Here is a 288,358-nt window from a genome sequence, read left to right on the forward strand (position 1 = left end):
TGGGTTTTTTCCGTGTTTGAATCACGTAGTAATGTGGTAATACACTGAAGCAGTCAATTAAACCTGGTTTCGATCAATATTTTAGAGGATAACACCGGTTAGGTCAGGGTTAGGTCTCGGTTATGCCCGCATCTGGCTCATGATTTTGCCTTCTTCGCATACTTGTTGGCCAGATCCTGGGTTTTTTTCGTGTTTGAATCACGTAATAATGTGGTAACACACTGAAGCAGTCAATTAAACCTGGTTTCGATCAATATTTTAGAGGATAACACCGGTTAGGTCTGGGTTAGGTCTGGGTTATGCCCGCATCTGGCTCATGATTTTGCCTTCTTCGCATACTTGTTGGCCAGATCCTGGGTTTTTTTCGTGTTTGAATCACGTAGTAATATGGTAACACACTGAAGCAGTCAATTAAACCTGGTTCCGGTCAATATTTTAGAGGATAACACCGGTTAGGTCTGGGTTAGGTCTGGGTTATGCCCGCATCTGGCTCATGATTTTGCCTTCTTCGCATACTTGTTGGCCAGATCCTCGGTTTTTTTCGTGTTTGAATCACGTAGTAATGTCGTAACACACTGAAGCAGTCAATTGAACCTGGTTTCGATCAATATTTTAGAGGATAACACCGGTTAGGTCTGGGTTAGGTCTGGGTTATGCCCGCATCTGGCTCATGATTTTGCCTTCTTCGCATACTTGTTGGCCAGATCCTGGGTTTTTTTCGTGTTTGAATCCCGTAGTAATGTGGTAACACACTGATGCAGTCAATTAAACCTGGTTTCGATCAATATTTTAGAGGATAACACCGGTTAGGTCTGGGTTAGGTCTGGGTTATGCCCGCATCTGGCTCATGATTTTGCCTTCTTCGCATACTTGTTGGCCAGATCCTGGGTTTTTTTCGTGTTTGAATCACGTAGTAATGTGGTAACACACTGAAGCAGTCAATTAAACCTGGTTCCGGTCAATATTTTAGAGGATAACACCGGTTAGGTCTGGGTTAGGTCTGGGTTATGCCCGCATCTGGCTCATGATTTTGCCTTCTTCGCATACTTGTAGGCCAGATCCTGGGTTTTTTTCGTGTTTGAATCACGTAATAATGTGGTAACACACTGAAGCAGTCAATTAAACCTGGTTTCGATCAATATTTTAGAGGATAACACCGGTTAGGTCTGGGTTAGGTCTGGGTTATGCCCGCATCTGGCTCATGATTTTGCCTTCTTCGCATACTTGTTGGCCAGATCCTGGGTTTTTTTCGTGTTTGAATCACGTAGTAATGTGGTAACACACTGAAGCAGTCAATTAAACCTGGTTCCGGTCAATATTTTAGAGGATAACACCGGTTAGGTCTGGGTTAGGTCTGGGTTATGCCCGCATCTGGCTCATGATTTTGCCTTCTTCGCATACTTGTTGGCCAGATCCTCGGTTTTTTTCGTGTTTGAATCACGTAGTAATGTCGTAACACACTGAAGCAGTCAATTGAACCTGGTTTCGATCAATATTTTAGAGGATAACACCGGTTAGGTCTGGGTTAGGTCTGGGTTATGCCCGCATCTGGCTCATGATTTTGCCTTCTTCGCATACTTGTTGGCCAGATCCTGGGTTTTTTTGGTGTTTGAATCACGTAGTAATGTGGTAACACACTGAAGCAGTCAATTAAACCTGGTTTCGATCAATTTTTTTAGAGGATGACACCGGTTAGGTCTGGGTTCGGTCTGGGATATGCCCGCATCTGGCTCATGATTTTGCCTCTTTCGCAAACTTGTTGGCCAGATCCTGGGTTTTTTCCGTGTTTGAATCACGTAGTATTGTTGTAGCACACTGAAGCAGTCAATTAAACCTGGTTTCGATCAATATTTTAGAGGATAACACCGGTTAGGTCTGGGTTAGGTCTGGGATATACGCGAATCTGGCTTATGATTTCGCCTTTTTCGCAAACTTGTTGACCAGATCCTGGGTTTTTTCTGTGTTTGAATCACGTAGTAATGTGGTACCACACTGAGGCAGTCAATTAAACCTGGTTTCGATCAATATTTTAGAGGATAACACCCGTTAGGTCTGGGTTAGGTCTGGGATATGCGCGCATCTGGCTTACACTTTCGCCATTTTCGCAAACTTGTTGGCCAGATCCTGGGTTTTTTCTGTGCTTGAATCACGTAGTAATGTGGTACCACACTGAGGCAGTCAATTAAACCTGGTTTCGATCAATATTTCAGAGGATAACATCGGTTAGGTCTGGGATAGGTCCGGGAAATGCACGCATCTGGCTCATGATTTCGCCTTTTTCGCAAACTTGTTGGCCAGATCCTGGGTTTTTTCCGTGTTTGAATCACGTAGTAATGTGGTAATTCACCGAAGCAGTCAATTAAACCTGGTTTCGATCAATATTTCAGAGGATAACATCGGTTAGGTCTGGGATAGGTCCGGGAAATGCACGCATCTGGCTCATGATTTCGCCTTTTTCGCAAACTTGTTGGCCAGATCCTGGGTTTTTTCCGTGTTTGAATCACGTAGTAATGTGGTAATACACTGAAGCAGTCAATTAAACCTGGTTTCGATCAATATTTTAGAGGATAACACAGGTTAGGTCAGGGTTAGGTCTCGGTTATGCCTGCATCTGGCTCATGATTTTGCCTTCTTCGCATACTTGTTGGCCAGATCCTGGGTTTTTTTCGTGTTTGAATCACGTAATAATGTGGTAACACACTGAAGCAGAAAATTAAACCTGGTTTCGATCAATATTTTAGAGGATAACGCCGGTTAGGTCTGGGTTAGGTCTGGGTTATGCCCGCATCTGGCTTATACTTTCTCCTTTTTCGCAAACTTGCTGACCAGATCCTGGGTTCCTTCCGTGTTTGAATCACGTAGTAATGCTGTACCACACTGAGGCAGTCAATTAAACCTGGTTTCGATCAATATTTTAGAGGATAAAACCCGTTAGGTCTGGGTTAGGTCCGGGATAAGCCCGAATCTGCCTCATGATTTTGCCTTCTTCGCATACTTGTTGGCCAGATCCTGGGTTTTTTTCGTGTTTGAATCACGTAGTAATGTGGTAACACACTGAAGCAGTCAATTAAACCTGGTTTCGATCAATATTTTACACGATAACACCGGTTAGGTCTGGGTTAGGTCTGGGATATGCGCGCATCTGGCTTATACTTTCGCCTTTTTCGCAAACTTGTTGGCCAGATCCTGGGTTTTTTCCGTGTTTGAATCACGTAGTAATGTTGTACCACACTGAGGCAGTCAATTAAACCTGGTTTCGATCAATATTTCAGAGGATAACACCGGTTAGGTCTGGGTTAGGTCCAGGAAATGCACGCATCTGGCTCATGATTTCGCCTTTTTCGCAAACTTGTTGGCCAGATCCTGGGTTTTTTCCGTGTTTGAATCACGTAGTAATGTGGTAATTCACCGAAGCAGTCAATTAAACCTGGTTTCGATCAATATTTTAGAGGATAACACCGGTTAGGTCTGGGTTAGGTCTGGGTTATGCCCGCATCTGGCTCATGATTTTGCCTTCTTCGCATACTTGTTGGCCAGAACCTGGGTTTTTTTCGTGTTTGAATCACGTAGTAATGTGGTAACACACTGAAGCAGTCAATTAAACCTGGTTTCGATCAATATTTCAGAGGATAACATCGGTTAGGTCTGGGATAGGTCCGGGAAATGCACGCATCTGGCTCATGATTTCGCCTTTTTCGCAAACTTGTTGGCCAGATCCTGGGTTTTTTCCGTGTTTGAATCACGTAGTAATGTGGTAATACACTGAAGCAGTCAATTAAACCTGGTTTCGATCAATATTTTAGAGGATAACACAGGTTAGGTCAGGGTTAGGTCTCGGTTATGCCCGCATCTGGCTCATGATTTTGCCTTCTTCGCATACTTGTTGGCCAGATCCTGGGTTTTTTTCGTGTTTGAATCACGTAATAATGTGGTAACACACTGAAGCAGTCAATTAAACCTGGTTTCGATCAATATTTTAGAGGATAACACCGGTTTGGTCTGGGTTAGGTCTGGGTTATGCCCGCATCTGGCTTATACTTTCGCCTTTTTCGCAAACTTGTTGGCTAGATCCTGGGTTCTTTCGGGTTTGAATCACGTGGTAATGTGGTACGACACAGAAACAATCCATTAAACCTGGATTGGGACAGTATTTTAGAGGATAACACCGGTTAGGTCTGGGATATGCGCGCATCTGGCTTATACTTTCGCCTTTTTCGCAAACTTGTTGGCCAGATCCTGGGTTTTTTCCGTGTTTGAATCACGTAGTAATGTGGTAATACACTGAAGCAGTCAATTAAACCTGGTTTCGATCAATATTTTAGAGGATAACACCGGTTAGGTCTGGGTTAGGTCTGGGTTATGCCCGCATCTGCCTCATGATTTTGCCTTCTTCGCATACTTGTTGGCCAGATCCTGTGTTTTTTTCGCGTTTGAATCACGTAGTAATGTGGTAACACACTGAAGCAGTCAATTAAACCTGGTTTCGATCAATATTTTACAGGATAACACCGGTTAGGTCTGGGTTAGGTCTGGGATATGCGCGCATCTGGCTCATGATTTCGCCTTTTTCGCATACTTGTTGGCCAGATCCTGGGTTTTTTTCGTGTTTGAACACGTAGTAATGTGGTAACACAATGAAGCAGTCAATTAACCCTGGTTTCGATCAATATTTTAGGGGATAACGCCGGTTAGGTCTGGGTTAGGCCTGGGTTATGCCCGCATCTGCCTCATGATTTTGCCTTCTTCGCATACTTGTTGGCCAGATCCTGGGTTTTTTTCGTGTTTGAATCACGTTGTAATGTGGTAACACACGGAAGCAGTCAATTAAACATGGTTTCGATCAATATTTTAGAGGATAACACCGGTTAGGTCTGGGTTAGGTCTGGGATATGCGCGCATCTGGCTTATACTTTCGCCTTTTTCGCAAACTTGTTGGCCAGATCCTGGGTTTTTCCCGTGTTTGAATCACGTAGTAATGTGATAATACACTGAAGCAGTCAATTAAACCTGGTTTCGATGAATATTTTAGAGGATAACACCGGTTAGGTCTGGGTTAGGTCTGGGTTATGCCCGCATCTGCCTCATGATTTTGCCTTCTTCGCAAACTTGTTGACCAGATCCTGGGTTTTTTCCGTGTTTGAATCACGTTGTAATGTGGTAATACACTGAAACAGTCAATTAAACCTGGTTTCGATCAATATCTTAGAGGATAACACCGGTTAGGTCTGGGTTAGGTCCGGGAAATGCACGCATCTGGCTTATGATTTCGCCTTTTTCGCAAACTTGTTGACCAGATCCTGGGTTTTTTTCGTGTTTGAATCACGTAGTAATGTGGTAACACAATGAAGCAGTCAATTAACCCTGGTTTCGATCAATATTTTAGGGGATAACACCGGTTAGGTCTGGGTTAGGCCTGGGTTATGCCCGCATCTGCCTCATGATTTTGCCTTCTTCGCATACTTGTTGGCCAGATCCTGGGTTTTTTTCTGTGTTTGAATCACGTAGTAATGTGGTACCACACTGAGGCACTCAATTAAACCTGGTTTCGATCAATATTTTAGAGGATAACACCGGTTAGGTCTGGGTTAGGTCTAGGATATGCGTTCCCTCAGGGGCTGTGTCCGGCCAGGTGTCCGGCGCAGTACGGGGCGTAGCGACCCCGAGGTACCTGATGCTAATCACACCGTAAGCCTCCTGTTGATCGTCGCAACGACCCATTCACAACTCCATTTTTGGTTTTGTGAATGGTACGTGACGGCAGGAGGAACGGGGGCCTTGGCTTAACCGCCTGGGCCGTGAGGATGGTAACTCTATAAATTACCCTCTAATCCTAAGTTATGGTGCGCGGCGATGGGATGCATGGTTGGGAGAGAAGGCCCAATCCCTAGCGACCACCTCCGGGGGCACCTGCCGAACCCCCGGAGTATTAGGCTTCCCGAGGCAAGGCGGCTCTGCCTGGGGTGACCTATTTTCCGACCACTCTCGTGGGATAAATTATGGAACTTAATCAATTTAACAATGAAAGGACTGGCAACATTGATAACGGACTGGCACACGAATCGGCAATCGGCAATGGAACAAATGGACCACATCCTGGTGGGGTGAAACCCGCGGTCAGGAGTGTGGAGGTAGTAAATCCTCCGCCGGGGATCCGCCTGGAGGGTGAGGTTGGCCTTCTGAGAGCCAGCCCCGCCCCTAGAGTCAGCCTGGAGCGGCTAAATGTCGCAGAGTGGCGTAAGGCTGGGAGGGAATCTCCTCCCTGCAAAAGGCATGATGCCGAGGGGACGACGCCGAGCATCGGGGAGACTTTCACCCTTCTCGACGGCGAGTCCGAGGACGGCGACGAGTGGGCGCCTCGTCATTCGAGCGCCGACTCAAGCGAAGAGGGTTTTGAACCCGGTAAGCGGAAGCGGAAGGGCCCTGGGCCGAGAAGACCTAGGGGTATATTCGTGGACCCAAAAAAGTTGGGTCCGGGGATGAAACATCTCCCCAAGCAGGCGGACCTCCGCAATATAGCGGAGGTCATGAAGCTGGACGAGCTGCTGGGCCGGCTGAAGGAGCAGCTGGAGTCCGTCGTCAGGGTGGCAGACACCGCGAGTCACCTGAAGACGACGGACATCCGCGGCCTACGTTTGGCTGCGCGGGTGGCGTTGGTCAGCGCCGAAGAGCTGCACGGCAGAGCTGACCGCGCCGAAAACCCGAATAGGCCGGCCCGGGAGGTTGTCATTCGCCAAGGCGAATGGGAGAAGAGGGCGAAGGCTCTCGAGAAGAGGCTGGAGGTGGCCGATTCCACCGCCACCACCCTGTCCGAAACTGTCAGGGTTAAGGACAGGGAGCTGGAGCACCTCAGGCGGGAAGTGGGCCGCCTGAGGTACAAAGAGGAGCAGCGGAGGCTGCTGAAAGCGGGAGAGGAGGTGGCCGGCGAGACACCGCCGGACCACCAATTGCCCTGTGTCCCCCGGCCACGGCGGAAAGATCTTCTTCCGTCCACCTTTGCCGGGGGGGACACGGATATGGAAGTCGAGCCGGCGGCACCCGGACCGTCCCCTGCAGTTCGGCCCGACCCACCTGAGCAGGAGAGCTCCGCGTCCGGAAACCCTTTAGTGGTCATGATGACCGAGGTTGTCAAAAGGGTTTCCGCGATGGCGGGGCAGATAGCGGCCGTAGAGGACCGGGTCGAAGCTCGGTTGGAAGCGGTTTGGCGAGCAGTGTCCCGCCCGCCACTGGGGAAAAGCCCGGTTCCTCCATGTCCATCCGTGGGGGCAACCGCCGCCCCGCCGACCACGTCGAAACGTTCTAAGCCGGCAGGGACGGATACGACCAGCAGGAGGACGAAAGCGGCCGCGGTGGCGAATTTTGGAGGCGCGTCTGCCCCCGTGAAAGTGCTTGCGGCAACCAAGCAACCAACTCTGGGGAAGAAGGCTGCTGGCAAGGTGCATTGTCGCACACCGGCGGCTGATAGTGCTGCAGTGGCGAAGCCGAAGGCGCCAGCTAAGGCTGCTCAAAGTGCCCCTCCTCCACCTTCCAAGTCAGATAGTGGCAAGACCGCTCGGCCCGACAAGGACAACGACGCGAAGTCCATCCCTGCCCCAGACACCACCAAAGATGGGCAGGGATCCTGGGCTGCGGTAGTCAAGAGGGGCAAGAAGAAGGACGGCGAGAAGGGTGCGGCTGCTGCCACATCCTCCCCTAAGGGCGGGAAAACACCCGCAGCCAGACGGCCAGCCACCAATACAGCGGCTGGCTGTAAGAGTAAGCATGGCGCCCAGCATGCGGCGGTCAAGTTACCGAGGCTGCCGAAAAATGCGGCAGTCTCGGTGACCGCCGCCACGGGACGGGAGGGAGAATTGGGCCCCCTCCTCAATCGGGTGATGCCCGAGATCTGCAGTGATCTCGGGATCACCGGGATGCGGCCCACCAGGGCGGTCACCGGGGCGCTTTTATTAGCGATCCCCGGTGAAAAGGGAAAAGAGAAGGCGATCGCCCTAAGGGCGCGTCTCGAGGGGGCCCTCCAGGTGGAGGGTGTTAGGGTGGCTTGCCCCCAAAAACAGGCCGAGATACGTATTTCCGGCCTGTCGGAGGCAGCCACCCAGCAGACTGTCAGGGAGGCCCTTGCCACAGCCGGGGGTTGCGGCGCTGCGGAGGTCAACGTTGGTGACCTCCGCCGGGACAGCTCGGGCATGTTCACCGCCTGGGCCCGCTGTCCCCTTCGCGCCGCAACTAAGCTCGCGAAGTCAGGCCGCTTGATGGTCGGCTTCTTCGAGGCCCGGCTGGCGGTGCTCGCAGCGAGGCCGCTGCAGTGCCACCGCTGCTTGGAGTTCGGTCATGTCCGGCAGCGGTGCACCAGCACCGTAGATCGCAGCGGCCTCTGCTACCGCTGCGGAGGGGCCTCCCACACAGCCAGGGAGTGTACGGCCGCCCCAAAATGTCCCCTTTGTGTGGGCTTGGGGCGGCCAGCTGATCACCGAATGGGTGGGGCGGCGTGCCGTCCCCCCAAACGGAAGGGGAAGAATGGGAAGGGGGTGGGTGTGCCCCCATCCACGGTGCCGGCTGGTGTTGAGCCGGCACCGCTGTCCGTCGCGATGGGTGTTCAGGGGGCGGCTTGTTCCCAGCCGTCCCCAGCTGTGGTGTCGGGGGTTACTCCCGCCCCAGCACCTGTCGCGGCGGCAGTGAAGGTGGTGGGGTGTGCACCCGCACCCCCACCGATGACGGAGATGATGGAGGTGGATGTGGCGCCTAACGACTCAGCGCCCTCCACCTCCACAAACTCGGAAGTTGTGTTTTCGGGTGGGGGAACTGCAGTACCCCCACCGCAAGCGGCAAATCAGTCGCCGTGCGGGTCAGAGCCCCTTAGTAGGGGGGTGATGGCCTCGTACGGCGGCAAAGACCCGGGGTGCGCGAAGCCGCCCCAAAACGTTGGACGGGGAGGCCTGGAGGAGGCCGCGGGTGAGACCCAATAATGTCTCAACGCCTCCTCCAGGTCAATTTGAACCACTGCCGGGGGGCCCAGGATCTTATGCTTCAAACCCTCCGGCAGTGGAACATCGGGATGGCGGTGATCGCCGAGCCCTATATTGTCCCCAAACACCCAGCTTGGGTAGGGGACCTTACCGGGGTCTCGGCGATCACCTGGCAGTACGGGCGCGGCACGTTGCCATGCTCCGTAGTGGGGAGGGGCCGCGGGTTTGTGGCGGTTAAATGGGGGGAACTTGTGGTTGCCGGGTGTTATGCGTCGCCCGCTATGGGCCTCAGCGATTTTGAGACGTACCTCGACGAGGTGGGGAGATGCATCTCCCCACATCTCGTCAGTGGGGTACTCGTCCTGGGCGATTTTAATGCCCACGCTGCAGCGTGGGGCTGCTCCAGGACGACCGTCAAGGGCGACGCGATGCTCGAATGGGCGGCGGGTCACGGCCTCGTAGTGTTGAATGAGGGGGCCGTGAGCACGTGCGTGCACGCGCGGGGCGAGTCGATCGTCGACATTTCGTTGGCGAGCCCCGCCATAGCGCGCCGTGTGTCCGACTGGAGGGTCGCGGAAGAGGTGGCCACGTTAAGCGACCACCTCTATATTACGTTCTCCGTATCCGCGACCCCCGGCGTAAATGGACCCCGCCAACCGGGCAGGGAAGCACACCCGGCGCCACGCTGGTCCGCCAAGAGGCTGGACCCGGACGCCCTAGCGATGGCAGCCTCCGTTGTGGCATGGCAGGAGATGCCACGCCGGACCCTCGGCAATCCTTCTGCCGGGGCGCGTTGGTTCCGGGAGACCATGTCGTCGTTGTGTGACGCGGTCATGCCCCGGGCCACCGCCCCGAGCCGTGGGGGGTCCGTGTACTGGTGGTCGGGCGAGATCGAGGACTTACGCAGTCGGTGCGTGGTCGCTCGACGCCGGTACACCCGCGCCAGGAGACGGCGCGGGGCGACGGAGGCAGAGGTGGTGGGATTGCGCGGGGAATTTTCCCTGGCACGCAGAACCCTCCGCCGGGCCATCGCGACCGCGAAAGCCCAGGCATGGACGGAGCTCCTCGGCTCTCTGGATGCAAATCCATGGGGGCGCCCCTATCACATGGTCGCAGGGAAGATGCGATCATGGGCGCCCCCGATCACAGAGAGCCTCGACCCCCAGCTGCTCGGGGAAACTATGCGCGTCCTCTTCCCCGTTGGGGGAGAGGCGTTCCTGCATCCCCCCGAGCCACAGCCGGATCATCCGCCTTGGTGGTCCGACGAACTGGGGGTCTCCGAGGAGGAGCTAGCTAGGGCCGTCCGGAGAATGGCTGCCAAGAAGACGGCGCCAGGACCGGACGGCATACCTGGCAGGGCCTGGGCTATAGCGGTGGGCACTCTGGGGGCCGGGCTGATAAGCGTCTTTGACGCGTGCCTGCGGACCGGTCAGTTCCCCCCCATATGGAAGGTGGCGAGGTTGGTCCTCCTCCACAAGCCGGGGAAGCCCGCGGATTCTCCATCTGCGTTCCGACCCATTTGTCTGTTGGACGAGGCTGGAAAGCTCCTCGAGCGGGTCATTGTATCCCGGCTTGAGGGGCACCTGTCCCGCGTCGGCCCTGATCTGGCCGACCGACAGTTCGGCTTCCGCCGGGGCCGCTCCACAGTCGACGCCATAGCGACAGTGCGGACCCTGGCGGAATCGGCAATCTCCCGGGGGGGTGTGGCGTTGGCAGTATCTCTCGACATTGCCAACGCCTTTAACACCGTCTCCTGGGGGGCGATAGGTCGGGCACTTCAGTACCACCGGGTGCCCGCCTATCTATGCCGATTGATCGGGGATTATCTGCGGGGCAGGGTAGTCCAATATCCGGGTCGGAACGGGATGGAGCAGAGAGCGGTGCACCGCGGGGTTCCACAGGGGTCGGTGCTCGGGCCACTTCTGTGGAACTTGGCCTATGATGCGGTGCTGCGGGCTGATCTCCCCGTCGGCGTGTCGTTGGTATGTTACGCCGACGACACTCTGGTGATAGCCGGCGGGGATACGTGGAGGAGGGCCGTGGCCCTCGCGGAGGATGGGACGGCACGTGTCGTCGCCGAAGTAGAGCGTCTGGGGTTGCGCGTGGCACCCCAGAAGACCGAGGCCATCTGGATGTGTAATGTCACTGGTCGGGGGGTGCCGCGCCAGGCGTCTCTACGGGTGGGCGGAGCCCAAGTCGGGGTGGGGCGCCGGATGAAGTATCTGGGTCTCACCCTCGACAGCTACTGGCGCTTCGGGCATCATTTGGAAGGGTTGGGTCCCCGCATCGAGAGGGCAGCGGCCGCGTTAGGTCGCATAATGCCTAATCTCGGTGGGCCCAACATGGCGGCACGGCGGCTGTATTTGGGAGTCGTCCGGTCCATGGCGCTTTATGGCGCGCCAATATGGGCCGGCGGTCTGATGGCCAATCGGCGGGGTGCATTTGTACTCCGTCGATTACAGAGGTTGGTCGCCATCAGAGTCGTGCGGGGATATCGCACGATCTCCTACACTGCCGCCACCTTGCTGGCGGGTTCCGCACCGTTTCACCTGCTGGCGAAAATGGACGCAGAGGTCTATCAATACCTCTGCGACCTTCGCCAGCGGGGCGTGGACCCGCACGGCGAGGAGGCCGCCAGGGCCCGAAGCCAGGCGCGGCGACGCGTCTATAGTCGGTGGCTGGTGTGGCTATCCAAGCCAGACCAGCGGGATGATCGCGTCGCCGCGGCGGTCCGCCCAGTGTTTTATGCCTGGGTGGGCCGTAGCTGGGGTACGCCCACCTACCGCCTGACACAGGTACTGACCGGACACGGTTGCTTCGGTCGGTACCTGCATCGGATAGGGCGGGAGGCGACGGCTGCGTGCCATCATTGTAGGGGAAGGGAGGACACCGCGCAGCACACGCTGGAGTTTTGCCCGGCGTGGGCAGCGCAGCGCGGTGTCCTTATTAGAGCGATTGGAGCGGACCTCTCGTTGCCGGCCGTCATTCGTGCGATGGTCGGCAGTGGGGAGGCGTGGGCGGCCATGGCCTTGTTTTGCGAAGAGGTCATGGCCGCCAAGGAGGACGCCGAAAGGGCGCGAGAGGAGGTGGGGGGCAGGCGGCGACGCCGACCGTAAGACCCTCCACCGCTCCCCATGGCAGGGGGAGCGAGAAGGGGTCGGTGATGGTGTTTGTGGTGCGAGGTGAGGGACTTTATTCCCTCATTCCACCTCGCACCCAGCCCATCATCGGACCGGGGGCCCGTGGCAGGGGCTCCGTCCAGCGGGGGCGGCAGTGTTAGCCGGCCCCGCAGCCGTGGTCGCGATCGGGTGGGAGCCCGGTCGCGGCTGGTAGTAACGGCACGAGTGGAGGCGTCGTCGCGTGTGACCGCGCGGCGTCGCCGGGGGGCAATCAAATATGTTTGCCCCCCATTGGGGGAGGAGATAATATTCCTCCCCCGGGAAGGGCCCGTAGTAGGGCGTTGCGCCAACGGGGAGAGTCACGGTAGTATCGCTAGTTTGGTTCCCGTGACTCTCCTCAGAAAAAGGGCGCAGGCGGTCACCGTGGTGTTTTAGCCGGTAAGAGTCCGGCACTACCCCGGCCTCCCCCCCAGGGAGCCGGGGTGTCCATGAGGATTTCACCACGTTAAAAAAAAAAAAAAAAAAAAAAAAAAAAAGGTCTAGGATATGCGCGCATCTGGCTTACACTTTCGCCATTTTCGCAAACTTGTTGGCCAGATCCTGGGTTTTTTCTGTGTTTGAATCACGTAGCAATGTGGTAACACAATGAAGCAGTCAATTAAACCTGGTTTCGATCAATTTTTTTAGAGGATGACACCGGTTAGGTCTGGGTTCGGTCTGGGTTATGCCCGCATCTGGCTCATGATTTTGCCTCTTTCGCAAACTTGTTGGCCAGATCCTGGGTTTTTTCCGTGTTTGAATCACGTAGTATTGTTGTAGCACACTGAAGCAGTCAATTAAACCTGGTTTCGATCAATATTTTAGAGGATAACACCGGTTAGGTCTGGGTTAGGTCTGGGATATACGCGCATCTGGCTTATACTTTCGCCTTTTTCGCAAACTTGTTGGCCAGATCCTGGGTTTTTTCCGTGTTTGAATCACGTAGTAATGTGGTAATTCACCGAAGCAGTCAATTAAACCTGGTTTCGTTCAATATTTTAGAGGATAACACCGGTTAGGTCTGGGTTAGGTCTGGGTTATGCCCGCATCTGGCTCATGATTTTGCCTTCTTCGCATACTTGTTGGCCAGATCCTGGGTTTTTTTCGTGTTTGAATCACGTAATAATGTGGTAACACACTGAAGCAGTCAATTAAACCTGGTTTCGATCAATATTTTAGAGGATAACACCGGTTAGGTCTGGGTTAGGTCTGGGTTATGCCCGCATCTGGCTCATGATTTTGCCTTCTTCGCATACTTGTTGGCCAGATCCTGGGTTTTCTTCGTGTTTGAATCACGTAGTAATGTGGTAACACACTGAAGCAGTCAATTAAACCTGGTTCCGGTCAATATTTTAGAGGATAACACCGGTTAGGTCTGGGTTAGGTCTGGGTTATGCCCGCATCTGGCTCATGATTTTGCCTTCTTCGCATACTTGTTGGCCAGATCCTGGGTTTTTTTCGTGTTTGAATTCGTAGTAATGTCGTAACACACTGAAGCAGTCAATTGAACCTGGTTTCGATCAATATTTTAGAGGATAACACCGGTTAGGTCTGGGTTAGGTCTGGGTTATGCCCGCATCTGGCTCATGATTTTGCCTTCTTCGCATACTTGTTGGCCAGATCCTGGGTTTTTTTCGTGTTTGAATCCCGTAGTAATGTGGTAACTCACTGAAGCAGTCAATTAAACCTGGTTTCGATCAATATTTTAGAGGATAACACCGGTTAGGTCTGGGTTAGGTCTGGGATATGCGCGCATCTGGCTTACACTTTCGCCATTTTCGCAAACTTGTTGTCCAGATCCTGGGTTTTTTCCGTGTTTGAATCACGTAGTAACGTTGTACCACACCGAGGCAGTCAATTAAACCTGGTTTCGATCAATATTTCAGGGGATAACACCGGTTAGGTCTGGGTTAGGTCCGGGATATGCCCGCATCTGGCTCATGATTTTGCCTTCTTCGCATACTTGTTGGCCAGATCCTAGGTTTTTTTCGAGTTTGAATCACGTAGTAATGTGGTACCACACCGAGGTAGTCAATTAAACCTGGTTTCGATCAATATTTTAGAGGATAACACCGGTTAGGTCTGGGTTAGGTCTGGGATATGCGCGCGTCTGGCTTACAATTTCGCCATTTTCGCAAACTTGTTAGCCAGATCCTGGGTTTTTTCCGTGTTTGAATCACGTAGTAATGTTGTACCACACTGAGGCAGTCAATCAAACCTGGTTTCGATCAATATTTTAGAGGATAGCACCGGTTAGGTCTGGGTTAGGTCTGGGTTATGCCCGCATCTGGCTTATACTTTCGCCTTTTTCGCAAACTTGCTGGCTAGATCCTGGGTTTTTTTCGGGTTTGAATCACGTGGTAATGTGGTACGACACAGAAACAATCCATTAAACCTGGATTGGGACAGTATTTTAGAGGATAACACCGGTTAGGTCTGGGATATGCGCGCATCTGGCTTATACTTTCGCCTTGTTCGCAAACTTGTTGGCTAGATCCTGGGTTTTTTTCGGGTTTGAATAACGCAGTAATGTGGTACCACACTGAAGCAGTCAATTAAACCTGGTTTCGATCAATATTTTAGAGGATAACGCCGGTTAGGTCTGGGTTAGGTCTGGGTTATGCCCGCATCTGGCTTATACTTTCGTCTTTTTCGCAAACTTGCTGACCAGATCCTGGGTTTTTTCCGTGTTTGAATCACGTAGTAATGTTGTAGCACACAGAGGCAGTCAATAAAACCTGGTTTCGATCAATATTTTAGAGGATAACACCGGTTAGGTCTGGGTTAGGTCCGGGATAAGCCCGAATCTGGCTCATGATTTTGCCTTCTTCGCATACTTGTTGGCCAGATCCTGGGTGTTTTCCGTGTTTGAATCACGTAGTAATGTGGTAACACACTGAAGCAGTCAATGAAACCAGGTTTCGATCAATATTTTGGAGGATAACACCGGTTAGGTCTGGGTTAGGTCTGGGATATGCGCGCATCTGGCTTATACTTTCGCCTTTTTCGCAAACTTGTTGGCCAGATCCTGGGTTTTTCCCATGTTGGAATCACGTAGTAATGTGGTAATACACTGAAGCAGTCAATTAAACCTGGTTTCGATCAATATTTTAGAGGATAACACCGGTTAGGTCTGGGTTAGGTCTGGGTTATGCCCGCATCTGCCTCATGATTTTGCCTTCTTCGCATACTTGTTGGCCAGATCCTGGGTTTTTTTCGTGTTTGAATCACGTAGTAATGTGGTAACACACTGAAGCAGTCAATTAGACCAGGTTTCGATCAATATTTTAGAGGATAACACCGGTTAGGTCTGGGTTAGGTCTGCGATATGCGCGCATCTGGCTTATACTTTCGCCTTTTTCGCAAACTTGTTGGCCAGATCCTGGGTTTTTTCCGTGTTTGAATCACGTAGTAATGTTGTACCACACTGAGGCAGTCAATTAAACCTGGTTTCGATCAATATTTCAGAGGATAACACCGGTTAGGTCTGGGTTAGTTCCGGGAAATGCACGCATCTGGCTCATGATTTCGCCTTCTTCGCATATTTGTTGGCCAGATCCTGGGTTTTTTTCGTGTTTGAATCACGTAGTAATGTGGTAATTCACTGAAGCAGTCAATTAAACCTGGTTTCGATCAATATTTTAGAGGATAACACCGGTTAGGTCTGGGTTAGGTTTGGGTTATGCCCGCATCTGGCTCATGATTTTGCCTTCTTCGCATACTTGTTGGCCAGATCCTGGGTTTTTTTCGTGTTTGAATCACGTAGTAATGTGGTAACACACTGAAGCAGTCAATTAAACCTGGTATCGATCAATATTTTAGAGGATAACACCGGTTAGGTCTGGGTTAGGTCTGGGTTATGCCCGCATCTGGCTCATGATTTTGCCTTCTTCGCATACTTGTTGGCCAGATCCTGGGTTTTTTTCTGTGTTTGAATCACGTAGTAATGTGGTACCACACTGAGGCAGTCAATTAAACCTGGTTTCGATCAATATTTTAGAGGATAACACCGGTTAGGTCTGGGTTAGGTCTGGGATATGCGCGCATCTGGCTTAAAACTTTCGCCACTTTCGCAAACTTGTTGGCCAGATCCTGGGTTTTTTCTGTGTTTGAATCACGTAGTAATGTGGTAACACAATGAAGCAGTCAATTAAACCTGGTTTCGATCAATTTTTTTAGAGGATGACACCGGTTAGGTCTGGGTTCGGTCTGGGTTATGCCCGCATCTGGCTCATGATTTTGCCTCTTTCGCAAACTTGTTGGCCAGATCCTGGGTTTTTTCCGTGTTTGAATCACGTAGTATTGTTGTAGCACACTGATGCAGTCAATTAAACCTGGTTTCGATCAATATTTTAGAGGATAACACCGGTTAGGTCTGGGTTAGGTCTGGGATATACGCGCATCTGGCTCATGATTTTGCCTTCTTCGCATACTTGTTGGCCAGATCCTGGGTTTTTTTCGTGTTTGAATCACGTAATAATGTGGTAACACACTGAAGCAGTCAATTAAACCTGGTTTCGATCAATATTTTAGAGGATAACACCGGTTAGGTCTGGGTTAGGTCTGGGTTATGCCTGCATCTGGCTCATGATATTGCCTTCTTCGCATACTTGTTGGCCAGATCCTGGGTTTTTTTCGTGTTTGAATCACGTAGTAATGTGGTAACACACTGAAGCAGTCAATTAAACCTGGTTCCGGTCAATATTTTAGAGGATAACACCGGTTAGGTCTGGGTTAGGTCTGGGTTATGCCCGCATCTGGCTCATGATTTTGCCTTCTTCGCATACTTGTTGGCCAGATCCTGGGTTTTTTTCGTGTTTGAATTCGTAGTATTGTCGTAACACACTGAAGCAGTCAATTGAACCTGGTTTCGATCAATATTTTAGAGGATAACATCGGTTAGGTCTGGGTTAGGTCTGGGTTATGCCCGCATCTGGCTCATGATTTTGCCTTCTTCGCATACTTGTTGGCCAGATCCTGGGTTTTTTTCGCGTTTGAATCCCGTAGTAATGTGGTAACACACTGAAGCAGTCAATTAAACCTGGTTTCGATCAATATTTTAGAGGATAACACCGGTTAGGTCAGGGTTAGGTCTGGGATATGCGCGCATCTGGCTTACACTTTCGCCATTTTCGCAAACTTGTTGTCCAGATCCTGGGTTTTTTCCGTGTTTGAATCACGTAGTAACGTTGTACCACACTGAGGCAGTCAATTAAACCTGGTTTCGATCAATATTTCAGAGGACAACACCGGTTAGGTCTGGGTTAGGTCCGGGATATGCCCGCATCTGCCTCATGATTTTGCCTTCTTCGCATACTTGTTGGCCAGATCCTGGGTTTTTTTCGTGTTTGAATCACGTAGTAATGTTGTACCACACTGAGGCTGTCAATTAAACCTGGTTTCGATCAATATTTCAGAGGATAACACCGGTTAGGTCTGGGTTAGGTTTGGGTTATGCCCGCATCTGGCTCATGATTTTGCCTTCTTCGCATACTTGTTGGCCAGATCCTGGGTTTTTTTCGTGTTTGAATCAGGTAGTAATGTGGTAACACATTGAAGCAGTCAATTAACCCTGGTTTCGATCCATATTTTGGAGGATAACACCGGTTAGGTCTGGGTTAGGTCTGGGATATGCGCGCATCTGGCATATACTTTCGCCTTTATCGCAACATGTTGGCCAGATCCTGGGTTTTTTCCGTGTTTGAATCACGTAGTAATGTGGTACCACACTGAGGCAGTCAATTAAACCTGGTTTCGAACAATATTTCAGAGGATAACACCGGTTAGGTCTGGGTTAGGTCCGGGATATGCCCGCATCTGGCTCATGATTTTGCCTTCTTCGCATACTTGTTGGCCAGATCCTGGGTTATTTTCGTGTTTGAATCACGTAGTAATGTGGTAACACACTGAAGCAGTCAATTAAACCTGGTTCCGGTCAATATTTTAGAGGATAACACAGGTTAGGTCTGGGTTAGGTCTGGGTTATGCCCGCATCTGGCTCATGATTTTGCCTTCTTCGCATACTTGTTGGTCAGATCCTGGGTTTTTTCCGTGTTTGAATCACGTAGTAATGTGGTAATACACTGAAGCAGTCAATTAAACCTGGTTTCGATCAATATTTTAGAGGATAACACCGGTTAGGTCAGGGTTAGGTCTCGGTTATGCCCGCATCTGGCTCATGATTTTGCCTTCTTCGCATACTTGTTGGCCAGATCCTGGGTTTTTTTCGTGTTTGAATCACGTAATAATGTGGTAACACACTGAAGCAGTCAATTAAACCTGGTTTCGATCAATATTTTAGAGGATGACACCGGTTAGGTCTGGGTTAGGTCTGGGTTATGCCCGCATCTGGCTCATGATTTTGCCTTCTTCGCATACTTGTTGGCCAGATCCTGGGTTTTTTTCGTGTTTGAATCACGTAGTAATGTGGTAACACACTGAAGCAGTCAATTAAACCTGGTTCCGGTCAATATTTTAGAGGATAACACCGGTTAGGTCTGGGTTAGGTCTGGGTTATGCCCGCATCTGGCTCATGATTTTGCCTTCTTCGCATACTTGTTGGCCAGATCCTCGGTTTTTTTCGTGTTTGAATCACGTAGTAATGTCGTAACACACTGAAGCAGTCAATTGAACCTGGTTTCGATCAATATTTCAGAGGATAACACCGGTTAGGTCTGGGTTAGGTCCGGGAAATGCACGCATCTGGCTTATGATTTCGCCTTTTTCGCAAACTTGTTGACCAGATCCTGGGTTTTTTCTGTGTTTGAATCACGTAGTAATGTTGTAGCACGCTGAAGCAGTCAATTAAACATGGTTTCGATCAATATTTTAGAGGATAACACCGGTTAGGTCTGGGTTAGGTCCGGGAAATGCACGCATCTGGCTTATGATTTCGCCTTTTTCGCAAACTTGTTGACCAGATCCTGGGTTTTTTCTGTGTTTGAATCACGTAGTAATGTGGTACCACACTGAGGCAGTCAATTAAACCTGGTTTCGATCAATATTTTAGAGGATAACACCGGTTAGGTCTGGGTTAGGTCTGGGATATGCGCGCATCTGGCATACACTTTCGCCATTTTCGCAAACTTGTTGGCCAGATCCTGGGTTTTTTCTGTGCTTGAATCACGTAGTAATGTGGTACCACACTGAGGCAGTCAATTAAACCTGGTTTCGATCAATATTTTAGAGGAAAACACCGGTTAGGTCTGGGTTAGGTCTGGGATATGCGCGCATCTGGCTGATACTTTCGCCTTTTTCGCAAACTTGTTGGCAAGCTCCTGGGTTTTTTCCGTGTTTGAAACACGTAGTAATGTGGTAATACACTGAAGCAGTCAATTCAACCTGGTTTCGATCAATATTTTAGGGGATAACACCGGTTAGGTCTGGGTTAGGTCCGGGAAATGCACGCATCTGGCTTTTGATTTCGCCTTTTTCGCAAACTTGTTGACCAGATCCTGGGTTTTTTCTGTGTTTAAATCACGTAGTAATGTGGTACCACACTGAGGCAGTCAATTAAACCTGGTTTCGATCAATATTTTAGAGGATAACACCGGTTAGGTCTGGGTTAGGTCTGGGATATGCGCGCATCTGGCTTACACTTTCGCCATTTTCGCAAACTTGTTGGCCAGATCCTGGGTTTTTTCTGTGTTTGAATCACGTAGTAATGTGGTAACACAATGAAGCAGTCAATTAAACCTGGTTTCGATCAATTTTTTTAGAGGATGACACCGGTTAGGTCTGGGTTCGGTCTGGGTTATGCCCGCATCTGGCTCATGATTTTGCCTCTTTCGCAAACTTGTTGGCCAGATCCTGGGTTTTTTCCGTGTTTGAATCACGTAGTAATGTGGTAACACACTGAAGCAGTCAATTAAACCTGGTTCCGGTCAATATTTTAGAGGATAACACCGGTTAGGTCTGGGTTAGGTCTGGGTTATGCCCGCATCTGGCTCATGATTTTGCCTTCTTCGCATACTTGTTGGCCAGATCCAGGGTTTTTTTCGTGTTTGAATTCGTAGTAATGTCGTAACACACTGAAGCAGTCAATTGAACCTGGTTTCGATCAATATTTTAGAGGATAACACCGGTTAGGTCTGGGTTAGGTCTGGGTTATGCCCGCATCTGGCTCATGATTTTGCCTTCTTCGCATACTTGTTGGCCAGATCCTGGGTTTTTTTCGTGTTTGAATCCCGTAGTAATGTGGTAACACACTGAGGCTGTTAATTAAACCTGGTTTCGATCAATATTTCAGAGGATTACACCGGTTAGGTCTGGGTTAGGTTTGGGTTATGCCCGCATCTGGCTCATGATTTTGCCTCCTTCGCATACTTGTTGGCCAGATCCTGGGTTTTTTTCGTGTTTGAATCAGGTAGTAATGTGGTAACACATTGAAGCAGTCAATTAACCCTGGTTTCGATCCATATTTTGGAGGATAACACCGGTTAGGTCTGGGTTAGGTCTGGGATATGCGCGCATCTGGCATATACTTTCGCCTTTATCGCAACATGTTGGCCAGATCCTGGGTTTTTTCCGTGTTTGAATCACGTAGTAATGTGGTACCACACTGAGGCAGTCAATTAAACCTGGTTTCGAACAATATTTCAGAGGATAACACCGGTTAGGTCTGGGTTAGGTCCGGGATATGCCCGCATCTGGCTCATGATTTTGCCTTCTTCGCATACTTGTTGGCCAGATCCTAGGTTTTTTTCGAGTTTGAATCACGTAGTAATGTGGTACCACACCGAGGTAGTCAATTAAACCTGGTTTCGATCAATATTTTAGAGGATAACACCGGTTAGGTCTGGGTTAGGTCTGGGATATGCGCGCGTCTGGCTTACAATTTCGCCATTTTCGCAAACTTGTTAGCCAGATCCTGGGTTTTTTCCGTGTTTGAATCACGTAGTAATGTTGTACCACACTGAGGCAGTCAATCAAACCTGGTTTCGATCAATATTTTAGAGGATAGCACCGGTTAGGTCTGGGTTAGGTCTGGGTTATGCCCGCATCTGGCTTATACTTTCGCCTTTTTCGCAAACTTGCTGGCTAGATCCTGGGTTTTTTTCGGGTTTGAATCACGTGGTAATGTGGTACGACACAGAAACAATCCATTAAACCTGGATTGGGACAGTATTTTAGAGGATAACACCGGTTAGGTCTGGGATATGCGCGCATCTGGCTCATGATTTTGCCTTCTTCGCATACTTGTTGGCCAGATCCTAGGTTTTTTTCGAGTTTGAATCACGTAGTAATGTGGTACCACACCGAGGTAGTCAATTAAACCTGGTTTCGATCAATATTTTAGAGGATAACACCGGTTAGGTCTGGGTTAGGTCTGGGATATGCGCGCGTCTGGCTTACAATTTCGCCATTTTCGCAAACTTGTTAGCCAGATCCTGGGTTTTTTCCGTGTTTGAATCACGTAGTAATGTTGTACCACACTGAGGCAGTCAATCAAACCTGGTTTCGATCAATATTTTAGAGGATAGCACCGGTTAGGTCTGGGTTAGGTCTGGGTTATGCCCGCATCTGGCTTATACTTTCGCCTTTTTCGCAAACTTGCTGGCTAGATCCTGGGTTTTTTTCGGGTTTGAATCACGTGGTAATGTGGTACGACACAGAAACAATCCATTAAACCTGGATTGGGACAGAATTTTAGAGGATAACACCGGTTAGGTCTGGGATATGCGCGCATCTGGCTTATACTTTCGCCTTGTTCGCAAACTTGTTGGCTAGATCCTGGGTTTTTTTCGGGTTTGAATAACGCAGTAATGTGGTACCACACTGAAGCAGTCAATTAAACCTGGTTTCGATCAATATTTTAGAGGATAACGCCGGTTAGGTCTGGGTTAGGTCTGGGTTATGCCCGCATCTGGCTTATACTTTCGCCTTTTTCGCAAACTTGCTGACCAGATCCTGGGTTTTTTCCGTGTCTGAATCACGTAGTAATGTTGTACCACACTGAGGCAGTCAATCAAACCTGGTTTCGATCAATATTTTAGAGGATAACACCGGTTAGGTCTGGGTTAGGTCCGGGATAAGCCCGAATCTGGCTCATGATTTTGCCTTCTTCGCATACTTGTTGGCCAGATCCTGGGTGTTTTCCGTGTTTGAAACACGTAGTAATGTGGTAACACACTGAAGCAGTCAATGAAACCAGGTTTCGATCAATATTTTAGAGGATAACACCGGTTAGGTCTGGGTTAGGTCTGGGATATGCGCGCATCTGGCTTATACTTTCGCCTTTTTCGCAAACTTGTTGGCCAGATCCTGGGTTTTTCCCATGTTGGAATCACGTAGTAATGTGGTAATACACTGAAGCAGTCAATTAAACCTGGTTTCGATCAATATTTTAGAGGATAACACCGGTTAGATCTGGGTTAGGTCTGGGTTATGCCGCATCTGCCTCATGATTTTGCCTTCTTCGCATACTTGTTGGCCAGATCCTGGGTTTTTTTCGTGTTTGAATCACGTAGTAATGTGGTAACACACTGAAGCAGTCAATTAAACCATGTTTCGATCAATATTTTAGAGGATAACACCGGTTAGGTCTGGGTTAGGTCTGGGATATGCGCGCATCTGGCTTATACTTTCGCCTTTTTCGCAAACTTGTTGGCCAGATCCTGGGTTTTTCCGTGTTTGAAACACGTAGTAATGTCGTACCACACTGAGGCAGTCATTTAAACCTGCTTTCGATCAATATTTCACAGGATAACACCGGTTAGGTCTAGGTTAGGTCCGGGATATGCCCGAATCTGGCTCATGATTTTGCCTTCTTCGCATACTTGTTGGCCAGATCCTAGGTTTTTTTCGAGTTTGAATCACGTAGTAATGTGGTACCACACTGAGGTAGTCAATTAAACCTGGTTTCGATCAATATTTCGGAGGATAACACCGGTTAGGTCTGGGTTAGGTCCGGGAAATGCACGCATCTGGCTTATGATTTCGCCTTTTTCACAAACTTGTTGGCTAGATCCTGGGTTTTTTTCGGGTTTGAATCACGTGGTAATGTGATACGACACAAAAACAATCCATTAAACCTGGATTCGGACAGTATTTTAGAGGATAACACCGGTTAGGTCTGGGATATGCGCGCATCTGGCTTATACTTTCGCCTTTTTCGCAAACTTGTTGGCTAGTTCCTGGGTTTTTTTCGGGTTTGAATAGCGCAGTAATGTGGTACCACACTGAAGCAGTCAATTAAACCTGGTTTCGATCAATATTTTAGAGGATAACGCCGGTTAGGTCTGGGTTAGGTCTGGGTTATGCCCGTATCTGGCTTATACTTTCGCCTTTTTCGCAAACTTGCTGACCAGATCCTGGGTTTTTTCCGTGTTTGAATCACGTAGTAATGTGGTAATTCACCGAAGCAGTCAATTAAACCTGGTTTCGATCAATATTTTAGAGGATAACACCGGTTAGGTATGGGTTAGGTCCGGGATATGCCCGCATCTGCCTCATGATTTTGCCTTCTTCGCATACTTGTTGGCCAGATCCTGGGTTTTTTTCGTGTTTGAATCACGTAGTAATGTGGTAACACACTGAAGCAGTCAATTAAACCAGGTTTCGATCAATATTTTAGAGGATAACACCGGTTAGGTCTGGGTTAGGTCTGGGATATGCGCGCATCTGGCTTATACTTTCGCCTTTTTCGCAAACTTGTTGGCCAGATCCTGGGTTTTTTCCGTGTTTGAAACACGTAGTAATGTCGTACCACACTGAGGCAGTCATTTAAACCTGCTTTCGATCAATATTTCACAGGATAACACCGGTTAGGTCTGGGTTAGGTCCGGGATATGCCCGAATCTGGCTCATGATTTTGCCTTCTTCGCATACTTGTTGGCCAGATCCTAGGTTTTTTTCGAGTTTGAATCACGTAGTAATGTGGTACCACACTGAGGTAGTCAATTAAACCTGGTTTCGATCAATATTTCAGAGGATAACACCGGTTAGGTCTGGGTTAGGTCCGGGAAATGCACGCATCTGGCTTATGATTTCGCCTTTTTCACAAACTTGTTGGCTAGATCCTGGGTTTTTTTCGGGTTTGAATCACGTGGTAATGTGATACGACACGAAAACAATCCATTAAACCTGGATTCGGACTGTATTTTAGAGGATAACACCGGTTAGGTCTGGGATATGCGCGCATCTGGCTTATACTTTCGCCTTTTTCGCAAACTTGTTGGCTAGTTCCTGGGTTTTTTTCGGGTTTGAATAGCGCAGTAATGTGGTACCACACTGAAGCAGTCAATTCAACCTGGTTTCGATCAATATTTTAGAGGATAACGCCGGTTAGGTCTGGGTTAGGTCTGGGAAATGCACGCATCTGGCTCATGATTTTGCCTTCTTCGCATACTTGTTGGCCAGATCCTGGGTTTTTTTCGTGTTTGAATCACGTAGGAATGTGGTAACACACTGAAGCAGTCAATTAAACCTGGTTTCGATCAATATTTTAGAGGATAACGCCGGTTAGGTCTGGGTTAGGTCTGGGAAATGCACGCATCTGGCTCATGATTTTGCCTTCTTCGCATACTTGTTGGCCAGATCCTGGGTTTTTTTCGTGTATGAATCACGTAGGAATGTGGTAACACACTGAAGCAGTCAATTAAACCTGGTTTCGATCAATATTTTAGAGGATAACACCGGTTAGGTCTGGGTTAGGTCTGGGTTATACCCGCATCTGGCTCATGATTTTGCCTTCTTCGCATACTTGTTGGCCAGATCCTGGGTTTTTTTCGTGTTTGAATCACGTAGGAATGTGGTAACACACTGAAGCAGTCAATTAAACCTGGTTTCGATCAATATTTCAGAGGATAACACCGGTTAGGTCTGGGATATGTCCGGGAAATGCACGCATCTGGCTCATGATTTTGCCTTCTTCGCATACTTGTTGGCCAGAACCTAGGTTTTTTTCGTGTTTGAATCACGTAGTAATGTGGTAACACACTGAAGCAGTCAATTAAACCTGGTTCCGGTCAATATTTTAGAGGATAACACCGGTTAGGTCTGGGTTAGGTCTGGGTTATGCCCGCATCTGGCTCATGATTTTGCCTTCTTCGCATACTTGTTGGTCAGATCCTGGGTTTTTTCCGTGTTTGAATCACGTAGTAATGTGGTAATACACTGAATCAGTCAATTAAAAATGGTTTCGATCAATATTTTAGAGGATAACACCGGTTAGGTCAGGGTTAGGTCTCGGTTATGCCCGCATCTGGCTCATGATTTTGCCTTCTTCGCATACTTGTTGGCCAGATCCTGGGTTTTTTTCGTGTTTGAATCACGTAATAATGTGGTAACACACTGAAGCAGTCAATTAAACCTGGTTTCGATCAATATTTTAGAGGATAACACCGGTTAGGTCTGGGTTAGGTCTGGGTTATGCCCGCATCTGGCTCATGATTTTGCCTTCTTCGCATACTTGTTGGCCAGATCCTGGGTTTTTTTCGTGTTTGAATCACGTAGTAATGTGGTAACACACTGAAGCAGTCAATTAAACCTGGTTCCGGTCAATATTTTAGAGGATAACACCGGTTAGGTCTGGGTTAGGTCTGGGTTATGCCCGCATCTGGCTCATGATTTTGCCTTCTTCGCATACTTGTTGGCCAGATCCTCGGTTTTTTTCGTGTTTGAATCACGTAGTAATGTCGTAACACACTGAAGCAGTCAATTGAACCTGGTTTCGATCAATATTTTAGAGGATAACACCGGTTAGGTCTGGGTTAGGTCTGGGTTATGCCCGCATCTGGCACATGATTTTGCCTTCTTCGCATACTTGTTGGCCAGATCCTGGGTTTTTTTCGTGTTTGAATCCCGTAGTAATGTGGTAACACACTGAAGCAGTCAATTAAACCTGGTTTCGATCAATATTTTAGAGGATAACACCGGTTAGGTCTGGGTTAGGTCTGGGATATGCGCGCATCTGGCTTACACTTTCGCCATTTTCGCAAACTTGTTGCCCAGATCCTGGGTTTTTTCCGTGTTTGAATCACGTAGTAATGTGGTAATTCACCGAAGCAGTCAATTAAACCTGGTTTCGATCAATATTTTAGAGGATAACACCGGTTAGGTCTGGGTTAGGTCTGGGTTATGCCCGCATCTGGCTCATGATTTTGCCTTCTTCGCATACTTGTTGGCCAGATCCTGGGTTTTTTTGGTGTTTGAATCACGTAGTAATGTGGTAACACACTGAAGCAGTCAATTAAACCTGGTTTCGATCAATTTTTTTAGAGGATGACACCGGTTAGGTCTGGGTTCGGTCTGGGTTATGCCCGCATCTGGCTCATGATTTTGCCTTTTTCGCAAACTTGTTGGCCAGATCCTGGGTTTTTTCCGTGTTTGAATCACGTAGTAATGTTGTAGCACGCTGAAGCAGTCAATTAAACATGGTTTCGATCAATATTTTAGAGGATAACACCGGTTAGGTCTGGGTTAGGTCCGGGGGTAATGCACGCATCTGGCTTATGATTTCGCCTTTTTCGCAAACTTGTTGACCAGATCCTGGGTTTTTTCTGTGTTTGAATCACGTAGTAATGTGGTACCACACTGAGGCAGTCAATTAAACCTGGTTTCGATCAATATTTTAGAGGATAACACCGGTTAGGTCTGGGTTAGGTCTGGGATATGCGCGCATCTGGCTTACACTTTCGCCATTTTCGCAAACTTGTTGGCCAGATCCTGGGTTTTTTCTGTGCTTGAATCACGTAGTAATGTGGTACCACACTGAGGCAGTCAATTAAACCTGGTTTCGATCAATATTTTAGAGGATAACACCGGTTAGGTCTGGGTTAGGTCTGGGATATGCGCGCATCTGGCTTATACTTTCGCCTTTTTCGCAAACTTGTTGGCAAGCTCCTGGGTTTTTTCCGTGTTTGAAACACGTAGTAATGTGGTAATACACTGAAGCAGTCAATTAAACCTGGTTTCGATCAATATTTTAGGGGATAACACCGGTTAGGTCTGGGTTAGGTCCGGGAAATGCACGCATCTGGCTTTTGATTTCGCCTTTTTCGCAAACTTGTTGACCAGATCCTGTGTTTTTTCTGTGTTTAAATCACGTAGTAATGTGGTACCACACTGAGGCAGTCAATTAAACCTGGTTTCGATCAATATTTTAGAGGATAACACCGGTTAGGTCTGGGTTAGGTCTGGGATATGCGCGCATCTGGCTTACACTTTCGCCATTTTCGCAAACTTGTTGGCCAGATCCTGGGTTTTTTTCGTGTTTGAATCACGTAGTAATGTTGTACCACACTGAGGCAGTCAATTAAACCTGGTTTCGATCAATATTTCAGAGGATAACAGCGGTTAGGTCTGGGTTAGGTCCGGGAAATGCACGCATCTGGCTCATGATTTCGCCTTTTTCGCAAACATGTTGGCCAGATCCTGGGTTTTTTCCGTGTTTGAATCACGTAGTAATGTGGTAACACACTGAAGCAGTCAATTAAACCTGGTTTCGATCAATATTTTAGAGGATAACACCGGTTAGGTCTGGGTTAGGTCTGGGATATGCCCGCATCTGCCTCATGATTTTGCCTTCTTCGCATACTTGTTGGCCAGATCCTGGGTTTTTTTCGTGTTTGAATCACGTAGTAATGTTGTACCACACTGAGGCAGTCAATTAAACCTGGTTTCGATCAATATTTCAGAGGATAACACCGGTTAGGTCTGGGTTAGGTCTGGGATATGCGCGCGTCTGGCTTACAATTTCGCCATTTTCGCAAACTTGTTAGCCAGATCCTGGGTTTTTTCCGTGTTTGAATCACGTAGTAATGTTGTACCACACCGAGGTAGTCAATTAAACGTGGTTTCGATCAATATTTTAGAGGATAACACCGGTTAGGTCTGGGTTAGGTCTGGGATATGCCCGCATCTGGCTTATACTTTCGCCTTTTTCGCAAACTTGCTGGCTAGATCCTGGGTTTTTTTCGGGTTTGAATCACGTGGTAATGTGGTACGACACAGAAACAATCCATTAAACCTGGATTGGGACAGTATTTTAGAGGATAACACCGGTTAGGTCTGGGATATGCGCGCATCTGGCTTATACTTTCGCCTTGTTCGCAAACTTGTTGGCTAGATCCTGGGTTTTTTTCGGGTTTGAATAACGCAGTAATGTGGTACCACACTGAAGCAGTCAATTAAACCTGGTTTCGATCAATATTTTAGAGGATAACGCCGGTTAGGTCTGGGTTAGGTCTGGGTTATGCCCGCATCTGGCTTATACTTTCGCCTTTTTCGCAAACTTGCTGACCAGATCCTGGGTTTTTTCCGTGTTTGAATCACGTAGTAATGTTGTACCACACTGAGGCAGTCAATAAAACCTGGTTTCGATCAATATTTTAGAGGATAACACCGGTTAGGTCTGGGTTAGGTCTGGGTTATGCCCGCATCTGGCTCATGATTTTGCCTTCTTCGCATACTTGTTGGCCAGATCCTGGGTGTTTTCCGTGTTTGAATCACGTAGTAATGTGGTAACACACTGAAGCAGTCAATGAAACCAGGTTTCGATCAATATTTTAGAGGATAACACCGGTTAGGTCTGGGTTAGGTCTGGGATATGCGCGCATCTGGCTTATACTTTCGACTTTTTCGCAAACTTGTTGGCCAGATCCTGCGTTTTTCCCATGTTGGAATCACGTAGTAATGTGGTAATACACTGAAGCAGTCAATTAAACCTGGTTTCGATCAATATTTTAGAGGATAACACCGGTTAGGTCTGGGTTAGGTCTGGGTTATGCCCGCATCTGCCTCATGATTTTGCCTTCTTCGCATACTTGTTGGCCAGATCCTGGGTTTTTTTCGTGTTTGAATCACGTAGTAATGTGGTAACACACTGAAGCAGTCAATTAGCCCAGGTTTCGATCAATATTTTAGAGGATAACACCGGTTAGGTCTGGGTTAGGTCTGGGATATGCGCGCATCTGGCTTATACTTTCGCCTTTTTCGCAAACTTGTTGGCCCGATCCTGGGTTTTTTCCGTGTTTGAATCACGTAGTAATGTTGTACCACACTGAGGCAGTCAATTAAACCTGGTTTCGATCAATATTTCAGAGGATAACACCGGTTAGGTCTGGGTTAGTTCCGGGAAATGCACGCATCTGGCTCATGATTTCGCCTTCTTCGCATACTTGTTGGCCAGATCCTGGGTTTTTTTCGTGTTTGAATCACGTAGTAATGTGGTAATTCACTGAAGCAGTCAATTAAACCTGGTTTCGATCAATATTTTAGAGGATAACACCGGTTAGGTCTGGGTTAGGTTTGGGTTATGCCCGCATCTGGCTCATGATTTTGCCTTCTTCGCATACTTGTTGGCCAGATCCTGGGTTTTTTTCGTGTTTGAATCACGTAGTAATGTGGTAACACACTGAAGCAGTCAATTAAACCTGGTATCGATCAATATTTTAGAGGATAACACCGGTTAGGTCTGGGTTAGGTCTGGGTTATGCCCGCATCTGGCTCATGATTTTGCCTTCTTCGCATACTTGTTGGCCAGATCCTGGGTTTTTTTCGTGTTTGAATCACGCAGTAATGTGGTACTACACTGAAGCAGAAAATTAAACCTGGTTTCGATCAATATTTTAGAGGATAACGCCGGTTAGGTCTGGGTTAGGTCTGGGTTATGCCCGCATCTGGCTTATACTTTCTCCTTTTTCGCAAACTTGCTGACCAGATCCTGGGTTCCTTCCGTGTTTGAATCACGTAGTAATGTTGTACCACACTGAGGCAGTCAATTAAACCTGGTTTCGATCAATATTTTAGAGGATAAAACCCGTTAGGTCTGGGTTAGGTCCGGGATAAGCCCGAATCTGCCTCATGATTTTGCCTTCTTCGCATACTTGTTGGCCAGATCCTGGGTTTTTTTCGTGTTTGAATCACGTAGTAATGTGGTAACACACTGAAGCAGTCAATTAAACCTGGTTTCGATCAATATTTTACACGATAACACCGGTTAGGTCTGGGTTAGGTCTGGGATATGCGCGCATCTGGCTTATACTTTCGCCTTTTTCGCAAACTTGTTGGCCAGATCCTGGGTTTTTTCCGTGTTTGAATCACGTAGTAATGTTGTACCACACTGAGGCAGTCAATTAAACCTGGTTTCGATCAATATTTCAGAGGATAACACCGGTTAGGTCTGGGTTAGGTCCAGGAAATGCACGCATCTGGCTCATGATTTCGCCTTTTTCGCAAACTTGTTGGCCAGATCCTGGGTTTTTTCCGTGTTTGAATCACGTAGCAATGTGGTAATTCACCGAAGCAGTCAATTAAACCTGGTTTCGATCAATATTTTAGAGGATAACACCGGTTAGGTCTGGGTTAGGTCTGGGTTATGCCCGCATCTGGCTCATGATTTTGCCTTCTTCGCATACTTGTTGACCAGAACCTGTGTTTTTTTCGTGTTTGTATCACGTAGTAATGTGGTAACACACTGAAGCAGTCAATTAAACCTGGTTTCGATCAATATTTCAGAGGATAACATCGGTTAGGTCTGGGATAGGTCCGGGAAATGCACGCATCTGGCTCATGATTTCGCCTTTTTCGCAAACTTGTTGGCCAGATCCTGGGTTCTTTCCGTGTTTGAATCACGTAGTAATGTGGTAATACACTGAAGCAGTCAATTAAACCTGGTTTCGAACAATATTTTAGAGGATAACACAGGTTAGGTCAGGGTTAGGTCTCGGTTATGCCCGCATCTGGCTCATGATTTTGCCTTCTTCGCATACTTGTTGGCCAGATCCTGGGTTTTTTTCGTGTTTGAATCACGTAATAATGTGGTAACACACTGAAGCAGTCAATTAAACCTGGTTTCGATCAATATTTTAGAGGATAACACCGGTTAGGTCTGGGTTAGGTCTGGGTTATGCCCGCATCTGGCTTACACTTTCGCCTTTTTCGCAAACTTGTTGGCTTGATCCTGGGTTCTTTCGGGTTTGAATCACGTGGTAATGTGGTACGACACAGAAACAATCCATTAAACCTGGATTGGGACAGTATTTTAGAGGATAACACCGGTTAGGTCTGGGATATGCGCGCATCTGGCTTATACTTTCGCCTTTTTCGCAAACTTGTTGGCCAGATCCTGGGTTTTTTCCGTGTTTGAATCACGTAGTAATGTGGTAATACACTGAAGCAGTCAATTAAACCTGGTTTCGATCAATATTTTAGAGGATAACACCGGTTAGGTCTGGGTTAGGTCTGGGTTATGCCCGCATCTGCCTCATGATTTTGCCTTCTTCGCATACTTGTTGGCCAGATCCTGGGTTTTTTTCGCGTTTGAATCACGTAGTAATGTGGTAACACACTGAAGCAGTCAATTAAACCTGGTTTCGATCAATATTTTACAGGATAACACCGGTTAGGTCTGGGTTAGGTCTGGGATATGCGCGCATCTGGCTCATGATTTCGCCTTTTTCGCATACTTGTTGGCCAGATCCTGGGTTTTTTTCGTGTTTGAATCACGTAGTAATGTGGTAACACAATGAAGCAGTCAATTAACCCTGGTTTCGATCAATATTTTAGGGGATAACACCGGTTAGGTCTGGGTTAGGCCTGGGTTATGCCCGCATCTGCCTCATGATTTTGCCTTCTTCGCATACTTGTTGGCCAGATCCTGGGTTTTTTTCGTGTTTGAATCACGTTGTAATGTGGTAACACACGGAAGCAGTCAATTAAACATGGTTTCGATCAATATTTTAGAGCATAACACCGGTTAGGTCTGGGTTAGGTCTGGGATATGCGCGCATCTGGCTTATACTTTCGCCTTTTTCGCAAACTTGTAGGCCAGATCCTGGGTTTTTTCCGTGTTTGAATCACGTAGTAATGTGGTAATACACTGAAGCAGTCAATTAAACCTGGTTTCGATCAATATTTTAGAGGATAACACCGGTTAGGTCTGGGTTAGGTCCGGGAAATGCACGCATCTGGCTTATGATTTCGCCTTTTTCGCAAACTTGTTGACCAGATCCTGGGTTTTTTTCGTGTTTGAATCACGTAGTAATGTGGTAACACAATGAAGCAGTCAATTAACCCTGGTTTCGATCAATATTTTAGGGGATAACACCGGTTAGGTCTGGGTTAGGCCTGGGTTATGCCCGCATCTGCCTCATGATTTTGCCATCTTCGCATACTTGTTGGCCAGATCCTGGGTTTTTTTCTGTGTTTGAATCACGTAGTAATGTGGTACCACACTGAGGCAGTCAATTAAACCTGGTTTCGATCAATATTTTAGAGGATAACACCGGTTAGGTCTGGGTTAGGTCTGGGAAATGCGCGCATCTGGCTTACACTTTCGCCATTTTCGCAAACTTGTTGGCCAGATCCTGGGTTTTTTCTGTGTTTGAATCACGTAGTAATGTGGTAACACAATGAAGCAGTCAATTAAACCTGGTTTCGATCAATTTTTTTAGAGGATGACACCGGTTAGGTCTGGGTTCGGTCTGGGTTATGCCCGCATCTGGCTCATGATTTTGCCTCTTTCGCAAACTTGTTGGCCAGATTCTGGGTTTTTTCCGTGTTTGAATCACGTAGTATTGTTGTAGCACACTGAAGCAGTCAATTAAACCTGGTTTCGATCAATATTTTAGAGGATAACACCGGTTAGGTCTGGGTTAGGTCTGGGATATACGCGCATCTGGCTTATACTTTCGCCTTTTTCGCAAACTTGTTGGCCAGATCCGGAGTTTTTTCCGTGTTTGAATCACGTAGTAATGTGGTAATTCACCGAAGCAGTCAATTGAACCTGGTTTCGTTCAATATTTTAGAGGATAACACCGGTTAGGTCTGGGTTAGGTCTGGGTTATGCCCGCATCTGGCTCATGATTTTGCCTTCTTCGCATACTTGTTGGCCAGATCCTGGGTTTTTTTCGTGTTTGAATCACGTAATAATGTGGTAACACACTGAAGCAGTCAATTAAACCTGGTTTCGATCAATATTTTAGAGGATAACACCGGTTAGGTCTGGGTTAGGTCTGGGTTATGCCCGCATCTGGCTCATGATTTTGCCTTCTTCGCATACTTGTTGGCCAGATCCTGGGTTTATTTCGTGTTTGAATCACGTAGTAATGTGGTAACACACTGAAGCAGTCAATTAAACCTGGTTCCGGTCAATATTTTAGAGGATAACACCGGTTAGGTCTGGGTTAGGTCTGGGTTATGCCCGCATCTGGCTCATGATTTTGCCTTCTTCGCATACTTGTTGGCCAGATCCTGGGTTTTTTTCGTGTTTGAATTCGTAGTAATGTCGTAACACACTGAAGCAGTCAATTGAACCTGGTTTCGATCAATATTTTAGAGGATAACACCGGTTAGGTTTGGGTTAGGTCTGGGTTATGCCCGCATCTGGCTCATGATTTTGCCTTCCTCGCATACTTGTTGGCCAGATCCTGGGTTTTTTTCGTGTTTGAATCCCGTAGTAATGTGGTAACACACTGAAGCGGTCAATTAAACCTGGTTTCGATCAATATTTTAGAGGATAACACCGGTTAGGTCTGGGTTAGGTCTGGGATATGCGCGCATCTGGCTTACACTTTCGCCATTTTCGCAAACTTGTTGTCCAGATCCTGGGTTTTTTCCGTGTTTGAATCACGTAGTAACGTTGTACCACACTGAGGCAGTCAATTAAACCTGGTTTCGATCAATATTTCAGAGGATAACACCGGTTAGGTCTGGGTTAGGTCCGGGATATGCCCGCATCTGGCTCATGATTTTGCCTTCTTCGCATACTTGTTGGCCAGATCCTAGGTTTTTTTCAAGTTTGAATCACGTAGTAATGTGGTACCACACCGAGGTAGTCAATTAAACCTGGTTTCGATCAATATTTTAGAGGATAACACCGGTTAGGTCTGGGTTAGGTCTGGGTTATGCCCGCATCTGGCTCATGATTTTGCCTTCTTCGCATACTTGTTGGCCAGATCCTGGGTGTTTTCCGTGTTTGAATCACGTAGTAATGTGGTAACACACTGAAGCAGTCAATGAAACCAGGTTTCGATCAATATTTTAGAGGATAACACCGGTTAGGTCTGGGTTAGGTCTGGGATATGCGCGCATCTGGCTTATACTTTCGACTTTTTCGCAAACTTGTTGGCCAGATCCTGCGTTTTTCCCATGTTGGAATCACGTAGTAATGTGGTAATACACTGAAGCAGTCAATTAAACCTGGTTTCGATCAATATTTTAGAGGATAACACCGGTTAGGTCTGGGTTAGGTCTGGGTTATGCCCGCATCTGCCTCATGATTTTGCCTTCTTCGCATACTTGTTGGCCAGATCCTGGGTTTTTTTCGTGTTTGAATCACGTAGTAATGTGGTAACACACTGAAGCAGTCAATTAGCCCAGGTTTCGATCAATATTTTAGAGGATAACACCGGTTAGGTCTGGGTTAGGTCTGGGATATGCGCGCATCTGGCTTATACTTTCGCCTTTTTCGCAAACTTGTTGGCCCGATCCTGGGTTTTTTCCGTGTTTGAATCACGTAGTAATGTTGTACCACACTGAGGCAGTCAATTAAACCTGGTTTCGATCAATATTTCAGAGGATAACACCGGTTAGGTCTGGGTTAGTTCCGGGAAATGCACGCATCTGGCTCATGATTTCGCCTTCTTCGCATACTTGTTGGCCAGATCCTGGGTTTTTTTCGTGTTTGAATCACGTAGTAATGTGGTAATTCACTGAAGCAGTCAATTAAACCTGGTTTCGATCAATATTTTAGAGGATAACACCGGTTAGGTCTGGGTTAGGTTTGGGTTATGCCCGCATCTGGCTCATGATTTTGCCTTCTTCGCATACTTGTTGGCCAGATCCTGGGTTTTTTTCGTGTTTGAATCACGTAGTAATGTGGTAACACACTGAAGCAGTCAATTAAACCTGGTATCGATCAATATTTTAGAGGATAACACCGGTTAGGTCTGGGTTAGGTCTGGGTTATGCCCGCATCTGGCTCATGATTTTGCCTTCTTCGCATACTTGTTGGCCAGATCCTGGGTTTTTTTCGTGTTTGAATCACGCAGTAATGTGGTACTACACTGAAGCAGAAAATTAAACCTGGTTTCGATCAATATTTTAGAGGATAACGCCGGTTAGGTCTGGGTTAGGTCTGGGTTATGCCCGCATCTGGCTTATACTTTCTCCTTTTTCGCAAACTTGCTGACCAGATCCTGGGTTCCTTCCGTGTTTGAATCACGTAGTAATGTTGTACCACACTGAGGCAGTCAATTAAACCTGGTTTCGATCAATATTTTAGAGGATAAAACCCGTTAGGTCTGGGTTAGGTCCGGGATAAGCCCGAATCTGCCTCATGATTTTGCCTTCTTCGCATACTTGTTGGCCAGATCCTGGGTTTTTTTCGTGTTTGAATCACGTAGTAATGTGGTAACACACTGAAGCAGTCAATTAAACCTGGTTTCGATCAATATTTTACACGATAACACCGGTTAGGTCTGGGTTAGGTCTGGGATATGCGCGCATCTGGCTTATACTTTCGCCTTTTTCGCAAACTTGTTGGCCAGATCCTGGGTTTTTTCCGTGTTTGAATCACGTAGTAATGTTGTACCACACTGAGGCAGTCAATTAAACCTGGTTTCGATCAATATTTCAGAGGATAACACCGGTTAGGTCTGGGTTAGGTCCAGGAAATGCACGCATCTGGCTCATGATTTCGCCTTTTTCGCAAACTTGTTGGCCAGATCCTGGGTTTTTTCCGTGTTTGAATCACGTAGCAATGTGGTAATTCACCGAAGCAGTCAATTAAACCTGGTTTCGATCAATATTTTAGAGGATAACACCGGTTAGGTCTGGGTTAGGTCTGGGTTATGCCCGCATCTGGCTCATGATTTTGCCTTCTTCGCATACTTGTTGACCAGAACCTGTGTTTTTTTCGTGTTTGTATCACGTAGTAATGTGGTAACACACTGAAGCAGTCAATTAAACCTGGTTTCGATCAATATTTCAGAGGATAACATCGGTTAGGTCTGGGATAGGTCCGGGAAATGCACGCATCTGGCTCATGATTTCGCCTTTTTCGCAAACTTGTTGGCCAGATCCTGGGTTCTTTCCGTGTTTGAATCACGTAGTAATGTGGTAATACACTGAAGCAGTCAATTAAACCTGGTTTCGAACAATATTTTAGAGGATAACACAGGTTAGGTCAGGGTTAGGTCTCGGTTATGCCCGCATCTGGCTCATGATTTTGCCTTCTTCGCATACTTGTTGGCCAGATCCTGGGTTTTTTTCGTGTTTGAATCACGTAATAATGTGGTAACACACTGAAGCAGTCAATTAAACCTGGTTTCGATCAATATTTTAGAGGATAACACCGGTTAGGTCTGGGTTAGGTCTGGGTTATGCCCGCATCTGGCTTACACTTTCGCCTTTTTCGCAAACTTGTTGGCTTGATCCTGGGTTCTTTCGGGTTTGAATCACGTGGTAATGTGGTACGACACAGAAACAATCCATTAAACCTGGATTGGGACAGTATTTTAGAGGATAACACCGGTTAGGTCTGGGATATGCGCGCATCTGGCTTATACTTTCGCCTTTTTCGCAAACTTGTTGGCCAGATCCTGGGTTTTTTCCGTGTTTGAATCACGTAGTAATGTGGTAATACACTGAAGCAGTCAATTAAACCTGGTTTCGATCAATATTTTAGAGGATAACACCGGTTAGGTCTGGGTTAGGTCTGGGTTATGCCCGCATCTGCCTCATGATTTTGCCTTCTTCGCATACTTGTTGGCCAGATCCTGGGTTTTTTTCGCGTTTGAATCACGTAGTAATGTGGTAACACACTGAAGCAGTCAATTAAACCTGGTTTCGATCAATATTTTACAGGATAACACCGGTTAGGTCTGGGTTAGGTCTGGGATATGCGCGCATCTGGCTCATGATTTCGCCTTTTTCGCATACTTGTTGGCCAGATCCTGGGTTTTTTTCGTGTTTGAATCACGTAGTAATGTGGTAACACAATGAAGCAGTCAATTAACCCTGGTTTCGATCAATATTTTAGGGGATAACACCGGTTAGGTCTGGGTTAGGCCTGGGTTATGCCCGCATCTGCCTCATGATTTTGCCTTCTTCGCATACTTGTTGGCCAGATCCTGGGTTTTTTTCGTGTTTGAATCACGTTGTAATGTGGTAACACACGGAAGCAGTCAATTAAACATGGTTTCGATCAATATTTTAGAGCATAACACCGGTTAGGTCTGGGTTAGGTCTGGGATATGCGCGCATCTGGCTTATACTTTCGCCTTTTTCGCAAACTTGTAGGCCAGATCCTGGGTTTTTTCCGTGTTTGAATCACGTAGTAATGTGGTAATACACTGAAGCAGTCAATTAAACCTGGTTTCGATCAATATTTTAGAGGATAACACCGGTTAGGTCTGGGTTAGGTCCGGGAAATGCACGCATCTGGCTTATGATTTCGCCTTTTTCGCAAACTTGTTGACCAGATCCTGGGTTTTTTTCGTGTTTGAATCACGTAGTAATGTGGTAACACAATGAAGCAGTCAATTAACCCTGGTTTCGATCAATATTTTAGGGGATAACACCGGTTAGGTCTGGGTTAGGCCTGGGTTATGCCCGCATCTGCCTCATGATTTTGCCATCTTCGCATACTTGTTGGCCAGATCCTGGGTTTTTTTCTGTGTTTGAATCACGTAGTAATGTGGTACCACACTGAGGCAGTCAATTAAACCTGGTTTCGATCAATATTTTAGAGGATAACACCGGTTAGGTCTGGGTTAGGTCTGGGAAATGCGCGCATCTGGCTTACACTTTCGCCATTTTCGCAAACTTGTTGGCCAGATCCTGGGTTTTTTCTGTGTTTGAATCACGTAGTAATGTGGTAACACAATGAAGCAGTCAATTAAACCTGGTTTCGATCAATTTTTTTAGAGGATGACACCGGTTAGGTCTGGGTTCGGTCTGGGTTATGCCCGCATCTGGCTCATGATTTTGCCTCTTTCGCAAACTTGTTGGCCAGATTCTGGGTTTTTTCCGTGTTTGAATCACGTAGTATTGTTGTAGCACACTGAAGCAGTCAATTAAACCTGGTTTCGATCAATATTTTAGAGGATAACACCGGTTAGGTCTGGGTTAGGTCTGGGATATACGCGCATCTGGCTTATACTTTCGCCTTTTTCGCAAACTTGTTGGCCAGATCCGGAGTTTTTTCCGTGTTTGAATCACGTAGTAATGTGGTAATTCACCGAAGCAGTCAATTGAACCTGGTTTCGTTCAATATTTTAGAGGATAACACCGGTTAGGTCTGGGTTAGGTCTGGGTTATGCCCGCATCTGGCTCATGATTTTGCCTTCTTCGCATACTTGTTGGCCAGATCCTGGGTTTTTTTCGTGTTTGAATCACGTAATAATGTGGTAACACACTGAAGCAGTCAATTAAACCTGGTTTCGATCAATATTTTAGAGGATAACACCGGTTAGGTCTGGGTTAGGTCTGGGTTATGCCCGCATCTGGCTCATGATTTTGCCTTCTTCGCATACTTGTTGGCCAGATCCTGGGTTTATTTCGTGTTTGAATCACGTAGTAATGTGGTAACACACTGAAGCAGTCAATTAAACCTGGTTCCGGTCAATATTTTAGAGGATAACACCGGTTAGGTCTGGGTTAGGTCTGGGTTATGCCCGCATCTGGCTCATGATTTTGCCTTCTTCGCATACTTGTTGGCCAGATCCTGGGTTTTTTTCGTGTTTGAATTCGTAGTAATGTCGTAACACACTGAAGCAGTCAATTGAACCTGGTTTCGATCAATATTTTAGAGGATAACACCGGTTAGGTTTGGGTTAGGTCTGGGTTATGCCCGCATCTGGCTCATGATTTTGCCTTCCTCGCATACTTGTTGGCCAGATCCTGGGTTTTTTTCGTGTTTGAATCCCGTAGTAATGTGGTAACACACTGAAGCGGTCAATTAAACCTGGTTTCGATCAATATTTTAGAGGATAACACCGGTTAGGTCTGGGTTAGGTCTGGGATATGCGCGCATCTGGCTTACACTTTCGCCATTTTCGCAAACTTGTTGTCCAGATCCTGGGTTTTTTCCGTGTTTGAATCACGTAGTAACGTTGTACCACACTGAGGCAGTCAATTAAACCTGGTTTCGATCAATATTTCAGAGGATAACACCGGTTAGGTCTGGGTTAGGTCCGGGATATGCCCGCATCTGGCTCATGATTTTGCCTTCTTCGCATACTTGTTGGCCAGATCCTAGGTTTTTTTCAAGTTTGAATCACGTAGTAATGTGGTACCACACCGAGGTAGTCAATTAAACCTGGTTTCGATCAATATTTTAGAGGATAACACCGGTTAGGTCTGGGTTAGGTCTGGGATATGCGCGCGTCTGGCTTACAATTTCGCCATTTTCGCAAACTTGTTAGCCAGATCCTGGGTTTTTTCCGTGTTTGAATCACGTAGTAATGTTGTACCACACTGAGGCAGTCAATCAAACCTGGTTTCGATCAATATTTTAGAGGATAGCACCGGTTAGGTCTGGGTTAGGTCTGGGTTATGCCCGCATCTGGCTTATACTTTCGCCTTTTTCGCAAACTTGCTGGCTAGATCCTGGGTTTTTTTCGGGTTTGAATCACGTGGTAATGTGGTACGACACAGAAACAATCCATTAAACCTGGATTGGGACAGTATTTTAGAGGATAACACCGGTTAGGTCTGGGATATGCGCGCATCTAGCTTATACTTTCGCCTTGTTCGCAAACTTGTTGGCTAGATCCTGGGTTTTTTTCGGGTTTGAATAACGCAGTAATGTGGTACCACACTGAAGCAGTCAATTAAACCTGGTTTCGATCAATATTTTAGTGGATAACGCCGGTTAGGTCTGGGTTAGGTCTGGGTTATGCCCGCATCTGGCTTATACTTTCGCCTTTTTCGCAAACTTGCTGACCAGATCCTGGGTTTTTTCCGTGTTTGAATCACGTAGTAATGTTGTACCACACTGAGGCAGTCAATAAAACCTGGTTTCGATCAATATTTTAGAGGATAACACCGGTTAGGTCTGGGTTAGGTCCGGGATAAGCCCGAATCTGGCTCATGATTTTGCCTTCTTCGCATACTTGTTGGCCAGATCCTGGGTGTTTTCCGTGTTTGAATCACGTAGTAATGTGGTAACACACTGAAGCAGTCAATGAAACCAGGTTTCGATCAATATTTTAGAGGATAACACCGGTTAGGTCTGGGTTAGGTCTGGGATATGCGCGCATCTGGCTTATACTTTCGCCTTTTTCGCAAACTTGTTGGCCAGATCCTGGGTTTTTCCCATGTTGGAATCACGTAGTAATGTGGTAATACACTGAAGCAGTCAATTAAACCTGGTTTCGATCAATATTTTAGAGGATAACACCGGTTAGGTCTGGGTTAGGTCTGGGTTATGCCCGCATCTGCCTCATGATTTTGCCTTCTTCGCATACTTGTTGGCCAGATCCTGGGTTTTTTTCGTGTTTGAATCACGTAATAATGTGGTAACACACTGAAGCAGTCAATTAAACCTGGTTTCGATCAATATTTTAGAGGATAACACCGGTTAGGTCTGGGTTAGGTCTGGGTTATGCCCGCATCTGGCTTACACTTTCGCCTTTTTCGCAAACTTGTTGGCTTGATCCTGGGTTCTTTCGGGTTTGAATCACGTGGTAATGTGGTACGACACAGAAACAATCCATTAAACCTGGATTGGGACAGTATTTTAGAGGATAACACCGGTTAGGTCTGGGATATGCGCGCATCTGGCTTATACTTTCGCCTTTTTCGCAAACTTGTTGGCCAGATCCTGGGTTTTTTCCGTGTTTGAATCACGTAGTAATGTGGTAATACACTGAAGCAGTCAATTAAACCTGGTTTCGATCAATATTTTAGAGGATAACACCGGTTAGGTCTGGGTTAGGTCTGGGTTATGCCCGCATCTGCCTCATGATTTTGCCTTCTTCGCATACTTGTTGGCCAGATCCTGGGTTTTTTTCGCGTTTGAATCACGTAGTAATGTGGTAACACACTGAAGCAGTCAATTAAACCTGGTTTCGATCAATATTTTACAGGATAACACCGGTTAGGTCTGGGTTAGGTCTGGGATATGCGCGCATCTGGCTCATGATTTCGCCTTTTTCGCATACTTGTTGGCCAGATCCTGGGTTTTTTTCGTGTTTGAATCACGTAGTAATGTGGTAACACAATGAAGCAGTCAATTAACCCTGGTTTCGATCAATATTTTAGGGGATAACACCGGTTAGGTCTGGGTTAGGCCTGGGTTATGCCCGCATCTGCCTCATGATTTTGCCTTCTTCGCATACTTGTTGGCCAGATCCTGGGTTTTTTTCGTGTTTGAATCACGTTGTAATGTGGTAACACACGGAAGCAGTCAATTAAACATGGTTTCGATCAATATTTTAGAGCATAACACCGGTTAGGTCTGGGTTAGGTCTGGGATATGCGCGCATCTGGCTTATACTTTCGCCTTTTTCGCAAACTTGTAGGCCAGATCCTGGGTTTTTTCCGTGTTTGAATCACGTAGTAATGTGGTAATACACTGAAGCAGTCAATTAAACCTGGTTTCGATCAATATTTTAGAGGATAACACCGGTTAGGTCTGGGTTAGGTCCGGGAAATGCACGCATCTGGCTTATGATTTCGCCTTTTTCGCAAACTTGTTGACCAGATCCTGGGTTTTTTTCGTGTTTGAATCACGTAGTAATGTGGTAACACAATGAAGCAGTCAATTAACCCTGGTTTCGATCAATATTTTAGGGGATAACACCGGTTAGGTCTGGGTTAGGCCTGGGTTATGCCCGCATCTGCCTCATGATTTTGCCATCTTCGCATACTTGTTGGCCAGATCCTGGGTTTTTTTCTGTGTTTGAATCACGTAGTAATGTGGTACCACACTGAAGCAGTCAATTAAACATGGTTTCGATCAATATTTTAGAGCATAACACCGGTTAGGTCTGGGTTAGGTCTGGGATATGCGCGCATCTGGCTTATACTTTCGCCTTTTTCGCAAACTTGTAGGCCAGATCCTGGGTTTTTTCCGTGTTTGAATCACGTAGTAATGTGGTAATACACTGAAGCAGTCAATTAAACCTGGTTTCGATCAATATTTTAGAGGATAACACCGGTTAGGTCTGGGTTAGGTCCGGGAAATGCACGCATCTGGCTTATGATTTCGCCTTTTTCGCAAACTTGTTGACCAGATCCTGGGTTTTTTTCGTGTTTGAATCACGTAGTAATGTGGTAACACAATGAAGCAGTCAATTAACCCTGGTTTCGATCAATATTTTAGGGGATAACACCGGTTAGGTCTGGGTTAGGCCTGGGTTATGCCCGCATCTGCCTCATGATTTTGCCATCTTCGCATACTTGTTGACCAGATCCTGGGTTTTTTTCTGTGTTTGAATCACGTAGTAATGTGGTACCACACTGAGGCAGTCAATTAAACCTGGTTTCGATCAATATTTTAGAGGATAACACCGGTTAGGTCTGGGTTAGGTCTGGGAAATGCGCGCATCTGGCTTACACTTTCGCCATTTTCGCAAACTTGTTGGCCAGATCCTGGGTTTTTTCTGTGTTTGAATCACGTAGTAATGTGGTAACACAATGAAGCAGTCAATTAAACCTGGTTTCGATCAATTTTTTTAGAGGATGACACCGGTTAGGTCTGGGTTCGGTCTGGGTTATGCCCGCATCTGGCTCATGATTTTGCCTCTTTCGCAAACTTGTTGGCCAGATTCTGGGTTTTTTCCGTGTTTGAATCACGTAGTATTGTTGTAGCACACTGAAGCAGTCAATTAAACCTGGTTTCGATCAATATTTTAGAGGATAACACCGGTTAGGTCTGGGTTAGGTCTGGGATATACGCGCATCTGGCTTATACTTTCGCCTTTTTCGCAAACTTGTTGGCCAGATCCGGGGTTTTTTTCGTGTTTGAATCAGGTAGTAATGTGGTAACACATTGAAGCAGTCAATTAACCCTGGTTTCGATCCATATTTTGGAGGATAACACCGGTTAGGTCTGGGTTAGGTCTGGGATATGCGCGCATCTGGCATATACTTTCGCCTTTATCGCAACATGTTGGCCAGATCCTGGGTTTTTTCCGTGTTTGAATCACGTAGTAATGTGGTACCACACTGAGGCAGTCAATTAAACCTGGTTTCGAACAATATTTCAGAGGATAACACCGGTTAGGTCTGGGTTAGGTCCGGGATATGCCCGCATCTGGCTCATGATTTTGCCTTCTTCGCATACTTGTTGGCCAGATCCTGGGTTATTTTCGTGTTTGAATCACGTAGTAATGTGGTAACACACTGAAGCAGTCAATTAAACCTGGTTCCGGTCAATATTTTAGAGGATAACACAGGTTAGGTCTGGGTTAGGTCTGGGTTATGCCCGCATCTGGCTCATGATTTTGCCTTCTTCGCATACTTGTTGGTCAGATCCTGGGTTTTTTCCGTGTTTGAATCACGTAGTAATGTGGTAATACACTGAAGCAGTCAATTAAACCTGGTTTCGATCAATATTTTAGAGGATAACACCGGTTAGGTCAGGGTTAGGTCTCGGTTATGCCCGCATCTGGCTCATGATTTTGCCTTCTTCGCATACTTGTTGGCCAGATCCTGGGTTTTTTTCGTGTTTGAATCACGTAATAATGTGGTAACACACTGAAGCAGTCAATTAAACCTGGTTTCGATCAATATTTTAGAGGATGACACCGGTTAGGTCTGGGTTAGGTCTGGGTTATGCCCGCATCTGGCTCATGATTTTGCCTTCTTCGCATACTTGTTGGCCAGATCCTGGGTTTTTTTCGTGTTTGAATCACGTAGTAATGTGGTAACACACTGAAGCAGTCAATTAAACCTGGTTCCGGTCAATATTTTAGAGGATAACACCGGTTAGGTCTGGGTTAGGTCTGGGTTATGCCCGCATCTGGCTCATGATTTTGCCTTCTTCGCATACTTGTTGGCCAGATCCTCGGTTTTTTTCGTGTTTGAATCACGTAGTAATGTCGTAACACACTGAAGCAGTCAATTGAACCTGGTTTCGATCAATATTTCAGAGGATAACACCGGTTAGGTCTGGGTTAGGTCCGGGAAATGCACGCATCTGGCTTATGATTTCGCCTTTTTCGCAAACTTGTTGACCAGATCCTGGGTTTTTTCTGTGTTTGAATCACGTAGTAATGTTGTAGCACGCTGAAGCAGTCAATTAAACATGGTTTCGATCAATATTTTAGAGGATAACACCGGTTAGGTCTGGGTTAGGTCCGGGAAATGCACGCATCTGGCTTATGATTTCGCCTTTTTCGCAAACTTGTTGACCAGATCCTGGGTTTTTTCTGTGTTTGAATCACGTAGTAATGTGGTACCACACTGAGGCAGTCAATTAAACCTGGTTTCGATCAATATTTTAGAGGATAACACCGGTTAGGTCTGGGTTAGGTCTGGGATATGCGCGCATCTGGCATACACTTTCGCCATTTTCGCAAACTTGTTGGCCAGATCCTGGGTTTTTTCTGTGCTTGAATCACGTAGTAATGTGGTACCACACTGAGGCAGTCAATTAAACCTGGTTTCGATCAATATTTTAGAGGAAAACACCGGTTAGGTCTGGGTTAGGTCTGGGATATGCGCGCATCTGGCTGATACTTTCGCCTTTTTCGCAAACTTGTTGGCAAGCTCCTGGGTTTTTTCCGTGTTTGAAACACGTAGTAATGTGGTAATACACTGAAGCAGTCAATTCAACCTGGTTTCGATCAATATTTTAGGGGATAACACCGGTTAGGTCTGGGTTAGGTCCGGGAAATGCACGCATCTGGCTTTTGATTTCGCCTTTTTCGCAAACTTGTTGACCAGATCCTGGGTTTTTTCTGTGTTTAAATCACGTAGTAATGTGGTACCACACTGAGGCAGTCAATTAAACCTGGTTTCGATCAATATTTTAGAGGATAACACCGGTTAGGTCTGGGTTAGGTCTGGGATATGCGCGCATCTGGCTTACACTTTCGCCATTTTCGCAAACTTGTTGGCCAGATCCTGGGTTTTTTCTGTGTTTGAATCACGTAGTAATGTGGTAACACAATGAAGCAGTCAATTAAACCTGGTTTCGATCAATTTTTTTAGAGGATGACACCGGTTAGGTCTGGGTTCGGTCTGGGTTATGCCCGCATCTGGCTCATGATTTTGCCTCTTTCGCAAACTTGTTGGCCAGATCCTGGGTTTTTTCCGTGTTTGAATCACGTAGTAATGTGGTAACACACTGAAGCAGTCAATTAAACCTGGTTCCGGTCAATATTTTAGAGGATAACACCGGTTAGGTCTGGGTTAGGTCTGGGTTATGCCCGCATCTGGCTCATGATTTTGCCTTCTTCGCATACTTGTTGGCCAGATCCAGGGTTTTTTTCGTGTTTGAATTCGTAGTAATGTCGTAACACACTGAAGCAGTCAATTGAACCTGGTTTCGATCAATATTTTAGAGGATAACACCGGTTAGGTCTGGGTTAGGTCTGGGTTATGCCCGCATCTGGCTCATGATTTTGCCTTCTTCGCATACTTGTTGGCCAGATCCTGGGTTTTTTTCGTGTTTGAATCCCGTAGTAATGTGGTAACACACTGAGGCTGTTAATTAAACCTGGTTTCGATCAATATTTCAGAGGATTACACCGGTTAGGTCTGGGTTAGGTTTGGGTTATGCCCGCATCTGGCTCATGATTTTGCCTCCTTCGCATACTTGTTGGCCAGATCCTGGGTTTTTTTCGTGTTTGAATCAGGTAGTAATGTGGTAACACATTGAAGCAGTCAATTAACCCTGGTTTCGATCCATATTTTGGAGGATAACACCGGTTAGGTCTGGGTTAGGTCTGGGATATGCGCGCATCTGGCATATACTTTCGCCTTTATCGCAACATGTTGGCCAGATCCTGGGTTTTTTCCGTGTTTGAATCACGTAGTAATGTGGTACCACACTGAGGCAGTCAATTAAACCTGGTTTCGAACAATATTTCAGAGGATAACACCGGTTAGGTCTGGGTTAGGTCCGGGATATGCCCGCATCTGGCTCATGATTTTGCCTTCTTCGCATACTTGTTGGCCAGATCCTAGGTTTTTTTCGAGTTTGAATCACGTAGTAATGTGGTACCACACCGAGGTAGTCAATTAAACCTGGTTTCGATCAATATTTTAGAGGATAACACCGGTTAGGTCTGGGTTAGGTCTGGGATATGCGCGCGTCTGGCTTACAATTTCGCCATTTTCGCAAACTTGTTAGCCAGATCCTGGGTTTTTTCCGTGTTTGAATCACGTAGTAATGTTGTACCACACTGAGGCAGTCAATCAAACCTGGTTTCGATCAATATTTTAGAGGATAGCACCGGTTAGGTCTGGGTTAGGTCTGGGTTATGCCCGCATCTGGCTTATACTTTCGCCTTTTTCGCAAACTTGCTGGCTAGATCCTGGGTTTTTTTCGGGTTTGAATCACGTGGTAATGTGGTACGACACAGAAACAATCCATTAAACCTGGATTGGGACAGTATTTTAGAGGATAACACCGGTTAGGTCTGGGATATGCGCGCATCTGGCTCATGATTTTGCCTTCTTCGCATACTTGTTGGCCAGATCCTAGGTTTTTTTCGAGTTTGAATCACGTAGTAATGTGGTACCACACCGAGGTAGTCAATTAAACCTGGTTTCGATCAATATTTTAGAGGATAACACCGGTTAGGTCTGGGTTAGGTCTGGGATATGCGCGCGTCTGGCTTACAATTTCGCCATTTTCGCAAACTTGTTAGCCAGATCCTGGGTTTTTTCCGTGTTTGAATCACGTAGTAATGTTGTACCACACTGAGGCAGTCAATCAAACCTGGTTTCGATCAATATTTTAGAGGATAGCACCGGTTAGGTCTGGGTTAGGTCTGGGTTATGCCCGCATCTGGCTTATACTTTCGCCTTTTTCGCAAACTTGCTGGCTAGATCCTGGGTTTTTTTCGGGTTTGAATCACGTGGTAATGTGGTACGACACAGAAACAATCCATTAAACCTGGATTGGGACAGAATTTTAGAGGATAACACCGGTTAGGTCTGGGATATGCGCGCATCTGGCTTATACTTTCGCCTTGTTCGCAAACTTGTTGGCTAGATCCTGGGTTTTTTTCGGGTTTGAATAACGCAGTAATGTGGTACCACACTGAAGCAGTCAATTAAACCTGGTTTCGATCAATATTTTAGAGGATAACGCCGGTTAGGTCTGGGTTAGGTCTGGGTTATGCCCGCATCTGGCTTATACTTTCGCCTTTTTCGCAAACTTGCTGACCAGATCCTGGGTTTTTTCCGTGTCTGAATCACGTAGTAATGTTGTACCACACTGAGGCAGTCAATCAAACCTGGTTTCGATCAATATTTTAGAGGATAACACCGGTTAGGTCTGGGTTAGGTCCGGGATAAGCCCGAATCTGGCTCATGATTTTGCCTTCTTCGCATACTTGTTGGCCAGATCCTGGGTGTTTTCCGTGTTTGAAACACGTAGTAATGTGGTAACACACTGAAGCAGTCAATGAAACCAGGTTTCGATCAATATTTTAGAGGATAACACCGGTTAGGTCTGGGTTAGGTCTGGGATATGCGCGCATCTGGCTTATACTTTCGCCTTTTTCGCAAACTTGTTGGCCAGATCCTGGGTTTTTCCCATGTTGGAATCACGTAGTAATGTGGTAATACACTGAAGCAGTCAATTAAACCTGGTTTCGATCAATATTTTAGAGGATAACACCGGTTAGATCTGGGTTAGGTCTGGGTTATGCCGCATCTGCCTCATGATTTTGCCTTCTTCGCATACTTGTTGGCCAGATCCTGGGTTTTTTTCGTGTTTGAATCACGTAGTAATGTGGTAACACACTGAAGCAGTCAATTAAACCATGTTTCGATCAATATTTTAGAGGATAACACCGGTTAGGTCTGGGTTAGGTCTGGGATATGCGCGCATCTGGCTTATACTTTCGCCTTTTTCGCAAACTTGTTGGCCAGATCCTGGGTTTTTCCGTGTTTGAAACACGTAGTAATGTCGTACCACACTGAGGCAGTCATTTAAACCTGCTTTCGATCAATATTTCACAGGATAACACCGGTTAGGTCTAGGTTAGGTCCGGGATATGCCCGAATCTGGCTCATGATTTTGCCTTCTTCGCATACTTGTTGGCCAGATCCTAGGTTTTTTTCGAGTTTGAATCACGTAGTAATGTGGTACCACACTGAGGTAGTCAATTAAACCTGGTTTCGATCAATATTTCGGAGGATAACACCGGTTAGGTCTGGGTTAGGTCCGGGAAATGCACGCATCTGGCTTATGATTTCGCCTTTTTCACAAACTTGTTGGCTAGATCCTGGGTTTTTTTCGGGTTTGAATCACGTGGTAATGTGATACGACACAAAAACAATCCATTAAACCTGGATTCGGACAGTATTTTAGAGGATAACACCGGTTAGGTCTGGGATATGCGCGCATCTGGCTTATACTTTCGCCTTTTTCGCAAACTTGTTGGCTAGTTCCTGGGTTTTTTTCGGGTTTGAATAGCGCAGTAATGTGGTACCACACTGAAGCAGTCAATTAAACCTGGTTTCGATCAATATTTTAGAGGATAACGCCGGTTAGGTCTGGGTTAGGTCTGGGTTATGCCCGTATCTGGCTTATACTTTCGCCTTTTTCGCAAACTTGCTGACCAGATCCTGGGTTTTTTCCGTGTTTGAATCACGTAGTAATGTGGTAATTCACCGAAGCAGTCAATTAAACCTGGTTTCGATCAATATTTTAGAGGATAACACCGGTTAGGTATGGGTTAGGTCCGGGATATGCCCGCATCTGCCTCATGATTTTGCCTTCTTCGCATACTTGTTGGCCAGATCCTGGGTTTTTTTCGTGTTTGAATCACGTAGTAATGTGGTAACACACTGAAGCAGTCAATTAAACCAGGTTTCGATCAATATTTTAGAGGATAACACCGGTTAGGTCTGGGTTAGGTCTGGGATATGCGCGCATCTGGCTTATACTTTCGCCTTTTTCGCAAACTTGTTGGCCAGATCCTGGGTTTTTTCCGTGTTTGAAACACGTAGTAATGTCGTACCACACTGAGGCAGTCATTTAAACCTGCTTTCGATCAATATTTCACAGGATAACACCGGTTAGGTCTGGGTTAGGTCCGGGATATGCCCGAATCTGGCTCATGATTTTGCCTTCTTCGCATACTTGTTGGCCAGATCCTAGGTTTTTTTCGAGTTTGAATCACGTAGTAATGTGGTACCACACTGAGGTAGTCAATTAAACCTGGTTTCGATCAATATTTCAGAGGATAACACCGGTTAGGTCTGGGTTAGGTCCGGGAAATGCACGCATCTGGCTTATGATTTCGCCTTTTTCACAAACTTGTTGGCTAGATCCTGGGTTTTTTTCGGGTTTGAATCACGTGGTAATGTGATACGACACGAAAACAATCCATTAAACCTGGATTCGGACTGTATTTTAGAGGATAACACCGGTTAGGTCTGGGATATGCGCGCATCTGGCTTATACTTTCGCCTTTTTCGCAAACTTGTTGGCTAGTTCCTGGGTTTTTTTCGGGTTTGAATAGCGCAGTAATGTGGTACCACACTGAAGCAGTCAATTCAACCTGGTTTCGATCAATATTTTAGAGGATAACGCCGGTTAGGTCTGGGTTAGGTCTGGGAAATGCACGCATCTGGCTCATGATTTTGCCTTCTTCGCATACTTGTTGGCCAGATCCTGGGTTTTTTTCGTGTTTGAATCACGTAGGAATGTGGTAACACACTGAAGCAGTCAATTAAACCTGGTTTCGATCAATATTTTAGAGGATAACGCCGGTTAGGTCTGGGTTAGGTCTGGGAAATGCACGCATCTGGCTCATGATTTTGCCTTCTTCGCATACTTGTTGGCCAGATCCTGGGTTTTTTTCGTGTATGAATCACGTAGGAATGTGGTAACACACTGAAGCAGTCAATTAAACCTGGTTTCGATCAATATTTTAGAGGATAACACCGGTTAGGTCTGGGTTAGGTCTGGGTTATACCCGCATCTGGCTCATGATTTTGCCTTCTTCGCATACTTGTTGGCCAGATCCTGGGTTTTTTTCGTGTTTGAATCACGTAGGAATGTGGTAACACACTGAAGCAGTCAATTAAACCTGGTTTCGATCAATATTTCAGAGGATAACACCGGTTAGGTCTGGGATATGTCCGGGAAATGCACGCATCTGGCTCATGATTTTGCCTTCTTCGCATACTTGTTGGCCAGAACCTAGGTTTTTTTCGTGTTTGAATCACGTAGTAATGTGGTAACACACTGAAGCAGTCAATTAAACCTGGTTCCGGTCAATATTTTAGAGGATAACACCGGTTAGGTCTGGGTTAGGTCTGGGTTATGCCCGCATCTGGCTCATGATTTTGCCTTCTTCGCATACTTGTTGGTCAGATCCTGGGTTTTTTCCGTGTTTGAATCACGTAGTAATGTGGTAATACACTGAATCAGTCAATTAAAAATGGTTTCGATCAATATTTTAGAGGATAACACCGGTTAGGTCAGGGTTAGGTCTCGGTTATGCCCGCATCTGGCTCATGATTTTGCCTTCTTCGCATACTTGTTGGCCAGATCCTGGGTTTTTTTCGTGTTTGAATCACGTAATAATGTGGTAACACACTGAAGCAGTCAATTAAACCTGGTTTCGATCAATATTTTAGAGGATAACACCGGTTAGGTCTGGGTTAGGTCTGGGTTATGCCCGCATCTGGCTCATGATTTTGCCTTCTTCGCATACTTGTTGGCCAGATCCTGGGTTTTTTTCGTGTTTGAATCACGTAGTAATGTGGTAACACACTGAAGCAGTCAATTAAACCTGGTTCCGGTCAATATTTTAGAGGATAACACCGGTTAGGTCTGGGTTAGGTCTGGGTTATGCCCGCATCTGGCTCATGATTTTGCCTTCTTCGCATACTTGTTGGCCAGATCCTCGGTTTTTTTCGTGTTTGAATCACGTAGTAATGTCGTAACACACTGAAGCAGTCAATTGAACCTGGTTTCGATCAATATTTTAGAGGATAACACCGGTTAGGTCTGGGTTAGGTCTGGGTTATGCCCGCATCTGGCACATGATTTTGCCTTCTTCGCATACTTGTTGGCCAGATCCTGGGTTTTTTTCGTGTTTGAATCCCGTAGTAATGTGGTAACACACTGAAGCAGTCAATTAAACCTGGTTTCGATCAATATTTTAGAGGATAACACCGGTTAGGTCTGGGTTAGGTCTGGGATATGCGCGCATCTGGCTTACACTTTCGCCATTTTCGCAAACTTGTTGCCCAGATCCTGGGTTTTTTCCGTGTTTGAATCACGTAGTAATGTGGTAATTCACCGAAGCAGTCAATTAAACCTGGTTTCGATCAATATTTTAGAGGATAACACCGGTTAGGTCTGGGTTAGGTCTGGGTTATGCCCGCATCTGGCTCATGATTTTGCCTTCTTCGCATACTTGTTGGCCAGATCCTGGGTTTTTTTGGTGTTTGAATCACGTAGTAATGTGGTAACACACTGAAGCAGTCAATTAAACCTGGTTTCGATCAATTTTTTTAGAGGATGACACCGGTTAGGTCTGGGTTCGGTCTGGGTTATGCCCGCATCTGGCTCATGATTTTGCCTTTTTCGCAAACTTGTTGGCCAGATCCTGGGTTTTTTCCGTGTTTGAATCACGTAGTAATGTTGTAGCACGCTGAAGCAGTCAATTAAACATGGTTTCGATCAATATTTTAGAGGATAACACCGGTTAGGTCTGGGTTAGGTCCGGGGGTAATGCACGCATCTGGCTTATGATTTCGCCTTTTTCGCAAACTTGTTGACCAGATCCTGGGTTTTTTCTGTGTTTGAATCACGTAGTAATGTGGTACCACACTGAGGCAGTCAATTAAACCTGGTTTCGATCAATATTTTAGAGGATAACACCGGTTAGGTCTGGGTTAGGTCTGGGATATGCGCGCATCTGGCTTACACTTTCGCCATTTTCGCAAACTTGTTGGCCAGATCCTGGGTTTTTTCTGTGCTTGAATCACGTAGTAATGTGGTACCACACTGAGGCAGTCAATTAAACCTGGTTTCGATCAATATTTTAGAGGATAACACCGGTTAGGTCTGGGTTAGGTCTGGGATATGCGCGCATCTGGCTTATACTTTCGCCTTTTTCGCAAACTTGTTGGCAAGCTCCTGGGTTTTTTCCGTGTTTGAAACACGTAGTAATGTGGTAATACACTGAAGCAGTCAATTAAACCTGGTTTCGATCAATATTTTAGGGGATAACACCGGTTAGGTCTGGGTTAGGTCCGGGAAATGCACGCATCTGGCTTTTGATTTCGCCTTTTTCGCAAACTTGTTGACCAGATCCTGTGTTTTTTCTGTGTTTAAATCACATAGTAATGTGGTACCACACTGAGGCAGTCAATTAAACCTGGTTTCGATCAATATTTTAGAGGATAACACCGGTTAGGTCTGGGTTAGGTCTGGGATATGCGCGCATCTGGCTTACACTTTCGCCATTTTCGCAAACTTGTTGGCCAGATCCTGGGTTTTTTTCGTGTTTGAATCACGTAGTAATGTTGTACCACACTGAGGCAGTCAATTAAACCTGGTTTCGATCAATATTTCAGAGGATAACAGCGGTTAGGTCTGGGTTAGGTCCGGGAAATGCACGCATCTGGCTCATGATTTCGCCTTTTTCGCAAACATGTTGGCCAGATCCTGGGTTTTTTCCGTGTTTGAATCACGTAGTAATGTGGTAACACACTGAAGCAGTCAATTAAACCTGGTTTCGATCAATATTTTAGAGGATAACACCGGTTAGGTCTGGGTTAGGTCTGGGATATGCCCGCATCTGCCTCATGATTTTGCCTTCTTCGCATACTTGTTGGCCAGATCCTGGGTTTTTTTCGTGTTTGAATCACGTAGTAATGTTGTACCACACTGAGGCAGTCAATTAAACCTGGTTTCGATCAATATTTCAGAGGATAACACCGGTTAGGTCTGGGTTAGGTCTGGGATATGCGCGCGTCTGGCTTACAATTTCGCCATTTTCGCAAACTTGTTAGCCAGATCCTGGGTTTTTTCCGTGTTTGAATCACGTAGTAATGTTGTACCACACCGAGGTAGTCAATTAAACGTGGTTTCGATCAATATTTTAGAGGATAACACCGGTTAGGTCTGGGTTAGGTCTGGGATATGCGCGCGTCTGGCTTACAATTTCGCCATTTTCGCAAACTTGTTAACCAGATCCTGGGTTTTTTCCGTGTTTGAATCACGTAGTAATGTTGTACCACACTGAGGCAATCAATCAAACCTGGTTTCGATCAATATTTTAGAGGATAGCACCGGTTAGGTCTGGGTTAGGTCTGGGTTATGCCCGCATCTGGCTTATACTTTCGCCTTTTTCGCAAACTTGCTGGCTAGATCCTGGGTTTTTTTCGGGTTTGAATCACGTGGTAATGTGGTACGACACAGAAACAATCCATTAAACCTGGATTGGGACAGTATTTTAGAGGATAACACCGGTTAGGTCTGGGATATGCGCGCATCTGGCTTATACTTTCGCCTTGTTCGCAAACTTGTTGGCTAGATCCTGGGTTTTTTTCGGGTTTGAATAACGCAGTAATGTGGTACCACACTGAAGCAGTCAATTAAACCTGGTTTCGATCAATATTTTAGAGGATAACGCCGGTTAGGTCTGGGTTAGGTCTGGGTTATGCCCGCATCTGGCTTATACTTTCGCCTTTTTCGCAAACTTGCTGACCAGATCCTGGGTTTTTTCCGTGTTTGAATCACGTAGTAATGTTGTACCACACTGAGGCAGTCAATAAAACCTGGTTTCGATCAATATTTTAGAGGATAACACCGGTTAGGTCTGGGTTAGGTCTGGGTTATGCCCGCATCTGGCTCATGATTTTGCCTTCTTCGCATACTTGTTGGCCAGATCCTGGGTGTTTTCCGTGTTTGAATCACGTAGTAATGTGGTAACACACTGAAGCAGTCAATGAAACCAGGTTTCGATCAATATTTTAGAGGATAACACCGGTTAGGTCTGGGTTAGGTCTGGGATATGCGCGCATCTGGCTTATACTTTCGACTTTTTCGCAAACTTGTTGGCCAGATCCTGCGTTTTTCCCATGTTGGAATCACGTAGTAATGTGGTAATACACTGAAGCAGTCAATTAAACCTGGTTTCGATCAATATTTTAGAGGATAACACCGGTTAGGTCTGGGTTAGGTCTGGGTTATGCCCGCATCTGCCTCATGATTTTGCCTTCTTCGCATACTTGTTGGCCAGATCCTGGGTTTTTTTCGTGTTTGAATCACGTAGTAATGTGGTAACACACTGAAGCAGTCAATTAGCCCAGGTTTCGATCAATATTTTAGAGGATAACACCGGTTAGGTCTGGGTTAGGTCTGGGATATGCGCGCATCTGGCTTATACTTTCGCCTTTTTCGCAAACTTGTTGGCCCGATCCTGGGTTTTTTCCGTGTTTGAATCACGTAGTAATGTTGTACCACACTGAGGCAGTCAATTAAACCTGGTTTCGATCAATATTTCAGAGGATAACACCGGTTAGGTCTGGGTTAGTTCCGGGAAATGCACGCATCTGGCTCATGATTTCGCCTTCTTCGCATACTTGTTGGCCAGATCCTGGGTTTTTTTCGTGTTTGAATCACGTAGTAATGTGGTAATTCACTGAAGCAGTCAATTAAACCTGGTTTCGATCAATATTTTAGAGGATAACACCGGTTAGGTCTGGGTTAGGTTTGGGTTATGCCCGCATCTGGCTCATGATTTTGCCTTCTTCGCATACTTGTTGGCCAGATCCTGGGTTTTTTTCGTGTTTGAATCACGTAGTAATGTGGTAACACACTGAAGCAGTCAATTAAACCTGGTATCGATCAATATTTTAGAGGATAACACCGGTTAGGTCTGGGTTAGGTCTGGGTTATGCCCGCATCTGGCTCATGATTTTGCCTTCTTCGCATACTTATTGGCCAGATCCTGGGTTTTTTTCGTGTTTGAATCACGCAGTAATGTGGTACTACACTGAAGCAGAAAATTAAACCTGGTTTCGATCAATATTTTAGAGGATAACGCCGGTTAGGTCTGGGTTAGGTCTGGGTTATGCCCGCATCTGGCTTATACTTTCTCCTTTTTCGCAAACTTGCTGACCAGATCCTGGGTTCCTTCCGTGTTTGAATCACGTAGTAATGTTGTACCACACTGAGGCAGTCAATTAAACCTGGTTTCGATCAATATTTTAGAGGATAAAACCCGTTAGGTCTGGGTTAGGTCCGGGATAAGCCCGAATCTGCCTCATGATTTTGCCTTCTTCGCATACTTGTTGGCCAGATCCTGGGTTTTTTTCGTGTTTGAATCACGTAGTAATGTGGTAACACACTGAAGCAGTCAATTAAACCTGGTTTCGATCAATATTTTACACGATAACACCGGTTAGGTCTGGGTTAGGTCTGGGATATGCGCGCATCTGGCTTATACTTTCGCCTTTTTCGCAAACTTGTTGGCCAGATCCTGGGTTTTTTCCGTGTTTGAATCACGTAGTAATGTTGTACCACACTGAGGCAGTCAATTAAACCTGGTTTCGATCAATATTTCAGAGGATAACACCGGTTAGGTCTGGGTTAGGTCCAGGAAATGCACGCATCTGGCTCATGATTTCGCCTTTTTCGCAAACTTGTTGGCCAGATCCTGGGTTTTTTCCGTGTTTGAATCACGTAGCAATGTGGTAATTCACCGAAGCAGTCAATTAAACCTGGTTTCGATCAATATTTTAGAGGATAACACCGGTTAGGTCTGGGTTAGGTCTGGGTTATGCCCGCATCTGGCTCATGATTTTGCCTTCTTCGCATACTTGTTGACCAGAACCTGTGTTTTTTTCGTGTTTGTATCACGTAGTAATGTGGTAACACACTGAAGCAGTCAATTAAACCTGGTTTCGATCAATATTTCAGAGGATAACATCGGTTAGGTCTGGGATAGGTCCGGGAAATGCACGCATCTGGCTCATGATTTCGCCTTTTTCGCAAACTTGTTGGCCAGATCCTGGGTTCTTTCCGTGTTTGAATCACGTAGTAATGTGGTAATACACTGAAGCAGTCAATTAAACCTGGTTTCGAACAATATTTTAGAGGATAACACAGGTTAGGTCAGGGTTAGGTCTCGGTTATGCCCGCATCTGGCTCATGATTTTGCCTTCTTCGCATACTTGTTGGCCAGATCGTGGGTTTTTTTCGTGTTTGAATCACGTAATAATGTGGTAACACACTGAAGCAGTCAATTAAACCTGGTTTCGATCAATATTTTAGAGGATAACACCGGTTAGGTCTGGGTTAGGTCTGGGTTATGCCCGCATCTGGCTTACACTTTCGCCTTTTTCGCAAACTTGTTGGCTTGATCCTGGGTTCTTTCGGGTTTGAATCACGTGGTAATGTGGTACGACACAGAAACAATCCATTAAACCTGGATTGGGACAGTATTTTAGAGGATAACACCGGTTAGGTCTGGGATATGCGCGCATCTGGCTTATACTTTCGCCTTTTTCGCAAACTTGTTGGCCAGATCCTGGGTTTTTTCCGTGTTTGAATCACGTAGTAATGTGGTAATACACTGAAGCAGTCAATTAAACCTGGTTTCGATCAATATTTTAGAGGATAACACCGGTTAGGTCTGGGTTAGGTCTGGGTTATGCCCGCATCTGCCTCATGATTTTGCCTTCTTCGCATACTTGTTGGCCAGATCCTGGGTTTTTTTCGCGTTTGAATCACGTAGTAATGTGGTAACACACTGAAGCAGTCAATTAAACCTGGTTTCGATCAATATTTTACAGGATAACACCGGTTAGGTCTGGGTTAGGTCTGGGATATGCGCGCATCTGGCTCATGATTTCGCCTTTTTCGCATACTTGTTGGCCAGATCCTGGGTTTTTTTCGTGTTTGAATCACGTAGTAATGTGGTAACACAATGAAGCAGTCAATTAACCCTGGTTTCGATCAATATTTTAGGGGATAACACCGGTTAGGTCTGGGTTAGGCCTGGGTTATGCCCGCATCTGCCTCATGATTTTGCCTTCTTCGCATACTTGTTGGCCAGATCCTGGGTTTTTTTCGTGTTTGAATCACGTTGTAATGTGGTAACACACGGAAGCAGTCAATTAAACATGGTTTCGATCAATATTTTAGAGCATAACACCGGTTAGGTCTGGGTTAGGTCTGGGATATGCGCGCATCTGGCTTATACTTTCGCCTTTTTCGCAAACTTGTAGGCCAGATCCTGGGTTTTTTCCGTGTTTGAATCACGTAGTAATGTGGTAATACACTGAAGCAGTCAATTAAACCTGGTTTCGATCAATATTTTAGAGGATAACACCGGTTAGGTCTGGGTTAGGTCCGGGAAATGCACGCATCTGGCTTATGATTTCGCCTTTTTCGCAAACTTGTTGACCAGATCCTGGGTTTTTTTCGTGTTTGAATCACGTAGTAATGTGGTAACACAATGAAGCAGTCAATTAACCCTGGTTTCGATCAATATTTTAGGGGATAACACCGGTTAGGTCTGGGTTAGGCCTGGGTTATGCCCGCATCTGCCTCATGATTTTGCCATCTTCGCATACTTGTTGGCCAGATCCTGGGTTTTTTTCTGTGTTTGAATCACGTAGTAATGTGGTACCACACTGAGGCAGTCAATTAAACCTGGTTTCGATCAATATTTTAGAGGATAACACCGGTTAGGTCTGGGTTAGGTCTGGGAAATGCGCGCATCTGGCTTACACTTTCGCCATTTTCGCAAACTTGTTGGCCAGATCCTGGGTTTTTTCTGTGTTTGAATCACGTAGTAATGTGGTAACACAATGAAGCAGTCAATTAAACCTGGTTTCGATCAATTTTTTTAGAGGATGACACCGGTTAGGTCTGGGTTCGGTCTGGGTTATGCCCGCATCTGGCTCATGATTTTGCCTCTTTCGCAAACTTGTTGGCCAGATTCTGGGTTTTTTCCGTGTTTGAATCACGTAGTATTGTTGTAGCACACTGAAGCAGTCAATTAAACCTGGTTTCGATCAATATTTTAGAGGATAACACCGGTTAGGTCTGGGTTAGGTCTGGGATATACGCGCATCTGGCTTATACTTTCGCCTTTTTCGCAAACTTGTTGGCCAGATCCGGAGTTTTTTCCGTGTTTGAATCACGTAGTAATGTGGTAATTCACCGAAGCAGTCAATTGAACCTGGTTTCGTTCAATATTTTAGAGGATAACACCGGTTAGGTCTGGGTTAGGTCTGGGTTATGCCCGCATCTGGCTCATGATTTTGCCTTCTTCGCATACTTGTTGGCCAGATCCTGGGTTTTTTTCGTGTTTGAATCACGTAATAATGTGGTAACACACTGAAGCAGTCAATTAAACCTGGTTTCGATCAATATTTTAGAGGATAACACCGGTTAGGTCTGGGTTAGGTCTGGGTTATGCCCGCATCTGGCTCATGATTTTGCCTTCTTCGCATACTTGTTGGCCAGATCCTGGGTTTATTTCGTGTTTGAATCACGTAGTAATGTGGTAACACACTGAAGCAGTCAATTAAACCTGGTTCCGGTCAATATTTTAGAGGATAACACCGGTTAGGTCTGGGTTAGGTCTGGGTTATGCCCGCATCTGGCTCATGATTTTGCCTTCTTCGCATACTTGTTGGCCAGATCCTGGGTTTTTTTCGTGTTTGAATTCGTAGTAATGTCGTAACACACTGAAGCAGTCAATTGAACCTGGTTTCGATCAATATTTTAGAGGATAACACCGGTTAGGTTTGGGTTAGGTCTGGGTTATGCCCGCATCTGGCTCATGATTTTGCCTTCCTCGCATACTTGTTGGCCAGATCCTGGGTTTTTTTCGTGTTTGAATCCCGTAGTAATGTGGTAACACACTGAAGCGGTCAATTAAACCTGGTTTCGATCAATATTTTAGAGGATAACACCGGTTAGGTCTGGGTTAGGTCTGGGATATGCGCGCATCTGGCTTACACTTTCGCCATTTTCGCAAACTTGTTGTCCAGATCCTGGGTTTTTTCCGTGTTTGAATCACGTAGTAACGTTGTACCACACTGAGGCAGTCAATTAAACCTGGTTTCGATCAATATTTCAGAGGATAACACCGGTTAGGTCTGGGTTAGGTCCGGGATATGCCCGCATCTGGCTCATGATTTTGCCTTCTTCGCATACTTGTTGGCCAGATCCTAGGTTTTTTTCAAGTTTGAATCACGTAGTAATGTGGTACCACACCGAGGTAGTCAATTAAACCTGGTTTCGATCAATATTTTAGAGGATAACACCGGTTAGGTCTGGGTTAGGTCTGGGATATGCGCGCGTCTGGCTTACAATTTCGCCATTTTCGCAAACTTGTTAGCCAGATCCTGGGTTTTTTCCGTGTTTGAATCACGTAGTAATGTTGTACCACACTGAGGCAGTCAATCAAACCTGGTTTCGATCAATATTTTAGAGGATAGCACCGGTTAGGTCTGGGTTAGGTCTGGGTTATGCCCGCATCTGGCTTATACTTTCGCCTTTTTCGCAAACTTGCTGGCTAGATCCTGGGTTTTTTTCGGGTTTGAATCACGTGGTAATGTGGTACGACACAGAAACAATCCATTAAACCTGGATTGGGACAGTATTTTAGAGGATAACACCGGTTAGGTCTGGGATATGCGCGCATCTAGCTTATACTTTCGCCTTGTTCGCAAACTTGTTGGCTAGATCCTGGGTTTTTTTCGGGTTTGAATAACGCAGTAATGTGGTACCACACTGAAGCAGTCAATTAAACCTGGTTTCGATCAATATTTTAGTGGATAACGCCGGTTAGGTCTGGGTTAGGTCTGGGTTATGCCCGCATCTGGCTTATACTTTCGCCTTTTTCGCAAACTTGCTGACCAGATCCTGGGTTTTTTCCGTGTTTGAATCACGTAGTAATGTTGTACCACACTGAGGCAGTCAATAAAACCTGGTTTCGATCAATATTTTAGAGGATAACACCGGTTAGGTCTGGGTTAGGTCCGGGATAAGCCCGAATCTGGCTCATGATTTTGCCTTCTTCGCATACTTGTTGGCCAGATCCTGGGTGTTTTCCGTGTTTGAATCACGTAGTAATGTGGTAACACACTGAAGCAGTCAATGAAACCAGGTTTCGATCAATATTTTAGAGGATAACACCGGTTAGGTCTGGGTTAGGTCTGGGATATGCGCGCATCTGGCTTATACTTTCGCCTTTTTCGCAAACTTGTTGGCCAGATCCTGGGTTTTTCCCATGTTGGAATCACGTAGTAATGTGGTAATACACTGAAGCAGTCAATTAAACCTGGTTTCGATCAATATTTTAGAGGATAACACCGGTTAGGTCTGGGTTAGGTCTGGGTTATGCCCGCATCTGCCTCATGATTTTGCCTTCTTCGCATACTTGTTGGCCAGATCCTGGGTTTTTTTCGTGTTTGAATCACGTAATAATGTGGTAACACACTGAAGCAGTCAATTAAACCTGGTTTCGATCAATATTTTAGAGGATAACACCGGTTAGGTCTGGGTTAGGTCTGGGTTATGCCCGCATCTGGCTTACACTTTCGCCTTTTTCGCAAACTTGTTGGCTTGATCCTGGGTTCTTTCGGGTTTGAATCACGTGGTAATGTGGTACGACACAGAAACAATCCATTAAACCTGGATTGGGACAGTATTTTAGAGGATAACACCGGTTAGGTCTGGGATATGCGCGCATCTGGCTTATACTTTCGCCTTTTTCGCAAACTTGTTGGCCAGATCCTGGGTTTTTTCCGTGTTTGAATCACGTAGTAATGTGGTAATACACTGAAGCAGTCAATTAAACCTGGTTTCGATCAATATTTTAGAGGATAACACCGGTTAGGTCTGGGTTAGGTCTGGGTTATGCCCGCATCTGCCTCATGATTTTGCCTTCTTCGCATACTTGTTGGCCAGATCCTGGGTTTTTTTCGCGTTTGAATCACGTAGTAATGTGGTAACACACTGAAGCAGTCAATTAAACCTGGTTTCGATCAATATTTTACAGGATAACACCGGTTAGGTCTGGGTTAGGTCTGGGATATGCGCGCATCTGGCTCATGATTTCGCCTTTTTCGCATACTTGTTGGCCAGATCCTGGGTTTTTTTCGTGTTTGAATCACGTAGTAATGTGGTAACACAATGAAGCAGTCAATTAACCCTGGTTTCGATCAATATTTTAGGGGATAACACCGGTTAGGTCTGGGTTAGGCCTGGGTTATGCCCGCATCTGCCTCATGATTTTGCCTTCTTCGCATACTTGTTGGCCAGATCCTGGGTTTTTTTCGTGTTTGAATCACGTTGTAATGTGGTAACACACGGAAGCAGTCAATTAAACATGGTTTCGATCAATATTTTAGAGCATAACACCGGTTAGGTCTGGGTTAGGTCTGGGATATGCGCGCATCTGGCTTATACTTTCGCCTTTTTCGCAAACTTGTAGGCCAGATCCTGGGTTTTTTCCGTGTTTGAATCACGTAGTAATGTGGTAATACACTGAAGCAGTCAATTAAACCTGGTTTCGATCAATATTTTAGAGGATAACACCGGTTAGGTCTGGGTTAGGTCCGGGAAATGCACGCATCTGGCTTATGATTTCGCCTTTTTCGCAAACTTGTTGACCAGATCCTGGGTTTTTTTCGTGTTTGAATCACGTAGTAATGTGGTAACACAATGAAGCAGTCAATTAACCCTGGTTTCGATCAATATTTTAGGGGATAACACCGGTTAGGTCTGGGTTAGGCCTGGGTTATGCCCGCATCTGCCTCATGATTTTGCCATCTTCGCATACTTGTTGGCCAGATCCTGGGTTTTTTTCTGTGTTTGAATCACGTAGTAATGTGGTACCACACTGAAGCAGTCAATTAAACATGGTTTCGATCAATATTTTAGAGCATAACACCGGTTAGGTCTGGGTTAGGTCTGGGATATGCGCGCATCTGGCTTATACTTTCGCCTTTTTCGCAAACTTGTAGGCCAGATCCTGGGTTTTTTCCGTGTTTGAATCACGTAGTAATGTGGTAATACACTGAAGCAGTCAATTAAACCTGGTTTCGATCAATATTTTAGAGGATAACACCGGTTAGGTCTGGGTTAGGTCCGGGAAATGCACGCATCTGGCTTATGATTTCGCCTTTTTCGCAAACTTGTTGACCAGATCCTGGGTTTTTTTCGTGTTTGAATCACGTAGTAATGTGGTAACACAATGAAGCAGTCAATTAACCCTGGTTTCGATCAATATTTTAGGGGATAACACCGGTTAGGTCTGGGTTAGGCCTGGGTTATGCCCGCATCTGCCTCATGATTTTGCCATCTTCGCATACTTGTTGACCAGATCCTGGGTTTTTTTCTGTGTTTGAATCACGTAGTAATGTGGTACCACACTGAGGCAGTCAATTAAACCTGGTTTCGATCAATATTTTAGAGGATAACACCGGTTAGGTCTGGGTTAGGTCTGGGAAATGCGCGCATCTGGCTTACACTTTCGCCATTTTCGCAAACTTGTTGGCCAGATCCTGGGTTTTTTCTGTGTTTGAATCACGTAGTAATGTGGTAACACAATGAAGCAGTCAATTAAACCTGGTTTCGATCAATTTTTTTAGAGGATGACACCGGTTAGGTCTGGGTTCGGTCTGGGTTATGCCCGCATCTGGCTCATGATTTTGCCTCTTTCGCAAACTTGTTGGCCAGATTCTGGGTTTTTTCCGTGTTTGAATCACGTAGTATTGTTGTAGCACACTGAAGCAGTCAATTAAACCTGGTTTCGATCAATATTTTAGAGGATAACACCGGTTAGGTCTGGGTTAGGTCTGGGATATACGCGCATCTGGCTTATACTTTCGCCTTTTTCGCAAACTTGTTGGCCAGATCCGGGGTTTTTTCCGTGTTTGAATCACGTAGTAATGTGGTAATTCACCGAAGCAGTCAATTGAACCTGGTTTCGTTCAATATTTTAGAGGATAACACCGGTTAGGTCTGGGTTAGGTCTGGGTTATGCCCGCATCTGGCTCATGATTTTGCCTTCTTCGCATACTTGCTGGCCAGATCCTGGGTTTTTTTCGTGTTTGAATCACGTAATAATGTGGTAACACACTGAAGCAGTCAATTAAACCTGGTTTCGATCAATATTTTAGAGGATAACACCGGTTAGGTCTGGGTTAGGTCTGGGTTATGCCCGCATCTGGCTCATGATTTTGCCTTCTTCGCATACTTGTTGGCCAGATCCTGGGTTTATTTCGTGTTTGAATCACGTAGTAATGTGGTAACACACTGAAGCAGTCAATTAAACCTGGTTCCGGTCAATATTTTAGAGGATAACACCGGTTAGGTCTGGGTTAGGTCTGGGTTATGCCCGCATCTGGCTCATGATTTTGCCTTCTTCGCATACTTGTTGGCCAGATCCTGGGTTTTTTTCGTGTTTGAATTCGTAGTAATGTCGTAACACACTGAAGCAGTCAATTGAACCTGGTTTCGATCAATATTTTAGAGGATAACACCGGTTAGGTTTGGGTTAGGTCTGGGTTATGCCCGCATCTGGCTCATGATTTTGCCTTCCTCGCATACTTGTTGGCCAGATCCTGGGTTTTTTTCGTGTTTGAATCCCGTAGTAATGTGGTAACACACTGAAGCGGTCAATTAAACCTGGTTTCGATCAATATTTTAGAGGATAACACCGGTTAGGTCTGGGTTAGGTCTGGGATATGCGCGCATCTGGCTTACACTTTCGCCATTTTCGCAAACTTGTTGTCCAGATCCTGGGTTTTTTCCGTGTTTGAATCACGTAGTAACGTTGTACCACACTGAGGCAGTCAATTAAACCTGGTTTCGATCAATATTTCAGAGGATAACACCGGTTAGGTCTGGGTTAGGTCCGGGATATGCCCGCATCTGGCTCATGATTTTGCCTTCTTCGCATACTTGTTGGCCAGATCCTAGGTTTTTTTCAAGTTTGAATCACGTAGTAATGTGGTACCACACCGAGGTAGTCAATTAAACCTGGTTTCGATCAATATTTTAGAGGATAACACCGGTTAGGTCTGGGTTAGGTCTGGGATATGCGCGCGTCTGGCTTACAATTTCGCCATTTTCGCAAACTTGTTAGCCAGATCCTGGGTTTTTTCCGTGTTTGAATCACGTAGTAATGTTGTACCACACTGAGGCAGTCAATCAAACCTGGTTTCGATCAATATTTTAGAGGATAGCACCGGTTAGGTCTGGGTTAGGTCTGGGTTATGCCCGCATCTGGCTTATACTTTCGCCTTTTTCGCAAACTTGCTGGCTAGATCCTGGGTTTTTTTCGGGTTTGAATCACGTGGTAATGTGGTACGACACAGAAACAATCCATTAAACCTGGATTGGGACAGTATTTTAGAGGATAACACCGGTTAGGTCTGGGATATGCGCGCATCTAGCTTATACTTTCGCCTTGTTCGCAAACTTGTTGGCTAGATCCTGGGTTTTTTTCGGGTTTGAATAACGCAGTAATGTGGTACCACACTGAAGCAGTCAATTAAACCTGGTTTCGATCAATATTTTAGTGGATAACGCCGGTTAGGTCTGGGTTAGGTCTGGGTTATGCCCGCATCTGGCTTATACTTTCGCCTTTTTCGCAAACTTGCTGACCAGATCCTGGGTTTTTTCCGTGTTTGAATCACGTAGTAATGTTGTACCACACTGAGGCAGTCAATAAAACCTGGTTTCGATCAATATTTTAGAGGATAACACCGGTTAGGTCTGGGTTAGGTCCGGGATAAGCCCGAATCTGGCTCATGATTTTGCCTTCTTCGCATACTTGTTGGCCAGATCCTGGGTGTTTTCCGTGTTTGAATCACGTAGTAATGTGGTAACACACTGAAGCAGTCAATGAAACCAGGTTTCGATCAATATTTTAGAGGATAACACCGGTTAGGTCTGGGTTAGGTCTGGGATATGCGCGCATCTGGCTTATACTTTCGCCTTTTTCGCAAACTTGTTGGCCAGATCCTGGGTTTTTCCCATGTTGGAATCACGTAGTAATGTGGTAATACACTGAAGCAGTCAATTAAACCTGGTTTCGATCAATATTTTAGAGGATAACACCGGTTAGGTCTGGGTTAGGTCTGGGTTATGCCCGCATCTGCCTCATGATTTTGCCTTCTTCGCATACTTGTTGGCCAGATCCTGGGTTTTTTTCGTGTTTGAATCACGTAGTAATGTGGTAACACACTGAAGCAGTCAATTAGACCAGGTTTCGATCAATATTTTAGAGGATAACACCGGTTAGGTCTGGGTTAGGTCTGGGATATGCGCGCATCTGGCTTATACTTTCGCCTTTTTCGCAAACTTGTTGGCCAGATCCTGGGTTTTTTCCGTGTTTGAATCACGTAGTAATGTTGTACCACACTGAGGCAGTCAATTAAACCTGGTTTCGATCAATATTTCAGAGGATAACACCGGTTAGGTCTGGGTTAGTTCCGGGAAATGCACGCATCTGGCTCATGATTTCGCCTTCTTCGCATATTTGTTGGCCAGATCCTGGGTTTTTTTCGTGTTTGAATCACGTAGTAACGTTGTACCACACTGAGGCAGTCAATTAAACCTGGTTTCGATCAATATTTTAGAGGATAACACCGGTTAGGTCTGGGTTAGGTCCGGGATAAGCCCGAATCTGGCTCATGATTTTGCCTTCTTCGCATACTTGTTGGCCAGATCCTGGGTGTTTTCCGTGTTTGAATCACGTAGTAATGTGGTAACACACTGAAGCAGTCAATGAAACCAGGTTTCGATCAATATTTTAGAGGATAACACCGGTTAGGTCTGGGTTAGGTCTGGGATATGCGCGCATCTGGCTTATACTTTCGCCTTTTTCGCAAACTTGTTGGCCAGATCCTGGGTTTTTCCCATGTTGGAATCACGTAGTAATGTGGTAATACACTGAAGCAGTCTATTAAACCTGGTTTCGATCAATATTTTAGAGGATAACACCGGTTAGGTCTGGGTTAGGTCTGGGTTATGCCCGCATCTGCCTCATGATTTTGCCTTCTTCGCATACTTGTTGGCCAGATCCTGGGTTTTTTTCGTGTTTGAATCACGTAGTAATGTGGTAACACACTGAAGCAGTCAATTAGACCAGGTTTCGATCAATATTTTAGAGGATAACACCGGTTAGGTCTGGGTTAGGTCTGGGATATGCGCGCATCTGGCTTATACTTTCGCCTTTTTCGCAAACTTGTTGGCCAGATCCTGGGTTTTTTCCGTGTTTGAATCACGTAGTAATGTTGTACCACACTGAGGCAGTCAATTAAACCTGGTTTCGATCAATATTTCAGAGGATAACACCGGTTAGGTCTGGGTTAGTTCCGGGAAATGCACGCATCTGGCTCATGATTTCGCCTTCTTCGCATATTTGTTGGCCAGATCCTGGGTTTTTTTCGTGTTTGAATCACGTAGTAACGTTGTACCACACTGAGGCAGTCAATTAAACCTGGTTTCGATCAATATTTTAGAGGATAACACCGGTTAGGTCAGGGTTAGGTCTCGGTTATGCCCGCATCTGGCTCATGATTTTGCCTTCTTCGCATACTTGTTGGCCAGATCCTGGGTTTTTTTCGTGTTTGAATCACGTAATAATGTGGTAACACACTGAAGCAGTCAATTAAACCTGGTTTCGATCAATATTTTAGAGGATAACACCGGTTAGGTCTGGGTTAGGTCTGGGTTATGCCCGCATCTGGCTCATGATTTTGCCTTCTTCGCATACTTGTTGGCCAGATCCTGGGTTTTTTTCGTGTTTGAATCACGTAGTAATGTGGTAACACACTGAAGCAGTCAATTAAACCTGGTTCCGGTCAATATTTTAGAGGATAACACCGGTTAGGTCTGGGTTAGGTCTGGGTTATGCCCGCATCTGGCTCATGATTTTGCCTTCTTCGCATACTTGTTGGCCAGATCCTCGGTTTTTTTCGTGTTTGAATCACGTAGTAATGTCGTAACACACTGAAGCAGTCAATTGAACCTGGTTTCGATCAATATTTTAGAGGATAACACCGGTTAGGTCTGGGTTAGGTCTGGGTTATGCCCGCATCTGGCACATGATTTTGCCTTCTTCGCATACTTGTTGGCCAGATCCTGGGTTTTTTTCGTGTTTGAATCCCGTAGTAATGTGGTAACACACTGAAGCAGTCAATTAAACCTGGTTTCGATCAATATTTTAGAGGATAACACCGGTTAGGTCTGGGTTAGGTCTGGGATATGCGCGCATCTGGCTTACACTTTCGCCATTTTCGCAAACTTGTTGCCCAGATCCTGGGTTTTTTCCGTGTTTGAATCACGTAGTAATGTGGTAATTCACCGAAGCAGTCAATTAAACCTGGTTTCGATCAATATTTTAGAGGATAACACCGGTTAGGTCTGGGTTAGGTCTGGGTTATGCCCGCATCTGGCTCATGATTTTGCCTTCTTCGCATACTTGTTGGCCAGATCCTGGGTTTTTTTGGTGTTTGAATCACGTAGTAATGTGGTAACACACTGAAGCAGTCAATTAAACCTGGTTTCGATCAATTTTTTTAGAGGATGACACCGGTTAGGTCTGGGTTCGGTCTGGGTTATGCCCGCATCTGGCTCATGATTTTGCCTTTTTCGCAAACTTGTTGGCCAGATCCTGGGTTTTTTCCGTGTTTGAATCACGTAGTAATGTTGTAGCACGCTGAAGCAGTCAATTAAACATGGTTTCGATCAATATTTTAGAGGATAACACCGGTTAGGTCTGGGTTAGGTCCGGGAAATGCACGCATCTGGCTTATGATTTCGCCTTTTTCGCAAACTTGTTGACCAGATCCTGGGTTTTTTCTGTGCTTGAATCACGTAGTAATGTGGTACCACACTGAGGCAGTCAATTAAACCTGGTTTCGATCAATATTTTAGAGGATAACACCGGTTAGGTCTGGGTTAGGTCTGGGATATGCGCGCATCTGGCTTATACTTTCGCCTTTTTCGCAAACTTGTTGGCAAGCTCCTGGGTTTTTTCCGTGTTTGAAACACGTAGTAATGTGGTAATACACTGAAGCAGTCAATTAAACCTGGTTTCGATCAATATTTTAGGGGATAACACCGGTTAGGTCTGGGTTAGGTCCGGGAAATGCACGCATCTGGCTTTTGATTTCGCCTTTTTCGCAAACTTGTTGACCAGATCCTGTGTTTTTTCTGTGTTTAAATCACGTAGTAATGTGGTACCACACTGAGGCAGTCAATTAAACCTGGTTTCGATCAATATTTTAGAGGATAACACCGGTTAGGTCTGGGTTAGGTCTGGGATATGCGCGCATCTGGCTTACACTTTCGCCATTTTCGCAAACTTGTTGGCCAGATCCTGGGTTTTTTTCGTGTTTGAATCACGTAGTAATGTTGTACCACACTGAGGCAGTCAATTAAACCTGGTTTCGATCAATATTTCAGAGGATAACAGCGGTTAGGTCTGGGTTAGGTCCGGGAAATGCACGCATCTGGCTCATGATTTCGCCTTTTTCGCAAACATGTTGGCCAGATCCTGGGTTTTTTCCGTGTTTGAATCACGTAGTAATGTGGTAATTCACTGAAGCAGTCAATTAAACCTGGTTTCGATCAATATTTTAGAGGATAACACCGGTTAGGTCTGGGTTAGGTTTGGGTTATGCCCGCATCTGGCTCATGATTTTGCCTTCTTCGCATACTTGTTGGCCAGATCCTGGGTTTTTTTCGTGTTTGAATCACGTAGTAATGTGGTAACACACTGAAGCAGTCAATTAAACCTGGTTTCGATCAATATTTTAGAGGATAACACCGGTTAGGTCTGGGTTAGGTCTGGGATATGCCCGCATCTGCCTCATGATTTTGCCTTCTTCGCATACTTGTTGGCCAGATCCTGTGTTTTTTTCGTGTTTGAATCACGTAGTAATGTTGTACCACACTGAGGCAGTCAATTAAACCTGGTTTCGATCAATATTTCAGAGGATAACACCGGTTAGGTCTGGGTTAGGTCTGGGATATGCGCGCGTCTGGCTTACAATTTCGCCATTTTCGCAAAGTTGTTAGCCAGATCCTGGGTTTATTCCGTGTTTGAATCACGTAGTAATGTTGTACCACACCGAGGTAGTTAATTAAACGTGGTTTCGATCAATATTTTAGAGGATAACACCGGTTAGGTCTGGGTTAGGTCTGGGATATGCGCGCGTCTGGCTTACAATTTCGCCATTTTCGCAAACTTGTTAACCAGATCCTGGGTTTTTTCCGTGTTTGAATCACGTAGTAATGTTGTACCACACTGAGGCAGTCAATCAAACCTGGTTTCGATCAATATTTTAGAGGATAGCACCGGTTAGGTCTGGGTTAGGTCTGGGTTATGCCCGCATCTGGCTTATACTTTCTCCTTTTTCGCAAACTTGCTGACCAGATCCTGGGTTCCTTCCGTGTTTGAATCACGTAGTAATGTTGTACCACACTGAGGCAGTCAATTAAACCTGGTTTCGATCAATATTTTAGAGGATAAAACCCGTTAGGTCTGGGTTAGGTCCGGGATAAGCCCGAATCTGCCTCATGATTTTGCCTTCTTCGCATACTTGTTGGCCAGATCCTGGGTTTTTTTCGTGTTTGAATCACGTAGTAATGTGGTAACACACTGAAGCAGTCAATTAAACCTGGTTTCGATCAATATTTTACACGATAACACCGGTTAGGTCTGGGTTAGGTCTGGGATATGCGCGCATCTGGCTTATACTTTCGCCTTTTTCGCAAACTTGTTGGCCAGATCCTGGGTTTTTTCCGTGTTTGAATCACGTAGTAATGTTGTACCACACTGAGGCAGTCAATTAAACCTGGTTTCGATCAATATTTCAGAGGATAACACCGGTTAGGTCTGGGTTAGGTCCAGGAAATGCACGCATCTGGCTCATGATTTCGCCTTTTTCGCAAACTTGTTGGCCAGATCCTGGGTTTTTTCCGTGTTTGAATCACGTAGCAATGTGGTAATTCACCGAAGCAGTCAATTAAACCTGGTTTCGATCAATATTTTAGAGGATAACACCGGTTAGGTCTGGGTTAGGTCTGGGTTATGCCCGCATCTGGCTCATGATTTTGCCTTCTTCGCATACTTGTTGACCAGAACCTGTGTTTTTTTCGTGTTTGAATCACGTAGTAATGTGGTAACACACTGAAGCAGTCAATTAAACCTGGTTTCGATCAATATTTCAGAGGATAACATCGGTTAGGTCTGGGATAGGTCCGGGAAATGCACGCATCTGGCTCATGTTTTCGCCTTTTTCGCAAACTTGTTGGCCAGATCCTGGGTTTTTTCCGTGTTTGAATCACGTAGTAATGTGGTAATACACTGAAGCAGTCAATTAAACCTGGTTTCGAACAATATTTTAGAGGATAACACAGGTTAGGTCAGGGTTAGGTCTCGGTTATGCCCGCATCTGGCTCATGATTTTGCCTTCTTCGCATACTTGTTGGCCAGATCCTGGGTTTTTTTCGTGTTTGAATCACGTAATAATGTGGTAACACACTGAAGCAGTCAATTAAACCTGGTTTCGATCAATATTTTAGAGGATAACACCGGTTAGGTCTGGGTTAGGTCTGGGTTATGCCCGCATCTGGCTTACACTTTCGCCTTTTTCGCAAACTTGTTGGCTTGATCCTGGGTTCTTTCGGGTTTGAATCACGTGGTAATGTGGTACGACACAGAAACAATCCATTAAACCTGGATTGGGACAGTATTTTAGAGGATAACACCGGTTAGGTCTGGGATATGCGCGCATCTGGCTTATACTTTCGCCTTTTTCGCAAACTTGTTGGCCAGATCCTGGGTTTTTTCCGTGTTTGAATCACGTAGTAATGTGGTAATACACTGAAGCAGTCAATTAAACCTGGTTTCGATCAATATTTTAGAGGATAACACCGGTTAGGTCTGGGTTAGGTCTGGGTTATGCCCGCATCTGCCTCATGATTTTGCCTTCTTCGCATACTTGTTGGCCAGATACTGGGTTTTTTTCGCGTTTGAATCACGTAGTAATGTGGTAACACACTGAAGCAGTCAATTAAACCTGGTTTCGATCAATATTTTACAGGATAACACCGGTTAGGTCTGGGTTAGGTCTGGGATATGCGCGCATCTGGCTCATGATTTCGCCTTTTTCGCATACTTGTTGGCCAGATCCTGGGTTTTTTTCGTGTTTGAATCACGTAGTAATGTGGTAACACAATGAAACAGTCAATTAACCCTGGTTTCGATCAATATTTTAGGGGATAACACCGGTTAGGTCTGGGTTAGGCCTGGGTTATGCCCGCATCTGCCTCATGATTTTGCCTTCTTCGCATACTTGTTGGCCAGATCCTGGGTTTTTTTCGTGTTTGAATCACGTTGTAATGTGGTAACACACGGAAGCAGTCAATTAAACATGGTTTCGATCAATATTTTAGAGCATAACACCGGTTAGGTCTGGGTTAGGTCTGGGATATGCGCGCATCTGGCTTATACTTTCGCCTTTTTCGCAAACTTGTAGGCCAGATCCTGGGTTTTTCCCGTGTTTGAATCACGTAGTAATGTGACAATACACTGAAGCAGTCAATTAAACCTGGTTTCGATGAATATTTTAGAGGATAACACCGGTTAGGTCTGGGTTAGGTCTGGGTTATGCCCGCATCTGCCTCATGATTTTGCCTTCTTCGCAAACTTGTTGACCAGATCCTGGGTTTTTTCCGTGTTTGAATCACGTAGTAATGTGGTAATACACTGAAGCAGTCAATTAAACCTGGTTTCGATCAATATTTTAGAGGATAACACCGGTTAGGTCTGGGTTAGGTCCGGGAAATGCACGCATCTGGCTTATGATTTCGCCTTTTTCGCAAACTTGTTGACCAGATCCTGGGTTTTTTTCGTGTTTGAATCACGTAGTAATGTGGTAACACAATGAAGCAGTCAATTAACCCTGGTTTCGATCAATATTTTAGGGGATAACGCCGGTTAGGTCTGGGTTAGGCCTGGGTTATGCCCGCATCTGCCTCATGATTTTGCCATCTTCGCATACTTGTTGGCCAGATCCTGGGTTTTTTTCTGTGTTTGAATCACGTAGTAATGTGGTACCACACTGAGGCAGTCAATTAAACCTGGTTTCGATCAATATTTTAGAGGATAACACCGGTTAGGTCTGGGTTAGGTCTGGGAAATGCGCGCATCTGGCTTACACTTTCGCCATTTTCGCAAACTTGTTGGCCAGATCCTGGGTTTTTTCTGTGTTTGAATCACGTAGTAATGTGGTAACACAATGAAGCAGTCAATTAAACCTGGTTTCGATCAATTTTTTTAGAGGATGACACCGGTTAGGTCTGGGTTCGGTCTGGGTTATGCCCGCATCTGGCTCATGATTTTGCCTCTTTCGCAAACTTGTTGGCCAGATCCTGGGTTTTTTCCGTGTTTGAATCACGTAGTATTGTTGTAGCACACTGAAGCAGTCAATTAAACCTGGTTTCGATCAATATTTTAGAGGATAACACCGGTTAGGTCTGGGTTAGGTCTGGGATATACGCGCATCTGGCTTATACTTTCGCCTTTTTCGCAAACTTGTTGGCCAGATCCTGGGTTTTTTCCGTGTTTGAATCACGTAGTAATGTGGTAATTCACCGAAGCAGTCAATTAAACCTGGTTTCGTTCAATATTTTAGAGGATAACACCGGTTAGGTCTGGGTTAGGTCTGGGTTATGCCCGCATCTGGCTCATGATTTTGCCTTCTTCGCATACTTGTTGGCCAGATCCTGGGTTTTTTTCGTGTTTGAATCACGTAATAATGTGGTAACACACTGAAGCAGTCAATTAAACCTGGTTTCGATCAATATTTTAGAGGATAACACCGGTTAGGTCTGGGTTAGGTCTGGGTTATGCCCGCATCTGGCTCATGATTTTGCCTTCTTCGCATACTTGTTGGCCAGATCCTGGGTTTTTTTCGTGTTTGAATCACGTAGTAATGTGGTAACACACTGAAGCAGTCAATTAAACCTGGTTCCGGTCAATATTTTAGAGGATAACACCGGTTAGGTCTGGGTTAGGTCTGGGTTATGCCCGCATCTGGCTCATGATTTTGCCTTCTTCGCATACTTGTTGGCCAGATCCTGGGTTTTTTTCGTGTTTGAATTCGTAGTAATGTCGTAACACACTGAAGCAGTCAATTGAACCTGGTTTCGATCAATATTTTAGAGGATAACACCGGTTAGGTTTGGGTTAGGTCTGGGTTATGCCCGCATCTGGCTCATGATTTTGCCTTCTTCGCATACTTGTTGGCCAGATCCTGGGTTTTTTTCGTGTTTGAATCCCGTAGTAATGTGGTAACACACTGAAGCGGTCAATTAAACCTGGTTTCGATCAATATTTTAGAGGATAACACCGGTTAGGTCTGGGTTAGGTCTGGGATATGCGCGCATCTGGCTTACACTTTCGCCATTTTCGCAAACTTGTTGTCCAGATCCTGGGTTTTTTCCGTGTTTGAATCACGTAGTAACGTTGTACCACACTGAGGCAGTCAATTAAACCTGGTTTCGATCAATATTTCAGAGGATAACACCGGTTAGGTCTGGGTTAGGTCCGGGATACGCCCGCATCTGGCTCATGATTTTGCCTTCTTCGCATACTTGTTGGCCAGATCCTAGGTTTTTTTCGAGTTTGAATCACGTAGTAATGTGGTACCACACCGAGGTAGTCAATTAAACCTGGTTTCGATCAATATTTTAGAGGATAACACCGGTTAGGTCTGGGTTAGGTCTGGGTTATGCCCGCATCTGGCTCATGATTTTGCCTTCTTCGCATACTTGTTGGCCAGATCCTGGGTTTTTTCCGTGTTTGAATCACGTAGTAATGTTGTACCACACTGAGGCAGTCAATAAAACCAGGTTTCGATCAATATTTTAGAGGATAACACCGGTTAGGTCTGGGTTAGGTCTGGGATATGCGCGCATCTGGCTTATACTTTCGCCTTTTTCGCAAACTTGTTGGCCAGATCCTGGGTTTTTCCCATGTTGGAATCACGTAGTAATGTGGTAATACACTGAAGCAGTCAATTAAACCTGGTTTCGATCAATATTTTAGAGGATAACACCGGTTAGGTCTGGGTTAGGTCTGGGTTATGCCCGCATCTGCCTCATGATTTTGCCTTCTTCGCATACTTGTTGGCCAGATCCTGGGTTTTTTTCGTGTTTGAATCACGTAGTAATGTGGTAACACACTGAAGCAGTCAATTAGACCAGGTTTCGATCAATATTTTAGAGGATAACACTGGTTAGGTCTGGGTTAGGTCTGGGATATGCGCGCATCTGGCTTATACTTTCGCCTTTTTCGCAAACTTGTTGGCCAGATCCTGGGTTTTTTCCGTGTTTGAATCACGTAGTAATGTTGTACCACACTGAGGCAGTCAATTAAACCTGGTTTCGATCAATATTTCAGAGGATAACACCGGTTAGGTCTGGGTTAGTTCCGGGAAATGCACGCATCTGGCTCATGATTTCGCCTTCTTCGCATATTTGTTGGCCAGATCCTGGGTTTTTTTCGTGTTTGAATCACGTAGTAATGTGGTAATTCACTGAAGCAGTCAATTAAACCTGGTTTCGATCAATATTTTAGAGGATAACACCGGTTAGGTCTGGGTTAGGTTTGGGTTATGCCCGCATCTGGCTCATGATTTTGCCTTCTTCGCATACTTGTTGGCCAGATCCTGGGTTTTTTTCGTGTTTGAATCACGTAGTAATGTGGTAACACACTGAAGCAGTCAATTAAACCTGGTATCGATCAATATTTTAGAGGATAACACCGGTTAGGTCTGGGTTAGGTCTGGGTTATGCCCGCATCTGGCTCATGATTTTGCCTTCTTCGCATACTTGTTGGCCAGATCCTGGGTTTTTTTCTGTGTTTGAATCACGTAGTAATGTGGTACCACACTGAGGCAGTCAATTAAACCTGGTTTCGATCAATATTTTAGAGGATAACACCGGTTAGGTCTGGGTTAGGTCTGGGATATGCGCGCATCTGGCTTACACTTTCGCCATTTTCGCAAACTTGTTGGCCAGATCCTGGGTTTTTTCTGTGTTTGAATCACGTAGTAATGTGGTAACACAATGAAGCAGTCAATTAAACCTGGTTTCGATCAATTTTTTTAGAGGATGACACCGGTTAGGTCTGGGTTCGGTCTGGGTTATGCCCGCATCTGGCTCATGATTTTGCCTCTTTCGCAAACTTGTTGGCCAGATCCTGGGTTTTTTCCGTGTTTGAATCACGTAGTATTGTTGTAGCACACTGATGCGGTCAATTAAACCTGGTTTCGATCAATATTTTAGAGGATAACACCGGTTAGGTCTGGGTTAGGTCTGGGATATACGCGCATCTGGTTTATACTTTCGCCTTTTCCGCAAACTTGTTGGCCAGATCCTGGGGTTTTTCCGTGTTTGAATCACGTAGTAATGTGGTAATTCACCGAAGCAGTCAATTAAACCTGGTTTCGATCAATATTTTAGAGGATAACACCGGTTAGGTCTGGGTTAGGTCTGGGTTATGCCCGCATCTGGCTCATGATTTTGCCTTCTTCGCATACTTGTTGGCCAGATCCTGGGTTTTTTTCGTGTTTGAATCACGTAATAATGTGGTAACACACTGAAGCAGTCAATTAAACCTGGTTTCGATCAATATTTTAGAGGATAACACCGGTTAGGTCTGGGTTAGGTCTGGGTTATGCCCGCATCTGGCTCATGATATTGCCTTCTTCGCATACTTGTTGGCCAGTTCCTGGGTTTTTTTCGTGTTTGAATCACGTAGTAATGTGGTAACACACTGAAGCAGTCAATTAAACCTGGTTCCGGTCAATATTTTAGAGGATAACACCGGTTAGGTCTGGGTTAGGTCTGGGTTATGCCCGCATCTGGCTCATGATTTTGCCTTCTTCGCATACTTGTTGGCCAGATCCTGGGTTTTTTTCGTGTTTGAATTCGTAGTAATGTCGTAACACACTGAAGCAGTCAATTGAACCTGGTTTCGATCAATATTTTAGAGGATAACACCGGTTAGGTCTGGGTTAGGTCTGGGTTATGCCCGCATCTGGCTCATGATTTTGCCTTCTTCGCATACTTGTTGGCCAGATCCTGGGTTTTTTTCGTGTTTGAATCCCGTACTAATGTGGTAACACACTGAGGCTGTCAAATAAACCTGGTTTCGATCAATATTTCAGAGGATTACACCGGTTAGGTCTGGGTTAGGTTTGGGTTATGCCCGCATCTGGCTCATGATTTTGCCTTCTTCGCATACTTGTTGGCCAGATCCTGGGTTTTTTTCGTGTTTGAATCAGGTAGTAATGTGGTAACACATTGAAGCAGTCAATTAACCCTGGTTTCGATCCATATTTTGGAGGATAACACCGGTTAGGTCTGGGTTAGGTCTGGGATATGCGCGCATCTGGCATATACTTTCGCCTTTATCGCAACATGTTGGCCAGATCCTGGGTTTTTTCCGTGTTTGAATCACGTAGTAATGTGGTACCACACTGAGGCAGTCAATTAAACCTGGTTTCGAACAATATTTCAGAGGATAACACCGGTTAGGTCTGGGTTAGGTCCGGGATATGCCCGCATCTGGCTCATGATTTTGCCTTCTTCGCATACTTGTTGGCCAGATCCTAGGTTTTTTTCGAGTTTGAATCACGTAGTAATGTGGTACCACACCGAGGTAGTCAATTAAACCTGGTTTCGATCAATATTTTAGAGGATAACACCGGTTAGGTCTGGGTTAGGTCTGGGATATGCGCGCGTCTGGCTTACAATTTCGCCATTTTCGCAAACTTGTTAGCCAGATCCTGGGTTTTTTCCGTGTTTGAATCACGTAGTAATGTTGTACCACACTGAGGCAGTCAATCAAACCTGGTTTCGATCAATATTTTAGAGGATAGCACCGGTTAGGTCTGGGTTAGGTCTGGGTTATGCCCGCATCTGGCTTATACTTTCGCCTTTTTCGCAAACTTGCTGGCTAGATCCTGGGTTTTTTTCGGGTTTGAATCACGTGGTAATGTGGTACGACACAGAAACAATCCATTAAACCTGGATTGGGACAGTATTTTAGAGGATAACACCGGTTAGGTCTGGGATATGCGCGCATCTGGCTTATACTTTCGCCTTTTTCGCAAACTTGTAGGCCAGATCCTGGGTTTTTCCCGTGTTTGAATCACGTAGTAATGTGACAATACACTGAAGCAGTCAATTAAACCTGGTTTCGATGAATATTTTAGAGGATAACACCGGTTAGGTCTGGGTTAGGTCTGGGTTATGCCCGCATCTGCCTCATGATTTTGCCTTCTTCGCAAACTTGTTGACCAGATCCTGGGTTTTTTCCGTGTTTGAATCACGTAGTAATGTGGTAATACACTGAAGCAGTCAATTAAACCTGGTTTCGATCAATATTTTAGAGGATAACACCGGTTAGGTCTGGGTTAGGTCTGGGATATGCGCGCATCTGGCTTACACTTTCGCCATTTTCGCAAACTTGTTGTCCAGATCCTGGGTTTTTTCCGTGTTTGAATCACGTAGTAACGTTGTACCACACTGAGGCAGTCAATTAAACCTGGTTTCGATCAATATTTCAGAGGATAACACCGGTTAGGTCTGGGTTAGGTCCGGGATACGCCCGCATCTGGCTCATGATTTTGCCTTCTTCGCATACTTGTTGGCCAGATCCTAGGTTTTTTTCGAGTTTGAATCACGTAGTAATGTGGTACCACACCGAGGTAGTCAATTAAACCTGGTTTCGATCAATATTTTAGAGGATAACACCGGTTAGGTCTGGGTTAGGTCTGGGATATGCGCGCGTCTGGCTTACAATTTCGCCATTTTCGCAAACTTGTTAGCCAGATCCTGGGTTTTTTCCGTGTTTGAATCACGTAGTAATGTTGTACCACACTGAGGCAGTCAATCAAACCTGGTTTCGATCAATATTTTAGAGGATAGCACCGGTTAGGTCTGGGTTAGGTCTGGGTTATGCCCGCATCTGGCTTATACTTTCGCCTTTTTCGCAAACTTGCTGGCTAGATCCTGGGTTTTTTCCGTGTTTGAATCACGTAGTAATGTTGTACCACACTGAGGCAGTCAATAAAACCTGGTTTCGATCAATATTTTAGAGGATAACACCGGTTTGGTCTGGGTTAGGTCTGGGTTATGCCCGCATCTGCCTCATGATTTTGCCTTCTTCGCATACTTGTTGGCCAGATCCTGGGTTTTTTTCGTGTTTGAATCACGTAGTAATGTGGTAACACACTGAAGCAGTCAATGAAACCAGGTTTCGATCAATATTTTAGAGGATAACACCGGTTAGGTCTGGGTTAGGTCCGGGATAAGCCCGAATCTGGCTCATGATTTTGCCTTCTTCGCATACTTGTTGGCCAGATCCTGGGTGTTTTCCGTGTTTGAATCACGTAGTAATGTGGTAACACACTGAAGCAGTCAATGAAACCAGGTTTCGATCAATATTTTAGAGGATAACACCGGTTAGGTCTGGGTTAGGTCTGGGATATGCGCGCATCTGGCTTATACTTTCGCCTTTTTCGCAAACTTGTTGGCCAGATCCTGGGTTTTTCCCATGTTGGAATCACGTAGTAATGTGGTAATACACTGAAGCAGTCAATTAAACCTGGTTTCGATCAATATTTTAGAGGATAACACCGGTTAGGTCTGGGTTAGGTCTGGGTTATGCCCGCATCTGCCTCATGATTTTGCCTTCTTCGCATACTTGTTGGCCAGATCCTGGGTTTTTTTCGTGTTTGAATCACGTAGTAATGTGGTAACACACTGAAGCAGTCAATTAGACCAGGTTTCGATCAATATTTTAGAGGATAACACTGGTTAGGTCTGGGTTAGGTCTGGGATATGCGCGCATCTGGCTTATACTTTCGCCTTTTTCGCAAACTTGTTGGCCAGATCCTGGGTTTTTTCCGTGTTTGAATCACGTAGTAATGTTGTACCACACTGAGGCAGTCAATTAAACCTGGTTTCGATCAATATTTCAGAGGATAACACCGGTTAGGTCTGGGTTAGTTCCGGGAAATGCACGCATCTGGCTCATGATTTCGCCTTCTTCGCATATTTGTTGGCCAGATCCTGGGTTTTTTTCGTGTTTGAATCACGTAGTAATGTGGTAATTCACTGAAGCAGTCAATTAAACCTGGTTTCGATCAATATTTTAGAGGATAACACCGGTTAGGTCTGGGTTAGGTTTGGGTTATGCCCGCATCTGGCTCATGATTTTGCCTTCTTCGCATACTTGTTGGCCAGATCCTGGGTTTTTTTCGTGTTTGAATCACGTAGTAATGTGGTAACACACTGAAGCAGTCAATGAAACCAGGTTTCGATCAATATTTTAGAGGATAACACCGGTTAGGTCTGGGTTAGGTCCGGGATAAGCCCGAATCTGGCTCACGATTTTGCCTTCTTCGCATACTTGTTGGCCAGATCCTGGGTGTTTTCCGTGTTTGAATCACGTAGTAATGTGGTAACACACTGAAGCAGTCAATGAAACCAGGTTTCGATCAATATTTTAGAGGATAACACCGGTTAGGTCTGGGTTAGGTCTGGGATATGCGCGCATCTGGCTTATACTTTCGCCTTTTTCGCAAACTTGTTGGCCAGATCCTGGGTTTTTCCCATGTTGGAATCACGTAGTAATGTGGTAATACACTGAAGCAGTCAATGAAACCAGGTTTCGATCAATATTTTAGAGGATAACACCGGTTAGGTCTGGGTTAGGTCTGGGATATGCGCGCATCTGGCTTATACTTTCGCCATTTTCGCAAACTTGTTGTCCAGATCCTGGGTTTTTTCCGTGTTTGAATCACGTAGTAACGTTGTACCACACTGAGGCAGTCAATTAAACCTGGTTTCGATCAATATTTCAGAGGATAACACCGGTTAGGTCTGGGTTAGGTCCGGGATACGCCCGCATCTGGCTCATGATTTTGCCTTCTTCGCATACTTGTTGGCCAGATCCTAGGTTTTTTTCGAGTTTGAATCACGTAGTAATGTGGTACCACACCGAGGTAGTCAATTAAACCTGGTTTCGATCAATATTTTAGAGGATAACACCGGTTAGGTCTGGGTTAGGTCTGGGATATGCGCGCGTCTGGCTTACAATTTCGCCATTTTCGCAAACTTGTTAGCCAGATCCTGGGTTTTTTCCGTGTTTGAATCACGTAGTAATGTTGTACCACACTGAGGCAGTCAATCAAACCTGGTTTCGATCAATATTTTAGAGGATAGCACCGGTTAGGTCTGGGTTAGGTCTGGGTTATGCCCGCATCTGGCTTATACTTTCGCCTTTTTCGCAAACTTGCTGGCTAGATCCTGGGTTTTTTCCGTGTTTGAATCACGTAGTAATGTTGTACCACACTGAGGCAGTCAATAAAACCTGGTTTCGATCAATATTTTAGAGGATAACACCGGTTTGGTCTGGGTTAGGTCTGGGTTATGCCCGCATCTGCCTCATGATTTTGCCTTCTTCGCATACTTGTTGGCCAGATCCTGGGTTTTTTTCGTGTTTGAATCACGTAGTAATGTGGTAACACACTGAAGCAGTCAATGAAACCAGGTTTCGATCAATATTTTAGAGGATAACACCGGTTAGGTCTGGGTTAGGTCCGGGATAAGCCCGAATCTGGCTCATGATTTTGCCTTCTTCGCATACTTGTTGGCCAGATCCTGGGTGTTTTCCGTGTTTGAATCACGTAGTAATGTGGTAACACACTGAAGCAGTCAATGAAACCAGGTTTCGATCAATATTTTAGAGGATAACACCGGTTAGGTCTGGGTTAGGTCTGGGATATGCGCGCATCTGGCTTATACTTTCGCCTTTTTCGCAAACTTGTTGGCCAGATCCTGGGTTTTTCCCATGTTGGAATCACGTAGTAATGTGGTAATACACTGAAGCAGTCAATTAAACCTGGTTTCGATCAATATTTTAGAGGATAACACCGGTTAGGTCTGGGTTAGGTCTGGGTTATGCCCGCATCTGCCTCATGATTTTGCCTTCTTCGCATACTTGTTGGCCAGATCCTGGGTTTTTTTCGTGTTTGAATCACGTAGTAATGTGGTAACACACTGAAGCAGTCAATTAGACCAGGTTTCGATCAATATTTTAGAGGATAACACTGGTTAGGTCTGGGTTAGGTCTGGGATATGCGCGCATCTGGCTTATACTTTCGCCTTTTTCGCAAACTTGTTGGCCAGATCCTGGGTTTTTTCCGTGTTTGAATCACGTAGTAATGTTGTACCACACTGAGGCAGTCAATTAAACCTGGTTTCGATCAATATTTCAGAGGATAACACCGGTTAGGTCTGGGTTAGTTCCGGGAAATGCACGCATCTGGCTCATGATTTCGCCTTCTTCGCATATTTGTTGGCCAGATCCTGGGTTTTTTTCGTGTTTGAATCACGTAGTAATGTGGTAATTCACTGAAGCAGTCAATTAAACCTGGTTTCGATCAATATTTTAGAGGATAACACCGGTTAGGTCTGGGTTAGGTTTGGGTTATGCCCGCATCTGGCTCATGATTTTGCCTTCTTCGCATACTTGTTGGCCAGATCCTGGGTTTTTTTCGTGTTTGAATCACGTAGTAATGTGGTAACACACTGAAGCAGTCAATTAAACCTGGTATCGATCAATATTTTAGAGGATAACACCGGTTAGGTCTGGGTTAGGTCTGGGTTATGCCCGCATCTGGCTCATGATTTTGCCTTCTTCGCATACTTGTTGGCCAGATCCTGGGTTTTTTTCTGTGTTTGAATCACGTAGTAATGTGGTACCACACTGAGGCAGTCAATTAAACCTGGTTTCGATCAATATTTTAGAGGATAACACCGGTTAGGTCTGGGTTAGGTCTGGGATATGCGCGCATCTGGCTTACACTTTCGCCATTTTCGCAAACTTGTTGGCCAGATCCTGGGTTTTTTCTGTGTTTGAATCACGTAGTAATGTGGTAACACAATGAAGCAGTCAATTAAACCTGGTTTCGATCAATTTTTTTAGAGGATGACACCGGTTAGGTCTGGGTTCGGTCTGGGTTATGCCCGCATCTGGCTCATGATTTTGCCTCTTTCGCAAACTTGTTGGCCAGATCCTGGGTTTTTTCCGTGTTTGAATCACGTAGTATTGTTGTAGCACACTGATGCGGTCAATTAAACCTGGTTTCGATCAATATTTTAGAGGATAACACCGGTTAGGTCTGGGTTAGGTCTGGGATATACGCGCATCTGGTTTATACTTTCGCCTTTTCCGCAAACTTGTTGGCCAGATCCTGGGGTTTTTCCGTGTTTGAATCACGTAGTAATGTGGTAATTCACCGAAGCAGTCAATTAAACCTGGTTTCGATCAATATTTTAGAGGATAACACCGGTTAGGTCTGGGTTAGGTCTGGGTTATGCCCGCATCTGGCTCATGATTTTGCCTTCTTCGCATACTTGTTGGCCAGATCCTGGGTTTTTTTCGTGTTTGAATCACGTAATAATGTGGTAACACACTGAAGCAGTCAATTAAACCTGGTTTCGATCAATATTTTAGAGGATAACACCGGTTAGGTCTGGGTTAGGTCTGGGTTATGCCCGCATCTGGCTCATGATATTGCCTTCTTCGCATACTTGTTGGCCAGTTCCTGGGTTTTTTTCGTGTTTGAATCACGTAGTAATGTGGTAACACACTGAAGCAGTCAATTAAACCTGGTTCCGGTCAATATTTTAGAGGATAACACCGGTTAGGTCTGGGTTAGGTCTGGGTTATGCCCGCATCTGGCTCATGATTTTGCCTTCTTCGCATACTTGTTGGCCAGATCCTGGGTTTTTTTCGTGTTTGAATTCGTAGTAATGTCGTAACACACTGAAGCAGTCAATTGAACCTGGTTTCGATCAATATTTTAGAGGATAACACCGGTTAGGTCTGGGTTAGGTCTGGGTTATGCCCGCATCTGGCTCATGATTTTGCCTTCTTCGCATACTTGTTGGCCAGATCCTGGGTTTTTTTCGTGTTTGAATCCCGTACTAATGTGGTAACACACTGAGGCTGTCAAATAAACCTGGTTTCGATCAATATTTCAGAGGATTACACCGGTTAGGTCTGGGTTAGGTTTGGGTTATGCCCGCATCTGGCTCATGATTTTGCCTTCTTCGCATACTTGTTGGCCAGATCCTGGGTTTTTTTCGTGTTTGAATCAGGTAGTAATGTGGTAACACATTGAAGCAGTCAATTAACCCTGGTTTCGATCCATATTTTGGAGGATAACACCGGTTAGGTCTGGGTTAGGTCTGGGATATGCGCGCATCTGGCATATACTTTCGCCTTTATCGCAACATGTTGGCCAGATCCTGGGTTTTTTCCGTGTTTGAATCACGTAGTAATGTGGTACCACACTGAGGCAGTCAATTAAACCTGGTTTCGAACAATATTTCAGAGGATAACACCGGTTAGGTCTGGGTTAGGTCCGGGATATGCCCGCATCTGGCTCATGATTTTGCCTTCTTCGCATACTTGTTGGCCAGATCCTAGGTTTTTTTCGAATTTGAATCACGTAGTAATGTGGTACCACACCGAGGTAGTCAATTAAACCTGGTTTCGATCAATATTTTAGAGGATAACACCGGTTAGGTCTGGGTTAGGTCTGGGATATGCGCGCGTCTGGCTTACAATTTCGCCATTTTCGCAAACTTGTTAGCCAGATCCTGGGTTTTTTCCGTGTTTGAATCACGTAGTAATGTTGTACCACACTGAGGCAGTCAATCAAACCTGGTTTCGATCAATATTTTAGAGGATAGCACCGGTTAGGTCTGGGTTAGGTCTGGGTTATGCCCGCATCTGGCTTATACTTTCGCCTTTTTCGCAAACTTGCTGGCTAGATCCTGGGTTTTTTTCGGGTTTGAATCACGTGGTAATGTGGTACGACACAGAAACAATCCATTAAACCTGGATTGGGACAGTATTTTAGAGGATAACACCGGTTAGGTCTGGGATATGCGCGCATCTGGCTTATACTTTCGCCTTTTTCGCAAACTTGTAGGCCAGATCCTGGGTTTTTCCCGTGTTTGAATCACGTAGTAATGTGACAATACACTGAAGCAGTCAATTAAACCTGGTTTCGATGAATATTTTAGAGGATAACACCGGTTAGGTCTGGGTTAGGTCTGGGTTATGCCCGCATCTGCCTCATGATTTTGCCTTCTTCGCAAACTTGTTGACCAGATCCTGGGTTTTTTCCGTGTTTGAATCACGTAGTAATGTGGTAATACACTGAAGCAGTCAATTAAACCTGGTTTCGATCAATATTTTAGAGGATAACACCGGTTAGGTCTGGGTTAGGTCTGGGATATGCGCGCATCTGGCTTACACTTTCGCCATTTTCGCAAACTTGTTGTCCAGATCCTGGGTTTTTTCCGTGTTTGAATCACGTAGTAACGTTGTACCACACTGAGGCAGTCAATTAAACCTGGTTTCGATCAATATTTCAGAGGATAACACCGGTTAGGTCTGGGTTAGGTCCGGGATACGCCCGCATCTGGCTCATGATTTTGCCTTCTTCGCATACTTGTTGGCCAGATCCTAGGTTTTTTTCGAGTTTGAATCACGTAGTAATGTGGTACCACACCGAGGTAGTCAATTAAACCTGGTTTCGATCAATATTTTAGAGGATAACACCGGTTAGGTCTGGGTTAGGTCTGGGATATGCGCGCGTCTGGCTTACAATTTCGCCATTTTCGCAAACTTGTTAGCCAGATCCTGGGTTTTTTCCGTGTTTGAATCACGTAGTAATGTTGTACCACACTGAGGCAGTCAATCAAACCTGGTTTCGATCAATATTTTAGAGGATAGCACCGGTTAGGTCTGGGTTAGGTCTGGGTTATGCCCGCATCTGGCTTATACTTTCGCCTTTTTCGCAAACTTGCTGGCTAGATCCTGGGTTTTTTCCGTGTTTGAATCACGTAGTAATGTTGTACCACACTGAGGCAGTCAATAAAACCTGGTTTCGATCAATATTTTAGAGGATAACACCGGTTTGGTCTGGGTTAGGTCTGGGTTATGCCCGCATCTGCCTCATGATTTTGCCTTCTTCGCATACTTGTTGGCCAGATCCTGGGTTTTTTTCGTGTTTGAATCACGTAGTAATGTGGTAACACACTGAAGCAGTCAATGAAACCAGGTTTCGATCAATATTTTAGAGGATAACACCGGTTAGGTCTGGGTTAGGTCCGGGATAAGCCCGAATCTGGCTCATGATTTTGCCTTCTTCGCATACTTGTTGGCCAGATCCTGGGTGTTTTCCGTGTTTGAATCACGTAGTAATGTGGTAACACACTGAAGCAGTCAATGAAACCAGGTTTCGATCAATATTTTAGAGGATAACACCGGTTAGGTCTGGGTTAGGTCTGGGATATGCGCGCATCTGGCTTATACTTTCGCCTTTTTCGCAAACTTGTTGGCCAGATCCTGGGTTTTTCCCATGTTGGAATCACGTAGTAATGTGGTAATACACTGAAGCAGTCAATTAAACCTGGTTTCGATCAATATTTTAGAGGATAACACCGGTTAGGTCTGGGTTAGGTCTGGGTTATGCCCGCATCTGCCTCATGATTTTGCCTTCTTCGCATACTTGTTGGCCAGATCCTGGGTTTTTTTCGTGTTTGAATCACGTAGTAATGTGGTAACACACTGAAGCAGTCAATTAGACCAGGTTTCGATCAATATTTTAGAGGATAACACTGGTTAGGTCTGGGTTAGGTCTGGGATATGCGCGCATCTGGCTTATACTTTCGCCTTTTTCGCAAACTTGTTGGCCAGATCCTGGGTTTTTTCCGTGTTTGAATCACGTAGTAATGTTGTACCACACTGAGGCAGTCAATTAAACCTGGTTTCGATCAATATTTCAGAGGATAACACCGGTTAGGTCTGGGTTAGTTCCGGGAAATGCACGCATCTGGCTCATGATTTCGCCTTCTTCGCATATTTGTTGGCCAGATCCTGGGTTTTTTTCGTGTTTGAATCACGTAGTAATGTGGTAATTCACTGAAGCAGTCAATTAAACCTGGTTTCGATCAATATTTTAGAGGATAACACCGGTTAGGTCTGGGTTAGGTTTGGGTTATGCCCGCATCTGGCTCATGATTTTGCCTTCTTCGCATACTTGTTGGCCAGATCCTGGGTTTTTTTCGTGTTTGAATCACGTAGTAATGTGGTAACACACTGAAGCAGTCAATTAAACCTGGTATCGATCAATATTTTAGAGGATAACACCGGTTAGGTCTGGGTTAGGTCTGGGTTATGCCCGCATCTGGCTCATGATTTTGCCTTCTTCGCATACTTGTTGGCCAGATCCTGGGTTTTTTTCTGTGTTTGAATCACGTAGTAATGTGGTACCACACTGAGGCAGTCAATTAAACCTGGTTTCGATCAATATTTTAGAGGATAACACCGGTTAGGTCTGGGTTAGGTCTGGGATATGCGCGCATCTGGCTTACACTTTCGCCATTTTCGCAAACTTGTTGGCCAGATCCTGGGTTTTTTCTGTGTTTGAATCACGTAGTAATGTGGTAACACAATGAAGCAGTCAATTAAACCTGGTTTCGATCAATTTTTTTAGAGGATGACACCGGTTAGGTCTGGGTTCGGTCTGGGTTATGCCCGCATCAGGCTCATGATTTTGCCTCTTTCGCAAACTTGTTGGCCAGATCCTGGGTTTTTTCCGTGTTTGAATCACGTAGTATTGTTGTAGCACACTGATGCGGTCAATTAAACCTGGTTTCGATCAATATTTTAGAGGATAACACCGGTTAGGTCTGGGTTAGGTCTGGGATATACGCGCATCTGGCTTATACTTTCGCCTTTTCCGCAAACTTGTTGGCCAGATCCTGGGGTTTTTCCGTGTTTGAATCACGTAGTAATGTGGTAATTCACCGAAGCAGTCAATTAAACCTGGTTTCGATCAATATTTTAGAGGATAACACCGGTTAGGTCTGGGTTAGGTCTGGGTTATGCCCGCATCTGGCTCATGATTTTGCCTTCTTCGCATACTTGTTGGCCAGATCCTGGGTTTTTTTCGTGTTTGAATCACGTAATAATGTGGTAACACACTGAAGCAGTCAATTAAACCTGGTTTCGATCAATATTTTAGAGGATAACACCGGTTAGGTCTGGGTTAGGTCTGGGTTATGCCCGCATCTGGCTCATGATATTGCCTTCTTCGCATACTTGTTGGCCAGTTCCTGGGTTTTTTTCGTGTTTGAATCACGTAGTAATGTGGTAACACACTGAAGCAGTCAATTAAACCTGGTTCCGGTCAATATTTTAGAGGATAACACCGGTTAGGTCTGGGTTAGGTCTGGGTTATGCCCGCATCTGGCTCATGATTTTGCCTTCTTCGCATACTTGTTGGCCAGATCCTGGGTTTTTTTCGTGTTTGAATTCGTAGTAATGTCGTAACACACTGAAGCAGTCAATTGAACCTGGTTTCGATCAATATTTTAGAGGATAACACCGGTTAGGTCTGGGTTAGGTCTGGGTTATGCCCGCATCTGGCTCATGATTTTGCCTTCTTCGCATACTTGTTGGCCAGATCCTGGGTTTTTTTCGTGTTTGAATCCCGTACTAATGTGGTAACACACTGAGGCTGTCAAATAAACCTGGTTTCGATCAATATTTCAGAGGATTACACCGGTTAGGTCTGGGTTAGGTTTGGGTTATGCCCGCATCTGGCTCATGATTTTGCCTTCTTCGCATACTTGTTGGCCAGATCCTGGGTTTTTTTCGTGTTTGAATCAGGTAGTAATGTGGTAACACATTGAAGCAGTCAATTAACCCTGGTTTCGATCCATATTTTGGAGGATAACACCGGTTAGGTCTGGGTTAGGTCTGGGATATGCGCGCATCTGGCATATACTTTCGCCTTTATCGCAACATGTTGGCCAGATCCTGGGTTTTTTCCGTGTTTGAATCACGTAGTAATGTGGTACCACACTGAGGCAGTCAATTAAACCTGGTTTCGAACAATATTTCAGAGGATAACACCGGTTAGGTCTGGGTTAGGTCCGGGATATGCCCGCATCTGGCTCATGATTTTGCCTTCTTCGCATACTTGTTGGCCAGATCCTAGGTTTTTTTCGAGTTTGAATCACGTAGTAATGTGGTACCACACCGAGGTAGTCAATTAAACCTGGTTTCGATCAATATTTTAGAGGATAACACCGGTTAGGTCTGGGTTAGGTCTGGGATATGCGCGCGTCTGGCTTACAATTTCGCCATTTTCGCAAACTTGTTAGCCAGATCCTGGGTTTTTTCCGTGTTTGAATCACGTAGTAATGTTGTACCACACTGAGGCAGTCAATCAAACCTGGTTTCGATCAATATTTTAGAGGATAGCACCGGTTAGGTCTGGGTTAGGTCTGGGTTATGCCCGCATCTGGCTTATACTTTCGCCTTTTTCGCAAACTTGCTGGCTAGATCCTGGGTTTTTTTCGGGTTTGAATCACGTGGTAATGTGGTACGACACAGAAACAATCCATTAAACCTGGATTGGGACAGTATTTTAGAGGATAACACCGGTTAGGTCTGGGTTAGGTTTGGGTTATGCCCGCATCTGGCTCATGATTTTGCCTTCTTCGCATACTTGTTGGCCAGATCCTGGGTTTTTTTCGTGTTTGAATCACGTAGTAATGTGGTAACACACTGAAGCAGTCAATTAAACCTGGTATCGATCAATATTTTAGAGGATAACACCGGTTAGGTCTGGGTTAGGTCTGGGTTATGCCCGCATCTGGCTCATGATTTTGCCTTCTTCGCATACTTGTTGGCCAGATCCTGGGTTTTTTTCTGTGTTTGAATCACGTAGTAATGTGGTACCACACTGAGGCAGTCAATTAAACCTGGTTTCGATCAATATTTTAGAGGATAACACCGGTTAGGTCTGGGTTAGGTCTGGGATATGCGCGCATCTGGCTTACACTTTCGCCATTTTCGCAAACTTGTTGGCCAGATCCTGGGTTTTTTCTGTGTTTGAATCACGTAGTAATGTGGTAACACAATGAAGCAGTCAATTAAACCTGGTTTCGATCAATTTTTTTAGAGGATGACACCGGTTAGGTCTGGGTTCGGTCTGGGTTATGCCCGCATCTGGCTCATGATTTTGCCTCTTTCGCAAACTTGTTGGCCAGATCCTGGGTTTTTTCCGTGTTTGAATCACGTAGTATTGTTGTAGCACACTGATGCGGTCAATTAAACCTGGTTTCGATCAATATTTTAGAGGATAACACCGGTTAGGTCTGGGTTAGGTCTGGGATATACGCGCATCTGGCTTATACTTTCGCCTTTTCCGCAAACTTGTTGGCCAGATCCTGGGGTTTTTCCGTGTTTGAATCACGTAGTAATGTGGTAATTCACCGAAGCAGTCAATTAAACCTGGTTTCGATCAATATTTTAGAGGATAACACCGGTTAGGTCTGGGTTAGGTCTGGGTTATGCCCGCATCTGGCTCATGATTTTGCCTTCTTCGCATACTTGTTGGCCAGATCCTGGGTTTTTTTCGTGTTTGAATCACGTAATAATGTGGTAACACACTGAAGCAGTCAATTAAACCTGGTTTCGATCAATATTTTAGAGGATAACACCGGTTAGGTCTGGGTTAGGTCTGGGTTATGCCCGCATCTGGCTCATGATATTGCCTTCTTCGCATACTTGTTGGCCAGTTCCTGGGTTTTTTTCGTGTTTGAATCACGTAGTAATGTGGTAACACACTGAAGCAGTCAATTAAACCTGGTTCCGGTCAATATTTTAGAGGATAACACCGGTTAGGTCTGGGTTAGGTCTGGGTTATGCCCGCATCTGGCTCATGATTTTGCCTTCTTCGCATACTTGTTGGCCAGATCCTGGGTTTTTTTCGTGTTTGAATTCGTAGTAATGTCGTAACACACTGAAGCAGTCAATTGAACCTGGTTTCGATCAATATTTTAGAGGATAACACCGGTTAGGTCTGGGTTAGGTCTGGGTTATGCCCGCATCTGGCTCATGATTTTGCCTTCTTCGCATACTTGTTGGCCAGATCCTGGGTTTTTTTCGTGTTTGAATCCCGTACTAATGTGGTAACACACTGAGGCTGTCAAATAAACCTGGTTTCGATCAATATTTCAGAGGATTACACCGGTTAGGTCTGGGTTAGGTTTGGGTTATGCCCGCATCTGGCTCATGATTTTGCCTTCTTCGCATACTTGTTGGCCAGATCCTGGGTTTTTTTCGTGTTTGAATCAGGTAGTAATGTGGTAACACATTGAAGCAGTCAATTAACCCTGGTTTCGATCCATATTTTGGAGGATAACACCGGTTAGGTCTGGGTTAGGTCTGGGATATGCGCGCATCTGGCATATACTTTCGCCTTTATCGCAACATGTTGGCCAGATCCTGGGTTTTTTCCGTGTTTGAATCACGTAGTAATGTGGTACCACACTGAGGCAGTCAATTAAACCTGGTTTCGAACAATATTTCAGAGGATAACACCGGTTAGGTCTGGGTTAGGTCCGGGATATGCCCGCATCTGGCTCATGATTTTGCCTTCTTCGCATACTTGTTGGCCAGATCCTAGGTTTTTTTCGAGTTTGAATCACGTAGTAATGTGGTACCACACCGAGGTAGTCAATTAAACCTGGTTTCGATCAATATTTTAGAGGATAACACCGGTTAGGTCTGGGTTAGGTCTGGGATATGCGCGCGTCTGGCTTACAATTTCGCCATTTTCGCAAACTTGTTAGCCAGATCCTGGGTTTTTTCCGTGTTTGAATCACGTAGTAATGTTGTACCACACTGAGGCAGTCAATCAAACCTGGTTTCGATCAATATTTTAGAGGATAGCACCGGTTAGGTCTGGGTTAGGTCTGGGTTATGCCCGCATCTGGCTTATACTTTCGCCTTTTTCGCAAACTTGCTGGCTAGATCCTGGGTTTTTTTCGGGTTTGAATCACGTGGTAATGTGGTACGACACAGAAACAATCCATTAAACCTGGATTGGGACAGTATTTTAGAGGATAACACCGGTTAGGTCTGGGATATGCGCGCATCTGGCTCATGATTTTGCCTTCTTCGCATACTTGTTGGCCAGATCCTAGGTTTTTTTCGAGTTTGAATCACGTAGTAATGTGGTACCACACCGAGGTAGTCAATTAAACCTGGTTTCGATCAATATTTTAGAGGATAACACCGGTTAGGTCTGGGTTAGGTCTGGGATATGCGCGCGTCTGGCTTACAATTTCGCCATTTTCGCAAACTTGTTAGCCAGATCCTGGGTTTTTTCCGTGTTTGAATCACGTAGTAATGTTGTACCACACTGAGGCAGTCAATCAAACCTGGTTTCGATCAATATTTTAGAGGATAGCACCGGTTAGGTCTGGGTTAGGTTTGGGTTATGCCCGCATCTGGCTTATACTTTCGCCTTTTTCGCAAACTTGCTGGCTAGATCCTGGGTTTTTTTCGGGTTTGAATCACGTGGTAATGTGGTACGACACAGAAACAATCCATTAAACCTGGATTGGGACAGTATTTTAGAGGATAACACCGGTTAGGTCTGGGATATGCGCGCATCTGGCTTATACTTTCGCCTTGTTCGCAAACTTGTTGGCTAGATCCTGGGTTTTTTTCGGGTTTGAATAACGCAGTAATGTGGTACCACACTGAAGCAGTCAATTAAACCTGGTTTCGATCAATATTTTAGAGGATAACGCCGGTTAGGTCTGGGTTAGGTCTGGGTTATGCCCGCATCTGGCTTATACTTTCGCCTTTTTCGCAAACTTGCTGACCAGATCCTGGGTTTTTTCCGTGTCTGAATCACGTAGTAATGTTGTACCACACTGAGGCAGTCAATCAAACCTGGTTTCGATCAATATTTTAGAGGATAACACCGGTTAGGTCTGGGTTAGGTCCGGGATAAGCCCGAATCTGGCTCATGATTTTGCCTTCTTCGCATACTTGTTGGCCAGATCCTGGGTGTTTTCCGTGTTTGAAACACGTAGTAATGTGGTAACACACTGAAGCAGTCAATGAAACCAGGTTTCGATCAATATTTTAGAGGATAACACCGGTTAGGTCTGGGTTAGGTCTGGGATATGCGCGCATCTGGCTTATACTTTCGCCTTTTTCGCAAACTTGTTGGCCAGATCCTGGGTTTTTCCCATGTTGGAATCACGTAGTAATGTGGTAATACACTGAAGCAGTCAATTAAACCTGGTTTCGATCAATATTTTAGAGGATAACACCGGTTAGGTCTGGGTTAGGTCTGGGTTATGCCCGCATCTGCCTCATGATTTTGCCTTCTTCGCATACTTGTTGGCCAGATCCTGGGTTTTTTTCGTGTTTGAATCACGTAGTAATGTGGTAACACACTGAAGCAGTCAATTAAACCATGTTTCGATCAATATTTTAGAGGATAACACCGGTTAGGTCTGGGTTAGGTCTGGGATATGCGCGCATCTGGCTTATACTTTCGCCTTTTTCGCAAACTTGTTGGCCAGATCCTTGGTTTTTCCGTGTTTGAAACGCGTAGTAATGTCGTACCACACTGAGGCAGTCATTTAAACCTGCTTTCGATCAATATTTCACAGGATAACACCGGTTAGGTCTAGGTTAGGTCCGGGATATGCCCGAATCTGGCTCATGATTTTGCCTTCTTCGCATACTTGTTGGCCAGATCCTAGGTTTTTTTCGAGTTTGAATCACGTAGTAATGTGGTACCACACTGAGGTAGTCAATTAAACCTGGTTTCGATCAATATTTCAGAGGATAACACCGGTTAGGTCTGGGTTAGGTCCGGGAAATGCACGCATCTGGCTTATGATTTCGCCTTTTTCACAAACTTGTTGGCTAGATCCTGGGTTTTTTTCGGGTTTGAATCACGTGGTAATGTGATACGACACAAAAACAATCCATTAAACCTGGATTATACCCGCATCTGGCTCATGATTTTGCCTTCTTCGCATACTTGTTGGCCAGATCCTGGGTTTTTTTCGTGTTTGAATCACGTAGGAATGTGGTAACACACTGAAGCAGTCAATTAAACCTGGTTTCGATCAATATTTCAGAGGATAACACCGGTTAGGTCTGGGATATGTCCGGGAAATGCACGCATCTGGCTCATGATTTTGCCTTCTTCGCATACTTGTTGGCCAGAACCTAGGTTTTTTTCGTGTTTGAATCACGTAGTAATGTGGTACCGCACTGAGGTAGTCAATTAAACCTGGTTTCGATCAATATTTCAGAGGATAACACCGGTTAGGTCTGGGATAGGTCCGGGAAATGCACGCATCTGGCTCATGATTTCGCCTTTTTCGCAAACTTGTTGGCCAGATCCTGGGTTTTTTCCGTGTTTGAATCACGTAGTAATGTGGTAATACACTGAAGCAGTCAATTAAACCTGGTTTCGATCAATATTTTAGAGGATAACACCGGTTAGGTCTGGGTTAGGTCTGGGATATGCGCGCATCTGGCTTATACTTTCGCCATTTTCGCAAACTTGTTGGCAAGCTCCTGGGTTTTTTCCCTGTTTCAATGACGTAGTAATGTTGTACCACACTGAGGCAGTCAATTAAACCTGGTTTCGATCAATATTTCAGAGAATAACACCGGTTAGGTCTGGTTTAGGTCCGGGAAATGCACGCATCTGGCTCATGATTTCGCCTTCTTCGCATACTTGTTGGCCAGATCCTGGGTTTTTTTCGTGTTTGAATCACGTAGTAATGTGGTAACACACTGAAGCAGTCAATTAAACCTGGTTTCGATCAATATTTTAGAGGATAACACCGGTTAGGTCTGGGTTAGGTCTGGGTTATGCCCGCATCTGGCTCATGATTTTGCCTTCTTCGCATACTTGTTGGCCAGATCCTGGGTTTTTTTCGTGTTTGAATCACGTAGTAATGTGGTAACACACTGAAGCAGTCAATTGAACCTGGTTTCGATCAATATTTTTGAGGATAACACCGGTTAGGTCTGGGTTAGGTCTGGGTTATGCCCGCATCTGGCTCATGATTTTGCCTTCTTCGCATACTTGTTGGCCAGATCCTGGGTTTTTTTCGTGTTTGAATCACGTAGTAATGTGGTAACACACTGAAGCAGTCAATTAAACCTGGTTTCGATCAATATTTTAGAGGATAACACCGGTTAGGTCTGGGTTAGGTCTGAGTTATGCCCGCATCTGGCTCATGATTTTGCCTTATTCGCATACTTGTTGGCCAGATCCTGGGTTTTTTTCGTGTTTGAAACACGTAGTAATGTGGTAACACACTGAAGCAGTCAATTAAACCTGGTTTCGATCAATATTTTAGAGGATAACACCGGTTAGGTCTGGGTTAGGTCTGGGATATGCGCGCATCTGGCTTACACTTTCGCCATTTTCGCAAACTTGTTGGCCAGATCCTGGGTTTTTTTCGTGTTTGAATCACGTAGTAATGTTGTACCACACTGAGGCAGTCAATTAAACCTGGTTTCGATCAATATTTCAGAAGATAACACCGGTTAGGTCTGGGTTAGGTCCGGGAAATGCACGCATCTGGCTCATGATTTCGCCTTTTTCGCAAACTTGTTGGCCAGATCCTGGGTTTTTTCCGTGATTGAATCACGTAGTAATGTGGTAATTCACTGAAGCAGTCAATTAAACCTGGTTTCGATCAATATTTTAGAGGATAACACCGGTTAGGTCTGGGTTAGGTCTGGGATATGCGCGCATCTGGCTTATACTTTCGCCTTTTTCGCAAACTTGTTGGCAAGCTCCTGGGTTTTTTCCGTGTTTGAATCACGTAGTAATGTTGTACCACACTGAGGCAGTCAATTAAACCTGGTTTCGATCAATATTTCAGAGAATAACACCGGTTAGGTCTGGGTTAGGTCCGGGAAATGCACGCATCTGGCTCATGATTTCGCCTTCTTCGCATACTTGTTGGCCAGATCCTGGGTTTTTTTCGTGTTTGAATCACGTAGTAATGTGGTAACACACTGAAGCAGTCAATTACACCTGGTTTCGATCTATATTTTAGAGGATAACACCGGTTAGGTCTGGGTTAGGTCTGGGTTATGCCCGCATCTGGCTCATGATTTTGCCTTCTTCGCATACTTGTTGGCCAGATCCTGGGTTTTTTTCGTGTTTGAATCACGTAGTAATGTGGTAACATACTGAAGCAGTCAATTGAACCTTGTTTCGATCAATATTTTAGAGGATAACACCGGTTAGGTCTGGGTTAGGTCTGGGTTATGCCCGCATCTGGCTCATGATTTTGCCTTCTTCGCATACTTGTTGGCCAGATCCTGGGTTTTTTTCGTGTTTGAATCACGTAGTAATGTGGTAACACACTGAAGCAGTCAATTAAACCTGGTTTCGATCAATATTTTAGAGGATAACACCGGTTAGGTCTGGGTTAGGTCTCGGATATGCGCGCATCTGGCTTACACTTTCGCCATTTTCGCAAACTTGTTGCCCAGATCCTGGGTTTTTTCCGTGTTTGAATCACGTAGTAATGTTGTACCACACTGAGGCAGTCAATTAAACCTGGTTTCGATCAATATTTTAGAGGATAACACCGGTTAGGTCTGGGTTAGGTCTGGGTTATGCCCGCATCTGCCTCATGATTTTGCCTTCTTCGCATACTTGTTGGCCAGATCCTGGGTTTTTTTCGTGTTTGAATCACGTAGTAATGTGGTAACACACTGAAGCAGTCAATTAAACCAGGTTTCGATCAATATTTTACAGGATGACACCGGTTAGGTCTGGGTTAGGTCTGAGATATGCGCGCATCTGGCATATACTTTCACCTTTTTCGCAAACTTGTTGGCCAGATCCTGGGTTTTTTCCGTGTTTGAAACACGAAGTAATGTGGTACCACACTGAGGCAGTCATTTAAACCTGCTTTCGATCAATATTTCACAGGATAACACCGGTTAGGTCTGGGTTAGGTCCGAGAAATGCACGCATCTGGCTCATGATTTCGCCTTTTTCGCAAACTTGTTGGCCAGATCCTGGGTTTTTTCCGTGTTTGAATCACGTAGTAATGTGGTAATTCACTGAAGCAGTCAATTAAACCTGGTTTCGATCAATATTTTAGAGGATAACACCGGTTAGGTCTGGGTTAGGTCTGGGTTATGCCCGCATCTGCCTCATGATTTTGCCTTCTTCGCATACTTGTTGGCCAGATCCTGGGTTTTTTTCGTGTTTGAATCACGTAGTAATGTGGTAACACACTGAAGCAGTCAATTAAACCAGGTTTCGATCAATATTTTACAGGATAACACTGGTTAGGTCTGGGTTAGGTCTGGGATATTCGCGCATCTGGCTTATACTTTCGTCTTTTTCGCAAACTTGTTGGCAAGCTCCTGGGTTTTTTCCGTGTTTGAATCAGGTAGTAATGTTGTACCACACTGAGGCAGTCAATTAAACCTGGTTTCGATCAATATTTCAGAGAATAACACCGGTTAGGTCTGGGTTAGGTCCGGGAAATGCACGCATCTGGCTCATGATTTCGCCTTTTTCGCATACTTGTTGGCCAGATCCTGGGTTTTTTTCGTGTTTGAATCACGTAGTAATGTGGTAACACACTGAAGCTGTCAATTAAACCTGGTTTCGATCAATATTTTAGAGGATAACACCGGTTAGGTCTGGGTTAGGTCTGAGTTATGCCCGCATCTGGCTCATGATTTTGCCTTATTCGCATACTTGTTGGCCAGATCCTGGGTTTTTTTCGTGTTTGAATCACGTAGTAATGTGGTAACACACTGAAGCTGTCAATTAAACCTGGTTTCGATCAATATTTTAGAGGATAACACCGGTTAGGTCTGGGTTAGGTCTGGGATATGCGCGCATCTGGCTTACACTTTCGCCATTTTCGCAAACTTGTTGGCCAGATCCTGGGTTTTTTTCGTGTTTGAATCACGAAGTAATGTTGTACCACACTGAGGCAGTCAATTAAACCTGGTTTCGATCAATATTTCAGAAGATAACACCGGTTAGGTCTGGGTTAGGTCCGGGAAATGCACGCATCTGGCTCATGATTTCGCCTTTTTCGCAAACTTGTTGGCCAGATCCTGGGTTTGTTCCGTGATTGAATCACGTAGTAATGTGGTAATTCACTGAAGCAGTCAATTAAACCTGGTTTCGATCAATATTTTAGAGGATAACACCGGTTAGGTCTGGGTTAGGTCTGGGATATGCGCGCATCTGGCTTATACTTTCGCCTTTTTCGCAAACTTGTTGGCAAGCTCCTGGGTTTTTTCCGTGTTTGAATCACGTAGTAATGTTGTACCACACTGAGGCAGTCAATTAAACCTGGTTTCGATCAATATTTCAGAGAATAACACCGGTTAGGTCTGGGTTAGGTCCGGGAAATGCACGCATCTGGCTCATGATTTCGCCTTCTTCGCATACTTGTTGGCCAGATCCTGGGTTTTTTTCGTGTTTGAATCACGTAGTAATGTGGTAACACACTGAAGCAGTCAATTACACCTGGTTTCGATCTATATTTTAGAGGATAACACCGGTTAGGTCTGGGTTAGGTCTGGGTTATGCCCGCATCTGGCTCATGATTTTGCCTTCTTCGCATACTTGTTGGCCAGATCCTGGGTTTTTTTCGTGTTTGAATCACGTAGTAATGTGGTAACATACTGAAGCAGTCAATTGAACCTTGTTTCGATCAATATTTTAGAGGATAACACCGGTTAGGTCTGGGTTAGGTCTGGGTTATGCCCGCATCTGGCTCATGATTTTGCCTTCTTCGCATACTTGTTGGCCAGATCCTGGGTTTTTTTCGTGTTTGAATCACGTAGTAATGTGGTAACACACTGAAGCAGTCAATTAAACCTGGTTTCGATCAATATTTTAGAGGATAACACCGGTTAGGTCTGGGTTAGGTCTCGGATATGCGCGCATCTGGCTTACACTTTCGCCATTTTCGCAAACTTGTTGCCCAGATCCTGGGTTTTTTCCGTGTTTGAATCACGTAGTAATGTTGTACCACACTGAGGCAGTCAATTAAACCTGGTTTCGATCAATATTTTAGAGGATAACACCGGTTAGGTCTGGGTTAGGTCTGGGTTATGCCCGCATCTGCCTCATGATTTTGCCTTCTTCGCATACTTGTTGGCCAGATCCTGGGTTTTTTTCGTGTTTGAATCACGTAGTAATGTGGTAACACACTGAAGCAGTCAATTAAACCAGGTTTCGATCAATATTTTACAGGATGACACCGGTTAGGTCTGGGTTAGGTCTGAGATATGCGCGCATCTGGCTTATACTTTCACCTTTTTCGCAAACTTGTTGGCCAGATCCTGGGTTTTTTCCGTGTTTGAAACACGAAGTAATGTGGTACCACACTGAGGCAGTCATTTAAACCTGCTTTCGATCAATATTTCACAGGATAACACCGGTTAGGTCTGGGTTAGGTCCGAGAAATGCACGCATCTGGCTCATGATTTCGCCTTTTTCGCAAACTTGTTGGCCAGATCCTGGGTTTTTTCCGTGTTTGAATCACGTAGTGATGTGGTAATTCACTGAAGCAGTCAATTAAACCTGGTTTCGATCAATATTTTAGAGGATAACACCGGTTAGGTCTGGGTTAGGTTTGGGTTATGCCCGCATCTGGCTCATGATTTTGCCTTCTTCGCATACTTGTTGGCCAGATCCTGGGTTTTTTTCGTGTTTGAATAACGTAGTAATGTGGTAACACACTGAAGCAGTCAATTAAACCTGGTTTCGATCAATATTTTAGAGGATAACACCGGTTAGGTCTGGGTTAGGTCTGAGTTATGCCCGCATCTGGCTCATGATTTTGCCTTATTCGCATACTTGTTGGCCAGATCCTGGATTTTTTTCGTGTTTGAATCACGTAGTAATGTGGTAACACACTGAAGCTGTCAATTAAACCTGGTTTCGATCAATATTTTAGAGGATAACAACGGTTATGTCTGGGTTAGGTCTGGGATATGCGCGCATCTGGCTTACACTTTCGCCATTTTCGCAAACTTGTTGGCCAGACCCTGGGTTTTTTTCGTGTTTGAATCACGTAGTAATGTTGTACCACACTGAGGCAGTCAATTAAACCGGGTTACGATCAATATTTCAGAAGATAACACCGGTTAGGTCTGGGTTAGGTCCGGGAAATGCACGCATCTGGCTCATGATTTCGCCTTTTTCGCAAACTTGTTGGCCAGATCCTGGGTTTTTTGCGTGTTTGAATCACGTAGTAATGTGGTAACACACTGAAGCAGTCAATTACACCTGGTTTCGATCAATATTTTAGAGGATAACACCGGTTAGGTCTGGGTTAGGTCTGGGTTATGCCCGCATCTGGCTCATGATTTTGCCTTCTTCGCATACTTGTTGGCCAGATCCTGGGTTTTTTTCGTGTTTGAATCACGTAGTAATGTTGTACCACACTGAGGCAGTCAATTAAACCTGGTTTCGATCAATATTTCAGAGAATAACACCGGTTAGGTCTGGGTTAGGTCCGGGAAATGCACGCATCTGGCTCATGATTTCGCCTTCTTCGCATACTTGTTGGCCAGATCCTGGGTTTTTTTCGTGTTTGAATCACGTAGTAATGTGGTAACACACTGAAGCAGTCAATTACACCTGGTTTCGATCAATATTTTAGAGGATAACACCGGTTAGGTCTGGGTTAGGTCTGGGTTATGCCCGCATCTGGCTCATGATTTTGCCTTCTTCGCATACTTGTTGGCCAGATCCTGGGTTTTTTTCGTGTTTGAATCACGTAGTAATGTGGTAACACACTGAAGCAGTCAATTGAACCTGGTTTCGATCAATATTTTAGAGGATAACACCGGTTAGGTCTGGGTTAGGTCTGGGTTATGCCCGCATCTGGCTCATGATTTTGCCTTCTTCGCATACTTGTTGGCCAGATCCTGGGTTTTTCCGTGTTTGAATCACGTAGTAATGTGGTAATTCACTGAAGCAGTCAATTAAACATGGTTTCGATCAATATTTTAGAGGATAACACCGGTTAGGTCTGGGTTAGGTCTCGGATATGCGCGCATCTGGCTTACACTTTCGCCATTTTCGCAAACTTGTTGCCCAGATCCTGGGTTTTTTCCGTGTTTCAATCACGTAGTAATGTTGTACCACACTGAGGCAGTCAATTAAACCTGGTTTCGATCAATATTTTAGAGGATAACACCGGTTAGGTCTGGGTTAGGTCTGGGTTATGCCCGCATCTGCCTCATGATTTTGCCTTCTTCGCATACTTGTTGGCCAGATCCTGGGTTTTTTTCGTGTTTGAATCACGTAGTAATGTGGTAACACACTGAAGCAGTCAATTAAACCAGGTTTCGATCAATATTTTACAGGATAACACCGGTTAGGTCTGGGTTAGGTCTGAGATATGCGCGCATCTGGCTCATGATTTTGCCTTCTTCGCATACTTGTTGGCCAGATCCTGGGTTTTTCCGTGTTTGAATCACGTAGTAATGTGGTAATTCACTGAAGCCGTCAATTAAACATGGTTTCGATCAATATTTTAGAGGATAACACCGGTTAGGTCTGGGTTAGGTCTCGGATATGCGCGCATCTGGCTTACACTTTCGCCATTTTCGCAAACTTGTTGCCCAGATCCTGGGTTTTTTCCGTGTTTCAATCACGTAGTAATGTTGTACCACACTGAGGCAGTCAATTAAACCTGGTTTCGATCAATATTTTAGAGGATAACACCGGTTAGGTCTGGGTTAGGTCTGGGTTATGCCCGCATCTGCCTCATGATTTTGCCTTCTTCGCATACTTGTTGGCCAGATCCTGGGTTTTTTTCGTGTTTGAATCACGTAGTAATGTGGTAACACACTGAAGCAGTCAATTAAACCAGGTTTCGATCAATATTTTACAGGATAACACCGGTTAGGTCTGGGTTAGGTCTGAGATATGCGCGCATCTGGCTTATACTTTCGCCTTTTTCGCAAACTTGTTGGCCAGATCCTGGGTTTTTTCCGTGTTTGAAACACGTAGTAATGTGGTATCACACTGAGGCAGTCATTTAAACCTGCTTTCGATCAATATTTCACAGGATAACACCGGTTAGGTCTGGGTTAGGTCTGGGTTATGCCCGCATCTGCCTCATGATTTTGCCTTCTTCGCATACTTGTTGGCCAGATCCTGGGTTTTTTTCGTGTTTGAATCACGTAGTAATGTGGTAACACACTGAAGCAGTCAATTAAACCTGGTTTCGATCAATATTTCAGAGAATAACACCGGTTAGGTCTGGGTTAGGTCCGGGAAATGCACGCATCTGGCTCATGATTTCGCCTTCTTCGCATACTTGTTGGCCAGATCCTGGGTTTTTTTCGTGTTTGAATCACGTAGTAATGTGGTAACACACTGAAGCAGTCAATTACACCTGGTTTCGATCAATATTTTAGAGGATAACACCGGTTAGGTCTGGGTTAGGTCTGGGTTATGCCCGCATCTGGCTCATGATTTTGCCTTCTTCGCATACTTGTTGGCCAGATCCTGGGTTTTTTTCGTGTTTGAATCACGTAGTAATGTGGTAACACACTGAAGCAGTCAATTGAACCTGGTTTCGATCAATATTTTAGAGGATAACACCGGTTAGGTCTGGGTTAGATCTGGGTTATGCCCGCATCTGGCTCATGATTTTGCCTTCTTCGCATACTTGTTGGCCAGATCCTGGGTTTTTTTCGTGTTTGAATCACGTAGTAATGTGGTAACACAATGAGGCAGTCAATTAAACCTGGTTTCGATCAATATTTTAGAGGATAACACCGGTTAGGTCTGGGTTAGGTCTGGGATATGCGCGCATCTGGCTTACACTTTCGCCATTTTCGCAAACTTGTTGGTCAGATCCTGGGTTTTTTTCGTGTTTGAATCACGTAGTAATGTGGTAACACACTGAAGCAGTCAATTAAACCTGGTTTCGATCAATATTTCAGAGAATAACACCGGTTAGGTCTGGGTTAGGTCCGGGAAATGCACGCATCTGGCTCATGATTTCGCCTTCTTCGCATACTTGTTGGCCAGATCCTGGGTTTTTTTCGTGTTTGAATCACGTAGTAATGTGGTAACACACTGAAGCAGTCAATTACACCTGGTTTCGATCAATATTTTAGAGGATAACACCGGTTAGGTCTGGGTTAGGTCTGGGTTATGCCCGCATCTGGCTCATGATTTTGCCTTCTTCGCATACTTGTTGGCCAGATCCTGGGTTTTTTTCGTGTTTGAATCACGTAGTAATGTGGTAACACACTGAAGCAGTCAATTGAACCTGGTTTCGATCAATATTTTAGAGGATAACACCGGTTAGGTCTGGGTTAGATCTGGGTTATGCCCGCATCTGGCTCATGATTTTGCCTTCTTCGCATACTTGTTGGCCAGATCCTGGGTTTTTTTCGTGTTTGAATCACGTAGTAATGTGGTAACACAATGAGGCAGTCAATTAAACCTGGTTTCGATCAATATTTTAGAGGATAACACCGGTTAGGTCTGGGTTAGGTCTGGGATATGCGCGCATCTGGCTTACACTTTCGCCATTTTCGCAAACTTGTTGGTCAGATCCTGGGTTTTTTTCGTGTTTGAATCACGTAGTAATGTGGTAACACACTGAAGCAGTCAATTAAACCTGGTTTCGATCAATATTTCAGAGAATAACACCGGTTAGGTCTGGGTTAGGTCCGGGAAATGCACGCATCTGGCTCATGATTTCGCCTTCTTCGCATACTTGTTGGCCAGATCCTGGGTTTTTTTCGTGTTTGAATCACGTAGTAATGTGGTAACACACTGAAGCAGTCAATTACACCTGGTTTCGATCAATATTTTAGAGGATAACACCGGTTAGGTCTGGGTTAGGTCTGGGTTATGCCCGCATCTGGCTCATGATTTTGCCTTCTTCGCATACTTGTTGGCCAGATCCTGGGTTTTTTTCGTGTTTGAATCACGTAGTAATGTGGTAACACACTGAAGCAGTCAATTGAACCTGGTTTCGATCAATATTTTAGAGGATAACACCGGTTAGGTCTGGGTTAGATCTGGGTTATGCCCGCATCTGGCTCATGATTTTGCCTTCTTCGCATACTTGTTGGCCAGATCCTGGGTTTTTTTCGTGTTTGAATCACGTAGTAATGTGGTAACACAATGAGGCAGTCAATTAAACCTGGTTTCGATCAATATTTTAGAGGATAACACCGGTTAGGTCTGGGTTAGGTCTGGGATATGCGCGCATCTGGCTTACACTTTCGCCATTTTCGCAAACTTGTTGGTCAGATCCTGGGTTTTTTCCGTGTTTGAAACACGTAGTAATGTGGTACCACACTGAGGCAGTCATTTAAACCTGCTTTCGATCAATATTTCACAGGATAACACCGGTTAGGTCTGGGTCAGGTCCGGGATATGCCCGCATCTGTCTCATGATTTTGCCTTCTTCGCATACTTGTTGGCCAGATCCTAGGTTTTTTTCGAGTTTGAATCACGTAGTAATGTGGTACCACACTGAGGTAGACAATTAAACCTGGTTTCGATCAATATTTCAGAGGATAACACCGGTTAGGTCTGGGATAGGTCCGGGAAATGCACGCATCTGGCTCATGATTTCGCCTTTTTCGCAAACTTGTTGGCCAGATCCTGGGTTTTTTCCGTGTTTGAATCACGTAGTAATGTGGTAATACACTGAAGCAGTCAATTAAACCTGGTTTCGATCAATATTTTAGAGGATAACACCGGTTAGGTTTGGGTTAGGTCTGGGATATGCGCGCATCTGGCTTATACTTTTGCCTTTTTCGCAAACTTGTTGGCAAGCTCCTGGGTTTTTTCCGTGTTTGAATCACGTAGTAATGTTGTACCACACTGAGGCAGTCAATTAAACCTGGTTTCGATCAATATTTCAGAGAATAACACCGGTTAGGACTGGGTTAGGTCCGGGAAATGCACGCATCTGGCTCATGATTTCGCCTTCTTCGCATACTTGTTGGCCAGATCCTGGGTTTTTTTCGTGTTTGAATCACGTAGTAATGTGGTAACACACTGAAGCAGTCAATTAAACCTGGTTTCGATCAATATTTTAGAGGATAACACCGGTTAGGTCTGGGTTAGGTCAGGGTTATGCCCGCATCTGACTCATGATTTTGCCTTCTACGCATACTTGTTGGCCAGATCCTGGGTTTTTTTTCGTGTTTGAATCACGTAGTAATGTGGTAACACACTGAAGCAGTCAATTGAACCTGGTTTCGATCAATATTTTAGAGGATAACACCGGTTAGGTCTGGGTTAGGTCCGGGAAATGCACGCATCTGGCTTATGATTTCGCCTTTTTCGCAAACTTGTTGACCAGGTCCTGGGTTTTTTCCGTGTTTGAATCACGTAGTAATGTGGTAACACAATGAGGCAGTCAATTAAACCTGGTTTCGATCAATATTTTAGAGGATAACACCGGTTAGGTCTGGGTTAGGTCTGGGATATGCGCGCATCTGGCTTACACTTTCGCCATTTTCGCAAACTTGTTGGTCAGATCCTGGGTTTTTTTCGTGTTTGAATCACGTAGTAATGTTGTCCCACACTGAGGCAGTCAATTAAACCTGGTTTCGATCAATATTTCAGAGGATAACAGCGGTTAGGTCTGGGTTAGGTCCGGGAAATGCACGCATCTGGCTCATGATTTCGCCTTTTTCGCAAACTTGTTGGCCAGATCCTGGGTTTTTTTCGTGTTTGAATCACGTAGTAATGTGGTAACACACTGAAGCAGTCAATTAAACCTGGTTTCGATCAATATTTTAGAGGATACCACCGGTTAGGTCTGGGTTAGGTCTGGGTTATGCCCGCATCTGGCTCATGATTTTGCCTTCTTCGCATACTTGTTGGCCAGATCCTGGGTTTTTTTCGTGTTTGAATCACGTAGTAATGTGGTAACACACTGAAGCAGTCAATTGAACCTGGTTTCGATCAATATTTTAGAGGATAACACCGGTTAGGTCTGGGTTAGGTCTGGGTTATGCCCGCATCTGGCTCATGATTTTGCCTTCTTCGCATACTTGTTGGCCAGATCCTGGGTTTTTCCGTGTTTGAATCACGTAGTAATGTGGTAATTCACTGAAGCAGTCAATTAAACATGGTTTCGATCAATATTTTAGAGGATAACACCGGTTAGGTCTGGGTTAGGTCTCGGATATGCGCGCATCTGGCTTACACTTTCGCCATTTTCGCAAACTTGTTGCCCAGATCCTGGGTTTTTTCCGTGTTTCAATCACGTAGTAATGTTGTACCACACTGAGGCAGTCAATTAAACCTGGTTTCGATCAATATTTTAGAGGATAACACCGGTTAGGTCTGGGTTAGGTCTGGGTTATGCCCGCATCTGCCTCATGATTTTGCCTTCTTCGCATACTTGTTGGCCAGATCCTGGGTTTTTTTCGTGTTTGAATCACGTAGTAATGTGGTAACACACTGAAGCAGTCAATTAAACCTGGTTTCGATCAATATTTTAGAGGATAACACCGGTTAGGTCTGGGTTAGGTCAGGGTTATGCCCGCATCTGACTCATGATTTTGCCTTCTACGCAAACTTGTTGGCCAGATCCTGGGTTTTTTTTCGTGTTTGAATCACGTAGTAATGTGGTAACACACTGAAGCAGTCAATTGAACCTGGTTTCGATCAATATTTTAGAGGATAACACCGGTTAGGTCTGGGTTAGGTCCGGGAAATGCACGCATCTGGCTTATGATTTCGCCTTTTTCGCAAACTTGTTGACCAGATCCTGGGTTTTTTCCGTGTTTGAATCACGTAGTAATGTGGTAACACAATGAGGCAGTCAATTAAACCTGGTTTCGATCAATATTTTAGAGGATAACACCGGTTAGGTCTGGGTTAGGTCTGAGTTATGCCCGCATCTGGCTCATGATTTTGCCTTATTCGCATACTTGTTGGCCAGATCCTGGGTTTTTTCCGTGTTTGAATCACGTAGTAATGTGGTAACACACTGAAGCAGTCAATTAAACCTGGTTTCGATCAATATTTTAGAGGATAACACCGGTTAGGTCTGGGTTAGGTCAGGGTTATGCCCGCATCTGACTCATGATTTTGCCTTCTACGCAAACTTGTTGGCCAGATCCTGGGTTTTTTTTCGTGTTTGAATCACGTAGTAATGTGGTAACACACTGAAGCAGTCAATTAAACCTGGTTTCGATCAATATTTTAGAGGATAACACCGGTTAGGTTTGGGTTAGGTCTGGGATATGCGCGCATCTGGCTTATACTTTTGCCTTTTTCGCAAACTTGTTGGCAAGCTCCTGGGTTTTTTCCGTGTTTGAATCACGTAGTAATGTTGTACCACACTGAGGCAGTCAATTAAACCTGGTTTCGATCAATATTTCAGAGAATAACACCGGTTAGGACTGGGTTAGGTCCGGGAAATGCACGCATCTGGCTCATGATTTCGCCTTCTTCGCATACTTGTTGGCCAGATCCTGGGTTTTTTTCGTGTTTGAATCACGTAGTAATGTGGTAACACACTGAAGCAGTCAATTAAACCTGGTTTCGATCAATATTTTAGAGGATAACACCGGTTAGGTCTGGGTTAGGTCAGGGTTATGCCCGCATCTGACTCATGATTTTGCCTTCTACGCATACTTGTTGGCCAGATCCTGGGTTTTTTTTCGTGTTTGAATCACGTGATAATGTGGTAACACACTGAAGCAGTCAATTGAACCTGGTTTCGATCAATATTTTAGAGGATAACACCGGTTAGGTCTGGGTTAGGTCCGGGAAATGCACGCATCTGGCTTATGATTTCGCCTTTTTCGCAAACTTGTTGACCAGGTCCTGGGTTTTTTCCGTGTTTGAATCACGTAGTAATGTGGTAACACAATGAGGCAGTCAATTAAACCTGGTTTCGATCAATATTTTAGAGGATAACACCGGTTAGGTCTGGGTTAGGTCTGGGATATGCGCGCATCTGGCTTACACTTTCGCCATTTTCGCAAACTTGTTGGTCAGATCCTGGGTTTTTTTCGTGTTTGAATCACGTAGTAATGTTGTCCCACACTGAGGCAGTCAATTAAACCTGGTTTCGATCAATATTTCAGAGGATAACAGCGGTTAGGTCTGGGTTAGGTCCGGGAAATGCACGCATCTGGCTCATGATTTCGCCTTTTTCGCAAACTTGTTGGCCAGATCCTGGGTTTTTTTCGTGTTTGAATCACGTAGTAATGTGGTAACACACTGAAGCAGTCAATTAAACCTGGTTTCGATCAATATTTTAGAGGATACCACCGGTTAGGTCTGGGTTAGGTCTGGGTTATGCCCGCATCTGGCTCATGATTTTGCCTTCTTCGCATACTTGTTGGCCAGATCCTGGGTTTTTTTCGTGTTTGAATCACGTAGTAATGTGGTAACACACTGAAGCAGTCAATTGAACCTGGTTTCGATCAATATTTTAGAGGATAACACCGGTTAGGTCTGGGTTAGGTCTGGGTTATGACCGCATCTGGCTCATGATTTTGCCTTCTTCGCATACTTGTTGGCCAGATCCTGGGTTTTTCCGTGTTTGAATCACGTAGTAATGTGGTAATTCACTGAAGCAGTCAATTAAACATGGTTTCGATCAATATTTTAGAGGATAACACCGGTTAGGTCTGGGTTAGGTCTGGGATATGCGCGCATCTGGCTTATACTTTTGCCTTTTTCGCAAACTTGTTGGCAAGCTCCTGGGTTTTTTCCGTGTTTGAATCACGTAGTAATGTTGTAACACACTGAAGCAGTCAATTGAACCTGGTTTCGATCAATATTTTAGAGGATAACACCGGTTAGGTCTGGGTTAGGTCTGGGTTATGCCCGCATCTGGCTCATGATTTTGCCTTCTTCGCATACTTGTTGGCCAGATCCTGGGTTTTTCCGTGTTTGAATCACGTAGTAATGTGGTAATTCACTGAAGCAGTCAATTAAACATGGTTTCGATCAATATTTTAGAGGATAACACCGGTTAGGTCTGGGTTAGGTCTCGGATATGCGCGCATCTGGCTTACACTTTCGCCATTTTCGCAAACTTGTTGCCCAGATCCTGGGTTTTTTCCGTGTTTCAATCACGTAGTAATGTTGTACCACACTGAGGCAGTCAATTAAACCTGGTTTCGATCAATATTTTAGAGGATAACACCGGTTAGGTCTGGGTTAGGTCTGGGTTATGCCCGCATCTGCCTCATGATTTTGCCTTCTTCGCATACTTGTTGGCCAGATCCTGGGTTTTTTTCGTGTTTGAATCACGTAGTAATGTGGTAACACACTGAAGCAGTCAATTAAACCAGGTTTCGATCAATATTTTACAGGATAACACCGGTTAGGTCTGGGTTAGGTCTGAGATATGCGCGCATCTGGCTCATGATTTTGCCTTCTTCGCATACTTGTTGGCCAGATCCTGGGTTTTTCCGTGTTTGAATCACGTAGTAATGTGGTAATTCACTGAAGCAGTCAATTAAACATGGTTTCGATCAATATTTTAGAGGATAACACCGGTTAGGTCTGGGTTAGGTCTCGGATATGCGCGCATCTGGCTTACACTTTCGCCATTTTCGCAAACTTGTTGCCCAGATCCTGGGTTTTTTCCGTGTTTCAATCACGTAGTAATGTTGTACCACACTGAGGCAGTCAATTAAACCTGGTTTCGATCAATATTTTAGAGGATAACACCGGTTAGGTCTGGGTTAGGTCTGGGTTATGCCCGCATCTGCCTCATGATTTTGCCTTCTTCGCATACTTGTTGGCCAGATCCTGGGTTTTTTTCGTGTTTGAATCACGTAGTAATGTGGTAACACACTGAAGCAGTCAATTAAACCAGGTTTCGATCAATATTTTACAGGATAACACCGGTTAGGTCTGGGTTAGGTCTGAGATATGCGCGCATCTGGCTTATACTTTCGCCTTTTTCGCAAACTTGTTGGCCAGATCCTGGGTTTTTTCCGTGTTTGAAACACGTAGTAATGTGGTACCACACTGAGGCAGTCATTTAAACCTGCTTTCGATCAATATTTCACAGGATAACACCGGTTAGGTCTGGGTTAGGTCTGGGTTATGCCCGCATCTGCCTCATGATTTTGCCTTCTTCGCATACTTGTTGGCCAGATCCTGGGTTTTTTTCGTGTTTGAATCACGTAGTAATGTGGTAACACACTGAAGCAGTCAATTAAACCTGGTTTCGATCAATATTTCAGAGAATAACACCGGTTAGGTCTGGGTTAGGTCCGGGAAATGCACGCATCTGGCTCATGATTTCGCCTTCTTCGCATACTTGTTGGCCAGATCCTGGGTTTTTTTCGTGTTTGAATCACGTAGTAATGTGGTAACACACTGAAGCAGTCAATTGCACCTGGTTTCGATCAATATTTTAGAGGATAACACCGGTTAGGTCTGGGTTAGGTCTGGGTTATGCCCGCATCTGGCTCATGATTTTGCCTTCTTCGCATACTTGTTGGCCAGATCCTGGGTTTTTTTCGTGTTTGAATCACGTAGTAATGTGGTAACACACTGAAGCAGTCAATTGAACCTGGTTTCGATCAATATTTTAGAGGATAACACCGGTTAGGTCTGGGTTAGATCTGGGTTATGCCCGCATCTGGCTCATGATTTTGCCTTCTTCGCATACTTGTTGGCCAGATCCTGGGTTTTTTTCGTGTTTGAATCACGTAGTAATGTGGTACCACACTGAGGTAGACAATTAAACCTGGTTTCGATCAATATTTCAGAGGATAACACCGGTTAGGTCTGGGATAGGTCCGGGAAATGCACGCATCTGGCTCATGATTTCGCCTTTTTCGCAAACTTGTTGGCCAGATCCTGGGTTTTTTCCGTGTTTGAATCACGTAGTAATGTGGTAATACACTGAAGCAGTCAATTAAACCTGGTTTCGATCAATATTTTAGAGGATAACACCGGTTAGGTTTGGGTTAGGTCTGGGATATGCGCGCATCTGGCTTATACTTTTGCCTATTTCGCAAACTTGTTGGCAAGCTCCTGGGTTTTTTCCGTGTTTGAATCACGTAGTAATGTTGTACCACACTGAGGCAGTCAATTAAACCTGGTTTCGATCAATATTTCAGAGAATAACACCGGTTAGGTCTGGGTTAGGTCCGGGAAATGCACGCATCTGGCTCATGATTTCGCCTTCTTCGCATACTTGTTGGCCAGATCCTGGGTTTTTTCCGTGTTTGAATCACGTAGTAATGTGGTAACACACTGAAGCAGTCAATTAAACCTGGTTTCGATCAATATTTTAGAGGATAACACCGGTTAGGTCTGGGTTAGGTCAGGGTTATGCCCGCATCTGACTCATGATTTTGCCTTCTACGCAAACTTGTTGGCCAGATCCTGGGTTTTTTTTCGTGTTTGAATCACGTAGTAATGTGGTAACACACTGAAGCAGTCAATTGAACCTGGTTTCGATCAATATTTTAGAGGATAACACCGGTTAGGTCTGGGTTAGGTCCGGGAAATGCACGCATCTGGCTTATGATTTCGCCTTTTTCGCAAACTTGTTGACCAGATCCTGGGTTTTTTCCGTGTTTGAATCACGTAGTAATGTGGTAACACAATGAGGCAGTCAATTAAACCTGGTTTCGATCAATATTTTAGAGGATAACACCGGTTAGGTCTGGGTTAGGTCTGAGTTATGCCCGCATCTGGCTCATGATTTTGCCTTCTTCGCATACTTGTTGGCCAGATCCTAGGTTTTTTTCGAGTTTGAATCACGTAGTAATGTGGTACCACACTGAGGTAGACAATTAAACCTGGTTTCGATCAATATTTCAGAGGATAACACCGGTTAGGTCTGGGATAGGTCCGGGAAATGCACGCATCTGGCTCATGATTTCGCCTTTTTCGCAAACTTGTTGGCCAGATCCTGGGTTTTTTCCGTGTTTGAATCACGTAGTAATGTGGTAATACACTGAAGCAGTCAATTAAACCTGGTTTCGATCAATATTTTAGAGGATAACACCGGTTAGGTTTGGGTTAGGTCTGGGATATGCGCGCATCTGGCTTATACTTTTGCCTTTTTCGCAAACTTGTTGGCAAGCTCCTGGGTTTTTTCCGTGTTTGAATCACGTAGTAATGTTGTACCACACTGAGGCAGTCAATTAAACCTGGTTTCGATCAATATTTCAGAGAATAACACCGGTTAGGACTGGGTTAGGTCCGGGAAATGCACGCATCTGGCTCATGATTTCGCCTTCTTCGCATACTTGTTGGCCAGATCCTGGGTTTTTTTCGTGTTTGAATCACGTAGTAATGTGGTAACACACTGAAGCAGTCAATTAAACCTGGTTTCGATCAATATTTTAGAGGATAACACCGGTTAGGTCTGGGTTAGGTCAGGGTTATGCCCGCATCTGACTCATGATTTTGCCTTCTACGCATACTTGTTGGCCAGATCCTGGGTTTTTTTTCGTGTTTGAATCACGTAGTAATGTGGTAACACACTGAAGCAGTCAATTGAACCTGGTTTCGATCAATATTTTAGAGGATAACACCGGTTAGGTCTGGGTTAGGTCCGGGAAATGCACGCATCTGGCTTATGATTTCGCCTTTTTCGCAAACTTGTTGACCAGGTCCTGGGTTTTTTCCGTGTTTGAATCACGTAGTAATGTGGTAACACAATGAGGCAGTCAATTAAACCTGGTTTCGATCAATATTTTAGAGGATAACACCGGTTAGGTCTGGGTTAGGTCTGGGATATGCGCGCATCTGGCTTACACTTTCGCCATTTTCGCAAACTTGTTGGTCAGATCCTGGGTTTTTTTCGTGTTTGAATCACGTAGTAATGTTGTCCCACACTGAGGCAGTCAATTAAACCTGGTTTCGATCAATATTTCAGAGGATAACAGCGGTTAGGTCTGGGTTAGGTCCGGGAAATGCACGCATCTGGCTCATGATTTCGCCTTTTTCGCAAACTTGTTGGCCAGATCCTGGGTTTTTTTCGTGTTTGAATCACGTAGTAATGTGGTAACACACTGAAGCAGTCAATTAAACCTGGTTTCGATCAATATTTTAGAGGATACCACCGGTTAGGTCTGGGTTAGGTCTGGGTTATGCCCGCATCTGGCTCATGATTTTGCCTTCTTCGCATACTTGTTGGCCAGATCCTGGGTTTTTTTCGTGTTTGAATCACGTAGTAATGTGGTAACACACTGAAGCAGTCAATTGAACCTGGTTTCGATCAATATTTTAGAGGATAACACCGGTTAGGTCTGGGTTAGGTCTGGGTTATGCCCGCATCTGGCTCATGATTTTGCCTTCTTCGCATACTTGTTGGCCAGATCCTGGGTTTTTCCGTGTTTGAATCACGTAGTAATGTGGTAATTCACTGAAGCAGTCAATTAAACATGGTTTCGATCAATATTTTAGAGGATAACACCGGTTAGGTCTGGGTTAGGTCTCGGATATGCGCGCATCTGGCTTACACTTTCGCCATTTTCGCAAACTTGTTGCCCAGATCCTGGGTTTTTTCCGTGTTTCAATCACGTAGTAATGTTGTACCACACTGAGGCAGTCAATTAAACCTGGTTTCGATCAATATTTTAGAGGATAACACCGGTTAGGTCTGGGTTAGGTCTGGGTTATGCCCGCATCTGCCTCATGATTTTGCCTTCTTCGCATACTTGTTGGCCAGATCCTGGGTTTTTTTCGTGTTTGAATCACGTAGTAATGTGGTAACACACTGAAGCAGTCAATTAAACCAGGTTTCGATCAATATTTTACAGGATAACACCGGTTAGGTCTGGGTTAGGTCTGAGATATGCGCGCATCTGGCTCATGATTTTGCCTTCTTCGCATACTTGTTGGCCAGATCCTGGGTTTTTCCGTGTTTGAATCACGTAGTAATGTGGTAATTCACTGAAGCAGTCAATTAAACATGGTTTCGATCAATATTTTAGAGGATAACACCGGTTAGGTCTGGGTTAGGTCTCGGATATGCGCGCATCTGGCTTACACTTTCGCCATTTTCGCAAACTTGTTGCCCAGATCCTGGGTTTTTTCCGTGTTTCAATCACGTAGTAATGTTGTACCACACTGAGGCAGTCAATTAAACCTGGTTTCGATCAATATTTTAGAGGATAACACCGGTTAGGTCTGGGTTAGGTCTGGGTTATGCCCGCATCTGCCTCATGATTTTGCCTTCTTCGCATACTTGTTGGCCAGATCCTGGGTTTTTTTCGTGTTTGAATCACGTAGTAATGTGGTAACACACTGAAGCAGTCAATTAAACCAGGTTTCGATCAATATTTTACAGGATAACACCGGTTAGGTCTGGGTTAGGTCTGAGATATGCGCGCATCTGGCTTATACTTTCGCCTTTTTCGCAAACTTGTTGGCCAGATCCTGGGTTTTTTCCGTGTTTGAAACACGTAGTAATGTGGTACCACACTGAGGCAGTCATTTAAACCTGCTTTCGATCAATATTTCACAGGATAACACCGGTTAGGTCTGGGTTAGGTCTGGGTTATGCCCGCATCTGCCTCATGATTTTGCCTTCTTCGCATACTTGTTGGCCAGATCCTGGGTTTTTTTCGTGTTTGAATCACGTAGTAATGTGGTAACACACTGAAGCAGTCAATTAAACCTGGTTTCGATCAATATTTCAGAGAATAACACCGGTTAGGTCTGGGTTAGGTCCGGGAAATGCACGCATCTGGCTCATGATTTCGCCTTCTTCGCATACTTGTTGGCCAGATCCTGGGTTTTTTTCGTGTTTGAATCACGTAGTAATGTGGTAACACACTGAAGCAGTCAATTGCACCTGGTTTCGATCAATATTTTAGAGGATAACACCGGTTAGGTCTGGGTTAGGTCTGGGTTATGCCCGCATCTGGCTCATGATTTTGCCTTCTTCGCATACTTGTTGGCCAGATCCTGGGTTTTTTTCGTGTTTGAATCACGTAGTAATGTGGTAACACACTGAAGCAGTCAATTGAACCTGGTTTCGATCAATATTTTAGAGGATAACACCGGTTAGGTCTGGGTTAGATCTGGGTTATGCCCGCATCTGGCTCATGATTTTGCCTTCTTCGCATACTTGTTGGCCAGATCCTGGGTTTTTTTCGTGTTTGAATCACGTAGTAATGTGGTACCACACTGAGGTAGACAATTAAACCTGGTTTCGATCAATATTTTAGAGGATAACACCGGTTAGGTCTGGGTTAGGTCCGGGAAATGCACGCATCTGGCTCATGATTTCGCCTTCTTCGCATACTTGTTGGCCAGATCCTGGGTTTTTTCCGTGTTTGAATCACGTAGTAATGTGGTAACACACTGAAGCAGTCAATTAAACCTGGTTTCGATCAATATTTTAGAGGATAACACCGGTTAGGTCTGGGTTAGGTCAGGGTTATGCCCGCATCTGACTCATGATTTTGCCTTCTACGCAAACTTGTTGGCCAGATCCTGGGTTTTTTTTCGTGTTTGAATCACGTAGTAATGTGGTAACACACTGAAGCAGTCAATTGAACCTGGTTTCGATCAATATTTTAGAGGATAACACCGGTTAGGTCTGGGTTAGGTCCGGGAAATGCACGCATCTGGCTTATGATTTCGCCTTTTTCGCAAACTTGTTGACCAGATCCTGGGTTTTTTCCGTGTTTGAATCACGTAGTAATGTGGTAACACAATGAGGCAGTCAATTAAACCTGGTTTCGATCAATATTTTAGAGGATAACACCGGTTAGGTCTGGGTTAGGTCTGGGATATGCGCGCATCTGGCTCATGATTTTGCCTTCTTCGCATACTTGTTGGCCAGATCCTGGGTTTTTTTCGTGTTTGAATCACGTAGTAATGTGGTAACACACTGAAGCAGTCAATTAAACCTGGTTTCGATCAATATTTTAGAGGATAACACCGGTTAGGTCTGGGTTAGGTCTGAGTTATGCCCGCATCTGGCTCATGATTTTGCCTTATTCGCATACTTGTTGGCCAGATCCTGGGTTTTTTTCGTGTTTGAATCACGTAGTAATGTGGTAACACACTGAAGCAGTCAATTAAACCTGGTTTCGATCAATATTTTAGAGGATACCACCGGTTAGGTCTGGGTTAGGTCTGGGTTATGCCCGCATCTGGCTCATGATTTTGCCTTCTTCGCATACTTGTTGGCCAGATCCTGGGTTTTTTTCGTGTTTGAATCACGTAGTAATGTGGTAACACACTGAAGCAGTCAATTACACCTGGTTTCGATCAATATTTTAGAGGATAACACCGGTTAGGTCTGGGTTAGGTCCGGAAAATGCACGCATCTGGCTTATGATTTCGCTAATTTCGCAAACTTGTTGACCAGATCCTGGGTTTTTTCCGTGTTTCAATCACGTAGTAATGTTGTACCACACTGAGGCAGTCAATTAAACCTGGTTTCGATCAATATTTCAGAGAATAACACCGGTTAGGTCTGGGTTAGGTCCGGGAAATGCACGCATCTGGCTCATGATTTCGCCTTCTTCGCATACTTGTTGGCCAGATCCTGGGTTTTTTTCGTGTTTGAATCACGTAGTAATGTGGTAACACACTGAAGCAGTCAATTACACCTGGTTTCGATCAATATTTTAGAGGATAACACCGGTTAGGTCTGGGTTAGGTCTGGGTTATGCCCGCATCTGGCTCATGATTTTGCCTTCTTCGCATACTTGTTGGCCAGATCCTGGGTTTTTTTCGTGTTTGAATCACGTAGTAATGTGGTAACACACTGAAGCAGTCAATTGAACCTGGTTTCGATCAATATTTTAGAGGATAACACCGGTTAGGTCTGGGTTAGGTCTGGGTTATGCCCGCATCTGGCTCATGATTTTGCCTTCTTCGCATACTTGTTGGCCAGATCCTGGGTTTTTCCGTGTTTGAATCACGTAGTAATGTGGTAATTCACTGAAGCAGTCAATTAAACATGGTTTCGATCAATATTTTAGAGGATAACACCGGTTAGGTCTGGGTTAGGTCTCGGATATGCGCGCATCTGGCTTACACTTTCGCCATTTTCGCAAACTTGTTGCCCAGATCCTGGGTTTTTTCCGTGTTTCAATCACGTAGTAATGTTGTACCACACTGAGGCAGTCAATTAAACCTGGTTTCGATCAATATTTTAGAGGATAACACCGGTTAGGTCTGGGTTAGGTCTGGGTTATGCCCGCATCTGCCTCATGATTTTGCCTTCTTCGCATACTTGTTGTCCAGATCCTGGGTTTTTTTCGTGTTTGAATCACGTAGTAATGTGGTAACACACTGAAGCAGTCAATTAAACCAGGTTTCGATCAATATTTTACAGGATAACACCGGTTAGGTCTGGGTTAGGTCTGAGATATGCGCGCATCTGGCTCATGATTTTGCCTTCTTCGCATACTTGTTGGCCAGATCCTGGGTTTTTCCGTGTTTGAATCACGTAGTAATGTGGTAATTCACTGAAGCCGTCAATTAAACATGGTTTCGATCAATATTTTAGAGGATAACACCGGTTAGGTCTGGGTTAGGTCTCGGATATGCGCGCATCTGGCTTACACTTTCGCCATTTTCGCAAACTTGTTGCCCAGATCCTGGGTTTTTTCCGTGTTTCAATCACGTAGTAATGTTGTACCACACTGAGGCAGTCAATTAAACCTGGTTTCGATCAATATTTTAGAGGATAACACCGGTTAGGTCTGGGTTAGGTCTGGGTTATGCCCGCATCTGCCTCATGATTTTGCCTTCTTCGCATACTTGTTGGCCAGATCCTGGGTTTTTTTCGTGTTTGAATCACGTAGTAATGTGGTAACACACTGAAGCAGTCAATTAAACCAGGTTTCGATCAATATTTTACAGGATAACACCGGTTAGGTCTGGGTTAGGTCTGAGATATGCGCGCATCTGGCTTATACTTTCGCCTTTTTCGCAAACTTGTTGGCCAGATCCTGGGTTTTTTCCGTGTTTGAAACACGTAGTAATGTGGTATCACACTGAGGCAGTCATTTAAACCTGCTTTCGATCAATATTTCACAGGATAACACCGGTTAGGTCTGGGTTAGGTCTGGGTTATGCCCGCATCTGCCTCATGATTTTGCCTTCTTCGCATACTTGTTGGCCAGATCCTGGGTTTTTTTCGTGTTTGAATCACGTAGTAATGTGGTAACACACTGAAGCAGTCAATTAAACCTGGTTTCGATCAATATTTCAGAGAATAACACCGGTTAGGTCTGGGTTAGGTCCGGGAAATGCACGCATCTGGCTCATGATTTCGCCTTCTTCGCATACTTGTTGGCCAGATCCTGGGTTTTTTTCGTGTTTGAATCACGTAGTAATGTGGTAACACACTGAAGCAGTCAATTACACCTGGTTTCGATCAATATTTTAGAGGATAACACCGGTTAGGTCTGGGTTAGGTCTGGGTTATGCCCGCATCTGGCTCATGATTTTGCCTTCTTCGCATACTTGTTGGCCAGATCCTGGGTTTTTTTCGTGTTTGAATCACGTAGTAATGTGGTAACACACTGAAGCAGTCAATTGAACCTGGTTTCGATCAATATTTTAGAGGATAACACCGGTTAGGTCTGGGTTAGATCTGGGTTATGCCCGCATCTGGCTCATGATTTTGCCTTCTTCGCATACTTGTTGGCCAGATCCTGGGTTTTTTTCGTGTTTGAATCACGTAGTAATGTGGTAACACAATGAGGCAGTCAATTAAACCTGGTTTCGATCAATATTTTAGAGGATAACACCGGTTAGGTCTGGGTTAGGTCTGGGATATGCGCGCATCTGGCTTACACTTTCGCCATTTTCGCAAACTTGTTGGTCAGATCCTGGGTTTTTTTCGTGTTTGAATCACGTAGTAATGTGGTAACACACTGAAGCAGTCAATTAAACCTGGTTTCGATCAATATTTCAGAGAATAACACCGGTTAGGTCTGGGTTAGGTCCGGGAAATGCACGCATCTGGCTCATGATTTCGCCTTCTTCGCATACTTGTTGGCCAGATCCTGGGTTTTTTTCGTGTTTGAATCACGTAGTAATGTGGTAACACACTGAAGCAGTCAATTACACCTGGTTTCGATCAATATTTTAGAGGATAACACCGGTTAGGTCTGGGTTAGGTCTGGGTTATGCCCGCATCTGGCTCATGATTTTGCCTTCTTCGCATACTTGTTGGCCAGATCCTGGGTTTTTTTCGTGTTTGAATCACGTAGTAATGTGGTAACACACTGAAGCAGTCAATTGAACCTGGTTTCGATCAATATTTTAGAGGATAACACCGGTTAGGTCTGGGTTAGATCTGGGTTATGCCCGCATCTGGCTCATGATTTTGCCTTCTTCGCATACTTGTTGGCCAGATCCTGGGTTTTTTTCGTGTTTGAATCACGTAGTAATGTGGTAACACAATGAGGCAGTCAATTAAACCTGGTTTCGATCAATATTTTAGAGGATAACACCGGTTAGGTCTGGGTTAGGTCTGGGATATGCGCGCATCTGGCTTACACTTTCGCCATTTTCGCAAACTTGTTGGTCAGATCCTGGGTTTTTTCCGTGTTTGAAACACGTAGTAATGTGGTACCACACTGAGGCAGTCATTTAAACCTGCTTTCGATCAATATTTCACAGGATAACACCGGTTAGGTCTGGGTCAGGTCCGGGATATGCCCGCATCTGTCTCATGATTTTGCCTTCTTCGCATACTTGTTGGCCAGATCCTAGGTTTTTTTCGAGTTTGAATCACGTAGTAATGTGGTACCACACTGAGGTAGACAATTAAACCTGGTTTCGATCAATATTTCAGAGGATAACACCGGTTAGGTCTGGGATAGGTCCGGGAAATGCACGCATCTGGCTCATGATTTCGCCTTTTTCGCAAACTTGTTGGCCAGATCCTGGGTTTTTTCCGTGTTTGAATCACGTAGTAATGTGGTAATACACTGAAGCAGTCAATTAAACCTGGTTTCGATCAATATTTTAGAGGATAACACCGGTTAGGTTTGGGTTAGGTCTGGGATATGCGCGCATCTGGCTTATACTTTTGCCTTTTTCGCAAACTTGTTGGCAAGCTCCTGGGTTTTTTCCGTGTTTGAATCACGTAGTAATGTTGTACCACACTGAGGCAGTCAATTAAACCTGGTTTCGATCAATATTTCAGAGAATAACACCGGTTAGGACTGGGTTAGGTCCGGGAAATGCACGCATCTGGCTCATGATTTCGCCTTCTTCGCATACTTGTTGGCCAGATCCTGGGTTTTTTTCGTGTTTGAATCACGTAGTAATGTGGTAACACACTGAAGCAGTCAATTAAACCTGGTTTCGATCAATATTTTAGAGGATAACACCGGTTAGGTCTGGGTTAGGTCAGGGTTATGCCCGCATCTGACTCATGATTTTGCCTTCTACGCATACTTGTTGGCCAGATCCTGGGTTTTTTTTCGTGTTTGAATCACGTAGTAATGTGGTAACACACTGAAGCAGTCAATTGAACCTGGTTTCGATCAATATTTTAGAGGATAACACCGGTTAGGTCTGGGTTAGGTCCGGGAAATGCACGCATCTGGCTTATGATTTCGCCTTTTTCGCAAACTTGTTGACCAGGTCCTGGGTTTTTTCCGTGTTTGAATCACGTAGTAATGTGGTAACACAATGAGGCAGTCAATTAAACCTGGTTTCGATCAATATTTTAGAGGATAACACCGGTTAGGTCTGGGTTAGGTCTGGGATATGCGCGCATCTGGCTTACACTTTCGCCATTTTCGCAAACTTGTTGGTCAGATCCTGGGTTTTTTTCGTGTTTGAATCACGTAGTAATGTTGTCCCACACTGAGGCAGTCAATTAAACCTGGTTTCGATCAATATTTCAGAGGATAACAGCGGTTAGGTCTGGGTTAGGTCCGGGAAATGCACGCATCTGGCTCATGATTTCGCCTTTTTCGCAAACTTGTTGGCCAGATCCTGGGTTTTTTTCGTGTTTGAATCACGTAGTAATGTGGTAACACACTGAAGCAGTCAATTAAACCTGGTTTCGATCAATATTTTAGAGGATACCACCGGTTAGGTCTGGGTTAGGTCTGGGTTATGCCCGCATCTGGCTCATGATTTTGCCTTCTTCGCATACTTGTTGGCCAGATCCTGGGTTTTTTTCGTGTTTGAATCACGTAGTAATGTGGTAACACACTGAAGCAGTCAATTGAACCTGGTTTCGATCAATATTTTAGAGGATAACACCGGTTAGGTCTGGGTTAGGTCTGGGTTATGCCCGCATCTGGCTCATGATTTTGCCTTCTTCGCATACTTGTTGGCCAGATCCTGGGTTTTTCCGTGTTTGAATCACGTAGTAATGTGGTAATTCACTGAAGCAGTCAATTAAACATGGTTTCGATCAATATTTTAGAGGATAACACCGGTTAGGTCTGGGTTAGGTCTCGGATATGCGCGCATCTGGCTTACACTTTCGCCATTTTCGCAAACTTGTTGCCCAGATCCTGGGTTTTTTCCGTGTTTCAATCACGTAGTAATGTTGTACCACACTGAGGCAGTCAATTAAACCTGGTTTCGATCAATATTTTAGAGGATAACACCGGTTAGGTCTGGGTTAGGTCTGGGTTATGCCCGCATCTGCCTCATGATTTTGCCTTCTTCGCATACTTGTTGGCCAGATCCTGGGTTTTTTTCGTGTTTGAATCACGTAGTAATGTGGTAACACACTGAAGCAGTCAATTAAACCAGGTTTCGATCAATATTTTACAGGATAACACCGGTTAGGTCTGGGTTAGGTCTGAGATATGCGCGCATCTGGCTCATGATTTTGCCTTCTTCGCATACTTGTTGGCCAGATCCTGGGTTTTTCCGTGTTTGAATCACGTAGTAATGTGGTAATTCACTGAAGCAGTCAATTAAACATGGTTTCGATCAATATTTTAGAGGATAACACCGGTTAGGTCTGGGTTAGGTCTCGGATATGCGCGCATCTGGCTTACACTTTCGCCATTTTCGCAAACTTGTTGCCCAGATCCTGGGTTTTTTCCGTGTTTCAATCACGTAGTAATGTTGTACCACACTGAGGCAGTCAATTAAACCTGGTTTCGATCAATATTTTAGAGGATAACACCGGTTAGGTCTGGGTTAGGTCTGGGTTATGCCCGCATCTGCCTCATGATTTTGCCTTCTTCGCATACTTGTTGGCCAGATCCTGGGTTTTTTTCGTGTTTGAATCACGTAGTAATGTGGTAACACACTGAAGCAGTCAATTAAACCAGGTTTCGATCAATATTTTACAGGATAACACCGGTTAGGTCTGGGTTAGGTCTGAGATATGCGCGCATCTGGCTTATACTTTCGCCTTTTTCGCAAACTTGTTGGCCAGATCCTGGGTTTTTTCCGTGTTTGAAACACGTAGTAATGTGGTACCACACTGAGGCAGTCATTTAAACCTGCTTTCGATCAATATTTCACAGGATAACACCGGTTAGGTCTGGGTTAGGTCTGGGTTATGCCCGCATCTGCCTCATGATTTTGCCTTCTTCGCATACTTGTTGGCCAGATCCTGGGTTTTTTTCGTGTTTGAATCACGTAGTAATGTGGTAACACACTGAAGCAGTCAATTAAACCTGGTTTCGATCAATATTTCAGAGAATAACACCGGTTAGGTCTGGGTTAGGTCCGGGAAATGCACGCATCTGGCTCATGATTTCGCCTTCTTCGCATACTTGTTGGCCAGATCCTGGGTTTTTTTCGTGTTTGAATCACGTAGTAATGTGGTAACACACTGAAGCAGTCAATTGCACCTGGTTTCGATCAATATTTTAGAGGATAACACCGGTTAGGTCTGGGTTAGGTCTGGGTTATGCCCGCATCTGGCTCATGATTTTGCCTTCTTCGCATACTTGTTGGCCAGATCCTGGGTTTTTTTCGTGTTTGAATCACGTAGTAATGTGGTAACACACTGAAGCAGTCAATTGAACCTGGTTTCGATCAATATTTTAGAGGATAACACCGGTTAGGTCTGGGTTAGATCTGGGTTATGCCCGCATCTGGCTCATGATTTTGCCTTCTTCGCATACTTGTTGGCCAGATCCTGGGTTTTTTTCGTGTTTGAATCACGTAGTAATGTGGTACCACACTGAGGTAGACAATTAAACCTGGTTTCGATCAATATTTCAGAGGATAACACCGGTTAGGTCTGGGATAGGTCCGGGAAATGCACGCATCTGGCTCATGATTTCGCCTTTTTCGCAAACTTGTTGGCCAGATCCTGGGTTTTTTCCGTGTTTGAATCACGTAGTAATGTGGTAATACACTGAAGCAGTCAATTAAACCTGGTTTCGATCAATATTTTAGAGGATAACACCGGTTAGGTTTGGGTTAGGTCTGGGATATGCGCGCATCTGGCTTATACTTTTGCCTATTTCGCAAACTTGTTGGCAAGCTCCTGGGTTTTTTCCGTGTTTGAATCACGTAGTAATGTTGTACCACACTGAGGCAGTCAATTAAACCTGGTTTCGATCAATATTTCAGAGAATAACACCGGTTAGGTCTGGGTTAGGTCCGGGAAATGCACGCATCTGGCTCATGATTTCGCCTTCTTCGCATACTTGTTGGCCAGATCCTGGGTTTTTTCCGTGTTTGAATCACGTAGTAATGTGGTAACACACTGAAGCAGTCAATTAAACCTGGTTTCGATCAATATTTTAGAGGATAACACCGGTTAGGTCTGGGTTAGGTCAGGGTTATGCCCGCATCTGACTCATGATTTTGCCTTCTACGCAAACTTGTTGGCCAGATCCTGGGTTTTTTTTCGTGTTTGAATCACGTAGTAATGTGGTAACACACTGAAGCAGTCAATTGAACCTGGTTTCGATCAATATTTTAGAGGATAACACCGGTTAGGTCTGGGTTAGGTCCGGGAAATGCACGCATCTGGCTTATGATTTCGCCTTTTTCGCAAACTTGTTGACCAGATCCTGGGTTTTTTCCGTGTTTGAATCACGTAGTAATGTGGTAACACAATGAGGCAGTCAATTAAACCTGGTTTCGATCAATATTTTAGAGGATAACACCGGTTAGGTCTGGGTTAGGTCTGGGATATGCGCGCATCTGGCTCATGATTTTGCCTTCTTCGCATACTTGTTGGCCAGATCCTGGGTTTTTTTCGTGTTTGAATCACGTAGTAATGTGGTAACACACTGAAGCAGTCAATTAAACCTGGTTTCGATCAATATTTTAGAGGATAACACCGGTTAGGTCTGGGTTAGGTCTGAGTTATGCCCGCATCTGGCTCATGATTTTGCCTTATTCGCATACTTGTTGGCCAGATCCTGGGTTTTTTTCGTGTTTGAATCACGTAGTAATGTGGTAACACACTGAAGCAGTCAATTAAACCTGGTTTCGATCAATATTTTAGAGGATACCACCGGTTAGGTCTGGGTTAGGTCTGGGTTATGCCCGCATCTGGCTCATGATTTTGCCTTCTTCGCATACTTGTTGGCCAGATCCTGGGTTTTTTTCGTGTTTGAATCACGTAGTAATGTGGTAACACACTGAAGCAGTCAATTACACCTGGTTTCGATCAATATTTTAGAGGATAACACCGGTTAGGTCTGGGTTAGGTCCGGAAAATGCACGCATCTGGCTTATGATTTCGCTAATTTCGCAAACTTGTTGACCAGATCCTGGGTTTTTTCCGTGTTTGAATCACGTAGTAATGTAGTACCACACTGAGGCAGTCAATTAAACCTGGATTCGATCAATATTTTAGAGGATAACACCGGTTAGGTCTGGGTTAGATCTGGGTTATGCCCGCATCTGGCTCATGATTTTGCCTTCTTCGCATACTTGTTGGCCAGATCCTGGGTTTTTTTCGTGTTTGAATCACGTAGTAATGTGGTAACACAATGAGGCAGTCAATTAAACCTGGTTTCGATCAATATTTTAGAGGATAACACCGGTTAGGTCTGGGTTAGGTCTGGGATATGCGCGCATCTGGCTTATACTTTCGCCTTTTTCGCAAACTTGTTGGCCAGATCCTGGGTTTGTTCCGTGATTGAATCACGTAGTAATGTGGTAATTCACTGAAGCAGTCAATTAAACCTGGTTTCGATCAATATTTTAGAGGATAACACCGGTTAGGTCTGGGTTAGGTCTGGGATATGCACGCATCTGGCTCATGATTTCGCCTTTTTCGCAAACTTGTTGGCCAGATCCTGGGTTTGTTCCGTGATTGAATCACGTAGTAATGTGGTAATTCACTGAAGCAGTCAATTAAACCTGGTTTCGATCAATATTTTAGAGGATAACACCGGTTAGGTCTGGGTTAGGTCTGGGATATGCGCGCATCTGGCTTATACTTTCGCCTTTTTCGCAAACTTGTTGGCAAGCTCCTGGGTTTTTTCCGTGTTTGAATCACGTAGTGATGTTGTACCACACTGAGGCAGTCAATTAAACCTGGTTTCGATCAATATTTCAGAGAATAACACCGGTTAGGTCTGGGTTAGGTCCGGGAAATGCACGCATCTGGCTCATGATTTCGCCTTCTTCGCATACTTGTTGGCCAGATCCTGGGTTTTTTTCGTGTTTGAATCACGTAGTAATGTGGTAACACACTGAAGCAGTCAATTACACCTGGTTTCGATCTATATTTTAGAGGATAACACCGGTTAGGTCTGGGTTAGGTCTGGGTTATGCCCGCATCTGGCTCATGATTTTGCCTTCTTCGCATACTTGTTGGCCAGATCCTGGGTTTTTTTCGTGTTTGAATCACGTAGTAATGTGGTAACATACTGAAGCAGTCAATTGAACCTTGTTTCGATCAATATTTTAGAGGATAACACCGGTTAGGTCTGGGTTAGGTCTGGGTTATGCCCGCATCTGGCTCATGATTTTGCCTTCTTCGCATACTTGTTGGCCAGATCCTGGATTTTTTTCGTGTTTGAATCACGTAGTAATGTGGTAACACACTGAAGCAGTCAATTAAACCTGGTTTCGATCAATATTTTAGAGGATAACACCGGTTAGGTCTGGGTTAGGTCTCGGATATGCGCGCATCTGGCTTACACTTTCGCCATTTTCGCAAACTTGTTGCCCAGATCCTGGTTTTTTTCCGTGTTTGAATCACGTAGTAATGTTGTACCACACTGAGGCAGTCAATTAAACCTGGTTTCGATCAATATTTTAGAGGATAACACCGGTTAGGTCTGGGTTAGGTCTGGGTTATGCCCGCATCTGCCTCATGATTTTGCCTTCTTCGCATACTTGTTGGCCAGATCCTGGGTTTTTTTCGTGTTTGAATCACGTAGTAATGTGGTAACACACTGAAGCAGTCAATTAAACCAGGTTTCGATCAATATTTTACAGGATGACACCGGTTAGGTCTGGGTTAGGTCTGAGATATGCGCGCATCTGGCTTATACTTTCACCTTTTTCGCAAACTTGTTGGCCAGATCCTGGGTTTTTTCCGTGTTTGAAACACGAAGTAATGTGGTACCACACTGAGGCAGTCATTTAAACCTGCTTTCGATCAATATTTCACAGGATAACACCGGTTAGGTCTGGGTTAGGTCCGAGAAATGCACGCATCTGGCTCATGATTTCGCCTTTTTCGCAAACTTGTTGGCCAGATCCTGGGTTTTTTCCGTGTTTGAATCACGTAGTAATGTGGTAATTCACTGAAGCAGTCAATTAAACCTGGTTTCGATCAATATTTTAGAGGATAACACCGGTTAGGTCTGGGTTAGGTCTGGGTTATGCCCGCATCTGGCTCATGATTTTGCCTTCTTCGCATACTTGTTGGCCAGATCCTGGGTTTTTTTCGTGTTTGAATCACGTAGTAATGTGGTAACACACTGAAGCAGTCAATTAAACCAGGTTTCGATCAATATTTTACAGGATATCACCGGTTAGGTCTGGGTTAGGTCTGGGATATGCGCGCATCTGGCTTATACTTTCGTCTTTTTCGCAAACTTGTTGGCAAGCTCCTGGGTTTTTTCCGTGTTTGAATCAGGTAGTAATGTTGTACCACACTGAGGCAGTCAATTAAACCTGGTTTCGATCAATATTTCAGAGAATAACACCGGTTAGGTCTGGGTTAGGTCCGGGAAATGCACGCATCTGGCTCATGATTTCGCCTTTTTCGCAAACTTGTTGGCCAGATCCTGGGTTTTTTCCGTGTTTGAATCACGTAGTGATGTGGTAATTCACTGAAGCAGTCAATTAAACCTGGTTTCGATCAATATTTTAGAGGATAACACCGGTTAGGACTGGGTTAGGTCTCGGATATGCGCGCATCTGGCTTACACTTTCGCCATTTTCGCAAACTTGTTGCCCAGATCCTGGGTTTTTTCCGTGTTTGAATCACGTAGTAATGTTGTACCACACTGAGGCAGTCAATTAAACCTGGTTTCGATCAATATTTTAGAGGATAACACCGGTTAGGTCTGGGTTAGGTCTGGGTTATGCCCGCATCTGCCTCATGATTTTGCCTTCTTCGCATACTTGTTGGCCAGATCCTGGGTTTTTTTCGTGTTTGAATCACGTAGTAATGTGGTAACACACTGAAGCAGTCAATTAAACCAGGTTTCGATCAATATTTTACAGGATGACACCGGTTAGGTCTGGGTTAGGTCTGAGATATGCGCGCATCTGGCTTACACTTTCACCTTTTTCGCAAACTTGTTGGCCAGATCCTGGGTTTTTTCCGTGTTTGAAACACGAAGTAATGTGGTACCACACTGAGGCAGTCATTTAAACCTGCTTTCGATCAATATTTCACAGGATAACACCGGTTAGGTCTGGGTTAGGTCCGAGAAATGCACGCATCTGGCTCATGATTTCGCCTTTTTCGCAAACTTGTTGGCCAGATCCTGGGTTTTTTCCGTGTTTGAATCACGTAGTAATGTGGTAATTCACTGAAGCAGTCAATTAAACCTGGTTTCGATCAATATTTTAGAGGATAACACCGGTTAGGTCTGGGTTAGGTCTGGGTTATGCCCGCATCTGCCTCATGATTTTGCCTTCTTCGCATACTTGTTGGCCAGATCCTGGGTTTTTTTCGTGTTTGAATCACGTAGTAATGTGGTAACACACTGAAGCAGTCAATTAAACCAGGTTTCGATCAATATTTTACAGGATAACACCGGTTAGGTCTGGGTTAGGTCTGGGATATGCGCAGATCTGGCTTATACTTTCGTCTTTTTCGCAAACTTGTTGGCAAGCTCCTGGGTTTTTTCCGTGTTTGAATCACGTAGTAATGTTGTACCACACTGAGGCAGTCAATTAAACCTGGTTTCGATCAATATTTCAGAGAATAACACCGGTTAGGTCTGGGTTAGGTCTGGGAAATGCACGCATCTGGCTCATGATATCGCCTTTTTCGCAAACTTGTTGGCCAGATCCTGGGTTTTTTCCGTGTTTGAATCACGTAGTGATGTGGTAATTCACTGAAGCAGTCAATTAAACCTGGTTTCGATCAATATTTTAGAGGATAACACCGGTTAGGTCTGGGTTAGGTTTGGGTTATGCCCGCATCTGGCTCATGATTTTGCCTTCTTCGCATACTTGTTGGCCAGATCCTGGGTTTTTTTCGTGTTTGAATCACGTAGTAATGTGGTAACACACTGAAGCAGTCAATTACACCTGGTTTCGATCTATATTTTAGAGGATAACACCGGTTAGGTCTGGGTTAGGTCTGGGTTATGCCCGCATCTGGCTCATGATTTTGCCTTCTTCGCATACTTGTTGGCCAGATCCTGGGTTTTTTTCGTGTTTGAATCACGTAGTAATGTGGTAACACACTGAAGCAGTCAATTAAACCTGGTTTCGATCAATATTTTAGAGGATAACACCGGTTAGGTCTGGGTTAGGTCTCGGATATGCGCGCATCTGGCTTACACTTTCGCCATTTTCGCAAACTTGTTGCCCAGATCCTGGGTTTTTTCCGTGTTTGAATCACGTAGTAATGTTGTACCACACTGAGGCAGTCAATTAAACCTGGTTTCGATCAATATTTTAGAGGATAACACCGGTTAGGTCTGGGTTAGGTCTGGGTTATGCCCGCATCTGCCTCATGATTTTGCCTTCTTCGCATACTTGTTGGCCAGATCCTGGGTTTTTTTCGTGTTTGAATCACGTAGTAATGTGGTAACACACTGAAGCAGTCAATTAAACCAGGTTTCGATCAATATTTTACAGGATGACACCGGTTAGGTCTGGGTTAGGTCTGAGATATGCGCGCATCTGGCTTATACTTTCACCTTTTTCGCAAACTTGTTGGCCAGATCCTGGGTTTTTTCCGTGTTTGAAACACGAAGTAATGTGGTACCACACTGAGGCAGACATTTAAACCTGCTTTCGATCAATATTTCACAGGATAACACCGGTTAGGTCTGGGTTAGGTCCGAGAAATGCACGCATCTGGCTCATGATTTCGCCTTTTTCGCAAACTTGTTGGCCAGATCCTGGGTTTTTTCCGTGTTTGAATCACGTAGTAATGTGGTAATTCACTGAAGCAGTCAATTAAACCTGGTTTCGATCAATATTTTAGAGGATAACACCGGTTAGGTCTGGGTTAGGTCTGGGTTATGCCCGCATCTGCCTCATGATTTTGCCTTCTTCGCATACTTGTTGGCCAGATCCTGGGTTTTTTCCGTGTTTGAAACACGTAGTAATGTGGTACCACACTGAGGCAGTCATTTAAACCTGCTTTCGATCAATATTTCACAGGATAACACCGGTTAGGTCTGGGTTAGGTCTGGGTTATGCCCGCATCTGCCTCATGATTTTGCCTTCTTCGCATACTTGTTGGCCAGATCCTGGGTTTTTTTCGTGTTTGAATCACGTAGTAATGTGGTAACACACTGAAGCAGTCAATTAAACCTGGTTTCGATCAATATTTCAGAGAATAACACCGGTTAGGTCTGGGTTAGGTCCGGGAAATGCACGCATCTGGCTCATGATTTCGCCTTCTTCGCATACTTGTTGGCCAGATCCTGGGTTTTTATCGTGTTTGAATCACGTAGTAATGTGGCAACACACTGAAGCAGTCAATTACACCTGGTTTCGATCAATATTTTAGAGGATAACACCGGTTAGGTCTGGGTTAGGTCTGGGTTATGCCCGCATCTGGCTCATGATTTTGCCTTCTTCGCATACTTGTTGGCCAGATCCTGGGTTTTTTTCGTGTTTGAATCACGTAGTAATGTGGTAACACACTGAAGCAGTCAATTAAACCTGGTTTCGATCAATATTTTAGAGGATAACACCGGTTAGGTCTGGGTTAGGTCTGAGTTATGCCCGCATCTGGCTCATGATTTTGCCTTATTCGCATACTTGTTGGCCAGATCCTGGGTTTTTTTCGTGTTTGAATCACGTAGTAATGTGGTAACACACTGAAGCTGTCAATTAAACCTGGTTTCGATCAATATTTTAGAGGATAACACCGGTTAGGTCTGGGTTAGGTCTGGGATATGCGCGCATCTGGCTTACACTTTCGCCATTTTCGCAAACTTGTTGGTCAGATCCTGGGTTTTTTCCGTGTTTGAAACACGTAGTAATGTGGTACCACACTGAGGCAGTCATTTAAACCTGCTTTCGATCAATATTTCACAGGATAACACCGGTTAGGTCTGGGTCAGGTCCGGGATATGCCCGCATCTGGCTCATGATTTTGCCTTCTTCGCATACTTGTTGGCCAGATCCTAGGTTTTTTTCGAGTTTGAATCACGTAGTAATGTGGTACCACACTGAGGTAGACAATTAAACCTGGTTTCGATCAATATTTCAGAGGATAACACCGGTTAGGTCTGGGTTAGGTCTGGGTTATGCCCGCATCTTGCTCATGATTTTGCCTTCTTCGCATACTTGTTGGCCAGATCCTGGGTTTTTTTCGTGTTTGAATCACGTAGTAATGTGGTAACACACTGAAGCAGTCAATTAAACCTGGTTTCGATCAATATTTTAGAGGATAACACCGGTTAGGTCTGGGTTAGGTCAGGGTTATGCCCGCATCTGACTCATGATTTTGCCTTCTACGCATACTTGTTGGCCAGATCCTGGGTTTTTTTTCGTGTTTGAATCACGTAGTAATGTGGTAACACACTGAAGCAGTCAATTGAACCTGGTTTCGATCAATATTTTAGAGGATAACACCGGTTAGGTCTGGGTTAGGTCCGGGAAATGCACGCATCTGGCTTATGATTTCGCCTTTTTCGCAAACTTGTTGACCAGATCCTGGGTTTTTTCCGTGATTGAATCACGTAGTAATGTGGTAACACAATGAGGCAGTCAACTAAACCTGGTTTCGATCAATATTTTAGAGGATAACACCGGTTAGGTCTGGGTTAGGTCTGGGATATGCGCGCATCTGGCTTATACTTTTGCCTTTTTCGCAAACTTGTTGGCAGGCTCCTGGGTTTTTTCCGTGTTTGAATCACGTAGTAATGTTGTACCACACTGAGGCAGTCAATTAAACCTGGTTTCGATCAATATTTCAGAGAATAACACCGGTTAGGTCTGGGTTAGGTCCGGGAAATGCACGCATCTGGCTCATGATTTCGCCTTCTTCGCATACTTGTTGGCCAGATCCTGGGTTTTTTTCGTGTTTGAATCACGTAGTAATGTGGTAACACACTGAAGCAGTCAATTAAACCTGGTTTCGATCAATATTTTAGTGGATAACACCGGTTAGGTCTGGGTTAGGTCAGGGTTATGCCCGCATCTGACTCATGATTTTGCCTTCTACGCATACTTGTTGGCCAGATCCTGGGTTTTTTTTCGTGTTTGAATCACGTAGTAATGTGGTAACACACTTAAGCAGTCAATTGAACCTGGTTTCGATCAATATTTTAGAGGATAACACCGGTTAGGTCTGGGTTAGGTCCGGGAAATGCACGCATCTGGCTTATGATTTCGCCTTTTTCGCAAACTTGTTGACCAGATCCTGGGTTTTTTCCGTGATTGAATCACGTAGTAATGTGGTAACACAATGAGGCAGTCAATTAAACCTGGTTTCGATCAATATTTTAGAGGATAACACCGGTTAGGTCTGGGTTAGGTCTGGGATATGCGCGCATCTGGCTTACACTTTCGCCATTTTCGCAAACTTGTTGGTCAGATCCTGGGTTTTTTTCGTGTTTGAATCACGTAGTAATGTTGTCCCACACTGAGGCAGTCAATTAAACCTGGTTTCGATCAATATTTCAGAGGATAACAGCGGTTAGGTCTGGGTTAGGTCCGGGAAATGCACGCATCTGGCTCATGATTTCGCCTTTTTCGCAAACTTGTTGGCCAGATCCTGGGTTTTTTTCGTGTTTGAATCACGTAGTAATGTGGTAACACACTGAAGCAGTCAATTAAACCTGGTTTCGATCAATATTTTAGAGGATACCACCGGTTAGGTCTGGGTTAGGTCTGGGTTATGCCCGCATCTGGCTCATGATTTTGCCTTCTTCGCATACTTGTTGGCCAGATCCTGGGTTTTTTTCGTGTTTGAATCACGTAGTAATGTGGTAACACACTGAAGCAGTCAATTGAACCTGGTTTCGATCAATATTTTAGAGGATAACACCGGTTAGGTCTGGGTTAGGTCCGGAAAATGCACGCATCTGGCTTATGATTTCGCTAATTTCGCAAACTTGTTGACCAGATCCTGGGTTTTTTCCGTGTTTGAATCACGTAGTAATGTAGTACCACACTGAGGCAGTCAATTAAACCTGGATTCGATCAATATTTTAGAGGATAACACCGGTTAGGTCTGGGTTAGGTCTGGGTTATGCCCGCATCTGGCTCATGATTTTGCCTTCTTCGCATACTTGTTGGCCAGATCCTGGGTTTTTTTCGTGTTTGAATCACGTAGTAATGTGGTAACACACTGAAGCAGTCAATTGAACCTGGTTTCGATCAATATTTTGGAGGATAACACCGGTTAGGTCTGGGTTAGGTCAGGGTTATGCCCGCATCTGGCTCATGATTTTGCCTTTTTCGCAAACTTGTTGGCCAGATCCTGGGTTTTTTCCGTGTTTGAATCACGTAGTAATGTTGTAGCACACTGAAGCAGTCAATTAAACCTGGTTTCGATCAATATTTTAGAGGATAACACCGGTAAGGTCTGGGCTAGGTCTGGGATATACGCGCATCTGGCTCATGATTTCGCCTTCTTCGCATACTTGTTGGCCAGATCCTGGTCTTTTTTCGTGTTTGAATCACGTAGTAATGTGGTAACACACTGAAGCAGTCAATTAAACCTGGTTTCGATCAATATTTTAGAGGATAACACCGGTTAGGTCTGGGTTAGGTCTGGGTTATGCCCGCATCTGCCTCATGATTTTGCCTTCTTCGCATACTTGTTGGCCAGATCCTGGGTTTTTTTCGTGTTTGAATCACGTAGTAATGTGGTAACACACTGAAGCAGTCAATTAAACCAGGTTTCGATCAATATTTTACAGGATAACACCGGTTAGGTCTGGGTTAGGTCTGAGATATGCGCGCATCTGGCTCATGATTTTGCCTTCTTCGCATACTTGTTGGCCAGATCCTGGGTTTTTCCGTGTTTGAATCACGTAGTAATGTGGTAATTCACTGAAGCAGTCAATTAAACATGGTTTCGATCAATATTTTAGAGGATAACACCGGTTAGGTCTGGGTTAGGTCTCGGATATGCGCGCATCTGGCTTACACTTTCGCCATTTTCGCAAACTTGTTGCCCAGATCCTGGGTTTTTTCCGTGTTTCAATCACGTAGTAATGTTGTACCACACTGAGGCAGTCAATTAAACCTGGTTTCGATCAATATTTTAGAGGATAACACCGGTTAGGTCTGGGTTAGGTCTGGGTTATGCCCGCATCTGCCTCATGATTTTGCCTTCTTCGCATACTTGTTGGCCAGATCCTGGGTTTTTTTCGTGTTTGAATCACGTAGTAATGTGGTAACACACTGAAGCAGTCAATTAAACCAGGTTTCGATCAATATTTTACAGGATAACACCGGTTAGGTCTGGGTTAGGTCTGAGATATGCGCGCATCTGGCTTATACTTTCGCCTTTTTCGCAAACTTGTTGGCCAGATCCTGGGTTTTTTCCGTGTTTGAAACACGTAGTAATGTGGTACCACACTGAGGCAGTCATTTAAACCTGCTTTCGATCAATATTTCACAGGATAACACCGGTTAGGTCTGGGTCAGGTCCGGGATATGCCCGCATCTGGCTCATGATTTTGCCTTCTTCGCATACTTGTTGGCCAGATCCTAGGTTTTTTTCGAGTTTGAATCACGTAGTAATGTTGTACCACACTGAGGCAGTCAATTAAACCTGGTTTCGATCAATATTTCAGAGGATAACAGCGGTTAGGTCTGGGTTAGGTCCGGGAAATGCACGCATCTGGCTCATGATTTCGCCTTTTTCGCAAACTTGTTGGCCAGATCCTGGGTTTTTTCCGTGTTTGAATCACGTAGTAATGTGGTAATTCACTGAAGCAGTCAATTAAACCTGGTTTCGATCAATATTTTAGAGGATAACACCGGTTAGGTCTGGGTTAGGTCTGGGATATGCGCGCATCTGGCTTACACTTTCGCCATTTTCGCAAACTTGTTGGCCAGATCCTGGGTTTTTTTCGTGTTTGTATCACGTAGTAATGTTGTACCACACTGAGGCAGTCAATTAAACCTGGTTTCGATCAATATTTCAGAGGATAACACCGGTTAGGTATGGGTTAGGTCCTGGAAATGCACGCATCTGGCTCATGATTTCGCCTTTTTCGCATACTTGTTGGCCAGATCCTGAGTTTTTTTCGTGTTTGAATCACGTAGTAAAGTGGTAACACACTGAAGCAGTCAATTAAACCTGGTTTCGATCAATATTTTAGAGGATAACACCGATTAGGTCTGGGTTAGGTCTGAGTTATGCCCGCATCTGGCTCATGATTTTGCCTTCTTCGCATACTTGTTGGCCAGATCCTGGGTTTTTTCCGTGTTTGAATCACGTAGAAATGTGGTAATTCACTGAAGCAGTCAATTAAACCTGGTCTCGATCAATATTTTAGAGGATAACACCGGCTAGGTCTGGGTTAGTTCTGGGTTATGCCCGCATCTGGCTCATGATTTTGCCATCTTCGCATACTTGTTGGCCAGATCCTGGGTTTTTTTCGTGTTTGAATCACGTAGTAATGTGGTAACACACTGAAGCAGTCAATTTCACCTGGTTTCGATCAATATTTTAGAGGATAACACCGGTTAGGTTTGGGTTAGGTCTGGGTTATGCCCGCATCTGGCTCATGATTTTGCCTTCTTCGCATACTTGTTGGCCAGATCCTGGGTTTTTTTCGTGTTTGAATCACGTAGTAATGTGGTAACACACTGAAGCAGTCAATTGAACCTGGTTTCGATCAATATTTTAGAGGATAACACCGGTTAGGTCTGGGTTAGATCTGCGTTATGCCCGCATCTGGCTCATGATTTTGCCTTCTTCGCATACTTGTTGGCCAGATCCTGGGTTTTTTTCGTGTTTGAATCACGTAGTAATGTGGTAACACAATGAGGCAGTCAATTAAACCTGGTTTCGATCAATATTTTAGAGGATAACACCGGTTAGGTCTGGGTTAGGTCTGGGATATGCGCGCATCTGGCTTACACTTTCGCCATTTTCGCAAACTTGTTGGTCAGATCCTGGGTTTTTTCCGTGTTTGAAACACGTAGTAATGTGGTACCACACTGAGGCAGTCAATTAAACCTGGTTTCGATCAATATTTCAGAGAATAACACCGGTTAGGTCTGGGTTAGGTCCGGGAAATGCACGCATCTGGCTCATGATTTCGCCTTCTTCGCATACTTGTTGGCCAGATCCTGGGTTTTTTTCGTGTTTGAATCACGTAGTAATGTGGTAACACACTGAAGCAGTCAATTAAACCTGGTTTCGATCAATATTTTAGAGGATAACACCGGTTAGGTCTGGGTTAGGTCAGGGTTATGCCCGCATCTGACTCATGATTTTGCCTTCTTCGCATACTTGTTGGCCAGATCCTGGGTTTTTTTTCGTGTTTGAATCACGTAGTAATGTGGTAACACACTGAAGCAGTCAATTGAACCTGGTTTCGATCAATATTTTAGAGGATAACACCGGTTAGGTCTGGGTTAGGTCCGGGAAATGCACGCATCTGGCTTATGATTTCGCCTTTTTCGCAAACTTGTTGACCAGATCCTGGGTTTTTTCCGTGTTTGAATCACGTCGTAATGTGGTAACACAATGAGGCAGTCAATTAAACCTGGTTTCGATCAATATTTTAGAGGATAACACCGGTTAGGTCTGGGTTAGGTCTGGGATATGCGCGCATCTGGCTTACACTTTCGCCATTTTCGCAAACTTGTTGGTCAGATCCTGGGTTTTTTTCGTGTTTGAATCACGTAGTAATGTTGTACCACACTGAGGCAGTCAATTAAACCTGGTTTCGATCAATATTTCAGAGGATACCACCGGTTAGGTCTGGGTTAGGTCCGGGAAATGCACGCATCTGGCTTATGATTTCGCCTTTCTCGCAAACTTGTTGGCAAGCTCCTGGGTTTTTTCCGTGTTTGAATCACGTAGTAATGTTGTACCACACTGAGGCAGTCAATTAAACCTGGTTTCGATCAATATTTCAGAGAATAAAACCGGTTAGGTCTGGGTTAGGTCCGGGAAATGCACGCATCTGGCTCATGATTTCGCCTTTTTCGCAAACTTGTTGGCCAGATCCTGGGTTTTTTCCGTGTTTGAATCACGTAGTAATGTGGTAATTCACTGAAGCAGTCAATTAAACCTGGTTTCGATCAATATTTTAGAGGATAACACCGGTTAGGTCTGGGTCAGGTCCGGGATATGCCCGCATCTGGCTCATGATTTTGCCTTCTTCGCTTACTTGTTGGCCAGATCCTAGGTTAATTCGAGTTTGAATCACGTAGTAATGTGGTACCACACTGAGGTAGACAATTAAACCTGGTTTCGATCAATATTTCAGAGGATAACACCGGTTAGGTCTGGGATAGGTCCGGGAAATGCACGCATCTGGCTTATACTTTTGCCTTCTTCGCAAACTTGTTGGCAAGCTCCTGGGTTTTTTCCGTGTTTGAATCACGTAGTAATGTTGTACCACACTGAGGCAGTCAATTAAACCTGGTTTCGATCAATATTTCAGAGAATAAAACCGGTTAGGTCTGGGTTAGGTCCGGGAATGCACGCATCTGGCTCATGATTTCGCCTTCTTCGCATACTTGTTGGCCAGATCCTGGGTTTTTTCCGTGTTTGAATCACGTAGTAATGTGGTAATTCATCGAAGCAGTCAATTAAACCTGGTTTCGATCAATATTTTAGAGGATAACACCGGTTAGGTCTGGGTCAGGTCCGGGATATGCCCGCATCTGGCTCATGATTTTGCCTTCTTCGCTTACTTGTTGGCCAGATCCTAGGTTAATTCGAGTTTGAATCACGTAGTAATGTGGTAACACACTGAAGCAGTCAATTAAACCTGGTTTCGATCAATATTTTAGAGGATACCACCGGTTAGGTCTGGATTAGGTCTGGGTTATGCCCGCATCTGGCTCATGATTTTGCCTTCTTCGCATACTTGTTGGCCAGATCCTGGGTTTTTTCCGTGTTTGAATCACGTAGTAATGTAGTACCACACTGAGGCAGTCAATTAAACCTGGATTCGATCAATATTTTAGAGGATAACACCGGTTAGGTCTGGGTTAGGTCCGGAAAATGCACGCATCTGGCTTATGATTTCGCTAATTTCGCAAACTTGTTGACCAGATCCTGGGTTTTTTCCGTGTTTGAATCACGTAGTAACGTAGTACCACACTGAGGCAGTCAATTAAACCTGGATTCGATCAATATTTTAGAGGATAACACCGGTTAGGTCTGGGTTAGGTCTGGGTTATGCCCGCATCTGGCTCATGATTTTGCCTTCTTCGCATACTTGTTGGCCAGATCCTGGGTTTTTTTCGTGTTTGAATCACGTAGTAATGTGGTAACACACTGAAGCAGTCAATTGAACCTGGTTTCGATCAATATTTTGGAGGATAACACCGGTTAGGTCTGGGTTAGGTCAGGGTTATGCCCGCATCTGGCTCATGATTTTGCCTTTTTCGCAAACTTGTTGGCCAGATCCTGGGGTTTTTCCGTGTTTGAATCACGTAGTAATGTTGTAGCACACTGAAGCAGTCAATTAAACCTGGTTTCGATCAATATTTTAGAGGATAACACCGGTTAGGTCTGGGTTAGGTCTGGGTTATGCCCGCATCTGGCACATGATTTTGCCTTCTTCGCAAACTTGTTGGCCAGATCCTGGGTTTTTTTCGTGTTTGAATCACGTAGTAATGTGGTAACACAATGAGGCAGTCAATTAAACCTGGTTTCGATCAATATTTTAGAGGATAACACCGGTTAGGTCTGGGTTAGGTCTGGGATATGCGCGCATCTGGCTTACACTTTCGCCATTTTCGCAAACTTGTTGGTCAGATCCTGGGTTTTTTTCGTGTTTGAATCACGTAGTAATGTTGTACCACACTGAGGCAGTCAATTAAACCTGGTTTCGATCAATATTTCAGAGGATAACAGCGGTTAGGTCTGGGTTAGGTCCGGGAAATGCACGCATCTGGCTTATGATTTCGCCTTTTTCGCAAACTTGTTGGCAAGCTCCTGGGTTTTTTCCGTGTTTGAATCACGTAGTAATGTTGTACCACACTGAGGCAGTCAATTAAACCTGGTTTCGATCAATATTTCAGAGAATAAAACCGGTTAGGTCTGGGTTAGGTCCGGGAAATGCACGCATCTGGCTCATGATTTCGCCTTTTTCGCAAACTTGTTGGCCAGATCCTGGGTTTTTTCCGTGTTTGAATCACGTAGTAATGTGGTAATTCACTGAAGCAGTCAATTAAACCTGGTTTCGATCAATATTTTAGAGGATAACACCGGTTAGGTCTGGGTCAGGTCCGGGAAATGCTCGCATCTGGCTCATGATTTCGCCTTTTTCGCATACTTGTTGGCCAGATCCTGGGTTTTTTTCGTGTTTGAATCACGTAGTAAAGTGGTAACACACTGAAGCAGTCAATTAAACCTGGTTTCGATCAATATTTTAGAGGATAACACCGATTAGGTCTGGGTTAGGTCTGAGTTATGCCCGCATCTGGCTCATGATTTTGCCTTCTTCGCATACTTGTTGGCCAGATCCTGGGTTTTTTCCGTGTTTGAATCACGTAGTAATGTGGTAATTCACTGAAGCAGTCAATTAAACCTGGTCTCGATCAATATTTTAGAGGATAACACCGGTTAGGTCTGGGTTAGTTCTGGGTTATGCCCGCATCTGGCTCATGATTTTGCCATCTTCGCATACTTGTTGGCCAGATCCTGGGTTTTTTTCGTTTTAAATCACGTAGTAATGTGGTAACACACTGAAGCAGTCAATTAAACCTGGTTTCGATCAATATTTTAGAGTATAACACCGGTTAGGTCTGGGTTAGGTCCGGAAAATGCACGCATCTGGCTTATGATTTCGCTAATTTCGCAAACTTGTTGACCAGATCCTGGGTTTTTTCCGTGTTTGAATCACGTAGTAATGTAGTACCACACTGAGGCAGTCAATTAAACCTGGATTCGATCAATATTTTAGAGGATAACACCGGTTAGGTCTGGGTTAGGTCTGGGTTATGCCCGCATCTGGCTCATGATTTTGCCTTCTTCGCATACTTGTTGGCCAGATCCTGGGTTTTTTTCGTGTTTGAATCACGTAGTAATGTGGTAACACACTGAAGCAGTCAATTGAACCTGGTTTCGATCAATATTTTGGAGGATAACACCGGTTAGGTCTGGGTTAGGTCAGGGTTATGCCCGCATCTGGCTCATGATTTTGCCTTTTTCGCAAACTTGTTGGCCAGATCCTGGGGTTTTTCCGTGTTTGAATCACGTAGTAATGTTGTAGCACACTGAAGCAGTCAATTAAACCTGGTTTCGATCAATATTTTAGAGGATAACACCGGTTAGGTCTGGGTTAGGTCTGGGTTATGCCCGCATCTGGCACATGATTTTGCCTTCTTCGCAAACTTGTTGGCCAGATCCTGGGTTTTTTTCGTGTTTGAATCACGTAGTAATGTGGTAACACACTGAAGCAGTCAATTAAACCTGGTTTCGATCAATATTTTAGAGGATAACACCGGTTAGGTCTGGGTTAGGTCTCGGATATGCGCGCATCTGGCTTACACTTTCGCCATTTTCGCAAACTTGTTCCCCAGATCCTGGGTTTTTTCCGTGTTTGAATCACGTAGTAATGTTGTACCACACTGAGGCAGTCAATTAAACCTGGTTTCGATCAATATTTTAGAGGATAACACCGGTTAGGTCTGGGTTAGGTCTGGGTTATGCCCGCATCTGGCACATGATTTTGCCTTTTTCGCAAACTTGTTGGCCAGATCCTGGGTTTTTTCCGTGTTTGAAACACGTAGTAATGTGGTACCACACTGAGGCAGTCATTTAAACCTGCTTTCGATCAATATTTCACAGGATAACACCGGTTAGGTCTGGGTCAGGTCCGGGATATGCCCGCATCTGGCTCATGATTTTGCCTTCTTCGCATACTTGTTGGCCAGATCCTAGGTTTTTTTCGAGTTTGAATCACGTAGTAATGTGGTACCACACTGAGGTAGACAATTAAACCTGGTTTCGATCAATATTTCAGAGGATAACACCGGTTAGGTCTGGGATAGGTCCGGGAAATGCACGCATCTGGCTCATGATTTTGCCTTCTTCGCATACTTGTTGGCCAGATCCTGGGTTTTTTTCGTGTTTGAATCACGTAGTAATGTTGTACCACACTGAGGCAGTCAATTAAACCTGGTTTCGATCAATATTTCAGAGGATAACAGCGGTTAGGTCTGGGTTAGGTCCGGGAAATGCACGCATCTGGCTCATGATTTCGCCTTTTTCGCAAACTTGTTGGCCAGATCCTGGGTTTTTTCCGTGTTTGAATCACGTAGTAATGTGGTAATTCACTGAAGCAGTCAATTAAACCTGGTTTCGATCAATATTTTAGAGGATAACACCGGTTAGGTCTGGGTTAGGTCTGGGATATGCGCGTATCTGGCTTACACTTTCGCCATTTTCGCAAACTTGTTGGCCAGATCCTGGGTTTTTTTCGTGTTTGTATCACGTAGTAATCTTGTACCACACTGAGGCAGTCAATTAAACCTGGTTTCGATCAATATTTCAGAGGATAACACCGGTTAGGTATGGGTTAGGTCCGGGAAATGCTCGCATCTGGCTCATGATTTCGCCTTTTTCGCATACTTGTTGGCCAGATCCTGGGTTTTTTTCGTGTTTGAATCACGTAGTAAAGTGGTAACACACTGAAGCAGTCAATTAAACCTGGTTTCGATCAATATTTTAGAGGATAACACCGATTAGGTCTGGGTTAGGTCTGAGTTATGCCCGCATCTGGCTCATGATTTTGCCTTCTTCGCATACTTGTTGGCCAGATCCTGGGTTTTTTCCGTGTTTGAATCACGTAGTAATGTGGTAATTCACTGAAGCAGTCAATTAAACCTGGTCTCGATCAATATTTTAGAGGATAACACCGGTTAGGTCTGGGTTAGTTCTGGGTTATGCCCGCATCTGGCTCATGATTTTGCCATCTTCGCATACTTGTTGGCCAGATCCTGGGTTTTTTTCGTTTTAAATCACGTAGTAATGTGGTAACACACTGAAGCAGTCAATTAAACCAGGTTTCGATCAATATTTTACAGGATAACACCAGTTAGGTCTGGGTTAGGTCTGGGATACGCGCGCATCTGGCTTATACTTTCGCCTTTTTCGCAAACTTGTTGGCCAGATCCTGGGTTTTTTCCGTGTTTGAATCACGTAGTAATGTGGTAACACAATGAAGCAGTCAATTAACCCTGGTTTCCATCAATATTTTGGAGGATAACACCGGTTAGGTCTGGGTTAGGTCTGGGTTATGCCCGCATCTGGCTCATGATTTTGCCTTTTTCGCAAACTTGTTGGCCAGATCCTGGGTTTCTTCCGTGTTTGAATCACGTAGTAATGTTGTAGCACACTGAAGCAGTCAATTAAACCTGGTTTCGATCAATATTTTAGAGGATAACACCGGTTAGGTCTGGGATAGGTCCGGGAAATGCATGCATCTGGCTCATGATTTCGCCTTTTTCGTAAACTTGTTGGCCAGATCCTGGGGTTTTTCCGTGCTTGAATCACCTAGTAATGTGGTAATACACTGAAGCAGTCAATTAAACCTGGTTTCGATCAATATTTAAGAGGATAACACCGGTTAGGTCTGGGATAGGTCCGGGAAATGCACGCATCTGGCTCATGATTTCGCCTTTTTCGCAAACTTGTTGGCCAGATCCTGGGTTTTTCCCGTGTTTGAATCACGTAGTAATGTGGTAATACACTGAGGCAGTCATTTAAACCTGCTTTCGATCAATATTTCACAGGATAACACCGGTTAGGTCTGGGTTAGGTCCGGGAAATGCACGCATCTGGCTTATGATTTCGCCATTTTCGCAAACTTGTTGGCCAGATCATGGGTTTTTTTCGTGTTTGAATCACGTAGTAATGTTGTACCACACTGAGGCAGTCAATTAAACCTGGTTTCGATCAATATTTTAGAGGATAACACCGGTTAGGTCTGGGTTAGGTTTGGGTTATGCCCGTATCTGACTCACGATTTTGCCTTCTTCGCTTACTAGTTGGCCAGATCCTGGGTTTTTTTCGTGTTTGAATCACGTAGTAATGTGGTAACACACTGGAGCAGTCAATTAAACCAGGTTTCGATCAATATTTTAGAGGATAACACCGGTTAGGTCTGGGTTAGGTCTGGGATACGCGCGCATCTTGCTTATACTTTCGCCATTTTCGCAAACTTGTTGGCCAGATCCTGGGTTTTTGCCGTGTTTGAATCACGTAGTAATGTGGTAACACAATGAAGCAGTCAATTAACCCTGGTTTCCATCAATATTTTGGAGGATAACACCGGTTAGGTCTGGGTTAGGTCTGGGATATGCGCGCATCTGGCTTACACTTTCGCCATTTTCGCAAACTTGTTGCCCAGATCCTGGGTTTTTTCCGTGTTTGAATCACGTAGTAATGTGGTAATACACTGAAGCAGTCAATTAAACCTGCTTTCGATCAATATTTCACAGGATAACACCGGTTAGGTCTGGGTTAGGTCCGGGATATGCCCGCATCTGGCTCTTGATTTTGCCTTCTTCGCACACTTGTTGACCAGATCCTAGGCTTTTCGAGTTTGAATCACGTAGTAATGTGGCACCACACTGAGGTAGTCAATTAAACCTGGTTTCGATCAATAATTCAGAGGATAACACCGGTTAGGTCTGGGTTAGGTCCGGGAAATGCACGCATCTGGCTTATGATTTCGCCTTTTTCGCATACTTGTTGGCCAGATCCTGGGCTTTTTCGTGTTTGAATCACGTAGTAATGTGGTACCACACTGAGGCAGTCAATTAAACCTGGTTTCGATCAATATTTTAGAGGATAACACCGGTTAGGTCTGGGTTAGGTCTGGGATATGCGCGCATCTGGCTTATACTTTCGCCTTTTTCGCATACTTGTTGGCCAGATCCTGGGTTTTTTTCGTGTTTGAATCACGTAGTAATGTGGTAACACACTGAAGCAGTCAATTAAAGCTGGTTTCGATCAATATTTTAGAGGATAACACCGGTTAGGTCTGGGTTAGATCTGGGTACTGCCCGCATCTGGCTCATGATTTTGCCTTCCTCGCATACTTGTTGGCCAGATCCTGGGTTTTTTTCGTGTTTGAATCACGTAGTAATGTGGTAACACACTGAAGCAGTCAATTGAACCTGGTTTCGATCAATATTTTAGAGGATAACACCGGTTAGGTCTGGGTTAGGTCCGGGAAATGCACGCATCTGGCTTATGATTTCGCCTTTTTCGCAAACTTGTTGACCAGATCCTGGGTTTTTTCCGTGTTTGAATCACGTAGTAATGTAGTACCACACTGAGGCAGTCAATTAAACCTGGTTTCGATCAATATTTTAGAGGATAACATCGGTTAGGTCTGGGTTAGGTTTGGGTTATGCCCGTATCTGACTCACGATTTTGCCTTCTTCGCATACTTGTTGGCCAGATCCTGGGCTTTTTCGTGTTTGAATCACGTAGTAATGTGGTACCACACTGAGGCAGTCATTTAAACCTGCTTTCGATCAATATTTCACAGGATAACACCGGTTAGGTCTGGGTTAGGTCCGGGATATGCCCGCATCTGGCTCTTGATTTTGCCTTCTTCGCACACTTGTTGACCAGATCCTAGGCTTTTCGAGTTTGAATCACGTAGTAATGTGGTACCACACTGAGGTAGTCAATTAAACCTGGTTTCGATCAATAATTCAGAGGATAACACCGGTTAGGTCTGGGATAGGTCCGGGAAATGCACGCATCTGGCTCATGATTTCGCCTTTTTCGCAAACTTGTTGGCCAGATCCTGGGTTTTTTCCGTGTTTGAATCACGTAGTAATGTGGTAATACACTGAGGTAGTCAATTAAACCTGGTTTCGATCAATAATTCAGAGGATAACACCGGTTAGGTCTGGGATAGGTCCGGGAAATGCACGCATCTGGCTCATGATTTCGCCTTTTTCGCAAACTTGTTGGCCAGATCCTGGGTTTTTTCCGTGTTTGAATCACGTAGTAATGTGGTAATACACTGAAGCAGTCAATTAAACCTGCTTTCGATCAATATTTTAGAGGATAACACCGGTTAGGTCTGGGTTAGGTCTGGGATATGCGCGCATCTGGCTTATACTTTCGCCTTTTTCGCAAACTTGTTGGCAAGCTCCTGGGTTTTTTCCGTGTTTGAATCACGTAGTAATGTTGTACCACACTGAGGCAGTCAATTAAACCTGGTTTCGATCAATATTTCAGAGAATAACACCGGTTAGGTCTGGGTTAGGTCCGGGAAATGCACGCATCTGGCTCATGATTTCGCCTTCTTCGCATACTTGTTGGCCAGATCCTGGGTTTTTTTCGTGTTTGAATCACGTAGTAATGTGGTAACACACTGAAGCAGTCAATTAAAGCTGGTTTCGATCAATATTTTAGAGGATAACACCGGTTAGGTCTGGTTTAGGTCTGGGATATGCCCGCATCTGGCTCTTGATTTTGCCTTCTTCGCACACTTGTTGACCAGATCCTAGGCTTTTCGAGTTTGAATCACGTAGTAATGTGGTACCACACTGAGGTAGTCAATTAAACCTGGTTTCGATCAATAATTCAGAGGATAACACCGGTTAGGTCTGGGATAGGTCCGGGAAATGCACGCATCTGGCTCATGATTTCGCCTTTTTCGCAAACTTGTTGGCCAGATCCTGGGTTTTTTCCGTGTTTGAATCACGTAGTAATGTGGTAATACACTGAGGTAGTCAATTAAACCTGGTTCCGATCAATAATTCAGAGGATAACACCGGTTAGGTCTGGGATAGGTCCGGGAAATGCACGCATCTGGCTCATGATTTCGCCTTTTTCGCAAACTTGTTGGCCAGATCCTGGGTTTTTTCCGTGTTTGAATCACGTAGTAATGTGGTAATACACTGAAGCAGTCAATTAAACCTGCTTTCGATCAATATTTTAGAGGATAACACCGGTTAGGTCTGGGTTAGGTCTGGGATATGCGCGCATCTGGCTTATACTTTCGCCTTTTTCGCAAACTTGTTGGCAAGCTCCTGGGTTTTTTCCGTGTTTGAATCACGTAGTAATGTTGTACCACACTGAGGCAGTCAATTAAACCTGGTTTCGATCAATATTTCAGAGAATAACACCGGTTAGGTCTGGGTTAGGTCCGGGAAATGCACGCATCTGGCACATGATTTCGCCTTCTTCGCATACTTGTTGGCCAGATCCTGGGTTTTTTTCGTGTTTGAATCACGTAGTAATGTGGTAACACACTGAAGCAGTCAATTAAAGCTGGTTTCGATCAATATTTTAGAGGATAACACCGGTTAGGTCTGGTTTAGGTCTGGGTTATGCCCGCATCTGGCTCATGATTTTGCCTTCCTCGCATACTTGTCAGCCAGATCCTGGGTTTTTTTCGTGTTTGAATCACGTAGTAATGTGGTAACACACTGGAGCAGTCAATTGAACCAGGTTTCGATCAATATTTTAGAGGATAACACCGGTTAGGTCTGGGTTAGGTCTGGGATACGCGCGCATCTGGCTTATACTTTCGCCTTTTTCGCAAACTTGCTGGCCAGATCCTGGGTTTTTTCCGTGTTTGAATCACGTAGTAATGTGGTAACACAATGAAGCAGTCAATTAACCCTGGTTTCCATCAATATTTTGGAGAATAACACCGGTTAGGTCTGGGTTAGGTCTGGGTTATGCCCGCATCTGGCTCATGATTTTGCCTTTTTCGCAAACTTGTTGGCCAGATCCTGGGTTTTTTCCGTGTTTGAATCATGTAGCAATGTTGTAGCACACTGAAGCAGTCAATTAAACCTGGTTTCGATCAATATTTTAGAGGATAACACAGGTTAGGTCTGGGCTAGGTCTGGGATATACGCGCATCTGGCTTATACTTTCGCCTTTTTCGCAAACTTGTTGGCCAGATCCTGGGTTTTTTCCGTGTTTGAATCACGTAGTAATGTGGTAACACAATGAAGCAGTCAATTAACCCTGGTTTCCATCAATATTTTGGAGGATAACACCGGTTAGGTCTGGGTTAGGTCTGGGATATGCGCGCATCTGGCTTACACTTTCGCCATTTTCGCAAACTTGTTGCCCAGATCCTGGGTTTTTTCCGTGTTTGAATCACGTAGTAATGTGGTAATACACTGAAGCAGTCAATTAAACCTGCTTTCGATCAATATTTCACAGGATAACACCGGTTAGGTCTGGGTTAGGTCCGGGATATGCCCGCATCTGGCTCTTGATTTTGCCTTCTTCGCACACTTGTTGACCAGATCCTAGGCTTTTCGAGTTTGAATCACGTAGTAATGTGGCACCACACTGAGGTAGTCAATTAAACCTGGTTTCGATCAATAATTCAGAGGATAACACCGGTTAGGTCTGGGTTAGGTCCGGGAAATGCACGCATCTGGCTTATGATTTCGCCTTTTTCGCATACTTGTTGGCCAGATCCTGGGCTTTTTCGTGTTTGAATCACGTAGTAATGTGGTACCACACTGAGGCAGTCAATTAAACCTGGTTTCGATCAATATTTTAGAGGATAACACCTGTTAGGTCTGGGTTAGGTCTGGGATATGCGCGCATCTGGCTTATACTTTCGCCTTTTTCGCATACTTGTTGGCCAGATCCTGGGTTTTTTTCGTGTTTGAATCACGTAGTAATGTGGTAACACACTGAAGCAGTCAATTAAAGCTGGTTTCGATCAATATTTTAGAGGATAACACCGGTTAGGTCTGGGTTAGATCTGGGTACTGCCCGCATCTGGCTCATGATTTTGCCTTCCTCGCATACTTGTTGGCCAGATCCTGGGTTTTTTTCGTGTTTGAATCACGTAGTAATGTGGTAACACACTGAAGCAGTCAATTGAACCTGGTTTCGATCAATATTTTAGAGGATAACACCGGTTAGGTCTGGGTTAGGTCCGGGAAATGCACGCATCTGGCTTATGATTTCGCCTTTTTCGCAAACTTGTTGACCAGATCCTGGGTTTTTTCCGTGTTTGAATCACGTAGTAATGTAGTACCACACTGAGGCAGTCAATTAAACCTGGTTTCGATCAATATTTTAGAGGATAACACCGGTTAGGTCTGGGTTAGGTTTGGGTTATGCCCGTATCTGACTCATGATTTCGCCTTTTTCGCAAACTTGTTGGCCAGATCCTGGGTTTTTTCCGTGTTTGAATCACGTAGTAATGTGGTAATACACTGAAGCAGTCAATTAAACCTGCTTTCGATCAATATTTTAGAGGATAACACCGGTTAGGTCTGGGTTAGGTCTGGGATATGCGCGCATCTGGCTTATACTTTCGCCTTTTTCGCAAACTTGTTGGCAAGCTCCTGGGTTTTTTCCGTGTTTGAATCACGTAGTAATGTTGTACCACACTGAGGCAGTCAATTAAACCTGGTTTCGATCAATATTTCAGAGAATAACACCGGTTAGGTCTGGGTTAGGTCCGGGAAATGCACGCATCTGGCTCATGATTTCGCCTTCTTCGCATACTTGTTGGCCAGATCCTGGGTTTTTTTCGTGTTTGAATCACGTAGTAATGTGGTAACACACTGAAGCAGTCAATTAAAGCTGGTTTCGATCAATATTTTAGAGGATAACACCGGTTAGGTCTGGTTTAGGTCTGGGATATGCCCGCATCTGGCTCTTGATTTTGCCTTCTTCGCACACTTGTTGACCAGATCCTAGGCTTTTCGAGTTTGAATCACGTAGTAATGTGGTACCACACTGAGGTAGTCAATTAAACCTGGTTTCGATCAATAATTCAGAGGATAACACCGGTTAGGTCTGGGATAGGTCCGGGAAATGCACGCATCTGGCTCATGATTTCGCCTTTTTCGCAAACTTGTTGGCCAGATCCTGGGTTTTTTCCGTGTTTGAATCACGTAGTAATGTGGTAATACACTGAGGTAGTCAATTAAACCTGGTTTCGATCAATAATTCAGAGGATAACACCGGTTAGGTCTGGGATAGGTCCGGGAAATGCACGCATCTGGCTCATGATTTCGCCTTTTTCGCAAACTTGTTGGCCAGATCCTGGGTTTTTTCCGTGTTTGAATCACGTAGTAATGTGGTAATACACTGAAGCAGTCAATTAAACCTGCTTTCGATCAATATTTTAGAGGATAACACCGGTTAGGTCTGGGTTAGGTCTGGGATATGCGCGCATCTGGCTTATACTTTCGCCTTTTTCGCAAACCTGTTGGCAAGCTCCTGGGTTTTTTCCGTGTTTGAATCACGTAGTAATGTTGTACCACACTGAGGCAGTCAATTAAACCTGGTTTCGATCAATATTTCAGAGAATAACACCGGTTAGGTCTGGGTTAGGTCCGGGAAATGCACGCATCTGGCACATGATTTCGCCTTCTTCGCATACTTGTTGGCCAGATCCTGGGTTTTTTTCGTGTTTGAATCACGTAGTAATGTGGTAACACACTGAAGCAGTCAATTAAAGCTGGTTTCGATCAATATTTTAGAGGATAACACCGGTTAGGTCTGGTTTAGGTCTGGGTTATGCCCGCATCTGGCTCATGATTTTGCCTTCCTCGCATACTTGTCAGCCAGATCCTGGGTTTTTTTCGTGTTTGAATCACGTAGTAATGTGGTAACACACTGGAGCAGTCAATTGAACCAGGTTTCGATCAATATTTTAGAGGATAACACCGGTTAGGTCTGGGTTAGGTCTGGGATACGCGCGCATCTGGCTTATACTTTCGCCTTTTTCGCAAACTTGCTGGCCAGATCCTGGGTTTTTTCCGTGTTTGAATCACGTAGTAATGTGGTAACACAATGAAGCAGTCAATTAACCCTGGTTTCCATCAATATTTTGGAGAATAACACCGGTTAGGTCTGGGTTAGGTCTGGGTTATGCCCGCATCTGGCTCATGATTTTGCCTTTTTCGCAAACTTGTTGGCCAGATCCTGGGTTTTTTCCGTGTTTGAATCATGTAGCAATGTTGTAGCACACTGAAGCAGTCAATTAAACCTGGTTTCGATCAATATTTTAGAGGATAACACAGGTTAGGTCTGGGCTAGGTCTGGGATATACGCGCATCTGGCTTATACTTTCGCCTTTTTCGCAAACTTGTTGGCCAGATCCTGGGTTTTTTCCGTGTTTGAATCACGTAGTAATGTGGTAATACACTGAAGCAGTCAATTAAACCTGCTTTCGATCAATATTTTAGAGGATAACACCGGTTAGGTCTGGGTTAGGTCTGGGATATGCGCGCATCTGGCTTATACTTTCGCCTTTTTCGCAAACCTGTTGGCCAGATCCTGGGTTTTTTTCGTGTTTGAATCACGTAGTAATGTGGTAACACACTGAAGCAGTCAATTAAACCTGGTATCGATCAATATTTTAGAGGATAACACCGGTTAGGTCTGGGTTAGGTCTGGATTATGCCCGCATCTGGCTCATGATTTTGCCTTCTTCGCATACTTGTTGGCCAGATCCTGGGTTTTTTTCGTGTTTGAATCACGTAGTAATGTGGTAACACACTGAAGCAGTCAATTGAACCTGGTTTCGATCAATATTTTAGAGGATAACACCGGTTAGGTCTGGGTTAGGTCTGGGTTATGCCCGCATCTGGCTCATGATTTTGCCTTCTTCGCATACTTGTTGGCCAGATCCTGGGTTTTTTTCGTGTTTGAATCACGTAGTAATGTGGTAACACACTGAAGCAGTCAATTAAACCTGGTTTCGATCAATATTTTAGAGGATAACACCGGTTAGGTCTGGGTTAGGTCTGGGATATGCGCGCATCTGGCTTACACTTTCGCCATTTTCGCAAACTTGTTGCCCAGATCCTGGATTTTTTCCGTGTTTGAATCACGTAGTAATGTTGTACCACACTGAGGCAGTCATTTAAACCTGGTTTCGATCCATATTTCAGAGGATAACACCGGTTAGGTCTGGGATAGGTCCGGGAAATGCACGCATCTGGCTCATGATTTCGCCTTTTTCGCAAACTTGTTGGCCAGATCCTGGGTTTTTTCCGTGTTTGAATCACGTAGTAATGTTGTACCACACTGAGGCAGTCAATTAAACCTGGTTTCGATCCATATTTCAGAGGATAACACCGGTTAGGTCTGGGATAGGTCCGGGAAATGCATGCAACTGGCTCATGATTTCGCCTTTTTCGTAAACTTGTTGGCCAGATCCTGGGGTTTTTCCGTGCTTGAATCACCTAGTAATGTGGTAATACACTGAAGCAGTCAATTAAACCTGGTTTCGATCAATATTTAAGAGGATAACACCGGTTAGGTCTGGGTTAGGTCTGGGTTATGCCCGCATCTGGCTCATGATTTCGCCTTTTTCGCAAACTTGTTGGCCAGATCCTGGGTTTTTTTCGTGTTGGAATCACGTAGTAATGTGGTAACACACTGAAGCAGTCAATTAAACCTGGTTTCGATCAATATTTTAGAGCATAACACCGGTTAGGGCTGGGTTAGGTCCCGGTTATGCCCGCATCTGGCTTACACTTTCGCCATTTTCGCAAACTTGTTGCCCAGATCCTGGGTTTTTTCCGTGTTTGAATCACGTAGTAATGTGGTAACACAATGAAGCAGTCAATTAACCCAGGTTTCGATCAATATTTTGGAGGATAACACCGGTTAGGTCTGGGTTAGGTCTGGGTTATGCCCGCATCTGGCTCATGATTATGCCTTTTTCGCAAACTTGTTGGCCAGATCCTGGGTTTTTTCCGTGTTTGAATCACGTAGTAATGTTGTAGCACACTGAAGCAGTCAATTAAACCTGGTTTCGATCAATATTTTAGAGGATAACACCGGTTAGGTCTGGGTTAGGTCTGGGATGTACGCGCATCTGGCTTATACTTTCGCCTTTTTCGCAAACTTGTTGGCCAGATCCTGGGTTTTTTTCGTGTTGGAATCACGTAGTAATGTGGTAACACACTGAAGCAGTCAATTAAACCTGGTTTCGATCAATATTTTAGAGCATAACACCGGTTAGGGCTGGGTTAGGTCTGGGTTATGCCCGCATCTGGCTCATGATTTTGCGTTGTTCGCATACTTGTTAGCCAGATCCTGGGTTTTTTTCGTGTTTGAATCACGTAGTAATGTGGTAACACACTGAAGCAGTCAATTAAACCTGGTTTCGATCAATATTTTAGAGGATAACACCGGTTAGGTCAGGGTTAGGTCTGGGTTATGCCCGCATCTGGCATATGATTTTGCCTTCTTCGCATACTTGTTGGCCAGATCCTGGGTTTTTTTCGTGTTTGAATCACGTAGTAATGTGGTAACACACTGAAGCAGTCAATGAAACATGGTTCCGATCAATATTTTAGAGGATAACACCGGTTAGGTCTGGGTTAGGTCTGGGATATGCGCGCATCTGGCTTACACTTTCGCCATTTTCGCAAACTTGTTGGCCAGATCCTGGGTTTTTTTCGTGTTTGAATCACGTAGTAATGTTGTACCACACTGAGGCAGTCAATTAAACCTGGTTTCGATCAATATTTTAGAGGATAACACCGGTTAGGTCTGGGTTAGGTTTGGGTTATGCCCGTATCTGACTCACGATTTTGCCATCTTCGCATACTTGTTGGCCAGATCCTGGGTTTTTTTCGTGTTTGAATCACGTAGTAATGTGGTAACACACTGGAGCAGTCAATTAAACCAGGTTTCGACCAATATTTTAGAGGATAACACCGGTTAGGTCTGGGTTAGGTCTGGGATACGCGCGCATCTGGCTTATACTTTCGCCTTTTTCGCAAACTTGTTGGCCAGATCCTGGGTTTTTTCCGTGTTTGAATCACGTAGTAATGTGGTAACACAATGAAGCAGTCAATTAACCCTGGTTTCCATCAATATTTTGGAGAATAACACCGGTTAGGTCTGGGTTAGGTCTGGGTTATGCCCGCATCTGGCTCATGATTTTGCCTTTTTCGCAAACTTGTTGGTCAGATCCTGGGTTTTTTCCGTGTTTGAATCACGTAGTAATGTTGTAGCACACTGAAGCAGTCAATTAAACCTGGTTTCGATCAATATTATAGAGGATAACACCGGTTAGGTCTGGGCTAGGTCTGGGATATGCCCGCATCTGGCTTATACTTTCGCCTTTTTCGCAAACTTGCTGGCCAGATCCTGGGTTTTTTCCGTGTTTGAATCACGTAGTAATGTGGTAACACACTGAAGCAGTCAATTAAACCTGGTTCCGATCAATATTTTAGAGGATAACACCGGTTAGGTCTGTGTTAGGTCTGGGTTATGCCCGCATCTGGCTCATGATTTTGCCTTCTTCGCATACTTGTTGGCCAGATCCTGGGTTTTTTTCGTGTTTGAATCACGTAGTAATGTGGTAACACACTGAAGCAGTCAATTGAACCTGGTTTCGATCAATATTTTAGAGGATAACATCGGTTAGGTCTGGGCTAGGTCTGGGATATACGCGCATCTGGCTTATACTTTCGCCTTTTTCGCAAACTTGTTGGCCAGATCCTGGGTTTTTTCCGTGTTTGAATCACGTAGTAATGTGGTAATTCACTGAAGCAGTCAATTAAACCTGGTTACGATCAATATTTTAGAGGATAACACCGGTTAGGTCTGGGTTAGGTCTGGGTTATGCCCGCATCTGGCTCATGATTTTGCCTTCTTCGCATACTTGTTGGCCAGATCCTGGGTTTTTTTCGTGTTTGAATCACGTAGTAATGTGGTAACACACTGAAGCAGTCAATTGAACCTGGTTACGATCAATATTTTAGAGGATAACACCAGTTAGGTCTGGGTTAGGTCTGGGTTATGCCCGCATCTGGCTCCTGATTTTGCCTTCTTCGCATACTTGTTGGCCAGATCCTGGGTTTTTTTCGTGTTTGAATCACGTAGTAATGTGGTAACACACTGAAGCAGTCAATTAAACCTGGTTTCGATCAATATTTTAGAGGATAACACCGGTTAGGTCTGGGTTAGGTCTGGGATATGCGCGCATCTGGCTTACACTTTCGCCATTTTCGCAAACTTCTTGCCCAGATCCTGGGTTTTTTTCGTGTTTGAATCACGTAGTAATGTTGTACCACACTGAGGCAGCCAATTAAACCTGGTTTCGATCAATATTTTAGAGGATAACACCGGTTAGGTCTGGGTTAGGTTTGGGTTATGCCCGTATCTGACTCACGATTTTGCCTTCTTCGCATACTTGTTGGCCAGATCCTGGGTTTTTTTCGTGTTTGAATCACGTAGTAATGTTGTAGCACACTGAAGCAGTCAATTAAACCTGCTTTCGATCAATATTTTAGAGGATAACACCGGTTAGGTCTGGGTTAGGTCTGGGATACGCGCGCATCTGGCTTACACTTTCGCCATTTTCGCAAACTTGTTGCCCAGATCCTGGGTTTTTTTCGTGTTTGAATCACGTAGTAATGTTGTACCACACTGAGGCAGCCAATTAAACCTGGTTTCGATCAATATTTTAGAGGATAACACCGGTTAGGTCTGGGTTAGGTTTGGGTTATGCCCGTATCTGACTCACGATTTTGCCTTCTTCGCATACTTGTTGGCCAGATCCTGGGTTTTTTTCGTGTTTGAATCACGTAGTAATGTTGTAGCACACTGAAGCAGTCAATTAAACCTGCTTTCGATCAATATTTTAGAGGATAACACCGGTTAGGTCTGGGTTAGGTCTGGGATACGCGCGCATCTGGCTTATACTTTCGCCTTTTTCGCAAACTTGTTGGCCAGATCCTGGGTTTTTTTCGTGTTGGAATCACGTAGTAATGTGGTAACACACTGAAGCAGTCAATTAAACCTGGTTTCGATCAATATTTTAGAGGATAACACCGGTTAGGACTGGGTTAGGTCAGGGACATGCGCGCATCTGGTTTACACTTTCGCCATTTTCGCAAACTTGTTGGCCAGATCCTGGGTTTTTTCCGTGTTTGAATCACGTAGTGATGTGGTAATACACTGAAGCAGTCAATTAAACCTGGTTTCGATCAATATTTTAGAGGATAACACCGGTTAGGTCTGGGTTAGGTCTGGGATATGCGCGCATCTGGCTCATACTTTCCCCTTTTTCGCAAACTTGTTGGCAAGCTCCTGGGTTTTTTCCGTGTTTGAATCACGTAGTAATGTTGTACCACACTGAGGCAGTCTATTAAACCTGGTTTCGATCAATATTTCAGAGAATAACACCGGTTAGGTCTGGGTTAGGTCCGGGAAATGCACGCATCTGGCTCATGATTTCGCCTTCTTCGCATACTTGTTGGCCAGATCCTGGGTTTTTTTCGTGTTTGAATCACGTAGTAATGTGGTAACACACTGAAGCAGTCAATTAAACCTGTTTTCGATCAATATTTTAGAGGATAACACCGGTTAGGTCTGGGTTAGGTCTGGGTTATGCCCTCATCTGGCTCATGATTTTGCCTTCCTCGCATACTTGTTGGCCAGATCCTGGGTTTTTTTCGTGTTTGAATCACGTAGTAATGTGGTAACACACTGAAGCAGTCAATTGAAGCTGGTTTCGATCAATATTTTAGAGGATAACACCGGTTAGGTCAGGGTTAGGTCCGGGAAATGCACGCATCTGGCTTATGATTTCGCCTTTTTCGCAAACTTGTTGACCAGATCCTGGGTTTTTTCCGTGTTTGAATCACGTAGTAATGTAGTACCACACTGAGGCAGTCAATTAAACCTGGTTTCGATCAATATTTTTGGAGAATAACACCGGTTAGGTCTGGGTTAGGTTTGGGTTATGCCCGTATCTGAGTCACGATTTTGCCTTCTTCGCATACTTGTTGGCCAGATCCTGGGTTTTTTTCGTGTTTGAATCACGTAGTAATGTGGTAACACACTGAAGCAGTCAATTGAACCTGGTTTCGATCAATATTTTAGAGGATAACACCGGTTAGGTCTGGGTTAGGTCTGGGATATGCGCGCATCTGGCTTATACTTTCGCCTTTTTCGCAAACTTGTTGGCAAGCTCCTGGGTTTTTTCCGTGTTTGAATCACGTAGTAATGTTGTACCACACTGAGGCAGTCAATTAAACCTGGTTTCGATCAATATTTCAGAGAATAACACCGGTTAGGTCTGGGTTAGGTACGGGAAATGCACGCATCTGGCTCATGATTTCGCCTTCTTCGCATACTTGTTGGCCAGATCCTGGGTTTTTTTCGTGTTTGAATCACGTAGTAATGTGGTAACACACTGAAGCAGTCAATTAAACCTGTTTTCGATCAATATTTTAGAGGATAACACCGGTTAGGTCTGGGTTAGGTCTGGGTTATGCCCTCATCTGGCTCATGATTTTGCCTTCCTCGCATACTTGTTGGCCAGATCCTGGGTTTTTTTCGTGTTTGAATCACGTAGTAATGTGGTAACACACTGAAGCAGTCAATTGAACCTGGTTTCGATCAATATTTTAGAGGATAACACCGGTTAGGTCAGGGTTAGGTCCGGGAAATGCACGCATCTGGCTTATGATTTCGCCTTTTTCGCAAACTTGTTGACCAGATCCTGGGTTTTTTCCGTGTTTGAATCACGTAGTAATGTAGTACCACACTGAGGCAGTCAATTAAACCTGGTTTCGATCAATATTTTTGGAGAATAACACCGGTTAGGTCTGGGTTAGGTTTGGGTTATGCCCGTATCTGAGTCACGATTTTGCCTTCTTCGCATACTTGTTGGCCAGATCCTGGGTTTTTTTCGTGTTTGAATCACGTAGTAATGTGGTAACACACTGAAGCAGTCAATTGAACCTGGTTTCGATCAATATTTTAGAGGATAACATCGGTTAGGTCTGGGCTAGGTCTGGGATATACGCGCATCTGGCTTATACTTTCGCCTTTTTCGCAAACTTGCTGGCCAGATCCTGGGTTCTTTCCGTGTTTGAATCACGTAGTAATGTGGTAACACACTGAAGCAGTCAATTAAACCTGGTTCCGATCAATATTTTAGAGGATAACACCGGTTAGGTCTGGGTTAGGTCTGGGATACGCGCGCATCTGGCTTATACTTTCGCCTTTTTCGCAAACTTGTTGGCCAAATCCTGGGTTTTTTTCGTGTTGGAATCACGTAGTAATGTGGTAACACACTGAAGCAGTCAATTAAACATGGTTTCGATCAATATTTTGGAGGATAACACCGGTTAGGTCTGGGTTAGGTCTGGGTTATGCCCGCATCTGGCTTATACTTTCGCCTTTTTCGCAAACTTGCTGGCCAGATCCTGGGTTTTTTCCATGTTTGAATCACGTAGTAATGTGGTAACACACTGAAGCAGTCAATTAAACCTGGTTCCGATCAATATTTTAGAGGATAACACCGGTTAGGTCTGGGTTAGGTCTGGGTTATGCCCGCATCTGGCTCATGATTTTGCCTTCTTCGCATACTTGTTGGCCAGATCCTGGGTTTTTTTCGTGTTTGAATCACGTAGTAATGTGGTAACACACTGAAGCAGTCAATTGAACCTGGTTTCGATCAATATTTTAGAGGATAACATCGGTTAGGTCTGGGCTAGGTCTGGGATATACGCGCATCTGGCTTATACTTTCGCCTTTTTCGCAAACTTGTTGGCCAGATCCTGGGTTTTTTCCTTGTTTGAATCACGTAGGAATGTGGTAATTCACTGAAGCAGTCAATTAATCCTGGTTACGATCAATATTTTAGAGGATAACACCGGTTAGGTCTGGGTTAGGTCTGGGTTATGCCCGCATCTGGCTCATGATTTTGCCTTCTTCGCATACTTGTTGGCCAGATCCTGGGTTTTTTTCGTGTTTGAATCACGTAGTAATGTGGTAACACACTGAAGCAGTCAATTAAACCTGGTTTCGATCAATATTTTAGAGGATAACACCGGTTAGGTCTGGGTTAGGTCTGGGATACGCGCGCATCTGGCTTATACTTTCGCCTTTTTCGCAAACTTGTTGGCCAGATCCTGGGTTTTTTTCGTGTTGGAATCACGCAGTAATGTGGTAACACACTGAAGCAGTCAATTAAACCTGGTTTCGATCAATATTTTAGAGGATAACACCGGTTAGGTCTGGGTTAGGTCTGGGTTATGCCCGCATCTGGCTCATGATTTTGCCTTGTTCGCATACTTGTTAGCCAGATCCTAGGTTTTTTTCGTGTTTGAATCACGTAGTAATGTGGTAACACACTGAAGCAGTCAATTAAACCTGGTTTCGATCAATATTTTAGAGGATAACACCGGTTAGGTCTGGGTTAGGTCTGGGTTATGCCCGCATCTGACTCATGATTTTGCCTTCTTCGCATACTTGTTGGCCAGATCCTGGGTTTTTTTCGTGTTTGAATCACGTAGTAATGTGGTAACACACTGAAGCAGTCAATTAAACCTGGTTTCGATCAATATTTTAGCGGATAACACCGGTTAGGTCTGGGTTAGGTCAGGGATATGCGCGCATCTGGCTTACACTTTCGCCATTTTCGCAAACTTGTTGGCCAGTTCCTGGGTTTTTTCCGTGTTTGAATCACGTAGTGATGTGGTAATACACTGAAGCAGTCAATTAAACCTGGTTTCGATCAATATTTTAGATGATAACACCGGTTAGGTCTGGGTTAGGTCTGGGATATGCGCGCATCTGGCTTATACTTTCGCCTTTTTCGCAAACTTGTTGGCAAGCTCCTGGGTTTTTTCCGTGTTTGAATCACGTAGTAATGTTGTACCACACTGAGGCAGTCAATTAAACCTGGTTTCGATCAATATTTCAGAGAATAACACCGGTTAGGTCTGGGTTAGGTCCGGGAAATGCACGCATCTGGCTCATGATTTCTCCTTCTTCGCATACTTGTTGGCCAGATCCTGGGTTTTTTCGTGTTTGAATCACGTAGTAATGTGGTAACACACTGAAGCAGTCAATTAAACCTGTTTTCGACCAATATTTTAGAGGATAACACCGGTTAGGTCTGGGTTAGGTCTGGGTTATGCCCTCATCTGGCTCATGATTTTGCCTTCCTCGCATACTTGTTGGCCAGATCCTGGGTTTTTTTCGTGTTTGAATCACGTAGTAATGTGGTAACACACTGAAGCAGTCAATTGAACCTGGTTTCGATCAATATTTTAGAGGATAACACCGGTTAGGTCAGGGTTAGGTCCGGGAAATGCACGCATCTGGCTTATGATTTCGCCTTTTTCGCAAACTTGTTGACCAGATCCTGGGTTTTTTCCGTGTTTGAATCACGTAGTAATGTAGTACCACACTGAGGCAGGCAATTAAACCTGGTTTCGATCAATATTTTTGCAGAATAACACCGGTTAGGTCTGGGTTAGGTTTGGGTTATGCCCGTATCTGACTCACGATTTTGCCTTCTTCGCATACTTGTTGGCCAGATCCTGGGTTTTTTTCGTGTTTGAATCACGTAGTAATGTGGTAACACACTGAAGCAGTCAATTGAACCTGGTTTCGATCAATATTTTAGAGGATAACACCGGTTAGGTCTGGGTTAGGTCTGGGTTATGCCCGCATCTGGCTCATGATTTTGCCTTCTTCGCATACTTGTTGGCCAGATCCTGGGTTTTTTTCGTGTTTGAATCACGTAGTAATGTGGTAACACACTGAAGCAGTCAATTAAACCTGGTTTCGATCAATATTTTAGAGGATAACACCGGTTAGGTCTGGGTTAGGTCTGGGATATGCGCGCATCTGGCTTACACTTTCGCCATTTTCGCAAACTTGTTGGCCAGATCCTGGGTTTTTTCCGTGTTTGAATCACGTAGTAATGTTGTACCACACTGAGGCAGTCATTAAAACCTGGTTTCGATCCATATTTCAGAGGATAACACCGGTTAGGTCTGGGATAGGTCCGGGAAATGCACGCATCTGGCTCATGATTTCGCCTTTTTCGCAAACTTGTTGGCCAGATCCTGGGTTTTTTCCGTGTTTGAATCACGTAGTAATGTTGTACCACACAGAGGCAGTCAATTAAACCTGGTTTCGATCAATATTTTTGGAGAATAACACCGGTTAGGTCTGGGTTAGGTTTGGGTTATGCCCGTATCTGAGTCACGATTTTGCCTTCTTCGCATACTTGTTGGCCAGATCCTGGGTTTTTTTCGTGTTTGAATCACGTAGTAATGTGGTAACACACTGAAGCAGTCAATTGAACCTGGTTTCGATCAATATTTTAGAGGATAACACCGGTTAGGTCTGGGTTAGGTCTGGGATATGCGCGCATCTGGCTTATACTTTCGCCTTTTTCGCAAACTTGTTGGCAAGCTCCTGGGTTTTTTCCGTGTTTGAATCACGTAGTAATGTTGTACCACACTGAGGCAGTCAATTAAACCTGGTTTCGATCAATATTTCAGAGAATAACACCGGTTAGGTCTGGGTTAGGTACGGGAAATGCACGCATCTGGCTCATGATTTCGCCTTCTTCGCATACTTGTTGGCCAGATCCTGGGTTTTTTTCGTGTTTGAATCACGTAGTAATGTGGTAACACACTGAAGCAGTCAATTAAACCTGTTTTCGATCAATATTTTAGAGGATAACACCGGTTAGGTCTGGGTTAGGTCTGGGTTATGCCCTCATCTGGCTCATGATTTTGCCTTCCTCGCATACTTGTTGGCCAGATCCTGGGTTTTTTTCGTGTTTGAATCACGTAGTAATGTGGTAACACACTGAAGCAGTCAATTGAACCTGGTTTCGATCAATATTTTAGAGGATAACACCGGTTAGGTCAGGGTTAGGTCCGGGAAATGCACGCATCTGGCTTATGATTTCGCCTTTTTCGCAAACTTGTTGACCAGATCCTGGGTTTTTTCCGTGTTTGGATCACGTAGTAATGTAGTACCACACTGAGGCAGTCAATTAAACCTGGTTTCGATCAATATTTTTGGAGAATAACACCGGTTAGGTCTGGGTTAGGTTTGGGTTATGCCCGTATCTGAGTCACGATTTTGCCTTCTTCGCAAACTTGTTGGCCAGATCCTGGGTTTTTTCCGTGTTTGAATCACGTAGTAATGTGGTAACACACTGAAGCAGTCAATTGAACCTGGTTTCGATCAATATTTTAGAGGATAACATCGGTTAGGTCTGGGCTAGGTCTGGGATATACGCGCATCTGGCTTACACTTTCGCCTTTTTCGCAAACTTGCTGGCCAGATCCTGGGTTCTTTCCGTGTTTGAATCACGTAGTAATGTGGTAACACACTGAAGCAGTCAATTAAACCTGGTTCCGATCAATATTTTAGAGGATAACACCGGTTAGGTCTGGGTTAGGTCTGGGATACGCGCGCATCTGGCTTATACTTTCGCCTTTTTCGCAAACTTGTTGGCCAGATCCTGGGTTTTTTTCGTGTTGGAATCACGTAGTAATGTGGTAACACACTGAAGCAGTCAATTAAACATGGTTTCGATCAATATTTTGGAGGATAACACCGGTTAGGTCTGGGTTAGGTCTGGGTTATGCCCGCATCTGGCTTATACTTTCGCCTTTTTCGCAAACTTGCTGGCCAGATCCTGGGTTTTTCCCATGTTTGAATCACGTAGTAATGTGGTAACACACTGAAGCAGTCAATTAAACCTGGTTCCGATCAATATTTTAGAGGATAACACCGGTTAGGTCTGGGTTAGGTCTGGGTTATGCCCGCATCTGGCTCATGAGTTTGCCTTCTTCGCATACTTGTTGGCCAGATCCTGGGTTTTTTTCGTGTTTGAATCACGTAGTAATGTGGTAACACACTGAAGCAGTCAATTGAACCTGGTTTCGATCAATATTTTAGAGGATAACATCGGTTAGGTCTGGGCTAGGTCTGGGATATACGCGCATCTGGCTTATACTTTCGCCTTTTTCGCAAACTTGTTGGCCAGATCCTGGGTTTTTTCCTTGTTTGAATCACGTAGGAATGTGGTAATTCACTGAAGCAGTCAATTAATCCTGGTTACGATCAATATTTTAGAGGATAACACCGGTTAGGTCTGGGTTAGGTCTGGGTTATGCCCGCATCTGGCTCATGATTTTGCCTTCTTCGCATACTTGTTGGCCAGATCCTGGGTTTTTTTCGTGTTTGAATCACGTAGTAATGTGGTAACACACTGAAGCAGTCAATTAAACCTGGTATCGATCAATATTTTAGAGGATAACACCGGTTAGGTCTGGGTTAGGTCTGGGTTATGCCCGCATCTGGCTCATGATTTTGCCTTCTTCGCATACTTGTTGGCCAGATCCTGGGTTTTTTTCGTGTTTGAATCACGTAGTAATGTGGTAACACACTGAAGCAGTCAATTGAACCTGGTTTCGATCAATATTTTAGAGGATAACACCGGTTAGGTCTGGGTTAGGTCTGGGTTATGCCCGCATCTGGCTCATGATTTTGCCTTCTTCGCATACTTGTTGGCCAGATCCTGGGTTTTTTTCGTGTTTGAATCACGTAGTAATGTGGTAACACACTGAAGCAGTCAATTAAACCTGGTTTCGATCAATATTTTAGAGGATAACACCGGTTAGGTCTGGGTTAGGTCTGGGATACGCGCGCATCTGGCTTATACTTTCGCCTTTTTCGCAAACTTGTTGGCCAGATCCTGGGTTTTTTTCGTGTTGGAATCACGCAGTAATGTGGTAACACACTGAAGCAGTCAATTAAACCTGGTTTCGATCAATATTTTAGAGGATAACACCGGTTAGGTCTGGGTTAGGTCTGGGTTATGCCCGCATCTGGCTCATGATTTTGCCTTGTTCGCATACTTGTTAGCCAGATCCTAGGTTTTTTTCGTGTTTGAATCACGTAGTAATGTGGTAACACACTGAAGCAGTCAATTAAACCTGGTTTCGATCAATATTTTAGAGGATAACACCGGTTAGGTCTGGGTTAGGTCTGGGTTATGCCCGCATCTGACTCATGATTTTGCCTTCTTCGCATACTTGTTGGCCAGATCCTGGGTTTTTTTCGTGTTTGAATCACGTAGTAATGTGGTAACACACTGAAGCAGTCATTAAACCTGGTTTCGATCAATATTTTAGCGGATAACACCGGTTAGGTCTGGGTTAGGTCAGGGATATGCGCGCATCTGGCTTACACTTTCGCCATTTTCGCAAACTTGTTGGGCAGTTCCTGGGTTTTTTCCGTGTTTGAATCACGTAGTGATGTGGTAATACACTGAAGCAGTCAATTAAACCTGGTTTCGATCAATATTTTAGATGATAACACCGGTTAGGTCTGGGTTAGGTCTGGGAAATGCGCGCATCTGGCTTATACTTTCGCCTTTTTCGCAAACTTGTTGGCAAGCTCCTGGGTTTTTTCCGTGTTTGAATCACGTAGTAATGTTGTACCACACTGAGGCAGTCAATTAAACCTGGTTTCGATCAATATTTCAGAGAATAACACCGGTTAGGTCTGGGTTAGGTCCGGGAAATGCACGCATCTGGCTCATGATTTCTCCTTCTTCGCATACTTGTTGGCCAGATCCTGGGTTTTTTTCGTGTTTGAATCACGTAGTAATGTGGTAACACACTGAAGCAGTCAATTAAACCTGTTTTCGACCAATATTTTAGAGGATAACACCGGTTAGGTCTGGGTTAGGTCTGGGTTATGCCCTCATCTGGCTCATGATTTTGCCTTCCTCGCATACTTGTTGGCCAGATCCTGGGTTTTTTTCGTGTTTGAATCACGTAGTAATGTGGTAACACACTGAAGCAGTCAATTGAACCTGGTTTCGATCAATATTTTAGAGGATAACACCGGTTAGGTCAGGGTTAGGTCCGGGAAATGCACGCATCTGGCTTATGATTTCGCCTTTTTCGCAAACTTGTTGACCAGATCCTGGGTTTTTTCCGTGTTTGAATCACGTAGTAATGTAGTACCACACTGAGGCAGGCAATTAAACCTGGTTTCGATCAATATTTTTGCAGAATAACACCGGTTAGGTCTGGGTTAGGTTTGGGTTATGCCCGTATCTGACTCACGATTTTGCCTTCTTCGCATACTTGTTGGCCAGATCCTGGGTTTTTTTCGTGTTTGAATCACGTAGTAATGTGGTAACACACTGAAGCAGTCAATTGAACCTGGTTTCGATCAATATTTTAGAGGATAACACCGGTTAGGTCTGGGTTAGGTCTGGGTTATGCCCGCATCTGGCTCATGATTTTGCCTTCTTCGCATACTTGTTGGCCAGATCCTGGGTTTTTTTCGTGTTTGAATCACGTAGTAATGTGGTAACACACTGAAGCAGTCAATTAAACCTGGTTTCGATCAATATTTTAGAGGATAACACCGGTTAGGTCTGGGTTAGGTCTGGGATATGCGCGCATCTGGCTTACACTTTCGCCATTTTCGCAAACTTGTTGCCCAGATCCTGGGTTTTTTCCGTGTTTGAATCACGTAGTAATGTTGTACCACACTGAGGCAGTCATTAAAACCTGGTTTCGATCCATATTTCAGAGGATAACACCGGTTAGGTCTGGGATAGGTCCGGGAAATGCACGCATCTGGCTCATGATTTCGCCTTTTACGCAAACTTGTTGGCCAGATCCTGGGTTTTTTCCGTGTTTGAATCACGTAGTAATGTTGTACCACACAAAGGCAGTCAATTAAACCTGGTTTCGATCCATATTTCAGAGGATAACACCGGTTAGGTCTGGGATAGGTCCGGGAAATGCACGCATCTGGCTTATGATTTCGCCTTTTTCGCAAACTTGTTGACCAGATCCTGGGTTTTTTCCGTGTTTGAATCACGTAGTAATGTAGTACCACACTGAGGCAGTCAATTAAACCTGGTTTCGATCCATATTTTAGAGGATAACACCGGTTAGGTCTGGGTTAGGTCTGGTTTATGCCCGCATCTGGCTCATGATTTCGCCTTTTTCGCAAACTTGTTGGCCAGATCCTGGGTTTTTTTCGTGTTTGAATCACGTAGTAATGTGGTAACACACTGAAGCAGTCAATTAAACCTGGTTTCGATCAATATTTTAGAGGATAACACCGGTTAGGTCAGGGTTAGGTCCGGGAAATGCACGCATCTGGCTTATGATTTCGCCTTTTTCGCAAACTTGTTGACCAGATCCTGGGTTTTTTCCGTGTTTGAATCACGTAGTAATGTAGTACCACACTGAGGCAGTCAATTAAACCTGGTTTCGATCAATATTTTTGGAGAATAACACCGGTTAGGTCTGGGTTAGGTTTGGGTTATGCCCGTATCTGACTCACGATTTTGCCTTCTTCGCATACTTGTTGGCCAGATCCTGGGTTTTTTTCGTGTTTGAATCACGTAGTAATGTGGTAACACACTGAAGCAGTCAATTAACCCAGGTTTCGATCAATATTTTGGAGGATAACACCGGTTAGGTCTGGGTTAGGTCTGGGTTATGCCCGCATCTGGCTCATGATTTTGCCTTTTTCGCAAACTTGTTGGCCAGATCCTGGGGTTTTTCCGTGTTTGAATCACGTAGTAATGTGGTAATACACTGAAGCAGTCAATTAAACCTGGTTTCGATCAATATTTTAGAGGATAACACCGGTTAGGTCTGGGTTAGGTCTGGTTTATGCCCGCATCTGGCTCATGATTTCGCCTTTTTCGCAAACTTGTTGGCCAGATCCTGGGTTTTTTTCGTGTTTGAATCACGTAGTAATGTGGTAACACACTGAAGCAGTCAATTAAACCTGGTTTCGATCAATATTTTAGAGGATAACACCGGTTAGGTCAGGGTTAGGTCCGGGAAATGCACGCATCTGGCTCATGATTTCGCCTTTTTCGCAAACTTGTTGGCCAGATCCTGGGTTTTTTCCGTGTTTGAATCACGTAGTAATGTTGTACCACACAGAGGCAGTCAATTAAACCTGGTTTCGATCCATATTTCAGAGGATAACACCGGTTAGGTCTGGGATAGGTCCGGGAAATGCACGCATCTGGCTCATGATTTCGCCTTCTTCGCATACTTGTTGGCCAGATCCTGGGTTTTTTTCGTGTTTGAATCACGTAGTAATGTGGTAACACACTGAAGCAGTCAATTAACCCAGGTTTCGATCAATATTTTGGAGGATAACACCGGTTAGGTCTGGGTTAGGTCTGGGTTATGCCCGCATCTGGCTCATGATTTTGCCTTTTTCGCAAACTTGTTGGCCAGATCCTGGGTTTTTTCCGTGTTTGAATCACGTAGTAATGTTGTAGCACACTGAAGCAGTCAATTAAACCTGGTTTCGATCAATATTTTAGAGGATAACACCGGTTAGGTCTGGGTTAGGTCTGGGATATACGCGCATCTGGCTTATACTTTCGCCTTTTTCGCAAACTTGTTGGCCAGATCCTGGGTTTTTTTCGTGTTGGAATCACGTAGTAATGTGGTAACACACTGAAGCAGTCCATTAAACCTGGTTCCGATCAATATTTTAGAGGATAACACCGGTTAGGTCTGGGTTAGGTCTGGGTTATGCCCGCATATGGCTCATGATTTTGCCTTCTTCGCATACTTGTTGGCCAGATCCTGGGTTTTTTTCGTGTTTGAATCACGTAGTAATGTGGTAACACACTGAAGCAGTCAATTGAACCTGGTTTCGATCAATATTTTAGAGGATAACACCGGTTAGGTCTGGGTTAGGTCTGCGTTATGCCCGCATCTGGCTCATGATTTTGCCTTTTTCGCAAACTTGTTGGCCTGATCCTGGGTTTTTTCCGTGTTTGAATCACGTAGTAATGTGGTAATACACTGAAGCAGTCAATTAAACCTGGTTTCGATCAATATTTTAGAGGATAACACCGGTTAGGTCTGGGTTAGGTCTGGGATATGCGCGCATCTGGTTTATACTTTCGCCTTTTTCGCAAACTTGTTGGCAAGCTCCTGGGTTTTTTCCGTGTTTGAATCACGTAGTAATGTTGTACCACACTGAGGCAGTCAATTAAACCTGGTTTCGATCAATATTTCAGAGAATAACACCGGTTAGGTCTGGGTTAGGTCTGGGATATGCGCGCATCTGGCTTATACTTTCGCCTTTTTCGCATACTTGTTGGCCAGATCCTGGGTTTTTTTCGTGTTTGAATCACGTAGTACTGTGGTAACACACTGAAGCAGTCAATTAAACCTGGTTTCGATCAATATTTTAGAGGATAACACCGGTTAGTTCTGGGTTAGGTCTGGGTTATGCCCGCATATGGCTCATGATTTTGCCTTCTTCGCATACTTGTTGGCCAGATCCTGGGTTTTTTTCGTGTTTGAATCACGTAGTAATGTGGTAACACACTGAAGCAGTCAATTGAACCTGGTTTCGATCAATATTTTAGAGGATAACACCGGTTAGGTCTGGGCTAGGTCTGGGTTATGCCCGCATCTGGCTCATGATTTTGCCTTCTTCGCATACTTGTTGGCCAGATCCTGGGTTTTTTTCGTGTTTGAATCACGTAGTAATGTGGTAACACACTGAAGCAGTCAATTAAACCTGGTTTCGATCAATATTTTAGAGGATAACACCGGTTAGGTCTGGGTTAGGTCCGGGAAATGCACGCATCTGGCTCATGATTTCGCCTTTTTCGCAAACTTGTTGGCCAGATCCTGGGTTTTTTCCGTGTTCGAATCACGTAGTAATGTGGTAACACACTGAAGCAGTCAATTGAAACTGGTTTCGATCAATATTTTAGAGGATAACACCGGTTAGGTCTGGGTTAGGTCTGGGTTATGCCCGCATCTGGCTCATGATTTTGCCTTCTTCGCATACTTGTTGGCCAGATCCTGGGTTTTTTTCGTGTTTGAATCACGTAGTAATGTGGCAACACACTGAAGCAGTCAATTGAACCTGGTTTCGATCAATATTTTAGAGGACAACACCGGTTAGGTCTGGGTTAGGTCTGGGTTATGCCCGCATCTGGCTCATGATTTTGCATTCTTCGCATACTTGTTGGCCAGATCCTGGGTTTTTTTCGTGTTTGAATCACGTAGTAATGTGGTAACACACTGAAGCAGCCAATTAAACCTGGTTTCGATCAATATTTTAGAGGATAACACCGGTTAGGTCTGGGTTAGGTCCGGGAAATGCACGCATCTGGCTCATGATTTCGCCTTTTTCGCAAACTTGTTGGCCAGATCCTGGGTTTTTTCCGTGTTTGAATCACGTAGTAATGTGGTAATACACTGAAGCAGTCAATTAAACCTGGTTTCGATCAATATTTTAGAGGATAACACCGGTTATGTCTGGGTTAGGTCTGGGATATGCGCGCATCTGGCTTATACTTTCGCCTTTTTCGCAAACTTGTTGGCAAGCTCCTGGTTTTTTTCCGTGTTTGAATCACGTAGTAATGTTGTACCACACTGAGGCAGTCAAATAAACGTGGTTTCGATCAATATTTCAGAGAATAACACCGGTTAGGTCTGGGTTAGGTCTGGGATATGCGCGCATCTGGCTTATACTTTCGCCTTTTTCGCAAACTTGTTGGCAAGCTCCAGGTTTTTTTCCGTGTTTGAATCACGTAGTAATGTTGTACCACACTGAGGCAGTCAATTAAACCTGGTTCCGATCAATATTTTAGAGGATAACACCGGTTAGGTCTGGGTTAGGTCTGGGTTATGCCCGCATATGGCTCATGATTTTGCCTTCTTCGCATACTTGTTGGCCAGATCCTGGGTTTTTTTCGTGTTTGAATCACGTAGTAATGTGGTAACACACTGAAGCAGTCAATTGAACCTGGTTTCGATCAATATTTTAGAGGATAACACCGGTTAGGTCTGGGTTAGGTCTGGGTTATGCCCGCATCTGGCTCATGGTTTTGCCTTTTTCGCAAACTTGTTGGCCAGATCCTGGGTTTTTTCCGTGTTTGAATCACGTAGTAATGTGGTAATACACTGAAGCAGTCAATTAAACCTGGTTTCGATCAATATTTTAGAGGATAACACCGGTTAGGTCTGGGTTAGGTCTGGGATATGCGCGCATCTGGCTTATACTTTCGCCTTTTTCGCAAACTTGTTGGCAAGCTCCTGGGTTTTTTCCGTGTTTGAATCACGTAGTAATGTTGTACCACACTGAGGCAGTCAATTAAACCTGGTTTCGATCAATATTTCAGAGAATAACACCGGTTAGGTCTGGGTTAGGTCTGGGATATGCGCGCATCTGGCTTATACTTTCGCCTTTTTCGCATACTTGTTGGCCAGATCCTGGGTTTTTTCCGTGTTTGAATCACGTAGTAATGTAGTACCACACTGAGGCAGTCAATTAAACCTGGTTTCGATCAATATTTTTGGAGAATAACACCGGTTAGGTCTGGGTTAGGTTTGGGTTATGCCCGTATCTGAGTCACGATTTTGCCTTCTTCGCATACTTGTTGGCCAGATCCTGGGTTTTTTTCGTGTTTGAATCACGTAGTAATGTGGTAACACACTGAAGCAGTCAATTGAACCTGGTTTCGATCAATATTTTAGAGGATAACACCGGTTAGGTCTGGGTTAGGTCTGGGATATGCGCGCATCTGGCTTATACTTTCGCCTTTTTCGCAAACTTGTTGGCAAGCTCCTGGGTTTTTTCCGTGTTTGAATCACGTAGTAATGTTGTACCACACTGAGGCAGTCAATTAAACCTGGTTTCGATCAATATTTCAGAGAATAACACCGGTTAGGTCTGGGTTAGGTACGGGAAATGCACGCATCTGGCTCATGATTTCGCCTTCTTCGCATACTTGTTGGCCAGATCCTGGGTTTTTTTCGTGTTTGAATCACGTAGTAATGTGGTAACACACTGAAGCAGTCAATTAAACCTGTTTTCGATCAATATTTTAGAGGATAACACCGGTTAGGTCTGGGTTAGGTCTGGGTTATGCCCTCACCTGGCTCATGATTTTGCCTTCCTCGCATACTTGTTGGTCAGATCCTGGGTTTTTTTCGTGTTTGAATCACGTAGTAATGTGGTAACACACTGAAGCAGTCAATTGAACCTGGTTTCGATCAATATTTTAGAGGATAACACCGGTTAGGTCAGGGTTAGGTCCGGGAAATGCACGCATCTGGCTTATGATTTCGCCTTTTTCGCAAACTTGTTGACCAGATCCTGGGTTTTTTCCGTGTTTGAATCACGTAGTAATGTAGTACCACACTGAGGCAGTCAATTAAACCTGGTTTCGATCAATATTTTTGGAGAATAACACCGGTTAGGTCTGGGTTAGGTTTGGGTTATGCCCGTATCTGAGTCACGATTTTGCCTTCTTCGCATACTTGTTGGCCAGATCCTGGGTTTTTTTCGTGTTTGAATCACGTAGTAATGTGGTAACACACTGAAGCAGTCAATTGAACCTGGTTTCGATCAATATTTTAGAGGATAACATCGGTTAGGTCTGGGCTAGGTCTGGGATATACGCGCATCTGGCTTATACTTTCGCCTTTTTCGCAAACTTGCTGGCCAGATCCTGGGTTTTTTCCGTGTTTGAATCACGTAGTAATGTGGTAACACACTGAAGCAGTCAATTAAACCTGGTTCCGATCAATATTTTAGAGGATAACACCGGTTAGGTCTGGGTTAGGTCTGGGATACGCGCGCATCTGGCTTATACTTTCGCCTTTTTCGCAAACTTGTTGGCCAGATCCTGGGTTTTTTTCGTGTTGGAATCACGTAGTAATGTGGTAACACACTGAAGCAGTCAATTAAACATGGTTTCGATCAATATTTTGGAGGATAACACCGGTTAGGTCTGGGTTAGGTCTGGGTTATGCCCGCATCTGGCTTATACTTTCGCCTTTTTCGCAAACTTGCTGGCCAGATCCTGGGTTTTTTCCATGTTTGAATCACGTAGTAATGTGGTAACACACTGAAGCAGTCAATTAAACCTGGTTCCGATCAATATTTTAGAGGATAACACCAGTTAGGTCTGGGTTAGGTCTGGGTTATGCCCGCATCTGGCTCATGATTTTGCCTTCTTCGCATACTTGTTGGCCAGATCCTGGGTTTTTTTCGTGTTTGAATCACGTAGTAATGTGGTAACACACTGAAGCAGTCAATTGAACCTGGTTTCGATCAATATTTTAGAGGATAACGTCGGTTAGGTCTGGGCTAGGTCTGGGATATACGCGCATCTGGCTTATACTTTCGCCTTTTTCGCAAACTTGTTGGCCAGATCCTGGGTTTTTTCCTTGTTTGAATCACGTAGGAATGTGGTAATTCACTGAAGCAGTCAATTAATCCTGGTTACGATCAATATTTTAGAGGATAACACCGGTTAGGTCTGGGTTAGGTCTGGGTTATGCCCGCATCTGGCTCATGATTTGGCCTTCTTCGCATACTTGTTGGCCAGATCCTGGGTTTTTTTCGTGTTTGAATCACGTAGTAATGTGGTAACACACTGAAGCAGTCAATTAAACCTGGTATCGATCAATATTTTAGAGGATAACACCGGTTAGGTCTGGGTTAGGTCTGGGTTATGCCCGCATCTGGCTCATGATTTTGCCTTCTTCGCATACTTGTTGGCCAGATCTTGGGTTTTTTTCGTGTTTGAATCACGTAGTAATGTGGTAACACACTGAAGCAGTCAATTGAACCTGGTTTCGATCAATATTTTAGAGGATAACACCGGTTAGGTCTGGGTTAGGTCTGGGTTATGCCCGCATCTGGCTCATGATTTTGCCTTCTTCGCATACTTGTTGGCCAGATCCTGGGTTTTTTTCGTGTTTGAATCACGTAGTAATGTGGTAACACACTGAAGCAGTCAATTAAACCTGGTTTCGATCAATATTTTAGAGGATAACACCGGTTAGGTCTGGGTTAGGTCTGGGATACGCGCGCATCTGGCTTATACTTTCGCCTTTTTCGCAAACTTGTTGGCCAGATCCTGGGTTTTTTTCGTGTTGGAATCACGCAGTAATGTGGTAACACACTGAAGCAGTCAATTAAACCTGGTTTCGATCAATATTTTAGAGGATAACACCGGTTAGGTCTGGGTTAGGTCTGGGTTATGCCCGCATCTGGCTCATGATTTTGCCTTCTTCGCATACTTGTTGGCCAGATCCTGGGTTTTTTTCGTGTTTGAATCACGTAGTAATGTGGTAACACACTGAAGCAGTCAATTAAACCTGGTTTCGATCAATATTTTAGCGGATAACACCGGTTAGGTCTGGGTTAGGTCAGGGATATGCGCGCATCTGGCTTACACTTTCGCCATTTTCGCAAACTTGTTGGCCAGTTCCTGGGTTTTTTCCGTGTTTGAATCACGTAGTGATGTGGTAATACACTGAAGCAGTCAATTAAACCTGGTTTCGATCAATATTTTAGATGATAACACCGGTTAGGTCTGGGTTAGGTCTGGGATATGCGCGCATCTGGCTTATACTTTCGCCTTTTTCGCAAACTTGTTGGCAAGCTCCTGGGTTTTTTCCGTGTTTGAATCACGTAGTAATGTTGTACCACACTGAGGCAGTCAATTAAACCTGGTTTCGATCAATATTTCAGAGAATAACACCGGTTAGGTCTGGGTTAGGTCCGGGAAATGCACGCATCTGGCTCATGATTTCTCCTTCTTCGCATACTTGTTGGCCAGATCCTGGGTTTTTTTCGTGTTTGAATCACGTAGTAATGTGGTAACACACTGAAGCAGTCAATTAAACCTGTTTTCGACCAATATTTTAGAGGATAACACCGGTTAGGTCTGGGTTAGGTCTGGGTTATGCCCTCATCTGGCTCATGATTTTGCCTTCCTCGCATACTTGTTGGCCAGATCCTGGGTTTTTTTCGTGTTTGAATCACGTAGTAATGTGGTAACACACTGAAGCAGTCAATTGAACCTGGTTTCGATCAATATTTTAGAGGATAACACCGGTTAGGTCAGGGTTAGGTCCGGGAAATGCACGCATCTGGCTTATGATTTCGCCTTTTTCGCAAACTTGTTGACCAGATCCTGGGTTTTTTCCGTGTTTGAATCACGTAGTAATGTAGTACCACACTGAGGCAGGCAATTAAACCTGGTTTCGATCAATATTTTTGCAGAATAACACCGGTTAGGTCTGGGTTAGGTTTGGGTTATGCCCGTATCTGACTCACGATTTTGCCTTCTTCGCATACTTGCTGGCCAGATCCTGGGTTTTTTTCGTGTTTGAATCACGTAGTAATGTGGTAACACACTGAAGCAGTCAATTGAACCTGGTTTCGATCAATATTTTAGAGGATAACACCGGTTAGGTCTGGGTTAGGTCTGGGTTATGCCCGCATCTGGCTCATGATTTTGCCTTCTTCGCATACTTGTTGGCCAGATCCTGGGTTTTTTTCGTGTTTGAATCACGTAGTAATGTGGTAACACACTGAAGCAGTCAATTAAACCTGGTTTCGATCAATATTTTAGCGGATAACACCGGTTAGGTCTGGGTTAGGTCTGGGATATGCGCGCATCTGGCTTACACTTTCGCCATTTTCGCAAACTTGTTGCCCAGATCCTGGGTTTTTTCCGTGTTTGAATCACGTAGTAATGTTGTACCACACTGAGGCAGTCATTAAAACCTGGTTTCGATCCATATTTCAGAGGATAACACCGGTTAGGTCTGGGATAGGTCCGGGAAATGCACGCATCTGGCTCATGATTTCGCCTTTTTCGCAAACTTGTTGGCCAGATCCTGGGTTTTTTCCGTGTTTGAATCACGTAGTAATGTTGTACCACACAGAGGCAGTCAATTAAACCTGGTTTCGATCCATATTTCAGAGGATAACACCGGTTAGGTCTGGGATAGGTCCGGGAAATGCACGCATCTGGCTCATGATTTCGCCTTTTTCGCAAACTTGTTGGCCAGATCCTGGGGTTTTTCCGTGTTTGAATCACGTAGTAATGTGGTAATACACTGAAGCAGTCAATTAAACCTGGTTTCGATCAATATTTTAGAGGATAACACCGGTTAGGTCTGGGTTAGGTCTGGTTTATGCCCGCATCTGGCTCATGATTTCGCCTTTTTCGCAAACTTGTTGGCCAGATCCTGGGTTTTTTTCGTGTTTGAATCACGTAGTAATGTGGTAACACACTGAAGCAGTCAATTAAACCTGGTTTCGATCAATATTTTAGAGGATAACACCGGTTAGGTCAGGGTTAGGTCCGGGAAATGCACGCATCTGGCTTATGATTTCGCCTTTTTCGCAAACTTGTTGACCAGATCCTGGGTTTTTTCCGTGTTTGAATCACGTAGTAATGTAGTACCACACTGAGGCAGTCAATTAAACCTGGTTTCGATCAATATTTTTGGAGAATAGCACCGGTTAGGTCTGGGTTAGGTTTGGGTTATGCCCGTATCTGACTCACGATTTTGCCTTCTTCGCATACTTGTTGGCCAGATCCTGGGTTTTTTTCGTGTTTGAATCACGTAGTAATGTGGTAACACACTGAAGCAGTCAATTAACCCAGGTTTCGATCAATATTTTGGAGGATAACACCGGTTAGGTCTGGGTTAGGTCTGGGTTATGCCCGCATCTGGCTCATGATTTTGCCTTTTTCGCAAACTTGTTGGCCAGATCCTGGGGTTTTTCCGTGTTTGAATCACGTAGTAATGTGGTAATACACTGAAGCAGTCAATTAAACCTGGTTTCGATCAATATTTTAGAGGATAACACCGGTTAGGTCTGGGTTAGGTCTGGTTTATGCCCGCATCTGGCTCATGATTTCGCCTTTTTCGCAAACTTGTTGGCCAGATCCTGGGTTTTTTTCGTGTTTGAATCACGTAGTAATGTGGTAACACACTGAAGCAGTCAATTAAACCTGGTTTCGATCAATATTTTAGAGGATAACACCGGTTAGGTCAGGGTTAGGTCCGGGAAATGCACGCATCTGGCTCATGATTTCGCCTTTTTCGCAAACTTGTTGGCCAGATCCTGGGTTTTTTCCGTGTTTGAATCACGTAGTAATGTTGTACCACACAGAGGCAGTCAATTAAACCTGGTTTCGATCCATATTTCAGAGGATAACACCGGTTAGGTCTGGGATAGGTCCGGGAAATGCACGCATCTGGCTCATGATTTCGCCTTCTTCGCATACTTGTTGGCCAGATCCTGGGTTTTTTTCGTGTTTGAATCACGTAGTAATGTGGTAACACACTGAAGCAGTCAATTAACCCAGGTTTCGATCAATATTTTGGAGGATAACACCGGTTAGGTCTGGGTTAGGTCTGGGTTATGCCCGCATCTGGCTCATGATTTTGCCTTTTTCGCAAACTTGTTGGCCAGATCCTGGGTTTTTTCCGTGTTTGAATCACGTAGTAATGTTGTAGCACACTGAAGCAGTCAATTAAACCTGGTTTCGATCAATATTTTAGAGGATAACACCGGTTAGGTCTGGGTTAGGTCTGGGATATACGCGCATCTGGCTTATACTTTCGCCTTTTTCGCAAACTTGTTGGCCAGATCCTGGGTTTTTTTCGTGTTGGAATCACGTAGTAATGTGGTAACACACTGAGGCAGTCCATTAAACCTGGTTCCGATCAATATTTTAGAGGATAACACCGGTTAGGTCTGGGTTAGGTCTGGGTTATGCCCGCATATGGCTCATGATTTTGCCTTCTTCGCATACTTGTTGGCCAGATCCTGGGTTTTTTTCGTGTTTGAATCACGTAGTAATGTGGTAACACACTGAAGCAGTCAATTGAACCTGGTTTCGATCAATATTTTAGAGGATAACACCGGTTAGGTCTGGGTTAGGTCTGGGTTATGCCCGCATCTGGCTCATGATTTTGCCTTTTTCGCAAACTTGTTGGCCAGATCCTGGGTTTTTTCCGTGTTTGAATCACGTAGTAATGTGGTAATACACTGAAGCAGTCAATTAAACCTGGTTTCGATCAATATTTTAGAGGATAACACCGGTTAGGTCTGGGTTAGGTCTGGGATATGCGCGCATCTGGTTTATACTTTCGCCTTTTTCGCAAACTTGTTGGCAAGCTCCTGGGTTTTTTCCGTGTTTGAATCACGTAGTAATGTTGTACCACACTGAGGCAGTCAATTAAACCTGGTTTCGATCAATATTTCAGAGAATAACACCGGTTAGGTCTGGGTTAGGTCTGGGATATGCGCGCATCTGGCTTATACTTTCGCCTTTTTCGCATACTTGTTGGCCAGATCCTGGGTTTTTTTCGTGTTTGAATCACGTAGTACTGTGGTAACACACTGAAGCAGTCAATTAAACCTGGTTTCGATCAATATTTTAGAGGATAACACCGGTTAGTTCTGGGTTAGGTCTGGGTTATGCCCGCATATGGCTCATGATTTTGCCTTCTTCGCATACTTGTTGGCCAGATCCTGGGTTTTTTTCGTGTTTGAATCACGTAGTAATGTGGTAACACACTGAAGCAGTCAATTGAACCTGGTTTCGATCAATATTTTAGAGGATAACACCGGTTAGGTCTGGGCTAGGTCTGGGTTATGCCCGCATCTGGCTCATGATTTTGCCTTCTTCGCATACTTGTTGGTCAGATCCTGGGTTTTTTTCGTGTTTGAATCACGTAGTAATGTGGTAACACACTGAAGCAGTCAATTAAACCTGGTTTCGATCAATATTTTAGAGGATAACACCGGTTAGGTCTGGGTTAGGTCCGGGAAGTGCACGCATCTGGCTCATGATTTCGCCTTTTTCGCAAACTTGTTGGCCAGATCCTGGGTTTTTTCCGTGTTCGAATCACGTAGTAATGTGGTAACACACTGAAGCAGTCAATTGAAACTGGTTTCGATCAATATTTTAGAGGATAACACCGGTTAGGTCTGGGTTAGGTCTGGGTTATGCCCGCATCTGGCTCATGATTTTGCCTTCTTCGCATACTTGTTGGCCAGATCCTGGGTTTTTTTCGTGTTTGAATCACGTAGTAATGTGGCAACACACTGAAGCAGTCAATTGAACCTGGTTTCGATCAATATTTTAGAGGACAACACCGGTTAGGTCTGGGTTAGGTCTGGGTTATGCCCGCATCTGGCTCATGATTTTGCATTCTTCGCATACTTGTTGGCCAGATCCTGGGTTTTTTTCGTGTTTGAATCACGTAGTAATGTGGTAACACACTGAAGCAGCCAATTAAACCTGGTTTCGATCAATATTTTAGAGGATAACACCGGTTAGGTCTGGGTTAGGTCCGGGAAATGCACGCATCTGGCTCATGATTTCGCCTTTTTCGCAAACTTGTTGGCCAGATCCTGGGTTTTTTCCGTGTTTGAATCACGTAGTAATGTGGTAATACACTGAAGCAGTCAATTAAACCTGGTTTCGATCAATATTTTAGAGGATAACACCGGTTATGTCTGGGTTAGGTCTGGGATATGCGCGCATCTGGCTTATACTTTCGCCTTTTTCGCAAACTTGTTGGCAAGCTCCTGGTTTTTTTCCGTGTTTGAATCACGTAGTAATGTTGTACCACACTGAGGCAGTCAAATAAACCTGGTTTCGATCAATATTTCAGAGAATAACACCGGTTAGGTCTGGGTTAGGTCTGGGATATGCGCGCATCTGGCATATACTTTCGCCTTTTTCGCAAACTTGTTGGCAAGCTCCAGGTTTTTTTCCGTGTTTGAATCACGTAGTAATGTTGTACCACACTGAGGCAGTCAATTAAACCTGGTTCCGATCAATATTTTAGAGGATAACACCGGTTAGGTCTGGGTTAGGTCTGGGTTATGCCCGCATATGGCTCATGATTTTGCCTTCTTCGCATACTTGTTGGCCAGATCCTGGGTTTTTTTCGTGTTTGAATCACGTAGTAATGTGGTAACACACTGAAGCTGTCAATTGAACCTGGTTTCGATCAATATTTTAGAGGATAACACCGGTTAGGTCTGGGTTAGGTCTGGGTTATGCCCGCATCTGGCTCATGATTTTGCCTTTTTCGCAAACTTGTTGGCCAGATCCTGGGTTTTTTCCGTGTTTGAATCACGTAGTAATGTGGTAATACACTGAAGCAGTCAATTAAACCTGGTTTCGATCAATATTTTAGAGGATAACACCGGTTAGGTCTGGGTTAGGTCTGGGATATGCGCGCATCTGGCTTATACTTTCGCCTTTTTCGCAAACTTGTTGGCAAGCTCCTGGGTTTTTTCCGTGTTTGAATCACGTAGTAATGTTGTACCACACTGAGGCAGTCAATTAAACCTGGTTTCGATCAATATTTCAGAGAATAACACCGGTTAGGTCTGGGTTAGGTCTGGGATATGCGCGCATCTGGCTTATACTTTCGCCTTTTTCGCATACTTGTTGGCCAGATCCTGGGTTTTTTTCGTGTTTGAATCACGTAGTACTGTGGTAACACACTGAAGCAGTCAATTAAACCTGGTTTCGATCAATATTTTAGAGGATAACACCGGTTAGTTCTGGGTTAGGTCTGGGTTATGCCCGCATATGGCTCATGATTTTGCCTTCTTCGCATACTTGTTGGCCAGATCCTGGGTTTTTTTCGTGTTTGAATCACGTAGTAATGTGGTAACACACTGAAGCAGTCAATTGAACCTGGTTTCGATCAATATTTTAGAGGATAACACCGGTTAGGTCTGGGCTAGGTCTGGGTTATGCCCGCATCTGGCTCATGATTTTGCCTTCTTCGCATACTTGTTGGCCAGATCCTGGGTTTTTTTCGTGTTTGAATCACGTAGTAATGTGGTAACACACTGAAGCAGTCAATTAAACCTGGTTTCGATCAATATTTTAGAGGATAACACCGGTTAGGTCTGGGTTAGGTCCGGGAAATGCACGCATCTGGCTCATGATTTCGCCTTTTTCGCAAACTTGTTGGCCAGATCCTGGGTTTTTTCCGTGTTCGAATCACGTAGTAATGTGGCAACACACTGAAGCAGTCAATTGAAACTGGTTTCGATCAATATTTTAGAGGATAACACCGGTTAGGTCTGGGTTAGGTCTGGGTTATGCCCGCATCTGGCTCATGATTTTGCCTTCTTCGCATACTTGTTGGCCAGATCCTGGGTTTTTTTCGTGTTTGAATCACGTAGTAATGTGGCAACACACTGAAGCAGTCAATTGAACCTGGTTTCGATCAATATTTTAGAGGACAACACCGGTTAGGTCTGGGTTAGGTCTGGGTTATGCCCGCATCTGGCTCATGATTTTGCATTCTTCGCATACTTGTTGGCCAGATCCTGGGTTTTTTTCGTGTTTGAATCACGTAGTAATGTGGTAACACACTGAAGCAGCCAATTAAACCTGGTTTCGATCAATATTTTAGAGGATAACACCGGTTAGGTCTGGGTTAGGTCCGGGAAATGCACGCATCTGGCTCATGATTTCGCCTTTTTCGCAAACTTGTTGGCCAGATCCTGGGTTTTTTCCGTGTTTGAATCACGTAGTAATGTGGTAATACACTGAAGCAGTCAATTAAACCTGGTTTCGATCAATATTTTAGAGGATAACACCGGTTATGTCTGGGTTAGGTCTGGGATATGCGCGCATCTGGCTTATACTTTCGCCTTTTTCGCAAACTTGCTGGCAAGCTCCTGGTTTTTTTCCGTGTTTCAATCACGTAGTAATGTTGTACCACACTGAGGCAGTCAAATAAACCTGGTTTCGATCAAGATTTCAGAGAATAACACCGGTTAGGTCTGGGTTAGGTCTGGGATATGCGCGCATCTGGCTTATACTTTCGCCTTTTTCGCAAACTTGTTGGCAAGCTCCAGGTTTTTTTCCGTGTTTGAATCACGTAGTAATGTTGTACCACACTGAGGCAGTCAATTAAACCTGGTTTCGATCAATATTTCAGAGAATAACACCGGTTAGGTCTGGGTTAGGTCCGGGAAATGCACGCATCTGGCTCATGATTTCGCCTTTTTCGCAAACTTGTTGGCCAGATCCTGGGTTTTTTCCGTGTTTGAATCACGTAGTAATGTGGCAACACACTGAAGCAGTCAATTGAACCTGGTTTCGATCAATATTTTAGAGGATAACACTGGTTAGGTCTGGGTTAGGTCCGGGAAATGCACGCATCTGGCTCATGATTTCGCGTTTTTCGCAAACTTGTTGGCCAGATCCTGGGTTTTTTCCGTGTTCGAATCTCGTAGTGATGTGGTAATACACTGAAGCAGTCAATTAAACCTGGTTTCGATCAATATTTTAGAGGGTAACACCGGTTAGGTCTGGGATATGTGCGCATCTGGCTTATACTTTCGCCTTTTTCGCAAACTTGTTGGCAAGCTCCTGGGTTTTTTCCGTGATTGAATCATGTAGTAATGTTGTACCACACTGAGGCAGTCAATTAAACCTGGTTTCGATCAATATTTCAGAGAATAACACCGGTTAGGTCTGGGTTAGGTCCGGGAAATGCCCGTATCTGACTAACGATTTTGCCTTCTTCGCATACTTGTTGGCCACATCCTGGGTTTTTTTCGTGTTTGAATCACGTAGTAATGTGGTAACACACTGAAGCAGTCAATTAAACCTGGATTCGATCAATATTTTAGAGGATAACACCGGTTAGGTCTGGGTTAGGTCTGAGTTATGCCCGCATCTGGCTCATGATTTTGCCTTCTTCGCATACTTGTTGGCCAGATCCTGGGTTTTTTTCGTGTTTGAATCACGTAGTAATGTGGTAACACACTGAAGCAGTCAATTAAACCTGGTTTCGATCAATATTTTAGAGGATAACACCGGTTAGGTCTGGGTTAAGTCTGGGATATGCGCGCATCTGGCTTATACTTTCGCCTTTTTCGCATACTTGTTGGCCAGATCCTGGGTTTTTTTCGTGTTTGAATCACGTAGTAATGTGGTATCACACTGAAGCAGTCAATTAAACCTGGTTTCGATCAATATTTTAGAGGATAACACCGGTTAGGTCTGGGTTAGGTCTGGGTTATGCCCGCATATGGCTCATGATTTTGCCTTCTTCGCATACTTGTTGGCCAGATCCTGGGTTTTTTTCGTGTTTGAATCACGTAGTAATGTGGTAACACACTGAAGCAGTCAATTGAACCTGGTTTCGATCAATATTTTAGAGGATAACACCGGTTAGGTCTGGGTTAGGTCTGGGTTATGCCCGCATCTGGCTCATGATTTTGCCTTCTTCGCATACTTGTTGGCCAGATCCTGGGTTTTTTTCGTGTTTGAATCACGTAGTAATGTGGTAACACACTGAAGCAGTCAATTAAACCTGGATTCGATCAATATTTTAGAGGATAACACCGGTTAGGTCTGGGTTAGGTTTGGGTTATGCCCGCATCTGGCTCATGATTTCGCCATTTTCGCAAACTTGTTGGCCAGATCCTGGGTTTTTTCCGTGTTTGAATCACGTAGTAATGTGGTAATACACTGAAGCAGTCAATTAAACCTGGTTTCGATCAATATTTCAGAGAATAACACCGGTTAGGTCTGGGTTAGGTCTGGGAAATGCACGCATCTGGCTCATGATTTCGCCTTCTTCGCATACTTGTTGGCCAGATCCTGGGTTTTTTTCGTGTTTGAATCACGTAGTAATGTGGTAACACACTGAAGCAGTCAATTAACCCAGGTTTCGATCAATATTTTGGAGGATAACACCGGTTAGGTCTGGGTTAGGTCTGGGTTATGCCCGCATCTGGCTCATGATTTTGCCTTTTTCGCAAACTTGTTGGCCAGATCCTGGGTTTTTTCCGTGTTTGAATCACGTAGTAATGTTGTAGCACACTGAAGCAGTCAATTAAACCTGGTTTCGATCAATATTTTAGAGGATAACACCGGTTAGGTCTGGGTTAGGTCTGGGATATGCGCGCATCTGGCTTATACTTTCGCCTTTTTCGCATACTTGTTGGCCAGATCCTGGGTTTTTTCCGTGTTTGAATCACGTAGTAATGTGGTAATACACTGAAGCAGTCAATTAAACCTGGTTTCGATCAATATTTCAGAGAATAACACCGGTTAGGTCTGGGTTAGGTCTGGGAAATGCACGCATCTGGCTCATGATTTTGCCTTCTTCGCATACTTGTTGGCCAGATCCTGGGTTTTTTTCGTGTTTGAATCACGTAGTAATGTGGTAACACACTGAAGCAGTCAATTAAACCTGGTTTCGATCAATATTTTAGAGGATAACACCGGTTAGGTCTGGGTTAGGTCCGGGAAGTGCACGCATCTGGCTCATGATTTCGCCTTTTTCGCAAACTTGTTGGCCAGATCCTGGGTTTTTTCCGTGTTCGAATCACGTAGTAATGTGGTAACACACTGAAGCAGTCAATTGAAACTGGTTTCGATCAATATTTTAGAGGATAACACCGGTTAGGTCTGGGTTAGGTCTGGGTTATGCCCGCATCTGGCTCATGATTTTGCCTTCTTCGCATACTTGTTGGCCAGATCCTGGGTTTTTTTCGTGTTTGAATCACGTAGTAATGTGGCAACACACTGAAGCAGTCAATTGAACCTGGTTTCGATCAATATTTTAGAGGACAACACCGGTTAGGTCTGGGTTAGGTCTGGGTTATGCCCGCATCTGGCTCATGATTTTGCATTCTTCGCATACTTGTTGGCCAGATCCTGGGTTTTTTTCGTGTTTGAATCACGTAGTAATGTGGTAACACACTGAAGCAGCCAATTAAACCTGGTTTCGATCAATATTTTAGAGGATAACACCGGTTAGGTCTGGGTTAGGTCCGGGAAATGCACGCATCTGGCTCATGATTTCGCCTTTTTCGCAAACTTGTTGGCCAGATCCTGGGTTTTTTCCGTGTTTGAATCACGTAGTAATGTGGTAATACACTGAAGCAGTCAATTAAACCTGGTTTCGATCAATATTTTAGAGGATAACACCGGTTATGTCTGGGTTAGGTCTGGGATATGCGCGCATCTGGCTTATACTTTCGCCTTTTTCGCAAACTTGTTGGCAAGCTCCTGGTTTTTTTCCGTGTTTGAATCACGTAGTAATGTTGTACCACACTGAGGCAGTCAAATAAACCTGGTTTCGATCAATATTTCAGAGAATAACACCGGTTAGGTCTGGGTTAGGTCTGGGATATGCGCGCATCTGGCTTATACTTTCGCCTTTTTCGCAAACTTGTTGGCAAGCTCCAGGTTTTTTTCCGTGTTTGAATCACGTAGTAATGTTGTACCACACTGAGGCAGTCAATTAAACCTGGTTCCGATCAATATTTTAGAGGATAACACCGGTTAGGTCTGGGTTAGGTCTGGGTTATGCCCGCATATGGCTCATGATTTTGCCTTCTTCGCATACTTGTTGGCCAGATCCTGGGTTTTTTTCGTGTTTGAATCACGTAGTAATGTGGTAACACACTGAAGCAGTCAATTGAATCTGGTTTCGATGAATATTTTAGAGGATAACACCGGTTAGGTCTGGGTTAGGTCTGGGTTATGCCCGCATCTGGCTCATGATTTTGCCTTTTTCGCAAACTTGTTGGCCAGATCCTGGGTTTTTTCCGTGTTTGAATCACGTAGTAATGTGGTAATACACTGAAGCAGTCAATTAAACCTGGTTTCGATCAATATTTTAGAGGATAACACCGGTTAGGTCTGGGTTAGGTCTGGGATATGCGCGCATCTGGCTTATACTTTCGCCTTTTTCGCAAACTTGATGGCAAGCTCCTGGGTTTTTTCCGTGTTTGAATCACGTAGTAATGTTGTACCACACTGAGGCAGTCAATTAAACCTGGTTTCGATCAATATTTCAGAGAATAACACCGGTTAGGTCTGGGTTAGGTCTGGGATATGCGCGCATCTGGCTTATACTTTCGCCTTTTTCGCATACTTGTTGGCCAGATCCTGGGTTTTTTTCGTGTTTGAATCACGTAGTACTGTGGTAACACACTGAAGCAGTCAATTAAACCTGGTTTCGATCAATATTTTAGAGGATAACACCGGTTAGTTCTGGGTTAGGTCTGGGTTATGCCCGCATATGGCTCATGATTTTGCCTTCTTCGCATACTTGTTGGCCAGATCCTGGTTTTTTTCCGTGTTTGAATCACGTAGTAATGTTGTACCACACTGAGGCAGTCAAATAAACCTGGTTTCGATCAATATTTCAGAGAATAACACCGGTTAGGTCTGGGTTAGGACTGGGATATGCGCGCATCTGGCTTATACTTTCGCCTTTTTCGCAAACTTGTTGGCAAGCTCCAGGTTTTTTTCCGTGTTTGAATCACGTAGTAATGTTGTACCACACTGAGGCAGTCAATTAAACCTGGTTCCGATCAATATTTTAGAGGATAACACCGGTTAGGTCTGGGTTAGGTCTGGGTTATGCCCGCATATGGCTCATGATTTTGCCTTCTTCGCATACTTGTTGGCCAGATCCTGGGTTTTTTTCGTGTTTGAATCACGTAGTAATGTGGTAACACACTGAAGCAGTCAATTGAACCTGGTTTCGATCAATATTTTAGAGGATAACACCGGTTAGGTCTGGGTTAGGTCTGGGTTATGCCCGCATCTGGCTCATGATTTTGCCTTTTTCGCAAACTTGTTGGCCAGATCCTGGGTTTTTTCCGTGTTTGAATCACGTAGTAATGTGGTAATACACTGAAGCAGTCAATTAAACCTGGTTTCGATCAATATTTTAGAGGATAACACCGGTTAGGTCTGGGTTAGGTCTGGGATATGCGCGCATCTGGCTTATACTTTCGCCTTTTTCGCAAACTTGTTGGCAAGCTCCTGGGTTTTTTCCGTGTTTGAATCACGTAGTAATGTTGTACCACACTGAGGCAGTCAATTAAACCTGGTTTCGATCAATATTTCAGAGAATAACACCGGTTAGGTCTGGGTTAGGTCTGGGATATGCGCGCATCTGGCTTATACTTTCGCCTTTTTCGCATACTTGTTGGCCAGATCCTGGGTTTTTTTCGTGTTTGAATCACGTAGTACTGTGGTAACACACTGAAGCAGTCAATTAAACCTGGTTTCGATCAATATTTTAGAGGATAACACCGGTTAGTTCTGGGTTAGGTCTGGGTTATGCCCGCATATGGCTCATGATTTTGCCTTCTTCGCATACTTGTTGGCCAGATCCTGGGTTTTTTTCGTGTTTGAATCACGTAGTAATGTGGTAACACACTGAAGCAGTCAATTGAACCTGGTTTCGATCAATATTTTAGAGGATAACACCGGTTAGGTCTGGGCTAGGTCTGGGTTATGCCCGCATCTGGCTCATGATTTTGCCTTCTTCGCATACTTGTTGGCCAGATCCTGGGTTTTTTTCGTGTTTGAATCACGTAGTAATGTGGTAACACACTGAAGCAGTCAATTAAACCTGGTTTCGATCAATATTTTAGAGGATAACACCGGTTAGGTCTGGGTTAGGTCCGGGAAATGCACGCATCTGGCTCATGATTTCGCCTTTTTCGCAAACTTGTTGGCCAGATCCTGGGCTTTTTCCGTGTTCGAATCACGTAGTAATGTGGCAACACACTGAAGCAGTCAATTGAAACTGGTTTCGATCAATATTTTAGAGGATAACACCGGTTAGGTCTGGGTTAGGTCTGGGTTATGCCCGCATCTGGCTCATGATTTTGCCTTCTTCGCATACTTGTTGGCCAGATCCTGGGTTTTTTTCGTGTTTGAATCACGTAGTAATGTGGCAACACACTGAAGCAGTCAATTGAACCTGGTTTCGATCAATATTTTAGAGGACAACACCGGTTATGTCTGGGTTAGGTCTGGGTTATGCCCGCATCTGGCTCATGATTTTGCATTCTTCGCATACTTGTTGGCCAGATCCTGGGTTTTTTTCGTGTTTGAATCACGTAGTAATGTGGTAACACACTGAAGCAGCCAATTAAACCTGGTTTCGATCAATATTTTAGAGGATAACACCGGTTAGGTCTGGGTTAGGTCCGGGAAATGCACGCATCTGGCTCATGATTTCGCCTTTTTCGCAAACTTGTTGGCCAGATCCTGGGTTTTTTCCGTGTTTGAATCACGTAGTAATGTGGTAATACACTGAAGCAGTCAATTAAACCTGGTTTCGATCAATATTTTAGAGGATAACACCGGTTATGTCTGGGTTAGGTCTGGGATATGCGCGCATCTGGCTTATACTTTCGCCTTTTTCGCAAACTTGTTGGCAAGCTCCTGGTTTTTTTCCGTGTTTGAATCACGTAGTAATGTTGTACCACACTGAGGCAGTCAAATAAACCTGGTTTCGATCAAGATTTCAGAGAATAACACCGGTTAGGTCTGGGTTAGGTCTGGGATATGCGCGCATCTGGCTTATACTTTCGCCTTTTTCGCAAACTTGTTGGCAAGCTCCAGGTTTTTTTCCGTGTTTGAATCACGTAGTAATGTTGTACCACACTGAGGCAGTCAATTAAACCTGGTTTCGATCAATATTTCAGAGAATAACACCGGTTAGGTCTGGGTTAGGTCCGGGAAATGCACGCATCTGGCTCATGATTTCGCCTTTTTCGCAAACTTGTTGGCCAGATCCTGGGTTTTTTCCGTGTTTGAATCACGTAGTAATGTGGCAACACACTGAAGCAGTCAATTGAACCTGGTTTCGATCAATATTTTAGAGGATAACACTGGTTAGGTCTGGGTTAGGTCCGGGAAATGCACGCATCTGGCTCATGATTTCGCGTTTTTCGCAAACTTGTTGGCCAGATCCTGGGTTTTTTCCGTGTTCGAATCTCGTAGTAATGTGGTAATACACTGAAGCAGTCAATTAAACCTGGTTTCGATCAATATTTTAGAGGGTAACACCGGTTAGGTCTGGGATATGTGCGCATCTGGCTTATACTTTCGCCTTTTTCGCAAACTTGTTGGCAAGCTCCTGGGTTTTTTCCGTGATTGAATCATGTAGTAATGTTGTACCACACTGAGGCAGTCAATTAAACCTGGTTTCGATCAATATTTCAGAGAATAACACCGGTTAGGTCTGGGTTAGGTCCGGGAAATGCCCGTATCTGACTAACGATTTTGCCTTCTTCGCATACTTGTTGGCCACATCCTGGGTTTTTTTCGTGTTTGAATCACGTAGTAATGTGGTAACACACTGAAGCAGTCAATTAAACCTGGATTCGATCAATATTTTAGAGGATAACACCGGTTAGGTCTGGGTTAGGTCTGAGTTATGCCCGCATCTGGCTCATGATTTTGCCTTCTTCGCATACTTGTTGGCCAGATCCTGGGTTTTTTTCGTGTTTGAATCACGTAGTAATGTGGTAACACACTGAAGCAGTCAATTAAACCTGGTTTCGATCAATATTTTAGAGGATAACACCGGTTAGGTCTGGGTTAAGTCTGGGATATGCGCGCATCTGGCTTATACTTTCGCCTTTTTCGCATACTTGTTGGCCAGATCCTGGGTTTTTTTCGTGTTTGAATCACGTAGTAATGTGGTAACACACTGAAGCAGTCAATTAAACCTGGTTTCGATCAATATTTTAGAGGATAACACCGGTTAGGTCTGGGTTAGGTCTGGGTTATGCCCGCATATGGCTCATGATTTTGCCTTCTTCGCATACTTGTTGGCCAGATCCTGGGTTTTTTTCGTGTTTGAATCACGTAGTAATGTGGTAACACACTGAAGCAGTCAATTGAACCTGGTTTCGATCAATATTTTAGAGGATAACACCGGTTAGGTCTGGGTTAGGTCTGGGTTATGCCCGCATCTGGCTCATGATTTTGCCTTCTTCGCATACTTGTTGGGCAGATCCTGGGTTTTTTTCGTGTTTGAATCACGTAGTAATGTGGTAACACACTGAAGCAGTCAATTAAACCTGGATTCGATCAATATTTTAGAGGATAACAACGGTTAGGTCTGGGTTAGGTCCGGGAAATGCACGCATCTGGCTCATGATTTCGCCTTTTTCGCAAACTTGTTGGCCAGATCCTGGGTTTTTTCCGTGTTTGAATCACGTAGTAATGTGGTAATACACTGAAGCAGTCAATTAAACCTGGTTTCGATCAATATTTCAGAGAATAACACCGGTTAGGTCTGGGTTAGGTCTGGGAAATGCACGCATCTGGCTCATGATTTCGCCTTCTTCGCATACTTGTTGGCCAGATCCTGGGTTTTTTTCGTGTTTGAATCACGTAGTAATGTGGTAACACACTGAAGCAGTCAATTAACCCAGGTTTCGATCAATATTTTGGAGGATAACACCGGTTAGGTCTGGGTTAGGTCTGGGTTATGCCCGCATCTGGCTCATGATTTTGCCTTTTTCGCAAACTTGTTGGCCAGATCCTGGGTTTTTTCCGTGTTTGAATCACGTAGTAATGTTGTAGCACACTGAAGCAGTCAATTAAACCTGGTTTCGATCAATATTTTAGAGGATAACACCGGTTAGGTCTGGGTTAGGTCTGGGATATGCGCGCATCTGGCTTATACTTTCGCCTTTTTCGCATACTTGTTGGCCAGATCCTGGGTTTTTTTCGTGTTTGAATCACGTAGTAATGTGGTAACACACTGAAGCAGTCAATTAAACCTGGTTTCGATCAATATTTTAGAGGATAACACCGGTTAGGTCTGGGTTAGGTCTGGGTTATGCCCGCATATGGCTCATGATTTTGCCTTCTTCGCATACTTGTTGGCCAGATCCTGGGTTTTTTTCGTGTTTGAATCACGTAGTAATGTGGTAACACACTGAAGCAGTCAATTGAACCTGGTTTCGATCAATATTTTAGAGGATAACACCGGTTAGGTCTGGGTTAGGTCTGGGTTATGCCCGCATCTGGCTCATGATTTTGCCTTCTTCGCATACTTGTTGGCCAGATCCTGGGTTTTTTTCGTGTTTGAATCACGTAGTAATGTGGTAACACACTGAAGCAGTCAATTAAACCTGGTTTCGATCAATATTTTAGAGGATAACACCGGTTAGGTCTGGGTTAGGTCCGGGAAATGCACGCATCTGGCTCATGATTTCGCCATTTTCGCAAACTTGTTGGCCAGATCCTGGGTTTTTTCCGTGTTCGAATCACGTAGTAATGTGGTAATACACTGAAGCAGTCAATTAAACCTGGTTTCGATCAATATTTTAGAGGGTAACACCCGTTAGGTCTGGGTTAGGTCTGGGATATGTGCGCATCTGGCTTATACTTTCGCCTTTTTCGCAAACTTGTTGGCAAGCTCCTGGGTTTTTTCCGTGTTTGAATCACGTAGTAATGTTGTACCACACTGAGGCAGTCAATTAAACCTGGTTTCGATCAATATTTCAGAGAATAACACCGGTTAGGTCTGGGTTTGGTCCGGGAAATGCACGCATCTGGCTCATGATTTCGCCATCTTCGCATACTTGTTGGCCAGATCCTGGGTTTTTTTCGTGTTTGAATCACGTAGTAATGTGGTAACACACTGATGCAGTCAATTAAACCTGGTTTCGATCAATATTTTAGAGGATAACACCGGTTAGGTCTGGGTTAGGTCTGGGTTATGCCCGCATCTGGCTCATGATTTTGCCTTCCTCGCATACTTGTTGGCCAGATCCTGGGTTTTTTCGTGTTTGAATCACGTAGTAATGTGGTAACACACTGAAGCAGTCAATTGAACCTGGTTTCGATCAATATTTTAGAGGATAACACCGGTTAGGTCAGGGTTAGGTCCGGGAAATGCACGCATCTGGCTTATGATTTCGCCTTTTTCACAAACTTGTTGACCAGATCCTGGGTTTTTTCCGTGTTTGAATCACGTAGTAATGTAGTACCACACTGAGGCAGTCAATTAAACCTGGTTTCGATCAATATTTTAGAGGATAACACCGGTTAGGTCTGGGTTAGGTCTGGGTTATGCCCGCATCTGGCTCATGATTTTGCCTTCCTCGCATACTTGTTGGCCAGATCCTGGGTTTTTTCGTGTTTGAATCACGTAGTAATGTGGTAACACACTGAAGCAGTCAATTGAACCTGGTTTCGATCAATATTTTAGAGGATAACACCGGTTAGGTCAGGGTTAGGTCCGGGAAATGCACGCATCTGGCTTATGATTTCGCCTTTTTCGCAAACTTGTTGACCAGATCCTGGGTTTTTTCCGTGTTTGAATCACGTAGTAATGTGGTAATTCACTGAAGCAGTCAATTAAACCTGGTTTCGATCAATATTTTAGAGGATAACACCGGTTAGGTCTGGGTTAGTTCTGGGTTATGCCCGCATCTGGCTCATGATTTTGCCTTGTTCGCATACTTGTTGGCCAGCTCCTGGGTTTTTTCCGTGTTTGAATCACGTAGTAATGTTGTAGTATACTGAAGCAGTCAATTAAACCTGGATTCGATCAATATTTTAGAGGATAACACCGGTTAGGTCTGGGTTAGGTCTGGGATATACGCGCATCTGGCTTATACTTTCGCCTTTTTCGGAAACTTGTTGGCCAGATCCTGGGTTTTTTTCGTGTTGGAATCACGTAGTAATGTGGTAACACACTGAAGCAGTCAATTAAACCAGGTTTCGATCAATATTTTGGAGGATAACACCGGTTAGGTCTGGGTTAGGTCTGGGTTATGCCCGCATCTGGCTCATGATTTTGCCTTTTTCGCAAACTTGTTGGCCAGATCCTGGGTTTTTTTCGTGTTGGAATCACGTAGTAATGTGGTAACACACTGAAGCAGTCAATTAAACCTGGTTTCGGTGAATATTTTAGAGGATAACACCGGTTAGGTCTGGGTTAGGTCTGGGTTATGCCCGCATCTGGCTCATGATTTTGCCTTCTTCGCATACTTGTTGGCCAGATCCTGGGTTTTTTTCGCGTTTGAATCACGTAGTAATGTGGTAACACACTGAAGCAGTCAATTAAACCTGGTTTCGATCAATATTTTAGAGGATAACACCGGTTAGGTCTGGGTTAGGTCCGGGAAATGCACGCATCTGGCTCATGATTTCGCCTTTTTCGCAAACTTGTTGGCCAGATCCTGGGTTTTTTCCGTGTTTGAATCACGTAGTAATGTGGTAATACACTGAAGCAGTCAATTAAACCTGGTTTCGATCAATATTTTAGAGGATAACACCGGTTAGGTCTGGGTTAGGTCTGGGATATGCGCGCATCTGGCTTATACTTTCGCCTTTTTCGCAAACTTGTTGGCAAGATCCTGGGTTTTTTCCGTGTTTGAATCACGTAGTAATGTTGTACCACACTGAGGCAGTCAATTAAACCTGGTTTCGATCAATATTTCAGAGAATAACACCGGTTAGGTCTGGGTTAGGTCCGGGAAATGCACGCATCTGGCTCATGATTTCGCCTTCTTCGCATACTTGTTGGCCAGATCCTGGGTTTTTTTCGTGTTTGAATCACGTAGTAATGTGGTAACACACTGAAGCAGTCAATTAACCCAGGTTTCGATCAATATTTTGGAGGATAACACCGGTTAGGTCTGGGTTAGCTCTGGGTTATGCCCGCATCTGGCTCATGATTTTGCCTTTTTCGCAAACTTGTTGGCCAGATCCTGGGTTTTTTCCGTGTTTGAATCACGTAGTAATGTTGTAGCACACTGAAGCAGTCAATTAAACCTGGTTTCGATCAATATTTTAGAGGATAACACCGGTTAGGTCTGGGTTAGGTCTGGGATATACGCGCATAAGGCTTATACTTTCGCATTTCGCAAACTTGTTGGCCAGATCCTGGGTTTTTTTCGTGTTGGAATCACGTAGTAATGTGGTAACACACTGAAGCAGTCAATTAAACCTGGTTTCGATCAATATTTTAGAGGATAACACCGGTTAGGTCTGGGTTAGGTCTGGGTTATGCCCGCATCTGGCTCATGATTGTGCCTTTTTCGCATACTTGTTGGCCAGATCCTGGGTTTTTCTCGTGTTTGAATCACGTAGTAATGTGGTAACACACTGAAGCAGTCAATTAAACCTGGTTCCGATCAATATTTTAGAGGATAACACCGGTTAGGTCTGGGTTAGGTCTGGGTTATGCCCGCATCTGGCTCATGATTTTGCCTTTTTCGCATACTTGTTGGCCAGATCCTGGGTTTTTTTCGTGTTTGAATCACGTAGTAATGTGGTAACACACTGAAGCAGTCAATTAAACCTGGTTCCGATCAATATTTTAGAGGATAACACCGGTTAGGTCTGGGTTAGGTCTGGGTTATGCCCGCATCTGGCTCATGATTTTGCCTTCTTCGCATACTTGTTGGCCAGATCCTGGGTTTTTTTCGTGTTTGAATCTCGTAGTAATATGGTAACACACTGAAGCAGTCAATTGAACCTGGTTTCGATCAATATTTTAGAGGATAACACCGGTTAGGTCTGGGTCAGGTCTGGGTTATGCCCGCATCTGGCTCATGATTTTGCCTTCTTCGCATACTTGTTGGCCAGATCCTGGGTTTTTTTCGTGTTTGAATCACGTAGTAATGTGGTAACACACTGAAGCAGTCAATTAAACCTGGTTTCGATCAATATTTTTGGGGGATAACACCGGTTAGGTCTGGGTTAGGTCCGGGAAATGCACGCATCTGGCTTATGATTTCGCCTTTTTCGCAAACTTGTTGACCAGATCCAGGGTTTTTTCCGTGTTTGAATCACGTAGTAATGTGGTACCACACCGAGGCAGTCAATTAAACCTGGTTTCGATCAATATTTAAGAGGATAACACCGGTTAGGTCTGGGTTAGGTCTGGGATATGCGCGCATCTGGCTTACACTATCGCCATTTTCGCAAACTTGTTGGCCAGATCCTGGGTTTTTTTCGTGTTTGAATCACGTAGTAATGTTGTACCACACTGAGGCAGTCAATTAAACCTGGTTTCGATCAATATTTCACAGGATAACACCGGCTAGGTCTGGGTTAGGTCCGGGAAATGCACGCATCTGGCTCATGATTTCGCCTTTTTCGCAAACTTGTTGGCCAGATCCTGGGTTTTTTCCGTGTTTGAATCACGTAGTAATGTGGTAATTCACTGAAGCAGTCAATTAAACCTGGTTTCGATCAATATTTTAGAGGATAACACCGGTTAGGTCTGGGTTAGGTCTGGGTTATGCCCGCATCTGGCTCATGATTTTGCCTTCTTCGCATACTTGTTGGCCAGATCCTGGGTTTTTTTCGCGTTTGAATCACGTAGTAATGTGGTAACACACTGAAGCAGTCAATTAAACCTGGTTTCGATCAATATTTTAGAGGATAACACCGGTTAGGTCTGGGTTAGGTCCGGGAAATGCACGCATCTGGCTCATGATTTCGCCTTTTTCGCAAACTTGTTGGCCAGATCCTGGGTTTTTTCCGTGTTTGAATCACGTAGTAATGTGGTAATACACTGAAGCAGTCAATTAAACCTGGTTTCGATCAATATTTTAGAGGATAACACCGGTTAGGTCTGGGTTAGGTCTGGGATATGCGCGCATCTGGCTTATACTTTCGCCTTTTTCGCAAACTTGTTGGCAAGATCCTGGGTTTTTTCCGTGTTTGAATCACGTAGTAATGTTGTACCACACTGAGGCAGTCAATTAAACCTGGTTTCGATCAATATTTCAGAGAATAACACCGGTTAGGTCTGGGTTAGGTCCGGGAAATGCACGCATCTGGCTCATGATTTCGCCTTCTTCGCATACTTGTTGGCCAGATCCTGGGTTTTTTTCGTGTTTGAATCACGTAGTAATGTGGTAACACACTGAAGCAGTCAATTAACCCAGGTTTCGATCAATATTTTGGAGGATAACACCGGTTAGGTCTGGGTTAGCTCTGGGTTATGCCCGCATCTGGCTCATGATTTTGCCTTTTTCGCAAACTTGTTGGCCAGATCCTGGGTTTTTTCCGTGTTTGAATCACGTAGTAATGTTGTAGCACACTGAAGCAGTCAATTAAACCTGGTTTCGATCAATATTTTAGAGGATAACACCGGTTAGGTCTGGGTTAGGTCTGGGATATACGCGCATAAGGCTTATACTTTCGCATTTCGCAAACTTGTTGGCCAGATCCTGGGTTTTTTTCGTGTTGGAATCACGTAGTAATGTGGTAACACACTGAAGCAGTCAATTAAACCTGGTTTCGATCAATATTTTAGAGGATAACACCGGTTAGGTCTGGGTTAGGTCTGGGTTATGCCCGCATCTGGCTCATGATTGTGCCTTTTTCGCATACTTGTTGGCCAGATCCTGGGTTTTTCTCGTGTTTGAATCACGTAGTAATGTGGTAACACACTGAAGCAGTCAATTAAACCTGGTTCCGATCAATATTTTAGAGGATAACACCGGTTAGGTCTGGGTTAGGTCTGGGTTATGCCCGCATCTGGCTCATGATTTTGCCTTTTTCGCATACTTGTTGGCCAGATCCTGGGTTTTTTTCGTGTTTGAATCACGTAGTAATGTGGTAACACACTGAAGCAGTCAATTAAACCTGGTTCCGATCAATATTTTAGAGGATAACACCGGTTAGGTCTGGGTTAGGTCTGGGTTATGCCCGCATCTGGCTCATGATTTTGCCTTCTTCGCATACTTGTTGGCCAGATCCTGGGTTTTTTTCGTGTTTGAATCTCGTAGTAATATGGTAACACACTGAAGCAGTCAATTGAACCTGGTTTCGATCAATATTTTAGAGGATAACACCGGTTAGGTCTGGGTTAGGTCTGGGTTATGCCCGCATCTGGCTCATGATTTTGCCTTCTTCGCATACTTGTTGGCCAGATCCTGGGTTTTTTTCGTGTTTGAATCACGTAGTAATGTGGTAACACACTGAAGCAGTCAATTAAACCTGGTTTCGATCAATATTTTTGGGGGATAACACCGGTTAGGTCTGGGTTAGGTCCGGGAAATGCACGCATCTGGCTTATGATTTCGCCTTTTTCGCAAACTTGTTGACCAGATCCAGGGTTTTTTCCGTGTTTGAATCACGTAGTAATGTGGTACCACACCGAGGCAGTCAATTAAACCTGGTTTCGATCAATATTTAAGAGGATAACACCGGTTAGGTCTGGGTTAGGTCTGGGATATGCGCGCATCTGGCTTACACTATCGCCATTTTCGCAAACTTGTTGGCCAGATCCTGGGTTTTTTTCGTGTTTGAATCACGTAGTAATGTTGTACCACACTGAGGCAGTCAATTAAACCTGGTTTCGATCAATATTTCACAGGATAACACCGGCTAGGTCTGGGTTAGGTCCGGGAAATGCACGCATCTGGCTCATGATTTCGCCTTTTTCGCAAACTTGTTGGCCAGATCCTGGGTTTTTTCCGTGTTTGAATCACGTAGTAATGTGGTAATTCACTGAAGCAGTCAATTAAACCTGGTTTCGATCAATATTTTAGAGGATAACACCGGTTAGGTCTGGGTTAGGTCTGGGTTATGCCCGCATCTCGCGCATGATTTTGCCTTCTTCGCATACTTGTTGGCCAGATCCTGGGTTTTTTTCGTGTTTGAATCACGTAGTAATGTGGTAACACACTGAAGCAGTCAATTAAACCTGGTTTCGATCAATATTTTAGAGGATAACACAGATTAGGTCTGGGTTAGTTCTGAGTTATGCCCGCATCTGGCTCATGATTTTGCCTTCTTCGCATACTTGTTGGCCAGATCCTGGGGTTTTTTCGTGTTTGAATCACGTAGTAATGTGGTAACACACTGAAGCAGTCAATTAAACCTGGTTTCGATCAATATTTTAGAGGATAACACCGGTTAGGTCTGGGTTAGGTCTGGGATATGCGCGCATCTGGCTTACACTTTCGCCATTTTCGCAAACTTGTTGGCCAGATCCTGGGTTTTTTTCGTGTTTGAATCACGTAGTAATGTGGTAACACACTGAAGCAGTCAATTAAACCTGGTTTCGATCAATATTTTAGAGGATAACACCGGTTAGGTCTGGGTTAGGTGTGGGATATGCGCGTATCTGACTTACACTTTCGCCATTTTCGCAAACTTGTTGGCCAGATCCTGGGGTTTTTCCGTGTTTGAATCACGTAGTAATGTGGTAATACACTGAAGCAGTCAATTAAACCTGGTTTCGATCAATATTTTAGAGGATAACACCGGTTAGGTCTGGGTTAGTTCTGAGTTATGCCCGCATCTGGCTCATGATTTTGCCTTCTTCGCATACTTGTTGGCCAGATCCTGGGGTTTTTTCGTGTTTGAATCACGTAGTAATGTGGTAACACACTGAAGCAGTCAATTAAACCTGCTTTCGATCAATATTTTAGAGGATAACACCGGTTAGGTCTGGGTTAGGTTTGGGTTATGCCCGCATCTGGCTCATGATTTCGCCATTTTCGCAAACTTGTTGGCCAGATCCTGGGTTTTTTTCGTGTTTGAATCACGTAGTAATGTTGTACCACACTGAGGCAGTCAATTAAACCTGGTTTCGATCAATATTTCAGAGGATAACACCGGTTAGGTCTGGGTTAGGTCCGGGAAATGCACGCATCTGGCTCATGATTTCGCCTTTTTTGCAAACTTGTTGGCCAGATCCTGGGTTTTTTTCGTGTTTGAATCACGTAGTAATGTGGTAACACACTGAAGCAGTCAATTAAACCTGGTTTCGATCAATATTTTAGAGGATAACACCGGTTAGGTCTGGGTTAGGTCTGGGATATGCGCGCATCTGGCTTACACTTTCGCCATTTTCGCAAACTTGTTGGCCAGATCCTGGGTTTTTTTCGTGTTTGAATCACGTAGTAATGTGGTAACACACTGAAGCAGTCAATTAAACCTGGTTTCGATCAATATTTTAGAGGATAACACCGGTTAGGTCTGGGTTAGGTCTGAGTTATGCCCGCATCTGGCTCATGATTTTGCCTTCTTCGCATACTTGTTGGCCAGATCCTGGGTTTTTTCCGTGTTTGAATCACGTAGTAATGTGGTAATTCACTGAAGCAGTCAATTAACCCAGGTTTCGATCAATATTTTGGAGGATAACACCGGTTAGGTCTGGGTTAGGTCTGGGTTATGCCCGCATCTGGCTCATGATTTTGCCTTTTTCGCAAACTTGTTGGCCAGATCCTGGGTTTTTTCCGTGTTTGAATCACGTAGTAATGTTGTAGCACACTGAAGCAGTCAATTAAACCTGGTTTCGATCAATATTTTAGAGGATAACACAGGTTAGGTCTGGGTTAGGTATGGGATATACGCGCATCTGGCTTATACTTTCGCCTTTTTCGCAAACTTGTTGGCCAGATCCTGGGTTTTTTAGGTGTTGGAATCACGTAGTAATGTGGTAACACACTGAAGCAGTCAATTAAACCTGGTTTCGATCAATATTTTAGAGGATAACACCGGTTAGGTCTGGGTTAGGTCTGGGTTATGCCCGCATCTGGCTCATGATTTTGCCTTGGTCGCAAACTTGTTGGCCAGATCCTGGGTTTTTTTCGTGTTTGAATCACGTAGTAATGTTGTACCACACTGAGGCAGTCATTTAAACCTGGTTTCGATCCATATTTCAGAGGATAACACCGGTTAGGTCTGGGTTAGGTGTGGGATATGCGCGTATCTGACTTACACTTTCGCCATTTTCGCAAACTTGTTGGCCAGATCCTGGGGTTTTTCCGTGTTTGAATCACGTAGTAATGTGGTAATACACTGAAGCAGTCAATTAAACCTGGTTTCGATCAATATTTTAGAGGATAACACCGGTTAGGTCTGGGTTAGGTCTGGGTTATGCCCGCATCTGGCTCATGATTTCGCCTTTTTCGCAAACTTGTTGGCCAGATCCTGGGTTTTTTCCGTGTTTGAATCACGTAGTAATGTGGTAACACAATGAAGCAGTCAATTAACCCAGGTTTCGATCAATATTTTGGAGGATAACACCGGTTAGGTCTGGGTTAGGTCTGGGTTATGCCCGCATCTGGCTCATGATTTTGCCTTTTTCGCAAACTTGTTGGCCAGATCCTGGGTTTTTTCCGTGTTTGAATCACGTAGTAATGTTGTAGCACACTGAAGCAGTCAATTAAACCTGGTTTCGATCAATATTTTAGAGGATAACACCGGTTAGGTCTGGGTTAGGTCTGGGATATACGCGCATCTGGCTTATACTTTCGCCTTTTCGCAAACTTGTTGGCCAGATCCTGGGTTTTTTTCGTGTTGGAATCACGTAGTAATGTGGTAACACACTGAAGCAGTCAATTAAACCTGGTTTCGATCAATATTTTAGAGGATAACACCGGTTAGGTCTGGGTTAGGTCTGTGTTATGCCCGCATCTGGCTCATGATTGTGCCTTTTTCGCATACTTGTTGGCCAGATCCTGGGTTTTTTTCGTGTTTGAATCACGTAGTAATGTGGTAACACACTGAAGCAGTCAATTAAACCTGGTTCCGATCAATATTTTAGAGGATAACACCGGTTAGGTCTGGGTTAGGTCTGGGTTATGCCCGCATCTGGCTCATGATTTTGCCTTTTTCGCATACTTGTTGGCCAGATCCTGGGTTTTTTTCGTGTTTGAATCACGTAGTAATGTTGTACCACACTGAGGCAGTCAATTAAACCTGGTTTCGATCAATATTTTAGAGGATAACACCGGTTAGGTCTGGGTTAGGTGTGGGATATGCGCGTATCTGACTTACACTTTCGCCATTTTCGCAAACTTGTTGGCCAGATCCTGGGGTTTTTCCGTGTTTGAATCACGTAGTAATGTGGTAATACACTGAAGCAGTCAATTAAACCTGGTTTCGATCAATATTTTAGAGGATAACACCTGTTAGGTCTGGGTTAGGTCTGGGTTATGCCCGCATCTGGCTCATGATTTCGCCTTTTTCGCAAACTTGTTGGCCAGATCCTGGGTTTTTTCCGTGTTTGAATCACGTAGTAATGTGGTAACACAATGAAGCAGTCAATTAAACCTGGTTTCGATCAATATTTTAGAGGATAACACCGGTTAGGTCTGGGTTAGGTCTGGGATATACGCGCATCTGGCTTATACTTTCGCCTTTTCGCAAACTTGTTGGCCAGATCCTGGGTTTTTTTCGTGTTGGAATCACGTAGTAATGTGGTAACACACTGAAGCAGTCAATTAAACCTGGTTTCGATCAATATTTTAGAGGATAACACCGGTTAGGTCTGGGTTAGGTGTGGGATATGCGCGTATCTGACTTACACTTTCGCCATTTTCGCAAACTTGTTGGCCAGATCCTGGGGTTTTTCCGTGTTTGAATCACGTAGTAATGTGGTAATACACTGAAGCAGTCAATTAAACCTGGTTTCGATCAATATTTTAGAGGATAACACCTGTTAGGTCTGGGTTAGGTCTGGGTTATGCCCGCATCTGGCTCATGATTTCGCCTTTTTCGCAAACTTGTTGGCCAGATCCTGGGTTTTTTCCGTGTTTGAATCACGTAGTAATGTTGTAGCACACTGAAGCAGTCAATTAAACCTGGTTTCGATCAATATTTTAGAGGATAACACCGGTTAGGTCTGGGTTAGGTCTGGGATATACGCGCATCTGGCTTATACTTTCGCCTTTTCGCAAACTTGTTGGCCAGATCCTGGGTTTTTTTCGTGTTGGAATCACGTAGTAATGTGGTAACACACTGAAGCAGTCAATTAAACCTGGTTTCGATCAATATTTTAGAGGATAACACCGGTTAGGTCTGGGTTAGGTCTGGGTTATGCCCGCATCTGGCTCATGATTGTGCCTTTTTCGCATACTTGTTGGCCAGATCCTGGGTTTTTTTCGTGTTTGAATCACGTAGTAATGTGGTAACACACTGAAGCAGTCAATTAAACCTGGTTCCGATCAATATTTTAGAGGATAACACCGGTTAGGTCTGGGTTAGGTCTGGGTTATGCCCGCATCTGGCTCATGATTGTGACTTTTTCGCATACTTGTTGGCCAGATCCTGGGTTTTTTTCGTGTTTGAATCACGTAGTAATGTGGTAACACACTGAAGCAGTCAATTGAACCTGGTTTCGATCAATATTTTAGAGGATAACACCGGTTAGGTCTGGGTTAGGTCCGGGAAATGCACGCATCTGGCTTATGATTTCGCCTTTTTCGCAAACTTGTTGTGACCAGATCCAGGGTTTTTTCCGTGTTTGAATCACGTAGTAATGTGGTACCACACCGAGGCAGTCAATTAAACCTGGTTTCGATCAATATTTAAGAGGATAACACCGGTTAGGTCTGGGTTAGGTCTGGGATATGCGCGCATCTGGCTTACACTATCGCCATTTTCGCAAACTTGTTGGCCAGATCCTGGGTTTTTTTCGTGTTTGAATCACGTAGTAATGTTGTACCACACTGAGGCAGTCAATTAAACCTGGATTCGATCAATATTTCACAGGATAACACCGGCTAGGTCTGGGTTAGGTCCGGGAAATGCACGCATCTGGCTCATGATTTCGCCTTTTTCGCAAACTTGTTGGCCAGATCCTGGGTTTTTTCCGTGTTTGAATCACGTAGTAATGTGGTAATTCACTGAAGCAGTCAATTAAACCTGGTTTCGATCAATATTTTAGAGGATAACACCGGTTAGGTCTGGGTTAGGTCTGGGTTATGCCCGCATCTCGCGCATGATTTTGCCTTCTTCGCATACTTGTTGGCCAGATCGTGGGTTTGTTTCGTGTTTGAATCACGTAGTAATGTGGTAACACACTGAAGCAGTCAATTAAACCTGGTTTCGATCAATATTTTAGAGGATAACACAGATTAGGTCTGGGTTAGTTCTGAGTTATGCCCGCATCTGGCTCATGATTTTGCCTTCTTCGCATACTTGTTGGCCAGATCCTGGGGTTTTTTCGTGTTTGAATCACGTAGTAATGTGGTAACACACTGAAGCAGTCAATTAAACCTGCTTTCGATCAATATTTTAGAGGATAACACCGGTTAGGTCTGGGTTAGGTTTGGGTTATGCCCGCATCTGGCTCATGATTTCGCCATTTTCGCAAACTTGTTGGCCAGATCCTGGGTTTTTTTCGTGTTTGAATCACGTAGTAATGTGGTAACACACTGAAGCAGTCAATTAAACCAGGTTTCGATCAATATTTTAGAGGATAACACCGGTTAGGTCTGGGTTAGGTCTGGGATATGCGCGCATCTGGCTTACACTTTCGCCATTTTCGCAAACTTGTTGGCCAGATCCTGGGTTTTTTTCGTGTTTGAATGACGTAGTAATGTGGTAACACACTGAAGCAGTCAATTAAACCTGGTTTCGATCAATATTTTAGAGGATAACACCGGTTAGGTCTGGGTTAGGTCTGAGTTATGCCCGCATCTGGCTCATGATGTTGCCTTCTTCGCATACTTGTTGGCCAGATCCTGGGTTTTTTCCGTGTTTGAATCACGTAGTAATGTGGTAATTCACTGAAGCAGTAAATTAACCCAGGTTTCGATCAATATTTTGGAGGATAACACCGGTTAGGTCTGGGTTAGGTCTGAGTTATGCCCGCATCTGGCTCATGATTTTGCCTTTTTCGCAAACTTGTTGGCCAGATCCTGGGTTTTTTCCGTGTTTGAATCACGTAGTAATGTTGTAGCACACTGAAGCAGTGAATTAAACCTGGTTTCGATCAATATTTTAGAGGATAACACCGGTTAGGTCTGGGTTAGGTCTGGGATATACGCGCATCTGGCTTATACTTTCGCCTTTTTCGCAAACTTGTTGGCCAGATCCTGGGTTTTTTAGGTGTTGGAATCACGTAGTAATGTGGTAACACACTGAAGCAGTCAATTAAACCTGGTTTCGATCAATATTTTAGAGGATAACACCGGTTAGGTCTGGGTTAGGTCTGGGTTATGCCCGCATCTGGCTCATGATTTTGCCCTGTTCGCATACTTGTTAGCCAGATCCTGGGATTTTTTCGTGTTTGAATCACGTAGTAATGTTGTACCACACTGAGGCAGTCATTTAAACCTGGTTTCGATCCATATTTCAGAGGATAAATCCGGTTAGGTCTGGGATAGGTCCGGGAAATGCACGCATCTGGCTCATGATTTCGCCTTTTTCGCAAACTTGTTGGCCAGATCCTGGGGTTTTTCCGTGTTTGAATCACGTAGTAATGTGGTAATACACTGAAGCAGTCAATTAAACCTGGTTTCGATCAATATTTTAGAGGATAACACCGGTTAGGTCTGGGTTAGGTCTGGGTTATGCCCGCATCTGGCTCATGATTTCGCCATTTTCGCAAACTTGTTGCCCAGATCCTGGATTTTTTCCGTGTTTGAATCACGTAGTAATGTTGTACCACACTGAGGCAGTCAATTAAACCTGGTTTCGATCAATATTTTAGAGGATAACACCGGTTAGGTCTGGGTTAGGTGTGGGATATGCGCGTATCTGACTTACACTTTCGCCATTTTCGCAAACTTGTTGGCCAGATCCTGGGGTTTTTCCGTGTTTGAATCACGTAGTAATGTGGTAATACACTGAAGCAGTCAATTAAACCTGGTTTCGATCAATATTTTAGAGGATAAGACCGGTTAGGTCTGGGTTAGGTCTGGGTTATGCCCGCATCTGGCTCATGATTTCGCCTTTTTCGCAAACTTGTTGGCCAGATCCTGGGTTTTTTCCGTGTTTGAATCACGTAGTAATGTGGTAACACAATGAAGCAGTCAATTAACCCAGGTTTCGATCAATATTTTGGAGGATAACACCGGTTAGGTCTGGGTTAGGTCTGGGTTATGCCCGCATCTGGCTCATGATTTTGCCTTTTTCGCAAACTTGTTGGCCAGATCCTGGGTTTTTTCCGTGTTTGAATCACGTAGTAATGTTGTAGCACACTGAAGCAGTCAATTAAACCTGGTTTCGATCAATATTTTAGAGGATAACACCGGTTAGGTCTGGGTTAGGTCTGGGATATACGCGCATCTGGCTTATACTTTCGCCTTTTCGCAAACTTGTTGGCCAGATCCTGGGTTTTTTTCGTGTTGGAATCACGTAGTAATCTGGTAACACACTGAAGCAGTCAATTAAACCTGGTTTCGATCAATATTTTAGAGGATAACACCGGTTAGGTCTGGGTTAGGTCTGAGTTATGCCCGCATCTGGCTCATGATTTTGCCTTTTTCGCAAACTTGTTGGCCAGATCCTGGGTTTTTTCCGTGTTTGAATCACGTAGTAATGTGGTAACACACTGAAGCAGTGAATTAAACCTGGTTCCGATCAATATTTTAGAGGATAACACCGGTTAGGTCTGGGTTAGGTCTGGGTTATGCCCGCATCTGGCTCATGATTTTGCCTTCTTCGCATACTTGTTGGCCAGATCCTGGGTTTTTTCCGTGTTTGAATCACGTAGTAATGTTGTAGCACACTGAAGCAGTCAATTAAACCTGGTTTCGATCAATATTTTAGAGGATAACACCGGTTAGGTCTGGGTTAGGTCTGGGATATACGCGCATCTGGCTTATACTTTCGCCTTTTCGCAAACTTGTTGGCCAGATCCTGGGTTTTTTTCGTGTTGGAATCACGTAGTATTGTGGTAACACACTGAAGCAGTCAATTAAACCTGGTTTCGATCAATATTTTAGAGGATAACACCGGTTAGGTCTGGGTTAGGTCTGAGTTATGCCCGCATCTGGCTCATGATGTTGCCTTCTTCGCATACTTGTTGGCCAGATCCTGGGTTTTTTCCGTGTTTGAATCACGTAGTAATGTGGTAATTCACTGAAGCAGTAAATTAACCCAGGTTTCGATCAATATTTTGGAGGATAACACCGGTTAGGTCTGGGTTAGGTCTGAGTTATGCCCGCATCTGGCTCATGATTTTGCCTTTTTCGCAAACTTGTTGGCCAGATCCTGGGTTTTTTCCGTGTTTGAATCACGTAGTAATGTGGTAACACACTGAAGCAGTGAATTAAACCTGGTTCCGATCAATATTTTAGAGGATAACACCGGTTAGGTCTGGGTTAGGTCTGGGTTATGCCCGCATCTGGCTCATGATGTTGCCTTCTTCGCATACTTGTTGGCCAGATCCTGGGTTTGTTCCGTGTTTGAATCACGTAGTAATGTGGTAATTCACTGAAGCAGTAAATTAACCCAGGTTTCGATCAATATTTTGGAGGATAACACCGGTTAGGTCTGGGTTAGGTCTGAGTTATGCCCGCATCTGGCTTATACTTTCGCCTTTTCGCAAACTTGTTGGCCAGATCCTGGGTTTTTTTCGTGTTGGAATCACGTAGTAATGTGGTAACACACTGAAGCAGTCAATTAAACCTGGTTTCGATCAATATTTTAGAGGATAACACCGGTTAGGTCTGGGTTAGGTCTGAGTTATGCCCGCATCTGGCTCATGATGTTGCCTTCTTCGCATACTTGTTGGCCAGATCCTGGGTTTTTTCCGTGTTTGAATCACGTAGTAATGTGGTAATTCACTGAAGCAGTAAATTAACCCAGGTTTCGATCAATATTTTGGAGGATAACACCGGTTAGGTCTGGGTTAGGTCTGAGTTATGCCCGCATCTGGCTCATGATTTTGCCTTTTTCGCAAACTTGTTGGCCAGATCCTGGGTTTTTTCCGTGTTTGAATCACGTAGTAATGTGGTAACACACTGAAGCAGTGAATTAAACCTGGTTCCGATCAATATTTTAGAGGATAACACCGGTTAGGTCTGGGTTAGGTCTGGGTTATGCCCGCATCTGGCTCATGATTTTGCCTTCTTCGCATACTTGTTGGCCAGATCCTGGGTTTTTTTCGTGTTTGAATCACGTAGTAATGTGGTAACACACTGAAGCAGTCAATTAAACCTGGTTTCGATCAATATTTTAGGGGATAACACCGGTTAGGTCTGGGTTAGGTCCGGGAAATGCACGCATCTGGCTTATGATTTCGCCTTTTTCGCAAACTTGTTGACCAGATCCAGGGTTTTTTCCGTGTTTGAATCACGTAGTAATGTGGTAACACAATGAAGCAGTCAATTAACCCAGGTTTCGATCAATATTTTGGAGGATAACACCGGTTAGGTCTGGGTTAGGTCTGGGTTATGCCCGCATCTGGCTCATGATTTTGCCTTCTTCGCAAACTTGTTGGCCAGATCCTGGGTTTTTTCCGTGTTTGAATCACGTAGTAATGTTGTAGCACACTGAAGCAGTCAATTAAACCTGGTTTCGATCAATATTTTAGAGGATAACACCGGTTAGGTCTGGGTTAGGTCTGGGATATACGCGCATCTGGCTTATACTTTCGCCTTTTCGCAAACTTGTTGGCCAGATCCTGGGTTTTTTTCGTGTTGGAATCACGTAGTAATGTGGTAACATACTGAAGCAGTCAATTAAACCTGGTTTCGGTGAATATTTTAGAGGATAACACCGGTTAGGTCTGGGTTAGGTCTGAGTTATGCCCGCATCTGGCTCATGATGTTGCCTTCTTCGCATACTTGTTGGCCAGATCCTGGGTTTTTTCCGTGTTTGAATCACGTAGTAATGTGGTAATTCACTGAAGCAGTAAATTAACCCAGGTTTCGATCAATATTTTGGAGGATAACACCGGCTAGGTCTGGGTTAGGTCTGAGTTATGCCCGCATCTGGCTCATGATTTTGCCTTTTTCGCAAACTTGTTGGCCAGATCCTGGGTTTTTTCCGTGTTTGAATCACGTAGTAATGTTGTAGCACACTGAAGCAGTCAATTAAACCTGGTTTCGATCAATATTTTAGGGGATAACACCGGTTAGGTCTGGGTTAGGTCCGGGAAATGCACGCATCTGGCTTATGATTTCGCCTTTTTCGCAAACTTGTTGTGACCAGATCCAGGGTTTTTTCCGTGTTTGAATCACGTAGTAATGTGGTACCACACCGAGGCAGTCAATTAAACCTGGTTTCGATCAATATTTAAGAGGATAACACCGGTTAGGTCTGGGTTAGGTCTGGGATATGCGCGCATCTGGCTTACACTATCGCCATTTTCGCAAACTTGTTGGCCAGATCCTGGGTTTTTTTCGTGTTTGAATCACGTAGTAATGTTGTACCACACTGAGGCAGTCAATTAAACCTGGTTTCGATCAATATTTCACAGGATAACACCGGCTAGGTCTGGGTTAGGTCCGGGAAATGCACGCATCTGGCTCATGATTTCGCCTTTTTCGCAAACTTGTTGGCCAGATCCTGGGTTTTTTCCGTGTTTGAATCACGTAGTAATGTGGTAATTCACTGAAGCAGTCAATTAAACCTGGTTTCGATCAATATTTTAGAGGATAACACCGGTTAGGTCTGGGTTAGGTCTGGGTTATGCCCGCATCTCGCGCATGATTTTGCCTTCTTCGCATACTTGTTGGCCAGATCGTGGGTTTGTTTCGTGTTTGAATCACGTAGTAATGTGGTAACACACTGAAGCAGTCAATTAAACCTGGTTTCGATCAATATTTTAGAGGATAACACAGATTAGGTCTGGGTTAGTTCTGAGTTATGCCCGCATCTGGCTCATGATTTTGCCTTCTTCGCATACTTGTTGGCCAGATCCTGGGGTTTTTTCGTGTTTGAATCACGTAGTAATGTGGTAACACACTGAAGCAGTCAATTAAACCTGCTTTCGATCAATATTTTAGAGGATAACACCGGTTAGGTCTGGGTTAGGTTTGGGTTATGCCCGCATCTGGCTCATGATTTCGCCATTTTCGCAAACTTGTTGGCCAGATCCTGGGTTTTTTTCGTGTTTGAATCACGTAGTAATGTTGTACCACACTGAGGCAGTCAATTAAACCTGGTTTCGATCAATATTTCAGAGGATAACACCGGTTAGGTCTGGGTTAGGTCTGAGTTATGCCCGCATCTGGCTCATGATTTTGCCTTCTTCGCATACTTGTTGGCCAGATCCTGGGTTTTTTCGTGTTTGAATCACGTAGTAATGTGGTAACACACTGAAGCAGTCAATTAAACCTGGTTTCGATCAATATTTCAGAGGATAACACCGGTTAGGTCTGGGTTAGGTCCGGGAAATGCACGCATCTGGCTCATGGTTTCGCCTTTTTTGCAAACTTGTTGGCCAGATCCTGGGTTTTTTTCGTGTTTGAATCACGTAGTAATGTGGTAACACACTGAAGCAGTCAATTAAACCTGGTTTCGATCAATATTTTAGAGGATAACACCGGTTAGGTCTGGGTTAGGTCTGGGATATGCGCGCATCTGGCTTACACTTTCGCCATTTTCGCAAACTTGTTGGCCAGATCCTGGGTTTTTTTCGTGTTGGAATCACGTAGTAATGTGGTAACACACTGAAGCAGTCAATTAAACCTGGTTTCGATCAATATTTTAGAGGATAACACCGGTTAGGTCTGGGTTAGGTCTGAGTTATGCCCGCATCTGGCTCATGATGTTGCCTTCTTCGCATACTTGTTGGCCAGATCCTGGGTTTTTTCCGTGTTTGAATCACGTAGTAATGTGGTAATTCACTGAAGCAGTAAATTAACCCAGGTTTCGATCAATATTTTGGAGGATAACACCGGTTAGGTCTGAGTTATGCCCGCATCTGGCTCATGATTTTGCCTTTTTCGCAAACTTGTTGGCCAGATCCTGGGTTTTTTCCGTGTTTGAATCACGTAGTAATGTTGTAGCACACTGAAGCAGCCAATTAAACCTGGTTTCGATCAATATTTTAGAGGATAACACCGGTTAGGTCTGGGTTAGGTCTGGGATATACGCGCATCTGGCTTATACTTTCGCCTTTTTCGCAAACTTGTTGGCCAGATCCTGGGTTTTTTAGGTGTTGGAATCACGTAGTAATGTGGTAACACACTGAAGCAGTCAATTAAACCTGGTTTCGATCAATATTTTAGAGGATAACACCGGTTAGGTCTGGGTTAGGTCTGGGTTATGCCCGCATCTGGCTCATGATTTTGCCCTGTTCGCATACTTGTTAGCCAGATCCTGGGATTTTTTCGTGTTTGAATCACGTAGTAATGTTGTACCACACTGAGGCAGTCATTTAAACCTGGTTTCGATCCATATTTCAGAGGATAAATCCGGTTAGGTCTGGGATAGGTCCGGGAAATGCACGCATCTGGCTCATGATTTCGCCTTCTTCGCAAACTTGTTGGCCAGATCCTGGGGTTTTTCCGTGTTTGAATCACGTAGTAATGTGGTAATACACTGAAGCAGTCAATTAAACCTGGTTTCGATCAATATTTTAGAGGATAACACCGGTTAGGTCTGGGTTAAGTCTGGGTTATGCCCGCATCTGGCTCATGATTTCGCCATTTTCGCAAACTTGTTGCCCAGATCCTGGATTTTTTCCGTGTTTGAATCACGTAGTAATGTTGTACCACACTGAGGCAGTCAATTAAACCTGGTTTCGATCAATATTTTAGAGGATAACACCGGTTAGGTCTGGGTTAGGTGTGGGATATGCGCGTATCTGACTTACACTTTCGCCATTTTCGCAAACTTGTTGGCCAGATCCTGGGGTTTTTCCGTGTTTGAATCACGTAGTAATGTGGTAATACACTGAAGCAGTCAATTAAACCTGGTTTCGATCAATATTTTAGAGGATAAGACCGGTTAGGTCTGGGTTAGGTCTGGGTTATGCCCGCATCTGGCTCATGATTTCGCCTTTTTCGCAAACTTGTTGGCCAGATCCTGGGTTTTTTCCGTGTTTGAATCACGTAGTAATGTGATAACACAATGAAGCAGTCAATTAACCCAGGTTTCGATCAATATTTTGGAGGATAACACCGGTTAGGTCTGGGTTAGGTCTGGGTTATGCCCGCATCTGGCTCATGATTTTGCCTTTTTCGCAAACTTGTTGGCCAGATCCTGGGTTTTTTCCGTGTTTGAATCACGTAGTAATGTTGTAGCACACTGAAGCAGTCAATTAAACCTGGTTTCGATCAATATTTTAGAGGATAACACCGGTTAGGTCTGGGTTAGGTCTGGGATATACGCGCATCTGGCTTATACTTTCGCCTTTTCGCAAACTTGTTGGCCAGATCCTGGGTTTTTTTCGTGTTGGAATCACGTAGTAATCTGGTAACACACTGAAGCAGTCAATTAAACCTGGTTTCGATCAATATTTTAGAGGATAACACCGGTTAGGTCTGGGTTAGGTCTGAGTTATGCCCGCATCTGGCTCATGATTTTGCCTTTTTCGCAAACTTGTTGGCCAGATCCTGGGTTTTTTCCGTGTTTGAATCACGTAGTAATGTGGTAACACACTGAAGCAGTGAATTAAACCTGGTTCCGATCAATATTTTAGAGGATAACACCGGTTAGGTCTGGGTTAGGTCTGGGTTATGCCCGCATCTGGCTCATGATTTTGCCTTCTTCGCATACTTGTTGGCCAGATCCTGGGTTTTTTCCGTGTTTGAATCACGTAGTAATGTTGTAGCACACTGAAGCAGTCAATTAAACCTGGTTTCGATCAATATTTTAGAGGATAACACCGGTTAGGTCTGGGTTAGGTCTGGGATATACGCGCATCTGGCTTATACTTTCGCCTTTTCGCAAACTTGTTGGCCAGATCCTGGGTTTTTTTCGTGTTGGAATCACGTAGTAATGTGGTAACACACTGAAGCAGTCAATTAAACCTGGTTTCGATCAATATTTTAGAGGATAACACCGGTTAGGTCTGGGTTAGGTCTGAGTTATGCCCGCATCTGGCTCATGATGTTGCCTTCTTCGCATACTTGTTGGCCAGATCCTGGGTTTTTTCCGTGTTTGAATCACGTAGTAATGTGGTAATTCACTGAAGCAGTAAATTAACCCAGGTTTCGATCAATATTTTGGAGGATAACACCGGTTAGGTCTGGGTTAGGTCTGAGTTATGCCCGCATCTGGCTCATGATTTTGCCTTTTTCGCAAACTTGTTGGCCAGATCCTGGGTTTTTTCCGTGTTTGAATCACGTAGTAATGTGGTAACACACTGAAGCAGTGAATTAAACCTGGTTCCGATCAATATTTTAGAGGATAACACCGGTTAGGTCTGGGTTAGGTCTGGGTTATGCCCGCATCTGGCTCATGATGTTGCCTTCTTCGCATACTTGTTGGCCAGATCCTGGGTTTTTTCCGTGTTTGAATCACGTAGTAATGTGGTAATTCACTGAAGCAGTAAATTAACCCAGGTTTCGATCAATATTTTGGAGGATAACACCGGTTAGGTCTGGGTTAGGTCTGAGTTATGCCCGCATCTGGCTTATACTTTCGCCTTTTCGCAAACTTGTTGGCCAGATCCTGGGTTTTTTTCGTGTTGGAATCACGTAGTAATGTGGTAACACACTGAAGCAGTCAATTAAACCTGGTTTCGATCAATATTTTAGAGGATAACACCGGTTAGGTCTGGGTTAGGTCTGAGTTATGCCCGCATCTGGCTCATGATGTTGCCTTCTTCGCATACTTGTTGGCCAGATCCTGGGTTTTTTCCGTGTTTGAATCACGTAGTAATGTGGTAATTCACTGAAGCAGTAAATTAACCCAGGTTTCGATCAATATTTTGGAGGATAACACCGGTTAGGTCTGGGTTAGGTCTGAGTTATGCCCGCATCTGGCTCATGATTTTGCCTTTTTCGCAAACTTGTTGGCCAGATCCTGGGTTTTTTCCGTGTTTGAATCACGTAGTAATGTGGTAACACACTGAAGCAGTGAATTAAACCTGGTTCCGATCAATATTTTAGAGGATAACACCGGTTCGGTCTGGGTTAGGTCTGGGTTATGCCCGCATCTGGCTCATGATTTTGCCTTCTTCGCATACTTGTTGGCCAGATCCTGGGTTTTTTTCGTGTTTGAATCACGTAGTAATGTGGTAACACACTGAAGCAGTCAATTAAACCTGGTTTCGATCAATATTTTAGGGGATAACACCGGTTAGGTCTGGGTTAGGTCCGGGAAATGCACGCATCTGGCTTATGATTTCGCCTTTTTCGCAAACTTGTTGACCAGATCCAGGGTTTTTTCCGTGTTTGAATCACGTAGTAATGTGGTAACACAATGAAGCAGTCAATTAACCCAGGTTTCGATCAATATTTTGGAGGATAACACCGGTTAGGTCTGGGTTAGGTCTGGGTTATGCCCGCATCTGGCTCATGATTTTGCCTTTTTCGCAAACTTGTTGGCCAGATCCTGGGTTTTTTCCGTGTTTGAATCACGTAGTAATGTGATAACACAATGAAGCAGTCAATTAACCCAGGTTTCGATCAATATTTTGGAGGATAACACCGGTTAGGTCTGGGTTAGGTCTGGGTTATGCCCGCATCTGGCTCATGATTTTGCCTTTTTCGCAAACTTGTTGGCCAGATCCTTGGTTTTTTCCGTGTTTGAATCACGTAGTAATGTTGTAGCACACTGAAGCAGTCAATTAAACCTGGTTTCGATCAATATTTTAGAGGATAACACCGGTTAGGTCTGGGTTAGGTCTGGGATATACGCGCATCTGGCTTATACTTTCGCCTTTTCGCAAACTTGTTGGCCAGATCCTGGGTTTTTTTCGTGTTGGAATCACGTAGTAATCTGGTAACACACTGAAGCAGTCAATTAAACCTGGTTTCGATCAATATTTTAGAGGATAACACCGGTTAGGTCTGGGTTAGGTCTGAGTTATGCCCGCATCTGGCTCATGATTTTGCCTTTTTCGCAAACTTGTTGGCCAGATCCTGGGTTTTTTCCGTGTTTGAATCACGTAGTAATGTGGTAACACACTGAAGCAGTGAATTAAACCTGGTTCCGATCAATATTTTAGAGGATAACACCGGTTAGGTCTGGGTTAGGTCTGGGTTATGCCCGCATCTGGCTCATGATTTTGCCTTCTTCGCATACTTGTTGGCCAGATCCTGGGTTTTTTCCGTGTTTGAATCACGTAGTAATGTTGTAGCACACTGAAGCAGTCAATTAAACCTGGTTTCGATCAATATTTTAGAGGATAACACCGGTTAGGTCTGGGTTAGGTCTGGGATATACGCGCATCTGGCTTATACTTTCGCCTTTTCGCAAACTTGTTGGCCAGATCCTGGGTTTTTTTCGTGTTGGAATCACGTAGTAATGTGGTAACACACTGAAGCAGTCAATTAAACCTGGTTTCGATCAATATTTTAGAGGATAACACCGGTTAGGTCTGGGTTAGGTCTGAGTTATGCCCGCATCTGGCTCATGATGTTGCCTTCTTCGCATACTTGTTGGCCAGATCCTGGGTTTTTTCCGTGTTTGAATCACGTAGTAATGTGGTAATTCACTGAAGCAGTAAATTAACCCAGGTTTCGATCAATATTTTGGAGGATAACACCGGTTAGGTCTGGGTTAGGTCTGAGTTATGCCCGCATCTGGCTCATGATTTTGCCTTTTTCGCAAACTTGTTGGCCAGATCCTGGGGTTTTTCCGTGTTTGAATCACGTAGTAATGTGGTAACACACTGAAGCAGTGAATTAAACCTGGTTCCGATCAATATTTTAGAGGATAACACCGGTTAGGTCTGGGTTAGGTCTGGGTTATGCCCGCATCTGGCTCATGATGTTGCCTTCTTCGCATACTTGTTGGCCAGATCCTGGGTTTTTTCCGTGTTTGAATCACGTAGTAATGTGGTAATTCACTGAAGCAGTAAATTAACCCAGGTTTCGATCAATATTTTGGAGGATAACACCGGTTAGGTCTGGGTTAGGTCTGAGTTATGCCCGCATCTGGCTTATACTTTCGCCTTTTCGCAAACTTGTTGGCCAGATCCTGGGTTTTTTTCGTGTTGGAATCACGTAGTAATGTGGTAACACACTGAAGCAGTCAATTAAACCTGGTTTCGATCAATATTTTAGAGGATAACACCGGTTAGGTCTGGGTTAGGTCTGAGTTATGCCCGCATCTGGCTCATGATGTTGCCTTCTTCGCATACTTGTTGGCCAGATCCTGGGTTTTTTCCGTGTTTGAATCACGTAGTAATGTGGTAATTCACTGAAGCAGTAAATTAACCCAGGTTTCGATCAATATTTTGGAGGATAACACCGGTTAGGTCTGGGTTAGGTCTGAGTTATGCCCGCATCTGGCTCATGATTTTGCCTTTTTCGCAAACTTGTTGGCCGGATCCTGGGTTTTTTCCGTGTTTGAATCACGTAGTAATGTGGTAACACACTGAAGCAGTGAATTAAACCTGGTTCCGATCAATATTTTAGAGGATAACACCGGTTAGGTCTGGGTTAGGTCTGGGTTATGCCCGCATCTGGCTCATGATTTTGCCTCCTTCGCATACTTGTTGGCCAGATCCTGGGTTTTTTTCGTGTTTGAATCACGTAGTAATGTGGTAACACACTGAAGCAGTCAATTAAACCTGGTTTCGATCAATATTTTAGGGGATAACACCGGTTAGGTCTGGGTTAGGTCCGGGAAATGCACGCATCTGGCTTATGATTTCGCCTTTTTCGCAAACTTGTTGACCAGATCCAGGGTTTTTTCCGTGTTTGAATCACGTAGTAATGTGGTAACACAATGAAGCAGTCAATTAACCCAGGTTTCGATCAATATTTTAGAGGATAACACCGGTTAGGTCTGGGTTAGGTCTGGGTTATGCCCGCATCTGGCTCATGATTTTGCCTTCTTCGCATACTTGTTGGCCAGATCCTGGGTTTTTTTCGTGTTTGAATCACGTAGTAATGTGGTAACACACTGAAGCAGTCAATTAAACCTGGTTTCGATCAATATTTTAGAGGATAACACCGGTTAGGTCTGGGTTAGGTCTGGGATATACGCGCATCTGGCTTATACTTTCGCCTTTTCGCAAACTTGTTGGCCAGATCCTGGGTTTTTTTCGTGTTGGAATCACGTAGTAATGTGGTAACACACTGAAGCAGTCAATTAAACCTGGTTTCGATCAATATTTTAGAGGATAACACCGGTTAGGTCTGGGTTAGGTCTGAGTTATGCCCGCATCTGGCTCATGATGTTGCCTTCTTCGCATACTTGTTGGCCAGATCCTGGGTTTTTTCCGTGTTTGAATCACGTAGTAATGTGGTAATTCACTGAAGCAGTAAATTAACCCAGGTTTCGATCAATATTTTGGAGGATAACACCGGCTAGGTCTGGGTTAGGTCTGAGTTATGCCCGCATCTGGCTCATGATTTTGCCTTTTTCGCAAACTTGTTGGCCAGATCCTGGGTTTTTTCCGTGTTTGAATCACGTAGTAATGTTGTAGCACACTGAAGCAGTCAATTAAACCTGGTTTCGATCAATATTTTAGAGGATAACACCGGTTAGGTCTGGGTTATGTCTGGGATATACGCGCATCTGGCTTATACTTTCGCCTTTTTCGCAAACTTGTTGGCCAGATCCTGGGTTTTTTAGGTGTTGGAATCACGTAGTAATGTGGTAACACACTGAAGCAGTCAATTAAACCTGGTTCCGATCAATATTTTAGAGGATAACACCGGTTAGGTCTGGGTTAGGTCTGGGTTATGCCCGCATCTGGCTCATGATTTTGCCCTGTTCGCATACTTGTTAGCCAGATCCTGGGATTTTTTCGTGTTTGAATCACGTAGTAATGTTGTACCACACTGAGGCAGTCATTTAAACCTGGTTTCGATCCATATTTCAGAGGATAAATCCGGTTAGGTCTGGGATAGGTCCGGGAAATGCACGCATCTGGCTCATGATTTCGCCTTTTTCGCAAACTTGTTGGCCAGATCCTGGGGTTTTTCCGTGTTTGAATCACGTAGTAATGTGGTAATACACTGAAGCAGTCAATTAAACCTGGTTTCGATCAATATTTTAGAGGATAACACCGGTTAGGTCTGGGTTAGGTGTGGGATATGCGCGTATCTGACTTACACTTTCGCCATTTTCGCAAACTTGTTGGCCAGATCCTGGGGTTTTTCCGTGTTTGAATCACGTAGTAATGTGGTAATACACTGAAGCAGTCAATTAAACCTGGTTTCGATCAATATTTTAGAGGATAAGTCCGGTTAGGTCTGGGTTAGGTCTGGGTTATGCCCGCATCTGGCTCATGATTTCGCCTTTTTCGCAAACTTGTTGGCCAGATCCTGGGTTTTTTTCCGTGTTTGAATCACGTAGTAATGTGGTAACACAATGAAGCAGTCAATTAACCCAGGTTTCGATCAATATTTTGGAGGATAACACCGGTTAGGTCTGGGTTAGGTCTGGGTTATGCCCGCATCTGGCTCATGATTTTGCCTTTTTCGCAAACTTGTTGGCCAGATCCTGGGTTTTTTCCGTGTTTGAATCACGTAGTAATGTTGTAGCACACTGAAGCAGTCAATTAAACCTGGTTTCGATCAATATTTTAGAGGATAACACCGGTTAGGTCTGGGTTAGGTCTGGGATATACGCGCATCTGGCTTATACTTTCGCCTTTTCGCAAACTTGTTGGCCAGATCCTGGGTTTTTTTCGTGTTGGAATCACGTAGTAATGTGGTAACACACTGAAGCAGTCAATTAAACCTGGTTTCGATCAATATTTTAGAGGATAACACCGGTTAGGTCTGGGTTAGGTCTGGGTTATGCCCGCATCTGGCTCATGATTGTGCCTTTTTCGCATACTTGTTGGCCAGATCCTGGGTTTTTTTCGTGTTTGAATCACGTAGTAATGTGGTAACACACTGAAGCAGTCAATTAAACCTGGTTCCGATCAATATTTTAGAGGATAACACCGGTTAGGTCTGGGTTAGGTCTGGGTTATGCCCGCATCTGGCTCATGATTTTGCCTTTTTCGCATACTTGTTGGCCAGATCCTGGGTTTTTTTCGTGTTTGAATCACGTAGTAATGTGGTAACACACTGAAGCAGTGAATTAAACCTGGTTCCGATCAATATTTTAGAGGATAACACCGGTTAGGCCTGGGTTAGGTCTGGGTTATGCCCGCATCTGGCTCATGATTTTGCCTTCTTCGCATACTTGTTGGCCAGATCCTGGGTTTTTTTCGTGTTTGAATCACGTAGTAATGTGGCAACACACTGAAGCAGTCAATTGAACCTGGTTTCGATCAATATTTTAGAGGATAACACCGGTTAGGTCTGGGTTAGGTCTGGGTTATGCCCGCATCTGGCTCATGATTTTGCCTTCTTCGCATACTTGTTGGCCAGATCCTGGGTTTTTTTCGTGTTTGAATCACGTAGTAATGTGGTAACACACTGAAGCAGTCAATTAAACCTGGTTTCGATCAATATTTTAGGGGATAACACCGGTTAGGTCTGGGTTAGGTCCGGGAAATGCACGCATCTGGCTTATGATTTCGCCTTTTTCGCAAACTTGTTGACCAGATCCAGGGTTTTTTCCGTGTTTGAATCACGTAGTAATGTGGTACCACACCGAGGCAGTCAATTAAACCTGGTTTCGATCAATATTTAAGAGGATAACACCGGTTAGGTCTGGGTTAGGTCTGGGATATGCGCGCATCTGGCTTACACTATCGCCATTTTCGCAAACTTGTTGGCCAGATCCTGGGTTTTTTTCGTGTTTGAATCACGTAGTAATGTTGTACCACACTGTGGCAGTCAATTAAACCTGGTTTCGATCAATATTTCACAGGATAACACCGGCTAGGTCTGGGTTAGGTCCGGGAAATGCACGCATCTGGCTCATGATTTCGCCTTTTTCGCAAACTTGTTGGCCAGATCCTGGGTTTTTTCCGTGTTTGAATCACGTAGTAATGTGGTAATTCACTGAAGCAGTCAATTAAACCTGGTTTCGATCAATATTTTAGAGGATAACACCGGTTAGGTCTGGGTTAGGTCTGGGTTATCCCGCATCTCGCGCATGATTTTGCCTTCTTCGCATACTTGTTGGCCAGATCCAGGGTTTTTTTCGTGTTTGAATCACGTAGTAATGTGGTAACACACTGAAGCAGTCAATTAAACCTGGTTTCGATCAATATTTTAGAGGATAACACAGATTAGGTCTGGGTTAGTTCTGAGTTATGCCCGCATCTGGCTCATGATTTTGCCTTCTTCGCATACTTGTTGGCCAGATCCTGGGGTTTTTTCGTGTTTGAATCACGTAGTAATGTGGTAACACACTGAAGCAGTCAATTAAACCTGCTTTCGATCAATATTTTAGAGGATAACACCGGTTAGGTCTGGGTTAGGTTTGGGTTATGCCCGCATCTGGCTCATGATTTCGCCATTTTCGCAAACTTGTTGGCCAGATCCTGGGTTTTTTTCGTGTTTGAATCACGTAGTAATGTTGTACCACACTGAGGCAGTCAATTAAACCTGGTTTCGATCAATATTTCAGAGGATAACACCGGTTAGGTCTGGGTTAGGTCCGGGAAATGCACGCATCTGGCTCATGATTTCGCCTTTTTTGCAAACTTGTTGGCCAGATCCTGGGTTTTTTTCGTGTTTGCATCACGTAGTAATGTGGTAACACACTGAAGCAGTCAATTAAACCTGGTTTCGATCAATATTTTAGAGGATAACACCGATTAGGTCTGGGTTAGGTCTGAGTTATGCCCGCATCTGGCTCATGATTTTGCCTTTTTCGCATACTTGTTGGCCAGATCCTGGGTTTTTTTCGTGTTTGAATCACGTAGTAATGTGGTAACACACTGAAGCAGTCAATTAAACCTGGTTTCGATCAATTTTTTTAGAGGATGACACCGGTTAGGTCTGGGTTAGGTCTGGGTTATGCCCGCATCTGGCTCATGATTTTGCCTTCTTCGCATACTTGTTGGCCAGATCCTGGGTTTTTTTCGTGTTTAAATCACGTAGTAATGTGGTAACACACTGAAGCAGTCAATTAAACCTGGTTTCGATCAATATTTTAGAGGATAACACCGGTTAGGTCTGGGTTAGGTCCGGGAAATGCACGCATCTGGCTCATGATTTCGCCATTTTCGCAAACTTGTTGGACAGATCCTGGGTTTTTTTCGTGTTTGAATCACGTAGTAATGTTGTACCACACTGAGGCAGTCAATTAAACCTGGTTTCGATCCATATCTCAGAGGATAACACCGGTTAGGTCTGGGATAGGTCCGGGAAATGCACGCATCTGGCTCATGATTTCGCCTTTTTCGCGAACTTGTTGGCCAGATCCTGGGGTTTTTCCGTGTTTGAATCACGTAGTAATGTGGTAATACACTGAAGCAGTCAATTAAACCTGGTTTCGATCAATATTTTAGAGGATAACACCGGTTAGGTCTGGGTTAGGTCTGGGTTATGCCCGCATCTGGCTCATGATCTCGCCTTTTTCGCAAACTTGTTGGCCAGATCCTGGGTTTTTTCCGTGTTTGAATCACGTAGTAATGTGGTAACACAATGAAGCAGTCAATTAACCCAGGTTTCGATCAATATTTTGGAGGATAACACCGGTTAGGTCTGGGTTAGGTCTGGGTTATGCCCGCATCTGGCTCATGATTTTGCCTTTTTCGCAAACTTGTTGGCCAGATCCTGGGTTTTTTCCGTGGTTGAATCACGTAGTAACGTTGTAGCACACTGAAGCAGTCAATTAAACCTGGTTTCGATCAATATTTTAGAGGATAACACCGGTTAGGTCTGGGTAAGGTCTGGGATATACGCGCATCTGGCTTATACTTTCGCCTTTTTCGCAAACTTGTTGGCCAGATACAGGGTTTTTTTCGTGTTTGAATCACGTACTAATGTGGTAACACACTGAAGCAGTCAATTAAACCTGGTTTCGATCAATATTTTAGAGGATAACACCGGTTAGGTCTGGGTTAGGTCTGGGTTATGCCCGCATCTGGTTCATGATTTTGCCTTGTTCGCATACTTGTTAGCCAGATCCTGGGTTTTTTTCGTGTTTGAATCACGTAGTAATGTGGTAACACATTGAAGCAGTCAATTAAACCTGGTTTCGATCAATATTTTAGAGGATAACACCGGTTAGGTCTGGGTTAGGTCTGGGTTATGCCCGCATCTGGCTCATGATTTTGCCTTCTTCGCATACTTGTTGGCCAGATCCTGGGTTTTTTTCGTGTTTGAATCACGTAGTAATGTGGTAACACACTGAAGCAGTCAATTAAACCTGGTTCCGATCAATATTTTAGAGGATAACACCGGTTTGGTCTGGGTTAGGTCCGGGTTATGCCTGCATCTGGCTCATGATTTTGCCTTCTTCGCATACTTGTTGGCCAGATCCTGGGTTTTTTTCGTGTTTGAATCACGTAGTAATGTGGTAACACACTGAAGCAGTCAATTAAACCAGGTTTCGATCAATATTTTACAGGATAACACCGGTTAGGTCTGTGTTAGGTCTGGGATATGCGCGTATCTGGCTTACACTTTCGCCATTCTCGCAAACTTGTTGCCCAGATCCTGGGTTTTTTCCGTGTTTGAATCACGTAGTAATGTGGTAACACACTGAAGCAGTCAATTAAACCTGGTTTCGATCAATTTTTTTAGAGGATGACACCGGTTAGGTCTGGGTTAGGTCTGGGTTATGCCCGCATCTGGCTCATGATTTTGCCTTCTTCGCATACTTGTTGGCCAGATCCTGGGTTTTTTTCGTGTTTGAATCACGTAGTAATGTGGTAACACACTGAAGCAGTCAATTAAACCTGGTTTCGATCAATATTTTAGAGGATAACACCGGTTAGGTCTGGGTTAGGTCCGGGAAATGCACGCATCTGGCTCATGATTTCGCCATTTTCGCAAACTTGTTGGACAGATCCTAGGTTTTTTTCGTGTTTGAATCACGTAGTAATGTTGTAGCACACTGAAGCAGTCAATTAAACCTGGTTTCGATCAATATTTTAGAGGATAACACCGGTTAGGTCTGGGTTAGGTCTGGGTTATGTCCGCATCTGGCTCATGATTTTGCCTTCTTCGCAAACTTGTTGGCCAGATCCTGGGTTTTTTCCGTGTTTGAAACACGTAGTAATGTGGTAATTCACTGAAGCAGTCAATTAAACCTGGTTTCGATCAATATTTTAGAGGATAACACCGGTTAGGTCTGGGTCAGGTCTGGGATATGCGCGCATCTGGCTCATGATTTTGCCTTTTTCGCAAACTTGTTGGCAAGCTCCTGGGTTCTTTCCGCGTTTGAATCACGTAGTAATGTGGTAATACACTGAAGCAGTCAATTAAACCTGGTTTCGATCAATATTTTAGAGGATAACACCGGTTATGTCTGGGTTAGGTCTGAGTTATGCCCGCATCTGGCTCATGATTTTGCCTTCTTCGCATACTTGTTGGCCAGATCCTGGGTTTTTTTCGTGTTTGAATCACGTAGTAATGTGGTAACACACTGAAGCAGTCAATTTAACCTGGTTTCGATCAATATTTTAGAGGATAACACCGGTTAGGTCTGGGTTAGGTCTGGGATACGCGCGTATCTGGCTTACACTTTCGCCATTCTCGCAAACTTGTTGCCCAGAACCTGGGTTTTTTCCGTGTTTGAATCACGTAGTAATGTGGTAACACACTGAAGCAGTCAATTAAACCTGGTTTCGATCAATTTTTTTAGAGGATGACACCGGTTAGGTCTGGGTTAGGTCTGGGTTATGCCCGCATCTGGCTCATGATTTTGCCTTTTTCGCAAACTTGTTGGCCAGATCCTGGGTTTTTTTCGTGTTTGAATCACGTAGTAATGTGGTAACACACTGAAGCAGTCAATTAAACCAGGTTTCGATCAATATTTTACAGGATAACACCGGTTAGGTCTGTGTTAGGTCTGGGATATGCGCGTATCTGGCTTCCACTTTCGCCATTCTCGCAAACTTGTTGCCCAGATCCTGGGTTTTTTCCGTGTTTGAATCACGTAGTAATGTGGTAACACACTGAAGCAGTCAATTAAACCTGGTTTCGATCAATTTTTTTAGAGGATGACACCGGTTAGGTCTGGGTTAGGTCTGGGTTATGCCCGCATCTGGCTCATGATTTTGCCTTCTTCGCATACTTGTTGGCCAGATCCTGGGTTTTTTTCGTGTTTGAATCACGTAGTAATGTGGTAACACACTGAAGCAGTCAATTAAACCTGGTTTCGATCAATATTTTAGAGGATAACACCGGTTAGGTCTGGGTTAGGTCCGGGAAATGCACGCATCTGGCTCATGATTTCGCCATTTTCGCAAACTTGTTGGACAGATCCTAGGTTTTTTTCGTGTTTGAATCACGTAGTAATGTTGTAGCACACTGAAGCAGTCAATTAAACCTGGTTTCGATCAATATTTTAGAGGATAACACCGGTTAGGTCTGGGTTAGGTCTGGGTTATGTCCGCATCTGGCTCATGATTTTGCCTTCTTCGCAAACTTGTTGGCCAGATCCTGGGTTTTTTCCGTGTTTGAAACACGTAGTAATGTGGTAATTCACTGAAGCAGTCAATTAAACCTGGTTTCGATCAATATTTTAGAGGATAACACCGGTTAGGTCTGGGTCAGGTCTGGGATATGCCCGCATCTGGCTCATGATTTTGCCTTTTTCGCAAACTTGTTGGCAAGCTCCTGGGTTCTTTCCGCGTTTGAATCACGTAGTAATGTGGTAATACACTGAAGCAGTCAATTAAACCTGGTTTCGATCAATATTTTAGAGGATAACACCGGTTAGGTCTGGGTTAGGTCTGAGTTATGCCCGCATCTGGCTCATGATTTTGCCTTCTTCGCATACTTGTTGGCCAGATCCTGGGTTTTTTTCGTGTTTGAATCACGTAGTAATGTGGTAACACACTGAAGCAGTCAATTTAACCTGGTTTCGATCAATATTTTAGAGGATAACACCGGTTAGGTCTGGGTTAGGTCTGGGATACGCGCGCATCTGGCTTATACTTTCGCCTTTTTCGCAAACTTGTTGGCCAGATCCTGGGTTTTTTCCGTGTTAGAATCACGTAGTAATGTGGTAATACACTGAAGCAGTCAATTAAACCTGGTTTCGATCAATATTTTAGAGGATAACACCGGTTAGGCCTGGGTTAGGTCTGGGTTATGCCCGCATCTGGCTCATGATTTTGCCTTCTTCGCATACTTGTTGGCCAGATCCTGGGTTTTTTTCGTGTTTGAATCACGTAGTAATGTGGCAACACACTGAAGCAGTCAATTGAACCTGGTTTCGATCAATATTTTAGAGGATAACACCGGTTAGGTCTGGGTTAGGTCTGGGTTATGCCCGCATCTGGCTCATGATTTTGCCTTCTTCGCATACTTGTTGGCCAGATCCTGGGTTTTTTTCGTGTTTGAATCACGTAGTAATGTGGTAATACACTGTATCAGTCAATTAAACCTGGTTTCGATCAATATTTTAGAACATAACACCGGTTAGGTCTGGGTTAGGTCTGGGATATGCGCGTATCTGGCTTACACTTTCGCCATTCTCGCAAACTTGTTGCCCAGATCCTGGGTTTTTTCCGTGCTTGAATCACGTAGTAATGTGGTAACACACTGAAGCAGTCAATTAAACCTGGTTTCGATCAATTTTTTTAGAGGATGACACCGATTATGTCTGGGTTAGGTCTGAGTTATGCCCGCATCTGGCTCATGATTTTGCCTTCTTCGCATACTTGTTGGCCAGATCCTGGGTTTTTTTCGTGTTTGAATCACGTAGTAATGTGGTAACACACTGAAGCAGTCAATTAAACCTGGTTTCGATCAATTTTTTTAGAGGATGACACCGGTTAGGTCTGGGTTAGGTCTGGGTTATGACCGCATCTGGCTCATGATTTTGCCTTTTTCGCAAACTTGTTGGCCAGATCCTGGGTTTTTTCCGTGTTTGAATCACGTAGTAATGTTGTAGCACACTGAAGCAGTCAATTAAACCTGGTTTCGATCAATATTCTAGAGGAAACATCGGTTAGGTCCGGGTTAGGTCTGGGATATACGCGCATCTGGCTTATACATTCGCCTTTTTCGCAAACTTGTTGGCCAGATCCTGGGTTTTTTCCGTGTTTGAATCACGTAGTAATGTGGTAATTCACTGAAGCAGTCAATTAAACCTGGTTTCGATCAATATTTTAGAGGATAACACCGGTTAGGTCTGGGTTAGGTCTGGGTTATGCCCGCATCTGGCTCATGATTTTGCCTTCTACGCATACTTGTTGGCCAGATCCTGGGTTTTTTTCGTGTTTGAATCACGTAGTAATCTGGTAACACACTGAGGCAGTCAATTAAACCTGGTTTCGATCCATATTTCAGAGGATAACATCGGTTAGGTCTGGGATAGGTTCGGGAAAAGCACGCATCTGGCTCATGATTTCGCCTTTTTCGCAAACTTGTTGGCCAGATCCTGGGTTTTTTCCGTGTCTGAATCACGTAGTAATGTGGTAATACACTGAACCAGTCAATTAAACCTGGTTTCGATCAATATTTTAGAGCATAACACCGGTTAGGTCTGGGTTAGGTCTGGGTTATGCCCGCATCTGGCTCATGATTTTGCCTTCCACGCATACTTGTTGGCCAGATCCTGGGGTTTTTTCGTGTTTGAATCACGTATTAATGTGGTAACACACTGAAGCAGCCAATTAAACCTGGTTTCGATCAATATTTTAGAGGATAACACCGGTTAGGTCTGGGTTAGGTCTGGGATATGCGCGCATCTGGCTTATACTTTCGCCTTCTTCGCAAACTTGTTGGCAAGCTCCTGGGTTCTTTCCGCGTTTGAATCACGTAGTAATGTGGTAATTCACTGAAGCAGACAATTAAACCTGGTTTCGATCAATATTTTAGAGGATAACACCGGTTAGGTCTGGGTTAGGTCTGGGATATGCGCGCATCTCGCTCATGATTTTGCCTTCTTCGCATACTTGTTGGCCAGATCCTGGGTTTTTTCCGTGTTTGAAACACGTAGTAATGTGGTAATTCACTGAAGCAGTCAATTAAACCTGGTTTCGATCAATATTTTAGAGGATAACACCGGTTAGGTCTGGGTCAGGTCTGGGATATGCGCGCATCTGGCTCATGATTTTACCTTCTTCGCATACTTGTTGGCCAGATCCTGGGTTTTTTTCGTGTTTGAATCACGTAGTAATGTGGTACCACACTGAGGCAGTCAATTAAACCAGGTTTCGATCAATATTTTAGAGGATAACACCGGTTAGGTCTGGGTTAGGTCTGGGATATGCGCGCATCTGGCTCATGATTTTGCCTTCTTCGCAAACTTGTTGGCAAGCCCCTGGGTTTTTTCCGCGTTTGAATCACGTAGTAATGTGGTAATACACTGAAGCAGTCAATTAAACCTGGTCTCGATCAATATTTTAGAGGATAACACCGGTTAGGTCTAGGTTAGGTCTGGGTTATGCCCGCATCTGGCTCATGATTTTGCCTTCTTCGCATACTTGTTGGCCAGATCCTGGGTTTTTTTCGTGTTTGAATCACGTAGTAATGTGGTAACACACTGAAGCAGTCAATTAAACCTGGTTTCGATCAATATTTTAGAGGATAACACCGGTTAGGTCTGGGTTAGGTCTGAGATATGCGCGCATCTGGCTCATGATTTTACCTTCTTCGCATACTTGTTGGCCAGATCCTGGGTTTTTTTCGTGTTTGAATCACGTAGTAATGTTGCACCACACTGAAGCAGTCAATTAAACCTGGTTTCGATCAATATTTTAGAGGATAACACCGGTTAGGTCTGGGTTAGGTCTGGGTTATGTCCGCATCTGGCTCATGATTTTGCCTTCTTCGCATACTTGTTGGCCAGATCCTGGGTTTTTTTCGTGTTTGAATCACGTAGTAATGTGGTACCACACTGAGGCAGTCAATTAAACCAGGTTTCGATCAATATTTTAGAGGATAACACCGGTTAGGTCTGGGTTAGGTCTGGGATATGCGCGCATCTGGCTCATGATTTTGCCGTCTTCGCAAACTTGTTGGCCAGATCCTGGGTTTTTTTTGTGTTTGAATCACGTAGTAATGTGGTAACACACTGTAGCAGTCAATTAAACCTGGTTTCGATCAATTTTTTAGAGGATAACACCGGTTAGGTCTGGGTTAGGTTTGGGTTATGCCCGCATCTGGCTCATGATTTCGCCATTTTCGCAAACTTGTTGGCCAGATCCTGGGTTTTTTTCGTGTTTGAATCACGTAGTAATGTGGTAATACACTGAAGCAGTCAATTAAACCTGGTTTCGATCAATATTTTAGAGGATAACACCGGTTTGGTCTGGGTTAGGTCCGGGAAATGCACGCATCTGGCTTACCATTTCGCCTTTTTCGCACACTTGTTGACCAGATCCTGGGTTTTTTCCGTGTTTGAATCACGTAGTAATGTGGTACCACACTGAGGCAGTCAATTAAACCTGGTTTCGATCAATATTTTAGAGTATAACACTGGTTAGGTCTATGCTAGGTCTGAGTTATGCCCGCATCTGGCTCATGATTTTACCTTCTTCGCATACTTGTTGGCCAGATCCTGGGTTTTTTTCGTGTTTGAATGACGTAGTAATGTGGTAACACACTGAAGCAGTCAATTAAACCTGGTTTCGATCAATTTTTTTAGAGGATGACACCGGTTAGGTCTGGGTTAGGTCTGGGTTATGCCCGCATCTGGCTCATGATTTTGCCTTCTTCGCATACTTGTTGACCAGATCCTGGGTTTTTTTCGTGTTTGAAACACGTAGTAATGTGGTAATACGTTGAAGCAGTCAATTTAACCTGGTTTCGATCAATATTTTGAAGGATAACACCGGTTAGGTCTGGGTTAGGTCTGGGTTACGCCCGCATCTGGCTCATGATTTTCCCTTTTTCGCAAACTTGTTGGCCAGATCCTGGGTTTTTTCCGTGTTTGAATCACGTAGTAATGTGGTAATGCGCCGGGTCGGACCGGTTGGGGGTAGGAGTGCCTCCCCCTACCGGTCCGACGCAAGGGGAGGCACCCTCGGCGGTCTGGTGCGGCCATGAACGCCCGGCCGCCGATGGGTGGAAACGGGGTCGCGGGCGGTTGCGAGTTGGGGCTCGCAGCCGCCACTAAACGCGGCCCCGGGACGGATAGCGGCGGGATGGAGTGGCCCCGTCCCGCCGCTATGAGGCAGTGTGTCTACTGGGGGGACCGATTGTCCCCCCGGGGGATGGGCGCGAAAGCGCGGGCACGGGGAGGATACCGCAAGAATGCTTCGAGCGATTCCCGGTATCCTCCCAAAGCGTGCCGAAGGGTCACCGTGGGGTTTTTAGTGGGTAGGTCCCGCGCCTGTCGTTGTACGGGCGCGGGGAATCCCACACACCCCTCCCACCTCTCCCCAAGGAGGTGCGAGGGAGTCTTTCGAAGATTTTCCCCACGACAAAAAAAAAAAAAAAAAAAAAAGTAATGTGGTAATACACTGAAGCAGTCAAATAAACCGGGTTTCAATCAATATTTCAGAGGATTACACCGGTTATGTCTGGGTTAGGTCCGGGATACGCCCGCATCTGGCTCATGATTTTGCCTTCTTCGCATACTTGTTGGCCAGATCCTGGGTTTTTTTCGTGTTTGAATCACGTACTAATGTGGTAACACACTGAAGCAGTCAATTAAACCTGGTTTCGATCAATATTTTAGGGGATAACACCGGTTAGGTCTGGGTTAGGTCCGGGTTATGCCTGCATCTGGCTCATGATTTTGCCATCTTCGCATACTTGTTGGCCAGATCCTGGGTTTTTTTCGTGTTTGAATCACGTAGTAATGTGGTAACACACTGAAGCAGTCAATTAAACCTGGTTTCGATCAATATTTTAGAGGATAACACCGGTTAGGTCTGGGTTAGGTCTGGGTTATGCCCGCATCTGGCTCATGATTTTGCCTTCTTCGCATACTTGTTGGCCAGATCCTGGGTTTTTTTCGTGTTTGAATCACGTAGTAATGTGGTAACACACTGAAGCAGTCAATTAAACCTGGTTTCGATCAATATTTTAGGGGATAACACCGGTTAGGTCTGGGTTAGGTCTGGGTTATGCCCACATCTGGCTCATGATTTTGCCTTCTTCGCATACTTGTTGGCCAGATCCTGGGTTTTTTTCGTGTTTGAATCACGTAGTAATGTGGTAACACACTGAAGCAGTCAATTAAACCTGGTTTCGATCAATTTTTTTAGAGGATGACACCAGTTAGGTCTGGGTTAGGTCTGGGTTATGCCCGCATCTGGCTCATGATTTTGCCTTCTTCGCATACTTGTTGGCCAGATCCTGGGTTTTTTTCGTGTTTGAATCACGTAGTAATGTGGTAACACACTGAAGCAGTCAATTTTACCTGGTTTCGATCAATATTTTAGAGGATAACACCGGTTATGTCTGGGTTAGGTGTGGGATACGCGCGCATCTGGCTTATACTTTCGCCTTTTTCGCAAACTTGTTGGCCAGATCCTGGGTTTTTTCCGTGTTTGAATCACGTAGTAATGTGGTAACACAATGAAGCAGTCAATTAAACCTGGTTTCGATCAATATTTTAGAGGATAACACCGGTTAGGTCTCGGTTAGGTCCGGGAAATGCACGCATCTGGCTCATGATTTCGCCTTTTTCGCAAACTTGTTGCCCAGATCCTGGGTTTTTTCCGTGTTTGAATCACGTAGTAATGTTGTACCACACTGAGGCAGTCAATTAAACCTGGTTTCGATCCATATTTCAGAGGATAACACCGGTTAGGTCTGGGTTAGGTCTGGGTTATGCCCGCATCTGGCTCATGATTTTGCCTTCTTCGCATACTTGTTGGCCAGATCCTGGGTTTTTTTCGTGTTTGAATCACGTAGTAATGTGGTAACACACTGAAGCAGTCAATTAAACCTGGTTTCGATCAATATTTTAGAGGATAACACCGGTTAGGTCTGGGTTAGGTCTGAGTTATGCCCGCATCTGGCTCATGATTTTGCCTTCTTCGCATACTTGTTGGCCAGATCCTGGGTTTCTTTCGTGTTTAAATCACGTAGTAATGTGGTAACACACTGAAGCAGTCAATTTAACCAGGTTTCGATCAATATTTTAGAGGATAACACCGGTTAGGTCTGGGTTAGGTCCGGGAAATGCACGCATCTGGCTCATGATTTCGCCCTTTTCTCAAACTTGTTGGCCAGATCCTGGGTTTTTTCCGTGTTTGAATCACGTAGTAATGTCGTAATTCACTGAAGCAGTCAACTAAACCTGGTTTCGATCAATATTTTAGAGGATAACACCGGTTAGGTCTGGGTTAGGTTTGGGTTATGCCCGCATCTGGGTCATGATTTCGCCATTTTCGCAAACTTGTTGGCCAGATCCTGGGTTTTTTCCGTGTTTGAATCACGTAGTAATGTCGTAATTCACTGAAGCAGTCAACTAAACCTGGTTTCGATCAATATTTTAGAGGATAACACCGGTTAGGTCTGGGTTAGGTTTGGGTTATGCCCGCATCTGGGTCATGATTTCGCCATTTTCGCAAACTTGTTGGCCAGATCCTGGGTTTTTTTCGTGTTTGAATCACGTAGTAATGTTGTACCACACTGAGGCAGTCAATTAAACCTGGTTTCGATCAATATTTCAGAGGATAACACCGGTTAGGTCTGGGTTAGGTCCGGGAAATGCACGCATCTGGCTCATGATTTCGCCTTTTTCGCACACTTGTTGACCAGATCCTGGGTTTTTTCCGTGTTTGAATCACGTAGTATTGTGGTACCACACTGAGGCAGTCAATTAAACCTGGTTTCGATCAATATTTTAGAGTATAACACCGGTTAGGTCTGGGCTAGGTCTGAGTTATGCCCGCATCTCGCGCATGATTTTGCCTTCTTCGCATACTTGTTGGCCAGATCCTGGGTTTTTTTCGTGTTTGAATCACGTAGTAATGTGGTAACACACTGAAGCAGTCAATTAAACCTGGTTTCGATCAATATTTTAGAGGATAACACAGAATAGGTCTGGGTTAGTTCTGAGTTATGCCCGCATCTGGCTCATGATTTTGCCTTCTTCGCATACTTGTTGGCCAGATCCTGGGGTTTTTTCGTGTTTGAATCACGTAGTAATGTGGTAACACACTGAAGCAGTCAATTAAACCTGCTTTCGATCAATATTTTAGAGGATAACACCGGTTAGGTCTGGGTTAGGTTTGGGTTATGCCCGCATCTGGCTCATGATTTCGCCATTTTCGCAAACTTGTTGGCCAGATCCTGGGTTTTTTTCGTGTTTGAATCACGTAGTAATGTTGTACCACACTGAGGCAGTCAATTAAACCTGGTTTCGATCAATATTTCAGAGGATAACACCGGTTAGGTCTGGGTTAGGTCCGGGAAATGCACGCATCTGGCTCATGATTTCGCCTTTTTTGCAAACTTGTTGGCCAGATCCTGGGTTTTTTTCGTGTTTGCATCACGTAGTAATGTGGTAACACACTGAAGCAGTCAATTAAACCTGGTTTCGATCAATATTTTAGAGGATAACACCGATTAGGTCTGGGTTAGGTCTGAGTTATGCCCGCATCTGGCTCATGATTTTGCCTTTTTCGCATACTTGTTGGCCAGATCCTGGGTTTTTTTCGTGTTTGAATCACGTAGTAATGTGGTAACACACTGAAGCAGTCAATTAAACCTGGTTTCGATCAATTTTTTTAGAGGATGACACCGGTTAGGTCTGGGTTAGGTCTGGGTTATGCCCGCATCTGGCTCATGATTTTGCCTTCTTCGCATACTTGTTGGCCAGATCCTGGGTTTTTTTCGTGTTTAAATCACGTAGTAATGTGGTAACACACTGAAGCAGTCAATTAAACCTGGTTTCGATCAATATTTTAGAGGATAACACCGGTTAGGTCTGGGTTAGGTCCGGGAAATGCACGCATCTGGCTCATGATTTCGCCATTTTCGCAAACTTGTTGGACAGATCCTGGGTTTTTTTCGTGTTTGAATCACGTAGTAATGTTGTACCACACTGAGGCAGTCAATTAAACCTGGTTTCGATCCATATCTCAGAGGATAACACCGGTTAGGTCTGGGATAGGTCCGGGAAATGCACGCATCTGGCTCATGATTTCGCCTTTTTCGCGAACTTGTTGGCCAGATCCTGGGGTTTTTCCGTGTTTGAATCACGTAGTAATGTGGTAATGCGCCGGGTCGGACCGGTTGGGGGTAGGAGTGCCTCCCCCTACCGGTCCGACGCAAGGGGAGGCACCCTCGGCGGTCTGGTGCGGCCATGAACGCCCGGCCGCCGATGGGTGGAAACGGGGTCGCGGGCGGTTGCGAGTTGGGGCTCGCAGCCGCCACTAAACGCGGCCCCGGGACGGATAGCGGCGGGATGGAGTGGCCCCGTCCCGCCGCTATGAGGCAGTGTGTCTACTGGGGGGACCGATTGTCCCCCCGGGGGATGGGCGCGAAAGCGCGGGCACGGGGAGGATACCGCAAGAATGCTTCGAGCGATTCCCGGTATCCTCCCAAAGCGTGCCGAAGGGTCACCGTGGGGTTTTTAGTGGGTAGGTCCCGCGCCTGTCGTTGTACGGGCGCGGGGAATCCCACACACCCCTCCCACCTCTCCCCAAGGAGGTGCGAGGGAGTCTTTCGAAGATTTTCCCCACGACAAAAAAAAAAAAAAAAAAAAAAGTAATGTGGTAATACACTGAAGCAGTCAAATAAACCGGGTTTCAATCAATATTTCAGAGGATTACACCGGTTATGTCTGGGTTAGGTCCGGGATACGCCCGCATCTGGCTCATGATTTTGCCTTCTTCGCATACTTGTTGGCCAGATCCTGGGTTTTTTTCGTGTTTGAATCACGTACTAATGTGGTAACACACTGAAGCAGTCAATTAAACCTGGTTTCGATCAATATTTTAGGGGATAACACCGGTTAGGTCTGGGTTAGGTCCGGGTTATGCCTGCATCTGGCTCATGATTTTGCCATCTTCGCATACTTGTTGGCCAGATCCTGGGTTTTTTTCGTGTTTGAATCACGTAGTAATGTGGTAACACACTGAAGCAGTCAATTAAACCTGGTTTCGATCAATATTTTAGAGGATAACACCGGTTAGGTCTGGGTTAGGTCTGGGTTATGCCCGCATCTGGCTCATGATTTTGCCTTCTTCGCATACTTGTTGGCCAGATCCTGGGTTTTTTTCGTGTTTGAATCACGTAGTAATGTGGTAACACACTGAAGCAGTCAATTAAACCTGGTTTCGATCAATATTTTAGGGGATAACACCGGTTAGGTCTGGGTTAGGTCTGGGTTATGCCCACATCTGGCTCATGATTTTGCCTTCTTCGCATACTTGTTGGCCAGATCCTGGGTTTTTTTCGTGTTTGAATCACGTAGTAATGTGGTAACACACTGAAGCAGTCAATTAAACCTGGTTTCGATCAATTTTTTTAGAGGATGACACCAGTTAGGTCTGGGTTAGGTCTGGGTTATGCCCGCATCTGGCTCATGATTTTGCCTTCTTCGCATACTTGTTGGCCAGATCCTGGGTTTTTTTCGTGTTTGAATCACGTAGTAATGTGGTAACACACTGAAGCAGTCAATTTTACCTGGTTTCGATCAATATTTTAGAGGATAACACCGGTTATGTCTGGGTTAGGTGTGGGATACGCGCGCATCTGGCTTATACTTTCGCCTTTTTCGCAAACTTGTTGGCCAGATCCTGGGTTTTTTCCGTGTTTGAATCACGTAGTAATGTGGTAACACAATGAAGCAGTCAATTAAACCTGGTTTCGATCAATATTTTAGAGGATAACACCGGTTAGGTCTCGGTTAGGTCCGGGAAATGCACGCATCTGGCTCATGATTTCGCCTTTTTCGCAAACTTGTTGCCCAGATCCTGGGTTTTTTCCGTGTTTGAATCACGTAGTAATGTTGTACCACACTGAGGCAGTCAATTAAACCTGGTTTCGATCCATATTTCAGAGGATAACACCGGTTAGGTCTGGGTTAGGTCTGGGTTATGCCCGCATCTGGCTCATGATTTTGCCTTCTTCGCATACTTGTTGGCCAGATCCTGGGTTTTTTTCGTGTTTGAATCACGTAGTAATGTGGTAACACACTGAAGCAGTCAATTAAACCTGGTTTCGATCAATATTTTAGAGGATAACACCGGTTAGGTCTGGGTTAGGTCTGAGTTATGCCCGCATCTGGCTCATGATTTTGCCTTCTTCGCATACTTGTTGGCCAGATCCTGGGTTTCTTTCGTGTTTAAATCACGTAGTAATGTGGTAACACACTGAAGCAGTCAATTTAACCAGGTTTCGATCAATATTTTAGAGGATAACACCGGTTAGGTCTGGGTTAGGTCCGGGAAATGCACGCATCTGGCTCATGATTTCGCCCTTTTCTCAAACTTGTTGGCCAGATCCTGGGTTTTTTCCGTGTTTGAATCACGTAGTAATGTCGTAATTCACTGAAGCAGTCAACTAAACCTGGTTTCGATCAATATTTTAGAGGATAACACCGGTTAGGTCTGGGTTAGGTTTGGGTTATGCCCGCATCTGGGTCATGATTTCGCCATTTTCGCAAACTTGTTGGCCAGATCCTGGGTTTTTTCCGTGTTTGAATCACGTAGTAATGTCGTAATTCACTGAAGCAGTCAACTAAACCTGGTTTCGATCAATATTTTAGAGGATAACACCGGTTAGGTCTGGGTTAGGTTTGGGTTATGCCCGCATCTGGGTCATGATTTCGCCATTTTCGCAAACTTGTTGGCCAGATCCTGGGTTTTTTTCGTGTTTGAATCACGTAGTAATGTTGTACCACACTGAGGCAGTCAATTAAACCTGGTTTCGATCAATATTTCAGAGGATAACACCGGTTAGGTCTGGGTTAGGTCCGGGAAATGCACGCATCTGGCTCATGATTTCGCCTTTTTCGCACACTTGTTGACCAGATCCTGGGTTTTTTCCGTGTTTGAATCACGTAGTATTGTGGTACCACACTGAGGCAGTCAATTAAACCTGGTTTCGATCAATATTTTAGAGTATAACACCGGTTAGGTCTGGGCTAGGTCTGAGTTATGCCCGCATCTCGCGCATGATTTTGCCTTCTTCGCATACTTGTTGGCCAGATCCTGGGTTTTTTTCGTGTTTGAATCACGTAGTAATGTGGTAACACACTGAAGCAGTCAATTAAACCTGGTTTCGATCAATATTTTAGAGGATAACACAGAATAGGTCTGGGTTAGTTCTGAGTTATGCCCGCATCTGGCTCATGATTTTGCCTTCTTCGCATACTTGTTGGCCAGATCCTGGGGTTTTTTCGTGTTTGAATCACGTAGTAATGTGGTAACACACTGAAGCAGTCAATTAAACCTGCTTTCGATCAATATTTTAGAGGATAACACCGGTTAGGTCTGGGTTAGGTTTGGGTTATGCCCGCATCTGGCTCATGATTTCGCCATTTTCGCAAACTTGTTGGCCAGATCCTGGGTTTTTTTCGTGTTTGAATCACGTAGTAATGTTGTACCACACTGAGGCAGTCAATTAAACCTGGTTTCGATCAATATTTCAGAGGATAACACCGGTTAGGTCTGGGTTAGGTCCGGGAAATGCACGCATCTGGCTCATGATTTCGCCTTTTTTGCAAACTTGTTGGCCAGATCCTGGGTTTTTTTCGTGTTTGCATCACGTAGTAATGTGGTAACACACTGAAGCAGTCAATTAAACCTGGTTTCGATCAATATTTTAGAGGATAACACCGATTAGGTCTGGGTTAGGTCTGAGTTATGCCCGCATCTGGCTCATGATTTTGCCTTTTTCGCATACTTGTTGGCCAGATCCTGGGTTTTTTTCGTGTTTGAATCACGTAGTAATGTGGTAACACACTGAAGCAGTCAATTAAACCTGGTTTCGATCAATTTTTTTAGAGGATGACACCGGTTAGGTCTGGGTTAGGTCTGGGTTATGCCCGCATCTGGCTCATGATTTTGCCTTCTTCGCATACTTGTTGGCCAGATCCTGGGTTTTTTTCGTGTTTAAATCACGTAGTAATGTGGTAACACACTGAAGCAGTCAATTAAACCTGGTTTCGATCAATATTTTAGAGGATAACACCGGTTAGGTCTGGGTTAGGTCCGGGAAATGCACGCATCTGGCTCATGATTTCGCCATTTTCGCAAACTTGTTGGACAGATCCTGGGTTTTTTTCGTGTTTGAATCACGTAGTAATGTTGTACCACACTGAGGCAGTCAATTAAACCTGGTTTCGATCCATATCTCAGAGGATAACACCGGTTAGGTCTGGGATAGGTCCGGGAAATGCACGCATCTGGCTCATGATTTCGCCTTTTTCGCGAACTTGTTGGCCAGATCCTGGGGTTTTTCCGTGTTTGAATCACGTAGTAATGTGGTAATACACTGAAGCAGTCAATTAAACCTGGTTTCGATCAATATTTTAGAGGATAACACCGGTTAGGTCTGGGTTAGGTCTGGGTTATGCCCGCATCTGGCTCATGATCTCGCCTTTTTCGCAAACTTGTTGGCCAGATCCTGGGTTTTTTCCGTGTTTGAATCACGTAGTAATGTGGTAACACAATGAAGCAGTCAATTAACCCAGGTTTCGATCAATATTTTGGAGGATAACACCGGTTAGGTCTGGGTTAGGTCTGGGTTATGCCCGCATCTGGCTCATGATTTTGCCTTTTTCGCAAACTTGTTGGCCAGATCCTGGGTTTTTTCCGTGGTTGAATCACGTAGTAACGTTGTAGCACACTGAAGCAGTCAATTAAACCTGGTTTCGATCAATATTTTAGAGGATAACACCGGTTAGGTCTGGGTAAGGTCTGGGATATACGCGCATCTGGCTTATACTTTCGCCTTTTTCGCAAACTTGTTGGCCAGATACAGGGTTTTTTTCGTGTTTGAATCACGTACTAATGTGGTAACACACTGAAGCAGTCAATTAAACCTGGTTTCGATCAATATTTTAGAGGATAACACCGGTTAGGTCTGGGTTAGGTCTGGGTTATGCCCGCATCTGGTTCATGATTTTGCCTTGTTCGCATACTTGTTAGCCAGATCCTGGGTTTTTTTCGTGTTTGAATCACGTAGTAATGTGGTAACACATTGAAGCAGTCAATTAAACCTGGTTTCGATCAATATTTTAGAGGATAACACCGGTTAGGTCTGGGTTAGGTCTGGGTTATGCCCGCATCTGGCTCATGATTTTGCCTTCTTCGCATACTTGTTGGCCAGATCCTGGGTTTTTTTCGTGTTTGAATCACGTAGTAATGTGGTAACACACTGAAGCAGTCAATTAAACCTGGTTCCGATCAATATTTTAGAGGATAACACCGGTTTGGTCTGGGTTAGGTCTGGGTTATGCCTGCATCTGGCTCATGATTTTGCCTTCTTCGCATACTTGTTGGCCAGATCCTGGGATTTTTTCGTGTTTGAATCACGTAGTAATGTGGTAACACACTGAAGCAGTCAATTAAACCAGGTTTCGATCAATATTTTACAGGATAACACCGGTTAGGTCTGTGTTAGGTCTGGGATATGCGCGTATCTGGCTTACACTTTCGCCATTCTCGCAAACTTGTTGCCCAGATCCTGGGTTTTTTCCGTGTTTGAATCACGTAGTAATGTGGTAACACACTGAAGCAGTCAATTAAACCTGGTTTCGATCAATTTTTTTAGAGGATGACACCGGTTAGGTCTGGGTTAGGTCTGGGTTATGCCCGCATCTGGCTCATGATTTTGCCTTCTTCGCATACTTGTTGGCCAGATCCTGGGTTTTTTTCGTGTTTGAATCACGTAGTAATGTGGTAACACACTGAAGCAGTCAATTAAACCTGGTTTCGATCAATATTTTAGAGGATAACACCGGTTAGGTCTGGGTTAGGTCCGGGAAATGCACGCATCTGGCTCATGATTTCGCCATTTTCGCAAACTTGTTGGACAGATCCTAGGTTTTTTTCGTGTTTGAATCACGTAGTAATGTTGTAGCACACTGAAGCAGTCAATTAAACCTGGTTTCGATCAATATTTTAGAGGATAACACCGGTTAGGTCTGGGTTAGGTCTGGGTTATGTCCGCATCTGGCTCATGATTTTGCCTTCTTCGCAAACTTGTTGGCCAGATCCTGGGTTTTTTCCGTGTTTGAAACACGTAGTAATGTGGTAATTCACTGAAGCAGTCAATTAAACCTGGTTTCGATCAATATTTTAGAGGATAACACCGGTTAGGTCTGGGTCAGGTCTGGGATATGCGCGCATCTGGCTCATGATTTTGCCTTTTTCGCAAACTTGTTGGCAAGCTCCTGGGTTCTTTCCGCGTTTGAATCACGTAGTAATGTGGTAATACACTGAAGCAGTCAATTAAACCTGGTTTCGATCAATATTTTAGAGGATAACACCGGTTATGTCTGGGTTAGGTCTGAGTTATGCCCGCATCTGGCTCATGATTTTGCCTTCTTCGCATACTTGTTGGCCAGATCCTGGGTTTTTTTCGTGTTTGAATCACGTAGTAATGTGGTAACACACTGAAGCAGTCAATTTAACCTGGTTTCGATCAATATTTTAGAGGATAACACCGGTTAGGTCTGGGTTAGGTCTGGGATACGCGCGTATCTGGCTTACACTTTCGCCATTCTCGCAAACTTGTTGCCCAGATCCTGGGTTTTTTCCGTGTTTGAATCACGTAGTAATGTGGTAACACACTGAAGCAGTCAATTAAACCTGGTTTCGATCAATTTTTTTAGAGGATGACACCGGTTAGGTCTGGGTTAGGTCTGGGTTATGCCCGCATCTGGCTCATGATTTTGCCTTTTTCGCAAACTTGTTGGCCAGATCCTGGGTTTTTTTCGTGTTTGAATCACGTAGTAATGTGGTAACACACTGAAGCAGTCAATTAAACCAGGTTTCGATCAATATTTTACAGGATAACACCGGTTAGGTCTGTGTTAGGTCTGGGATATGCGCGTATCTGGCTTCCACTTTCGCCATTCTCGCAAACTTGTTGCCCAGATCCTGGGTTTTTTCCGTGTTTGAATCACGTAGTAATGTGGTAACACACTGAAGCAGTCAATTAAACCTGGTTTCGATCAATTTTTTTAGAGGATGACACCGGTTAGGTCTGGGTTAGGTCTGGGTTATGCCCGCATCTGGCTCATGATTTTGCCTTCTTCGCATACTTGTTGGCCAGATCCTGGGTTTTTTTCGTGTTTGAATCACGTAGTAATGTGGTAACACACTGAAGCAGTCAATTAAACCTGGTTTCGATCAATATTTTAGAGGATAACACCGGTTAGGTCTGGGTTAGGTCCGGGAAATGCACGCATCTGGCTCATGATTTCGCCATTTTCGCAAACTTGTTGGACAGATCCTAGGTTTTTTTCGTGTTTGAATCACGTAGTAATGTTGTAGCACACTGAAGCAGTCAATTAAACCTGGTTTCGATCAATATTTTAGAGGATAACACCGGTTAGGTCTGGGTTAGGTCTGGGTTATGTCCGCATCTGGCTCATGATTTTGCCTTCTTCGCAAACTTGTTGGCCAGATCCTGGGTTTTTTCCGTGTTTGAAACACGTAGTAATGTGGTAATTCACTGAAGCAGTCAATTAAACCTGGTTTCGATCAATATTTTAGAGGATAACACCGGTTAGGTCTGGGTCAGGTCTGGGATATGCGCGCATCTGGCTCATGATTTTGCCTTTTTCGCAAACTTGTTGGCAAGCTCCTGGGTTCTTTCCGCGTTTGAATCACGTAGTAATGTGGTAATACACTGAAGCAGTCAATTAAACCTGGTTTCGATCAATATTTTAGAGGATAACACCGGTTAGGTCTGGGTTAGGTCTGAGTTATGCCCGCATCTGGCTCATGATTTTGCCTTCTTCGCATACTTGTTGGCCAGATCCTGGGTTTTTTTCGTGTTTGAATCACGTAGTAATGTGGTAACACACTGAAGCAGTCAATTTAACCTGGTTTCGATCAATATTTTAGAGGATAACACCGGTTAGGTCTGGGTTAGGTCTGGGATACGCGCGCATCTGGCTTATACTTTCGCCTTTTTCGCAAACTTGTTGGCCAGATCCTGGGTTTTTTCCGTGTTAGAATCACGTAGTAATGTGGTAATACACTGAAGCAGTCAATTAAACCTGGTTTCGATCAATATTTTAGAGGATAACACCGGTTAGGTCTGGGTTAGGTCTGGGTTATGCCCGCATCTGGCTCATGATTTTGCCTTCTTCGCATACTTGTAGGCCAGATCCTGGGTTTTTTTCGAGTTTGAATCACGTAGTAATGTGGTAACACAATGAAGCAGTCAATTAACCCTGGTTTCGATCCATATTTTGGAGGATAACACCGGTTAGGTCTGGGTTAGGTCTGGGTTATGCCCGCATCTGGCTCATGATTTTGCCTTTTTCGCAAACTTGTTGGCCAGATCTTGAGTTTTTTTCGTGTTTGAATCACGTAGTAATGTGGTAACACACTGAAGCAGTCAATTAAACCTCGTTTCGCTCAGTATTTTGTAGGATAACACCGGTTAGGTCTGGGTTAGGTTTGGGTTATGCCCGCATCTGGCTCATGATTTTGCCTTCTTCGCATACTTGTTGGCCAGATCCTGGGTTTTTTCCGTGTTTGAATCACGTAGTAATGTGGTAACACACTGAAGCAGTCAATTAAACCTGGTTTCGATCAATATTTTAGAGGATAACACCGGTTAGGTCTGGGTTAGGTCCGGGAAATGCACGCATCTGGCTTATGATTTCGCCTTTTTCGCACACTTGTTGACCAGATCCTGGGTTTTTTCCGTGTTTGAATCACGTAGTAATGTGGTACCACACTGAGGCAGTCAATTAAACCTGGTTTCGATGAATATTTTAGAGTATAACACCGGCTAGATCTGGGCTAGGTCTGGGTTATGCCCGCATCTGGCTCATGATTTTGCCTTCTTCGCATACTTGTTGGCCAGATCCTGGGTTTTTTTCGTGTTTGAATCACGTAGTAATGTGGTAACACACTGAAGCAGTCAATTAAACCTGGTTTCGATCAATATTTTAGAGGATAACACCGGTTAGGTCTGGGTTAGGTCTGAGATATGCGCGCATCTGGCTCATGATTTTACCTTCTTCGCATACTTGTTGGCCAGATCCTGGGTTTTTTTCGTGTTTGAATCACGTAGTAATGTTGCACCACACTGAAGCAGTCAATTAAACCTGGTTTCGATCAATATTTTAGAGGATAACACCGGTTAGGTCTGGGTTAGGTCTGGGTTATGTCCGCATCTGGCTCATGATTTTGCCTTCTTCGCATACTTGTTGGCCAGATCCTGGGTTTTTTTCGTGTTTGAATCACGTAGTAATGTGGTACCACACTGAGGCAGTCAATTAAACCAGGTTTCGATCAATATATTAGAGGATAACACCGGTTAGGTCTGGGTTAGGTCTGGGATATGCGCGCATCTGGCTCATGATTTTGCCTTCTTCGCAAACTTGTTGGCCAGATCCTGGGTTTTTTTCGTGTTTGAATCACGTAGTAATGTGGTAATACACTGTATCAGTCAATTAAACCTGGTTTCGATCAATATTTTAGAACATAACACCGGTTAGGTCTGGGTTAGGTCTGGGATATGCGCGTATCTGGCTTACACTTTCGCCATTCTCGCAAACTTGTTGCCCAGATCCTGGGTTTTTTCCGTGCTTGAATCACGTAGTAATGTGGTAACACACTGAAGCAGTCAATTAAACCTGGTTTCGATCAATTTTTTTAGAGGATGACACCGATTATGTCTGGGTTAGGTCTGAGTTATGCCCGCATCTGGCTCATGATTTTGCCTTCTTCGCATACTTGTTGGCCAGATCCTGGGTTTTTTTCGTGTTAGAATCACGTAGTAATGTGGTAACACACTGAAGCAGTCAATTAAACCTGGTTTCGATCAATTTTTTTAGAGGATGACACCGGTTAGGTCTGGGTTAGGTCTGGGTTATGACCGCATCTGGCTCATGATTTTGCCTTTTTCGCAAACTTGTTGGCCAGATCCTGGGTTTTTTCCGTGTTTGAATCACGTAGTAATGTTGTAGCACACTGAAGCAGTCAATTAAACCTGGTTTCGATCAATATTCTAGAGGAAACATCGGTTAGGTCCGGGTTAGGTCTGGGATATACGCGCATCTGGCTTATACATTCGCCTTTTTCGCAAACTTGTTGGCCAGATCCTGGGTTTTTTCCGTGTTTGAATCACGTAGTAATGTGGTAATTCACTGAAGCAGTCAATTAAACCTGGTTTCGATCAATAATTTAGAGGATAACACCGGTTAGGTCTGGGTTAGGTCTGGGTTATGCCCGCATCTGGCTCATGATTTTGCCTTCTACGCATACTTGTTGGCCAGATCCTGGGTTTTTTTCGTGTTTGAATCACGTAGTAATCTGGTAACACACTGAGGCAGTCAATTAAACCTGGTTTCGATCCATATTTCAGAGGATAACATCGGTTAGGTCTGGGATAGGTTCGGGAAAAGCACGCATCTGGCTCATGATTTCGCCTTTTTCGCAAACTTGTTGGCCAGATCCTGGGTTTTTTCCGTGTCTGAATCACGTAGTAATGTGGTAATACACTGAACCAGTCAATTAAACCTGGTTTCGATCAATATTTTAGAGCATAACACCGGTTAGGTCTGGGTTAGGTCTGGGTTATGCCCGCATCTGGCTCATGATTTTGCCTTCCACGCATACTTGTTGGCCAGATCCTGGGGTTTTTTCGTGTTTGAATCACGTATTAATGTGGTAACACACTGAAGCAGCCAATTAAACCTGGTTTCGATCAATATTTTAGAGGATAACACCGGTTAGGTCTGGGTTAGGTCTGGGATATGCTCGCATCTGGCTTATACTTTCGCCTTCTTCGCAAACTTGTTGGCAAGCTCCTGGGTTCTTTCCGCGTTTGAATCACGTAGTAATGTGGTAATTCACTGAAGCAGACAATTAAACCTGGTTTCGATCAATATTTTAGAGGATAACACCGGTTAGGTCTGGGTTAGGTCTGGGATATGCGCGCATCTCGCTCATGATTTTGCCTTCTTCGCATACTTGTTGGCCAGATCCTGGGTTCTTTCCGTGTTTGAAACACGTAGTAATGTGGTAATTCACTGAAGCAGTCAATTAAACCTGGTTTCGATCAATATTTTAGAGGATAACACCGGTTAGGTCTGGGTCAGGTCTGGGATATGCGCGCATCTGGCTTATACTTTCGCCTTTTTCGCAAACTTGTTGGCAAGCCCCTGGGTTTTTTCCGCGTTTGAATCACGTAGTAATGTGGTAATACACTGAAGCAGTCAATTAAACCTGGTCTCGATCAATATTTTAGAGGATAACACCGGTTAGGTCTAGGTTAGGTCTGGGTTATGCCCGCATCTGGCTCATGATTTTGCCTTCTTCGCATACTTGTTGGCCAGATCCTGGGTTTTTTTCGTGTTTGAATCACGTAGTAATGTGGTAACACACTGTAGCAGTCAATTAAACCTGGTTTCGATCAATATTTTAGAGGATAACACCGGTTAGGTCTGGGTTAGGTCTGAGATATGCGCGCATCTGGCTCATGATTTTACCTTCTTCGCATACTTGTTGGCCAGATCCTGGGTTTTTTTCGTGTTTGAATCACGTAGTAATGTGGTACCACACTGAGGCAGTCAATTAAACCAGGTTTCGATCAATATTTTAGAGGATAACACCGGTTAGGTCTGGGTTAGGTCTGGGATATGCGCGCATCTGGCTCATGATTTTGCCTTCTTCGCAAACTTGTTGGCAAGCCCCTGGGTTTTTTCCGCGTTTGAATCACGTAGTAATGTGGTAATACACTGAAGCAGTCAATTAAACCTGGTCTCGATCAATATTTTAGAGGATAACACCGGTTAGGTCTAGGTTAGGTCTGGGTTATGCCCGCATCTGGCTCATGATTTTGCCTTCTTCGCATACTTGTTGGCCAGATCCTGGGTTTTTTTCGTGTTTGAATCACGTAGTAATGTGGTAACACACTGAAGCAGTCAATTAAACCTGGTTTCGATCAATATTTTAGAGGATAACACCGGTTAGGTCTGGGTTAGGTCTGAGATATGCGCGCATCTGGCTCATGATTTTACCTTCTTCGCATACTTGTTGGCCAGATCCTGGGTTTTTTTCGTGTTTGAATCACGTAGTAATGTTGCACCACACTAAAGCAGTCAATTAAACCTGGTTTCGATCAATATTTTAGAGGATAACACCGGTTAGGTCTGGGTTAGGTCTGGGTTATGTCCGCATCTGGCTCATGATTTTGCCTTCTTCGCATACTTGTTGGCCAGATCCTGGGTTTTTTTCGTGTTTGAATCACGTAGTAATGTGGTAACACACTGAAGCAGTCAATTTTACCTGGTTTCGATCAATATTTTAGAGGATAACACCGGTTATGTCTGGGTTAGGTGTGGGATACGCGCGCATCTGGCTTATACTTTCGCCTTTTTCGCAAACTTGTTGGCCAGATCCTGGGTTTTTTCCGTGTTTGAATCACGTAGTAATGTGGTAACACAATGAAGCAGTCAATTAAACCTGGTTTCGATCAATATTTTAGAGGATAACACCGGTTAGGTCTCGGTTAGGTCCGGGAAATGCACGCATCTGGCTCATGATTTCGCCTTTTTCGCAAACTTGTTGCCCAGATCCTGGGTTTTTTCCGTGTTTGAATCACGTAGTAATGTTGTACCACACTGAGGCAGTCAATTAAACCTGGTTTCGATCCATATTTCAGAGGATAACACCGGTTAGGTCTGGGTTAGGTCTGGGTTATGCCCGCATCTGGCTCATGATTTTGCCTTCTTCGCATACTTGTTGGCCAGATCCTGGGTTTTTTTCGTGTTTGAATCACGTAGTAATGTGGTAACACACTGAAGCAGTCAATTAAACCTGGTTTCGATCAATATTTTAGAGGATAACACCGGTTAGGTCTGGGTTAGGTCTGAGTTATGCCCGCATCTGGCTCATGATTTTGCCTTCTTCGCATACTTGTTGGCCAGATCCTGGGTTTCTTTCGTGTTTAAATCACGTAGTAATGTGGTAACACACTGAAGCAGTCAATTTAACCAGGTTTCGATCAATATTTTAGAGGATAACACCGGTTAGGTCTGGGTTAGGTCCGGGAAATGCACGCATCTGGCTCATGATTTCGCCCTTTTCTCAAACTTGTTGGCCAGATCCTGGGTTTTTTCCGTGTTTGAATCACGTAGTAATGTCGTAATTCACTGAAGCAGTCAACTAAACCTGGTTTCGATCAATATTTTAGAGGATAACACCGGTTAGGTCTGGGTTAGGTCTGAGATATGCGCGCATCTGGCTCATGATTTTACCTTCTTCGCATACTTGTTGGCCAGATCCTGGGTTTTTTTCGTGTTTGAATCACGTAGTAATGTGGTACCACACTGAGGCAGTCAATTAAACCAGGTTTCGATCAATATTTTAGAGGATAACACCGGTTAGGTCTGGGTTAGGTCTGGGATATGCGCGCATCTGGCTCATGATTTTGCCTTCTTCGCAAACTTGTTGGCAAGCCCCTGGGTTTTTTCCGCGTTTGAATCACGTAGTAATGTGGTAATACACTGAAGCAGTCAATTAAACCTGGTCTCGATCAATATTTTAGAGGATAACACCGGTTAGGTCTAGGTTAGGTCTGGGTTATGCCCGCATCTGGCTCATGATTTTGCCTTCTTCGCATACTTGTTGGCCAGATCCTGGGTTTTTTTCGTGTTGAATCACGTAGTAATGTGGTAACACACTGAAGCAGTCAATTAAACCTGGTTTCGATCAATATTTTAGAGGATAACACCGGTTAGGTCTGGGTTAGGTCTGAGATATGCGCGCATCTGGCTCATGATTTTACCTTCTTCGCATACTTGTTGGCCAGATCCTGGGTTTTTTTCGTGTTTGAATCACGTAGTAATGTTGCACCACACTGAAGCAGTCAATTAAACCTGGTTTCGATCAATATTTTAGAGGATAACACCGGTTAGGTCTGGGTTAGGTCTGGGTTATGTCCGCATCTGGCTCATGATTTTGCCTTCTTCGCATACTTGTTGGCCAGATCCTGGGTTTTTTTCGTGTTTGAATCACGTAGTAATGTGGTAACACACTGAAGCAGTCAATTTTACCTGGTTTCGATCAATATTTTAGAGGATAACACCGGTTATGTCTGGGTTAGGTGTGGGATACGCGCGCATCTGGCTTATACTTTCGCCTTTTTCGCAAACTTGTTGGCCAGATCCTGGGTTTTTTCCGTGTTTGAATCACGTAGTAATGTGGTAACACAATGAAGCAGTCAATTAAACCTGGTTTCGATCAATATTTTAGAGGATAACACCGGTTAGGTCTCGGTTAGGTCCGGGAAATGCACGCATCTGGCTCATGATTTCGCCTTTTTCGCAAACTTGTTGCCCAGATCCTGGGTTTTTTCCGTGTTTGAATCACGTAGTAATGTTGTACCACACTGAGGCAGTCAATTAAACCTGGTTTCGATCCATATTTCAGAGGATAACACCGGTTAGGTCTGGGTTAGGTCTGGGTTATGCCCGCATCTGGCTCATGATTTTGCCTTCTTCGCATACTTGTTGGCCAGATCCTGGGTTTTTTTCGTGTTTGAATCACGTAGTAATGTGGTAACACACTGAAGCAGTCAATTAAACCTGGTTTCGATCAATATTTTAGAGGATAACACCGGTTAGGTCTGGGTTAGGTCTGAGTTATGCCCGCATCTGGCTCATGATTTTGCCTTCTTCGCATACTTGTTGGCCAGATCCTGGGTTTCTTTCGTGTTTAAATCACGTAGTAATGTGGTAACACACTGAAGCAGTCAATTTAACCAGGTTTCGATCAATATTTTAGAGGATAACACCGGTTAGGTCTGGGTTAGGTCCGGGAAATGCACGCATCTGGCTCATGATTTCGCCCTTTTCTCAAACTTGTTGGCCAGATCCTGGGTTTTTTCCGTGTTTGAATCACGTAGTAATGTCGTAATTCACTGAAGCAGTCAACTAAACCTGGTTTCGATCAATATTTTAGAGGATAACACCGGTTAGGTCTGGGTTAGGTTTGGGTTATGCCCGCATCTGGGTCATGATTTCGCCATTTTCGCAAACTTGTTGGCCAGATCCTGGGTTTTTTTCGTGTTTGAATCACGTAGTAATGTTGTACCACACTGAGGCAGTCAATTAAACCTGGTTTCGATCAATATTTCAGAGGATAACACCGGTTAGGTCTGGGTTAGGTCCGGGAAATGCACGCATCTGGCTCATGATTTCGCCTTTTTCGCACACTTGTTGACCAGATCCTGGGTTTTTTCCGTGTTTGAATCACGTAGTATTGTGGTACCACACTGAGGCAGTCAATTAAACCTGGTTTCGATCAATATTTTAGAGTATAACACCGGTTAGGTCTGGGCTAGGTCTGAGTTATGCCCGCATCTGGCTCATGATTTTACCTTCTTCGCATACTTGTTGGCCAGATCCTGGGTTTTTTCCGTGTTTGAATCACGTAGTAATGTGGTAACACACTGAAGCAGTCAATTAAACCTGGTTTCAATCAATATTTTAGAGGATAACACCGGTTAGGTCTGGGTTAGATCAGGGATATGCGCGTATCTGGCTTACACTTTCGCCATTTTCGCAAACTTGTTGCCCAGATCCTGGGTTTTTTCCGTGTTTGAATCACGTAGTAATGTGGTAATACACTGTATCAGTCAATTAAACCTGGTTTCGATCAATATTTTAGAACATAACACCGGTTAGGTCTGGGTTAGGTCTGGGATATGCGCGTATCTGGCTTACACTTTCGCCATTCTCGCAAACTTGTTGCCCAGATCCTGGGTTTTTTCCGTGTTTGAATCACGTAGTAATGTGGTAACACACTGAAGCAGTCAATTAAACCTGGTTTCGATCAATTTTTTTAGAGGATGACACCGATTATGTCTGGGTTAGGTCTGAGTTATGCCCGCATCTGGCTCATGATTTTGCCTTCTTCGCATACTTGTTGGCCAGATCCTGGGTTTTTTTCGTTTTTGAATCACGTAGTAATGTGGTAACACACTGAAGCAGTCAATTAAACCTGGTTTCGATCAATTTTTTTAGAGGATGACACCGGTTAGGTCTGGGTTAGGTCTGGGTTATGCCCGCATCTGGCTCATGATTTTGCCTTTTTCGCAAACTTGTTGGCCAGATCCTGGGTTTTTTCCGTGTTTGAATCACGTAGTAATGTTGTAGCACACTGAAGCAGTCAATTAAACCTGGTTTCGATCAATATTCTAGAGGAAACATCGGTTAGGTCCGGGTTAGGTCTGGGATATACGCGCATCTGGCTTATACATTCGCCTTTTTCGCAAACTTGTTGGCCAGATCCTGGGTTTTTTCCGTGTTTGAATCACGTAGTAATGTGGTAATTCACTGAAGCAGTCAATTAAACCTGGTTTCGATCAATATTTTAGAGGATAACACCGGTTAGGTCTGGGTTAGGTCTGGGTTATGCCCGCATCTGGCTCATGATTTTGCCTTCTACGCATACTTGTTGGCCAGATCCTGGGTTTTTTTCGTGTTTGAATCACGTAGTAATCTGGTAACACACTGAGGCAGTCAATTAAACCTGGTTTCGATCCATATTTCAGAGGATAACATCGGTTAGGTCTGGGATAGGTTCGGGAAAAGCACGCATCTGGCTCATGATTTCGCCTTTTTCGCAAACTTGTTGGCCAGATCCTGGGTTTTTTCCGTGTCTGAATCACGTAGTAATGTGGTAATACACTGAACCAGTCAATTAAACCTGGTTTCGATCAATATTTTAGAGCATAACACCGGTTAGGTCTGGGTTAGGTCTGGGTTATGCCCGCATCTGGCTCATGATTTTGCCTTCCACGCATACTTGTTGGCCAGATCCTGGGGTTTTTTCGTGTTTGAATCACGTATTAATGTGGTAACACACTGAAGCAGCCAATTAAACCTGGTTTCGATCAATATTTTAGAGGATAACACCGGTTAGGTCTGGGTTAGGTCTGGGATATGCGCGCATCTGGCTTATACTTTCGCCTTTTTCGCAAACTTGTTGGCAAGCTCCTGGGTTCTTTCCGCGTTTGAATCACGTAGTAATGTGGTAATTCACTGAAGCAGACAATTAAACCTGGTTTCGATCAATATTTTAGAGGATAACACCGGTTAGGTCTGGGTTAGGTCTGGGATATGCGCGCATCTCGCTCATGATTTTGCCTTCTTCGCATACTTGTTGGCCAGATCCTGGGTTTTTTCCGTGTTTGAAACACGTAGTAATGTGGTAATTCACTGAAGCAGTCAATTAAACCTGGTTTCGATCAATATTTTAGAGGATAACACCGGTTAGGTCTGGGTCAGGTCTGGGATATGCGCGCATCTGGCTTATACTTTCGCCGTTTCGCAAACTTGTTGGCAAGCCCCTGGGTTTTTTCCGCGTTTGAATCACGTAGTAATGTGGTAATACACTGAAGCAGTCAATTAAACCTGGTTTCGATCAATATTTCAGAGGATAACATCGGTTAGGTCTGGGATAGGTTCGGGAAAAGCACGCATCTGGCTCATGATTTCGCCTTTTTCGCAAACTTGTTGGCCAGATCCTGGGTTTTTTCCGTGTTTGAATCACGTAGTAATGTGGTAATTCACTGAAGCAGTCAATTAAACATGGTTTCGATCAATATTTTAGAGGATAACACCGGTTAGGTCTGGGTTAGGTCTGGGTTATGCCCGCATCTGGCTCATGATTTTGCCTTCTACGCATACTTGTTGGCCAGATCCTGGGTTTTTTTCGTGTTTGAATCACGTAGTAATCTGGTAACACACTGAGGCAGTCAATTAAACCTGGTTTCGATGCATATTTCAGAGGATAACATCGGTTAGGTCTGGGATAGGTTCGGGAAAAGCACGCATCTGGCTCATGATTTCGCCTTTTTCGCAAACTTGTTGGCCAGATCCTGGGTTTTTTCCGTGTCTGAATCACGTAGTAATGTGGTAATACACTGAACCAGTCAATTAAACCTGGTTTCGATCAATATTTTAGAGCATAACACCGGTTAGGTCTGGGTTAGGTCTGGGTTATGCCCGCATCTGGCTCATGATTTTGCCTTCCACGCATACTTGTTGGCCAGATCCTGGGGTTTTTTCGTGTTTGAATCACGTATTAATGTGGTAACACACTGAAGCAGCCAATTAAACCTGGTTTCGATCAATATTTTAGAGGATAACACCGGTTAGGTCTGGGTTAGGTCTGGGATATGCGCGCATCTGGCTTATACTTTCGCCTTCTTCGCAAACTTGTTGGCAAGCTCCTGGGTTCTTTCCGCGTTTGAATCACGTAGTAATGTGGTAATTCACTGAAGCAGACAATTAAACCTGGTTTCGATCAATATTTTAGAGGATAACACCGGTTAGGTCTGGGTTAGGTCTGGGATATGCGCGCATCTCGCTCATGATTTTGCCTTCTTCGCATACTTGTTGGCCAGATCCTGGGTTTTTTCCGTGTTTGAAACACGTAGTAATGTGGTAATTCACTGAAGCAGTCAATTAAACCTGGTTTCGATCAATATTTTAGAGGATAACACCGGTTAGGTCTGGGTCAGGTCTGGGATATGCGCGCATCTGGCTTATACTTTCGCCTTTTTCGCAAACTTGTTGGCAAGCCCCTGGGTTTTTTCCGCGTTTGAATCACGTAGTAATGTGGTAATACACTGAAGCAGTCAATTAAACCTGGTCTCGATCAATATTTTAGAGGATAACACCGGTTAGGTCTAGGTTAGGTCTGGGTTATGCCCGCATCTGGCTCATGATTTTGCCTTCTTCGCATACTTGTTGGCCAGATCCTGGGTTTTTTTCGTGTTTGAAACACGTAGTAATGTGGTAACACACTGAAGCAGTCAATTAAACCTGGTTTCGATCAATATTTTAGAGGATAACACCGGTTAGGTCTGGGTTAGGTCTGAGATATGCGCGCATCTGGCTCATGATTTTACCTTCTTCGCATACTTGTTGGCCAGATCCTGGGTTTTTTTCGTGTTTGAATCACGTAGTAATGTTGCACCACACTGAAGCAGTCAATTAAACCTGGTTTCGATCAATATTTTAAAGGATAACACCGGTTAGGTCTGGGTTAGGTCTGGGTTATGTCCGCATCTGGCTCATGATTTTGCCTTCTTCGCATACTTGTTGGCCAGATCCTGGGTTTTTTTCGTGTTTGAATCACGTAGTAATGTGGTACCACACTGAGGCAGTCAATTAAACCAGGTTTCGATCAATATTTTAGAGGATAACACCGGTTAGGTCTGGGTTAGGTCTGGGATATGCGCGCATCTGGCTCATGATTTTGCCTTCTTCGCAAACTTGTTGGCCAGATCCTGGGTTTTTTTCGTGTTTGAATCACGTAGTAATGTGGTAACACACTGTAGCAGTCAATTAAACCTGGTTTCGATCAATATTTTAGAGGATAACACCGGTTAGGTCTGGGTTAGGTTTGGGTTATGCCCGCATCTGGCTCATGATTTCGCCATTTTCGCAAACTTGTTGGCCAGATCCTGGGTTTTTTTCGTGTTTGAATCACGTAGTAATGTGGTAATACACTGAAGCAGTCAATTAAACCTGGTTTCGATCAATATTTTAGAGGATAACACCGGTTTGGTCTGGGTTAGGTCCGGGAAATGCACGCATCTGGCTTATCATTTCGCCTTTTTCGCACACTTGTTGACCAGATCCTGGGTTTTTTCCGTGTTTGAATCACGTAGTAATGTGGTACCACACTGAGGCAGTCAATTAAACCAGGTTTCGATCAATATTTTAGAGCATAACACCGGTTAGGTCTGGGTTAGGTCTGGGTTATGCCCGCATCTGGCTCATGATTTTGCCTTCCACGCATACTTGTTGGCCAGATCCTGGGGTTTTTTCGTGTTTGAATCACGTATTAATGTGGTAACACACTGAAGCAGCCAATTAAACCTGGTTTCGATCAATATTTTAGAGGATAACACCGGTTAGGTCTGGGTTAGGTCTGGGATATGCGCGCATCTGGCTTATACTTTCGCCTTCTTCGCAAACTTGTTGGCAAGCTCCTGGGTTCTTTCCGCGTTTGAATCACGTAGTAATGTGGTAATTCACTGAAGCAGACAATTAAACCTGGTTTCGATCAATATTTTAGAGGATAACACCGGTTAGGTCTGGGTTAGGTCTGGGATATGCGCGCATCTCGCTCATGATTTTGCCTTCTTCGCATACTTGTTGGCCAGATCCTGGGTTTTTTCCGTGTTTGAAACACGTAGTAATGTGGTAATTCACTGAAGCAGTCAATTAAACCTGGTTTCGATCAATATTTTAGAGGATAACACCGGTTAGGTCTGGGTCAGGTCTGGGATATGCGCGCATCTGGCTTATACTTTCGCCTTTTTCGCAAACTTGTTGGCAAGCCCCTGGGTTTTTTCCGCGTTTGAATCACGTAGTAATGTGGTAATAGACTGAAGCAGTCAATTAAACCTGGTCTCGATCAATATTTTAGAGGATAACACCGGTTAGGTCTAGGTTAGGTCTGGGTTATGCCCGCATCTGGCTCATGATTTTGCCTTCTTCGCATACTTGTTGGCCAGATCCTGGGTTTTTTTCGTGTTTGAATCACGTAGTAATGTGGTAACACACTGAAGCAGTCAATTAAACCTGGTTTCGATCAGTATTTTAGAGGATAACACCGGTTAGGTCTGGGTTAGGTCTGAGATATGCGCGCATCTGGCTCATGATTTTACCTTCTTCGCATACTTGTTGGCCAGATCCTGGGTTTTTTTCGTGTTTGAATCACGTAGTAATGTTGCACCACACTGAAGCAGTCAATTAAACCAGGTTTCGATCAATATTTTAGAGGATAACACCGGTTAGGTCTGGGTTAGGTCTGGGTTATGTCCGCATCTGGCTCATGATTTTGCCTTCTTCGCATACTTGTTGGCCAGATCCTGGGTTTTTTTCGTGTTTGAATCACGTAGTAATGTGGTACCACACTGAGGCAGTCAATTAAACCAGGTTTCGATCAATATTTTAGAGGATAACACCGGTTAGGTCTGGGTTAGGTCTGGGATATGCGCGCATCTGGCTCATGATTTTGCCTTCTTCGCAAACTTGTTGGCCAGATCCTGGGTTTTTTTCGTGTTTGAATCACGTAGTAATGTGGTAACACACTGTAGCAGTCAATTAAACCTGGTTTCGATCAATATTTTAGAGGATAACACCGGTTAGGTCTGGGTTAGGTTTGGGTTATGCCCGCATCTGGCTCATGATTTCGCCATTTTCGCAAACTTGTTGGCCAGATCCTGGGTTTTTTTCGTGTTTGAACCACGTAGTAATGTGGTAATACACTGAAGCAGTCAATTAAACCTGGTTTCGATCAATATTTTAGAGGATAACACCGGTCTGGTCTGGGTTAGGTCCGGGAAATGCACGCATCTGGCTTATCATTTCGCCTTTTTCGCACACTTGTTGACCAGATCCTGGGTTTTTTCCGTGTTTGAATCACGTAGTAATGTGGTAACACAATGAAGCAGTCAATTAAACCTGGTTTCGATCAATATTTTAGAGGATAACACCGGTTAGGTCTGGGTTAGGTCCGGGAAATGCACGCATCTGGCTCATGATTTCGCCTTTTTCGCAAACTTGTTGCCCAGATCCTGGGTTTTTTCCGTGTTTGAATCACGTAGTAATGTTGTACCACACTGAGGCAGTCAATTAAACCTGGTTTCGATCCATATTTCAGAGGATAACACCGGTTAGGTCTGGGTTAGGTCTGGGTTATGCCCGCATCTGGCTCATGATTTTGCCTTCTTCGCATACTTGTTGGCCAGATCCTGGTTTTTTTTCGTGTTTGAATCACGTAGTAATGTGGTAACACACTGAAGCAGTCAATTAAACCTGGTTTCGATCAATATTTTAGAGGATAACACCGGTTAGGTCTGGGTTAGGTCTGAGTTATGCCCGCATCTGGCTCATGATTTTGCCTTCTTCGCATACTTGTTGGCCAGATCCTGGGTTTCTTTCGTGTTTAAATCACGTAGTAATGTGGTAACACACTGAAGCAGTCAATTTAACCAGGTTTCGATCAATATTTTAGAGGATAACACCGGTTGGGTCTGGGTTAGGTCCGGGAAATGCACGCATCTGGCTCATGATTTCGCCTTTTTCTCAAACTTGTTGGCCAGATCCTGGGTTTTTTCCGTGTTTGAATCACGTAGTAATGTCGTAATTCACTGAAGCAGTCAACTAAACCTGGTTTCGATCAATATTTTAGAGGATAACACCGGTTAGGTCTGGGTTAGGTTTGGGTTATGCCCGCATCTGGGTCATGATTTCGCCATTTTCGCAAACTTGTTGGCCAGATCCTGGGTTTTTTTCGTGTTTGAATCACGTAGTAATGTTGTACCACACTGAGGCAGTCAATTAAACCTGGTTTCGATCAATATTTCAGAGGATAACACCGGTTAGGTCTGGGTTAGGTCCGGGAAATGCACGCATCTGGCTCATGATTTCGCCTTTTTCGCACACTTGTTGACCAGATCCTGGGTTTTTTCCGTGTTTGAATCACGTAGTATTGTGGTACCACACTGAGGCAGTCAATTAAACCTGGTTTCGATCAATATTTTAGAGTATAACACCGGTTAGGTCTGGGCTAGGTCTGAGTTATGCCCGCATCTGGCTCATGATTTTACCTTCTTCGCATACTTGTTGGCCAGATCCTGGGTTTTTTCCGTGTTTGAATCACGTAGTAATGTGGTAACACACTGAAGCAGTCAATTAAACCTGGTTTCGATCAATATTTTAGAGGATAACACCGGTTAGGTCTGGGTTAGGTCTGGGATATGCGCGTATCTGGCTTACACTTTCGCCATTTTCGCAAACTTGTTGCCCAGATCCTGGGTTTTTTCCGTGTTTGAATCACGTAGTAATGTGGTAATACACTGTATCAGTCAATTAAACCTGGTTTCGATCAATATTTTAGAACATAACACCGGTTAGGTCTGGGTTAGGTCTGGGATATGCGCGTATCTGGCTTACACTTTCGCCATTCTCGCAAACTTGTTGCCCAGATCCTGGGTTTTTTCCGTGTTTGAATCACGTAGTAATGTGGTAACACACTGAAGCAGTCAATTAAACCTGGTTTCGATCAATTTTTTTAGAGGATGACACCGATTATGTCTGGGTTAGGTCTGAGTTATGCCCGCATCTGGCTCATGATTTTGCCTTCTTCGCATACTTGTTGGCCAGATCCTGGGTTTTTTTCGTGTTTGAATCACGTAGTAATGTGGTAACACACTGAAGCAGTCAATTAAACCTGGTTTCGATCAATTTTTTTAGAGGATGACACCGGTTAGGTCTGGGTTAGGTCTGGGTTATGCCCGCATCTGGCTCATGATTTTGCCTTTTTCGCAAACTTGTTGGCCAGATCCTGGGTTTTTTCCGTGTTTGAATCACGTAGTAATGTTGTAGCACACTGAAGCATTCAATTAAACCTGGTTTCGATCAATATTCTAGAGGAAACATCGGTTAGGTCCGGGTTAGGTCTGGGATATACGCGCATCTGGCTTATACATTCGCCTTTTTCGCAAACTTGTTGGCCAGATCCTGGGTTTTTTCCGTGTTTGAATCACGTAGTAATGTGGTAATTCACTGAAGCAGTCAATTAAACCTGGTTTCGATCAATATTTTAGAGGATAACACCGGTTAGGTCTGGGTTAGGTCTGGGTTATGCCCGCATCTGGCTCATGATTTTGCCTTCTACGCATACTTGTTGGCCAGATCCTGGGTTTTTTTCGTGGTTGAATCACGTAGTAATCTGGTAACACACTGAGGCAGTCAATTAAACCTGGTTTCGATCCATATTTCAGAGGATAACATCGGTTAGGTCTGGGATAGGTTCGGGAAAAGCACGCATCTGGCTCATGATTTCGCCTTTTTCGCAAACTTGTTGGCCAGATCCTGGGTTTTTTCCGTGTCTGAATCACGTAGTAATGTGGTAATACACTGAACCAGTCAATTAAACCTGGTTTCGATCAATATTTTAGAGCATAACACCGGTTAGGTCTGGGTTAGGTCTGGGTTATGCCCGTATCTGGCTCATGATTTTGCCTTCCACGCATACTTGTTGGCCAGATCCTGGGGTTTTTTCGTGTTTGAATCACGTATTAATGTGGTAACACACTGAAGCAGCCAATTAAACCTGGTTTCGATCAATATTTTAGAGGATAACACCGGTTAGGTCTGGGTTAGGTCTGGGATATGCGCGCATCTGGCTTATACTTTCGCCTTTTTCGCAAACTTGTTGGCAAGCTCCTGGGTTCTTTCCGCGTTTGAATCACGTAGTAATGTGGTAATTCACTGAAGCAGACAATTAAACCTGGTTTCGATCAATATTTTAGAGGATAACACCGGTTAGGTCTGGGTTAGGTCTGGGATATGCGCGCATCTCGCTCATGATTTTGCCTTCTTCGCATACTTGTTGGCCAGATCCTGGGTTTTTTCCGTGTTTGAAACACGTAGTAATGTGGTAATTCACTGAAGCAGTCAATTAAACCTGGTTTCGATCAATATTTTAGAGGATAACACCGGTTAGGTCTGGGTCAGGTCTGGGATATGCGCGCATCTGGCTTATACTTTCGCCGTTTCGCAAACTTGTTGGCAAGCCCCTGGGTTTTTTCCGCGTTTGAATCACGTAGTAATGTGGTAATACACTGAAGCAGTCAATTAAACCTGGTTTCGATCAATATTTTAGAGGATAACACCGGTTAAGTCTAGGTTAGGTCTGGGTTATGCCCGCATCTGGCTCATGATTTTGCCTTCTTCGCATACTTGTTGGCCAGATCCTGGGTTTTTTTCGTGTTTGAATCACGTAGTAATGTGGTAACACACTGAAGCAGTCAATTAAACCTGGTTTCGATCAATATTTTAGAGGATAACACCGGTTAGGTCTGGGTTAGGTCTGAGATATGCGCGCATCTGGCTCATGATTTTACCTTCTTCGCATACTTGTTGGCCAGATCCTGGGTTTTTTTCGTGTTTGAATCACGTAGTAATGTTGCACCACACTGAAGCAGTCAATTAAACCTGGTTTCGATCAATATTTTAGAGGATAACACCGGTTAGGTCTGGGTTAGGTCTGGGTTATGTCCGCATCTGGCTCATGATTTTGCCTTCTTCGCATACTTGTTGGCCAGATCCTGGGTTTTTTTCGTGTTTGAATCACGTAGTAATGTGGTACCACACTGAGGCAGTCAATTAAACCAGGTTTCGATCAATATTTTAGAGGATAACACCGGTTAGGTCTGGGTTAGGTCTGGGATATGCGCGCATCTGGCTCATGATTTTGCCTTCTTCGCAAACTTGTTGGCCAGATCCTGGGTTTTTTTCGTGTTTGAATCACGTAGTAATGTGGTAACACACTGTAGCAGTCAATTAAACCTGGTTTCGATCAATATTTTAGAGGATAACACCGGTTAGGTCTGGGTTAGGTTTGGGTTATGCCCGCATCTGGCTCATGATTTCGCCATTTTCGCAAACTTGTTGGCCAGATCCTGGGTTTTTTTCGTGTTTGAATCACGTAGTAATGTGGTAATACACTGAAGCATTCAATTAAACCTGGTTTCGATCAATATTTTAGAGGATAACACCGGTTAGGTCTGGGTTAGGTCCGGGAAATGCACGCATCTGGCTTATCATTTCGCCTTTTTCGCACACTTGTTGACCAGATCCTGGGTTTTTTCCGTGTTTGAATCACGTAGTAATGTGGTACCACACTGAGGCAGTCAATTAAACCTGGTTTCGATCAATATTTTAGAGTATAACACTGGTTAGGTCTATGCTAGGTCTGAGTTATGCCCGCATCTGGCTCATGATTTTACCTTCTTCGCATACTTGTTGGCCAGATCCTGGGTTTTTTTCGTGTTTGAATGACGTAGTAATGTGGTAACACACTGAAGCAGTCAAGTAAACCTGGTTTCGATCAATTTTTTTAGAGGATGACACCGGTTAGGTCTGGGTTAGGTCTGGGTTATGCCCGCATCTGGCTCATGATTTTGCCTTCTTCGCATACTTGTTGACCAGATCCTGGGTTTTTTTCGTGTTTGAAACACGTAGTAATGTGGTAATACGTTGAAGCAGTCAATTTAACCTGGTTTCGATCAATATTTTGGAGGATAACACCGGTTAGGTCTGGGTTAGGTCTGGGTTACGCCCGCATCTGGCTCATGATTTTCCCTTTTTCGCAAACTTGTTGGCCAGATCCTGGGTTTTTTCCGTGTTTGAATCACGTAGTAATGTGGTAATGCGCCGGGTCGGACCGGTTGGGGGTAGGAGTGCCTCCCCCTACCGGTCCGACGCAAGGGGAGGCACCCTCGGCGGTCTGGTGCGGCCATGAACGCCCGGCCGCCGATGGGTGGAAACGGGGTCGCGGGCGGTTGCGAGTTGGGGCTCGCAGCCGCCACCAAACGCGGCCCCGGGACGGATAGCGGCGGGATGGAGTGGCCCCGTCCCGCCGCTATGAGGCAGTGTGTCTACTGGGGGGACCGATTGTCCCCCCGGGGGATGGGCGCGAAAGCGCGGGCACGGGGAGGATACCGCAAGAATGCTTCGAGCGATTCCCGGTATCCTCCCAAAGCGTGCCGAAGGGTCACCGTGGGGTTTTTAGTGGGTAGGTCCCGCGCCTGTCGTTGTACGGGCGCGGGGAATCCCACACACCCCTCCCACCTCTCCCCAAGGAGGTGCGAGGGAGTCTTTCGAAGATTTTCCCCACGACAAAAAAAAAAAAAAAAAAAAAAAGTAATGTGGTAGTACACTGAAGCAGTCAATTAAACCTGGTTTCAATCAATATTTCAGAGGATTACACCGGTTATGTCTGGGTTAGGTCCGGGATACGCCCGCATCTGGCTCATGATTTTGCCTTCTTCGCATACTTGTTGGCCAGATCCTGGGTTTTTTTCGTGTTTGAATCACGTACTAATGTGGTAACACACTGAAGCAGTCAATTAAACCTGGTTTCGATCAATATTTTAGGGGATAACACCGGTTAGGTCTGGGTTAGGTCTGGGTTATGCCTGCATCTGGCTCATGATTTTGCCATCTTCGCATACTTGTTGGCCAGATCCTGGGTTTTTTTCGTGTTTGAATCACGTAGTAATGTGGTAACACACTGAAGCAGTCAATTAAACCTGGTTTCGATCAATATTTTAGAGGATAACACCGGTTAGGTCTGGGTTAGGTCTGGGTTATGCCCGCATCTGGCTCATGATTTTGCCTTCTTCGCATCCTTGTTGGCCAGATCCTGGGTTTTTTTCGTGTTTGAATCACGTAGTAATGTGGTAACACACTGAAGCAGTCAATTAAACCTGGTTTCGATCAATATTTTAGGGGATAACACCGGTTAGGTCTGGGTTAGGTCTGGGTTATGCCCACATCTGGCTCATGATTTTGCCTTCTTCGCATACTTGTTGGCCAGATCCTGGGTTTTTTTCGTGTTTGAATCACGTAGTAATGTGGTAACACACTGAAGCAGTCAATTAAACCTGGTTTCGATCAATTTTTTTAGAGGATGACACCAGTTAGGTCTGGGTTAGGTCTGGGTTATGCCCGCATCTGGCTCATGATTTTGCCTTCTTCGCATACTTGTTGGCCAGATCCTGCGTTTTTTTCGTGTTTGAATCACGTAGTAATGTGGTAACACACTGAAGCAGTCAATTTTACCTGGTTTCGATCAATATTTTAGAGGATAACACCGGTTATGTCTGGGTTAGGTCTGGGATACGCGCGCATCTGGCTTATACTTTCGCCTTTTTCGCAGACTTGTTGGCCAGATCCTGGGTTTTTTCCGTGTTTGAATCACGTAGTAATGTGGTAACACAATGAAGCAGTCAATTAAACCTGGTTTCGATCAATATTTTAGAGGATAACACCGGTTAGGTTTGGGTTAGGTCCGGGAAATGCACGCATCTGGCTCATGATTTCGCCTTTTTCGCAAACTTGTTGCCCAGATCCTGGGTTTTTTCCGTGTTTGAATCACGTAGTAATGTTGTACCACACTGAGGCAGTCAATTAAACCTGGTTTCGATCCATATTTCAGAGGATAACACCGGTTAGGTCTGGGTTAGGTCTGGGTTATGCCCGCATCTGGCTCATGATTTTGCCTTCTTCGCATACTTGTTGGCCAGATCCTGGGTTTTTTTCGTGTTTGAATCACGTAGTAATGTGGTAACACACTGAAGCAGTCAATTAAACCTGGTTTCGATCAATATTTTAGAGGATAACACCGGTTAGGTCTGGGTTAGGTCTGAGTTATGCCCGCATCTGGCTCATGATTTTGCCTTCTTCGCATACTTGTTGGCCAGATCCTGGGTTTCTTTCGTGTTTAAATCACGTAGTAATGTGGTAACACACTGAAGCAGTCAATTTAACCAGGTTTCGATCAATATTTTAGAGGATAACACCGGTTAGGTCTGGGTTAGGTCCGGGAAATGCACGCATCTGGCTCATGATTTCGCCTTTTTCTCAAACTTGTTGGCCAGATCCTGGGTTTTTTCCGTGTTTGAATCACGTAGTAATGTCGTAATTCACTGAAGCAGTCAACTAAACCTGGTTTCGATCAATATTTTAGAGGATAACACCGGTTAGGTCTGGGTTAGGTTTGGGTTATGCCCGCATCTGGGTCATGATTTCGCCATTTTCGCAAACTTGTTGGCCAGATCCTGGGTTTTTTTCGTGTTTGAATCACGTAGTAATGTTGTACCACACTGAGGCAGTCAATTAAACCTGGTTTCGATCAATATTTCAGAGGATAACAACGGTTAGGTCTGGGTTAGGTCCGGGAAATGCACGCATCTGGCTCATGATTTCGCCCTTTTCTCAAACTTGTTGGCCAGATCCTGGGTTTTTTCCGTGTTTGAATCACGTAGTAATGTCGTAATTCACTGAAGCAGTCAACTAAACCTGGTTTCGATCAATATTTTAGAGGATAACACCGGTTAGGTCTGGGTTAGGTTTGGGTTATGCCCGCATCTGGGTCATGATTTCGCCATTTTCGCAAACTTGTTGGCCAGATCCTGGGTTTTTTTCGTGTTTGAATCACGTAGTAATGTTGTACCACACTGAGGCAGTCAATTAAACCTGGTTTCGATCAATATTTCAGAGGATAACACCGGTTAGGTCTGGGTTAGGTCCGGGAAATGCACGCATCTGGCTCATGATTTCGCCTTTTTCGCACACTTGTTGACCAGATCCTGGGTTTTTTCCGTGTTTGAATCACGTAGTATTGTGGTACCACACTGAGGCAGTCAATTAAACCTGGTTTCGATCAATATTTTAGAGTATAACACCGGTTAGGTCTGGGCTAGGTCTGAGTTATGCCCGCATCTGGCTCATGATTTTACCTTCTTCGCATACTTGTTGGCCAGATCCTGGGTTTTTTCCGTGTTTGAATCACGTAGTAATGTGGTAACACACTGAAGCAGTCAATTAAACCTGGTTTCAATCAATATTTTAGAGGATAACACCGGTTAGGTCTGGGTTAGATCTGGGATATGCGCGTATCTGGCTTACACTTTCGCCATTTTCGCAAACTTGTTGCCCAGATCCTGGGTTTTTTCCGTGTTTGAATCACGTAGTAATGTGGTAATACACTGTATCAGTCAATTAAACCTGGTTTCGATCAATATTTTAGAACATAACACCGGTTAGGTCTGGGTTAGGTCTGGGATATGCGCGTATCTGGCTTACACTTTCGCCATTCTCGCAAACTTGTTGCCCAGATCCTGGGTTTTTTCCGTGTTTGAATCACGTAGTAATGTGGTAACACACTGAAGCAGTCAATTAAACCTGGTTTCGATCAATTTTTTTAGAGGATGACACCGATTATGTCTGGGTTAGGTCTGAGTTATGCCCGCATCTGGCTCATGATTTTGCCTTCTTCGCATACTTGTTGGCCAGATCCTGGGTTTTTTTCGTTTTTGAATCACGTAGTAATGTGGTAACACACTGAAGCAGTCAATTAAACCTGGTTTCGATCAATTTTTTTAGAGGATGACACCGGTTAGGTCTGGGTTAGGTCTGGGTTATGCCCGCATCTGGCTCATGATTTTGCCTTTTTCGCAAACTTGTTGGCCAGATCCTGGGTTTTTTCCGTGTTTGAATCACGTAGTAATGTTGTAGCACACTGAAGCAGTCAATTAAACCTGGTTTCGATCAATATTCTAGAGGAAACATCGGTTAGGTCCGGGTTAGGTCTGGGATATACGCGCATCTGGCTTATACATTCGCCTTTTTCGCAACCTTGTTGGCCAGATCCTGGGTTTTTTCCGTGTTTGAATCACGTAGTAATGTGGTAATTCACTGAAGCAGTCAATTAAACCTGGTTTCGATCAATATTTTAGAGGATAACACCGGTTAGGTCTGGGTTAGGTCTGGGTTATGCCCGCATCTGGCTCATGATTTTGCCTTCTACGCATACTTGTTGGCCAGATCCTGGGTTTTTTTCGTGTTTGAATCACGTAGTAATCTGGTAACACACTGAGGCAGTCAATTAAACCTGGTTTCGATCCATATTTCAGAGGATAACATCGGTTAGGTCTGGGATAGGTTCGGGAAAAGCACGCATCTGGCTCATGATTTCGCCTTTTTCGCAAACTTGTTGGCCAGATCCTGGGTTTTTTCCGTGTCTGAATCACGTAGTAATGTGGTAATACACTGAACCAGTCAATTAAACCTGGTTTCGATCAATATTTTAGAGCATAACACCGGTTAGGTCTGGGTTAGGTCTGGGTTATGCCCGCATCTGGCTCATGATTTTGCCTTCCACGCATACTTGTTGGCCAGATCCTGGGGTTTTTTCGTGTTTGAATCACGTATTAATGTGGTAACACACTGAAGCAGCCAATTAAACCTGGTTTCGATCAATATTTTAGAGGATAACACCGGTTAGGTCTGGGTTAGGTCTGGGATATGCGCGCATCTGGCTTATACTTTCGCCTTTTTCGCAAACTTGTTGGCAAGCTCCTGGGTTCTTTCCGCGTTTGAATCACGTAGTAATGTGGTAATTCACTGAAGCAGACAATTAAACCTGGTTTCGATCAATATTTTAGAGGATAACACCGGTTAGGTCTGGGTTAGGTCTGGGATATGCGCGCATCTCGCTCATGATTTTGCCTTCTTCGCATACTTGTTGGCCAGATCCTGGGTTTTTTCCGTGTTTGAAACACGTAGTAATGTGGTAATTCACTGAAGCAGTCAATTAAACCTGGTTTCGATCAATATTTTAGAGGATAACACCGGTTAGGTCTGGGTCAGGTCTGGGATATGCGCGCATCTGGCTTATACTTTCGCCGTTTCGCAAACTTGTTGGCAAGCCCCTGGGTTTTTTCCGCGTTTGAATCACGTAGTAATGTGGTAATACACTGAAGCAGTCAATTAAACCTGGTTTCGATCAATATTTCAGAGGATAACATCGGTTAGGTCTGGGATAGGTTCGGGAAAAGCACGCATCTGGCTCATGATTTCGCCTTTTTCGCAAACTTGTTGGCCAGATCCTGGGTTTTTTCCGTGTTTGAATCACGTAGTAATGTGGTAATTCACTGAAGCAGTCAATTAAACATGGTTTCGATCAATATTTTAGAGGATAACACCGGTTAGGTCTGGGTTAGGTCTGGGTTATGCCCGCATCTGGCTCATGATTTTGCCTTCTACGCATACTTGTTGGCCAGATCCTGGGTTTTTTTCGTGTTTGAATCACGTAGTAATCTGGTAACACACTGAGGCAGTCAATTAAACCTGGTTTCGATGCATATTTCAGAGGATAACATCGGTTAGGTCTGGGATAGGTTCGGGAAAAGCACGCATCTGGCTCATGATTTCGCCTTTTTCGCAAACTTGTTGGCCAGATCCTGGGTTTTTTCCGTGTCTGAATCACGTAGTAATGTGGTAATACACTGAACCAGTCAATTAAACCTGGTTTCGATCAATATTTTAGAGCATAACACCGGTTAGGTCTGGGTTAGGTCTGGGTTATGCCCGCATCTGGCTCATGATTTTGCCTTCCACGCATACTTGTTGGCCAGATCCTGGGGTTTTTTCGTGTTTGAATCACGTATTAATGTGGTAACACACTGAAGCAGCCAATTAAACCTGGTTTCGATCAATATTTTAGAGGATAACACCGGTTAGGTCTGGGTTAGGTCTGGGATATGCGCGCATCTGGCTTATACTTTCGCCTTCTTCGCAAACTTGTTGGCAAGCTCCTGGGTTCTTTCCGCGTTTGAATCACGTAGTAATGTGGTAATTCACTGAAGCAGACAATTAAACCTGGTTTCGATCAATATTTTAGAGGATAACACCGGTTAGGTCTGGGTTAGGTCTGGGATATGCGCGCATCTCGCTCATGATTTTGCCTTCTTCGCATACTTGTTGGCCAGATCCTGGGTTTTTTCCGTGTTTGAAACACGTAGTAATGTGGTAATTCACTGAAGCAGTCAATTAAACCTGGTTTCGATCAATATTTTAGAGGATAACACCGGTTAGGTCTGGGTCAGGTCTGGGATATGCGCGCATGTGGCTTATACTTTCGCCTTTTTCGCAAACTTGTTGGCAAGCCCCTGGGTTTTTTCCGCGTTTGAATCACGTAGTAATGTGGTAATACACTGAAGCAGTCAATTAAACCTGGTCTCGATCAATATTTTAGAGGATAACACCGGTTAGGTCTAGGTTAGGTCTGGGTTATGCCCGCATCTGGCTCATGATTTTGCCTTCTTCGCATACTTGTTGGCCAGATCCTGGGTTTTTTTCGTGTTTGAAACACGTAGTAATGTGGTAACACACTGAAGCAGTCAATTAAACCTGGTTTCGATCAATATTTTAGAGGATAACACCGGTTAGGTCTGGGTTAGGTCTGAGATATGCGCGCATCTGGCTCATGATTTTACCTTCTTCGCATACTTGTTGGCCAGATCCTGGGTTTTTTTCGTGTTTGAATCACGTAGTAATGTTGCACCACACTGAAGCAGTCAATTAAACCTGGTTTCGATCAATATTTTAAAGGATAACACCGGTTAGGTCTGGGTTAGGTCTGGGTTATGTCCGCATCTGGCTCATGATTTTGCCTTCTTCGCATACTTGTTGGCCAGATCCTGGGTTTTTTTCGTGTTTGAATCACGTAGTAATGTGGTACCACACTGAGGCAGTCAATTAAACCAGGTTTCGATCAATATTTTAGAGGATAACACCGGTTAGGTCTGGGTTAGGTCTGGGATATGCGCGCATCTGGCTCATGATTTTGCCTTCTTCGCAAACTTGTTGGCCAGATCCTGGGTTTTTTTCGTGTTTGAATCACGTAGTAATGTGGTAACACACTGTAGCAGTCAATTAAACCTGGTTTCGATCAATATTTTAGAGGATAACACCGGTTAGGTCTGGGTTAGGTTTGGGTTATGCCCGCATCTGGCTCATGATTTCGCCATTTTCGCAAACTTGTTGGCCAGATCCTGGGTTTTTTTCGTGTTTGAATCACGTAGTAATGTGGTAATACACTGAAGCAGTCAATTAAACCTGGTTTCGATCAATATTTTAGAGGATAACACCGGTTTGGTCTGGGTTAGGTCCGGGAAATGCACGCATCTGGCTTATCATTTCGCCTTTTTCGCACACTTGTTGACCAGATCCTGGGTTTTTTCCGTGTTTGAATCACGTAGTAATGTGGTACCACACTGAGGCAGTCAATTAAACCAGGTTTCGATCAATATTTTAGAGCATAACACCGGTTAGGTCTGGGTTAGGTCTGGGTTATGCCCGCATCTGGCTCATGATTTTGCCTTCCACGCATACTTGTTGGCCAGATCCTGGGGTTTTTTCGTGTTTGAATCACGTATTAATGTGGTAACACACTGAAGCAGCCAATTAAACCTGGTTTCGATCAATATTTTAGAGGATAACACCGGTTAGGTCTGGGTTAGGTCTGGGATATGCGCGCATCTGGCTTATACTTTCGCCTTCTTCGCAAACTTGTTGGCAAGCTCCTGGGTTCTTTCCGCGTTTGAATCACGTAGTAATGTGGTAATTCACTGAAGCAGACAATTAAACCTGGTTTCGATCAATATTTTAGAGGATAACACCGGTTAGGTCTGGGTTAGGTCTGGGATATGCGCGCATCTCGCTCATGATTTTGCCTTCTTCGCATACTTGTTGGCCAGATCCTGGGTTTTTTCCGTGTTTGAAACACGTAGTAATGTGGTAATTCACTGAAGCAGTCAATTAAACCTGGTTTCGATCAATATTTTAGAGGATAACACCGGTTAGGTCTGGGTCAGGTCTGGGATATGCGCGCATCTGGCTTATACTTTCGCCTTTTTCGCAAACTTGTTGGCAAGCCCCTGGGTTTTTTCCGCGTTTGAATCACGTAGTAATGTGGTAATACACTGAAGCAGTCAATTAAACCTGGTCTCGATCAATATTTTAGAGGATAACACCGGTTAGGTCTAGGTTAGGTCTGGGTTATGCCCGCATCTGGCTCATGATTTTGCCTTCTTCGCATACTTGTTGGCCAGATCCTGGGTTTTTTTCGTGTTTGAATCACGTAGTAATGTGGTAACACACTGAAGCAGTCAATTAAACCTGGTTTCGATCAGTATTTTAGAGGATAACACCGGTTAGGTCTGGGTTAGGTCTGAGATATGCGCGCATCTGGCTCATGATTTTACCTTCTTCGCATACTTGTTGGCCAGATCCTGGGTTTTTTTCGTGTTTGAATCACGTAGTAATGTTGCACCACACTGAAGCAGTCAATTAAACCTGGTTTCGATCAATATTTTAGAGGATAACACCGGTTAGGTCTGGGTTAGGTCTGGGTTATGTCCGCATCTGGCTCATGATTTTGCCTTCTTCGCATACTTGTTGGCCAGATCCTGGGTTTTTTTCGTGTTTGAATCACGTAGTAATGTGGTACCACACTGAGGCAGTCAATTAAACCAGGTTTCGATCAATATTTTAGAGGATAACACCGGTTAGGTCTGGGTTAGGTCTGGGATATGCGCGCATCTGGCTCATGATTTTGCCTTCTTCGCAAACTTGTTGGCCAGATCCTGGGTTTTTTCGTGTTTGAATCACGTAGTAATGTGGTAACACACTGTAGCAGTCAATTAAACCTGGTTTCGATCAATATTTTAGAGGATAACACCGGTTAGGTCTGGGTTAGGTTTGGGTTATGCCCGCATCTGGCTCATGATTTCGCCATTTTCGCAAACTTGTTGGCCAGATCCTGGGTTTTTTTCGTGTTTGAACCACGTAGTAATGTGGTAATACACTGAAGCAGTCAATTAAACCTGGTTTCGATCAATATTTTAGAGGATAACACCGGTCTGGTCTGGGTTAGGTCCGGGAAATGCACGCATCTGGCTTATCATTTCGCCTTTTTCGCACACTTGTTGACCAGATCCTGGGTTTTTTCCGTGTTTGAATCACGTAGTAATGTGGTAACACAATGAAGCAGTCAATTAAACCTGGTTTCGATCAATATTTTAGAGGATAACACCGGTTAGGTCTGGGTTAGGTCCGGGAAATGCACGCATCTGGCTCATGATTTCGCCTTTTTCGCAAACTTGTTGCCCAGATCCTGGGTTTTTTCCGTGTTTGAATCACGTAGTAATGTTGTACCACACTGAGGCAGTCAATTAAACCTGGTTTCGATCCATATTTCAGAGGATAACACCGGTTAGGTCTGGGTTAGGTCTGGGTTATGCCCGCATCTGGCTCATGATTTTGCCTTCTTCGCATACTTGTTGGCCAGATCCTGGTTTTTTTTCGTGTTTGAATCACGTAGTAATGTGGTAACACACTGAAGCAGTCAATTAAACCTGGTTTCGATCAATATTTTAGAGGATAACACCGGTTAGGTCTGGGTTAGGTCTGAGTTATGCCCGCATCTGGCTCATGATTTTGCCTTCTTCGCATACTTGTTGGCCAGATCCTGGGTTTCTTTCGTGTTTAAATCACGTAGTAATGTGGTAACACACTGAAGCAGTCAATTTAACCAGGTTTCGATCAATATTTTAGAGGATAACACCGGTTAGGTCTGGGTTAGGTCCGGGAAATGCACGCATCTGGCTCATGATTTCGCCTTTTTCTCAAACTTGTTGGCCAGATCCTGGGTTTTTTCCGTGTTTGAATCACGTAGTAATGTCGTAATTCACTGAAGCAGTCAACTAAACCTGGTTTCGATCAATATTTTAGAGGATAACACCGGTTAGGTCTGGGTTAGGTTTGGGTTATGCCCGCATCTGGGTCATGATTTCGCCATTTTCGCAAACTTGTTGGCCAGATCCTGGGTTTTTTTCGTGTTTGAATCACGTAGTAATGTTGTACCACACTGAGGCAGTCAATTAAACCTGGTTTCGATCAATATTTCAGAGGATAACACCGGTTAGGTCTGGGTTAGGTCCGGGAAATGCACGCATCTGGCTCATGATTTCGCCTTTTTCGCACACTTGTTGACCAGATCCTGGGTTTTTTCCGTGTTTGAATCACGTAGTATTGTGGTACCACACTGAGGCAGTCAATTAAACCTGGTTTCGATCAATATTTTAGAGTATAACACCGGTTAGGTCTGGGCTAGGTCTGAGTTATGCCCGCATCTGGCTCATGATTTTACCTTCTTCGCATACTTGTTGGCCAGATCCTGGGTTTTTTCCGTGTTTGAATCACGTAGTAATGTGGTAACACACTGAAGCAGTCAATTAAACCTGGTTTCGATCAATATTTTAGAGGATAACACCGGTTAGGTCTGGGTTAGGTCTGGGATATGCGCGTATCTGGCTTACACTTTCGCCATTTTCGCAAACTTGTTGCCCAGATCCTGGGTTTTTTCCGTGTTTGAATCACGTAGTAATGTGGTAATACACTGTATCAGTCAATTAAACCTGGTTTCGATCAATATTTTAGAACATAACACCGGTTAGGTCTGGGTTAGGTCTGGGATATGCGCGTATCTGGCTTACACTTTCGCCATTCTCGCAAACTTGTTGCCCAGATCCTGGGTTTTTTCCGTGTTTGAATCACGTAGTAATGTGGTAACACACTGAAGCAGTCAATTAAACCTGGTTTCGATCAATTTTTTTAGAGGATGACACCGATTATGTCTGGGTTAGGTCTGAGTTATGCCCGCATCTGGCTCATGATTTTGCCTTCTTCGCATACTTGTTGGCCAGATCCTGGGTTTTTTTCGTGTTTGAATCACGTAGTAATGTGGTAACACACTGAAGCAGTCAATTAAACCTGGTTTCGATCAATTTTTTTAGAGGATGACACCGGTTAGGTCTGGGTTAGGTCTGGGTTATGCCCGCATCTGGCTCATGATTTTGCCTTTTTCGCAAACTTGTTGGCCAGATCCTGGGTTTTTTCCGTGTTTGAATCACGTAGTAATGTTGTAGCACACTGAAGCATTCAATTAAACCTGGTTTCGATCAATATTCTAGAGGAAACATCGGTTAGGTCCGGGTTAGGTCTGGGATATACGCGCATCTGGCTTATACATTCGCCTTTTTCGCAAACTTGTTGGCCAGATCCTGGGTTTTTTCCGTGTTTGAATCACGTAGTAATGTGGTAATTCACTGAAGCAGTCAATTAAACCTGGTTTCGATCAATATTTTAGAGGATAACACCGGTTAGGTCTGGGTTAGGTCTGGGTTATGCCCGCATCTGGCTCATGATTTTGCCTTCTACGCATACTTGTTGGCCAGATCCTGGGTTTTTTTCGTGTTTGAATCACGTAGTAATCTGGTAACACACTGAGGCAGTCAATTAAACCTGGTTTCGATCCATATTTCAGAGGATAACATCGGTTAGGTCTGGGATAGGTTCGGGAAAAGCACGCATCTGGCTCATGATTTCGCCTTTTTCGCAAACTTGTTGGCCAGATCCTGGGTTTTTTCCGTGTCTGAATCACGTAGTAATGTGGTAATACACTGAACCAGTCAATTAAACCTGGTTTCGATCAATATTTTAGAGCATAACACCGGTTAGGTCTGGGTTAGGTCTGGGTTATGCCCGTATCTGGCTCATGATTTTGCCTTCCACGCATACTTGTTGGCCAGATCCTGGGGTTTTTTCGTGTTTGAATCACGTATTAATGTGGTAACACACTGAAGCAGCCAATTAAACCTGGTTTCGATCAATATTTTAGAGGATAACACCGGTTAGGTCTGGGTTAGGTCTGGGATATGCGCGCATCTGGCTTATACTTTCGCCTTTTTCGCAAACTTGTTGGCAAGCTCCTGGGTTCTTTCCGCGTTTGAATCACGTAGTAATGTGGTAATTCACTGAAGCAGACAATTAAACCTGGTTTCGATCAATATTTTAGAGGATAACACCGGTTAGGTCTGGGTTAGGTCTGGGATATGCGCGCATCTCGCTCATGATTTTGCCTTCTTCGCATACTTGTTGGCCAGATCCTGGGTTTTTTCCGTGTTTGAAACACGTAGTAATGTGGTAATTCACTGAAGCAGTCAATTAAACCTGGTTTCGATCAATATTTTAGAGGATAACACCGGTTAGGTCTGGGTCAGGTCTGGGATATGCGCGCATCTGGCTTATACTTTCGCCGTTTCGCAAACTTGTTGGCAAGCCCCTGGGTTTTTTCCGCGTTTGAATCACGTAGTAATGTGGTAATACACTGAAGCAGTCAATTAAACCTGGTTTCGATCAATATTTTAGAGGATAACACCGGTTAAGTCTAGGTTAGGTCTGGGTTATGCCCGCATCTGGCTCATGATTTTGCCTTCTTCGCATACTTGTTGGCCAGATCCTGGGTTTTTTTCGTGTTTGAATCACGTAGTAATGTGGTAACACACTGAAGCAGTCAATTAAACCTGGTTTCGATCAATATTTTAGAGGATAACACCGGTTAGGTCTGGGTTAGGTCTGAGATATGCGCGCATCTGGCTCATGATTTTACCTTCTTCGCATACTTGTTGGCCAGATCCTGGGTTTTTTTCGTGTTTGAATCACGTAGTAATGTTGCACCACACTGAAGCAGTCAATTAAACCTGGTTTCGATCAATATTTTAGAGGATAACACCGGTTAGGTCTGGGTTAGGTCTGGGTTATGTCCGCATCTGGCTCATGATTTTGCCTTCTTCGCATACTTGTTGGCCAGATCCTGGGTTTTTTTCGTGTTTGAATCACGTAGTAATGTGGTACCACACTGAGGCAGTCAATTAAACCAGGTTTCGATCAATATTTTAGAGGATAACACCGGTTAGGTCTGGGTTAGGTCTGGGATATGCGCGCATCTGGCTCATGATTTTGCCTTCTTCGCAAACTTGTTGGCCAGATCCTGGGTTTTTTTCGTGTTTGAATCACGTAGTAATGTGGTAACACACTGTAGCAGTCAATTAAACCTGGTTTCGATCAATATTTTAGAGGATAACACCGGTTAGGTCTGGGTTAGGTTTGGGTTATGCCCGCATCTGGCTCATGATTTCGCCATTTTCGCAAACTTGTTGGCCAGATCCTGGGTTTTTTTCGTGTTTGAATCACGTAGTAATGTGGTAATACACTGAAGCATTCAATTAAACCTGGTTTCGATCAATATTTTAGAGGATAACACCGGTTAGGTCTGGGTTAGGTCCGGGAAATGCACGCATCTGGCTTATCATTTCGCCTTTTTCGCACACTTGTTGACCAGATCCTGGGTTTTTTCCGTGTTTGAATCACGTAGTAATGTGGTACCACACTGAGGCAGTCAATTAAACCTGGTTTCGATCAATATTTTAGAGTATAACACTGGTTAGGTCTATGCTAGGTCTGAGTTATGCCCGCATCTGGCTCATGATTTTACCTTCTTCGCATACTTGTTGGCCAGATCCTGGGTTTTTTTCGTGTTTGAATGACGTAGTAATGTGGTAACACACTGAAGCATTCAATTAAACCTGGTTTCGATCAATATTTTAGAGGATAACACCGGTTAGGTCTGGGTTAGGTCTGGGATATGCGCGCATCTCGCTCATGATTTTGCCTTCTTCGCATACTTGTTGGCCAGATCCTGGGTTTTTTCCGTGTTTGAAACACGTAGTAATGTGGTAATTCACTGAAGCAGTCAATTAAACCTGGTTTCGATCAATATTTTAGAGGATAACACCGGTTAGGTCTGGGTCAGGTCTGGGATATGCGCGCATCTGGCTTATACTTTCGCCGTTTCGCAAACTTGTTGGCAAGCCCCTGGGTTTTTTCCGCGTTTGAATCACGTAGTAATGTGGTAATACACTGAAGCAGTCAATTAAACCTGGTTTCGATCAATATTTTAGAGGATAACACCGGTTAAGTCTAGGTTAGGTCTGGGTTATGCCCGCATCTGGCTCATGATTTTGCCTTCTTCGCATACTTGTTGGCCAGATCCTGGGTTTTTTTCGTGTTTGAATCACGTAGTAATGTGGTACCACACTGAGGCAGTCAATTAAACCAGGTTTCGATCAATATTTTAGAGGATAACACCGGTTAGGTCTGGGTTAGGTCTGGGATATGCGCGCATCTGGCTCATGATTTTGCCTTCTTCGCAAACTTGTTGGCCAGATCCTGGGTTTTTTTCGTGTTTGAATCACGTAGTAATGTGGTAACACACTGAAGCAGTCAATTAAACCTGGTTTCGATCAATATTTTAGAGGATAACACCGGTTAGGTCTGGGTTAGGTCTGAGTTATGCCCGCATCTGGCTCATGATTTTGCCTTCTTCGCATACTTGTTGGCCAGATCCTGGGTTTCTTTCGTGTTTAAATCACGTAGTAATGTGGTAACACACTGAAGCAGTCAATTTAACCAGGTTTCGATCAATATTTTAGAGGATAACACCGGTTAGGTCTGGGTTAGGTCCGGGAAATGCACGCATCTGGCTCATGATTTCGCCTTTTTCTCAAACTTGTTGGCCAGATCCTGGGTTTTTTCCGTGTTTGAATCACGTAGTAATGTCGTAATTCACTGAAGCAGTCAACTAAACCTGGTTTCGATCAATATTTTAGAGGATAACACCGGTTAGGTCTGGGTTAGGTTTGGGTTATGCCCGCATCTGGGTCATGATTTCGCCATTTTCGCAAACTTGTTGGCCAGATCCTGGGTTTTTTTCGTGTTTGAATCACGTAGTAATGTTGTACCACACTGAGGCAGTCAATTAAACCTGGTTTCGATCAATATTTCAGAGGATAACACCGGTTAGGTCTGGGTTAGGTCCGGGAAATGCACGCATCTGGCTCATGATTTCGCCTTTTTCGCACACTTGTTGACCAGATCCTGGGTTTTTTCCGTGTTTGAATCACGTAGTATTGTGGTACCACACTGAGGCAGTCAATTAAACCTGGTTTCGATCAATATTTTAGAGTATAACACCGGTTAGGTCTGGGCTAGGTCTGAGTTATGCCCGCATCTGGCTCATGATTTTACCTTCTTCGCATACTTGTTGGCCAGATCCTGGGTTTTTTCCGTGTTTGAATCACGTAGTAATGTGGTAACACACTGAAGCAGTCAATTAAACCTGGTTTCGATCAATATTTTAGAGGATAACACCGGTTAGGTCTGGGTTAGGTCTGGGATATGCGCGTATCTGGCTTACACTTTCGCCATTTTCGCAAACTTGTTGCCCAGATCCTGGGTTTTTTCCGTGTTTGAATCACGTAGTAATGTGGTAATACACTGTATCAGTCAATTAAACCTGGTTTCGATCAATATTTTAGAACATAACACCGGTTAGGTCTGGGTTAGGTCTGGGATATGCGCGTATCTGGCTTACACTTTCGCCATTCTCGCAAACTTGTTGCCCAGATCCTGGGTTTTTTCCGTGTTTGAATCACGTAGTAATGTGGTAACACACTGAAGCAGTCAATTAAACCTGGTTTCGATCAATTTTTTTAGAGGATGACACCGATTATGTCTGGGTTAGGTCTGAGTTATGCCCGCATCTGGCTCATGATTTTGCCTTCTTCGCATACTTGTTGGCCAGATCCTGGGTTTTTTTCGTGTTTGAATCACGTAGTAATGTGGTAACACACTGAAGCAGTCAATTAAACCTGGTTTCGATCAATTTTTTTAGAGGATGACACCGGTTAGGTCTGGGTTAGGTCTGGGTTATGCCCGCATCTGGCTCATGATTTTGCCTTTTTCGCAAACTTGTTGGCCAGATCCTGGGTTTTTTCCGTGTTTGAATCACGTAGTAATGTTGTAGCACACTGAAGCATTCAATTAAACCTGGTTTCGATCAATATTCTAGAGGAAACATCGGTTAGGTCCGGGTTAGGTCTGGGATATACGCGCATCTGGCTTATACATTCGCCTTTTTCGCAAACTTGTTGGCCAGATCCTGGGTTTTTTCCGTGTTTGAATCACGTAGTAATGTGGTAATTCACTGAAGCAGTCAATTAAACCTGGTTTCGATCAATATTTTAGAGGATAACACCGGTTAGGTCTGGGTTAGGTCTGGGTTATGCCCGCATCTGGCTCATGATTTTGCCTTCTACGCATACTTGTTGGCCAGATCCTGGGTTTTTTTCGTGTTTGAATCACGTAGTAATCTGGTAACACACTGAGGCAGTCAATTAAACCTGGTTTCGATCCATATTTCAGAGGATAACATCGGTTAGGTCTGGGATAGGTTCGGGAAAAGCACGCATCTGGCTCATGATTTCGCCTTTTTCGCAAACTTGTTGGCCAGATCCTGGGTTTTTTCCGTGTCTGAATCACGTAGTAATGTGGTAATACACTGAACCAGTCAATTAAACCTGGTTTCGATCAATATTTTAGAGCATAACACCGGTTAGGTCTGGGTTAGGTCTGGGTTATGCCCGTATCTGGCTCATGATTTTGCCTTCCACGCATACTTGTTGGCCAGATCCTGGGGTTTTTTCGTGTTTGAATCACGTATTAATGTGGTAACACACTGAAGCAGCCAATTAAACCTGGTTTCGATCAATATTTTAGAGGATAACACCGGTTAGGTCTGGGTTAGGTCTGGGATATGCGCGCATCTGGCTTATACTTTCGCCTTTTTCGCAAACTTGTTGGCAAGCTCCTGGGTTCTTTCCGCGTTTGAATCACGTAGTAATGTGGTAATTCACTGAAGCAGACAATTAAACCTGGTTTCGATCAATATTTTAGAGGATAACACCGGTTAGGTCTGGGTTAGGTCTGGGATATGCGCGCATCTCGCTCATGATTTTGCCTTCTTCGCATACTTGTTGGCCAGATCCTGGGTTTTTTCCGTGTTTGAAACACGTAGTAATGTGGTAATTCACTGAAGCAGTCAATTAAACCTGGTTTCGATCAATATTTTAGAGGATAACACCGGTTAGGTCTGGGTCAGGTCTGGGATATGCGCGCATCTGGCTTATACTTTCGCCGTTTCGCAAACTTGTTGGCAAGCCCCTGGGTTTTTTCCGCGTTTGAATCACGTAGTAATGTGGTAATACACTGAAGCAGTCAATTAAACCTGGTTTCGATCAATATTTTAGAGGATAACACCGGTTAAGTCTAGGTTAGGTCTGGGTTATGCCCGCATCTGGCTCATGATTTTGCCTTCTTCGCATACTTGTTGGCCAGATCCTGGGTTTTTTTCGTGTTTGAATCACGTAGTAATGTGGTAACACACTGAAGCAGTCAATTAAACCTGGTTTCGATCAATATTTTAGAGGATAACACCGGTTAGGTCTGGGTTAGGTCTGAGATATGCGCGCATCTGGCTCATGATTTTACCTTCTTCGCATACTTGTTGGCCAGATCCTGGGTTTTTTTCGTGTTTGAATCACGTAGTAATGTTGCACCACACTGAAGCAGTCAATTAAACCTGGTTTCGATCAATATTTTAGAGGATAACACCGGTTAGGTCTGGGTTAGGTCTGGGTTATGTCCGCATCTGGCTCATGATTTTGCCTTCTTCGCATACTTGTTGGCCAGATCCTGGGTTTTTTTCGTGTTTGAATCACGTAGTAATGTGGTACCACACTGAGGCAGTCAATTAAACCAGGTTTCGATCAATATTTTAGAGGATAACACCGGTTAGGTCTGGGTTAGGTCTGGGATATGCGCGCATCTGGCTCATGATTTTGCCTTCTTCGCAAACTTGTTGGCCAGATCCTGGGTTTTTTTCGTGTTTGAATCACGTAGTAATGTGGTAACACACTGTAGCAGTCAATTAAACCTGGTTTCGATCAATATTTTAGAGGATAACACCGGTTAGGTCTGGGTTAGGTTTGGGTTATGCCCGCATCTGGCTCATGATTTCGCCATTTTCGCAAACTTGTTGGCCAGATCCTGGGTTTTTTTCGTGTTTGAATCACGTAGTAATGTGGTAATACACTGAAGCATTCAATTAAACCTGGTTTCGATCAATATTTTAGAGGATAACACCGGTTAGGTCTGGGTTAGGTCCGGGAAATGCACGCATCTGGCTTATCATTTCGCCTTTTTCGCACACTTGTTGACCAGATCCTGGGTTTTTTCCGTGTTTGAATCACGTAGTAATGTGGTACCACACTGAGGCAGTCAATTAAACCTGGTTTCGATCAATATTTTAGAGTATAACACTGGTTAGGTCTATGCTAGGTCTGAGTTATGCCCGCATCTGGCTCATGATTTTACCTTCTTCGCATACTTGTTGGCCAGATCCTGGGTTTTTTTCGTGTTTGAATGACGTAGTAATGTGGTAACACACTGAAGCAGTCAAGTAAACCTGGTTTCGATCAATTTTTTTAGAGGATGACACCGGTTAGGTCTGGGTTAGGTCTGGGTTATGCCCGCATCTGGCTCATGATTTTGCCTTCTTCGCATACTTGTTGACCAGATCCTGGGTTTTTTTCGTGTTTGAAACACGTAGTAATGTGGTAATACGTTGAAGCAGTCAATTTAACCTGGTTTCGATCAATATTTTGGAGGATAACACCGGTTAGGTCTGGGTTAGGTCTGGGTTACGCCCGCATCTGGCTCATGATTTTCCCTTTTTCGCAAACTTGTTGGCCAGATCCTGGGTTTTTTCCGTGTTTGAATCACGTAGTAATGTGGTAATGCGCCGGGTCGGACCGGTTGGGGGTAGGAGTGCCTCCCCCTACCGGTCCGACGCAAGGGGAGGCACCCTCGGCGGTCTGGTGCGGCCATGAACGCCCGGCCGCCGATGGGTGGAAACGGGGTCGCGGGCGGTTGCGAGTTGGGGCTCGCAGCCGCCACTAAACGCGGCCCCGGGACGGATAGCGGCGGGATGGAGTGGCCCCGTCCCGCCGCTATGAGGCAGTGTGTCTACTGGGGGGACCGATTGTCCCCCCGGGGGATGGGCGCGAAAGCGCGGGCACGGGGAGGATACCGCAAGAATGCTTCGAGCGATTCCCGGTATCCTCCCAAAGCGTGCCGAAGGGTCACCGTGGGGTTTTTAGTGGGTAGGTCCCGCGCCTGTCGTTGTACGGGCGCGGGGAATCCCACACACCCCTCCCACCTCTCCCCAAGGAGGTGCGAGGGAGTCTTTCGAAGATTTTCCCCACGACAAAAAAAAAAAAAAAAAAAAAAAGTAATGTGGTAGTACACTGAAGCAGTCAATTAAACCTGGTTTCAATCAATATTTCAGAGGATTACACCGGTTATGTCTGGGTTAGGTCCGGGATACGCCCGCATCTGGCTCATGATTTTGCCTTCTTCGCATACTTGTTGGCCAGATCCTGGGTTTTTTTCGTGTTTGAATCACGTACTAATGTGGTAACACACTGAAGCAGTCAATTAAACCTGGTTTCGATCAATATTTTAGGGGATAACACCGGTTAGGTCTGGGTTAGGTCTGGGTTATGCCTGCATCTGGCTCATGATTTTGCCATCTTCGCATACTTGTTGGCCAGATCCTGCGTTTTTTTCGTGTTTGAATCACGTAGTAATGTGGTAACACACTGAAGCAGTCAATTAAACCTGGTTTCGATCAATATTTTAGAGGATAACACCGGTTAGGTCTGGGTTAGGTCTGGGTTATGCCCGCATCTGGCTCATGATTTTGCCTTCTTCGCATCCTTGTTGGCCAGATCCTGGGTTTTTTTCGTGTTTGAATCACGTAGTAATGTGGTAACACACTGAAGCAGTCAATTAAACCTGGTTTCGATCAATATTTTAGGGGATAACACCGGTTAGGTCTGGGTTAGGTCTGGGTTATGCCCACATCTGGCTCATGATTTTGCCTTCTTCGCATACTTGTTGGCCAGATCCTGGGTTTTTTTCGTGTTTGAATCACGTAGTAATGTGGTAACACACTGAAGCAGTCAATTAAACCTGGTTTCGATCAATTTTTTTAGAGGATGACACCAGTTAGGTCTGGGTTAGGTCTGGGTTATGCCCGCATCTGGCTCATGATTTTGCCTTCTTCGCATACTTGTTGGCCAGATCCTGGGTTTTTTTCGTGTTTGAATCACGTAGTAATGTGGTAACACACTGAAGCAGTCAATTTTACCTGGTTTCGATCAATATTTTAGAGGATAACACCGGTTATGTCTGGGTTAGGTCTGGGATACGCGCGCATCTGGCTTATACTTTCGCCTTTTTCGCAGACTTGTTGGCCAGATCCTGGGTTTTTTCCGTGTTTGAATCACGTAGTAATGTGGTAACACAATGAAGCAGTCAATTAAACCTGGTTTCGATCAATATTTTAGAGGATAACACCGGTTAGGTTTGGGTTAGGTCCGGGAAATGCACGCATCTGGCTCATGATTTCGCCTTTTTCGCAAACTTGTTGCCCAGATCCTGGGTTTTTTCCGTGTTTGAATCACGTAGTAATGTTGTACCACACTGAGGCAGTCAATTAAACCTGGTTTCGATCCATATTTCAGAGGATAACACCGGTTAGGTCTGGGTTAGGTCTGGGTTATGCCCGCATCTGGCTCATGATTTTGCCTTCTTCGCATACTTGTTGGCCAGATCCTGGGTTTTTTTCGTGTTTGAATCACGTAGTAATGTGGTAACACACTGAAGCAGTCAATTAAACCTGGTTTCGATCAATATTTTAGAGGATAACACCGGTTAGGTCTGGGTTAGGTCTGAGTTATGCCCGCATCTGGCTCATGATTTTGCCTTCTTCGCATACTTGTTGGCCAGATCCTGGGTTTCTTTCGTGTTTAAATCACGTAGTAATGTGGTAACACACTGAAGCAGTCAATTTAACCAGGTTTCGATCAATATTTTAGAGGATAACACCGGTTAGGTCTGGGTTAGGTCCGGGAAATGCACGCATCTGGCTCATGATTTCGCCTTTTTCTCAAACTTGTTGGCCAGATCCTGGGTTTTTTCCGTGTTTGAATCACGTAGTAATGTCGTAATTCACTGAAGCAGTCAACTAAACCTGGTTTCGATCAATATTTTAGAGGATAACACCGGTTAGGTCTGGGTTAGGTTTGGGTTATGCCCGCATCTGGGTCATGATTTCGCCATTTTCGCAAACTTGTTGGCCAGATCCTGGGTTTTTTTCGTGTTTGAATCACGTAGTAATGTTGTACCACACTGAGGCAGTCAATTAAACCTGGTTTCGATCAATATTTCAGAGGATAACAACGGTTAGGTCTGGGTTAGGTCCGGGAAATGCACGCATCTGGCTCATGATTTCGCCTTTTTCGCACACTTATTGACCAGATCCTGGGTTTTTTCCGTGTTTGAATCACGTAGTATTGTGGTAACATAATGAAGCAGTCAATTAACCCTGGTTTTGATCAATATTTTAGAGGATGACACCGGTTAGGTCTGGGTTTCGTCTGGGTTATGCCCGCATCTGGCTCATACTTTTGCCTTCTTCGCATACTTGTTGGCCAGATCCTGGGTTTTTTCCGTGTTTGAATCACGTAGTAATGTGGTAATACACTGAAGCAGTCAATTTAACCTGGTTTCGATCAATATTTTAGAGGATAACACCGGTTATGTCTGGGTTAGGTCTGGGATACGCGCGCATCTGGCTTATACTTTCGCCTTTTTCGCAAACTTGTTGGCCAGATCCTGGGTTTTCTCCGTGTTTGAATCACGTAGTAATGTGGTAACACAATGAAGCAGTCAATTAACCCTGGTTTCGATCAATATTTTAGAGGATAACACCGGTTAGGTCTGGGTTTCGTCTGGGTTATGCCCGCATCTGGCTCATGATTTCGCCTTTTTCGCAAACTTGTTGGCCAGATCCTGGGTTTTTTCCGTGTTTGAATCACGTAGTAATGTGGTAATTCACTGAAGCAGTCAATTAAACCTGGTTTCGATCAATATTTTAGAGGATAACACCGGTTAGGTCTGGGTTAGGTCTGGGTTATGCCCGCATCTGGCTCATGATTTTGCCTTCTTCGCATACTTGTTGGCCAGATCCTGGGTTTTTTTCGTGTTTGAATCACGTAGTAATGTGGTAATTCACTGAAGCAGTCAATTAAACCTGGTTTCGATCAATATTTTAGAGGATAACACCGGTTAGGTCTGGGTTAGGTCCGGGAAATGCACGCATCCGGCTCATGATTTCGCCTTTTTCGCAAACTTGTTGGCCAGATCCTGGGTTTTTTCCGTGTTTGAATCACGTAGTAATGTGGTAATTCACTGAAGCAGTCAATTAAACCTGGTTTCGATCAATATTTTAGAGGATAACACCGGTTAGGTCTGGGTTAGGTCTGGGTTATGCCCGCATCTGGCTCATGATTTTGCCTTCTTCGCATACTTGTTGGCCAGATCCTGGGTTTTTTTCGTGTTTGAATCACGTAGTAATGTGGTAACACACTGAAGCAGTCAATTAAACCTGGTTTCGATCAATATTTTAGAGGATAACACCGGTTAGGTCTGGGTTAGGTCCGGGAAATGCATGCATCCGGCTCATGATTTCGCCTTTTTCGCACACTTGTTGACCAGATCCTGGGTTTTTTCCCTGTTTGAATCACGTAGTAATGTGGTACCACACTGAGGCAGTCAATTAAACCTGGTTTCGATCAATATTTTAGAGTATAACACCGGTTAGGTCTGGGCTAGGTCTGAGTTATGCCCGCATCTGGCTCATGATTTTACCTTCTTCGCATACTTGTTGGCCAGATCCTGGGTTTTTTTCGTGTTTGAATCACGTAGTAATGTGGCAACACACTGAAGCAGTCAATTAAACCTGGTTTCGATCAATTTTTTTAGAGGATGACACCAGTTAGGTCTGGGTTAGGTCTGGGTTATGCCCGCATCTGGCTCATGATTTTGCCTTCTTCCCATACTTGTTGGCCAGATCCTGGGTTTTTTTCGTGTTTGAATCACGTAGTAATGTGGTAACACACTGAAGCAGTCAATTTAACCTGGTTTCGATCAATATTTTAGAGGATAACACCGGTTATGTCTGGGTTAGGTCTGGGATACGCGCGCATCTGGCTTATACTTTCGCCTTTTTCGCAAACTTGTTGGCCAGATCCTGGGTTTTCTCCGTGTTTGAATCACGTAGTAATGTGGTAACGCAATGAAGCAGTCAATTAACCCTGGTTTCGATCAATATTTTAGAGTATAACACCGGTTAGGTCTGGGCTAGGTCTGAGTTATGCCCGCATCTGGCTCATGATTTCGCCTTTTTCGCAAACTTGTTGGCCAGATCCTGGGTTTTTTCCGTGTTTGAATCACGTAGTAATGTGGTAATTCACTGAAGCTGTCAATTAAACATGGTTTCGATCAATATTTTAGAGGATAACACCGGTTAGGTCTGGGTTAGGTCTGGGTTATGCCCGCATCTGGCTCATGATTTTGCCTTCTTCGCATACTTGTTGGCCAGATCCTGGGTTTTTTTCGTGTTTGAATCACGTAGTAATGTGGTAACACACTGAAGCAGTCAATTAAACCTGGTTTCGATCAATATTTTGGAGGATAACACCGGTTAGGTCTGGGTTAGGTCTGAGTTATGCCCGCATCTGGCTCATGATTTTGCCTTCTTCGCATACTTGTTGGCCAGATCCTGGGTTTTTTTCGTGTTTGAATCACGTAGTAATGTGGTAACACACTGAAGCAGTCAATTTAACCTGGTTTCGATCAATATTTTAGAGGATAACACCGGTTAGGTCTGGGTTAGGTCTGGGATACGCGCGCATCTGGCTAATACTTTCGCCTTTTTCGCAAACTTGTTAGCCAGATCCTGGGTTTTTTCCGTGTTTGAATCACGTAGTAATGTGGTAACGTAATGAAGCAGTCAATTAACCCTGGTTTTGATCAATATTTTAGAGGATGACACCGGTTAGGTCTGGGTTAGGTCTGGGATACGCGCGCATCTGGCTAATACTTTCGCCTTTTTCGCAAACTTGTTAGCCAGATCCTGGGTTTTTTCCGTGTTTGAATCACGTAGTAATGTGGTAACATAATGAAGCAGTCAATTAACCCTGGTTTTGATCAATATTTTAGAGGATGACACCGGTTAGGTCTGGGTTTCGTCTGGGTTATGCCCGCATCTGGCTCATACTTTTGCCTTCTTCGCATACTTGTTGGCCAGATCCTGGGTTTTTTCCGTGTTTGAATCACGTAGTAATGTGGTAATACACTGAAGCAGTCAATTTAACCTGGTTTCGATCAATATTTTAGAGGATAACACCGGTTATGTCTGGGTTAGGTCTGGGATACGCGCGCATCTGGCTTATACTTTCGCCTTTTTCGCAAACTTGTTGGCCAGATCCTGGGTTTTCTCCGTGTTTGAATCACGTAGTAATGTGGTAACACAATGAAGCAGTCAATTAACCCTGGTTTCGATCAATATTTTAGAGGATAACACCGGTTAGGTCTGGGTTTCGTCTGGGTTATGCCCGCATCTGGCTCATGATTTCGCCTTTTTCGCAAACTTGTTGGCCAGATCCTGGGTTTTTTCCGTGTTTGAATCACGTAGTAATGTGGTAATTCACTGAAGCAGTCAATTAAACCTGGTTTCGATCAATATTTTAGAGGATAACACCGGTTAGGTCTGGGTTAGGTCTGGGTTATGCCCGCATCTGGCTCATGATTTTGCCTTCTTCGCATACTTGTTGGCCAGATCCTGGGTTTTTTTCGTGTTTGAATCACGTAGTAATGTGGTAACACACTGTAGCAGTCAATTAAACCTGGTTTCGATCAATATTTTAGAGGATAACACCGGTTAGGTCTGGGTTAGGTCTGAGTTATGCCCGCATCTGGCTCATGATTTTGCCTTCTTCGCATACTTGTTGGCCAGATCCTGGGTTTTTTCCGTGTTTGAATCACGTAGTAATGTGGTAATACACTGAAGCAGTCAATTAAACCTGGTTTCGATCAATATTTTAGAGGATAACACCGGTTAGGTCTGGGTTAGGTCTGGGTTATGCCCGCATCTGGCTCATGATTTTGCCTTCTTCGCATACTTGTAGGCCAGATCCTGGGTTTTTTTCGTGTTTGAATCACGTAGTAATGTGATAACACAATGAAGCAGTCAATTAACCCTGGTTTCGATCCATATTTTGGAGGATAACACCGGTTAGGTCTGGGTTAGGTCTGGGTTATGCCCGCATCTGGCTCATGATTTTGCCTTTTTCGCAAACTTGTTGGCCAGATCTTGAGTTTTTTTCGTGTTTGAATCACGTAGTAATGTGGTAACACACTGGAGCAGTCAATTAAACCTCGTTTCGCTCAGTATTTTGTAGGATAACACCGGTTAGGTCTGGGTTAGGTCTGGGTTATGCCCGCATCTGGCTCATGATTTTGCCTTCTTCGCATACTTGTTGGCCAGATCCTGGGTTTTTTCCGTGTTTGAATCACGTAGTAATGTGGTAACACACTGAAGCAGTCAATTAAACCTGGTTTCGATCAATATTTTAGAGGATAACACCGGTTAGGTCTGGGTTAGGTCCGGGAAATGCACGCATCTGGCTTATGATTTCGCCTTTTTCGAACACTTGTTGACCAGATCCTGGGTTTTCTCCGTGTTTGAATCACGTAGTAATGTGGTACCACACTGAGGCAGTCAATTAAACCTGGTTGCGATCAATATTTTACAGTATAACACCGGTTAGGTCTGGGCTAGGTCTGGGTTATGCCCGCATCTGGCTCATGATTTCGCCTTTTTCGCAAACTTGTTGGCCAGATCCTGGGTTTTTTCCGTGTTTGAATCACGTAGTAATGTGGTAATTCACTGAAGCAGTCAATTAAACCTGGTTTCGATCAAAATTTTAGAGGATAACACAGGTTAGGTCTGGGTTAGGTCTGGGTTATGCCCGCTTCTGGCTCATGATTTTGCCTTCTTCGCATACTTGTTGGCCAGATCCTGGGTTTTTTCCGTGTTTGAATCACGTAGTAATGTGGTAGCACAATGAAGCAGTCAATTAACCCTGGTTTCGATCAATATTTTAGAGGATAACACCGGTTAGGTCTGGGTTTCGTCTGGGTTATGCCCGCATCTGGCTCATACTTTTGCCTTCTTCGCATACTTGTTGGCCAGATCCTGGGTTTTTTCCGTGTTTGAATCACGTAGTAATGTGGTAATTCACTGAAGCAGTCAATTAAACCTGGTTTCGATCAATATTTTAGAGGATAACACAGGTTAGGTCTGGGTTAGGTCTGGGTTATGCCCGCTTCTGGCTCATGATTTTGCCTTCTTCGCATACTTGTTGGCCAGATCCTGGGTTTTTTTCGTGTTTGAATCACGTAGTAATGTGGTAACACACTGAAGCAGTCAATTAAACCTGGTTTCGATCAATATTTTAGAGGATAACACCGGTTAGGTCTGGGATAGGTCTGAGTTATGCCCGCATCTGGCTCATGATTTTGCCTTCCTCGCATACTTGTTGGCCAGATCCTGGGTTTTTTTCGTGTTTGAATCACGTAGTAATGTGGTAACACACTGAAGCAGTCAATTTAACCTGGTTTCGATCAATATTTTAGAGGATAACACCGGTTAGGTCTGGGTTAGGTCTGGGATACGCGCGCATCTGGCTAATACTTTCGCCTTTTTCGCAAACTTGTTGGCCAGATCCTGGGTTTTTTCCGTGTTTGAATCACGTAGTAATGTGGTAACATAATGAAGCAGTCAATTAACCCTGGTTTCGATCAATATTTTAGAGGATGACACCGGTTAGGTCTGGGTTATGCCCGCATCTGGCTCATACTTTTGCCTTCTTCGCATACTTGTTGGCCAGATCCTGGGTTTTTTCCGTGTTTGAATCACGTAGTAATGTGGTAATACACTGAAGCAGTCAATTTAACCTGGTTTCGATCAATATTTTAGAGGATAACACCGGTTATGTCTAGGTTAGGTCTGGGATACGCGCGCATCTGGCTTATACTTTCGCCTTTTTCGCAAACTTGTTGGCCAGATCCTGGGTTTTCTCCGTGTTTGAATCACGTAGTAATGTGGTAACACAATGAAGCAGTCAATTAACCCTGGTTTCGATCAATATTTTAGAGGATAACACCGGTTATGTCTGGGTTAGGTCTGGGATACGCGCGCATCTGGCTTATACTTTCGCCTTTTTCGGAAACTTGTTGACCAGATCCTGGGTTTTCTCCGTGTTTGAATCACGTAGTAATGTGGTAACACAATGAAGCAGTCAATTAAACCTGGTTTCGATCAATTTTTTTAGAGGATGACACCAGTTAGGTCTGGGTTAGGTCTGGGTTATGCCCGCATCTGGCTCATGATTTTGCCTTCTTCGCATACTTGTTGGCCAGATCCTGGGTTTTTTTCGTCTTTGAATCACGTAGTAATGTGGTAATACACTGAAGCAGTCAATTAAACCTGGTTTCGATCAATATTTTAGAGGATAACACCGGTTAGGTCTGGGTTAGGTCTGGGTTATGCCCGCATCTGGCTCATGATTTTGCCTTCTTCGCATACTTGTAGGCCAGATCCTGGGTTTTTTTCGTGTTTGAATCACGTAGTAATGCGGTAACACAATGAAGCAGTCAATTAACCCTGGTTTCGATCCATATTTTGGAGGATAACACCGGTTAGGTCTGGGTTAGGTCTGGGTTATGCCCGCATCTGGCTCATGATTTTGCCTTTTTCGCAAACTTGTTGGCCAGATCTTGAGTTTTTTTCGTGTTTGAATCATGTAGTAATGTGGTACCACTCTGAAGCAGTCAATTAAACCTGGTTTCGATCAATTTTTTTAGAGGATGACACCAGTTAGGTCTGGGTTAGGTCTGGGTTATGCCCGCATCTGGCTCATGATTTTGCCTTCTTCGCATACTTGTTGGCCAGATCCTGGGTTTTTTTCGTGTTTGAATCACGTAGTAATGTGGTAATACACTGAAGCAGTCAATTAAACCTGGTTTCGATCAATATTTTAGAGGATAACACAGGTTAGGTCTGGGTTAGGTCTGGGTTATGCCCGCTTCTGGCTCATGATTTTGCCTTCTTCGCATACTTGTTGGCCAGATCCTGGGTTTTTTTCGTGTTTGAATCACGTAGTAATGTGGTAACACACTGAAGCAGTCAATTAAACCTGGTTTCGATCAATATTTTAGAGGATAACACCGGTTAGGTCTGGGATAGGTCTGAGTTATGCCCGCATCTGGCTCATGATTTTGCCTTCCTCGCATACTTGTTGGCCAGATCCTGGGTTTTTTTCGTGTTTGAATCACGTAGTAATGTGGTAACACACTGAAGCAGTCAATTTAACCTGGTTTCGATCAATATTTTAGAGGATAACACCGGTTAGGTCTGGGTTAGGTCTGGGATACGCGCGCATCTGGCTAATACTTTCGCCTTTTTCGCAAACTTGTTGGCCAGATCCTGGGTTTTTTCCGTGTTTGAATCACGTAGTAATGTGGTAACATAATGAAGCAGTCAATTAACCCTGGTTTCGATCAATATTTTAGAGGATGACACCGGTTAGGTCTGAGTTATGCCCGCATCTGGCTCATGATTTTGCCTTCTTCGCATACTTGTTGGCCAGATCCTGGGTTTTTTCCGTGTTTGAATCACGTAGTAATGTGGTAATACACTGAAGCAGTCAATTAAATCTGGTTTCGATCAATATTTTAGAGGATAACACCGGTTAGGTCTGGGTTAGGTCTGGGTTATGCCCGCATCTGGCTCATGAATTTGCCTTCTTCGCATACTTGTAGGCCAGATCCTGGGTTTTCTTCGTGTTTGAATCACGTAGTAATGCGGTAACACAATGAAGCAGTCAATTAACCCTGGTTTCGATCAATATATTAGAGGATAACACCGGTTAGGTCTGGGTTTCGTCTGGGTTATGCCCGCATCTGGCTCATGATTTCGCCTTTTTCGCAAACTTGTAGGCCAGATCCTGGGTTTTTTTCGTGTTTGAATCACGTAGTAATGCGGTAACACAATGAAGCAGTCAATTAACCCTGGTTTCGATCCATATTTTGGAGGATAACACCGGTTAGGTCTGGGTTAGGTCTGGGTTATGCCCGCATCTGGCTTATGATTTCGCCTTTTTCGCACACTTGTTGACCAGATCCTGGGTTTTCTCCGTGTTTGAATCACGTAGTAATGTGGTACCACACTGAGGCAGTCAATTAAACCTGGTTTCGATCAATATTTTGCAGTATAACACCGGTTAGGTCTGGGCTAGGTCTGAGTTATGCCCGCATCTGGCTCATGATTTTACCTTCTTCGCATACTTGTTGGCCAGATCCTGGGTTTTTTTCGTGCTTGAATCACGTAGTAATGTGGCAACACACTGAAGCAGTCAATTAAACCTGGTTTCGATCAATTTTTTTAGAGGATGACACCAGTTAGGTCTGGGTTAGGTCTGGGTTATGCCCGCATCTGGCTCATGATTTTGCCTTCTTCGCATACTTGTTGGCCAGATCCTGGGTTTTTTTCGTGTTTGAATCACGTAGTAATGTGGTAATACACTGAAGCAGTCAATTAAACCTGGTTTCGATCAATATTTTAGAGGATAACACCGGTTAGGTCTGGGTTAGGTCTGGGTTATGCCCGCATCTGGCTCATGATTTTGCCTTCTTCGCATACTTGTAGGCCAGATCCTGGGTTTTTTTCGTGTTTGAATCACGTAGTAATGTGGTAACACAATGAAGCAGTCAATTAACCCTGGTTTCGATCCATATTTTGGAGGATAACACCGGTTAGGTCTGGGTTAGGTCTGGGTTATGCCCGCATCTGGCTTATGATTTCGCCTTTTTCGCAAAATTGTTGGCCAGATCTTGAGTTTTTTTCGTGTTTGAATCACGTAGTAATGTGGTACCACTCTGAAGCAGTCAATTAAACCTCGTTTCGCTCAGTATTTTGTAGGATAACACCGGTTAGGTCTGGGTTAGGTCTGGGTTATGCCCGCATCTGGCTCATGATTTTGCCTTCTTCGCATACTTGTTGGCCAGATCCTGGGTTTTTTCCGTGTTTGAATCACGTAGTAATGTGGTAACGCACTGAAGCAGTCAATTAAACCTGGTTTCGATCAATATTTTAGAGGATAACACCGGTTTGGTCTGGGTTTCGTCTGGGTTATGCCCGCATCTGGCTCATGATTTTGCCTTCTTCGCAAACTTTTTGGCCAGATCCTGGGTTTTTTCCGTGATTGAATCACGTAGTAATATGGTACCACACTGAGGTAGTCAATTAAACCTGGTTTCGATCAATATTTTGGAGGATAACACCGGTTAGGTCTGGGTTAGGTCTGGGTTATGCCCGGATCTGGCTCATGATTTTGCCTTCTTCGCATACTTGTTGGTCAGATCCTGGGTTTTTTTCGTGTTTGAATCACGTAGTAATGTGGTAACACACTGAAGCAGTCAATTAAACCTCGCTTCGCTCAGTATTTTAGAGGATAACACCGGTTAGGTCTGGGTTAGGTCTGGGTTATGCCCGCATCTGGCTCATGATTTTGCCTTCTTCGCATACTTGTTGGCCAGATCCTGGGTTTTTTTCGTGTTTGAATCACGTAGTAATGTGGTAACATACTGAAGCAGTCAATTAAACCTGGTTTCGATCAATATTTTAGAGGATAACACCGGTTAGGTCTGGGTTAGGTCTGGGATATGCGCGCATCTGGCTTATACTTTCGCGTTTTTCGCAAACTTGTTGGCCAGATCCAGGGTTTTTTCCGTGTTTGAATCACGTAGTAATGTGGTACCACACTGAGGTAGTCAATTAAACCTGGTTTCGGTCAATATTTTGGAGGATAACACCGGTTAGGTCTGGGTTAGGTCTGGGTTATGCCCGCATCTGGCTCATGATTTTGCCTTCTTCGCATACTTGTTGGCCAGATCCTGGGTTTTTTTCGTGTTTGAATCACGTAGTAATGTGGTAACACACTGAAGGAGTCAATTAAACCTGGTTTCGATCAATATTTTAGAGGAAAACACCGGTTAGGTCTGGGTTAGGTCTGGGTTATGCCCGCATCTGGCTCATGATTTTGCCTTCTTCGCATACTTGTTGGCCAGATCCTGGGTTTTTTTCGTGTTTGAATCACGTAGTAATGTGGTAACACACTGAAGCAGTCAATTAAACCAGGTTTCGATCAATATTTTAGAGGATAACACCGGTTAGGTCTGGGTTAGGTCTGGGTTAGTTCTGGGTTATGCCCGCATCTGGCTCATGATTTTGCATTCTTCGCATACTTGTTGGGCGTATCCTGGGTTTTTTCCGTGTTTGAATCACGTAGTAATGTGGTAACACAATGAAGCAGTCAATTAACCCTGGCTTCGATCCATATTTTGGAGGATAACACCGGTTAGGTCTGGGTTAGGTCTGGGATATGCCCGCATCTGGCTCATGATTTTGCCTTCTTCGCATACTTGTTGGCCAGATCCTGGGTTTTTTTCGTGTTTGAATCACGTAGTAATGTGGTAACACACTGAAGCAGTCAATTAAACCTGGTTTCGATCAATATTTTAGGGGATAACACCGGTTAGGTCTGGGTTAGGTCTGGGTTATGCCAGCATCAGGCTCATGATTTTGCCTTCTTCGCATACTTGTTGGCCAGATCCTGGGTTTTTTTCGTGTTTGAATCACGTAGTAATGTGGTAACACACTGAAGGAGTCAATTAAACCTGGTTTCGATCAATATTTTAGAGGATAACACCGGTTAGGTCTGGGTTAGGTCTGGGTTAGGTCTGGGTTATGCCCGCATCTGGCTCATGATTTTGCCTTCTTCGCATACTTGTTGGCCATATCCTGGGTTTTTTCCGTGTTTGAATCACGTAGTAATGTGGTAACACAATGAAGCAGTCAATTAACCGCGGCTTCGATCCATATTTTGGAGGATAACACCGGTTAGGTCTGGGTTAGGTCTGGGATATGCCCGCATCTGGCTCATGATTTTGCCTTCTTCACATACTTGTTGGCCAGATCTTGGGTTTTTTTCGTGTTTGAATCACGTAGTAATGTGGTAACATAATGAAGCAGTCAATTAACCCTGGTTTCGATCAATATTTTAGAGGATGACACCGGTTAGGTCTGGGTTAGGTCTGGGTTATGCCCGCATCTGGCTCATACTTTTGCCTTCTTCGCATACTTGTTGGCCAGATCCTGGGTTTTTTCCGTGTTTGAATCACGTAGTAATGTGGTAATACACTGAAGCAGTCAATTAAACCTGGTTTCGATCAATATTTTAGAGGATAACACCGGTTAGGTCTGGGTTAGGTCTGGATTATGCCCGCATCTGGCTCATGATTTTGCCTTCTTCGCATACTTGTAGGCCAGATCCTGGGTTTTTTTCGTGTTTGAATCACGTAGTAATGTGGTAACACAATGAAGCAGTCAATTAAATCTGGTTTCGATCAATATTTTAGAGGATAACACCGGTTTGGTCTGGGTTTCGTCTGGGTTATGCCCGCATCTGGCTCATGATTTTGCCTTCTTCGCAAACTTTTTGGCCAGATCCTGGGATTTTTCCGTGATTGAATCACGTAGTAATATGGTACCACACTGAGGTAGTCAATTAAACCTGGTTTCGATCAATATTTTGGAGGATAACACAGGTTAGGTCTGGGTTAGGTCTGGGTTATGCCCGGATCTGGCTCATGATTTTGCCTTCTTCGCATACTTGTTGGCCAGATCCTGGGTTTTTTTCGTGTTTGAATCACGTAGTAATGTGGTAACACACTGAAGCAGTCAATTAAACCTCGCTTCGCTCAGTATTTTAGAGGATAACACCGGTTAGGTCTGGGTTAGGTCTGGGTTATGCCCGCATCTGGCTCATGATTTTGCCTTCTTCGCATACTTGTTGGCCAGATCCTGGGTTTTTTTCGTGTTTGAATCACGTAGTAATGTGGTAACATACTGAAGCAGTCAATTAAACCTGGTTTCGATCAATATTTTAGAGGATAACACCGGTTAGGTCTGGGTTAGGTCTGTGTTATGCCCGCATCTGGCTCATGATTTTGCCTTCTTCGCATACTTGTTGGCCAGATCCTGGGTTTTTTTCGTGTTTGAATCACGTAGTAATGTGGTAACATACTGAAGCAGTCAATTAAACCTGGTTTCGATCAATATTTTAGAGGATAACACCGGTTAGGTCTGGGTTAGGTCTGGGTTATGCCCGGATCTGGCTCATGATTTTGCCTTCTTCGCATACTTGTTGGCCAGATCCTTGGTTTTTTTCGTGTTTGAATCACGTAGTAATGTAGTAACACACTGAAGGAGTCAATTAAACCTGGTTTCGATCAATATTTTAGAGGAAAACACCGGTTAGGTCTGGGTTAGGTCTGGGTTATGCCCGCATCTGGCTCATGATTTTGCCTTCTTCGCATACTTGTTGGCCAGATCCTGGGTTTTTTTCGTGTTTGAATCACGTAGTAATGTGGTAACACACTGAAGCAGTCAATTAAACCAGGTTTCGATCAATATTTTAGAGGATAACACCGGTTAGGTCTGGGTTAGGTCTGGGTTAGTTCTGGGTTTTGCCCGCATCTGGCTCATGATTTTGCCTTCTTCGCATACTTGTTGGGCGTATCCTGGGTTTTTTCCGTGTTTGAATCACGTAGTAATGTGGTAACACAATGAAGCAGTCAATTAACCCTGGCTTCGATCCATATTTTGGAGGATAACACCGGTTAGGTCTGGGTTAGGTCTGGGATATGCCCGCATCTGGCTCATGATTTTGCCTTCTTCGCATACTTGTTGGCCAGATCCTGGGTTTTTTTCGTGTTTGAATCACGTAGTAATGTGGTAACACACTGAAGCAGTCAATTAAACCTGGTTTCGATCAATATTTTAGGGGATAACACCGGTTAGGTCTGGGTTAGGTCTGGGTTATGCCAGCATCAGGCTCATGATTTTGCCTTCTTCGCATACTTGTTGGCCAGATCCTGGGTT

This window comes from Colletes latitarsis, unplaced genomic scaffold, assembly GCF_051014445.1.
Source record: "Colletes latitarsis isolate SP2378_abdomen unplaced genomic scaffold, iyColLati1 scaffold0013, whole genome shotgun sequence".
Lineage (NCBI taxonomy): Eukaryota > Metazoa > Arthropoda > Insecta > Hymenoptera > Colletidae > Colletes > Colletes latitarsis.